Source organism: Rhinolophus sinicus, linkage group LG05 (assembly GCF_036562045.2).
Source record: "Rhinolophus sinicus isolate RSC01 linkage group LG05, ASM3656204v1, whole genome shotgun sequence".
Lineage (NCBI taxonomy): Eukaryota > Metazoa > Chordata > Mammalia > Chiroptera > Rhinolophidae > Rhinolophus > Rhinolophus sinicus.
The window spans coordinates 103823991-104078851 of record NC_133755.1 but is presented as its reverse complement, the minus strand read 5'-3'; the positions used below and the strand labels follow the sequence as shown (position 1 = coordinate 104078851).

General features: G+C 36.8%; 3 protein-coding genes and 1 long non-coding RNA gene across 8 annotated transcripts; 1 reads left to right on the top strand and 3 right to left on the bottom strand.

Moving 5' to 3' along the window:
* Nucleotides 1–42261: 42261 nt before the first annotated feature.
* PTP4A1 (protein tyrosine phosphatase 4A1) lies at nucleotides 42262–47190 on the bottom strand. 2 transcript variants are annotated; one of them, XM_019738639.2, is made up of 5 exons: nucleotides 47051–47190; nucleotides 45839–45931; nucleotides 45397–45527; nucleotides 44329–44403; nucleotides 42262–43647 (listed from the first exon to the last, which is right to left on the bottom strand). In XM_019738639.2, the coding sequence occupies exons 1-5, from the start codon at nucleotides 47153–47155 to the stop codon at nucleotides 43530–43532; spliced, it is 522 nt and encodes a 173-aa protein (XP_019594198.1). In that variant the 5' UTR covers nucleotides 47156–47190; the 3' UTR covers nucleotides 42262–43529. The 2 variants fall into 2 exon arrangements, with proteins under 2 accessions (XP_019594198.1, XP_074189245.1); XM_074333144.1 differs by having other exon boundaries at nucleotides 42262–43643.
* A 267-nt stretch (nucleotides 47191–47457) lies between these two features.
* LOC141571669 (uncharacterized) lies at nucleotides 47458–51381 on the bottom strand. The gene is made up of 2 exons (XM_074333145.1): nucleotides 51249–51381; nucleotides 47458–47597 (listed from the first exon to the last, which is right to left on the bottom strand). Exons 1-2 carry the CDS (start codon nucleotides 51285–51287, stop codon nucleotides 47502–47504), a joined length of 135 nt encoding a protein of 44 aa, XP_074189246.1. The 5' UTR covers nucleotides 51288–51381; the 3' UTR covers nucleotides 47458–47501.
* A 51736-nt stretch (nucleotides 51382–103117) lies between these two features.
* Nucleotides 103118–230892, top strand: LGSN (lengsin, lens protein with glutamine synthetase domain). 4 transcript variants are annotated; one of them, XM_074333996.1, is made up of 8 exons: nucleotides 103118–103229; nucleotides 109362–109524; nucleotides 136142–136215; nucleotides 169757–169877; nucleotides 217371–217500; nucleotides 218238–218435; nucleotides 224941–225107; nucleotides 229481–230856. In XM_074333996.1, the coding sequence occupies exons 4-8, from the start codon at nucleotides 169797–169799 to the stop codon at nucleotides 230678–230680; spliced, it is 1776 nt and encodes a 591-aa protein (XP_074190097.1). In that variant the 5' UTR covers nucleotides 103118–103229; nucleotides 109362–109524; nucleotides 136142–136215; nucleotides 169757–169796; the 3' UTR covers nucleotides 230681–230856. The 4 variants fall into 4 exon arrangements, with proteins under 4 accessions (XP_074190097.1, XP_074190098.1, XP_074190099.1 ...); XM_074333997.1 differs by lacking the exon at nucleotides 103118–103229 and having other exon boundaries at nucleotides 109226–109524; XM_074333998.1 differs by lacking the exons at nucleotides 103118–103229; nucleotides 109362–109524; nucleotides 136142–136215; nucleotides 169757–169877 and adding an exon at nucleotides 199054–199123 and having other exon boundaries at nucleotides 229481–230892.
* On the bottom strand, nucleotides 110556–115935 carry LOC109450876 (uncharacterized). The gene is made up of 3 exons (XR_002137895.2): nucleotides 115475–115935; nucleotides 113392–113505; nucleotides 110556–111403 (listed from the first exon to the last, which is right to left on the bottom strand). It is a non-coding gene; the product is annotated as an uncharacterized LOC109450876 (long non-coding RNA).
* Nucleotides 230893–254861: the final 23969 nt, after the last annotated feature.

Below are 254861 nucleotides of genomic sequence, written 5' to 3'. Positions count from 1 at the left end.
TAAAAATATTAATTTTTAGTGGGTTTGCCTCTGGAAAACACTTCTTATACACACAGATACACTTTCGTGTTTGTTTAGAATAGATGTAAATGTCTTTTATTCTTAAACATAGGATCAAAACAATGGGGTCAAAATATCCTGAAATCATTTTAATAAGATCATCATAGAACTTAGAGGCTTAACCCAGAACACTTTGTTGCTTATATCAGGTTTGCTCCCTTCCCACACATTTCTTTACCTGCTTTCCCCAGAAAGATGGCTCCCAGTCACTGAGATTTTCAGTGGTAAACAATGGGTGAAAAGAAATGCATGCCCCATCCCAGGGTAAATAATTTGCACTGCATACAAGAGTTCAGGGGAGGCTAGAGAGGCTGAGCCAAACAATCAAATAAAGCTTGTCCGTGCACGAGGACTGTGCAAGGCATGAAAGCACCTTTACAGACCTCAGTAACTCCAAGATACAGGGAAGAAGAAAAGAGAGACCCGAGACACCAGTTTTTTAACCAATTCTGTCATTAGCTGTCAATATGACCTATCTCTCTCCAACCCTTAACATTACTCTCCCTGCCAACCCACAACTATTTATTTATTCCTATATTTATCTTCCACTAAAGACCTCAATGGGTTTCAGAGATAAAGGTGTCTTTCCTGGCCTCAAGGAACTTAGAGGAGAGAGCAAGATGGGCCAGTGGACAATTACAAGGCAACCTGGTAAATGCTTGGTCAGCAGTTGGTACAGAGGACACGTATTCATGTTTTATCTGACCTGGAGCAGGAAGAGGGCATTTTTGACAGAGGGAATGCTTTCAAGGGCAAGAAAATACCGGAGAATCTGGTGTGTTTCAGAAACTGCAAATAATTCATAATCTCATTCAACATATTACATCCATGAAAATAATAAACATCATTTTAACAAAGATAGTATTTGTCATAATGTTCCCCACTGACAATGTTTCCTCCGTATTGGAAATATTTCCACGGTTCTTCAAAATAAAAAGAATAAAATCCAAATTTCTTTTTTTTTTTTCCAAGTCAAGTTGTCTTTTCAATCTTAGTTGTGGAGGGTGCCATTCAACTTCAAGTTGTCCTTTCAGACTTAGTTGTCAGCCCACCATCCCTTGCAGGAGTCGAACCGGCAACCTTGTGGTTGAGAGGACGCATTCCAACCAACTGAGTCATCAGGGAGCTCAAGGTGCCGTGTTCAATCTAGTTGCAGAGGGTGGAGTCCACCATCCCTTGCAGGACTCGAGGAGTTGAACTGACAACCTTGTGGTTGAGAGCCCACTGGCCCATGTGGGAATCGAACTGGCAGCCTTCGGAGTTAGGAGCATGGAACTCTAACCGCCTGAGCCACCGGGCCAGCCCAAAAATCCAAATTTCTTAATATGGCATCAAGACTCTTTAGGATTGGTTCCTGTCCAACTTCAGCCTCTTATCTCACTATTCCCTGCATTCATAATTCATGATACAGCAACAGTTAACTTCTTACTGTTTTCTACACACATCCATATTGTTTCTCAACCTAAAATCTTTGTTCATCTGTTACTCCTGACCAATGCTTTCCTCCCAACTGTCCCCACATTACCAAAATCCCTCCCATCACTTAATCTGAATTGCTCCTGCATCCTTTAAAGATGCAGCTCAATGATAACTGTCCAAATTCATCATACTTAATGGTGAAACATTAAAAACATTCCCCACTCAAGCCAGGGATGAGCAAGGCTGCCACTATGACTACCATTATTCAATATTAGCCAATATGTAAAGGCAAGAAAAGGTAGATAGATATAGAAGCAGAGACACAATAATCATTATTTGCATATGATACATGTCTACCAAAGAGAACCAACTAAACAATTACAAGCTTTAAGGAGTTGCCTGAGTACTAGTCTGGTTATTTTTTTTTAATGTGTAAAAAATAATAGCTTTCCCATAAACAGCAAGCACAAGTTACAAAACAGTTGGTTAAATAAATTCCAACAAATGTGTATAAGACTTAACCTAATGTGGGTGGAAGAAATTTTACTTTACACTTCTAGGCTCGTATGACGTCTAATTATCAAATCATGAGATAGATTAACAAGAAAAAAATAACCAAATTTAATTAACATATATGCGTATGGGAACCCCACACACATGAGAACGTAAAAGACCCCCACATACGTGAGAGGTTCAGAGATTAAAAAGTTATAATGAGGTATATATGGCATTCTGAGCTAATGAGGTAAGGCACCTTGGGGCTTCAGAGGAGAGGAAGGTCATTTACAGGACAATAAGAGGAGTAGGTAATCAGTAATTAGAAGTTTGTCCTGCCCTATACATAGGTCATAAAAAGTTATTTCTGCTGATAACTTTTATTATGGGCAAGGCCCCAATTTAAATTTTTGAAGGGAGAAGTGAAAGTTTCTCATGAGCCCATAGGGTCTCATTGCCTTCAGCTAAAAATAATTCACATACCAAAGTGGCACATGTTGGGGAGGCCTGTTCTGAACCCCTTCACAACAAGAAAAAAATATGCATTTTTCATGTGGACTGGAAAAGAAAAACTGTGATTAAATGAAACCTTGACACAGAATAGCCAAAGCAATCTTGGACGAGAAAAAGAAAGTTAGAGGATACACACTGCTGTATTTTAAAACTTACTAAGAAAACAACAGTCATCAATATAGTGTGATACTGACATAAAGATAAACATATTAATCAATGGAATAGAATTAAGAGTCCAGAAATAAACCCATGTGTCATGGTCAACTAATTTTGAACAAAGATCTCAGTATTATTCAGTGGGAAAAAAATAGTCTTTTCAACAAATGGTACTGGAACAACTGGATAGACATACATGTAAAAGAATGGAATTGGACTCTTACTTAAAGACATATATAAAAATTAACTCAAAATGGATCAAACACCTAAATGTAAAAGCTAAAATTATAAAACTCTCAGAACAAACCCAAGGATAAATCTTCATGACCTTGGATTTAGCAAAGGATCCCTGGATCAGACACCAAAGCACAGGCAATCAAAGAAAAAATAGATAAATTAGATCTCATCAAAGTTAAAGGTGTTTGTGCTTGAAAGGGCGCTAGCAAACCTGAAACTAATTTTAAAAATGAAATTAAAAAGTGGGGGGGGGCACTATCAAGAAAGTGAAAAGATAACTCAGAGAATGGGAGAAAATATTTACAAATCATATATCTGATGAGAGATTTGTATCCAGAATACATAAAGAATGCTTACAACTCAATAATAAAAGACAACCCAATTTAAAAAGAACAAAGGATCTATATATGCATTTCTCCAAAGGAGATATACAAATAGTCAATAAACACATGAAAAGATGCTCAACATTACTCATTAGGGAAATTCAAATCAAAACCACAATGAGATCATAGATACTGAGAACAAACTGATGGTCAACAGATGGGAGGCGGTTTGGGGGGCTGGGTGAGAAAGGTGAAGGGATTAACAACTATAAATTGGTAGTCACAAAATAGTCACAGGGATGTAAGGCACAGTATATAGTCAATAATAGTCAATAGTCAATAATATTGTCAATAATATTGTAAAAGCTATGTATAGTGTCAGATGGGTACTAGACTTACTGAGGGAATCACTTTGTACACCTGAAACTAATATAAAATGATATTGAATGTCAACTATAATTTAAAAAATAGTCACAGGGCATAAAGTACAGCATAGGGAATATAGTCAATAATATTGTAATAATTACATACAGTGTCAGATGGGTAATAGACTTATTGGTGTTATCATTCTGTGAGGTATATAAATGTCTAACTACAATGTTGTTTTGTATACATGAAACTAATAAAAATTAAAAAACCACAGTGAGATACTGCTTCACACTCACTGGAATGTCTATAATAAAAAAGATAGATAATAATTATTGGTGAGGATTGGAAAATCAGAACACTCATAGACTGCTGGTGGAGTTACTGTAGGAAGAAAGAATAGGGCTGTGGGGAGAGTGAGGGAGGGAGGAAGGAAGGGAGGAGGTGAAGGGAGATGATCAAGTGGGATTCATTTCTGGTATGCAAGGTTGGTTCAACATCTGCAAATCAATTAATGTGATATACCACATAAACAAAATGAAAAATAAAACTCACATGGTCATATCAATAGATGCAGAAAAAGCGTTTGACAAAATTCAGCATCCATTTACGATAAAAACTCTCAGCAAAGTGGAAATAGAAGGAACATATCTCAACATAATAAAAGCCATGTATGACAAACCCACAGCTAATGTTATACTCAATGGGAAAAAGCTAAAAGCCTTCTCCTTAAGGTCAGGAAGAAGACAAGGATGCCCACTTTCACTACTTTTATTCAACATAGTTCTAGAAGTCCTAGTCACAGCAATCAGACAAGAAAAATAAATAAAAGGCATCTAAATTGGAAAGGAAGAAGTAAAACTATTATTATTTGAAAATGATGTGGTACTATATAAAGAGAACCGCAAAGATTCCACCAAAAAGCTATTACAACTGATAAATGAATTTAGTAAAGTAGCAAGATACAAAATTAATGTTCAGAAATCAGATGCATATTTATACACCAATAACAAACTGTCAGGAAGACAAATTAAGAAAACAATTCCATTTACAATTGCATCAATACATACATACATACATACATACATAAAATACAATGCCTAGGAATAAATTTAACCAAGGAAGTAAAAGATCTGAACTCAGAAAATTATAAGATACTGAAGAGAGAAATTAAAAAAGATACAAATAAATGGAAGCATATACCACTCTCATGGATAGGGAGAATGAATGCAGTTAAAATGTCCATACTACCCAAAGCAATCTATAGATTCAATGCAATCCTTATCAAAATACCCATGACATTTTTCACAGAATTATAATAAATAACACTAAAATTTACATGAAATTATAAAAGACCCTGAATAACCACAGGAATCCTGAGAAAGAAGAACAAAGCTGGAGGTATCACACTACCTGATATCAAATTATATTACAAGGCCATAGTAATCAAAACAGAATAGATTGGCATAAAACCAGACACATAGATCGATGGAACAGAATAGAGAACCCAGAAATAAATCCATGCGTATGTGGTAATTTAATCTACGACAAAGGAAGAAAGAATATACATTGGGGTAAAGACAGTTTACTCAATAAATGGTGCTAAGGGAAACTGGACAGATACATGCAAAAAAAGGAAACTGGACCACCTTCTTACACCATATACAAGAATAAACTCAAAATATACGACCTGAAACCATAAAACTCCTAGAAGAAAATATAGGAAATTAACTCTCAAACATTACCCCTAGTAATATCTTAACTGGTATATCCCCTGGGCAAGGGAAACAAAAGAAAAAACAAACAAATGGAACTACTCAAACTAAAAAGGTTTTGCACAGCAAAGGAAACCATCAACAAAACACAAAGACATCCTACTAAATGGGAGAAGATATTTGCAAATGATACATTTATTAAGGAGTTAATATCCAAAATTTTTTAAAAAGCCCATACAACTCAACACCAAAAAAAACCCACTAAATAAAACAAACAATCCAATGAAGAAATGGGCAGAGGACTTGAATAGACATTTTCCCAAAGAGGACGTACAGATAGCCAACAGACAGAGGAAACGATGCTCAACATCACTAATCATCAGAGAAATGCAAACAAAAACCTCAATGAGATATCACTTCACTCCTGTCAGAATGGCTATCATCAGTAAATCAACAAACAACAAGTATTGACGTGATTGTGGAGTAAAGAGAACTCTGTGTACTGTTGGTTGGATTGCAAATTGGTGCAGTCACTATGGAAAACAGTATGGAGGTTCCTCAAAAAATTAAAACTAGAACTAGCTGATAAAACTAGAACTATTTTATGACCCACTCCTGGGTATTTATCCAAAGAAATTTGGAAAGATATATCCACCCCTATGTTTACTCTAGCACTATTCACAATAACCAGGATATGGAAACAACTGAAATGCCCATCAATAGACGATTGGATAAAGAAATTGTGATACATTTATACAATGGAGTATTACTCTGCATTAAAAAAATAATGATATTATTTTCAACAACATGGATGGACCTAGAGGATATTATGCTAAATGAAATAAGTCAGATTGAGAAAGCCAAATACCATATGATCTCACTTATATATGGAATCTAAAGAACAGAATAAACAAACAGAACAGAAATAAACTCAAATACGGCGAACAAACTGATGGTTGCTAGATGGGAGGGTGGCTGGAGGGATGGGTAAGAAAGATGAAGGGATTAGGAAATACAAATTGGTAGTCATAAAATAGTCACAGGGATGTGAAATACAGTTTGGGGAATATAGTCAATAATGTAAAACCTATGTATAGTGACAGATGTGTACTAGACTTATTGGAGGGATCACTTTCTAAATTGCATAAATGCCTAACCACTATGCTATACACCTAAAACTAATATAAAATAATATTGAATGTTGACCATTATATATATATATATATATATATATATATATACACACATACGTATATATGTATATATATACGTAATATATATATATATATATATACACACATACGTATATATGTATATAATACCATGTTTCCCTGAAAATAAAACCTAGCTGGATAATCAGCTCTAATGCGTCTTTTGGAGCAAAAGTTGATATAAGACCCGGTCAGGGCGGCGGGATGCCTCAGTTGGTTAGAGCGTGAGCTCTGAACAATAGGGTTGCCAGTTCAATTCCCATATGGGCCAGTGAGCTGCGCCCTCCACAACTAGATTGAAGACAATGAGCTGAGCTTCTGGAGTGGCAGCCAGAGAGCTCAGTTGTTATGAGCGTGAGCCCTCAACAACAAGGTTGCTGGTGCAATTCCGCATGGGATGGTGGACTGCACCCCCTGCAACTAAGATTGAAAACGTCGACTGGACTTGGAGCTGAGCTGCGCCCTCCACAACTAGATTAAAGGACAACAATTTGGAGCTGATGGGCCCTGGAGAAACACACTGTTCCCCAATATTCTCCAATAAAATAAAAATAAAAATACTCGGTCTTATTTTACTATACTATAAACCCGGATATAATATAATATAATATAATATAATATAATATAATATAATATAATACAATATAATACCGAGTCTTATATTGATTTTTGCTCCAAAAGACGCATTAGAGCTGATTGTCCAGCTAGGTCTTATTTTCAGGGAAACACGGTAGTATATAGTATATATATAGTATATAGTATATAGTATATTAAATTTATTATTATAGTATATATATATTTATTATATATATAGTATATAGTCATGGGATTTAAAGTACAGCATAGAGAATGCAGTGAATGGTGTTGTAATAGCTTTGTATGGTGTCAGACATTGTGGGGTGTCCTCTTCCCAGCACAGGACCCCTGGGCTGGGGAGCCTGGTGTGAGGCTAGGACACCTTCCTCTTCAGTGGGGTCTTCCTCCACTGAGATGTCCCTCCTAATGTTCAATCACTACGTATGGTTTTGGAGTCAACCCATTTCCCATCTCTGCCCCTCCTACAAGTCTTGATGTGGCCTCTTCTTTATATCCTTAGTTATAGGGGTTCTGTCCAGCTAGTCTTCTGATGATTCTTCAGGTTAATCTACAATTTAGTTGTAATTTTGATGTGATCCTAACAGGCAGTAGGCATAGTGTTTACCTAATCCACCATCTTGGTTAAATTTCTCTTCTATAGTTTTTTTAAACTTTTAATCCTTTGACTCTGAAATTCAACTTCTGGAAATTTATCTTAAGAAAATAAAAGGTTGGGTATGCAAAGATTTGTGTACGAAATGGGATTTACCATATATATCTTTTTGAGTTTGCTTTTTTTTTTTTTGAGTTTGCTTTTTAAAAATTAACACTATGCAGCAAAATTTCCTCCAGGTTAATCATGTAACTTGACCACAACAATTTAAAGGTTGCATACCATTTTATCATACGGATGTGTAAAACTTTATTTAATCAATCTCCAATTTCTTGATATTTAGAACATTTCCTCTGAAGTAACAACTGAGTTACTGGAATGACTAAATGAACGGATTGGTGCCAAATCCTATCCAGTCTTCCTCCTGGAAAGCTCTAGAATCTGCCCCTCTTCTGGACTTTATTAATTGAAGTAATCTCCCATCTAGTCTCTTTCCCTTTCATCTATTGACCACATGCCAGGACATAAGCTTTCTCAAAGGCCAAGGCTAATTTAATGATGTTACTTCTCTGTCTATGACTTTTCAAAGTTCCACACTGACTAACGTATAATCTTACATCTAATTTCTTAGCATGATTTATAAGACTGTCAATGATCTGATCCCAACTCACCAGCGTCTTTTTTCTTGCTTCCTATGGTCCAGCCAGCAAATTTCTCATGATTTCGTGGTGCAATCTCATGCTTTCATTCCTTTGCACATGCTGTTTCCTCTACTGGAAAATCCTATCTGGCAAACTGTTATTCAGATGTCTCCTTTGGAAAATCTTTCCTAATTGTCTCCTTCCTAAAGCACAGTGCTTCACTCCCCACTTTGTATCCTGTACACACTTCTATTACAGAACGTATTAGTCTGCTGTTTTTCCCATTAGAATTTCAGGTCTTGGAAAACCAGGATGTCATTTCATTTCCGTGTCCCTAGCAGTAAGCACATTGCCTGGCTTATTTAGTTAATGTTACTCCACACAGCACTTTTTACAATGTTCTTTGGTTCTGAAATATTTTTATTTAAAATTATGTATATTTAAAGGAACCCGTTATAGTAGACTTTGATATATTTTTGTATTTATATATGTTCTGAGTGCTATTGAACACTCTAAGACACTGAAAGTTAACTCTTGCTAGATTGAACTGTAAACCTTCAGTCAATGTGCATTAGCACAAATCACACTGAAGAGCCTCTCATGCATTGTAGGTTCTGCTGCTCTTCTCATAATTATGCTCTGCAAAGGATGTGCTTTGCTTTGCTGGAATTTTCTTTCTGTAATTTATTTTAAGTTATTTAGAACAGTTTATGACTCATAGTGTCTGACAAAAGATATGCAATTCATAATGATGGTTTTGCCCACAAGAAACTAAGGAATACTATCAAGCTTGTTATTAAAAGGCAAGCTGATTTGCAGCTAAAGCACCCTCCATGGAAACAGAAAAAGAAGCAGTGGATAATGATCACTAAATAGATAAGGAAGCAGAGACAACATGTATAGCAGCTGTTGTGAAAATTGCTGTTGTCAAGGGAAGCATACAAATGGAGCAATGGCAAGAGATAACAGAGGTCTGCTTACAGGAGAGTTGTGTGTGTGTATGAGTGTGTAGTTAGTGTTAGTCTGAGTGCAAACAATAAACCTTTGGAGGTTTCTTATACCTTACGTAAGTACAAGGGTATTTTCACCATTTTAACAGAAGGGAAGAGTGGGTAAATCTGCAGTTAAAACTGTTGATTTCTTGTTAGATGATGAGGGAATTCTTTCCTAATGACAGAGAGCAAATAAACGAGGTGTATTGGAATATTTGAGGAGAAACGAGAAGCAGTGAAGTTGATGTCTGTAATAGTGGAAAAGCAAGCTTACCAAGGGAAATAGAGGAGACATTTTGGGTAGTGTCGGGTGTCTATTTAAGGTTCTTGTTGATAAAACTAAGCCAGTTAGTCTGGTTGCGTGATTTCCCCTAGCAAATCTGCTGCTCAGGCAGAGGCATTGAGCATGTGGATAAATGGATTCAATTAGAGTTGAGATTTTGCCAGACAAATGTAGTGGAAGAAGAGAGAAGCAATAAGTTGAAGATCATTTTTAGGGGGTAATAACAGTGATAGATCTTGGACTTGGTAACAGAGGAAATAAAGACAGGAATGAGATGATGGATGATGAGAAAGTGATGGGGTTCAATAGATTGGCATCTGAATGGGGTACTGTGTTTCCCCGAAAATAAGACCTAGCTGGACAATAAACTCTAATGAGTCTTAAAATTTATATAAGACCCGGTCTTATTTTACTGTACTATAAGACCGGGTCTTTAATATAATATAATATAATATAATATAATATAATATAATATAATATAATATAATATAATATAGGGTCTTATATTAATTTTTGCTCCAAAAGACGTATTAAAGCTGATTGTCCAGCTAGGTCTTATTTTCAGGGAAACAGAGTAGGAAAATTACAGTACTGTGGATAGTAAAGCAAGCGTGGAACAAGGCCAGGCTGGTGACTAGATTGCAGGATTTCTGAAATCAAGGCGATTAGAGATAACACAATTTCAGGTGATGGCAAGCTCTCAGATATGACGATGAGAGTGATGAAGTTGAAGTGGAGGTGAGTGTCAAGTATCTGAGACATCACTGTATTAAATGGGTCATTTACATGAAAATTGGCATGACTGGGCATGATAGTAGCACAGGAATGCAGAAGAAGGCTGAGCTAGAAGCTAAAGTCATTATGGAGGGAGTGGAGCGACTAGGAAGAGAGAGATGATGGCAATGAAAGTGGTCCATCTGAAGAACAAGTGTTACCGTAGGCAGAAAGAATAGGGCCATAGAGAGAGGGGGCAAGGAAGGGAAGGAGGAGGTGAGAGGAGACAAAGGAGGAAAGAGATGAGATCATCCCTTAAGAAAAGGTGCAGCTACCAGACTGGCTAGAACTAGATTTTGGTGGCCGTGAGCAGACCCAGGACGCCATCTTATCCCTCAAGGTGACCTTTAGTTAATTGTAATGGATTCTAATATTATTAGCATTGTGGTTAGGAAAATCTCCACCCTCTGTGTTACCATGATAGTTCCAACAGAACCAAATCAGGACAAATACCTCTCTTCTCCACTAGGAAGGAGTGGTCAGTGAGGACTCGCCTAGGAACGCCTATAAGGCCACCTCTAAGTCTTGAATACTTCGCGCCTTCATTTTTAGTGAAATACATTCCCAAGTCTCATTGTTCTTCAGGGCAGCTGCTCTTCTCTGGGCCTGCCTGCTCTCACCTTCTTGAGAGTGTACTACCCTCCTTTTAATCAATCTCTTGATTGCTTGGCTTATTTAATGCGTCCTTGAATTCTTTCCTGTGGCATACACCAAAAATCTGTTTTTCAGCAACACAAAGGAGCAGTTTAAAAATTGTTTTCCAAAAGGGAGAGAGATAGTGGTCTAGAAGTAGCTGCAATGGAGAAATGTAAAGCCTAGCTCAAGGTAAGAGGGGCATAAAAAATAGATAGCCTCCACTTGAGAGGGTTGCAAAGAAAAAAAAATCCTTAGGGATTTCACTTAAGCCAAGGAGATGAAGCTCATCTGCTCAGAGGCAGTTAAATATAACTTTTGACTGGTTAAAGACTCATCTCCCAGGTTCGAGAGCAGTTATTTGTGCTCTGAGCACATAGAGAACCAGATTCATCCGACATGATTAAGATAAAAGCAGGTTTTATGCTGTCTGCACCGTCGTCCCAGGCACAGTGGGAAGGCAAGGGGGCATGTCCTTAGCCCAAAGGCACAAGAAGGGTTATAGCTCTCTCCAGGCAGAAGACAAAGGAAAGGATGGCTGTCATCCCTGCAACTTGCAGTTTCCCAAGATGCATTGAGTATGTCACTCAGTCCAGAAGGGAAACAACATCAACAGGAAACTCAGCAAGTTACAGCAACAGCAGAACCAGGTCCATTAGGTAAGACTGCCTTGGAATAAGGGTTAAGGGACTTCTTTATTATGGCTTTTCTCAAAAGGGACCAGTTCTAGCATTCCTGGGCTAGATTGCCTATTCATAATTCTTTCAAATTATATCAGTCAAAGTTAATAACCTGTTATAATTTGTGTTTCAGTTCAAACTATTGCTAAAGAAAACAGCTACAAAATCTTGTATCTAACTTAATATCTATAGTGAGAGCCTCAAGAAATGAGGCATTTGCTAGGAGGGTCCAGGCCCTAGAAGAATACATCTCTCAGGTAGTCCCATCAATAAAAATATGTAGAAAACTTTGCTGATCATAAACTGGAAATCAGAGCACATATTGGAAAGTTTGAAACGGAGGACCAGGGAAGAGGATTTCATCAGACTAGAGGAGGGACTGTGAAGTAATGGGATGATAGTGTGTGTTTATTCACTAATAACAAAGGAGGTCATAGAGAAAGAGTACTCTAGGGGAAGAAAAAGCTAATTCCAAGACTCTCTGGTGATAATGAATTTGGGATGCTCTAGAGAAAAAGAAAAGCTCGTGTGACTGAATCATAGGGTGTGAGACAGAAAGCTGAGAAATTGGTAAGAACCTGGTATGCTAAAGCAAGGGATTTAGAATCTGTTGCAAACAAAATTGGAAGTCATTGGGGGATTTTTTTAAGCAAGGAGTGACATTATCTGATTTTCTTTTCTTTTTTGGAGGGGTAACAGCTTTGTTGAGACATAATTCAGATATCATAAAATTCACCCATTTGAATTGTAAAATTTAATGATTTTTAGTACATTCAAAGTTGCACACCATCACCCCAATTTTAGATTTTTATCATTCCAAAGAGAAATTTCTAACCTTTTACCCATCACCACTCTATCCCCATCCTCCACCAGCCCTAAACAACATTAATTACTTTTCACTAATCTAATTTTTGTCTCTAGATTTGCCTGTTCTGGATATTTCATATAAATGAAATCATAAAACCATCTAATTTTTTGGTTTCAGTTCAAACATTACTTCTTTTGGAACACATTCCCTAATTCCCTATGTCACAGTTCCCCAATTATATCCTCTTGGGCACCCGTCGACTTCTTCCTAGCTCTGCTCACTTGTAATAATTTAAATTAAGCATGTGCAAATTAATTGTTTAATGCTCCTCCTCTCTCCAAAATTGTACACTTCTAAAGAGCAGAGACTATACTGCTCAAACCTTTTCTCACACCCAGCACAATCTTTGGCTCATAGCAACAATTCAATAAACATTGCTGGGCTTGATGACTTAAATCTGCCAAGAATGGATTTACATGTGGACTTTAACCACTAAGAAAGGATTTTTGTTGCATCTCTTCATCATCCCTTATTCTGTCCTTACCCATCGAGGCCCCAATCACTCCACTCCAGCAACACCCAGGTCATGGGGTCAAAGAGAGCAGAGCTTGAACAGCACTGGATATTGGTTCCTGAGCCAGGTCCAGTATATGTAATTTTTGTCCCAGTGTTTCTCCAGGCAGGAGCCAAAGGAATTGTTTTCAACTGAAGGAGTGCATGAAATGTGAAGACAGAAAGCCCTGCTCCTTTGGTATTCAGAAGACCAAATGTGGTGTAGGATAAGAAGAAGGCATTTCTTTCACTTCTTGAAAAGAACATAGACAGCTTTGGCACCTACCTGCCAGACTTCAAGGAAGGTGGTGCTTTGGTGGCACTTTAAGGGTTCACAGTTTTGATATCTTTGAGAGACCTGACCTTCAGCCTGGCCATCACCATTCTCACAGTGTTGTCTCTGTCCCCAAACATAGTAGTAGTGATTTAGTAATGAACATGAGGAAAGCTTGGGCAGGATAGCAGGAGAAGACTGTGAGCTAATGAGAAACCCACTAATCTTCAGATCAAGGCAAATATATATAAAGCAAAAATTTAGTCATTTATATTCCTTATGGGATCACTAGACTCTTGTGCCCCCATGTTCACCCTCAACAAAAGTGACAGGAGGGATGTTTGGTTCAAATATGTTATCACTAACTAGAGGATGAAGAGATCAAATTCCTATAGACTAAAGATGGATTGGAGCACCCCAGTACAGCACCCCGGGGTACGAGGAGGTGGGCATCCCTTTCACCATACAATAAAATGAAATAAATATTCCTGCAGAGATTAACATTTTAGGTAAATGACAAATGACTGAATGGTAAAGTTAATATTCAGCAAAAACTGATGCCAAACCAAATGGTACCTTAAAAGAATGAACTTTTAGAAAATAATAATTAATCCAAAACTTTAAGAAAGTTATTGTTATTATAAATTGATTATAAGAAGTGCTAGCAGTTCAATTTTAGCAGTTCTTGCTCTTACAATGCAGGAAAAAAATCACAACCATGTGGTCACAATTTTGCATTTGTAAGATTAAGATTCACATTGGAGTTTTTGTGATGATTTCCTTTCATTTGAGGTCTTTACAGGAGCTACCTATTTTTATGGTTAGGTTTGTCAGTATTGTCAGTACTGCTAATGGTGATGTTGTTACTAAAAGGATTAAGCTTTCCCTCTTTTGCAGTAGTAATTGACTAAAGATTTATTTTCAGTTCTGGACTTGAAGACTTGGTTCCTGCTTTGATAGATATAATTTAAAGACAATCCTATGGTGTAAAGCTTTGTGTACTATCTCAAAAAGATGGTCCTAAGAGTTCATATCGCAAGGAGGAATTTATCTTTTCTCTTTTCTTTTTATTGCATCTGTATGAGATGAAGGATATTAACTAAACCTATCATGGTAATTATTTCACAATATATGTAAATCAAACCATCATGTTGCGCACCTTAAATTCATACAGTGATAGATAACAATTTTTTCTTAATAAAACTGGAAAAAATATGTTTCTGATTATTTTCAGAAGCAGTCTTAAAGTAGTTGTGCTCCTCCCTATGAAGATACAATCAGGCAAATCCAGACTGTAGAAAATTTAATAAGTCAAATTACCCACTTTCTTTAACAAGTTAACAACATTAAGAAAAGGAACTAAAAATGAGGGAGAAATATTATTGATAAAACAAATTTAAAAGACACATGAAAAAAATACAGTTTGTGGATCTTTTTTGGATTCTGATTTGAACAAACTAATAAACAATTGAGCAAACTAATAATTGAACAAACTAATAACTAAACCATAAAATGACTTTCAAGGCAATTGGGGGATCGAACATAGACTGGGTATTTAAGGCATTAAAAAAACTGTGTTAAGTGGGATAATGGTATTTTTAAAGAATCCTTATCTTTTAGAGATACATGCAAAGATTCATGTGGGTAAAATCATATGATATTTAAAATTTTCTTTAAGAGACTTCAGAAAATATAAATAAAATTTTAAGTGAATGAATGGAGACTAGATAAAACAAGAATGACAAAACGCTAATAATTGTAGATGCTAGGTGACAGGTATAAAATGGTTTATCATACTGTTCTCTCTTATAAATATTTGAAAAGTTTCACAATAAAAACTGAATTTAAAAGTTTTGCTTTAACAGTTACTCATTTATTTTAATATATTTTCAGGAACTATTTCCTTTATACAAACATTTTTGCCCTTAAGCTTTAGATCTAAAACTATGGCAACGGAACATGGATTTGGATTTAAGGAAATAAAATCACCACTGGATTTCCAACTCCTTCTCAGTATTCTTTACGTGCATACAAATTCCAGAATCTCCCTTGGAGTTTAATGACGGGAGGATCTTTACTCCAGGTATTATGTGAGAAATGTTGCCTTCTCCAGGCACATCACTTTACTTCAGCAGCAAATGCACTTCTTTTACAGGCAACCATTTGTTGTCAGTAAATCCTGTTATGCTAGTATTATAATCTGCGAAGTATGATAAAAAGGCTTTCTTTTGTTCCAGCAGCCTTCTGTATATGTAATAGCAGATATTCCATCTTGTTTGAACAGTTTGTGAAAAAGCAACTCTAATATCTGAATTAACAAAATTAATATTCTCTTTTTAATTCCTCCTCACAGAAGTAAAATTTTCCCAAAGAGATGTTTGTTTAGTAGACTTTATAATACAAATGAAATTAAATAGCTAAAGATAAAATATAATTCTTGAAGATTATTTCGTTTGATGATATGAATTCTAGTACATCAAATGGTTCTACAAAAGTTCCACAAAATTTATAACTATGATGATGATAAAATCTAATCTCTATTATTCATTTTTTATTATTTAAAATTTTAAAACATCTGTTGAAGCAAATGGACACGACGTTCTTCTTAAAGTTACCTACCAAATATTTTCTCTTAACATTAATATTGATTATAAATCTATTGCCTTCAGTATTTAACAATTTGAAAGTTCTTAAAAACTGTTTTAATGCGTAAAATTAACAGCTTTTACAATCATGATTAATCACTGCATCATTTACTCTTGTAATAATATAAATGAATGTTTGTACTTGAAGTAGTTGATTAAACTTCAAAATATAAAGCCCATAAGGACATCTTTATTTTTAGGATGCTTACCTATATTTTAAGGTGCATATTTAGATAGTAATAATACATCCAAATGACTTAACTGATGCAATGAGAAATTAATATTTAATAATATAATATTAATTTATAAATGTAACCATTGAAAAACAACAACAATATAGGTCATTACTTATATAACATTTACTATATTGTAGGCACAGTTCTTTATGTATATTAAGTTATCTAATATTCACAACAATTCTATGAAATGCTTAGATTTTTCTCCATTTAAAAGATAGCAAAACTGAGTCACATAGGTTTATGTAACTTGCCCAAGTTTACCGACCTAGTAATGGTGGATCAAGAATGGAAATAAAACCACTATTCAATTTGGTAGAAGGTGTGGAAGGGAAAATTCCGCAGTATGAAAACTAATTTGTATCAGAGGTCATTATGTAGTATATACCAAATAAAGTTGATAAATGTAGAAATAATAAACTATTTAGAGCTATAGAACTATGAAGGTAGTTAATAGAAGAACTAAAAGCAGGGCAGTGTTTTACTTTCCATTTTAAACCATTCTATAAAGTAATTTACGTAATATATGCATAATATATTTTTTAAAACTTTAAACTCATCACTTCCTCCCAAACTTCCCACTCAATCACATTTAATACAAGGCCTTTTAACTGAAAAGATAGCTTTCTCCCAATTTTAGGTATTAATATGTTCATATTTGGGAAGATTGAAGATAACATCTCTCAAAATAAAGAAAATGGTCTCAGCTTATTCTGGTTGAAAGTGTTTCATCTACTTTGTGTCTACATGGAATTTATTTCATGTTCATAGAAGATGTCATTGAAAAAATGCATTACAAAGCTATTAAAATGTGTCATCATATCACAACACTTATAAAAGTCGTGTAGAGAAGAAAGGCTTCATGACTTAAGAAAGTAAAGATGATGGAAGCATTATAGTGAGAGCTCTCATATAGTAAAAATACTTGAGTTAAAGATGCCAAATGAAAGAGGAACCAAAAGCAGAGCCATCACAGAATTGTAGAAAGGAAGAGAATATTTATTTATTCATTCTGTCATTCACCAATATTTATTGAGCATCTAAATGTTCTTCATATGTATCAGGTGTTAAGTGCTGAACTTATCAAAAATTGGAAATGCAACTTGTTCTTCAGTAGCTTATAGTCTAGCAAAGAATATAAGGGATGCATGTGTAAATCTCTTTTACATATGATAGAAATTGATAGATATCATCATGAGATAAAAGTGTGATAAAAGTAAGGGAGAAATGCTCCAAGGAGATAATAAAGATAGAGCAATTTAGCAATTGTGTTAGTGTTGTGTGTCCCATGACAATCAGGAAGATAACATGTAGGTGCATCGCTGGGGTTGACAAATATGAGTCAGGAGATAAGGAAATACTATGTGATGTCACTAGTGAAGCAGTCATATGTAAAAGTAACCACGTATTCTTGGTAAGAGACCCCACTTTCCCCCATTATTTTTCTGGGACCAGACCATTACCCTCAACTCTGCTGCTGCTCACCCCAAGCCAGGATAATACAAGAAGAACAAAGTGGAGAAAAAATTACAGTACTCTTTAACAAAATTACACACTAGATTAATACTAAAAAGCAAGATGTGTTGGTAATTTGGATCTTGAGATTGAACAAGGTGGTCAATTTTCCTTTTTTTTCCACTGTATGTACGATCTGATAGACTATAGTGCTCCCCCGAAGCTCCCACCCAATTGCTTCTTTCATTCTCCAGCTCAGGTAGGTAGGTAGGTAAGTAGATTCAGAAGCACTCTGAGCCAGAGAGTGAGGGAACGGAAGTGGGATGGTGGGGGATGGGGAAGGAAGAGGTGAGAAAAGATGACAAAGTTTATCGGGATCTTAAGGGAGAAACGGAAGAGAAGAGACTAAGATAAGGCAGTGTTGATGCCCATCTGCAATAGACTCAGGATGATCTGATTGGTAAGAACTCGACTCCGTGTGGGTGTTTGGTCATTTATCTCTAAGATTTTCTTTCTGGTAATGGCTCAGCTTTCCCTACCTTCCAAATATGATTAAAGTTTTCATATTTTGTGGTGTAATTAGTTACAATTCTATATTTCAGAGGATTTTGGAAATTATAGCAGTGGACTTCAGGTGAGGGGGGCAGCATCTTTTCTTACTGCATGGACTGTTTAAACACGTAATACCCCGCTGTTCTTAGAGTGCTGGACAAGCACTCTTGAGCATGTCCTTCATATTTTGCACATGATAGGAAGGAAGAATTGAAATTGATCAGAACACATGAAGGAAGATATTGTTGCCCAAAGAATATATATTCCAGTAAAATAAAACAACTGCCTTACAATATAAAAAGTTGCCTTTGGGAGGATAAAGAGAGATGCTGTGGAGTGAACGCCAAAAAGCGTACCTAGACAAGGCAGCTCCACAGAATTAAATTGATTAGTAGAGTAGCTGTATGGGTTTTGAGGTTAAACATAGTACATTCAGTCAATTACTCATTTCTATAAATTACAACTTGAATAGTTGAAAACAGTTAAAAATAATATGCAAATTCAATAATTATAGACATCCTTATTTTTGTATTGTCAATTCTGGTTACTTACCTATTTAAACACCCAAGTCCTCTTTTATTTCTATTATTATCTCTTTTGCTACATTTGCTACTTTTCCTAGTAGGGACTCAGGCTATCTCACGGTTTTATAAGATTGAGTAATAGTCACAATACATGGTTTTACTTTAATTAACAGATTATTGTCCTTTTAGTATTTATTTTGATTTAAAAAATTACAATAAAAACAATTTAATAAATATACTAATTATATCGTTTGTGGCCATATTTCTCATTTATTCATTATCAAGCATCATATAAAATTCTAGGAATTGTCACGTTTATTATTTTTTTCCCAAAAAACTCAAAGCACTTCTCAATCTATTGTCAATACCGATGTCACTTATCAGGTAGGTAGGAGTTGAGAGAGGCAATTCACCAATGGTTCTGAGCATCCCTGTATATTCTTGCTGAATATGTCAAAAATGCAAGGCTCTTACTGCTCTTCCTACTCTTTACCTGTATACAGACACACACACACACACACACACACACACACACACAAACACATGTATAGGAAACACTTAAACCTCAGAAAATTCTTTGCTTTGGTCTCTATTAAAAGCATGCAATAACTAAAGAGAAATTTTATCCTGTTTTGAAATAATATGACAGGCTTTCAACAGTTCCTTATTATAGGAAACATGGGCAAGTACCAGCTTTATTTAGGATCAGATTTATTTCTTGGGTATATGCACAGTCATGTACCATATAACGACATTTTGGTCAACAATTAACTGCAAATACAACGGTGGTCCCATAAGATTATAATGGAACTGAAAAAGTTCTACCGCCGTGATGTCATAACCTGTGTGATGTCACAGCACAGCGCATTACTCACGTGTTTGTGGTGATGCTGGTGTAAACAAACCTACTGCACTGCCCGTTGTATAAAAGTATAGCACATACAATTATGTATAGTACATAATACTTGTAATGATAGTAAACAACTGTTACTGGTTTATGTATTTACTGTACTATACATTTAAATCATTATTTTAGAGTGTATGCTTTCTACTTATAAAAAAAATGTTCTCTGTAAAACAGCTTGCCATGTTAACACCAGCAGCAGCCTAAATACATCTGTTGTTTACAGGGGCTCTTGACTGCATCATTTTCTCTTGTGCTCGATTTAATCTTGTGTTATTTTATGAATGTAATGTAGCCTAATGTATAATCCTGTTAAAGTCTACAGTGGTGTTCAGTTATGTTTTCGGTCTTCACATTCACTCACCACTCACTCACTGACTCACCCAGAGCAACTTCCAGTCCTGCAGGCTCCATTTGTGGTAAGTACCCTACACAGGAGTACCATTTTTTAAAATTGCACATACCATGTTTTGACTGTACCTTTTCTATGTGTAGATATGTTTAGCTACACAAATACTCACCATTGTGTTACAGTTGCCTATACTACTCAGCACAGTAACACGCTGTACAGGTTTGTAGCCTAGCAGCAATAAGCTATGCCACGTAGCCTCGGTGTGGAGTAGGCTGTACTAGGCTTGTGTAGGTACACTCTATGATGTCCATACAACAATGAAATCTCCTAAAGACACATTTCTCAGAATGTCTCCCCCTCATTAAGTGGTGCATGATTCTAGTTGTTATTGATCTCTTCCTATGTTATCTTCTTAAGAAACCAAGAAGTATTTTAAGGAGCACTGTGGGTGATACTAAAATCCAGTGAACAAGAAGAGGGAGGAAACATGACTGAATACTATGTATAGGAAAAAAGACATTCAGAACCCATAACGTGCTTTAGAGTAATTAACTACTGCTTAGAAGCCATAACACTACAATAAACCAAATGGCAGGTTTTAAAATGATTAGATGTGTAAATGAACTGTTGTGCTACCTGTTGTCATGAGCTCAACAATCTAAGTAGCTTTGGCACTATCTTGGTACAAAAGAATCATTTCTAGGATTGGAGGGGGTCACATTTTCTCCTCGTAATGCCTATATTTCATCTGATTAAGATAAATCAAATCAAAAGTGATAACAAAGTTTTGGTGTATTCCTATTACAACTTCCTTGGTTTTCTCACATAAACTTCTGTTGCAGTATAGATATTTTTGCTTTAATGTGAATAGCTATAGTGTAGTAAGTTCTCCTGACCTTATATCGTGGGTCAAGTATAAAGGACTTAATACATTATGGCTATTAATATTAAAACAAATGTATGTAAAGTATTTAATTTATTCTTATTATTCAGATTCGTTTCGGTATTGTTGGGGTAACTCTGGGGACATTGGCCTCAAGATTACATCCAGTCTTCTTTACTCCAATGATCCTTTACCTTAGCTACTTTTTAAATTATTTTCATCTCCAATTTTCTTCACATAACAACAGCAAACTGAAGTGAGAATTTTTCCAATGAGCATTTTCTACCAAGACCATAACAAACAAGTAAGTACATTTTAAACAGTTGCCATCACATTTAGGCACCACAGATAATAGCTCAGATAAAGGAGGGATATTTGGGAAATTTACTTTATACTTGATCCATGGTTGAAAAAATGTTGAGCTCATTTTCAGTATTACCAGAAAAAGGTTGAAATCACAAGTTTCTAATAATTTTTCTAACTTCTACAGAGGAAGACAACTGTTTTTATTACATTGACATTATTCAAGGGTATTCAATGGACAAAAAGGGACCAAGCAGAGACCTCCTCATACCCCTGAGGACAGACGTTTTCCAGGGCTAGATCTAAGATTTGGGCAGAAGAAAGAAGAGATGCCAAATACTTGCACCTGTCCCTGCACCCAAAGAGAATGCTTCGTTGTCCCTTCTTGTGCTACTAGCTCCCAAGTCAGAGTTGGAAAAGAAGTGTCTCAAGGTGGAGCCCAGGCACCACTGAAATGGAGGCTGGGAAGGAAAGTGTCCGGCCTCTTCAAACTTTCTAGAGGGATATGGGCTCTGGTCTCCACTGAGACCCTTAAAGTGGGGAATTTCTCAAATTTAGGAAGTAGTTAAGATTCTGATATGCTCATAGAAAATAACATATGTCCCCAATAGATGTCACGTAGACATCCTCTAATGACACATGTGCCACACAGATAGGACACATAGTCTGTTTTTGAGGCAGTAAGATAAAGATTTTCCTAAATTCACTACCTTCAGAGAAAACATATCTACCTGGTTCCAGAGAACATCATCTTTGAAATAAGACTACCTCTCAGTGAGACTCCCTGTAATTCTGAGGCACCACTAGAAAAAAAATCCTCAAATTAATTAAACACAGATTTATATGGGTCTACTACGTGTGAAGCTCTGAATATCACTAAATATAAAAATATGAATAAAACAAAGATGCTATTTTCAAGAAACTTATCATCTACAGAGTTGTCCACATTTCTAGCATAAAAATAATCTAGGAATTATTGAGCTATAATATTATTTATTATAAAGAAAAGAGGTCTCTGGTACAATCTGCTCAATTTGTTTTAAATTTGGAAACAAGCCTGGATTAGAAAAAGACAGAGAGTGTGATTATGGATTAACAGCCAGTAAGGCACTAACCAATTTAATTTCTTCTCAGGTGTGGTCAGAATGGAAAATATCTTTCCTTCATAAGCAAGTAGTCATGGTATGGTGTGATACTGAAAAGGAACGAAAGCCACACAGCGCAACTTTCCAGAGGACCGCTAGAACCAGAGATCTTTTAGCAGATGCTAAAAATTCTTGGCATCAGGTCATACTTTGGCCTGGTTCAGGAGTTGCTGTCTTTGGAAGCAGTTTTCAGAGCCTTTAGCTCATGGAGCATTCAGGACACAGCAAGGACTGACAAGAGGAGTTGTGGGGATTCTGCAGGAGCTGGCGCAAAGGAGTCAGGTGATTCTGAAAAATGGAGGACTTGCTGTTTTGGGTAATACTGCTTCGTGTTTGGTGGTAATATATTTGTGTGAAATGAGTGGCCTGGTTAGGGAGAAAGAAATAGTATGTCTGGCAAGGCTTGGCTTCTAAGAGTCATGGAGGAAGATGTTAATTTCTAAAGAGTGGTACAATACATGCTGCTACTAAAGGTGTATTTTTCTTGATAAGAAACCAGCCAGTCAACCAGAAACACCAACTGCTAATGGTAATGAGTTACTGGGGCCTGAAACTTCTTAGAACTCATTGTTCTATCAGAATCTAGGTTCAGTCAGTGGTTTGGTGGACCAAAACAAGGAAGATTGGCCTCAAGCCCAGACAGATTCAGAGGTTAGGAAAATCCTGTAAACCAAACATGGAAGGAATGTCAGACATTGTTTTTCATGGCACTATGGCACTATATCATAATTATCTGCTTACTTCTCTCTGTCCTCCACTAGACTATAAGTTATTTGAGGGCAGACAACTCACATCTTTATATTTATAGTGCCTAGTACAATATCTGGGACAGAATAAATATTTTTCCAATGAATGAAAAATTCAGCAGCTAAGAACTAAATCAGAGCTAAATCTAAAGCTGGTATGTTAGCCTGTTGGAAGAGAAGAGTGATTGGGCCTAAGTTATCATTATAGCTACCACTATTGAGTTCTTCCGATTTGCCAACCACTATGTAAAGCACTTTACATATACCATATAATCTTTAAAATAACCATCTCTGGGAATTACTATTATAAGTACTATCATAATTATTATGATACAGACAAGGAAATTAAATAAGAGTAAAACTAACAAAACAAAACAAAACAAAACAAAACATTGTTCAAAGTCTCACAACTACTAAGAAGTGGACATCATAGCTTAAGGGATTTTCCCCCTTAAATAATGTATTTTAGTTTTTCGAGCAGTTTTAGGGTTACAGAAAATTGAGCAGAGAGCATGGAGAGTTCCCATATACCCCCTCACTCCTTGGATCACTGTTTTCCTTATTATTAATTTCTTGTATTAGTGTGGGATGTTTGCTATAGTTTGCTAATATTGATACATTATTAACTGAAGTTTATAGTTTACATTAAGATTCATGTTTTGTGTTGTACAGTTCTATGGGCATCAACAAATGCATAGCTTATGTTTTTAATGCCATGTCACAATTAAGAGATCCTCTAGAATCATTAGAAAGGTGTTCAAACCAATACCAAGATCTTCTTATCATAGAAATGACAATTCTTCCAAATCAATCTAAGAAGCTATTGCAATTTCAATTTTAATCCTAATAGAGTTTTCATGGAACTTGAAAAACCAATTCTAAAACTCAATTGGAAAGGGCCAAGAAGAGTCAGGACAATTTTGAAGAAGGAGGATTATCCTTATCTGTTATCAAGTCTTATTATAAATCTATAATAATTAAAATATGCCTTAATTATAATCAAATAGGTAATCAAATAGACCAATTAAAAGAATCTAGAAACAGACTCATGCATATATGGGTTTTGATTTACAAATCATTAGGGAAATGGTAGACTATTCAGGAAATGATGCTGAACAATTGACTCTACATAGGGGGTAAAAAGGAAAACTTTCGAACCACCCCCAATTCAGATGGATTACATAATGAATATGGAAAATGAAATTATAAAACTTTCAGAAATAAGCATAGTAAAATGTCTTTATTTCATCTGGGCAAGAAAGGACACCTTAATAAGGCACAAAAAGTACAATCCATAAAGGAAAATTGATAAAGTGGATTACAATAAAATTTGAGACTTTGTATGACAAAAGGTACAATGAACAAAGTGAAAAGACACACATAAATGAGAAGAATTTTAAAATTCATAAAGCTGAAATAGGTATAATAGAATTTATAAAGAATTCCTCCTAGATCAGTAAGGAAAAGCTGGCGGGGGTGGGATGTGGGGGGAGGGGGGAATGAAGCAACTGATTTAAATAAACAAGGAAAAAATGGATGGCAAAAGAAACATGTAAAGATGTTAACCTTACTATTAATCAGAGAAAGGCAAACTAAATGCCTAATACTAGACTATTACATACCCATTATCTTGAGAAAATGAAAAAGTTTGACAATATCATGTATTAGTAAAGGTGTGAAGGAATATAAATTTTTGTATACTCCTGGAGGAAATATGAATTACTTCCACAACTTTGCAAACTGAAGAAGGCAGAGATTGCTAATTCTTTATCAACTCCATTCTCTTCTTCCTCCTGAACACACAGCCAGACTACCTTTTCCAGCTTCCCTTGCAGTTAGATGTGGTTACCAATGGAATGGGACTAAAAGTGATGTGCTTTTCCATGTACTTGTCCCTTTCTGGGATGGCAATGCATAGGGCAACTTGGAAACCATGTTATTAAAATGGCAAAACCCTGACAGCATGGTTACCTGAATAGCTGTATGGAGCAGAGTCCAACTGGCACAACCCACTCTGCAAGTTGTAGGCTTTTAGGTGAATGAGAAGTAAACTGCTACTGAATTTAAAGCATGATATTTTGGGGTCTATTTGTTACTGTAGCCAAGTCTACCCCAGAAATGCATTTGACAATATACAATATCTACATACCCTAGTTGCCAGCAATTCTGTTTCTAGGAATATTTATTCCCAAAAGAAAATCAGTATGTCCACAGGGATACCTGTTCAAGTTTTTCATTTCAGCACTGATGGTAATAGAGGGGAAATAATGTGGGGGAGGGGAATTAACTACATTCATAGAGAAATGAATAAAGTATGGTATGTTCATAAAGTTGAATACTATAGAGCAGTAATAATTATTTAGACACATGTATTAACATGGGTAAAGTAAGTAAAAAAACAAATTACAAAATAATTTTGATAGCATCTATGTAACAATTTAAAGACCAACATAAGAAGAACATTTATATATAATCCTCATTCGTAGTGAAAGCATAACAATGAGAATTATAAGGAAAACCACTAATTTTAGTACAATAATTCTGGGGCTGCCATGCTTAATTGTGTCCTGTTTTACACAGCCCTCACCCCGGGGCACCATTCATGTAAACTATGATGTTAACACAATCTGCAGTTCTACGTGGCAGAACTAGAAAGGGAAGGTAGGAATAGAGGGGTGATTTTTCAACTGTATCTATTTTGAGAGGGACAGAGAGGAGAAGGGGAGCTGATATGGTCAGATGTCACCTTTTGTTCAATCTTGTGGTTCATCAATAGATGCCTCTTTATTTTCACACTTTTTGATATGTATGCAGTGTTTTATAATTTAAAATAAAAACTAAAAAGGCAGCTAAAGAAGGCCCCAAGAGCTATTGTCTTTATTATTTTCCTATCAAGCATGTCTGGAAATGTAAGAATAATCAGCAACCAATGAAAAATGGAAATTTCTAATAAAAATCTAGTATATTCAGTAAACACTTTGTGTTTGTTTATTAACTGTAAAATCCTATGCATATAGTGTGGTTTATATATAGTGTATGCACCATAAAAAGGGAATATCCCATACATAGGCTACAAAATGACTGCTACGGTTTGTAAGGTCTCTTCTCTATCAAAATACAACACATTACTTCCAATTGTTTTCAAATAGGAATAGAGAGGGGACTGGTGGGAGTTTACAGACCTTTACTATGAGCATGGTTTTCGTCGGTAGGATGTGGTACCTGAGACCAAATATATTGTGTCTCTCGTTTCCGTTATTACTTGCCCATCAATATTTATAAGAGTGAAGATGAAATCTGGTTTAAACAGTATTAAGGTCAATCCAGAAGCACAGAAAAACAAAGTACACGAAGGGTTAGGTACAGTGTGGCAGATTATGTTTTCCAAAGATGGCCATAACAGTATCTGTCATCTCACCTGCTCTTCTTACAATATCACTTTCTCTGCTCCCATTGAGAGATGGGGTCTAGGCTATGACTTCTCTTCCAACCTGGGGAGGCCCCTGCACCTGCTTTGACCAAAGTGTATGGCGGAGGGATATTATGTGACTTCGAAGGATAGGCCATGAATATGCCGCACATGTTCATCTTGGTGCCTTGGGGTGGCTCACGCTGGGGGACGCCACCACATATTATATAAGCAATCCAAATGCTCTGGGGCTGCCATGCTGTGAGGAAGCCCAAACTAACCCACAGTGAGAGACCTCCCTGAGACTACTTGGAGAGAGAAACACCTGACCAACCCCCAGGTGATCCAGCCCTGCACTGTTCTAGTGACTCTCTAACTGCAATTGCATTAGAGACCTGAAAAGAATCACCTAGCCAAGCCGTTCCTGAATTCCTGATCCGTAGAAACCATGAGAGATAAGAACATGATTGTTGCTTAAAACCATTAAGTTCTGGGGTGATTTTTTTTACCCCACAATAAATAAGTGGAACATGTGAAAGAGAGGATAGGACTAGTTATCAGCCCCGGCATTCTCAGAATTTATTCATACCAACTGAAAGCTTCCACCTCTTTCCGCTTGCAAGGTCCCTTGGCCTGGTCCGTGGCAGTGTTCTGTTCATCAAGAGGGAACAATCAAGTTTGTTGAATAAGTGAATCGTCTGAAGCAGCTGAGCACTCTTATCCCACTATCAAAAGACTGCATTTATGGGAAATGAAGCTATTGGGCTCTATATTGCATACCCTTGCATTCTAATCATTGTTCTTCCCACAAACAGGAAATACACCTATTTCGTAAAGTGGTTCGGAAAACTCATCCTCTTAGAGTTTTGCTTTGTTGGGGCTAAAAAAAAAAACACAACTTTTCCTTCCACCTTTTAAGTTCTTCTAGCTGGGCTAATAATCATATTAACAGAGATTAACAGGAAAAAATTCACATTTTAATACATGCACATAGGGAATTCACATAAGTGTGAAAATCCCAAAGACAGTGAGACAACATTGGGTATATATAACATTTTGGGCAAAGGAGAAAAGGAGGGGAAAGAGGTCTTACATTTCGAAAGTGAGATTGGACAATTTACAGGTAGTTGAGGAAGAGCTGGAGCACACATGACAGGAACATTCTTGCTGGGCAACTCAGAAAGAATGGGACACGGGGTATCTAGTTAACAGGCCCCTGCCTGAAGCCATTCTATTTACCATATTTAATTCGAATTAGGCAAAGTGGACTATCCTAAGATTTCCTTCTTGAAGCAGGTTTTTCTGTCTGAATCTCTTGAGCAGGAAAGGGGGGAGACTCAAACTTTGTTTTTGAGTCTTTTGCTTCAATAACTAGCATAAAATCGATATCCCAAAAGGCAGCTTCAGGGTGGCAAAGCTTTGGTTCTTTTCAGCTTCAAAGTTTAACTAACTTCATTTTTGGAGTCATAGTGTTTTCTTTTTGAAATAAACATTAATGACTGCCTTCAAAATGCTAAGCTACTTATCTGAATTTTTTAGCCACTGTATACTTGAAGAACAAATGTGTTTAGTTTCGAGGTATTGCATAGCTTACAGTCCTAGGAAAACTTTCTATGTATTCTTACTTCCCATCTTCCAAACTGTGGAATAATGACCGTCAAATAAAGCATAGGAAGCAGGATTCCCAAAGGAGCATTAAAAGTTAACTTAAAAATGACCAAATCAAATGTTTTAAAAAACTAGAACATTAGCTTAACTAAGATTAGCTTTGATTAACTAAGATTAAATAAGATTAGTTAACTACTGTGTTTCTCCGAAAATAAGACCTAACCGGAAAATAATCCCTAGCATGATTTTTCAGGAAGACATCCCCTGAACATAAGCCCTAATGCCTCTTTTGGAGCAAAAATTAATATAAGACCTGGTCTTATTTTCGGGGAAACACAGTAAGACGTAGAGTTGACCCTCGCACAACACAGATTTGGACTGTGTGGGTCCTCTTATACATAATTTTTTTCAATAAATAATGTAAATCTATTTTCTCTTCCTTATGGTTTTCTTAATAACATTTCCTTTTCTCCAGCTTCCTTTATTATTAGGATACAGTGTATAATGCACATAACATACAAAATATGTGTTAATCAACAGTTTATGTTACTGGAAAGGCTTCTGGTCAGGCTATTAGTAGTTAACTTTTTGGGGAGTTAAAAGTTCCAAGTATATTATGACTGAGTGAGGGGTTGACATCCCCAACCCCAATGTCTTTCAAGGGTCAACTATAATTAGTAACTGGGTAGATTCCAAAGAGTATTTATCTAATAGGACTCATTATGCTTGTTTGTAAATCAAAAATTACAGTTTATGGAACTAACTTAGGTAAAATAGGGAATTTGTTGGCTCTTGTAAACAAACCCTATTAAGATCAGCAGTATAAGTAGCATTAGAGGTATCTGGACTCAGGAACTCAAATGCCATTAGGGTCTCTCTGCCTCTCATTTTCTCTCCCTTTTCCTTTTTTCTCTCCCTGTTTCTTGGTTTGTTTCTACTTGCTTGTTGGTCCCACTACTCAGAGACTGACTTTTTTGTTAAGGTTGTAAAATAGCTATTAGAAGCTACTGGGCTCATATCCTTACCAGAGAGGAAAGAAGGGATTCTTTTTAATACATCCAACTACAAAAAAAAAAATAAAAAAAAAATGGTCGCTCTCTCTCACGAACTCATACCCAATTCTTTCTTTCCGAAGAAACATTTTTCCTTCTCTTTACTTCCATAGTATTTCATCTGTTCTTCTCCTAAGGCACTTTTTCATTCTGTCCTCTATTGTCTCATTAGGGAGCTTATCTCTCTAACTAGATTATAAATTCCATGAAGGTGGTGATTATGATTCGTTCTTATTTGTTGTTATTTTTTTTCTGGTTATTGTAAACTATAGTATTAATAGTAGTAAGAGGCTTAAGAATATCTTTAATGAATGTTTATTTCTAAAACAATATTCACTGTTCAATCCATTCATCCAGGAGAAAAAACAACTGTGCACATAAGTTTGTGAAGCAATAGCCTCATTCAACAGCATGGGGAAATGTACAACCCAGTGTGTAGCTCACTGCAGAAAAGAGGAAAGTGGAATAACTATTGATCACTATGTGGGGGATCAGTGTTGGGGACGATCAATAGAGCAAACACAGCAAGGGGTCTATGATGAGTGACACAAAGAGATTGGGGCAGGCAGGCTTCCGGCATCGTGGCAAAAGCTCAGCAGTCATTGAGACTCAGGGGCTTGAATCCAGATCTTTGAAGGGAAATGACCTAAGAAAGAACGAGGGTGCCAGAGAGATGGCCAAGAATGACACAAACTGAACTCCTAGAGTAAAGTGGTAAGACATTCACAATAGCAGAGAAGTGTCAAAGAAGATTCGATCTTAATTCAACGAAATTAGAGCTGGTAATGCTTAAATACAGTGAATGACTAGTGGTCCTGGGAAGTGGAGAAAAGTTTGAGTTTGAAGCTGGGGATCCAGGGACTTCAGCTGTGTGGAGAAAATGGAAACCAACTTGTCTCTACAAAGAAAGTGTAGAGGCAATATCCAGGAGCAGGTTTGAGAAACAAATGGGAAAAACAGATGACACCTCCCATTCCCCTGTGTTACCCCTTCAGAATTTCACCCTTTACAATGAGTATGGAGAGGTCATGTGTGGTGAAATGAAAGGGGAACGAATAATAATTCCATTTTGCTGTGCTTTTATTCTTCAGGATAATTTATTCCCTAATCACAAGCTCCATCTTGCAAAAATTATGTCTTTGACTAGAAAATATCAAACTTAATGCTGTCACTCTTTTTTTTTTTTTTAAACTCATGTTCTAACACAGTGCCTTGCAGAGCCTGGTAAAATGTGGAGCATACTATCCACTTCAGTGATCAAGGCTGAACTGGAACTAAGTTCTACCAATCATTGGCTTTGTGACCCAGAAAAAAAGTATTGCATATCTCTGGGTTGTGATTCTTTATCTGCAAAATAAGACTGATCATAAATATCAGGTGGTTTCTTACGAAAATTAAATGAGATGGTATAGAGATAGCATGGGATGTAAGTCCTGTCTTACAGTAGACAAAGTGAATGCTCATCACAAATAAATGTCTATAGAACTGAATATGTTTCATTTCTTCTCGTTCCCATTTAATTTGGGGGACAATGCATCTAAACACCTGTTGATTAACATGTTGCATTTACTAAGTTCACAGTAACTTGGAAACTGCAACAATATTTACTTTTCAAGCACATGCAATACGAAAAAGTGGTCATTTACTTCATAGAAGTTTGGCTTCAGTTACTGGTAGACTAGATCATTTGGGTCTATCCTTCTCACTAGAAACAATTTTAAAAGCTGAGGTTATGGTAGACATAAAAATTTATAGTTTGAAAGTATCAGAGAGAAACTAAAGAAGTGAGAATTTGTGAATCAAGACCCAGGAGAGGAGGAAAGCCAACAGAGATGAGCCTGTCATTTAAGAGTGCTTTTTCTTCCTTAAAGTGGTTGTCAATTTCAGAGGCAGAAACTGAGAACCTGAAAAGTTTTGTTTTTAAATTATTTTTGAATAGGTGATGTATGCATTAGGTAGAACATTTTCAATAGATACAGTGAGAAGAACAGTGAGTTTCCTTTTCATCCCCATTCTCCATATACTATTTCCCTTTCCAGGAAGCAACTGTATTAACTGCTTTCTTGTATGTCCTTATGTATATAAAAATGAGACTATTTTCATAGTGCAAAGTGAGATATGCTTGATATATTTCCAAGGAGTGGCATGGCAGACCTCTCAGGGTCTGTTTGAAGCCAGTTTAGCACTCAGATAAAGCTGTTGCTTACTGTTGCTCCTTTCAACAAATATTCTTAAATATTTGTTAAAAATATATTGAGGGGAAACTAATTTTTAAATAAATATCATATGTAAATACCAATCCGCTTATTTACTTCCATTTACTAGTCAATGTTCCAAAAAATTTGTAAGATATTTTCTGTAAGTTTTGTACTTTCAACCAGTTTTCTTTTATGAGATTTTCAAACCAGACAAATTTGGAAGAAGCAGGATAGACACTGCGTATGGGTATTGCAAAAATACTCAGTGGAGATCAATGGCAAAGTGAGGACTTCTTAAAACCTCCAATAGAATTATTGTCTACATTGGTTAGAGTGGGGTAAATTTAACTTTGTCGTAGTGTTAGTTGCCTCTGGAAACCTGAATTAATTATAATTTATTCCAATGGTGACTCAATCCTGCTCGTTACCCTCAGACTGTTTTAATTAATATCTTCGTCCAAATGTATGCTGGTTTTTGTTCCTCTTTTATATGCTTTTATTTTAGCATTTAACTGTAAAAATACAAGCCTCCTGTTTTTATTTTGCACCTCATTCTACTTTATCCTGTCTATTGAGTGTTTTTCATTCTTATCAACTTTTATTTTTAGTATCAATCTGCTTCTTGAAATTTTAATTTCATTTAAAAAATTCCTCTTAGCCTTTGAATTTTTTGCCCTTACTCCATTATTGTTTAGTCTATGCATATTGACTTATCTGTGTAAGAAAGATGTACCAATACCTAGTCAAAAAGAGGCATGGACCTACAAGTTTAAAGAGATTGATTTTCATTTATCATAATAGGGGAAAGGCAAAGTTTGGAATGATAGTCAACTGGTACCACCCCCAAGTTTGTCTTTGATACTGATTTTAACCACCAAATTTAGACTTTTCCAAAAGATTACAACTTGTTTATTCCATTTCTTGACTGAGGCTGGTACCTTTCCCAGAACCCCCTTTGCCATATGGTTCCAGGTTAGAACTGGACAAAAAAAAAAAAGAATTTGTATGAGATTTGGAAAGCGCATGAAATTGAAGCCATTTTACTCAGGCCATTGGTGTCAGATTAGGTGACAGTAGAGGGAGCGATGCCTGAAGAGTCCCACCTTGTCCTTCCTCATTTCCATTTGGTATCTTGCCTCGCCTGCCACCTGCTGGTTCTGGCAAACAATAGCAGCCCCTGACCCACCACTGAGCACTTAGTTGCAGACCCAGAAATGATAGCTACAAAAAGGCAACTTCCCCAGAGGTGACAATTTGAAGAGTCCTCTCCCTGAGTATTCCTTTTACAGTCCCACTCTGGCAAGCAGTTGAGCTTGGTTTCTTGAATTTCTCTGCCAGCTCTAATTTGTCCACTTATACTAGGGCCTCAGGTAGAATGAATGTTCAGCGCCTATTTTTCTAATTCTCTGACTCCTTTATCAGACCTTTACTTTCGCAACTCCTCTTATATTTGTGTAAGGTCTAATATTCTTATAATAAATCCCTTAGTCTCATTATGTTTACAGTGGCTCTGTTTTCCTACTGATACACTTGGAATCTTCTGATCTTTCTGTTAAGCCCTTTTTATTGCTTTAGTAATATCTTTCCTCATGCAAAATGGCCACCACAACCATATGCTCTCCTATGACATTGCCCCAAGCAAGAAGCAGGAGTTTTGGCACCAGAAAAATGTTCTCCTATTTCAAGGAGGAAAATTTTCTCCTATTTCAAGGAGGAAAATTTTCTCCTATTTCAAGGAGGAAAAGTTTTACCAAAAGCCCCCAGCAGAATTCTCCTTACGTCTCGTCAGTCAGAAAAGGGTCATGTACCTTTCCCTGGACACTGACAAAGGGGTCGATTGCCATGAGTAGTTTAGACCTGAGGTCCTGCTTCCTGGCTGCATAGCAGGATAGCCTGGGAAGCTTTTAAAACATATTTTCATCTGCACCCAACTTGCAGAGATTCTGATTTAACTGCTCTGGCGTGGTGCCTTGGCATCAATATTTATAAAATTCTGCAAGGATTGACAAGCAAAGTTTACCTTTTAAAAAGGAAATCATGTGGACTTGGGGTCAAGATGGTGGAGTAGGTAAACGCTGTGCTTACCTTCTCTCATGACCACATAAATTATAACTAAACTACAAAACAACCATCACTGATAATCGCCTGAAGTCTAGCTGAACCAAAGACCTACAACTATAGACATACAAAAGAAGCCACTTTGAGACTGGTAGGAGGGACAGAAACGTGGAATGGGCTGGTCCCACCTGTGTGTGACCATTAAAAATCAAAAGGGATATCTCGGCTGTGGATGTCCCTCCCTGAGGAGCAAGGAGTCCTCACCTCTCCCCATTCCAGGGTTCCAGTGCCAGGGAGAAAAGTTCCCATAATTTCTGGCTGTGAAAACCAGGGGGGATTGTGGCTGAGTGAGATGGAGGGCAGCTGGGCTCCCAGGTGCTCCACTTAAAGGGCCCACACATGGACTGACTCACTCATGGAATCACTCCCTCTGAGCTCCGGTGCTGGAGCAGCAGTTCAAAAGGTGAAAGGGACACGCAGGGAGGAAATGAATTGTCTGGCTTTAGGACGGGGGATGGAGGGGCAGCTTTCCCTTGGATGGAGGAGCTAGCAGAAGCCATTGTTTTTATGTTGAGCCCTCCCCCTTCCCAGCATGCAGATGCAGGCAGATGCCATTACCAAGTCTTCATCAGCCAGGCTAATGCCATTCATTCGCCCAGGTCTGGTGATTCGGAGACCACACCCCATCTAACTTTCAGGCACACTTAAGCTGCTTCTAGTGGCTTCTTTCATACAAACTGCCTGCCACGGCTCATGATGCAGACTTTCCTAAAGTCTCTCAAAGGTTCACCAAACCCAAGCAAGGAGCATCTGGCTTGAGCATGTCCCATACCTATGGCTGAGCAGTCCTAAGCCCAGCACTAGCAACAGCCGGCCTTGGTTCATGGCTTGGCCTCTCAAGGCACCTCCAAGCATGGGTGGTGGCCATCTGTGGATTACTTTGTGGTTCATGCCAGGTGGCCCCCAGCAAGGCACAGTCTGAGACTGAACTTGGCCTGCAGTGGGTCCCCTCCCAGGTGGCCCTGGGGCTGGCATGCCCAGTGGCCAGCTTTGAACCAAGCTGGAGGATCACCCAGCCACCTCCAAAGACAACATAGAAAAAATATTGGTTTTAGATTTGTGTATGTCTATATTTTTAAATAGTCTATATATTCATTGATCCAACATTTAAAAGGAATACCTATGATATCATCTTATCAAACAAAACAAAACAAAAAACCCTTAATCTGAATAAGTCTCTATCACTAACTACCAATTTACAGAAAATACAAAAAACAGAAAAGCGTGTTAAATGATACCATGTGAATGCAGCTGACAGACCCAAAGACACCAGATACTGGACAGGCACCAGAGCCCTGCTAAAGCAAATCCTGCTCCATATGGTCAGTCCCTGCACAACAACTCTTCCACTGTAGTCATGGCCAGTCATTACCACCAATCAGCCTGAGTGTTAATCCCTCCCAGTGACATGCAAACAGCAACCAAGGATCAACTATAAGAGGAGGGAACACACAACGCACACAAAGGACACACTGGAGTATGCAGCTCAGGTGACCAGGAAGACTGCACCATTGAGCTCCACAGCACACCTACTACATAAGGCCACTCCACTAAGACCAGGAGACATAACAACCCTATTTTATATGTAGAAACAAATGCGGAGGCAGCCAAAATAGTGGGACAAAGAAACATGTCCCAAATAAAAGAACAGAAGAAAGCTCCAGAAAAAGAAATAAACAAAATGGAACTAAGCAATCTAGCAGACACAGAGTTCTAAACACGGGTTATAAGGATGCTCAATGATCTCAGGGAGAACTTCAAAAAAGAAATAGGAAACATAAAAAAGAACCAGTCAGAAATAAAGAATACAAAAACTGGAATGAATTATACATTACAGGGAATCAACATTAGATGAAGCAGAGAATCGAATAAGCAATTTAGAAGATAAAGTAGAAGAAAACACCCAATCAGAACAGCAAAAAGAAAAAATGATCCAAAAAAACGAGGCTAGTTTAAGGAGCCTCTGAAACAACATCAAGCGTACCAATATTTACATCATAGGGGCACCAGAAGGTATTCTTTCTGTAAGATCAAAGCAAATTGTTGCTCAAGTAAAGTATAGCCTGCAGCTTCTCCAATTTTCAGACACTGATTAAACATGACTATTTATTTAAGATTTTAATTAAAATATAGCTAACATACATTGTACTAGTTTCATGCCATAGTTATTCACCATTTATATATCTAAAGAAGTGATCACCATGATAAGTCCAGCAACCATCTGACACCACACCACACTATCACAATATTATTGACTATATTCCCTATGTTGTACATTACATCAGGTGTACAGTATAGTGGTTATACACTTATATAATTTAAGGCGTGATCCCCTTAACTAGTCTAGTACGCACCTGGCACTATACATAGTCATTACAATATCACCTTTTCGTGTGAGGTTGAGAGCCTGCAAACTGCTCTCTGGGACTCTGTCCCCACACAGGGAAAGGAATCACACTTATTTTGGGAGTAACCAAAAAAAGTAAGGAAATTGTGGAAAGAAGTAAAAGAAATAATATATTGAAAGGGCTAGAAAAATAAATTATGTTACTTTCTATTAGGTTTGGGAATTTATTCTTCTGTATTTCAAATAAAATAATAAGACCTATTTGAGTGGGCAGAATAATTTTGTAAAGGTGTGATTTTAAAGGAGTGGGGCGTTATTTAGTTAGGTAAACTAGATCTCTGTAAACTGTTCCTATGCCTTCCATATCATGGGGAAAATCATTAGTTCTTTTAGGCGAGTGAAAATCAGGAAGTGAAGCAAGCTGCTTTTAACATTCCAAAAGCTGAAAAGTACTGAGAAGCAAGCTGTAGCAAAGTGAGAGTAGTGAAAAGGACTTCAATAAAGTAAGTCACCAAATAAAGATTTTTTTTTCCTCTTGGGATGAATTTGTAAGAAATGTTTGTAACAAATTGTCATGCAGGGCATCAGGCGGGGTCGCTGGTCCTGCTCCCCACATAAGAACACAGGATACGGTGAGGCCAAAAGGAACACCCACGGAGGCATAGATAGGGGAGTCATACTATAGTCTTGCTGGTGGCTGGGTTGGAGACACAGGAGGCAGGAGCCACACTATCTGCAACCACTTCTCTCTGCCAACCAACCTCACTTGCCAGCTGCAATCCACCGTGATAACTGCAATCTGCTCTTGCTAGCTCAGCCACCATCTTCTTGCTAGCCCCCATCTGCTGCTAGCGTAGCCACAGCAGTTACATTAGTGACCAATGGCTCTAATGTCTTTACTTCATCCTCCATCATGGCAACGCTCCATGTCACACATTGCTTCTGGTACAGCAATTTCTGTCAAAATAAAAACATAACAGTGTGTTCTCATCCACATCCACCTTATTTACTGGATCTGGCACCGTGCGACTTCTGGTTCTTCCCCAAAAATGAAAGGTAAATGTTTTGAATTCATTCAGGACATGGAGGCAGCCATGACAGCACAACTAAAGACACTCACAAAAGAGGACTTCCAGAACTGCTTCAGAAAGTGGCAAGAACGGTGGGATAAGTGTGAAGCAAGGGGGAGTGTGTCTAATGGCAATGTGTCTTTTACTGTAATAAATTTTTATTTAAACATTCACCATATTGTTTGATCACATCTTGTGTTTGTATATGTATATATACATATATTATATACATATATATGTAATATTAACTAGTGAAAACAGAACAAAGTATTTTACAGGGCTATTTCTTTATGATTGAATTCAGATTAGGAAAGTACACTAGTAGAGATTTCCCTAAAACACTGTTCCTTGCAAAGGAAATAGATATTTACATACGTTGACACTGGGAGCAAGCCTAGTTAGAGCTATTATGTTATAGAGTTTGCATTATGAGAACTAGAGAAACCAACCGATGAGTTGTTTCCCTCAGGTTGGATTCTTCAGTTGACAAAAAAATAGAAGTTATTGGTGAAGTTCTATGGCATCATCTTACTAACAGTATTATCGGCAGGCTTCTAGTGTGAGCACGTTTTAAATGAACACAGACAACTGAATGAAATAGTGAGTCACACCTATTTAGGTCCAATTAGATCAAATGGGAGCTGAACTCTGTCGCTTATTTCTTCAGACTATGGGCTCTTTTTAGCTGTAGAGTCATTATTTGAGTCCTTATGTAAATTAAGTTCTAGGGAAGCAAAAGTACAGCATTTTAATTAATGAACATCCACTCATGAGTTTAGCATGTATTACATTCAAACCCATTTGTCAGTCATTTTCTTGCCCGTTTTGCCCATCTTTGTAGCCAATCAATGTAAATAATATGCAACTGAAATTTAAGTGTCAGTTATATGAAGTCACTAATAGTGAATTTGGACAATTGTTCAAACCACAACAAAAGTATTATTAGACAAGTATCTGACAGTTAAATCAATTGAAAATAGAAAAAAATGAAAATTTATATGGGTGCCATAATTATCTGAATAACTGGTTAATAAAGGTATTTGGAAAAATTAAATCCCTATAATATTTTTGCAAAAATTACCAACTCTGTTATCAAAAGTGTAATGGATATTATGTTGTTTATCTTACCATTTCATTGGAGAAACTATACTCCATTGCCCCACAAATCAACCTTGATTCATTAAATTGAAATTTAATGAGTTGTTTCCTATTACTGTAAATTCTTCAATTGTCACTTTTAAAAAGTGTTTGTATCAGTTTGGATAGCTTTATAAATGGATGTTGTCAAGTTTTCCCCAAGTGTGTTGTGCAGATTAGTCCCAATCATCTGCGAAAAAAAAGGGATCCACAGTTGTACAGGTTCCTTTGCCCTCTACAGTCCTCTTGGGTGTGGCTCAAGGGGAGGGCTGACGGGAAAGAGACCAGCAGGACATTCAAGGGAATGGGAAATGAGACTAGGTATTTATTCCTGGGTCTCTTTTGCCTCCCTCCTGCTAGATTGCCACTAGTTCACTGGATGTCTTCCTCATATGGTCACAGTAAGCTTCTGTGAGGCCGTCCTCACCATTTAGTGGTTCTCTCCAGTTCTGTTAGCTGTTCCCCTTCCTTTGCACCTTTAGGTCTGGAGATGGTAACAGTATACTGCATCCTCCCTTGTTGGTTTCCCTCTATTAAATATTTCTCAATTACCCACTGTGAGTGTAACGTTTCCTTCTGGGACGCTGATTTATACAATGGTTCAATATTGTATTGCCTTCTTGGAAAGATTAAAAATTCACATTAGCATATTAAAAGCTCTAAATAATGTAGCAGTAAATGATGTCTAACTTTAGTCTAGTGTTTGCCACTTACTTATTCATGGCATCATTTTTCTAAAAATATATCTAAGAACATCCCTTGAACACATTGGGTTATAATATTCCTTACCTTAAAATAAACAAAGCCAAATTTAATGGTTTATAATCTTGATGGCTATGGGTAATCATTATAAATATCTGTAATTGTTCCGTGCTGTCAAACATTGATGACTTAAGTCCGACTGAGGTATATAAGCCTAAGGCTGTTTAGTCATAGCATTGACATGACCCAAATGGCTGTGCTTTTTGAATTCAGTTTAGTTTCATAATCCAAGTCTCTCAATGTCAGTTTGACAAGTATACTCCTATCTTACCCCATGTGCTTCTCTCCGGTGCTCTGCACCTTATTTACCACCTGTAGTCTGGCAGGAAATCAAATTACCAAAACTAAAATCTAGCTCGTTATATCTAAATTAAGACTAACATGTGCTTAAATAAACGCCTGATTCCCTAATAAGCACACTTTAGTGCCTAAACTTCACAGCTATTTTGGTTGTTTGGAAACTCGATCCCCTTATGCTTGGTATTTCAATCATGTGGCTGTGGATATACTCTTTAAAAATAAATCCACTTTATAAACTCTGATGTGGTAGTTACTAATGCTGTATATTCCTGGCTTATTAGCAAATGATAGGATTGCATTTCCTATGCTAGGTGGTTATGTGACTAGTTCTGTCCAAGTTGAACAGAAGTGTTACGATTTCTTAATCAAGATCTTAATTGTGAGACACTCCAAAGCTTTTTACCTTTTGTCACAACTAGCACTGTTCCAGGGAGTACATTGGTGTGGGTCCTTTGATGGACATGCAGCTTGAGAAATAAATCTAAGTTACTTTCAAGTTGGTTATTTCTGTAGGCTCTTAGCCTATCCTGACTTAACTTCAAAAAGGTTCTTCTGCAAACATAGAAAAGGGTTCAATCTAAATATTAAATTTATAAAATCATGTTATTTATGAACAGGTTTTCAAGAAAATGAGTGTGCGTTACGTACGTGGAGCTGAACTCACATAAAATCTTAAACTGGTTACATGAAAAATGGTCACATAGTCATAGCTGTGTGTAGTCTATAGTCACACAGGTTTAAATCCCTGGGTTCTACCACTTATAGGCTGGTTATCAAACTAGAGGCTCAAACCCCTTAAGTGATTATATAAAATTGGTGTAACTAATAATTGTCAGGTCATCAAATTATGAAAACTACCTGACAACACTACTCTTAAAGGTAGCTATCATGATAACTGTATTACTCAATTGGTTAGTCTGGCAATATACATCAAATTATATGTGTAATTGTATATACAATTCATAACAATGCATAGAATTGGTTTAATTAATTGAAGGCAAATATGTATTTTCCTTCCAAGATTCTGCGGCGTTACCCCAAACATAATGCAGAAACATTGTGTCGAACACTTTAAAATCAGTCTTTAATTTCAGTTGAGGTGTAAGGAGGCATATATATATATATATATATATATATATATATATATATGGCATATATACATATTCAGGAATCAAGGAATATGTATATAAACATGTACAGCAAACATGTATTTTTTTTTGTGTGTGTGTATCTATGCACATATACATTACTCTTTTTAAATTTATATGTATGAATTACTTAATTCTCGCCTACTGTTCTGGATTTATTATATGCCTATCACAGTAATGAGCATAGGGTGATATTGTACTTTAGCAAATCTGATACATAAACATGTATTTTATAAGACAGTAGACCAGGAAAAATAAATCATTTTGTCAAATAATCATTTTATGGAAGATGTTTTTTCACATTATTGCTGCTTTCAATTTTTTAAATGGGTTAATTTATACACAATTGTCATAGATAATTTTGATGGATAACATGTATTTTTTCAAAACTGTACTGTGTACATGTAAAAGAAATGTTTCCACTTCCCTTTGAAATTATACTGCCTAAAACTTCAATAGAAAGCATTCTCAATTTATGGCAAGGGCTGGGTTACTTAGTACTCATTGGTGACCAAAATCTGGTGACACCGTCTTTTATATTCTCTGCCATATTCTTAAATGCCTAGCGAATGGTTGTATTTCTGATTAACAGAATGGCATTTTAAAACAGACCCGAGAGACTGAAATTCTTAAGTCAAGTTAGGGGACAATATCCTTTTGAAGTGCTCTGTGACCAGATGGCACTGAATGCCTAGGCTAGGATGCTTCTAGGCATGCATTTGTGTGAAGGTGTGGGTACAAAACAGCAGTCCTAGGAAAAGAGAGAATTAGGGGAATAATAAATGAAGGTTGCAGCGTGCTGCAAAATGGCCAATAGCACTAGTCTGTAGGTTTTTCAACTAAAAAATTTCATTTTCTCGTTATGCTTCAGTAATCACATAACTTACATGTCAGCAACATGGTTCCTATAGATAAGCCTTATCAGCTAGTCATTATTTACATCATCATATTGAAGGAAATTATCCAAAGCCAAGTAACCAAATTTTAGAACCCATTTGGTAACTTCCTGTATAAAAGACCTCAACTCATATTTTTACTTTAATTCTAATTAGATATAAAGAATCTCCCAGGATATAGTATGTATTTATGAGTCAATATTTACAAGACAGAAAATATTTGGACAGAAAGCAAATCTTATATTGTATACTGTACAAAACAAGGTTTATAAATTGATTTTTAGCACCATATATACAATTCAACTCTGCAAACTGTTTCAAACGGAGTATGTTTCATTAATCATGATGGTATCTCCTCTCTATAAACACAAATGCTGTTTTATGGCCTATGTGACAATAGAAATTATCATTTAGTAATCAATTACACAAATATCTTCTCAAGAGTAGGCTGTACTAAAAACAACAAAAATATAGCAAGGTTAAATAACTTAGCCCCAATCATAAAATATCTAAGATTTAAGAACCAAGGGCATCCAGAGGCCTTTCTTGATCCTTTTGCCCCAGCTCTAAGTTTCAAGAATGGACTAAGTGCTAAACTGCCATGAAGAGATGGAAACAAATTCTTTACAGAACAAGGTAAAGTATAGTTTACTCAAATTTTGATCTTTTAATTCAGTTTTAACTGCTATTAAAAAAAAAATCAGACAAGGTCATCTGATTTAAGTCCTGTTTATATTAACATGAGTTATGCAAAGGAAATACTTCAGATTATGTTCAAATTAATTAAAAAACCTATAAAGGCATGTAATTATTAATTTGCAAATGAGAAAACTGAGGCTCAGAAGTTGCCCCAAATCAGTTATTAACTGGTGGAACTGAGCTTCAAATCAAGGACTTCCCTTATTACACAATAGTATACATTGATTCAAAATTATCTAAACCTTTAAAAAGCAAAGGTTATAATGATAAGTACTTTAAAATATTAAACAGTTCTCATGACCCAAACAAATTGTCTCTAAGGAGCTTACTAAAACGCCAACTTCATTTTAATTCGTTTTTTAAAAAAAGACACACTTCAAATGGCACTAAGCGAAACACAATTCAAGCTTAATGTTTTCTACAAAATAAGTTAACTTTAAGCAAAACAATGTCAGTGATGATAAATGCATTTCATTATTTATTTAGATGTTTAAGCTCTCGCACTAGATTTTTACAAGCTGGTGAACACTGACAAATTATTTCTCCCACAGAACTATAACCACACATTCCCAGACGGTATAAATATATGGTTGAACTAACATTAATACACATCACCATTTTATCAATTACATAATAAAACAAATTATCAAGTATCCAAATATTAAGTTACACAGCTCAAAAGGCATATAAAATATTAGATGTCTGCTCAATTCATTAGCAGAAACCCACTTTTTTTTTTGCAAGAGGTTGGAAACAGGAAAAAAAAAATCACACTTCAAACAAAAATAAGTTGGTAAACTTCAGATTAAGTATGAAAAAAATTACACGAAGAATTTTTATGATTAAGAATTGTTTTAGCTACAACAAAAGCATCTCTACCTTTTAAAAAAATATTTACTAAATGAAAGAGCATATTCTACGTGTTCTGCACAAGACAAAGGCAACATTTTACTAAAAATACTTAATAGCCCCCTCCCATTCTTTTTTCAGGCCCTCCCTGTAAGTTGCACCCCACGTGCAAACATTAAAATTAACTGTAAGGCTTTTTTGTCTGGAGACATTAAAGACGTGTGCTTCTGTACAATGTAGATTTTCAAAATGGAGGCTTTCCTTAACAGCACAAAATGAGATTTACAGAAAGACATTAAATAATCACTGTAAGACTTGGTATAAAAATCCAAAATAAAAATGAAAAAATACTTGTATGAACATGGGAGATGTAAACATAAAGTGAGCAGGCAAATAACTATAGGTCCTACTTTCTATGTTTGAAATGACTGAAGGGATAAATCACATAAGGTCCAGAGTATTCATAGTTCCTGGGATTTTAATTCTGTATGATACCAAAAATATACAAGTATTGTGCGGGATATTTTGGCACCTAATCTTTCTAAATTTCTTATATAGATTCTGGCATGGGAATAGATTTAAAGACGTAACTCAATACTGCATAATTTTGGGAAAAGTCAATTGTTACAAATGATAAGCACATTTTAAATGCTGAACAGCAAGAATCTTTTACTAAGTGTCAAAACAGGTCGATCGTAACCCAGAGGCTGCAATTCTGTCAAGCTTGTGGCCTGGTAAAACTGCTTTTCGATACTCCTATATATATGGTAGCTTCCTTAGACTTATTCACCAAGCCAAATTTTGGCTAAGATGCATGACAAATTAGGTCCTGTCTCAAGTTCCACTTCCAAGGCACCAGGCACCCCAGTTTTATTGAATGCAACAGTTGTTTCTATGACCATTGGAGTCTTTGAAGCGCAGCCGCATTTTAGGACGATACTTCTCCAAATACAAAAGTTGCTTGCTGTTAAAAGCTCCACGCCGCTTTCTGGAAGGAAAAAACAAAAGATGAAAGAATTAAAGCAACATTCCTCTATAATAAAGTTTACTGTGTTATAGGAAATTATCTCCTCTCTTGTACCAATTTATCTTATTACTGCGATTTAATACAGAAATATGGACATGCATACATGTGTAAATGGAGAAAGGGTAGTAAATTTTTCAAATCTTTTGAGTAGTTACAATAGTCAAAATTTATGAATCCATTTATATTTAGTGCAAGAAAGGACAAAACTAATTTATAATAATAGAGGTCAGAAAGATTGCCTTTGGTGGGAGGGAAGATGACTACAAAGGCCATGAGGGTACTTCAGGGAGTGATCACAATATTCTACATTGTACTTTGTTGGTTGATTTGGCTGTTCTTGTCAACTCATCTACATTTGAGACCTGTGCATTTTACCGTACATTAACTATAACCCCAATAAAAATGCAAGAAAGCAACATATTCAATCAAGAATTTAAAGTAAAACAATTAAAAAATTATTGGAGTAGAATCTAATATGAACAGCTACATGGAATGCAAAAAAAAGGAGGTAAAATCTTTATTTCCTGGTTTTAATACTAAAAATGATCGGATTGGTTGTTGGAAAACAATTGCTTTCATAGCAATGTAATTAAACTCACTGACATTCAATGAGGAAAAGAAAAAAATTCATTATATACTTACTGCCTTATGAACTGCACTGCATCTTCGTATTTCATTCCACCTTCAATTAATGCTAGAGCAACAAGCACTGGAGCTCTGTTAAGAATTTTGATAAATCATTTTTTTCAAAATCAAATCCTGGAAAATTCAACAGTTTTAACACTCCCCAATACAGAAGTACTATTATTTACTATACTTCCTATGTAATATGTGTAGTAAAAATGTTGACTTGACATTAAAAAAAAAAAAATAAAGTACCGGTATGTTCATATCAAACTCACATTTTATCTAGAACCAAAAATGAACTTTGCTCTTAACTATTACAAGTCAGTCTAGAAGTTAAAATTTGTATTATTGGAAGGTAATTTTCAAAATATTTAGGAGACAGGGTACACCTTGATAAATGCAGACAATTTTTCCTGAATTCTAAGCAGTAAAAAATACTTTCCACCGAATACAAACAAACAAAAAAACAAACAAAAATGTTTTAAATGTCATGAACTTCTTTTCTAAAGACCTTCTGGAAATTTTTCTTTATTTTAGCTTGTTTTTCTTTATTTTGACACAGTTGTATGCTAACTCCCCCACTAATTTTCATTTTAGTCTTCACCAGAATAGGACTTTCTTTTTGACAGTGGAGGCGGGGGGCGGTGGTAGTGATTTACAAATCTGGACATGCATATTTTGGCACTTACTGGGTAATTAGTTCCTACTGAAATCAGAACCTCCAGAATCAAGGACCCTTTCAAAACTAATACATACTACCTTAAAGAGACAATTCACAATCTTTTTCTCCAATAACCTTAGACAATGATTCCAATACCATGGACATAACCCAGCACACACAATTAGTTCTACAAGTAATTTTGTCCACAGAGATAAATGTAAATCATAGCGATTGCATGTTAGTTCCAGCTCTACTGGAAATACGTTGTTATAATCACCTACTTTTTAATTTAGTTCATTAAGTAACCTAACAAAGCAAATTGATTCATGAAGAGATAACTGAGTCTTCCTTCACTAGAGTCAATATCAAGTTTTTACTAGAATTAAGATCATTACCATCAACTATTTAAGAAATTCTCTTACCTTCCAAGGCCTGCAACACAATGAACAGCAATGCAACATCCAGGTTCTTCACGAAACTTAATTTTTACAAGACTTAACCAGTCATCAACAATCTGACTGGATGGTGGTGCACCATCATCAAAAGGCCAATCCTAAGTCAAAAGAATATTTAAGCATTTTATATTTTATAAATACCACACTAATAATCCTAAATTTCTAACACCCAAATGTTATTAAATGCATTTTAACATGTTTAAAGATGTTTTGTGAAACTCTTTTAATGAGATGCACAAATATGCTGTATCTTTACAAAGATCTTTTCAGTTCAAACTTTTGCTTATTTTGAAATTAAGATACTGCATAATTTTGTAAAAAATTAAAAAATTAAGCTTTTTGAAGTTGGTTTATTAGAATAAACTTTGTAGCACAGTATCATAAACACATAGAACTATTAAATACTTACAAGAACATGGATGCCTTCTTTCTCCACAAGAGTAGTGTCGTAAGTTGCTTCACATACTCTTACTATTGTGGTAACGCCATACTTCTTAAGTTCCTGGGAAAAACATACATTAAAAAATATTCAATAGTCTTTATACCATGTCACTATTGCCACTGTGTAACTTTGATCATTTCTCCAGCAGGTATTGCTGGTTAACAAAACATCATGGAATGAATTGTATAACCTACGTATATTTAACAAGGAAGTGAAATCATGTTTTAAATAACAATACTAAAATAGCATAAAGGGAAAGTTAAACATTACATTTTAATAAATTAGAAGTTTAAAAAAATTCCACAACTCTTCATATACTGAAGTTGTTTAGTCATGGTAAAACTAGCTTAGTTGGACATGAAGCACTAACCCAAGAGAATCAGAAGCAATTCAAAGACAAAGGTAAACAGAACCAAAGTAATCATTCATAAGTAATCTGACTTTACTCCTTATATGAACTCCTTTTCACTCATTTGCAGTACACAGGAAAACCCACAGGAAAGATTCGTAATATGTTATTACTAAACGTATTACATAATAAAAAGTTAGTACTTTTTATCTTCTGGAATATAAAAGTATATAGATTGTCAAAGTATTTCTATGTTCTGCAAGGCCTATTTGTTGTTTCTGAGCATCTGCACATATAAAATAAAATGTTTATGTGTCCAAATAAATTATTCAGCATTGTATTCCTTCCTTATAATGACAAGAGGTAGGTAGTAAGATAGTTTTGGCTATCTAGCAACCACACCAGGAAAGAGAATTAGTAACTGAAAATTGGATTCTACCCATCAAATGGGGTCCAAGACATAAACTAACTTTGGTTTATGGTATTAGGCTAAGTTTATATATGAACAATCTGTAAGTGGCAGCCTTTGTCCTATAAATTTTGTATAAGCAAGAGCGATACTGCTATATTGTCCACATATAATAAATTAAGCAAACTTTGAGGTACAAAGAACTAGACATTAACTTATAAATCCAAACTAACTCAAGTACATGTGCTTCTTGAAATGTATAAAACAAAATTACCTTTAACCTAAAGACACTGATATTTCGTTTCTGAGAATTGGAACTGTAGGCACACCATCTCAGGATTTTCCAAAATATTTTGTTAGACAAAAAGGCCCACTATTAAACTGCAATCAGTTTAAAACAATGAAAAGTTTCAAAGCTTACCTCTATAAATTTGTTTAAGGTCGCATTGGTTGGATTGTGTGTAATAAGAAATCTCATGTTCTTGTATGTGACTTCCACAGGAGCTGGGCGGTTCATTCGAGCCATGTTAATTTAGTTTAAAAACACTCAATAGGGTTATGAAAGAATTTAAAAATTGAATACAGAAATGATGCAAAGAAACTTAGTCTACTTCAATATACTCCACTTGAAATTCTCAGTGCTTTGAGTATGAAGTTGGGAGTAATGGGAAATGAAATGAACCTCCTAACAAGAAGCAGCAATTCTTCAATCCAGTAATACTGAGGCAATAGAAAGGAAGTGCACTGAGGTTTACCCCATCCAGGTCAGAACTCTTGCAAAATGCTCTGCAGTTTTCAATTCAACACTTCGGTGTCCGGGTTAACCACTCTTATGGGGGCTTCTTGGTGGAGTAGTAATGAATTTCTACAGTTCACTTGTCTGCATAGAGGTCGTGCTGTGCCTGGCAGTAATCTCCACTGCCCTTCAGAAACTCCATAAATGTGTGACCAAGAACACCACAGAACTGCTGTTAAAAAAAAAAAAAAAAAGAAAGAGAGAAAAAAGTTGTTTTCCAATTCAAAAGGAATACGTTATGCTATTACAGTATTACAGTACTTAAGTATACAACTACACAACTATCTTTTCAAATTTGGGCCCAAGCCACCTTTCAACTTTTATTTGAACACCAAAAATACAGGATGATTAAAGATTAAATCAATAAGCATAAAACAAGCACTCACAAATAGATTACTTTAAATTACTCATCTAATACAAAGATCCCTCAAAGAATACCAGTTACATTTGATCAATATCCCTTATAGTCTTCTATTAACCAGTCCTTTTAATAGTTGGTTCTTTGCTTTACATTATTGTTATAAACTTTATGTACAACTTTTTATATTGAGTTTCCAACTAATAAAGTATTTTTACATTTATTACAACCTTTATGAAAACTTTGAAGCTTAGTCTTAGCATAATTTACTTCTCTAATGTATTCTTGAAAAAAACAAAACAAAACTGGTTTTCAAAATGCTTCCAAAATATACATGATCTTATCTGATCCTTAACCACCGATTAATTTATCATTCCCTTTTAACAGTTTTTCCTTATTTAAGTCTCTGGAAATTAATCAACTTGTTATATGAAATATTATAAGGATGTATGTTTATAAATACAAAAAAATCCCATTTATAACTATAAAAGGTATTCATAATTTCAATATTCTTGTTATTTTAAAACCAAAATTTCACTCATCCAGCCTAAAACAATCTAATTCAGGGGTAGAGGGAGGTACTGTGTGGTAGAAATTACCCTGCATTTCTTTCATAGGTCTCAAAAGCAAGGTAACTACCTATCAATCAATAAATATTTACATTTTACCCAAGTTTCCTTAAAGAACTAAATCAGTTTTATGTCTACATCAAAGATTAAATGATTAATTACTGGTTATTTTCAGAATATGTACACAAAAAGCATCGATGTTAATCTTCTATCAAGTAGTTCATAAGACAGTTGTGTACTTAGGAATAAAGAGAGGACTAAGAAATATTAATAGGTTAACAAGAGCACCAAGTGCCAGCCACTTTATATGTATTCTCATGGATAAATTACCAAATAAAATTTTATAAAACTTTCCATTAGGATTCTATTCTTAAATTTAAATATTTAAAAAGCATAAAATTAAATTAAAACTATCTGCTATTGTCATATTACACCTTTAAATAGAGTCCCGTGCTAATTAGTTTCTAGAACTTCCCTAAATTTTGAGTAATAATCCACATGGAAATCTAGCAGATCACAGAAAATATCAAGTCAAAAACCCAGTTCACTTTTCTGTCCAAACAATGGAACTAGTCTCAGGAATCAAAAGGTCCTCCTGTAACACAACTTTCATTATTCCAAATTTGTTCAAATGAGCCCTGGGAAGTTATTACTTCACCTACTTGCTAGCTGGGTTAAAAAATTAGTGATTAGATTATCATTAAGGACTTCACTCTATTACAGTGTATAGAGACTGCAGAAACCAGGAAATAATTTCAATTATATCTCACCCCAAATCCTAAATATTACTTCCTTAGAATAAAAAGTGCATTCTTGCACCTTTTCCACGACACACCTTGAATTAAAGAAATCATTTGTAAAGCTGTTAAGAGCAATGACTTATCTCAGTACTCTGATTGCCAGGTACTATCATTTTGCAATTGTAAGGCGATTTCTGAAGAGTATTTCACACCACTATTTCCAGATTTAACCCCTAAAATTCCTGTTACAGCTGACTGTGGCCATATCCTTTCATGTTAGTAATTTTATCAGGAAGCACAGAAAGCAATATAGAAATAATTCACTTAGTGAAGTGGCTATTTTTACTGAGTGGAGCCACCCAGCGGCTGGGGGGTGGGGGTGAGGGACTGCTACCAAAACTGCAGTGACCAGTAACAGATCATCTTTCTGTTCTGCCCAAGACAAATCTTTCTCCCCTTCCCAATTTCCTTGCTACAGGAAAAACTAAGATGGGAAGTTTGGGAATACCAAGGAATTTTCCTCTCCCATTTGTAAATTGCACATAATCACAATACTATACACGTGGGCGGGGGGGGGAGAGCAATTTCTGTGCAGAAGCTTAAGACAATTTGTCAGACTGCATTGAAGGCAATTAATTTATACAACAGTTTTGTAAAACGGTTGGAGAGTTTGTCCTACATCTACTTATATTTTAGGTACTGCATCTAGAATAAAGCATGTGTAAAATGCTGCTTACTCTTGGGAATGATCTAGCTTTCTGGTTTTCAATTGATTTATTACTGCCATCAAACAAAATTCATACAAAAAGGGCAACAGGAAGCATTGCCTCAGAATCTGGATCCCAATCACGTCGACGGTTCCAACTACAGCGCAAATAACAACTTAATACTTTTGGAATGGTAGAGATTTCCACAGGGACAGAATATAAACCTTAGAATTCTGGCTCTGGTTGGCTACTGTTGCCACAAGCCAACAGAAGGCAACAACACGTTACACCACGGATTTCAGGAACAGTTTTAAATAGTACCAATTAAAAGGCGCCATCCAGGGCCATTCCAAGATTGGCAGGGAAACTGCGCGCTGGTGCCGGCCGAGGACTCATTCGTTTCAGCGCAACAGTAGCCCTGGAAGTTTCCAAGGCCCTTTGTCGACCGTCTCGCCCCAGGGAAAGGACAAGACTCGACTTGTTCCCATTATCCAGAGCCCAAAGTGGGGCGTTAAATCCGGAACAGCTCGAATTACCAGGTGGAGACCAAGGGAGCAGGGCGGGGCAGGCAGTCAGCGACCTCACCCAGCAGTTCCGCTCCAGGCCCCGTAAAGCTGCAGTTCGTGAATGGCCCCCCGAAGGCCCCGCCGCTCGGCGCACGCGGCGCACACGGGGTCCGCCCGCGGCACCCCCTCTCCGCGCCGCAATCACGGGTTCGCACCGCGCCTTCAGTCAGGCGCGGACGCCGAGGCCATTTTGTCTGAGGCGCCGGTCCCGGCCGCGGAGCACAAAGTTGGCTGCACCAGGCTCCTGTCCCGCGCCGGTCCCCGAGCTCCGAGAGCTCTCGGCCGAGACCGTTACCAGCCCCGCCTACCCGACGCCAGCCTGGGTCTCGTGGCGACCCCAGTGCCGCCGCGCCCTCCCCGTATCCGGCTCCGCAGTGACACGCGGAGCTCTTGCCCCACCCCGGGCCACGTCCCCGCTCCCCCGGCGAGCCACTCTTTCGACCAAACAAAGGGGCCTCGAGCTGTCGCAGGGCCCGCCGGGTCCGGACCAGGCGCGCCTGACTGCAGGGCCAAGGGCGGAGGCGGCGGTCACAAAGCGGCTTTTGTGCCGCCCCTCCCGGCCCGCTGCGCGGGCGAAACCTCCCCCGCTCGCCGCGCAGGCCCGGCCGCACCGCCCCCGCTGCCCCAGGCTCGGCAGGGACGAGGAAGCCGGTGCCTTCCGCGGCCAACCGCTCCCCCGCAGTCCCCGGCCTCAGCCTCCCCGCAGTCAGCCGCCACCGGCCGGTTACAGAGCCGTAGCCCGGTCCCCTCCTGCCTAGGACCCACCAGAACTAGGCCGGGGCGGCGGGGAGCGGACGCCGGGCTCTGAACAAAGGCGACAGCGGGGACGGGAGGCCGGTCGTGGAGCCCCAGCTCGAGAGGCGGCGGTAAGACGGATACTCACAGGAATATGTTTACTCATTGAAGATTGTGGCCTAATCATACAGCCGGTCCCGAGGCGGCGGCGACACAGGCGGTGGCGGCGGCTGCAGGGCAGGGGGTGGAGGTGGTCGTGGCGGGGCGGCGGCGGCTTTGCAGACGGCGGCGGGGGCACCAGACTCTACCATGCAGTGAGCAGCTCGGAGGAGAGCGCGTAGCCGAGTCGACCCGCAGTCAACAGAACCAATACGCGCGCCGAGGCGGCCTTGCGTCACAAACCCTCCCTTTTATAGCCGGCGCGACGTGCGAATCCCTGGCTACCAATCGCGGCCGGGGGCCCCCGGGCTGAGCGCCGAGGAGCGGGGGCGGAAGTCCGCCCCCCGCGGACGTCACCGCGCGGCGGCCGCTGCCGGTGTGAACCGGTTGATGAATGGCGAAGTGCTCCTGGGCGGGGGAGGGTGGCTTAGAAGGGACTCTGGAGGACAAAGTCTGGGGTGGGGAAGGGATGGGAACCAGAGAAGATTCCGATCCATGGAGTGGGAGGAATAGCGCCGCAAACCCTGGTTCTTATCATTAAAACACGTTACAAGGGAGGCTTGAAGTTTGCCTCAAACTTAAAATGCAACCCTTCTAGGACTGGAACCGTGTCTCAGTCCCGGCTCTGCTTGCTTCTACCTTAAGTCATAACCACAGTCATCTTTGCCAGCGGTTTACCTTGGCACCTGAGCCCCTACGATCAACGTCATCAAAGAATAATGTCGCATGACCGCTCTACCCGGTGACTCAACACCTTTAATGCCACGGCCCTAGGCTCCGACTAGGTGAATACTTGTCGCCGGGGGGGCACTTCCAAGCAGAGAGAAAATTATCTTCACAAACTTATATTAGTCAGGGAGAGTATCTCGTGATGCAGATAAAGCCCTTTTCTGGCCACAGTCTTTTTTTCTTTTTTGGTGACGTCTCCAATGCCACATACGCTGGCAGATGCAGTTGGCTCAATTGTGGTGTTTCGAAATCACATGCATCCTTTGTAGTGCTGTTCACTTGATGTCGCAGATAATGAAAGGCTCATAAAGGAAGCATTTTAAAAATTAAGACTCCGGTTTTGTCAAGGTCTGATGTAATTCTCCTGCGTCAAAGCTAAAGCTTTTCTTTTTATTCATTTTCAGTCCTGTTGTCCCACTGTCTTTACAATTTAGGCCTTTAAGAAGTAGAGCCTTATCCCAATTGTTCTGTGCTACACAAGGGCAATTCTCGTTTATAATCTGAAAACCCTTTCTCTTCTGCTTTCTGGAAGGAGTAAACAGGACTTTTACCTGCTTTGAAGAACTTGGTTTTCTAACACTGAAGCCTTTTGTTTGTTGTTTTCACTGAGCAGTAGATTGGAGAGGGCTTTAGGGATCAAATTGTGTTCTCAGTGTACTGCAGCTCTTAGGATTTATTAGAATTTCTATTTAGAGACTGTGCTTGCATAGTTATTCAACTTTCTTATAAACATATACACTGTAAACAAAGTAAGTGCTTTCAAAAAATAAAAAAAGTGGGTCAGGCTTTTTCAGGAACAAAAGTCTACTCATCTTCATTTTAAAGAAATTGCTCGCCAAGGAAACTTTTTAATCCACCTAAATCGAGGAAAACCAAAGATCTTGAGAAATATATCATGTTCCTTCGCAATGAAACTATAAAAGGAGTAAAGATTTTATAATCTTAAAACCGAAAAAAAAAAAAAAATCTTCGGGTGGGAGGGGCTTTCCTAAGTAGGTCAGGAAACTCAAGTCACAAAGAAACAGATAGATTTCATTATATAAAATTTAAAACTCCTATATGGCAAAAGACTTTTGACAAGAGTTAAAAATGTCACACTGGGAGAAAATATTGGTGATGTAGCATGGGCAGAATGAACATAATAAAGAAAAATCTTGACTAACATTTACAATGGTGCAATTAAGAAAAACGTAGTCAGCTATTCTTACTACAAGAGTTGGTCAGCACAGTGATGCTAATTGGAATATGAAAGTTTTTCAGGTGATGACTTTCAAAAAATGAATTTGGTGGGACAAGATTTAAATTCAGCAAATGGTTAGCAGAGCAAAATCAGTATTAAACAGTTTTCTTGTAGAACTTGTGATAGAATTTGTGAGCCTTGTGATCCGCAGATCCTATAATTACCACAGTGGTGCCGACATGAAATATCCAGCCAGTTATGCTCAACAAGTTCTGAAAGCTGGGCTCAAACTCAAGTGGACTAATATCTTCTGGGGGTCTTAGTCTCTCAGATGAAGTGCTACCTTGTTCTACTTTGAAAAGGACATAGTTCAAGGATGGAAAAAAAAACTAGAGAAAGCTTTTGCTATTAAGAGAAAGAATACACTTTTAAACAGGAAATAAATGTGGTCTTCCTGACCAGCTCACTAAATTCTCTCAGGGTAGCCATGGGCCTGCCACTGTGGCAGCTGCCATGTTTCTATGTGCCCTGCACTACTGTGGTTCACTGCTGTACTGAGGGTGTCTGCTCTACTCAGCCCAATAGTTCTAAACTGCTGATTCTTAGAGAACAGTCAGTAGTTCATCCCAACATTGGTCAGGAGACTCCTGTGGTCTGAAGACTCAAAGCTCTATAGATTTGCACTTGGAACATCAGCACTCATACTTATTAACAGAGGGTCTCCTGACTGAGCCAACAGACTTGCAAAAAGTCGTCCAGACATCCAAGAATGAGAAAACATGTCTCAAAGCCTGTGCTCCAGAAGGAGACCTAAGATGGAAGACTTCGCCTGCTAAACAAGCTGTAAGTTACTTTCCTCAGCAAAACATTGTCCTTGAGCTCCATGGCAGGCAGGACTTTTCAAAATGCAAAAGCAAACAGTTGAGATAAAAAAGGTTGTAAAAGCATTATGAGGAAGATCTGTATAGAAGATGAAACACTGTGGAAGACAAATCAGCAGATCCTGAGGAAGAGAAATCCTTTCAAGGACAGATCTAGTAAACATTGATTGATTCCATCTATACCACACATACGAGTATCAAAAAAATGGAGGGTTTCATTCCTCTCAATCTTCTCAGATTGGTTAGGGCTATGAATAGTCATTGGGGCTATGAGGAAGTCTGATTTAAAAAATACATTTAATGTAGCAAGAGTATTACCATCACAATAATAGAAAGATTAAATGCAACAATGTCAACCCAGAAAAAACACACATTAGATTGTAAGGTATAATGATGTGTAAAGCATAGAGGCAAATACTGTCTACTAAGTGGGTTCCTGGATTCTAGTGCAGAGGGTGATTGTAAGTATATTCCCATATTTAAGAAATGTCCTAAAAATTCAGGAATATAACCATGGGTTCTATAAACATTATAAATTTATTATCCTTGTTATTATAGAACAGCTTATATCCAAAATTAATCTTGTGTGATTGTGAAAATGTTTTAAAAAATATTTAAATTTCTGTGAACATGCAATTTTCAATGTATAAATTTGTTTAAAACTAAAGCATGCTCTATATTAAGAAGTGACTTTGTTTTCTTCCCTTAAGACATTAAAGTTTTATCAAATCTGTTTTTCATGTCTGTATATTTTTGTCTATTTATTATTTATATTGAGGTATAATGGATATATAACATATTAGTTTCAGGTGTCCAATATGATGATTCAATATTTGTATATATTGAAAAATAAATCACCACACCATAAGTCTAACTAATATCCGTTCCCATACTGTCACAATATTTTTCTTGTGATGAGGATATGAAGTCTTAATAAGTTTGTTAAATAATAAAAACCAAACAGCAATGCTACATCATCATTTCTGTGGACATTTAGACATAGAAGTCTCCAATGAGCAATTAAGCTTGTCACAACAAGCCTTTCAAGGACAAAGTCCATAGGCCAATAGCTGCACTTGGGCTATTGTATTACGTCAGACATAGAAATTGTCAGTCACCCACCCAGGTGGGTGCAGAAGATGTAAATATCTTTAGATGAATGAATCCTACTGGATCAGAAATAAACATTTTAGTGAGTCATCAAACTGACTCAGTAGAGGTAATATTTTCTCTGTAAAATTAAGACAGTTTTCAAAAACTTTTTATAAAATTGTCTAAGAGGCCATTCTCTTTACCTGATCTCTATAATGTCCATTTTCTGTCCCTTGACATTTTAAGTCTAATTTTAATCAACTTAAATGTAAACCTGAAAATTGCTTAGGTAAGTCTTCAAATCAGAGGCAAATATGTTTTCACATTAGAAAACCTGTCACTTAATATAGTGCTTACATTTGTGCAGGTTCAGTGTGCATATTATGATGTGATGGACAGATTAGTCAAAACAATATTTCCATTTGCATGTTAGAAGGAACTGTTTCCTTGGAACACTAAATAAAGGACTTATGAACCTATAATAATTCATAGCATTTTCATAACATACCATTATTATGACTGATTATACTAGTACCTGGAGGAATCTAGTTTGAGAAAACTCTTCTTATTTTCAGTCAACTTGGAGAAATTTCTTTTGCTGTTCTGAAGTCTGAATAAAAATCATTTGGGGATTGGAAATCTGGAGGGCCACAGTCTCTATGTAGTAGTTTAAAACATGTTGAATTATGCTAGTCTGAAGTGAGGCAAAAATAGCTTAGGAAAGGAGAATTTAATCTGGCCACAGAAAGCAAATGGAGTATAAATAAATTTTAAAGGTTGGTTATGCATGCTATGGCAAAGCTGTCACTTGACAGGTTTAAATTACAGAGTTGGCATTTAGGCTGTAGATTATCCAGACAGACACTGACCTAAGTAGCATTACTGGGGTAAGCCTTACATAAAGAGAAATGTTCTTGAATGGTTGCTGGAAAACACAACATTTATTTAACAAAAAAGCTACAGTGGTCATGCTTTTTCCCTACTCTAACATAATTGTTTTTAACTGGGCATGTTCAACAAACATTGCTATTTTTACTGTAGTATTTCTATAACTCATTTCATCTTTGGAAGATACTGAATAAGAGACAATTAGTACAGAAGCATTTGAAAATTTCTTCTATTCAAAAAGACTTGTCATATCATGTGTTCCTTGAATCCTCAGACATATTAATACACATAGTAGATACTCAACCTATGTTCGTTTGGATATGATCAGGTTACTTTCTCACCTAAAATACTTTTGGGGCATCCCGTTACTCATTCTCCTCAGTTTTCTTCTCAGGCTCCTTTTATTAATAGTATCTCAATCCCTTTAATGAGGGTGTTTACTTGAGTTTTGTCCTAGGGCTTCCTGGCCCCACTCTGCCTGCTCCATGGGGTTTTCACCTACACCATAGTTTTGGCTGTGGACCGTTCTGCTCTCCTCAACACTGATTTGTTAAATGCCTAGTATAATCCAGGCACTCTGCTATTTCATGATGAACAACAAATATTGCTTCTGCCTCCAGCACAATTTACGTACAGGAGAGGAGAAACAAGTAACTAAGCAAAGAATATAAGTTGTGATATGTGCTGTAAAGGAGGTAAATAGAATATGTAGCTGGTGTAACTTACTTTAGACAGGTAAATCAGGGGTGGTGTGTCCCAGGAGACCCAGACCTAAATGGTGAGGACGAATCATAGAAAGAAGGGGAGGAGGAGAGAGAGATTCTTGGTGGAGGAAGTGCCAGTACAAATACCCAAGGTGGGAAGAGTTTGGTGGTGTTCACGGAGATGAAAGACCCGAGCATAATAAAAATAGGAAAGAACGGCAGGAGTCATCCTGGAGATCTGGCAAGGCCTAGATCAGGTAGGCCATGGTAAGAATTTGGAGTTCAAGGACAATGAGCAACAGCTACATAACAGAAAATGATTTTTTCCCATCTGTGGAGAATGGTTTGGAGGGAGCTCGAGAATGAAATTGGTGTGAGAAAGTGAACGACTTGAGGTTTCCTACCTTGTTAGATAGAGGACAATGCTGGTATTGACCTGAGGAGGACAATGAGAATGGAGAAAAGTGCACAGATCAGAGACTTGGAAATAGAACTGAGAAGACTTGAATCACAACATGCCCTGCAGTTTCCCAAAGTTGTCAATATCCAAACAAAGATATAAGGCCACTATATAAGCCTATTTTGTGCTATGGTGATATAACTTTCCATATTTTTACATGACCATTTTCATTAGCAATATGTTTGTAAGAAATAACCGGAAGCATAAAAGAAATAAAGATACTCCGTATACACTTGGAGAAAGGCACTATTTCTGAGGATTTTAGGAATATAGAGTGGGAACTTCTAAAAATTGTATATTTAAGTTTTCATAGAACAATCAAACTCCTGATAGGTAACTATAATAGTAAGAAACACTAAAATGGACTGTGCTCTAATTGTTTTTCAAACTGTGCTAAATATATATTTGCATTTTTTTCTTGAACTTGTTAGAAAAATCAAACGCTGAAATATAAGTTGGTTTAAAAAATCAACACATAGTGGGTGATATCACTTGAGATATCTACATAATGAAACATCTACAAAATGGCATTTTTTTTAGATGTTAAAGTATCCTTTAGTGACTTTAACATGGAGAAAATGCTTACTACTCAGTAATGTTAAATGAAAAAAAAACAGCATACAAATTATGTGATTTATATAATCACAACTATGTAAAAATAAAAGTTAAAAATAGAAAGAAATAAACCAAAATGTTAAAAGTGTTACAACTGACATTTAAGTGTCATGATAATGCCCAATTGTGGGTGTCATTGGGTGCTGAATAATTTTTTTCTTCATAAATATCTGTATTTTCTAATTTCTTTTAAAAAATGCTGCTTACAGTTTGGGGATATCAAATGAATGCTTAAATGAATTTAATCATATTTAATATTCTCAATACTTATTTTCAGAATTTCAGAGGATATTTTCAGAAAATGAGTGTCTGGAATGTTATTTACATGGAAGTAATCTGAAACATTTAAATGTATGATGACTATTCAGAAGTAGCAGAAGGGGTACTTGTGTGGCATTTAGAAATTGGGGGTTAGAATTTGTCCAAGAAGAGGTTGTTCTGATAGGTCTGTAGCCTTTCTGTAATCTCTGCAGCAGAGATGGAGGCACCAGTTATCCAAACCTGACTCCAGCTGTATAGACATCACAACCATTCTTGTTCGGAGTCCATCCATGTTCCCAGAGAATCAATCCCATTATCATTTGCTTTCAATGCAGATTTATTTGCCATCAGATGTGGAAATGTAATGCCCAACCAATGTGAAGCTTCCTGAGAACTTGAAATAAAAGAAAATATGGTTGCCTTCAGAGAATTAAACCAGAAATTCTGCCACAATTGAAGTGTTTATTTACCATATCTGTGGCTATAAACCAAAAGATTGACTAATTGACTAACCTTTGGAAACATCTAAAACTTGAGTCAAGGTGACTTGTGTGTAATCTAAGGGAAGTTATACCGGGATGTGATTGTAAACTGAAACGGAATCAATTTTATTGTATCTATCTGGAGGAAGATGGTGAGAACAGAAGGAAGTTGATGACTGGGTACATAGAAGAGTAAAGTTGAAAGATTTGAAGGTTGTCAGTGTTTATCCAGCACTGTCTAGGGAAGAGACTTTGGATCTGTATACCATGGTCATGTGGGTTGTTGTAGAGATATCTTACTATAGGATGGTATTAATGACATCAGCTGACATTTACTGAATGCTTACTATGCGCTGGGTACTGTATTAAGCATTGTATTAATCCTTTTGTAAATCTCTCCAGATTGATGTTATCCCCATTATAAAAATCAGTACACAGAGCCTCAGAAAGTTTAAGGTCACACAAATAATAAAATATGATGCAGTTGGGATTCAAATCCCAGCGGGCTTGGCTGTAAGATTCCCTGCCTCCACCACTCACCTAAGCTCCTCTTGTCTTGAAATATTCCTTAAGGTTACAGTATTTACTGTCTTACCCTCTGGGTTCTTTGCTCAAAAAACTTTTCACTGTTAATTTGGATTCTCACATATTCTAATCCTGGGAAGGAATCATTCCATTACAAATGAACTTGCGTTCTGGTTTATATGTCATCCTTCCATGAGTTTAGTAAAAGTGAATCATAAAATACGACAATGTAGTAAATTACTGAAAATTCACCCTCATGAATATTTCAAGAGAAATTGTCCTTTATTCCAGTGCTACTCAAAGTACAGTTTATGAACTGGTGCTAGGATTACCTTCCTTGGTGCTAGGATTACCTTCTTTAGTTTTTCATAAATGAGGCCACTCCATGGTCTCCTATGTGCTTCTTGGGTTGCTGTCGTCAGAAGAAACCATTCATAATATTGCTCAGCTTTTTTTTTTTTTTTTTTTTTTTTGTAAGTTTTAATTAAGAACTACGATTGTGGTTTTACAAATATATGAACATGTTTTTGTTGCTATATTGGTATGCTCCTGTCAGGACTATTTAGAGCTGCTGCAGCATACTTCCAGAGTTGAAAAGGGAGCTGAAAGTGTTATTTACATCATATGACAGCAAGGAAAAGTATGTCTGCAACAAACTTATAGGCCAACACGTTTTATAGTCTTTGGGAAGTTAATTTTTTTAACCTAAGTTACTTTTTACTGCTGTTTAAGCCCTTTTCCTTTTACTTAATGTTCATTGTGTAAAGTAAGTGTACTGTTTTACAAGTAATGATGGAAATGGAACTCTGTTGAATAGTTTTATATACTAACACTTCCCCAAATAACTCCATTTAAGTTCTCACTGTTTACAAGTGTCATCATTAACCTTTTAATTAATTTAGAATGGCTTTCAAAATTTGTTACTTATAGGAGTATTTATAGCTGTGAGATATTTTTTTCCATTGGTATGTTATTTGTAAATATGAATTAATTTTAATGAAATTATACTAGTTAATTCCCCACTAATTGACATCGTGAACATCAATGAGTCATCTGTCCAATGTTCTTTCCACTGGGAAAGGGAACAAAGTGAGCAAAATTATCTATCCTCCAGATTGCCATAGAGTTTTACTTCCTTGGATACGTCTTGTCCAAAGCTTATCATCCTACTACATTTATTTATTACTCACTATGTGCAGACTTTGTGGTAATCATTCGATGAGCATTATCTGACAACTTACTTGACAAATCAGACTTACCTTGATTTTCTTCTTGAAACTCTCTTGAACGACTCTAATATATGCTTCTAGTAGAGATTTCTCTCCTCAGTTCCAAATATATATTTTCAGGGGATAAATTCCAAGTGTCTCATACTCAACATAGCCAAAGCTGACCAATAATCTCCTTCCTTCTTCCATGAGACCTGTTTATCTTAACTGTTGTGCTGATACCAGTGACTTGTACCTCTGCCCCTCAGATGTCCCCTTCCTTCCACATTTTACTGTCTTCTTTACTTCATTTGTTCCCTCCCTATTCCTTCCCTTCCTTAATTCCTTTAACAATATTTAATAAGTTGTACTGCAATAGATTGATTGAATGACTTGTAGTCTTCTATTCATCTGATCCAGCCTCTATTTTTAAAAATCCAAGCATTTTTTTTAAAAAAATGCAAATCTGATCTTGTAATTCTCCAACTCAAAATCCTCTAATGGTCCTCCATTAACTTTTAGACAGAGTCCAAACTCATTTAAGACACCCCAAATTATGCCTTTGCCTTACCAGCCATACCTGCTACTCCACTTTAACTCTTCTACCTTTGGAAATCAATTGTAATTTCCAAAATATATGTCATGCTTTCTCAGAACTCTATGATCTGTGCCATTCCTTTAACCTGGAAAATTCTCTTTGTACTTCCTCTAAAACCCTAAAATCAATTCTCTTATGAAGTTTTCCTGATCTCCCCATGAATATAGGTACCCCATTCCTTGTGCTTTCATAGCACCTTTACATTGCAGAATTCATTAAATTATTATCATGTTTGTAAACTCTGTTTCCCTTATACTCCATGAAGCTTTCCAAGGCAGAGGCCGTGTCCTTTTAACTACCCTGTGCCTAATATAGTACTTGGCACATAAGTATTTAATGAGCAACTAGCAATTTTTGTGCTATTATTGTTTCATGCTTGATTTCAGGATGTTTGCAGGACAGTGCTGGTGTTTGTTAGGCACAGAAGCCCTGAGAAATAGGAGCTGGAAGCAGACAATGAGATTAGAAGGTGAAATCAAGAAAAGTGATGATGATAACAGGCTGGCTTATCTTGGGTAGTATCACCTGAGAGGACAGATTGTTTACTTTGTTTTTTCCTGTATTTGAGAATTTCTCCTGAAAGACTATTAGTAATGCACTTTTACATTACTGTTTAGAATAATCTTACTTTTTTCCTTGAAATGAATAACAAGACAAAAGAATGGACAAATAGTATCAGTGACTCAGGAATAAATTATTGATCTAGTACAGATTCACCCAAAGTGATAGTGACATGCTGATCTCTTTGGCAGAGACTTTGCAGAGAATTCTAGACTTAACTTCCCCTCTGCCATCATCCTCCCATTTGTGTACTATAAGGCAGACAGAAACCATGGCCCAAGAAAATACTTACCATGGCAAACCTAAAGCAAGTTTACTGTAATATTTTTAAATTATTATATTGTATTAGTGTAATTAGACTTTTAAATTTGCAAAAATATGAGCTTGAAGACTGGACTAACTTTTTGAAAGTTTAAGGAAAATATTTCCGTCATCTTTATTTTATTGTTTGTACCAAAGAAATGCTAGTTAATATTAAGGTTTAATTGAAAAGAATATGGAACATGTTCTTTTGAATTGTGGGTAATCACTACCTACACTGAAATTGCTGACCAATCAGTGGTAGTGATAGTAATTTAAGAACAGATTTTACAATATTTATGATAGTTTCCCTTTAATTACATCTATTTTGAGAGGGGAAAATCCTGGCTTGTGGCCATTATACTTAATTCACGATTGCAAATATATCTGTGATAGAAACATCCTATTTAGAGTTTCACCCTGAAACCTTTCACAGAATTTATAACATGGAAATCATTAAAAATGACTTTTAAAAGTGTTAAAAAGAAACAGGTTCAAAATGGAGTCACTCATGCTAAGCTTCACCAAGACTTAATACCTAGCCTGACTGCTGTTTTAGCCTCTCCCAGGAATGGAATTTTAAATCAATCAGTCTGGAATTCCTTGGCCAGCTCTAGTGAGGTACACTTGATAAGACCCGTTCTCTTCCAAGTGAAGGTAATCTCACCTGAAAATATCCACTTTTAACTTCTTTGTCTCACCCTCTTCCATTTTGTACAACTCCTTGCAGCACTTTCCATTTAGTGGATGAAATGCTGCCTGAACCATGAATCATTCAATAAAGCCAATTAGATCTTCAAATTTGTTGAAGTTTTGTTCTTTAGCAAAGGTTCTTAGTTATTTTTTATTCTTGGACCCCTGGCTTCTACATAGCAATCTTTCATTTTTAAGGGGCTTTTATCTTTCCAGAGTTCTTTAAGTACATGGTCTAGCCTTTCTTCCTGCCACAAGCATTGTAAAAGGAAGTTGTGAAATTTTTATGTCTGTGTGCCTTTTTGGTGGACCTGCGATTCAGAAGCTGCTAGAGTGATGGAAAACAGGAAATGCAGTAAGAAGTTGGAGAATGGGTTTTTCCAAATATAAGAAGATGAAAGAATTTTAGAGCAATGTGAAGATAAAACTGGAGGGACCTGGAAGATCACCCAATTATACATCAGGGAACAGAGCTCTGGAGAGGATAAGTGGCTCATCCAACTTCTCACAGAAAGTGGCAAGGTCATCTCAGAGTCAAGGGAAGTACTCCTAACAAGAATGTACCTTGCATTTCCATGCAATTTAACTCCCCAAATGATTTCCTTTATATTATCTGATTGCATCTCTGACTGACTCTAACAAGACATTGGGAGAACGGGCTATCCCATCTTAATAAGCAGAGGTTAACAGTGAAAACTGCTCCCAGACTCATTATTCTTTTCATAAAATCAAGATCCACTGATCTGTTAAATACATGCTCAAATCTTCCCTTTACAGGCACCTAGGATGATTCTGAATCACAAGGAAGGCCGGGGGTGGGGGGTGTTGGTGGATCTAAAAAGCTTTCAGGTGCTACTACTGTAAAGAAGCTCATCATCATTGTTAGTCAGAGTGAAAGCATGCCTTTGGAAATACAAGGTAGGTGTCACTCAGGGAGACAAACTCATCCATTTATGGTGTAGAGGGGCAACAAACTTCTTTGTGGTTCCAAGGATTATGACTGCAGCAGAAGCTACAGCAGCAGTAGTAATATTTCTGGTAACCCAGGCCTCATGCCATGTATACAAAGCCCTATCTGAAGAGCCAGGAGAGACAGCGACACGCTTTAGCTGGCAGTAATTTCAAGGATGTTATGTCTTAGGTCTAGATCTACTCTGATGAGTATGACAAGAAAACGGAATTAGTTTTAATTTGATTTTTTATTACTTTCAGGTGTACCAAATGACGTAATGATTAGACAAGAAAACTGAATTCTTAAACACTGATTGCCAGGGAACTCTTCTAAGATCCTTGTCTTTATTCTGAAAATCTGACTCAATCCTCTACTGAGAGAGAAGGTTGCCATGGTGACCCATACCTGTACCTCTACCTATCTAAGGGCAGCCTCTAAGGTTTCTATAAAGCCCATTTTCTTTGCTGAGTCAACTATGTTCCCCTTTGAAGAAGGGGGGGTCAGTTAGCACTATCCTTCTATTACTAGAAATGAAAAGCTATTGTTCAGGGTGTGGAAAGATGAAAAGAAATGGGGTATGAGTTATACAGGAAAACATGGAATTGCTGCTTTGCTTGGCTCTATTATTACATTAACCCATATTAACATCTTTAACAGGAACCATACAATCAGTGTGTTTCTGAGCAGTCCACACTATCTATAAAAACAATCTTTTCCTGGTATGATTCTGACAAAACTAGCTGTGAGCATTTACTTTGCATTGACACTGGTCTAAGAGACAAATATACAACCATGAAAAAGATGCTGTCCTCAAAAGTCACCCACATGTAAACAGTGACAATACTGTGCAATAAAATGTATAATAGATGTTTTCTGTTGTGTGCTATGGGAGTCCTGAAGGAATGAGGCCTAATTCTGCCTGGGAGGTTGGAATGTGGGAGTGGAAACGAAGTCAACACAAAGGAGGAAATAGTCTAAAAAAGGTTGTACGAATTTCTGGTCCCAAGTTTTGTGACAGATACTCCCAGTCCTAATGGTAATTGGATGAAAAGAACATGAATGCTTTTCATATGCATTGACATTTTCCAGAGGGATCAGAAGCTTGATAAGAATAGAGAAAAATTCTACTGTAAAGAAATGTACTTTCGAAAAAAAAGAGACTGCAAAACTGAATTGTAACTGAATACACTTCTGGTGTGAAGAATTGTAAAGTCTTTTTTTTATTGACTCTGCTGAGGAGTCTACCATCTGTTAATCTGAATATTTGTGCTTGCAGTATTCTGCTTTAAATAAAAAATTATATCACTGAATTACCAAAAAAAAAAAGAGAAGTATAGTCTATGTCTATGGAAATTTCTAGATTGATAACTCGAAATTTCCAGCTAAGTTTCTTAAAATAAGGTCAACTGATATGACATCACTAACTATGATGCCCTACCATTTTTTAAAAATTTTCTGCTTTAAATAACGATAACTGTTTGCTTTTAAATAACCTGAGTCAAAATGTTAATTGTACTCCCTTACAATTATACTTCCAAACTGGGTAGTAGTACTGTTTAGCTATTTATAATAAATTCCTTTTTTTCCCTTCTCCTACAACCCATGTGAATTTTACATCATGCTTTACCTTTCTTGCTCCTGTACACTATGGCATGGAATACCAATTTTTGACCTAATCAGAGACAGTGCAATCAAATCTTCATTAGTAAACTATGCATTCCTTCGCTATGATTCCTTAGTTGGGCCATCAAGATCTGAAATGTGTGCTAGTGGTCAGAGCAGACTAACATATCTAGCTATGCTGGAATTAAAATAGCTAAACTACCAGACAGGATTCTAAGACAGCTCCCATTAACCTGTAACCTGTCTCAGTCAACAAGAATTCTATTTTTAAGGTCACCCATGTAATTGATTATTTATAAGGAGGAAGCATGTTGACCTTCGGCTTTCATTATTGAACATGGAGACCAAAACTGTGTGAAAACCATTCAGTTACCAAAGCAGATTCTACTCAAACTTGAGTAACCAACAGTGCCTTTTAAAGTAGAGCTTTAATATCAAGAGATTGTATTTACTGTCATATCACACTACTGCGGTCTTATTTGATTAGGCAAAATATGTAGTTTGAAGTTGAATAGTATCCTTGGAGAAAGAGTGGTTTGAATTTAATTAATATACTTAGATATACCTTTTCTTCACTACTTTGAACTTTGGAAACCAGTTAAATACAACCTGGTAAATTTGTATGAGGAATTCTATACAACTATTTCCCAAGAATGTTCATTAAAAAGGTCATGGTCATTAAAGCAATGTTAATGATAATGGACTTTATATAACATAATCCTAGTTTTGAAATAAAACATGTGCATGTACATAGAAAAAAAGCCTGGAAAGAATTACATCAAAATGCATATAGTGGCTATTTCTGAAGTAGTATAGATTATGAACATTATAATTTCTACTTTATATTTTCCAATTTATCTTCCAAATTATCCACAGTGGCTTGTATTGTTCTCATATATGCAACAAAACAAAACCCGATCAACATTTTAAAAAAGGCCCAGGTAATTATGACCAAGTATGTACAACTAAATTCCCAAAGCAAAAATAAAATTTCAGGATATTAAAAAAATAAAATACAGTTTACCTTTTGATTTCCAGATTGATTTTTTTAAATTATAAAAATAGTGATTTTTAAACTTTCCAGTGACCAGATATTACGTTATTACATAGCTTACATAGCTCTTACTGAGCCTGGTTTCAAATTTTCATAATTCATTGATAATCCAAATATGAATTTTGTGACCATGCTTTCTCCAGTTGTCTGGGATGGTGTGACGTCAAACATTTGTCCTATTGACTGACCTGATATTTAGGTTGTAAAATATGATCACATGTATAATCTGGAAATGAAAGGTCCAGATTACTTCTTAACAAATTGAAACATTATTTTTAATAGAAAAAGAAATCATGCACACAGTTCTAATAATCAAACACAGTACATATGTTTAAAAATGACTCCACCACCTCCACCTGCACCCCAGCTCCCACTTCTAAGACAGAACCACTATCAACAGGTTCTAAAGCCTGAGGAGCTCCACCACAAGGCCCTTTAATGTGTGTGGTGTACTTACCTCTCCCTAGCTGTGTGTGGCATAGGCAGGATTCTCTTGGAAGAAAGTTCTAACTAGATCATCTAAGCCTCTCTCAACTCCTTTTATACCTCTGAAGAGTGGGGCAAACCCTTCCTTCCCTAGTTGATTAGATTATGGGAAGACAGTTCTAACTAGATCACCTAAGCCTCCCTCAAGTCCTGTTACACTCCTGAAGGGTGAGGCAATCCTTCCCAGTTGATTAGATCATCTCTAAGGGAACTTTTTTGTTCACACCTTTGTTAATAGCAATTCAGGAAGGGGCCCGCAAGGCCCTTGGTTTGGGATCTATTCTACAGATTCAAAAGCAATCACTGTGGGTTATCTATGTGTGGTTTCTATTTCCCAATTAAAAAAAAATTTTTTTTAAGCTTTCAAATCTTGCCAATATTTTGTCCCTGTTAAAAATAATTAAATCAATATCAATTCAATAAACCTTTCCTGGACTTCTATCATGTACCATAAACTGTGCTAGGTGTCAGGAATACAAAGCAGAACAAGACATGGTCTAAGGCTCTGTGAGCTCACAGGCTATGCTGGAGACAAACAAGGATGCTGAGAATCCATCTATGGAAAAGCAGCACGAGGGTATATTGATACTGCTATGAACAGCAAACACTTCCAAAGTGTTTAATGTGTGCCCTGCATCATTCTAAGCCCTTCAAGTCATTTAATCCTTTAGTTAACTTAATCCTCACAACAACCCTATGAGGTAGGTTTTAGGATTTTCTTCACTTTACAACTAAGGGAACTGAGGCACAAAAAGGTGATGTCACACAGCAAGTGAGTTGGAGAGCTAGATTCAAAGCCTGGTTGTCTACTCCAGGTTCCACCTTTCAAGCACCACAAAATACTGTTATTCAATAAATAGTTGTTGGACACGTGAATAACAATGCAACAAAAAGTGCCACACTCAGGGAAATAGTCAGTGCTAAGGGAAGTCAGGGAGGAGAATCCGAGACTGAAGATTCTAAGAGGGCTGTCATGGAGAAGTTGTGACCTTAAGCGGGAGCTGTGGAAAAGAAGTGGGTCTGGGAAAATGAGGGAGGTTTACAGGACAGAAATAGGGAAAGCGGAGCAAGATAAACAAGTCCCTGGTTGTGAAGGAATTTGTATCCCATGTTAGGGAATATGAAAAGCATCCTGAAAGAATGGGGAGATTTAAATGGTTTTAACTAAAAAAAAAACGTAAGTCAAAATTGTGGGTTTTAGAGAGAGCAAGAAGGGAGGCAGGGAGATACTTTTGGGGCTGCAGTGTAAAGAAATCTGGCTCTTCACATCATATCATCAGATCATCACCCCCACTAGACTAGACTCCTGAAGGGCCATCTCCAACTGTGATAAACCTTAGCATCTGAGTAGGGCAGAGCCAGTGTGGTGCTCAAATCAAGTATTTGACAGAAAACAAGTGATAATCAACTACTATTATTTTAATTCAAAAGTTTTAAAAACACATTTCTGGCAATGTCCTCCTGAATTATGTTTGTTTCTTTAATCACTCGTTATTTCAGTTCATAATGCTATGAGGCTTAAAAAATCTATTTGTATCACTTACTCATTGAATAAATCATCAACAAGAGTCAATTAGAATAATGGGTCTTGTGATAGCAGAGAAAACAGGGTTATGTGGGCTCACCTCCTGTTTCAGGAAGCTTATTATCTTTATGTGTCATTTCTTACTCAAGAACGCTTCCCAAAGGCAAAAAATTCTAAATAAATATTGAACTGTAGTTAGAAGGCTTGATTATCTCAGAAGTATGGGTTAGAACTCTGAAACTACTTTCTGAATATTCTTGAATTAAGCAAATAAGTAAATATATTTTGTTTAATGGAACCAGGGTTCTCACTGTCAGAAAAGAGGAATTATAAATATAAAACATGGGGAAACTGGCATATTACGCTGCATTTAGAACACACTTAATGTCCAGATTTTGGTTTCTAAAAAGCATTCTCCTAAAAGAAAACAGGCCTTGGAAAAATGACTGGTTCCAGGGCTGGGCCTGGGAAAATACAAAATGAGTCTGAAACATCTCGAGCTTGAAATTTAAAAGATCTTCTTTATGGTAGAATGCCAATTAGTACATATAGAAGGAATGAAATTAGAAAATCACCATTTGGCAACTCAAGAAAGAATCGATCATCAATGGATGCTAAAACCAGTTAAGGGAATGTTTGATGTGTAATAGGATATGTATGTAATCCCAAAGTATCCCCCCAGAGACACTAATTTCAAAGAAAAAAAAAACTTCAGAGAAGGGAAACCTGGTAATTACTACCTTAACAAAATGAGCAAAGTTAACATCATCAGTAATGGGAGAAACTGACATCAAGGGCTTCCTGATGGGAAGCACAGAGAAGAGAAAACATTAGTTCAGGGATATTCCTGACAAATACGCATAACCCAAATCTGATCATGAGAAAACATCAGACAACCCAAACTGGGGTACATCCTAAAAACAGTTGCTTGTACTCATTAGAAATGTCAAGGTCATGAAAGATTAGGAATGACTGAACTAATCTCAAGATTAAAGCAAACTTGAAAACTGAATATATAGTCTATGACCCAGATTTTCTTTTGCTATAAATAACAATATTGAGACTTAGGGAAATATGAATGTGAATTAGCTAATATTATTGTATTAGTGCTAATTTCCTGATTTTGATCATTGTAGCAGTTAGTAAGAGAATGTTCACATTCTTGTTTTTAGGACTCTGGGGTTTTAGGACACTAAGGAGTTATGTCTGCAATTTACTCTTAAACAGTTCAGAGGAAAAAAAATATATGTACATATAGTATTGTAATAGAAATCTCATTTTCTGTCTAATTTTCTTTTTTAACCAGGACTAGATTTTTAGGTCTCTCTGTTTCTGTGGTACATTTAGTGTTGTGTTTCTTCTAACTGGTGGATGGTAAGTAGTTCAAGGAGTAATTGCTTCCCCCGCACTTTATTTATTCCCCAGTCACAGACATCAGATTGCTTCTGACTTCTATCACAATCTTCAACAGATTTTATTTTGGATATGCAAAATTCCTTAGGAATGGACAGTCAGGAACTAAATTGCAGGGAGCACAGTGTATAACTGTATTGATTTGACCAAGCAACTCTCGATTGTTTTCTAGAAGGCTGCAAGAATGTGCTCTTCTGCCAATAGACATGAATGTTCTGTTTCTCCCTGCACCTTAAACCCTCTCGCAAGATGGCATTCCCCAGCTTCGTAATTTTGCCCATCAAATTATATAAAGTGTTATTTCATATTTTTTTTAAAGTGTATTCCTCTGATTATGAATGAGTTTGAAAATGTCTTCATGTATTTGCTGACCTTTTGAGTTTCTTCTGAAATTGCCAATTCATATCCTTTGCCTTTTTTTTTCTTTTTTTTTTTTTTTAGATTTCTTGTTCCTTGTTAGTTTGCAGTAGTTCTTGACAAACCATAAAGAATAGCAATGAAACATGAAGAATGATGAATACCCCTAAGGTTGAAGTTGAAAGAGAAGTGAAATCCAGAAAAGATATATATGGGATCTCAACTGCATTGTAATGTTTAATTCTTAGGTTAGGTGGTGGGTCAAGTATATTTATTGGTGGTGGGTCAAGTATATGTATTGACTTATTCTTCATCTCTTTATAAGTCTTTTGTGTTGTGTAATTTTAAATGCATTGTACATGCTAGAATTTACTCAGTGTTCTAAATCAGTGCTTATCAAAGTGTGGTCCTCAGAGCAGTAGCATCAGCATCGCCAGAGAACTTGCTTAGAAATGCAAAATCAGCCTGCACTCCAGACTTTGGGACTCAGAAACTTTAAGGGTAGAGGCCAGACAATCCATGTTGCAACAAGTCTACTATTGTTGTAGGGAAAAACTAAAGCACAGTTTTGATACTATCTTAAAAAATAAAAAATTATACTCTTGAGACCCCCGACTATGTATTTTTATTTTCTTTTAATTTTGATCTTTTGCATGCTATTTCTTGGTATCTGCATTATTTTATATGTCTGGACCAAATTTCAAAATATTTTAAATTATTTACTGTTTATGCAAGGCTACAGCTTAGATATTGGGACATGTATCTTCATCACTAAGTGTCTTCAATTGAAAATTAATTTAATCAAATTTCCATCAACTTAGAATATTCAAACTTCTCCTTTGATAATTTAATCAATAAATACTTCAGTCTCAATTTTTGCATGTCTAATCTTTTATTTTTATGAAGAATAGAAATCCCTCTAACAATATTTGCTAAATTTTCAGTAAACCTTAGTGCTAAAGAAAGTAGTAGAACAGTCCTGGGTTTCTGTCTCTTTCTCTTGATGCCAGGTCCCAATGGAAACCTGGGAAACACCGTCTCTTGAACAACCAGTCATTTCTTTATTGGTAAACACTCCAGTTCATATTCCAAAGAACCTTTAATGGAGGCAATGATTGGGCATAACCCGGCTGAGATAAGCACCTGAAAATTTTCATGTACATTTGATGTCAGCAAATTTTGAAAAGTTTCACCACTATTTTGCAAAATAATTTCAGAGGTAATTTATCTTCATATCTGACTAATCTCCATTAGGCTGTACAACACTAACCTCAGGTAAACTCTGATTAATGCAGGTGAGATTTGTCTGTGACACCATATCCGCTTTTTGTTCTTTTAAACCCCTATCTGGTCCTATGGTAGGACCCTCTCTTCATGAGGACTGTGGCGTTTTCTCCAGATTCCTGGCTGTTAAGGTGTCCTTACTGTGCCCCAGCGTCACGATGATCATCTTCCCCTCTTCCCTTCCCTTCCACACATACCAAAATGAAGCTGTAGGGTTCCCATACCTCAGGGCTTGATCTACTCACAGAGGTGTTAACAAACAAATCAGTCTTGACTGTACTCAGCCTGTGCTTGTTGCACTTCTTTTAAGAAAACCTTTCATTGAAAAAGTAAAATAAACGAGTTCAAGATTCAAATCATCCTATTGAAGGAGGGTTAGTTTGGAGCGCAGCCAGTTGGTTTCTTTTTCTGGGATAAAGAGGGGCTCTCTAAGGCCGTGATTCTCCACCTGAGGAGTGTTGAAAACCTCGGAGATTCTGATTTAATTGGTTTGGGACAGGGGACTGGGCATTGGTAGTTTTAAAAGCTCCCAGGTGTTACCAATGTGGTATCCACCTTTATCACGCTTTAGAATCACCTATATGGCTTTGTTAAAACAGGATTACTGGGCCCCACCCCTGAGTTTCTGGTTGAGTAGGTCTGGGATGGGGCCTGATTTGCATTTCTAACAATTCCCAGGGATGCTGCTGCTGCGGCTGCTGCTGCTGGCCGGTGACTACATTTTGAGAGCTATTGCTCCAGTGAAAACTTAAAAACCACTGTCTTAGGTAATTTAGGAAACTTTTGTCCCGCCCAGGAAATATTCACCCTTTAAAAAAATACTTTTAAAACTTTAGAATGATTAAGAACATTGTTGTTCTTAATTCATTCCACTTTATCATCATCAGTCCATGAAAGTTCCTCTAATTTTAGTCTTATTTTTTTTTGAACTTTACACGTTTATTCCCTATCCCTACTCTCATTCCCTCTCCCCTCACCAAAGGCACTCCCTCTAACTCATTTGATATGTGGCCTTTTATAATTATGTGGAAACACAATAAAAAAAATCCACTTGAAGTAGTAACAACAATCTTGAGAGTTGTAGTCACAGAGTTTGCTCAGAGAATTTTTAATCTGGAGTGCTTTGGGGGCAACTTCAAGTTACAAAAGGCCTTATATTGCTATGAATGTCTGATACTTTATATCCGCAAACCTTAAATTTATTATTATTATTTTAAAACAAATGATATATAAGTAATATAATGGATAATAATTAAGGTTGCTTTTTCTTGTAGTGATACTTATTTTTCTATAGAGAAGCAAATTTCTTTAGAGCATTTATTATCCTTGAGGATAAAACACAACTAACACATGTTATAGTGGGGAAATCTTATAAAAATCATTCATAGATTATCTTTAAAACTCAATAAAATCATGTGGACAAAATATAAATGATTTATATGGTGCTCTGGGGTTCAGATGTTTTCTAATTCCATTGTTTTAATCCAATCTTTTTATATATTTTAGTCTCTCAGCAAAGTTAATGAGATATCCTTAAACCTTTGAGTGGCTTTCAAATACCAGCAAAGCAGACTAATAAACTGACCTATGCCAAAAATAAACATATGTATTGATTTTTAACTAGCCATGTTGTTTTGGAAGTCAGTTTTGATCCTTTGATGTGTGTGGGGCACAATCCTTGTGACTAACTCATCTAAGCTACTCCAAGTGTGTTTGTGATGTTGCTCTGGATGTCACACTGATTTTTATAACTATTTCTATATTTAGTTTTATTAACATTCAATTTATCTTATATTAACCTTGGAGCAATCGTAAAGACACATAATTGACAAATGCCACTAATTTTAGAATGAAATCAGTGAAATCTATTTACCATTCAATTAAGGAAGAAAGTACATTTTATTGTTGTGTTTTTAACCCTTGTAAGTCCTTTTTTAACCACAGACAACATACCTTATACATCTTATTGCCTATAGTACTTGGTGCAATGTTATGTATAAATGTTTTATAAATACTGATTGAACTGACGTAGACCCCAATTTTAGGCCCTCTGTGTCACTGCTCTGACATTCCTTCCACTCAGTAGAGAAATCCATTAGATGCAGAAGCTCTGTAGTCAACTGCCCTCAGAAAAACATTTTTTCTTGAATCAGAGTAAACCTTGATCCAGGGGACATTGCTCGGTACCAGATATTTTGGGAAAATATGTTATTTTCTGTTTCCTTCCACTTAAACTGTTGTTAAACGACCTCTAGATTGAAGCATTTAAAAAATGTAATTGCTATACTTACTCAAGTGTATTCAATTTGTGATGGATGGTGATTTCTGCATTTAAAAAATATTTAAGAATTTGCTACATTTTGTTTGCGTAGTTCAAAAAAAAAATTCCTATGTGTACTTCCCCACCCATTTCTCAGTACAATTGCTCATCAGTCTATTTATATGACTCTTTTTCAAGCTTCAAGCAAGGTCATTTGGATTTCTAATCCCATCCTCCAAAGTAATAACCACTTATTCCAATTTGCTACTATCTGTATATTTAATCATGTACTCTAGTCCACCAATCACACAAGTGATAAAAGTGTTAAATATCCTTGCACCCAAGATGAAACAATGAATGCTATAGTTTTCATTCCTACTATAGGAATAGTAGGCACTATTCCTTGCACAATGTCATTGTGAATCTCCAATCAAATTATTTTTCAAATAGCTGTATATGAACCTTTATTTTTTCATGTAATAATGTATATTTATGAAATTAAGATGTTATTAATGCCAGAATATATTTATTTTACGTTTTTTTAAATCTATCAAGTATTTTAAAGCAGAAAATGAACACCTATAGATTTTGATGCCCTTGTAGTTCTTGAAAGGCAGGGTCTGGTGATGTTTCTGTCTACCCCTCCTCCTTCATGCCATTGGCTGTAGGCTCATATCAGGAATGTAATACATTAACTAATTATTAACTAATTAGCCAATAAGCAGATATAATTTGATCATTATGATAAAAAAACAACAATGTGCATTATCTTGTTTTTTACCAGACAATATTTTTTGACAGTTTGTTGCCAAATAGCACATCGTCTTATGGGAACCGGATACTGATTTAACATGGTAATGGGTTTTTGTAAAAGTTGTAACACTGGGATATTTTAACTATCATCAGTTAGGACTGGATTTTTGTTTCACTCTCCAGCTTTCCCTCCATCACACTTGTCCTTCAGTTGGGTGATACGCAGTAGCTGAAAGCACTTTTGAAATCCAGTTGAGGTGATGATGAATAGAGAATATTTTTGTTTGGGTTTAATGGCATATATTTACCTGTTTTGCTGTTACTCCTACATACAATTAGCTGCATTGATGTAGAAATGGCTTCCAGAAATAGTCCTATCATCCATCGTGCTATGCCGACCTGGGTATGGAATGTATGGAGCCATGAGCAGGTCATGTAGGGCCTGCGGCTGGTAGTATGTGGATAGTGGAAGAGATTTAACATTTGAGAGGTCTGAATGCAGACGCTACACTGTAGAAAATTCTTCCAAATTTTGTAGCCATATATGATAAAAAAGGATTTGATAGAATTCTACCTAAATTTGATAATATTCCTACAAGTGTGTATGACATCACTGCTAAATTATTATGCTAAAAGAAAGTTTTCAAAATTACCAATAATGAAAACAATTTCAATTATATATGCAAGAAGAAAGAGAATTACATTTCAATTTTTCTTCATTAACCATTACACAATTGTCATATGAATAGGTAATCAAAAAAGTTGGGGCCAAAAAAATGTAGAAAAAGTTTATTATAATAGGGATGTGTCAGAAAGTTAATTAATAAAAATGTTATGTTCTCTTTTCTGGGTTTTGTGATGTCTATGGCATTTTGCATCTTTTTAAATTATAATTTGTGCTTTTATTTTAAGTAAATATTCATTTTCACATTGAATTTTTACTTTTTAAATTGTTTTATTTAAAGAGAACTCTCAGATTGTATATGTTTCATGCCTCACAAAACCTGCATTTGTCCCTGATTCCACCCATTCCCCACTGTGTAGCAGTAATATGGTGATCCCTGGTCCACAGTAAATCCTGATTAACTTAAGCCAATTCTCTCCTCTTGCCTGTGATTGGTTTAGGGGTGGACAGTCCCTTTCTATTGGCTGTAAACCAGAAATCACGTTGCCCCAGCTGCTGCTGGTCTGAGGTCTAGATCATAGCCAATCCAAGAGGTTGGCAGCACTAAGAGAGCCTCAGAGCTGAGGGAAGTCTTCTTGAAACCTGGTTTACTTTTGGATATGCAGTATATACATTCTCTAGTATTTGTAATAAAATCAGGGCTTTCAAAAGCAAAGTAAATCCTTATATTTTATTGACTAGTTTAAAATGCAAAACTAGTTTAAAATGTAAACATGTGTAGAAAATAGTGCCCAATTTTTCTAAAGGATTTTCCATCTGTATAGAACTCATTCTAATCCTTACATCTTCAACACTTTATGACATTGAAGCTATACATAGTATCAATTTGGATATATTAAGCCACTAATTTATTAAATGCTGTTAATTTATTAAAAAGCTACTTATTTATTCAATGTGAAAATACAGAAAATTAGGAATAAGAAAAAGTGAATTCAGGCATACTTCCAGAAATGTTACTATTTTGGTGTAGTTCCTTCTGGTCATTTTTCTATATCCATGTTTTATTTAATAAAAAATCATTATCATACTTTATATATTTATATATACATGTATCCATATATGATACATATGCATATGTCACACATATATTTTATTAATATATCTTACTTTTTTCTCTTATTCTATAGGAACCCACCAGTTTATCACAGAAAGGCTTCCACCTCTCACAAATACAGTATCTCCTTCTACATCGTACTCTATGTGAATGGAGCCCCCTGGAGTTGTGCAGGGAACAGTCTGTGTGGTGGTATGAGGCAGCCATTTGTGTCTGGGTGCCTGAGTCTTCAAGGTAACTTGCAGTATCTTCTCGGACCATCCATTTAAACTATAGACTTGGGAATAAAAGGCAGGGCAAACCTTTCCTGGCTGCCTTCCAGTCACACCATATAAACACAGTATTTAGCCTTTGTGCTTTTTTCTCAGGCTGGCTTTGTCTGTAGCTGTGTCCCACAACTCTCCTCTTACAAGGTTACACCTATATCTTTTCTTCACCTTGGGATAATCTGCTGACTCCAGTGGATGAAAAAGAGTGTTAAGTAAATTAACCTCGTGGCTGTTTTAATGATTACATTTCGTCGTTACATCATTTTACATGGTTCCAAATTGACTTTCTTCTGCCAGTTTCTTTGGATTGATTTTCTATCTGCTTATTATCAGGAATCTACACTGTTATTATCCTTGCCCTATCTCCAGCAACAGTTAATCTTCATGATTCTAATCTTCTTTTTGTCAGAAAATGAAATATTACTCATAATCCTATAAAGTCACCTAAATAATGGTGAAAGCCAAGCATTTATAATGGCAAAATACCATATTTCTGTAATAGTGCTAACTTCCAGTAAGTGCAGAAATATTTTTACATTTAATTTATAATTTGTAGTCCTCTGATAGTTTCTGCCAACTCCTCTTAAGCATATATTTTACCACTATAACATGTGAGTGGATGAGGGATTACTCAGAAAAACGGCCCCTATTTCTCTGCTGATAGCATGAATTTGGAGATGATGGACTGTGCAATAAACTTCATAACTCTCTCCTCCATCCCTTTGTTCATGAAACTTTTGTTTTCTAACTTTTATTTTATGCAAACAGAATTGACTCTTCAGACCAGGCTTTAGAGATAGTGCAGCAAATAAAGCAATTTCTCAAAAGATTAAGCCCCTCCTCCACAAAAGGAGAGGAAAGAGGGAGAATTAGAAGGGAGAGAGGTAGTATAAGAAGACAGGTGGTTGCGAAAAGGGGCAGGAGCAGCAAGAAATGTCAAAGAAGGAGGAGAAGGGGTGACAAAGGAGAAGCAACCTGGGCAATTCTTTTGCTTAAAAGTTTGAGAGACATTATCTACTTGAACTGATGTAGAAAATTAAGCTTTACCAGGTTTGATCTTTGTTCTAATCTGATATCTGTCTTGCAATCAGGCCATCTTATGTATCAAATATTATATAGAGGAAAAGTAGATGTTAATTATAATAATTTTTTGATATTCCAGAGAACCTGAATCCCCGTCAAAATTATCCGAAAGCTCTGTAATGTTAGTAATAAATATTTTAATAAAACACATTCTTCACTACAAGTCCTCTATGGAGAGTGCCACCAAGTGTGTATATTAATCCTATTTTTTCAGAAAGCTCAACAGAAACAGAAAATACATTCATATGCTCAAGCTATCTGTACTGTATCCCTCTGTGTTGCTGGTATGTTTGAAATTTTGTGGACCAATCAGACTTTCAGTGGCTCCCAAAACATTATGAACCAAGATATAGGACTAGATTACCGAGACAGTACTCTAGCTTTATGGGAGTACTGGGATGGGAATGAGGGGGATGAGGGGAAGTCACACTTACCTCTCTGCTGCCTGCCTTCCTCCTCCCCCTATAGCCATGCTCCTGGCTGGGGTGAACGGGTGGATGAGGATCCAAGAGCTGCAGTACTATTAACAACCCATTGGGTTCCTTTCATGAACACATAGATGCTGTTCTAAATCCAGCAGAAATCTGACTCCTGGCTTGATCATTACACTCGTGGTCAGAATCCCAGCACATGAACTGGCACTGCTGCCGGGAATCGTGAGCCACTCCTTTCAGGTTGTTCTCAGTGTTGAGGTGAGGCTCTGCAGAGGAAGAAGAGCAATCTGTCAAGCGAGTTCATCACTGTCATCATCATTGTCTAAGCACTATCTTCTTGAGAGACCATGTGTGAAAAGAGCCCTTGTCAAATTCCAGGAGTATCACTGTCTCATTATGTGACCTTGGACGAGGTCACTTAGGTACTTGGAGCCTTAGTTTCCTTGGTTAAAACGGAGAATAGTTCCATCGAGTTGGCACCAAAATTTAAGTAAAAATATTATGCAGATCTAGACAAATCTGTGTGGAAAATATTATGCAGATCTAGACAAATAAAAATATATTTTATAACATTGTGGACTTAATATAAAACATATTGGATATTATTTATATCTTCCACATTTGCAGAAAAATTAAGACATCTAAATATAGTAGAGGAGAAAGGAATGACTCATTTAAAAAGTAGATGACCTTTCACAGATCATTTATTCACTCAACAAACATTTATCGGTCACTATTCTACACAAAGTCTGTGAGGCATGAGGGGATACAAGGATATATACTATATGGCTTATCCTTAAAGAATTTATAATCTAGGAGGGAAGATTGGACATATATACAAGCAACTCACAAGATAATGTGCTGTGTGTAAAATGTATACATGAAGTAACTGCTATGGCAGTTCAAAACAGCATAATCCCGAGGAAGATTTAATGTAAAAGGAAGGCAATGGAAGCCAGTTCCAGCATGTGCTGAGTTCCCATTCTGTGCACTGCTCTAGTAACTGTATATTCAATGAGGACTGCCAGGCAGAGAAAACTGCCTGAGCCAAGGTAGGGAGGCAGGAATCCACATAGGGAGGCAGGTGTGGCAGGGAACAACAACTAGTTCAGGCAGAGGCAGAATCCTAATAAAGATGAGTGACATGAGTTTGAAGAAGCATGTAAGTATAATATCATGGATGGCTTTAAATCTAAGGCCAAGGTTTGGTCTTTGTCTTGCAGATAATGCAAGTAATGCTTTCTATGGAAGCCCTTGAGAAGAAAGTAAATAGTTTTCAAGAGAAAATTTTGTTCTGCTCACAGGCTCATAAATGGGTCGCTCCTATATAGAACTGGATTAGCTCTGAATCTGGGAAAGATTATGTAAAAAAATCTTCCATTTTGATAAAAGAATTTCAACTTTGTTATGTGGTCATCTGGAGCCCAAAACTTCTGGAAATTTCTCAAGGCAATAAAATGTAGTCGTTGAAGTTCTTGGTACCAGTCTTTTATTTACTGGTGCCAAAAGAGGACTTTGAACAATTGATAATTGAGCGATCCTTTGGCTAAGGGATATGTTGTCTCCTTAATCCTCCTAGTCACTAGAACTCAAGCTTTAACCTTTAAATCAGTCAGGGTCCTAGTTAGGAAAAAGAAACCACACTAATTATTTTAAGAAATAATTTGCATAAGGAATTGGTCGAATAGGTGTTGGAGGGCTGACAGGGCAAACAACACACAGAGAGTACTTGCGGGAAACAGTTACCACCACTAGGCCTGGTGGAGCTAGGGGAAAGGAAGGGTAGGCTTGTTAGATCCTAGAAACTGGGAGGAGGAATCCAGACTTTGGAGGTGAGGAAGCTGCCTGGATGGTGCTTGTGCCTCAGGAACTCAGAGGAGAGTCCAGTAGATCTGGATCCCAGATTTCAAAAGATACTGGTGCTCTGAGGGAGTACCTTGGGGCTGGTTTGGGAGATGGAAACAAAGTGCAAACTGGAACCAAGTGCTACCTGAAACTGCTGAGGTAAAGAGCTGCAGCTGGGTGATGGTGACAGGAAGAGCAAGCAAATTGGAAGTACCGTGGTCTAATTCCTCTTAGTTTTTGTAGTTCTCCTTCTAGTACCACCTATTTGGCAGAACCTCACAGGGAGCAGGGTGGCAAGGAAGAAATGTGGTTACAAAGACACAGCCTCAGCCTCAGGAGGCCAAATATAAAAGGATAGAAGAGTGGGTTTGATCCTGGGCGATTATTAATAATCAGCACCATATGCATACGATGCACCAGGATAATTTTTTTATAATTGAGATTCCAGAGACCACTCCTGAAATTCTGATTCAGTAGTTTTAGAGTGTGGTCTAGAAGTCCTCATTTTTGCAAAGAAACCTTGATTAATTTGATTCAAGGGCTCTTTAAATCACACTTTTAGAAATGCTGGTCTAAATTTTCCAAGCAAAATCAAGTTAGAACAAGAGATTGTGGAATGCTCAACCGTACCAATTTAGTTCTCTGAGACAATTACGCTCACGAATTAATTTTGCCTCCCTAAATTTTTCCATTTTAAGAAATGCTAATATGAAGAATACTTCTGTGGTATCTGCAAAAACTGTAATTGACTGTTTTGTCCATTATGATATTAAATGTCTGGATTTTTTTTTGCATTCATATCTAATTCCTCCTATAACTTAATACCAGAACAATAAAAAAATCTATTTTTTCACATGGATTTCTGTACTTTCTTTTATCAGACAAAAGGAAAGACATTTCCTTGAATGTCTCTTTTGCTTTGACTGCCAGGAAGCTCAGAGTCATTTTGTATAATTTCTTCCAAGCCTTCTGTTTTAATCATTTTGTTTTTATATATCTTTTAAAGTTATGAGTTGGTTCGTATCTTTTTTTCTTGAGACATAAATAAATACATACAATAATTAAAATTATACTGGTTATATTTTTCAAAATACATTTAGATATAGCACTTTAAAGTTCCTCACTGATTAACTCAAGGTGTAATAAAGGCCAAAGCTGATGTCCTTTTAGTGGAAATCCATCTGCTGTGGCAGTTTTGAGAAGGTACTGGGCTTGAATATGGAATAATTTTTCACATAAACGTACATTGTTAACATGTCCCCCAGGCCTCTGTGTACTTTATAAATCAAGTGAAAAGCCTATTGGCAAAGTTCCACCTTTTCTGTATCTCATTTATCTTTACTGTTTTTATAATCATATCTTGGAAACTTGGAAATGACATAATATTGTTTTCCAGCAGTAGATGATCAGCTAAAAATCAGACACAGAATGCTCTAGGCAGATAAGATGTCTCAGTCTTGTTTTGAAGGGGCTTATTGCAGATTGATATGGGATTTCATTTATAAATATATTGTTTACAACACTAAGAAAGCACATAATAAATAGTGAAATATAGCAAACAACCTGTGCCCTTAAGTTATGGTTGTTTTCTGGTGATTCTGAATTTTATAAAGGAGATCATGTTGATAGGGTAAGTGGAATGGTAGAAATGAACAGAAGAAGGGAACTGACACCCGCTAGGAGCCCCTTGCAGTGGTTCTCTCGCTTGGGGCACAAACACCTTGCTTTCTCAGCAGGATATTGAGCACAAGATATGTTGTTAGAACAGGAAAAATGCCAGAGAGGGGTGGGGGGAGACCATCCTGCTTATCAGAATGTACATCCTCCTTCTCAGGGCCATTGTAATGAGCTCAGACAACCTTGGGAGCAAAAAGGGAGTATGAGGCACTCCAGCTGGGAGAATGAGAGATACTGGAGAGGGAGAGGGGGAAACAATTCTACCCATAGAAATAAAAACTCTAATGCAATGTAAAGAGATACGCATCCCTGTCTTGGAGTGCACTCGCTTTTACTAATAAACTTCTTGCTGTCCTACGCCGCACAAACTCTGTCTCTTGACTGAATTCTTTCCTTCAAGAAGACAAAGAGCCAGGGTACAATGTCATCCATGGTAACAATGTAACTACCTCTAAGTCTGAATACCCCTTACGTGGTTATCAAAGCGAACCCATTGCACTGAACCTTTCACTGTAGCGAACAGCATTATGGTATCCCCTCCACTGTCTAAGGAATAGCAACTCTGAATAAATAAATATATGAACAAATCTTTGTTTCCTGTCCATTGCATTATTTCACTCTATGTTACTATGGTGTTCCTTTAATACCAATAATATAATTTGGTGGGGGGGATACACAATTTATAGAATCCTTTTGTACCTCAAAGAGGAAATGCTTCTCATTGCTCTCTTTGCTTATCTAAAGCTTGTCATGGAAACAGTTTGGGTGAGAGTGACAAAGAACTGGCATTTGACAACACCTCAACCTTTTTCATCTGGATTGTAACTAGAGTCTCCTAATGGGAATTATCTACTTTGTGGGCTATTTATTTGTTGTTTATCATCTTTTTCTCTCCCTAGAATTTTTTTAGCAGTAGGTAGTGATCCTACTTACATCACGGATATGGTTTCTGCACCTCTTTTCCTTATGACTATGAAAATTACTCAGCCAAATTCAAGTAAGTAGCAGAAACCATAGTTTAAATTTGCAATATAGCTCTTGAAATGCTTTGGAGAAAATGTGATGTAAAATTTCATAAAATCAGAAAGGCATAAATACAGGGTTGGGACAAGGAACTTCAATAGCCCCAAGTGGAAGACAAAGGACTTAGCCACCTACTTAACAAAGGTTCCACCCATATGATGTGATCAAATGCACGACATAAGATGTGAGGGGGTCAAACGACTTGAGTTCTAGTCTGAGCTCTGTCACTAAATGAGATATGTATGCCCTTGAACAAATCAGTCCTCTTTGGCCATCAATTATTCCACCTAAGTAATCAGAGAATTGAATTAATAAATTTTATTATAAGATTCCCATTGGTCTAACAGTCTGTCCCTAAGTGCTCCATAAATTACCCACGTAAGTACATTTTAGAGTTACTTATTTGCTGAAAACTAGATTATTTGTAATTCATTCTGCATATAGATACTGGAAAAGGCAACAAAGGGCCTGGTGGAACCAGAAAGTGGGTGAGCATAGTTTAAACTGTTAATGAGTTACTGCAGGGGAGGCAAAGAAGGGCTAGGCACATTGGTTTATTTTGCAAAGTATTCAGGTGTAGGAGCAGATTCTAAAATACATGCTATTTGTTTCCAAACTATGTTCCTTTAGGAAAGAAATAATTTTGGTGATTAATGGTAATACTTCTAAAACTTAGTTATGGCATTTAGCCATCTGTCATTTACCCTTTCTACAGGTATTGTTTATGTCTTTTCCGTTTTTTCTGTAATTAGCTACTTTTCTTCATTGCTACACAGAAGGGTGGCTGCCTCTTCCTGATGCTACATGAACTTCAGAAAGAATTAGATTGAGGGGAAAAAACACTGAATTGAGAGCTAAAAAATATAATGTTGATTTATTTTATGTTAGCATATGATAAGCCAGACATTATTTTATGTGCTATAATTGAAAAATCGTTTGCTGGTTTTATTTTTCTTTTCTTGTGCAGTTCTAAAACTGATTGTCATGTATGACATTCCCAATGGCACATGGTCTAATTAAGTGATCTTTTACCACCTATTTATAAGGCAAAAACTCAAAAAGAGTAGTAACCATTATTGTATTGACAATGATACCATAAACACAGGTCACAAGTTTATTAAGGGAAACAATTGTGCCAAAATCTTTTTCAGAAGTCTACTTTCATTTTTAGTGTTTTAGTATCTTTCCTGGTTCTTAGCAACGTTAATGGATAATTCTCCTGAAGACAAATGCCAATATATTTCAATATTTAAAAATAAGAATCACGTAAACATCTAATAGAAAAATATTTCCAGTTGTAGAATCAAGGACGACTGAAGATAAAAAGAAATGGACACAGAAGAGGAGAGAAAAATATCAGTGCGATACTAGAGTAAAATGATATAAGAGATCCATTGGTAAATTTTTGTTTGATAACTATATGCTTACTTGCAAATTTGTCTGTAGTTTAAATATATGTTGGATTCAGATATAAAGGCTCCCCGTCAGATGACAGATGATGACACATTAAATCACTCCATAGGTTTTACAGTTACAGGGTAGAAAAGATTGTCTGCTGAATTTTAATCGGTTGAATATTTATTTCAAGTCCTTTTGCCAAAGTAAAGTTTGGTAACAAATGTCTTTAATCTGAACAGGATAGACCTTAATGATACATTGATGATTGAATTTCAGGGCCTGATAATCTATTTACAGTACCTCCTAATTTTCTCAATTGTCTATTTGCAAGTTAAATGTAAAAGTTGGAAGTTAACTATAGTTTTGGCATTGAATTAGAGCAGTCACACATGAATTACTTAATAGCTTACCTGGATTTTAGTAGACTGACCTGTATTTCCTTTTCATGGCCTACTTTTTAATTCAACTGAGTCACATAATGGACTCTAACTGAATCACAAAATAGGAAACAAGCTTGTGCCAGGTATATGGGACAAACTTGGCATATATGGTGCCTTCACTCTGTTAGTGGAGAATCAGTTCTGGTAAATCAGTCAGTCAGTTTATCATTAGTATTTCCCTCACCTGGTGAGACAGGACACAGTAGAGATCCATGTTTCTTAGTTGCAATTATGAAATCCAAAAAGCTATGAAAAGAGGAAGTGTTTTAGAAACTCAAAACCTGACTGGACCTGAATTCATTTAGCAATGAAAACTACTGCACTGACACGTGACTTTGATGATCTTTGTTTATCACTCTCAGTGTGAATATTCATTGGCTTCACTCCAGAAATATTAATGTATTGATAATGAAATACCCAGATCCTGCTGGAAGTGTGTCATGATATATAATATATGTATCCTATTTTCTTTCTAAGATCTTAAAGGTACTGAATTCCAAAACGTATTGGTTCTTCAGTGCCCCTTTTCTTTGATCTGAAATCTCTTAATGAATATTTCTCAATTTTGAGCCCCCTTTTTATCCTTTCTGCAGCTTCCCAGGTACATTCATGATGATTGCATTACTATTGCAAGTGTTAAAGGGAAAATCCTGCTTTTAGCCTCTGTGTTGTTAGTACACGGTGGAGGCTGACTGGAAAGAGCCCTGGCTGTAGAGTTTTAGAGAGATCTAAAGTCAAATTCTGGTTGGGCTGTTCACAAGCTGTGTGACCTTGGTCAAGTTACTTAACACCTTTGAGCATTACCTTTTTTTTACTTATAAAATTCTGATGATGATACATCCCATATTTTGTCTCAGTCTCAAAGAAGCATGAATCCTGGTGCGCTAGAGCATGGTGCATTACCACTGTTAGATTCTATTGCTAGTTTTTTTCTTTGCAATGGGGATACCTAAAATGTTAATTTTATACTTAGGAGTTGTAAAATTTATTCCTTCCTTTTTTGCCAGGGCCTCAAGATACCTAGGCTGTGAGTTTAGGTGCACGTAACTATAAAAGTAAATAAAACAAACAGAATTGCAATTATTAGAGAAAGTAAAATAGAAATCTAACATGTGTTTTGGAAATAGTAGAGTTATGAAAAAGAGGTGAAAATCATAGCAATGGATACTTTGTAAAACTATTAGATTGCATAAATAGAAACATTTTCATGACATTATTTTGGACATAGTCTATGATTGGGGATGAAGGGAGGCTGCCCCTGTATTTTCAAATACTCCCTCAATATCTGTGACACATATTATGTAATTTCAAATGATTCTTGACAATTTCTGATGCAGAAATCATGTATATATTTACTATGTATTACTATATATAACAAATATGTATATATGTATATTTATTACATATATTACTTTATATATCGATATATTAGGTAATGATTCTTGTTTTGAGCTTTTAGAGTTTATTTCCGTTTCCAAAATTGTTTCCTTTGTGCATAGTGCTATTGTTGTTAATTGAAGTTATCATCAGGTCCATCACCATTCAGAGGGTTTTGCTTTATAGGATACCACAGGTACATACCTTTTCTCCATTTGAAATTTCTCACTGAAATTCAGACTCTTTCAAATTGAGAACATTAGGCAACACTTGGTGTAAGAAAATATGTAGTTATGATGGGGATTAGGAGCTATTCCAGATCTGTTTGACCTCTTCTTTATTGCAGGTATTTATTCTAACAACATAAATGTTGCTTCCCAGGAGACAGTTTATCCTTTTATAGGTGTTTTTATAATTCCTAATGCCACTAATCGGGAAGGTAAGTTTTTCCTGATATGTTTCATTCTTCTGAATATTTAGCCCAAAATATTATCTTTTAATAATAATAATAGACATCATTTGTTGTGCACTTAATATATAGTTGGCACATGATCTCACTGAATTCTCATTACTTTGTGGTAGTATTCTCAATTAGGATGAGGGTTCAGAGAGAGAGAATTAAATGCCCCCGAGCAATGGCATAAGTCAAATGGTTCGTTTTTATTTCCTGTTCAAGTATACCAGAAGTAGTCAGTCCAGGACTGATAAGACATGATGGTAGGAACTCAATCTCTTTCTGTCTCATAACGCTGGCATATGTAGCTTCCATACCCAAGGTTATCTCATGGACAAAGGAAGCTGTTAGAATTCCTGCCATCATGTCCATATTCCAGCTGTAGGAAGACGGAAAGGTGAGGAAGTCACATGCCTTTTCTTTAGAGTTTCTTTACAGACTCTTTCTAGTATATACCATTTCCACATATATCCCAGAACTTAGACAGACAACCACACCTAGTTGTAAGAAAGATTCTTTTTCAGTCATTTGTATGCTTAGCTAAAAATCAAAATTTTTGTGCTTAGCTGAAAATTACTGCTAAGGAAGAAGGGAAGAATGGATATTGAGAGACAGCTAGCAGTTTCTGCCGATTTCGAGCTATTATTATTTCCATTTTACATATGGGGAAATTGAATCATAGAGAAGTTAAATTAATTTATTAAGATCTCACAATTTGTAGAATAAGATTCAAACCCAGATCAAACTTCAGAACCCTTAAGCACTACTTTGAAGTGTTTTTACCTTAAAACAGTTATTTGACTTTATGCTGTCTCTTCAGGCATAAAGAAAACCTTTCTGACTAAGTCGCTAGGTCAATCTATTGAAACAATGAATCCTTTATTTTACCAAGCATTCTTGGCAAAGGACAGAGTACTGGTATCAACTTGTGCAATGAAGCCTTTATTTCTGCTGACCTTTTGGATAGATGGATTCACAGAACTTAGTGACAGGTTTTGAAAATTACCTGGCTGACATTAAAGTCTTATTCTCAGTTTTCTGTTGGTTAGGTTTGCAACAGATTTAAACTTTGTTAAAATATGCTTTGCTATTCTATTGATGGTTTAGATTTTAAACAAGGTAATAAAAAACAAGGTTCTCAATAGGGCTAATAAATATAAATAGAAAAAATGATTTACTGGGGGAAAAAAATCATAATAATACTGTGTTTTTCCCCAAATGATTTACTGTAGGAAAAAGAACACAATATTATTATGATTTGTCCTCCAAAGATATATTTTAAGTTAATGACAGTGCATCTTAGAATAAATCAGACCATACTACTTCTAAATTATTTGAAAATATTACATTTAGATGGTTAACCTGTGATTCTCTAATATCTTACTTGAATAATAATCTAAATTACATAACACATTATGAACTACTCCTTCCTTCCTTCCTTCCTTCCTTCCTTCCTTCCTTCCTTCCTTCCTTCCTTCCTTCCTTCCTTCCCCTAAAGCTTAATTTGTTAATCTCTCTCTCTCTCTCTCTGTCTCTCTCTCTCTCTCTCTCTCTCTCCAGCTTCAGTTTTATTCAGGTTCTTATCTCTGCCTAGTTTGTGAGGATTTTAAATCTTTCTTATCCCTGCCTAGTTCTTTGCTTTTCTAGCACGGAGGGAGAACATGTAAATGTGAATGAATAAATCAACAAACAAGTAAATGCCATGTTTTAGAAATGTCACAACTTAATGTTGCTATGCTGCTTAAACTTTTCAACATTTTTAAAAACCTCTGTACATTTATTAACACTTTTCAGGAATGCTATTAACATAAATAATACATGTCAGTTATTCAACAGAAGTCCTTCTCTCAGGTAGCCACAACAACATTGGGAATTCTAAATGACTAATGACAAGATATAATGATTCGAAGGTTTGCCTAGAAGTGAAGAGACATTTTGACTAGTGTGACAACTTGCAGAAACGGCACTTCAAAATGAAGAAACTGATGATAGGAAGTCAGAGGGAACAGTGTTGACAGAAGAGATCAAGAATCAGAGCTCAGAAGAGATTTCTACTTATTTGCTGTGCTTCTTTGGTCAGGTGCTTTGGACACTTTTAGCAAGAACAGGACCAGTTGTCAGTCAATGTGGACAGAAGAACACAAGCTATTATTTAACAGATTTTTCCACTGATCCTTTTATGTATTACTTACTTATATTTAAACAAGTGATACATTAATGCAAATTCCTCGTTTAAAAATTTTAAAGTCCCATTTGAATAAAGGCAAAATCCCTATTTCCGGCAATTCTTTACCAGCAGTATCTTTATCATATAGCATGATTTTTGGAAATAATTTGTCTTCTGGATTGGCTGAACCACGTCATTAAGGACCTAAGTTGTTTTCATCTCTCTGTGCTCCCATTCTTAGTGTGGTGGCTAAGTCCTCAAATTTCATCCTTCATTTTGGCAAGATGGCTGCTGCAGATCCTGACATTACATGAAGACCAGAGAAGAGGATCATTTCTTTCCTTGAACTACCTTCTGTTAGTCGAAAATATCATTTTCCAAAGTCTCCCGCAGAATTAGCCCCATCAACTACAATTCCCTCTCCCGCCCAGGTATGTCATTCATTGTGCAAAGGGTATGAGGATACCGTGACTAGCGTGGACCAATCAGCATTGATTTTTCTGGTTCTCAAGAGAGATCTGTCTTCCCATGGATAATGTATTCAACAATAAACAAATCTGGGATTTTGTTAGCAAGGAAAAAGCTGTATAAAGAAAACAAATTTTTTTTTTGGTATTGCACATTTTGTTTTCAGAGAAATGATACTCAAAATAAAAATTCAATAATAAAACATCTTTACCACCCACAAGTTTAGATATGATGTTTTAAATCTTATCTAAAACCCATTCATTCTTTATTCTTCCAAAAAAATATTCTTTGACCACGTACTACTTCCACTACTGTTCTCAGTACCATGGCTAGAGAATGAACAAGACAGACATTTATCTGCATTAGGAATGCTTTCAGCAGCAAGTAACATAATAGGCATTAAAAGTGACTTAAATCATAGGGACAGGTAATGTTTACCTAACAAAAATTTAGGACAGGCAGTTCATTCTCTAGCCCCTCTAAAATGTTAACGAGGATACAATTGCTTTCTTCTCTGTGTCCTTATCATGTGGACTTTTGTCTTTATTCTTGTCTCCTCTTTGTTTCGTGTTTGCCATAGCTCCAAACATCTCTCTGCTTTCAAATCAGAAAGAAGTGGCAAAGGAAGCTCTCTTCTTATTCTGTCCTTTTTGTAAACATCCATAAATTCTCTGAAGGCCGCCCCCCCCAGCAGATTTCCATGAGATCTCATTGACAGAACTGTGCCTTGCTGGTATCCTCAACAAGAAAGGAGTCTGGGAAAATAATTACCTCACAAAGTGCTGTGGGCTATACACATAGCTGCCCCAAATAAAATTGAGATTCTGTTGATCAGCAGAGATATGGATGATAGTTAGTCAATTATAATGTCTTCCATAGACCCTTTCTTCATGGAATTATTTCTCTGGCCACTTCGTGGAAAGGTAGAGAAAAATTGGGAGTGTTTTCTTTTTTTATTCTAGTCTTTCAAATTACGTCCGAAGAATTTGTGCAGTAAGTGGTCCTTAGTGTCTATTTTTGCACATTCAGATAGGAAAGCTATTTGCTTTGAAGTTTGACATGAATTGGGGATCTGTAGGGCTTCTCTGGGGTTAATCTTGTGAATGTAAGATGTAAAGAGGGATGGAAATGTAGAGCCAGACATTTGTGTTAAGTATTAGCTAATAGTTACTCCTGGGATAAAAAGTGTCATAAGCAGAGCATCCCATGATTTCCTTATAGCACTAATCACATCTTATTGCCATCATCAGCTTATTTGTCTAACTGCCCCACTGAATAGTTAGCTGCTTGAGGGATGAGACTATGTTTTACTTATTTCCATATTCCTAACCCTAAGGATGGTGTCCAGCACATAGCAGGTATTCAATGCTCAATGAAGATTGGAGGTTGGAAATTATCTTTCAGGGATTAAAATGTGGGGAGGAAAGTTCAAACATTACATATTAAGGAGTTAAAACTTGAAGTGTTCAAAAACTAATTAAAATATAAAAAGCAGTCAAACAGCAGAAACAGGTTAGGTGGCAACTAGAACTTAGGAGGAATAATTTTTGGGTATTTTCCTTTATTTATTTAGTTATTTATTTTTTTACTTTTTCATTTTTTTCCTCTCTCTGGGAGGTACAGTTAAGATCATGTGGTGTTTGTCCAAATTGCTTGGGTCTACATGGCACAGAAGTGGGGCTAAAGTGCAAATGAGGTGGAACTCAGAAACAGCCTGTCAAAACAAGCATGATTTAAAGCAGTTGCCTCATATATTGTATCATTTTTATAGCTCTGACTGACTTTATTGTGGTCACAAGCTCCCTTTGCTATGTTAGATAAGTGAATTCAAGCAGGTCTTGTAGAAGTTCAAAGGTGTGTTGCTGTTGTTGTTTGTTTAAAAATAATTCAAAATAAAATTTCTCCACTATTAATTTTTAACATTTGTTTTATTAGATTGTTATTGCATTACTAATTGACATTGCATTGGAGAGATCACATAGTTACAATTCTCACACACTCACGTTTTGAAAAGTCAGTAAAACTTTTCTTAAAGAGCAAGGTTTTGTGTTCTCCCTCCATACAAGGCAGGCGTCAGGGACAGGGAGGGCAGAGCCCTGGGCTGAACTGGGCCCTGTCCCAAGTCTGCAGCTCTAATCCTGGGCCTTGGCTAAGTCAGTTAACCTATCTGCTGCTGGGTTTCTACAGCTCCAAAATGCAGATGTGTGAGAAGGTGATCTTTCACAATTTCTTCTAGCTCTAAGATTTTACGCTTATAACATATTAAATGCCTACATTTATAGGAACTGAAGAGGGTGAAGGGTTAATATTTACCCTACAAATTATGTTTATCACCCCATCCTTTGTAATAAAACTTTCATCTCACAAACTATTATACTGTACATTTAAGAAAATATGACAGCTGTATAAAATAATAAAAAATGAAAAGGTATAATTAACATTTGAAATTTTGTTTGAATGTGTATTTCTACAAATATCCAACATGCATATACGTAATTGGAATCATGCTGCATGCAGAATTGTGTGTCTTCCTTTTTTCTACTGAATTTTATATGATGAGCATTTTCCCATCTCAGTAGAAAAATCCTTAAAAAATAGTTTTCTTTCTTAAATTTTTTATATTGTTAAATGTAACACACATACAGAAAACTATGTAAGTGTATTATTATAAGGTAAACACTCCAGCAGTCACCACCTCTCTCAGCCCTAGAAACACTCTTCTAACACAACTTTCTTCTTCCCCGTTGAAATATATTGCCCTAATAAATTTCATGGTAATCATTTCCTTATTTTTCTTTATATTTTACCACCCAGTGTGCATCCCTAAACATTATCATTTAGTGTTATCTAAAAATGTAATTTTTAATGGGTTTATTATTTCATTATATAAAGATATATCAGTACATGCAAGTACAGCTTATTGGATTATTTACTTTCATTCTTGACAGCTTATTGCTTTATTTTGTTTTTTTAAAATAGATATTGGTTCACATAATGCAAAATTTTAAAGGTTCAAAAAGAAGGCACTGAAAGGTCTCCCTCTCACATCTGTCCTCTAACCACCTGGCTGTCTCTATGAGCAGTTTCTAGGAAGCTGTTATGGAGGAAAAAGGGGCCTAAGAACGGTATTGATATTTTTTCAGTTTTAATGTCCTAAACTAATCTAAGTAGGTACAAAAATTGTAATTTTTATTAAAACAAGAAAAATCCCTGTAGTTTTTTCTTCTTTTATATGAAGCTGGCATAATTTCTGGAGTGAGATATGTAGTTTCAGTTTTAGGTGAGTTAAATGCAAAACATTGTACAGTTGTGTGACTTGGATGTGAAATAACCACAGAAGGAAGTCTAGGGTCAAATTAGATGTAAATAGTGTTGTGGCATTTTACTTCACTGTACAGCTGAGAGACCCAAGTTACTTTCTTTGTCTCTTGGGCATAATGGAAAACTCGGATTCTCATGTTTTGCTCTAGCACATCAATAAATAATGTTAAAATGATAACATAGGTTATGCAAAAAAAGTAAGTTAGTTTGCATAAATGGAGGAACTAACTACTATCTAACATGCCTGACCAATACACCATTTTTTATGCATCATGGTTCTTTGGTTGCAAGAAACAAAAGCAGACTCTGCTTAAATAAAGGGAATTTGTTAAAAGGATTCATGTACTCATTGTTTGGCAGAAAGGCTGGACAACCAGGCTTTGAAATGGACAGAGCCAGTATCACTTAAGAGGTCCAGGGATTGTATATGACAAGAATGGTCTCGTATCAAAATTGGCTTTGGATGTTTTATTAGGCTCTGGTAGAAAATATGTGCCTGATCGTGGAACATCAGGTGACTATACAACTAGAGCTGCCTGTCATGGTATTATCAGGTACAATGAGTCATAAGTTTGGGTGGATGTATTAGCAGACTTATGACGGAAATGAAACATTGGGATCCAGACTGAATATGTCCAAAAGTCATGAATAAATTAATAAATTACAAGTACATGTATCGCAAACTCTCACGTCTCTGCTGCACCAGTGACCTCCCTCAGCTCACACCTGAAGCCTCACGGGGGTTGTGGTGGAGAGAGTGGGAAGTCCCCATGACCAAGGGGTGGAAGAAGAGACACCTTAGGCTCAGTTTACCATGAAATCTCACAATATATTAGTGCTAGTGAAAAATGGTTTGCCACCACATTACAGCCCCACTCAGGGATGGAAGGACAGTCCAGAGAGGAAATTCTTCCTGTAAGCAGTGTGAGGAGTAGTACAAATGGTCATTGACTTAGTGTGAGAGAAAAGAAGTACTGGGATTTGGATATACAGGGCCTCTGGGGCAGGTGGGAATGGCTTTGCTGCTTTGTCAGGCGCCTGGCAGAAGCAAAATTGTCTTGGTACAGCATCCTTGTATTGGCTCTCCCAACTTCCTTTCCTCACTGTTCTGTTCCCTCACTTCTGCTTCCCTAGGATTTCAGGGATACTAATATGGTATTATGGCCTGACCTTTTGTCTCAGATTTGAGGGAAACCAATCTCTCTGAAGAGGTCAGTGAAATATTCAGACTCCCAGACCAAATTATGTGTGCTCTGCCCAAGCAATGAGACATATCCAGTGATGGTCCAGACTATTCTTATGACTGTTCCCATTATTTGAGAAAGAAAATGAAGAGAAGCTTGTCTAAATTATTTCTGATAACTTTCAAGTATACTCCTTTTCTGAAAATATCTCTAATCATTTATAAAGTAACTGGGCTAGCATTCAGAGATGGAAATCTAATTACAGACTGGATAAGAATATTGTCTCATCAACAAAACAATAGGGTATTTCATTCTCCTTACCCTGAGAAAAATCAATATGCAATCAAAATTTTTACTTTTTCCTTAAAACTACCCGTTGAATTTGATTATTTCTCCATTCTGTCAACTATCAAAAACCTAAGCAAAGAGCGTTAAGCACCTTTAAAAGTATTTCTTCCCCATGCTCCTTGATAAGTCTGAAGCTGTTAAACAACTATTAACTGTTCTTGTTAGTTTAGCATTTGGCACATCTCCTTTCTAAGGACATCTGAGACACCCTGTGTCCATAAAAATAAAGAATGGCAGGATTTCCTTACTAAAGATACAGGGAAAAGCATAACAACATCATTCCTTTGCCTCACTTTATAATACTTGGTGAGGTGTGTGTGGGGGTGGGGGTGGGAAGATATTGATAAGGTAGAAAAAGCATTACCAGCAGGAACGAGTGGGCAACAGGGAGAGTCAAAACGTGGGATGAGGTGGGCATTCTGTAGCATATAGGGCAACAAAAAGGAAGAAGAGGACCATGCCATGTCTGGGTGATGACTGGCCAGTAGGTGTGGAAAAGAAATGAAGCACAGCTGATATTATCATTTTAGGTGACATCGTTTATACCTTTCATTATGACTCAGCAGAATGTGACAAGCCACTTCCTCACCAAGTCAGCTGATGTCACCACTCAGCAATGGAGAGAAACTCTGTTAATATACTATATCATGAGCCCTTGAGAGCTTTCTATCATTTTAAAGGTCAGCATGAATAAAATCCACTTAGCCCTTCCTGTATTTCAGTGACTGATGTTATCAAACATATGATAAGGAGCTTCCTGGGTTTTTAGAATGGCTGTAAATAATTATTTTCATTCAACCATGAATTGAAAATAGGTAAGGTCATTTACAAAAATAGTTAAGAATAGTGTATTAGGCATCTGTAATATGTGACTGCCCAGCAGTCATTTCCCCTTCTTAACAACAGCATGCTTCTTTTAGAGGAATAGTAATTGTATTATTATTATTAATATTATTATTATTATCATCATCATTATTATTATTATTTTGGTTTCACCTTCGTGGCCTTGTACTCCAGAGCCCCTACACTTTCTTAACCAAAGTTTGAGTATACCATTGAAACTAGGTCACTCAAACACCTTATTCCTTTGAACTTAAATCTTGGGTAGAAGATTAAAGACAGAGAAAATGGTAGGAATTTATCTAATCTGGGGGTGGGGTCCTGATTCTTGCCACCATGTCACTATTCCCATCACCCCAAGATTCAGGACCACTGGGGATACCTCGGCCCTGCACATTCCCAAATCTGGTTCTCTAGCCAGATAATGAGGTCTGGTATCTTTCAGTAACTTTCCTTCGTATAAATGAACTAGAGCCTATTTCTGTTGTTTGCATCTATAGAACTCTGACTCAGAAGGTGTATGTTACTAATCAGGCAGGTTAAAGGAAAGCTGACTTTATTGCTCTAAGATAAGTGGCATGAAACCATAGCCAGAAGTAATGCCATACTTAATTATTTAAACATTTGTTAAAAGCCTGCAGAAAAATATTTATTAATAATAAATGTATCAGTTTTATAGAGAAAAAAGCAGACTGGGAATAATAACTAATATTGAACAAAAAAACCAAGAAATGTATTTTTGATAATTATCTCATGGCAAAAAATATGAAATAGATGATAATGTTATTTAAAAAATACCTGGCGTTGATTGATTGATTAATTAATTGATTTCCACTGCTGAGAGCATAGATCTTATTCTATGCTAGAATTATTTCCTCATTACTACTGGTTTCTTATTTAAAACCCACAGAACCTTTCTGGCTAGATCTGTATTACTAAGTACAAAAGTGTAACATTTCAGGGCTGTGGAACTTGATTTGACTCAGATCCTCCCAGGAGTGAGAATTGTGTAGTGAGTTTATTCAGATGAGGTTTAGTATGATCCAAAGTTCAGGATTTAGTTTTGTCCCTCTGAAGTTTCACTGACATTGATGTCTTTTGTGTTGGAAGAACATCTTGATAAAGCATTAAAAAAAAAAAAAAAAAGTGAAGACCTGATTGCTTGTTACATTCCATGTGAATCATTGTCCTGAAGGATCATCAAGTATAATCCTCTTTATCAACAGACTTAATATATCATATTAGCTTTCTTTTTTTCTTGTATCTTTTCTTGGCAATGGAAATGAAGGCTTATTTGTATCTTATGTCTGAATTTCATTCTCACAGAAGTTATGTAAAGTAGAATAGAATGAGTCATAGAATATAAAAAATCATAACATTTATTACAGAAGGACTTTGAGAATTATTGCCGCAACAGGTAACCGAACAGTTGGCATAAAGGAAAGACTGAATGGAGTTTGATGTGAAAATTCCACCTCAACTTAACTTTCTGCATTTTCTTAAAAGATCCAAAACTTCTTCTGGGCTGCCAATGACTCATTAAGTTCATCAAGGATACATTTTGTTTGTATTTTTCTATTCAGCAATACGATGTCGGACAATTAAGTTCATGAACTCATCTTAGAAAAAGTGCTACATACCTCATTGCTGAATATCACTATGGTCTCCTTTGAAGTACTCCCCTTGGGAAGCTATGCACTGACACCAGCGCCTTGTCCACCCTTCAAAGGAATTTTGGAACTCTTTTTCTGGAGTGGCCATCAGAGCTGTCATCGTATTACCCTTGATGTCCAGAATGTCATCAAAACGTCTTCCTCTCAATATTTCCTTTATCTTCAGGTAAAGAAAGAAGTCATTGGGGGCCAGATCAGGTGATTAGGGAGGGTATTCCAATACAGTTATTTGGACAGTGCTGTGTGAGCTGGTGCATTGTTGTTATGCAAGAGCCATGAAATGTTTGCAAAAAGTTCAAGTTGTCTAACTTTTTCATGCAGCTTTTTCAGCACTTCCAAATAGTAAACTTGGTTAACTGTTTGCCCAGTTGGTACAAATTCATAATGAATAATCCCTCTGATAGCTAAAAAGTTAGGAACGTCATTGCAACAAGTTTGCAAACTTAATTGTCAGACCTCTGTATATAACCTATTTGCTCATTGCTTCATAGTCTCAAAATAGTTGCCATAGCTCCATGCATCACTTATACATTGAAGGCAAGAAGAGAGAAGGGGTGGTGACAAGGAGATCTGTAGTTTTCTTTTTTAAAAAAGAAGCAAAGATTTTACAGAAGCCTTTTATCATATTTCTGCATATGTTCTCATTTGCCAGACTATAGTCTAACACCCACTTAAAACGAATCAGTGGTGAAGGGGAATAGCATTAAACCATGTTGGTTAAAGCCAACTGTTACTTATATCACGGGTTAGCTGGTGGGGAGTTGGCAGGGAAGGTGGGGGGTAGGGTGGGTCCCCTATCATAAAGGTATCTGTACTGATTACCAAAACACAAAATTGGAGAGAAGTAAGGGAGAATGTTATTCTGCATGGAGTGGTATTTTTCGACCCTTTGCCCAGCTGGTTTCTTCTCATGTTTAGATCTCCCCTTAAATGCCATCTCTTCAAAGAGGCTGTTCCTAACCACATAATCTGAGGTAGGTCCCCCTGATTATTTTTGATCACAGAAAACTGCCCATAGCATTTAAAAAAAATTAGTAACTTTGCATCTTTTTGCTGATTTCTTTTGTTGTCGGTCTCTTCTTTGCCCCCACCACTCCAAGAATGATACCCCTTTGGGAAAGAAGCACTTTAATGGAACTGTGGTTTGCAGAGTACACTGAAAATCACATTCCATTATTGGGACATACAACTAATAAAGAATTGATATACATAATAATAAAATTATCTTTCTTTTGGCCAGAGTGCAGATTAGTTTATTGAAGGGCAAAGATGATTTTTTACCATTTCTGAACCTCAAACAAAATTGGAGATTTGGACTTGGAGGAAGAGAAATGGTAATGCTATCACAAGAGGTGGGTTAATCCCTAGAGTATGATAAGATAGTACAGCTAAATTTTGAGCTATTACTATTTGCCAGACGTGGTTTATTTAATTCTCACAAGTCAATGAATTAGAGATTATTGTTCTCCCCATTTTACAGACTCCAGCATAGTGTTTCTTGTCTGAGGTAACACAGCTGCTGAGTGAGAGAACTGAGAAAGCTGGTACAGAATGCGCTAAACATGCTCTACCTTTTCTTGCACTGTTTGGCTTTTATATAAGTTCCCAAGTTCTCTTTCCAATAGAAGGCCACACGTGCCCATACATCTATGTGAAAATTATTATAATTAAAACATTTAAAGGAAAATTCTCTGCACGGTGGATCATATACAAGCCATGGACAGATCACTAACTAAGCAAGCTAACCTAAACTGATTGACCTCTGTGTGTCGCAAGAGACATCCCAGAAATAATGTGTGCACAAAGATTTACTTGGCTTTTACACATTTAAAAAAATCATAAAAGAGTATATGATGTAGGAAAGAAACTTTAAAGATGTTATATTTAATGTGATTTTTTTGTTAAAACGTGTTTTAAGCAGGGGCTGATAATAAATTCATCAATATAAACTCCGTGTAAACTCAGATAAGTACAAAATTATCTTTTGGCACACTGTTGCTATCTGGCTTGGTTTCTACATCATGACTACCCTACAATCTTCCCAGCCTCACTCAATCCAAAAGCACTTTTAACTGGTGGAAAGAGTTTCCTATAAAGTTCCTTGACTCATTCCTATTTTCTTTCCTCCCCTGCCCACATTTCCTCTTGTAAATTAGTGGTTATCTCTCAGCCAGAACAATGGGAGGGGATGGACCCACAAGAATATGTTGCTCTACTGCCCCTCACTTTTTCAACTAAATTGTCCGCTGTCATTGATGAGACTAAAGGCTTTGGGGATTTGGGTTTCAATCATTTCTATGATAAACCTTGATTGAGTGCCTTCTACTTGCCAGACTTTGTGTGGGTAAATCAAGAACAAGACTGACCCCAACCCGCTTTCATAGACCTTCTGCTCCTGTGGGAGCAAATAGAAAATAAGCAGAATGTAGAGATAAGTCCCTGGGGCCTGGGGGTGGGTGGATGTCAGTGATCAGTTGCCAAAGACTATAGAGGATGAGATAAGGGTTGATCCAATGGAGTGATCTGAGTTTTGTTGTTCTGACTGGGTTTTCTTTAAACTGAAATCTACCTGACAAGAAGGAACCAGATCAGGCTTTGACATCTACTTAGGGGAGAGACCATTGGCAAGTCCCTAAAACTCTGAGTCTCAATTTTTCCTCTCCAAACCAAGAAACATAAAAACTTTGTAGTGCTGTGAAGAACAATGAAATAATTTGTCAAATAACTGTATGTGGGCAGAGTTACCATACTCAGTCTTTGAATTTAGAATGTAAGTTACTTATTTCACTAAACACAATTCCCACATATATTTTGTCATTTATATTTATGTTTATATTTATATTATTATACAAAGGTCTGTTTTTGATGTTCTTCTTCTTTTTATTATGATCAAACTCCCCCTCACTCCCCAGATGTTTTCTGTAGTCTTCCTTTGCTAAGATACTTTCCAGGGAATGTTCTGAAGGTGACTTAAGCTGAATGTGGAAAAAAATAGCACAACTGCTCACTTTCCCTTTGTACTTTTCCCATTGCAACTGCCTCTCAGTGATAGGCAATGCTAAAACTTTCTAACATTCCAATCAAGATTCTTGTCATCTTTGGATCTTTGTTGTTCTTTACTCTTAACATCCATGTGGATGCTCAAAATCCCTTTGGATCCTGTATGCAGACAATGGCAGAACAAACCAGCATGAGTTCGTGACACAACCACTTCCTGCCTGGGTGACGTTAAATTATTTACCTCTCTGTGTTTCATCTATAAAGTGGGGATCATAATAGCACCTATCTCATAGAGTTGTTGTGGTAAAGAGTACATGGTGTAGTACATCTGAAGTACTTTAAATATAAGTGCTCCATAAATTTTGCTTATTTTATAACCCATTTCCTAACTCTATACCGTTCTCATCTATCTTATTCAGGCCTTTGCTATCTCACTTAAACTAATGCCACTTACTGGAGTATAGCCACTCCACACAACCATGTGTAAAATGGTCTTAATTGCCTGTAATTCCTTCATTCATTCACTCCACAAATATTTATAAAGCACTTGCTATGTATGTGTCATTGTACTAGCTGCTATGGCAAATTCCTAAAATAGAAAACGCAGTCTGCCATGGGTAAAGTTAGAATCCAGCTGAGGAAACGATTCATATACATGCAAAATGTTGAACAACAATATGGGTTAAGTAACTATATAAATTCAAACCAGAGGAGTCACAAGACATTGCCTGTGAGTTTCCCACTTAGCAAACATGCCTACAATCCCTTACCTCATGGCTTTAATAATTTACATGCATGTTTTCAGGCTAATGCAGTATTTATTCATTTTTTTCTTTGATCCTTATACTAATCCTCTCATTAGATTGAAATACATTTGAAAAGAGGGAGCAGATCCACAGCGAAGTTGTTAGTGTATAAGCTCTGGGGGCAGAAGGATTTCTGCTTCAGTACTTGCTAACCGTGAGATGTTGGGAAAGTAGCTCAGCTCCTCTGAGCCTCACTTCCTCTTTACAAACTGAGAATAAAATAGTACTTTTGGGGGTTAATATGAAGATCAAATGATATAATCCATGTAAATCCTTAATGCAAAGCATTGCATTTGTAAGTGCTCAATACACATAAGGTGTTATCATAATTGCTTTTCATAGAGCTTGTAGTTACTGAAAAATCAGTACAATGCTTTGTAAATAGTGGGCAATGAATTAATTTTGTTACATGTTATAGACAATGAAAACCCTCTGCCTTCATCCTGAAAAGCTTAAAATGCATAATATTTACTAAAATCAGACATGAAAATTATAAATATAGGAATTATTGATATTGAAACCAGTAGCCAATATTGTCCCGGCAAGTATCTTGTATCAGAAAATTCTATTAATTTGTTATTAGATATTATCTAATTTAATAGAATATCAAGTGTTTGTTACCAGACTCTAAATGAAGTAAACAAACTTATCAGACTCTATAGAATGTAAAAGGATAAAGCAAGGTTTTTGCCTATAACACACTTTTTCTTTAAAGTAGAGCAGAATGATTTAAAAATTCTCAAATGCTATTTCCTTTTAGAAGTTGGATGAAGGGCCTTTCAGTAATTGGTGGGATGCCAATTCTGAAATAACTTTAAATGTGGATCTATAATTAAAATCAGAAATTTGAACCACCTAAGCACATGTTCTCCATAGGTTTCACTATTTCTCTTTAGTTTAAAAACTCTTTTACTCCTCTATTACCTATATATTCTACTTATTCTACATAGTTCACATTGAGACTTAGTGAATATATATGACTTGTAATAATAAATTGCTATAGATTGCGGCTTTTGGGTAAATATAGGGATTCAAGGAAACATAAAGATGATTCTTTCTCTCTTCCTGCTCCAAGGAAGGCTGAGATATAATGACTCACCTTTTTCTATTGTTGAAAATTAAAACTGAGTCTGAAAAGCAATTTTGGTTTTATAAAACTATAGTTTATAGACCCTCAGGAATCATTCCCAGGAGCCACTTGAAAACAAACCATCACAGAACTGATACCTGAATCAGAAAGGGTGGTCATTCATGGAGCTCAGGCATGTCAGGCCGGCAAGCTCATGATTTTACTTTACAAGAAACAAAGGGCAGGAAGAGATGGGTGAAGGGCCCATGTCATTGTACAGGCAAGGTCAAGGGAGGAGCCATCCTCAAGAGAGACCACAGACCAGAGTTCCTACTACGTATACATTGTGTCTGACACAGGGGATGCCCTGAACGGTTCCACACCTAGGTTAAACACCAGAAACCAACTTATTAGACTGAAAACCTGGAGAGTTGTATAGAGGTGCCAACCCTAAACTACCAGGGTTGAAATCTAAGGAACTTCTCTCCCATCCAACCCGAAGTGTTGGGTTGACGAGAGGGGAAAAAAGGGGCTTTGCAGTCTATAAGCCAAGTCAGACTGCTGATTGCCTGTTTTGAAACTTGGCTAAGAAATCTATGCTCTGTAAAATGATTGCTTTCTGCACATTTGCCTTTTCTTCATTCCCCTTAGTTTTATAAGGAAAACACTTTTTATTTTAAGACCACAGAGAGTCTTTGTGACCTCACTCTCCTGAGTCATTTCAGTTGAAGCAACTAACTAAAGCAGATATTCAGGGAAAAATAATGTGATGACAAAACATACCAACTTTCTCATCAGACCTGGAGGGGCCGAGCAAGTGGTTTGGGGAGAAGAAAGAGGAAACCATAAGACATGGGAGAAATGTTAATTAAGAGCACCAAAGGTGTTTACCTCTATAAACATAACCCGAAGTGGAATATTCTGTAAAGTGTGGTTTTCACAGCCAAATCAGCACTTTGGGCAAAAATACCCCTTCTTTCTTAGCTTTATGAGCTAAAAGAATCCTGAAGGCCAAAGTGCAACGATTTCTCAGAAGTATTCAGCCTGAAGTGTGATTTTAAAGTTGCATTTAGATATAAAACTCAAGCCATTACACCTGTGTGTTTACTGAACTTTTTATAGATGTGTATTTACTGAGCAACCATTGATATTGTCTTCTGTGAGTACATGCTGTTCTATGCCTGGAAAAGGTTTGCAGCTCTAGGTGGTTGCTTTAAATGTCAAGGCTGCTGCCGCTGCAACAACTCCTCCTACCTCAGTGAGGCCGTGTGCAAACCCACCAGCATTAATAAAGAGGCAAAGTTCTTGGGGAACAGAGCTAGGATCGTAAAATGTCCTTTTACGCACAAACCCTGCCAGAACTCTGCCTTGATGCTGAGCTCACTTACAGCTTTAAACATGTACCTCCAGTTAATCACACAATTGTTGGGAGATGCAAACTCACTGTATAATTAGTGGTGTTTTCAAAGAAATTAGCATGTAGTTACTATGAGCAACATGTTCTATTTTGTGGAAACTATGCAATTAACTTGTCCTGGGCTAATAAATTAAATGTAGCATAAGCTCATATAACAGCTGTGTGGAAGGAGGGGCTGGCTGGCAGTGCATTTATTGGGATCACTTTGAACTTGTTACCCTCTATATATACTCAAGGCAGAGATAGGTGTGTCCTGGTTTAGGGAAGTTATTCTCCTGTTCACATTTACTAAATAGATTTTAGGAAGTTTGAACATACTTGGTTAGGGGAGAGAAGGTGAGGTGGAAGGAGGAAAAAGTAATGAAAATGATGTTAAGTTATTAGACACTAATTTGGAGTGGACTGGGAATCCACCTTGCATATAATATTGCAGAAATTCAGTTCCTAGGCAATTTATCAGGAATACTTGTACATCTATTGCAATTGGGAAATCATGTCCAGGAAGATTTTATTTATGATGGGTTAAAGGACTCTAATTCCTCTGTATTCTGCCCATTCAGATTTAATGATAATAACTGGCCTCGTTTGGGTTGAAAAAGCGAAAACAGGCCTCAAATTCATTGTTTCAGATGAAGGTTTGAGAGGGTTCTGAAGGAGTTTACTGATCACTTTGGGCCTTTTGTAGAATTCAGCTTTAGTGTGTTTGAGGAAAAGACCTAGCGTCTCCAAGGTTAGGTAAGAATTGCTAGAACTAGAGGCTGATTCTTAGTGACAGTCCAGTCCCTATGTGGATCTAGCAGGCCCAGGGGCTTGGTAAACTCTCAGCTTCCAGCATAGGGCACCTCATTAGCATGTTGGTGTCAGAGAGGAGGAAGGTGCCCGCTGTCCTGTGACAAAGGACTCTGGTTGGCTACGGTTAAAGGTTAGGCTCAATGACTGGAAGGAAGAATTTCCTTTCCCTGTGTCTTTTGCTTGATCGGAAATCATAAGGTTGTATACCTTATCTCAACATCTGCCAGCAACCTCTCTAAGAAATGATCCAATCACTTTGGAGGTAGGTGTCACACAGTCTTATCTAGAAACTGCTCTTCCTTCTTAACTTTTCTGCAGGTGCCTGCCCACTCCCAGTCTTACACAGAGTACCAGTAAAAACAGATGGAAAAGAGGTATGAGTGTTGTCTCACTGAAGTGAGACAGAGGTATGTATTCTTCTGGCATCGGTGGATCAGTGTCCCCAGGCAGCGGTGGATAGGGTTTAAACCAAGTATTTTACTTTTCATTGAACCTTCTGCACATGTGTTAGAGTGTTTTTTTTTCTTCTTTCTGTGTAACAGAGTATATTCAATAAAGTGTCATTTCATGGTTTTTAATTGAAGTAAGACCCAGTGGCTTAACAACAAAAGGGACTGTAGGAATGATGGCATTTTTTTGATTATTTTTATATTTTAAAAGTAAAGCATAGATTTAGTTTTTGAACTAAAGAGAAATCTTACCTCTGGCTTTTTAGACATACTTATAGCAGAACCTTAAATTATATAAATATGGCAAATGGTCTTATATCTTTAGCAAAATATAATTATTGAATACATTTCATGAAAAATTAATTTTGTAGAGCAAGAGTATTCATATAGGTTAGTTAAACTATTCTTTGAACTGATTTTATAATCCTTTTTTTATTCCTGAATTTGTTATATTTAAAAAAATGATCCAAAGATACACATTTTTGTTCAGTAGTATATCAACATTATTTTAATGATTCTTAGCAAAAAAATTAAATATAATTTTACTTCTGATATCTGCTTCATTTATTTGCTATCTTCTTTCAGTTCAAAATTGAAAGAGATGATTCATTTTTAAGTGACTTAGAAAGTTTCTGTCATCAACATAAAGAGAAACATTATTTCATCTGTTCAAAGTTTTGTTAAGCTTTAGTGCTCTTTAAATTTCTTCTATCAATTTATTTCCTTTCTTTATTGCAGAAGAGTCTTTTTGGACAATAAAAAGAGAAATACTTGCCCAAGTCACATAAATACTCGTATTTCTTTAGACATTATTTAGAAAAGAAAGATGTAGGGAGCTTATTGGTCAGAGTGAAAAGAGATGAATTTCCCTTCATGGTAAAAGCTAAAACCATGATTAGGTAGGAGGTGCTGGCAGTGGCTTTCTGCTCGTCAAGCATGGGACAGAGCTTTGAGGAGCCAGGAATGGGAGTGGACAAACCTGGACTCTGCCTCCTACTTCCTGTAGCATATTGGGCAATTATGGAGCTGCCCTGTCCCTCCCTTTTCTCACTTGCAAAAGTAAGATAGTACTTAACTAATAAAGTAGTTATGAGACTTCAACTAAATGATATGTCTAGCACACTTAGTAAATATTATCATCGTTTTTTATAAAAGGCATACATTATCCATATCAGGCTTCTAGATCCTTCCCTAAGAAAAAAATCCTCTGCTGAGGTAATTTGTGTTTATGAGTTTATCCTGTTAGAAAAGCAGCTGGATGCTATTAATATGGAAAAGCCTTTCTAATGTACAGTTTGGTTAGCTAATCAGAAAATTTAAAGATTATAAGGGTATTTAGAGTTTATAAAATTCTAAGCCTTAAAAGCCAGTAGATTAAAAAAAAGTGTCCCTCAAGCCTTTCAATCTTCTCCAACATAGAGAATTCCTGTACATACTCTTGGTGACAACCTCAGTCAGAAAAGGTCAAGTAGCTGAAAATGTCATAGAAATACCCTCTTATGGCACATATACGTAATTTTTGTAATTATAAAAGTTATATAATTTTTACTTATGTAATACTTCCTTCTGTTTATCCCTCCTTTGATTGGGATCATGTCTAAATCACTTTTGTACACTATCAATATGTCTGGTGTTTAGCAAGTTGTCAATATCAATATTCTTGCTAAATAAAATAAATGAATGAGTAAGTAAGTGCATGGGCATAGAAATGAGTACTATCTTGTAAGGCCACCCTTGGACATGTTTCCTGTTAACAAAAACCAAACTACTTGTCTCCATGACTTACTGACTACTGAAAACTACCAGCTTCCCCCTGTCTCCACTGATGCCAGGAAGAACTGCTTTTTATTTATTCAAACCTGTGTAACCCCTTTTCTCATTGCCTGATAACATATTAACCTGCTGAGGAAAGCTAGTAATTATAAAACATCAATCACTCTTTCAGTACAGTGGTGGTTTTCAACTGTGTTTTCAGAAATGAGGTATTGACGATGCTCAGAGGCCAAGTTGGGACAGAATCCATCTTGAGTTTCCTCATGAAGTGAAGAGAAGGGGGCTAAGGAGAAGTCCCAGCTCATGACAGCATCACCTCCTCTCTTCTGAGGGAGTAGTTGTGCTTTGATCTGTTTTATACGTATTTTGAGGCTCCATGTAAGATTCTGCTTGACATATAGGATATACGACTAAAAATGTTTGAAGCCTGAGTTCATGAAGATACAAAATATTAAACAGAAAGATTTATCCTCTGAAGTCAACGAAAGAAGACAAGCTTGAGTTCTCCTAACACCCAGGCTAATTTGTGAGTCAGCAAAGCAAAACATATTAAAAGGTAGTGTTGAGAGATAATTCTGGCATTTCTGGATGCCTTCCGAGCAAAGAGCATGGGCAGCTTTGTTTAAGAATATTTGCAAAGCTGCTCCAGGCAGGGAGCAGATATGCTTATTCTCCAGGGTAATAAAGCTAGTTTTCCTCTTTTCTTGGAGATAGTCCAGGGTGACAAAGATAATATTCCCTTCTGAGTCAGAAGGCAGATTTGTTTTCTGATTAGGATAATAAAGATGTCTCTCTCTGTAGGGATGGGTGGACAGGTTTATTATAGTAGCTCCTTTAACAGATTGGCATTTTTCTTAGCTTGAGTTTCCTCATTATGACACAAGCTTATGTGTGCAGTGCCTGCTTGGGCTTACCTCTCTCCATCACTGCCAAAGAACGTGAGGGGCCAGAGGAACCAATGTGAACATGCACTTCATGCTGTCTACCATGCCATGTGTAATAACTGTACGAATCCATTTGGACTAATTGTCCCCTTACTGGCTCAATCTGTGGAAGTTTGGCAAACTGACCCAGCAGCTGCAGTGGGGGCTGCTGCTCAGGACCTGCTTGGGTGCCTGATATGTGGGACATTCACTTTCTTTTTTAGCATCGTGACCAGGAATACTTTAACTGAAAGATAAATTCCCACTCTTATCTATGCTTTTCAATTTATAGGAGAGGCCCTAGTCATGTGATAGACTATAGTAAGAGTATTCATAATAATATTTGGATATACATTATGACATTTGGGTTAATGTGTGCCCTATGTACAACTACAAGTATGTTCAAAGCAAAACTATTGTTGTTGTTAATATTTATCTTCCTTCTATTTTTAGAAGCATGTGAAAAAAATCTATTCACCAAAGTAAATATGTTGGATATAAAATCCTGGTTACCTTCTAAAAACAGTATTCCTCAAATTTTACTGCACTTAAGAAATCACCTGGAGAGCTTGTTACAAAAGCAGATTGCTGGGTCCCATGCCAAGGGAATCACATTCAGTGGGTTTGAAGATAAGCTGTCTGCTAATAATGAAATCCCAGGCACTTCTGATTTTGCTGGAAAAGGTTACACTTTTTTAAGAAACAAGATTTTAAAACATCAATGGTGTCCTTTTAAGTAAAAAGAAAAAGTGGATGAAAATCAATTTCCTTCAAATCCTGAAGGTTTGATTGGTGAGGCAGATAGGGAGAAACAGGGTGTCCACATTCTGATACATTAACTCAGCACTTCCCCCCTACTTCAGGCCTAAAATACTGAAACCACTTCAGGGTTTCTATTGTAAAGACCTCACTATTTGTTTTTCCAATAAAAATAGCAGGGGTGGGAATGTAAATTGGTACAGACACTATGGAAAACAGTATGGAGGGTCCTCAAAAAATTAAGAATAGAATTACCATATTACCTCTCCTGGGTATATACCCCAAAAATCTGAAAACATTTGTCTGTAAAGATATATGTGCCTCTATGTTCATTGTATCATTCATTATTCATGGTGTCCAAGACAAGGAAACAACCAAAGTGTCCTTTGACAGATGACTACATAAAGAAGATGTGGTACATACATACACACAATGGAATATTACCTGACCATAAGAAAAGATGAAATGGTCCCATTTTTGAAAACATGGATGGATCTTGAGATTATCATGCTAGGTGAAATAAGTCAGACAGGAAAAAGTCTTGAACCATATGACTTCACTCATATGTGGGATATTAAAACTGAAAGCAAGAAATGAACAAGACAAACAAACAAACAAAAAATCATAGACACAGACAAGAGTTTAGTGTTACCAGAGGGTAAGGAGTAGGTGGTAGAAGAGGGTAAAAGGGGATGAAATATATGGTGATGGAAGGAGAACTGACTCTGGGGGGTGAACACACAATGCAATATATAGGTGATGTATTACAGAATTGTACACTTGAAACCTATATAATTTTACTAACCAATGTCATCCCAACAAATTTAATAAAAGTTAAAAAAAAAATAACAGCTGTTATTACTGACACAACTGATCCAGAAGTTATTTACCCTGGGGCCAAGTCATTCTTCAATATAATGTCTTGGACAGTAAATCTTCTTTTAATATGTGCCTTAGTGTAGAATGCAGGTTTCCAGTGCCAATTTGAAGCTAGATTATGCCTGCCCACCTGTCAAAAGACAGAAAGCACTCCTGTAAGGCTTTCTGGTTCCTTTAGTATATGCTCTCAATTAGTTTTCACATCAGCGTAGTCTACTGGAATTTTCTAAGTGGGTTGATGCTCATTTATTTTAGAGTAGACTTGTGGCACATGAATTAATTTTTGTATCTATTTTGTTGTTAACCCTGAAATGTAGTTGGTTGTGTGTTATGAGCTAAATTCCTACGTTGAAGTCCTAAACCCTAGTACCTCAGAATGTGACTGTATTTGGAATTGAAAGTCTTTAAAGAGGTAATTAATTTAAAATGAGGTTACATTAGAGTGGGCCCTCATCCAATATGACTGGTGTTGTAACAAGAGGAAATTTGGACTGAGACATAAATCAGAAGACTACGTGAAGACAGGGAGAAGATGGACATCTACGAGCCAACAAGAGAGACCTTCAAAGAAACCAACCCTGCCTATATCCTGGTCTCCATCTTTAGAACTGCAGCCTTCAGAACTGTGAGAAAACAAATTTCCATTGTTTAAGCCACTAGTTTGTGGTACATTGTTACAGCAGCCCTAGCAAATGAATGCATTCTGTTTTGTTTAAGTGGCTCTCAGAGCAGGTCCCTTCTACATTAGAATAAGTTTGCCTGCATTCCTCCTGCCAGCTGTAGAGGGCATCTTTAGTGGGTCAGACTTTAGACAGCATCAATTTAGATTAAGATTCTTGGTTTGCTCTACTCACTAAGTCTTTTTGGATAGTACCTAAAAGTCCTAGCTGTAATCAACAAAATTACTGATTGTCACAGTGGTTATTTCCCTCAAATGAAGGGATCTAGATGCTAGACAGACTTGATTTACTTATTCAATAAATATTTTTTGGCTGCCTACCATGTACCAGGAATTGTTGCATGTTCTAAGTGCTGGAACAGAGAAATTTGAACTAAACAAAGTTCAGGCTCTCATGAAACATTTAGCATGTTTGTGTGTGTGCGTGTGTGTGTGTGTATGTATGTGTGTGTGTAAAATATACACTTAAATAAATATATAACATATCAAGTGGAAATAAAGCAAAGTAAAGGGGAAAAAAGCTGGGGTTGTGTTTGGAGAGAAGGAATGGGGATGTTATTTTTATGAAGGGGAGTCAGACAGGCTCCTCTGAGGTGGTAACCTTTATGTAGAGTCTGCATGGAGTGAAGGATGCATAGATCCAGAGATGTGCCACCAGATCCCCCTTCAAGGAAGGACTATCTACCCTGGTTGCTGGAGAATTGTCACCAGGCTGCTTTCATGCCAGAACTTTCAGGGATTGACTCAGCAGCAAAGATCTGCTCTCTCAAGGGTATGTCTTTCCTGTGGAAAGCCCATGTCTAGTGAAGATTAAGGTGGGGGTATGAAGCCCCAAAGGACCTATCTGACAGGCGATTTCGGTTTCAGAGTCTTCCCTTGGGGCCAGCTGAGTCTGTTGGGCCTTTGTCACTTCCTTTCTCTACTTTTCACAGATGATTCCAAGAACATTACCATCCTCCTTACCTCCCACCATAAACATCCCATGTGCAGAAGTCTGTTTCAGAGTGAGCTTCCTGGAGAACCCCATCTCACAGGGGTGAAAGGGAGGGAGCCATCCGGTCATCTAAGGAAGAGCATGTCCTCTCAGAAGAAACAGTAAGTCCAGAGGCCCTCAAACTACTACCCATATGGTAATGACATGGCTAGACAAGGAAGGGACAGAATAAACTACTTGGTTTTGTGTGGGCATCCCAGAGGACCAGCTAGGGGGGGTACAGAGCTGGCCAAAGAAGGCAGTCAAAATTGTATTAGGTAGAAGGAAGTCAAAAAAGGCAGGCTTGTTTTGAGACTTCTAGGATTCTCAGGCCTGTGGTTTCTCCCACCGATGAATTGTCAGGGTGCTCTCTAATCTTAGGCACATACTGGACCAGATTTCAAACCCAAATCCCATGTCTCAGCTCTAGCTCTCTAGAAGCTTCCTCCTCCTTCTCCTCTTCCTCTTCTCTTTTTGACTCCAATATTTTTTTGCATTTAATATTTTTTATATTGAATAATGTTAAATCATTAAACTATGCCATTGAGAATTATATGAGACATTGAAAGCTATATCAACACGTTATTTATGCATTAGAATAAATGCCTTTTTTTCTATTGAAGAACTAGCAAGATTTTATAAGTCTATCTTCTTTGTTCACCTTGAACTGATATTTTCTTATTTTTTACCATTTATTTATTTATTTATTTATTTATTTATTTATTTATTTATTTTGACATTCAATACTATTTTGTATTAATTTCAGGTATACAACATAGTGGTTAGACATTTATATAATTTAAGAAGTGATTCCCCCTGACTACTCTAGTACCCACCTTGCACTATGCATAGTTGTTACCATATTATTGACTATATTCTCTACTCTTTACATCCCCATGACTATTTTGTAACTACCAATTTGTAGTTCTTAATCCCTTCTCCTTTTCCACCCTGTCCCATCTATCACCCCAATAAATCTAGTACCCATCTGACACCATACATAGTTATTACAATATTATTGACTATCTTCCTTATGCTATACCCTATATCCCTATGACTACTGTGTAACAACCAATTTGTACTTCTTAACCCCTTCCCCTTTTTTACCCACCCCCAAACCCCTCCCATCTGGCAACCATCAAAATGTTCTTGGTATCTATGAGTGTTTCTGTTTTGTTTATTTTGTTCTTTAGATTCCACATACAAGCGAAATCCCACTGCATTTGTCTTTTTCTGTCTTACACTCCACTCAGCACAATACCCACCAGGTCCATCCATGCCACCACAGATAGCAAGGACCCATTCCCATCTATGGCCAAGCAATATTCCATTATATACATGTACCACCTCCTCTTTATCCATTCATCCATCGACAGACCCCCCAGGCTGCTTCCACATCTTATCCATTGTAAACAATGCTAAAATGAACATATGGGTGTGCTTATCCCCTCAAAGTAGCATTTTGAGTTTCTTCAGTCCTAGAAGATTAGGTCCTTCTTTGTCTCTTATTATAGCCTTTGTTTTAAAGTCTATTTTGTCTGCTATAAGTATTGCTACCCCAGATTTTGCTTGTTTCCATTTTTATGAAATATATTTTTCCATCCCTTTACTTATATTCTGTGTGTGTCTTTCAATCTGAAGTGAGTCTCTTGTAGGCAGCATATGTAGGGTTTCTTTTTTTCTTATCCATTCAGCCCCCCCCCCCCATCTTTTGATTGGAGCATCAACCAAAGTAATTTTTGACAGATATGTAGTTATTGCAATTTTCATTATTCACACTTTTGATTTATTTTTTCTTTTGTTAAAGAAGTCCCTCTAAGATTCCTTGCAGTACTGGTTTAGTGGTAATGAACTCCATTAGCATTTTCTTGTCTTTGAAGATCTTTATCTGTCCTTCCATTCTAAATGATAGCTTCACTGTGTAGAGTAATCTGGGTTGTAGATCCTTGCTTTCAGTCACTTTGTATATTTCCTGCCAATCCCTTCTGGCTTAGAAACTTTCTGTTGAGAAATCAGATGAAAGTGTTATGGAAGCTCTCTTGTAGGTAACTAACTGCTTTTTTCTTGTTGCTTTTAAAATTCTCTCTTTGTCTTTAACCTTTGCCATTTTAATTATGATGTGTCTTGGTGTGGGCCTCTTTGGGCTCTTCCTGTTTGGAACTCTCTGCACTTCCCGGACTTGTATGTCTTTCTGGACTTCTGCAGGTTAGGGAAGTTTTCACTCATTATTTATTCAAATAAGTTTTCAATTCCTTCATCTCTCTTTTCCTCCTGGTACCCCTATTATATGAATGTTCATATGCTAGATATTGTCCTAGAGACCCCTTAAACTAGCCTTATTTTTTGGAATTATTTTTTATTGTTGCTGTTCTGATTGGGTGTTTTCTGCTCCCTTATCTTCTAAATTGCTCATTTGATCCTCTGCTTATCTAATCTACTGTTGATTCCCTCTAATGTATTCTTCATTTCAGTTATTGTGTATTTATTTCTAACTGGTTCTTTTTCATGTTTTCTATGTCCATTATTATGTTCCCTCTTTATTGAAATTCTCCCGGAGATCACTGAGCATCCTTATAATCAGTGTTTGGAACTCTGTGTGTGGTAGATTGCTTTTCTCCATTTTGTTTAGTTCTTTTTCTGAAGTTCTTTTATTTGGGACATGTTTCTTTGTCTCCCCATTTTGGCTGCCTCCCTGTGTTTGTTTTCATGTATAAGGTAGGGCTTCTCTGCCCCCTGGTCTTAGTACAGTGACCTTATATAGTATGTATGCTGCAGGACCCAGGGTGCAGTTTCCCTGGTCACCATAGCTGGGTGCTCTAGGTGTGCCCCTTGTGTGGGTTGTATGTGCCCTACTATTGCAGTTGAGCCTTGGTTGCTGTTTGCACCTCAATGGGAGGGATTTACCCTCGGGCTGATTGGTTGTGAGGACTGGCTGTGACTACAGTGGAGAAACTGTTGTATAGGGGATGACCCTATGGAGCAGGGTTCAATTTAGCAGGGGCCTGGTGCCTGTCCTGTCTTCCCTTTGGGTGTGTCATCTTTGGAGGTGGCCATGTGATACTCTGGCTTGGTTTGAAGGTGGCCACCAGGCATGTCAGCCCTGTGGCCCCCTGGGAGGGAACATTGCTATAGTATAAATTTAGTGACCACCTGTGCCATGCCCAGGGCCACCTGATATGAGACACAAATCAACCCACAAATGGCTGCCACCTGCACTGGACTTGGATGGGCCTCAAGAGGTCAAGTCTCAAATCAAGGCCAGCTGTCACTAATGCTAGGCTTAGGGCTGCTCAGCCAGAGGTATGGGACATGCCAAAGCCAGATGCTACTTGTTTGGGTTTTGTGAACCTTTGAGAGATTTTAGAGAAGTCTGCAGTATGAGCTAAGACAGGTTTGTACAGAAAAGCCACGGGAAGCAGCTTGGGTGTGCCCAGAAGTTGGGTGTGGTGTGGTCTCTGGGAATCACCAGGGCGGGGCAGATGAAAGGTGATAGCCAGTTTGATGGAGACTCAGATATGACGTTTGTCTGTGTCTGCATGCAGGGAAGGAGAGGGCTCAACAAAGAAACAATGGCTTCTGCCAGCTCCTGCATCCGGGAGAAAGCTGCCTTTCCAGCTCTTGTTCTGAAGCCAGACAACTCAGTTCCTCCCCATGTCCCTGGCCTGGCACCTTTCCAGCTACTGACCCAGTGCTAGAGCTCAGCGAGTGAGTCTGTCAGTGGATAAGTCTGTGGTCGGGCCCTTTAAGAGGAATGTCTGTGACTGCAGCTGCCCTTACCTCACTTAGCCACAATCTATGCTATTTGTCACAGCCAGAATTTATGGGGTCTTCTCTCTCTGGCACTGGGACCCTGGGCTGCATAGTCTGGTATGGGGCTGGGACCCCTCACTCCTCTGGTGGTTACCTCCACAACCAAGATATCCCTCTCGATTTTTAATGGTCACACGCAGGTGTGGGACCAGCCTGTTTTGTGTCTCTGCCCCTCTTACCAGTCTTGAGGTGGCTTCCTCTGTATGTGTTTAGTTGTATGACTTTTCTTCAGCCAGAATTCAGACGATTCTTAATGATGGTTGTTCTGTAGTTTAGTTGTAATTGAGGTGGTCCTGAGAGGAGTTAAGCACAGCATTTACTTACTTTGCCTCTTGGCCAGAAATCGTACAATCTTCTCATACATTTTCATTTTCACAGTCAAGGCTCTCAGAGGGGAAGGAAATAGCTTTGTACAGGTTAGGACACTAATCAATCTATTAGGTCTTCACAAATGATGTTAGTTATAAAGAGATTATGGAAGTTAATTATAGAAAACAAGCAACCCCCTCAATCTCATGCCCCAAATTAACAAAATAAAGCACAATACCTTGAAATGAGCTCAAGGAGCATATGGTTAAGGAACCCAATTTTCTTTACCAAAGGAAATAATATCAAAATTTCATTTTATTTAGACAAGTTTGAATTTTATATGACTAAGCAAAATCCCATAGTATGTGTTCTGATTTTCAAATCATTATATACTATTCTTTCTACTCATGTCAGTATCAGGGTGTCTAGTTCACAAACCAATAAACACCTTAATTGTTTACTCAAGATTGTGTTAGATTTTTGCCTTTGAGGTTTTTAATTCAAGTTTAAACTCCTGATTATTTAGAGTAGAATGAACTATGATCATCTGCGTGACTAGAATGAGCCATACATGGGGGTGGTGAGGCAGCACTTGCAGCTCGAGATTATTTTTGGCTCTTTGTTCCTCAGAACAATTTTTTTCCTGCTTGCCTCTCACAACCCCACAAAGATGGTGTACCACAACCTATTTAGAATTGATGATGGAAATTTAGGAGTTCTTCAGAATAAGAACAGGTCCTAGGGCCCACAAGGGTATTAGAGAAAACAATAAAGTGTTGAATGTTATTACCAGAACATTTTCATAGCCTCCAAAAGAAATCCATACCCATTAATAGTCATTCCCCAATGCCCCTCCTCCAGTCCCTGACAACCACTTATCTACTTTTTGTCACTATAGATTTGCCTATTACCTACTATATATCTGAAATCTCTTTTAGCTTAATACTTTCCTAACCTTTTAAAATTCACCCTCTTTGCTCTAAATAGCCTTTTTAATTTAATTTAAATGGCTGTCTACTAAGCTGAAGTTCTTCTAATTTAGGGAGGTTCAGTAAAGAGCCATGCATAAATCCTTAGAGTGAAATGTACACAGAGATTTATGTTTAGTTTCTCCTCTCTTGATTTCCTTTTAATACAAATCCAATTCAGGGATAGAGAATAGTAAAGAAAGGGAATAGAAACATGAGAAGCATGCAGAGGAGGAGGAGAATATGACAGTATCATGAAGGAAAGAAAATTTTATTGAAGAAAGTAATGAAGAAACAGCCACTGATCAATTAAAAAACAAAAACAATAACCAAAAACAAAAGAACTAAACTACCACAACCACTCCACACAAACAAAAGGGATGAAAAAAAGGAAGCAGACATTGCATGATGAAAAACATTTTTGAAAAAATTTCAGTCTAGGATGAGGCATATTTCAAAGAAACTCCCCATTTTCATGTTAAACCCTAATTCCTTTCAGTAAGCCATCTGATTTGGGGGTGTGGATTTGAAATGCTTATTAGCCCACGAGGAAAGAAAGTACAATTTCATCCTTTTGGGGAAAATAAGAACATTCTTTTACTCTAAAAAGTTTAAGAGATTAGAAACATCTTTTTACATGAGAACAAAAAGAATTTGATTAAAAATGATGAGTTTTTATTGTATATAAAGGTAATTTGAGATTAACTAGGAACAGACTACTCGTACATAACACCAAGTGTACTAGAACAGCACGTAACAAAGTCTACTGCCTTTCTTTCCTGATTTCCAAGCTTAAGAAACTTTGTTTTATGTTGTTTCTTCAAGGAAAATTAACTGAAATTCTATGTATTAAATGTTAACTCAAAAATGACACGCCTTTCACAAATTATGGATGAGAAATGTTGCTTCTAACAGTTTCGGTGTTGCAAAATAGTATACTGAAATGTTAGGAACAAACGAAACATAGAAAACTTATTTTCCATACCTCTGGCTTGACTGTTAGAAAGGGTTTCAATTAAAATCCACAGCTTCAGAGTAAAGGATGCCTATTTCCAAATTTGGATGAAATGAGTAGCATAAGAAACGAAGAAGAAGCAATTAAAGAAGATTTACAGAAGAATGAAGAAAGGGCATTTGTGGTGGATAAAAGATGGTGGCAAATTCTTTGACATTCCTCTTGTAGAAAGATGGGATCCATTGAACTTAGGCTAGTCTTAGTGATTTCCTTGGCCAATAAATTTCAGTGCCTGTGTATCTGAGTGATTTCCAAGGCCAGGTCAGAAGTCGTGTAGCTTCTTCCTTGGTCTCTTGGAATGTTTGCTCTCCATGCTCTTCAGACTCACTGTCTTATGATACTGCTTCTTGGATTTCAGTGGCATTTAGTGAGAAGGCTCAGCCCCACCACGAGACAGGATGTAGATACTTGGGTTAACAGTCCCAGCTGAGCTCTTAGCTGACAGCCAGTACCAACTACTGGTTATCTTGAAAATCCAGTTCAGCTGAGCCTTCAAATAATTACAGTTTAGCCAATAGCTGACTGCAACTGTCTGAGGAACTCCAAGGAGAACAGCCAACTGAGCCCAACAATTCTTGAATTACGGGCACCTCACATTGTAAGCAAATAAAATGGTTGTTTTTCTGCTAAATTTTGAGGTCATTTGTTATGCCACAAAAGTTAACTGGAACAGTCCTGGTTTTGTCAGACTACTCTAGCAACTTCTGTCACATCACACTTTCTACCACAAGGTTGTTGAACTTGTAAGGATAGGAGAACCCAGTGTGAAAACTTGCAACAAACAAGTCACATAATAATAAGGTAGAACTATAACACCAAGGTGAACTTTTAATGATTTTGTTGTTTAGTGAAGAACTCCTTATGCCTCTCTTTCTTATGTCTTCCTTACATCTAACCGTGAAAACAAACAAACAAATAACAAACAAACCAACCATCCTACATAATAATGTTCTTTATCTCCACTCCACTATTGATCTGAAAGATGTTAGACGGAAGGAGTCAGTACTCTTCTTGCTTGAACTTTGCTCCAGACCTTTTTGCCCTTTCCCTCTTCCTGAGAAGGCTGCTCTTTATTACAACACTCCCTGGGTCTGCCAGGATTTCAGCAGCTCCTGCTCATAGTTGTTTTCAGGGCAGACTGTCCCGAGCATGACCTGCTGGCATCATAACCTGTGTAAGACTAAATTCTGATCTGCTCAAAATATTTTATGACGTTAGTCCAGGTCACCTACCCTCCTACCTCTCTCTTTCTCCTTCTCTTCCTTCTTCTCCTCCTCCTTCTTGCCAAATCAGGACTTGGGGGATTTCTTTAACCACCATTAGCCCAGATGTTAGAAATGTGTTCCTTCCACATCAGTCTGCTCCTGTCCAGTCTGGAATACTCTATATCAAGTTTTAAGCATATTTCAGTCCTTATTTCTGCATAGCTCGGTACTGGTCTAGGACAAGAGACAAAATCCACAACCAACCTGTTTGCAATACTCAATTGTAGAAATGCCTCATTTTTTTGTTTCACCATTAAGTTATTGAGTTTTACCAGGCATCTCAAAGTGTACACATATCACTTCTCCATGATTTGTAGTCACTATTGGATGACAGATATGTTAGGTTCCTGGGAATAGTGACGAGGGGCAATTGGGTGTCATTCCTTTTCCTTTTTTAAAAACTAAAGTGTAGTTGATATACAATATTATAATTAGCTTCAGGTTTACAACATAGTAATTCGACATTTATAGGGAAGTCATTTCTTTTTTTAGATTTATTCTTTTAGAGCAGAATGGGATAGGTGATAGAGGTGGGGGTTAAGGTAGGAAGGTGCTGTATGATGAGGTGTATGAACGAAGACAGCCAGCTTTGTGAATGCATTTCATAGTAGCATTTCTACATCCCCAAACAAACCCCTTTTGACACCTCAGTTTTTCTTATTATCAATTTTAAGTTTATCTCACTTACGGAGGTCATAGTTCTTATAGTGGTTTGTTTTATAATGTTGTCTTAAGGTGAATGCCTTTAACTTAAAAAACACACTTTGCATATGAAGCCTGCAGAAATAATTTTTTACTTCCACTTAAAAAATACACTCTTGTCTCATTTCTTATAAAATCTGTGAGGAAGTCTTTTAGTTTCCTGCTTTTGATACACCATGTATCCCAGAAAATAAGACCTAGTCGGACCATCAGCTCTAATGCGTCTTTTGGAGCAAAAATTAATATAAGACTCGGTATTATATTATATTATATTATACCCAGTCTTATAGTAAAATAAGACCAGGTCTTATATTAATTTTTGCTCCAAAAGATGCATTAGAGCTGATGGGCCGGCTTGGCTTATTTTCTGGGAAACATGGTAGACATAAAAACAAAGAAATATTTCTGTACTCTAAGAAAATCAATGCAAATACAGTGATAAATGGCATCACATTTGGTTTGTGTGATAAAGAGAAAAGAGTGGTGGTTATTGGGTTGAGTTGAAAATAGGAAGAGACCTAAAGGAGGACCTTGCCATTCAGCTCCAGCTGTGCGTCATGTGGGACTATCAGAATACGGGCTAAGCTTTGCTATATCTTCCGATTTTTTCATGAAAAAGTGGACATTTGGATAAAAATCTCCTGATTTCTAAATATTGACAACCAAGTCAAGTTATAAACAAACATGTGGGCCAAAGTACACTATAGGCAATACATGGCTTGACGGCTGTCCATTGGGGATCTTGGTTTTAGATGATGTGTCTGTACTAGAACTTGGAGGGTTATGAGATACAGTTGTAGTTCCTGACTTTTCTACATAATTATGAAACATATTGTTATTTGCTGCTAACACTGAGCAAGTATAACCAAGGACAATTTTTTAGACAGAATGAGCCTCAAATTGGGAAGTGACATTATAAGAAGGACTTTGTGAATATCTTTCTGTGGCATATACAGGTGGAAGTAAATGGAATGAGGACTAGTGGACCTCAATCTGGAGACAGCAGACTCTTCACTTAACCACATTGGCCGAGGATTATTTTACCTGTTTAATAGTGATGAGGAAGTAAACATTGATATCGAACCTGTTGTGATTTATGAAGTCTGACAGTTAAGTTGGTGAACTTGTTGCAACAATGTTGCTAACCTTTTTTGATATCAGAGGGATTGTTCATTATGAATTTGTACCAACTGGACAAACAGTTAACCAAGTTTACTGTTTGGTAGTGCTGAAAGGCTGCATGATAAAGTTAGATGACCTGAACTTTTTGCCAACAATTCATGGCTCTTGCTTCACGACAATGCACCAGCTCACATGGCACTGTCTGTGAGGGAGTTTTTAGCTAGTAAACAAGTAACTGTATTGGAACAACCTCCCTACTCACCTGATCTGGCCCCAATGACTTCTTTCTTTACCTGAAGATAAAGGAAATATTGAAAGGAAGACATTTGGATGACATTCAGGACATCAAGGGTAATAGGATAACAGCTCTGATGGCCATTCCAGAAAGAGTTCCAAAATTGCTTTGAAGCGTGGACTAGGTGCTGACATCAGTGCATAGCTTCCCAAGGGGAGTACTTCGAAGGTGACTGTAGTGATATTCAGCAATGAGGTATGTAGCACTTTTTCTAGGATGAGTTCGCGAACTTAATTGTCTGACCTCGTATTTTCAGAGAACTATGCACATATGGGGTATGTGGTAGGGGCAGGGGAGCAGTCCGGGTGCAGCTGAGGTGTTGGTCCAGGAATGAAATTAAGCGTGGGCTGGAGTTGGGAGTGGATCAGTAAGAGACCTCCTAGTGGAAACAGTCTTTTGTGGCTTTCCCTGAATTGAGTCCAGGACAATGTGTCAAACTTCTTTTCCACAGAAGCACAGCTATTTAGTGGACTTCTCCCTGCCTGTACTGGGAGATCCCAACCCACCTTTCACCATAACCTGATTGGTAGAAATGCCAAAACTTTTAAAGGATAACCTGGGTTGAGTGTAATTTTCAAGGAGGGAGCTGACTTTTTTCTTTTACTGGCTGGTAGAATCAGAGGCTTCTCCCTAAAGGATGAATTTTAGATATACACATATATGTAGTCTTGCATTAGTATCAGAAAGCCTAGGAATTCCACTGATTGATCCTTGAATCTCTCTGGGGAACTCAATGAAGTAAGAGATACATGAGGGTGGCACTTGTCAAATGAATTAAACAACGAAGCCATTAGACCTAGGTGGCTCTAATGCCATGGCAGCCTACATGAGCAACCCAAAATCTAAGTCTGTAAATGCCTGAAGGTTATAAAACTGAAATCTAAGGGCAACCAATCACAAACAGCCAACTAGGCTTTAGGCGATAGCCAATCAAATAATTTCCTTTCTTTGCTTCTACACTTTCTCTTACAAGTCCCCTGGTTCCTGTCAGAGGAGTGCTTCTAACCACTTATAATTTGGCACTGCCTGATTTGAACTGATTTTTGCTCAGATAAACTCTTAAAATGTTTAATATGCCTCAGTTTATCTTTTAATACACTTTTGAGAGCCAGTAATAGGCCTCAATGTTGAAGCACTTCAAGCATCACTAAAATCCCGTCTATTTTGTCCTGAGGAAACTTGGAATCTTGGTAACATTCCGGACCCACTTTCCATCTCCCATTTCTAGTTTTGAATAAACTTTCAACCAAGGTGTGGCCAAGCCTGACTGAGTCAAGTGTGGACTGAAGGGCTAGAGTTTGCAATGGAATTTTTTTGGACAGGGAACTAGAGTAAGGCTTTGGATGCAAGAATTCAAAGATTATGCACCATCAAAAACCATAAAGGAATACAAAGATAGAAAATGCCAGGAAGTGAATCTGAAAGATTGCTAATTTGCGGCTACAGAGGCAAGAAATGAAATTAGAATTTGAGGATTAGAGAAATGGAGAAACAGATATAATCTCAGACCAAACTGGGGTGGGATTCAGTGGAAGAATCAAATCCTAATCAATTTCTTGGAACAGTGTGACAGAATTTCTCCTCAGCTCAGCAAGAAAGTATGCAGAAAAAACCTTCCTGGAGCAGTTCCTGGAATGTCAGCTGTACTTAATGATGGTTTACATTACATTACTTACTACATTTTAGAGTCAAATGCAAATTTTGCATGAATTTTTTAAGATAAAACCTAAGACTTCAGAGACATTTTACCCTTGCCGTGGGGCTGCTTTGGGCTACGCTACAGCCCTCCAGTGTTGCTTATCTGCTCTCTCTCCTTTGCTATTTATAAAGGATACTTTGGTGGAAAAGTTGAGAAGCAATAGGACGAACATTGAAGAGTGGTCTGAACTTACTTTAATGGGGAAGTAGGTGCGTGGTCACAGGTGTGGGTCAGCTTACTTAAAGGGCCAGGGACAGAACTCGCTGTGTACTCTTTACAATCACTGCATCATTGCATCAACTTGTGACTACATCAACAACTGAACAGCATCATCAAAAGTGATGTTTCTAAAGCTGAAGTATAACTGTTTAATGGGGCATGAAATCAATTTAATGGGGCTGCTACTCATGCTAAAAAAAATCATATTTTTAGTGTTATTTTGTGAAGATTTTGATATATTTAGGTAAGGGGGTTACAATGCAAAGTGTATTTACTGTGGGTTGTGCTAAAAAATTTTCACTACTCTAATTTTTGTTTTTAGTTCATCAAGATATTAGTAGGTATCTCATGACAAAATAAAGTGTTTTTTAGTCAAGTTAATTTTACATTTTAAGCAACATTTAAAGGTAAAAGATTCCCTGGACCCAATTTCAACATGTGTGTAGAGACTTCCTGTGGGGACAGAGCCAGGAGAGCAGTTTCCAGGCTCTCGGCCTCACGTGGAAAGGTGCTGGCTCAGGTAGTAAATGACCATCAACTGTGATTGGATGGCCATCAGCTGTGGCTAGTTGGCCATCAGCCATAACCAGTGAGCCATTGGCCACTAATATAACTGCCGTGGCTACGCTAGCAGAAAATGGGGGCTAGCAAGTGATGGTGGCTGGCAAGCACAGATTGCAGTTAGCATGGCAGAGTGTGGATTGCAGATTACAGAGAAGTGGACGGCAGGTTGTGGATAGTGTGGCTCCTGATTCCTGTGTCTCCGACCAGTGACCAGCGAGAATATAGTGGTATGACTCCCCTATCTATGGCTCCATGGGTGTTCCTTTTTGGCCTCACCATATCCTGCATTCTTATGTGGGGAGCAGGACTAGAGACCCGCATGGCACACTGCATGATACCTCCCCACACCAACAAGCAATCCTTGTACTCTAGGTGTCTAAGAATTCAACACAATTTTGACACTACCTACCAGGAGACAGAATCAGAGAATCCACAGGAAAGGAGCTCAGTCCCACCAGACAGCTCCCAACTTCAGATTCCAGTTGCAAGCTCAGGTTGTTTGTTACCCAGGCTTCTGACCAACAGGCTACCAACTGGAGGTTCTAATGACCCCTCCAACTCAGGATGCCAATGTTAATACTTGTTCTTCTGACTGACTGGCTGTAAGTCAGAGATTCCCACAACACTCTCCTTGGGTTTGATTAATTGGCTAGAATGGCTCATAGAACTCAGGAAAACCCACTTACTCATTAGATTACCGATTTATTACAAAAGTGATTAAAGGATGCAAATCAACACCCAGATGAAGGGATACATAGGGTGAAGTCCAGAGCAAAGGAGCTTCTGTCCTTGTGGGACTTGGGGCCCAGCAAGGTGACATGAAGAAACATTCTGTTTTTCCAATGTAGAAGCTCTCCAAAAAAGGGCCGGTGAGCTGTCCTTTTGGGTTTTTGTGGAGGCTTCATTACACAGTCATGAATGACTAAGTAGGTTATTGGCCAGTGGCAATTGATTCAAACTCAACTAGCCCCTCTTCTCTCTGGGAGGTCAGGGTGGGGTGGGGGTGGGGAGTGGGACTGTGGATGAAGACCAAATGTATTTGAGAAATGTACTTTAGTCATCGGAGTGACCAAATATACATCTTTATTATAAATCCCAAATCACAAAAGTCCTTTTAAAATTTTAACTAAAGTATGTTAGATATGAAGTCTGCAATATTTTTGTAACTTATTTGACACAGAGCATTTCATGTAACGAATGTTATGTGGAACATAGCGTAGTTAGTAAAATGAGTGCAAATCCTCATTGCATTATGTTGGTTTAGTGAACGTGAGTTAATACTATTTGCAATAGTTGCGGGCAACAGTTACATGCAGCTCATCTAATTCTCCCAACTTTCCTGAGGGAGGTATTATTGTTGTTACCATTTTACAGATGGGGAAACTGGGAACAGACTTGCCCAGTAACAGACAGCAGGTAACAAGCAACCAGGATTCATACTCTGAACATTTTGATTCCCAAAAAACACTTAAAACAAACAAACAAAAAACTTAAACAAGTTTTTTTTTTTAATTATGGAAAATTTGAAAAAATGTGCAGAAGTAGATGGAATATCTACTTTTTATTAAAAGTAGGTGAAACCTCAAATATCCATCATCCAACTTCAACATGTATGAACTCCTGGCCAATTTCTTATCATCTACACTCCCTTCCCCAAGATGATTTTTGAGAAAATCCAAACTATCATCTTACTAATATTTCAGTTTATCTCTAAAAGATAGATATTAAGCCACATTCTGATTGAAAATTTGGTACTATCCATTTTTGGCCTAGGGTTTGTTGGTCAGTTACTTAGTTTTTCCTGAAACGAAGTTTTCTCATCTGCAAAATGATTATAGTAATTTTTCTCAAATTTGTTTGAATATTAAATGAGACAACATATTCAGAACACTTTGTTAAACTACAAAGCACGATATAAATCATTACCCACATTAAGCTAGTGACACAGCTAAAGGCTCCACATCAAAGTCTAGCTTGGTTGAGTCCAGACAAAGCATGACCTGCTTACCTCCAGCAATGTGGTTTCCCAAATAACACCCTGCTTCATAAATATGGCAGAGTTCTTACAGAGAATCAACAGTCACAGGGAATGTGTAAGCCCTTGAGAGACTGTAAAACCTTAAGAGAAAACAAAGTATTAGTTTTATATTATAGTAAAGAGAAGCTGTTGAACATTATAAATATTTACAAGAATCTATTTGCTTCTCAAACAGGAGTATGAGCATTTCTAGATGGATGTAACAATGTACAAGGGCAAGAGAGATGGAACAAGGTGAAGTGACAAGATCCCTTGGCACATCTTGTGGAATCTCATTCTACCATAAATAATACGGAACATTCTTTTAAGTAACAATAACAATAATATCAATACACACTTACATAATTCTTAATATGTGTCAGGCACTGTTCTAAATGCTTAACATATATTTAACTCATTTAATCCTCAGAACAACTCTGTGAGCTAGGTACAATTATTATCTCCATCTGGATGATGGGGAAACAGATGCACAAAGAGGTTAAGAACTTTGCCAACATTACACAACTAATAGTGTGGAAGCCAAGATTTAAACTTAGGTGTCTGGCTTTGGAGTCTATGCTTGTACCACCATTTTATCTATCTCTCCTCTCAAAAGATAAAGGAATCAATACAGCAATATTTTCCAAACATCTAGCTATTCAAGTACTCTTTTTATAATTTTTAAAATATATAATTGACATATAACATTGTATTAGTTTTAGGTGTATACCATAATGAGTTGATATATGTATGTATTGCAAAATAATCACTACAATAAGTGTAGTTAACATCCATCACCAAACAATTATAATTTTTTTCTGTAATGAGACCTTTTAAGATCTACTCTTTTAACAACTTTCAAATATACAACACACATTGTTTACTGTAGTCACCATGCTGTATGTTACATCCCCAGGAATTATTTGTCTAATAACTGGAAGTTTGTACCTTTTGACCACCTTTACCCATTTTGCCCAGGTCCCCTTAGCCCCCGTATAACTCTTATTTATGAAAACACATCCATGAAATCAGTGCATTTTGGTCAGCTTGTTATATTTTCTCCAAAGACACATTTGAAAATAAATTCATATTTACTAAAATAAAAAGAAATATTTATTTGCACTTCATTTCAGATGATCTCATCTATCATGATCTTAGACACATTGTTTTATGGAGTAGACAGCAGTAAAATTAAAACAAATTCATAATCAAGATGTCAAAATTTGAACTTACGGCAAGTAAGTTGTGCAGAGTTAGGCCTCTGGACCCACTGGACGCACTCTTCTGCTCAGAGACATGCAGGTGAGAAGATTGCGATAAACTGCTTAAGGAACAAGACTTAGAAAGTGAAAAACAAAATATGGGGTTCATATCTGTAAACCATGAGCATTAGTCATGGGGCTTTCCAGGAGACATTATTTCCTGACACTAGGGGTACATCCTGAGTAAGATACAATCCTTGTTCTCACGTACTTCACAGCCTCCTGGGAAAGACAGATTGGACGATATTCTAAGGCAATGTGATATGGACAGTGAGAGAGAAGTTTAAAGAAGATGATAGGTTGACAGAGTAAGAGAGTTAATGCTCTGCCTGGGAGAATAAGAGAAGGCTTATTTATGACTTTTAGAAAAGATCTGGAAGACAGAGAGAGAGGAATTTGAAGCTTGCAGAAGACAAGGAAGAGAGAAGCCTAATAGCGCCAGGCCCTTTCTAAGCCTGGAAAATATTTATTTGCCAAATGTGTAGAGGAGAAAAATGGAGGCTCAGAGATCTACACCAATACGTGCAGAACATGTATCCATGCTTTGATAGTTCTATCTCCACAGGACAAGCTCCTTTGACTATATCCTAACACTTTTACATATAAGAATTAGAGTTGAGGCCAGCATTATGCTTCTTTTAGGATTGTATCATGTCTGGACATGTCTTGTGAAGAAATGGCATGGGGCCACCAAAATTCCCTGACACTGAAGCAGTATCATATGCTGTTTAGGAAGCAGCATGCTTGGAATACAAATCATTAAAAAAATGGAGAAGTCTGCATATTATACTTCAGGGTTTTGGGGTTTGGAGACCAGATTTAATGCGGGGTTCTGTCACTTCTCATCTTGTCAAGAAATTAATTTAATTTTCTGATGCCTTTGTCATTTCATCTGTAAAATAGGTGGCATCAACTATTTTGCTGGTGGTCATAAGGATTAAATTAGATCATGTGTATGTAGAAAACATTCTGGCAACAAAGAACTTCATGGAAATAACTTGACATGTGGCAAGAGAAAGTTCACAACGTTGATGCCAATAGGTTTAGCTTGAGAATGGTCAACTAGTGTTTGGGGGAAGAAATTAGCCCTTCTTTTAAGTTTCTTAGATTTAGGACTAAATCCCAAGATGAGGGAGTACAAATGGGGAACAAATAAAAATCAAAAAAGCAGAGATATCTAGGGTACAAGATGGCAATGACTGGTGCCCAGTGGCTACAGAAGATAGAAGCTTTCCTGGGACACACATGGTTCACCCCAGTGCCAGGCATTCAGTGTAGACTTCAGTGGACTGTAGCAGCATGCATGCTTTGGTGTGGGGCAGTAGAGATCTCAGTAGATGCTGTCATCCTAGCTACTGCTTTAGAGGTCAAGGACAATAGGAGGCATCACTTCAATGAGCAAGAATAGAAGAGAGCAGTCAAAAGAATATTCAGAAGAACACATTCTTAAATTTTTGGGAGACTCTACTTTCCACAGAACATGCTGGGACAGAACCAGAAAAATCCTCATGCCTGATTACCATTGTGATTATTTTTTTCCCTTGGGCTGGTGTGTTCTGGAAAATCCAGTTTCCACTCAAGTAATAGTGGAAGGGAAGGAACTGAGAAAACACCTAATAATAGAAATGAACAAGTAAGTGGGAAATAATATTCAGCTTAGGCAAGTATATTGGTCATCATCCAGTAATGAAGGATAGAAAGTATGATTTCAAGGTAAAGAATTCTGAGGTATCAATTTGCATTCAAGAATGTAGATTTTCATTTAATTACTCAATGTGTTGTTTTAATACAAAACAGGTACATATTGTATATTGTTAGGAAAATTACTATAATGATGAAAGAAAGCATAATTTTCTTTCACTCGAAAAACAATAGTGTATTTTTGGCAATACACTCAAGGAAGACAATAGCTCTAAAAGTAAATAAATAAGGTCCAGTAGTTGAAGGGTAATAAAAATTACAGAATGGAAAACTTCCATGTAGATGCAGATTTGAAAGACTAGGATCGGATGTGGAAAAGGCCCAGAAGGAGATAGGATCAGAGTCTGTTCCACAATATGTATGTGGACTCGGTCATCAAATCCCTGAATTCCAACCTTATTAAGTAATCACTGAGGCTTTAAAAAGGTCACTTCAGGACACATAAAGGGGAAACATTTAAAAAATGGGCAAATATATATATGTGGAATTCATACTGACAGAATGAACAGTTTGAAATTTTAAAATTTAGAAGAACATGATAATCAATTTGTAATAAACTTTAGCAAGCGTTTAGGCAGCTGGGGTGTTTTTCAAAGCTCTCCATATTAACACATGAAGAACAATTAACATGGTCTCTACCTGTCTGTAGAATTGGAGTACTTCGTTTTCATTGTTTCCTTTTTTTTTTTTTTTAAGTTAATTGAAATGGCTTGACATTTTACTGCCTGGTAAGTTTGTGGCTGAGTTAAAAATGTGAACCCTGATTTCTGACTTCCATTTTAGGACAACTTCAAGGAACAGTGCCTATAATTAATGAGAATATTGTTGACATTTTGAATTATAATTGTTAACAATATTAACAACAATAGACTTGGTCTTTTAGGTTAAATCACCATGTTATGTAAAGTAAAGCACTCTAAAGCAAATTATAAGCCTCTTAGAGAACAACTTGCTAAATAACTCTTAATGTGATATTTTAGTCTGAATAAACAGAGGGTTTCACATATCTTTATTGCTCTGGTATGAACTTTACATAATAGTAACAAAAAACTGAGCCTAATTAGTCTCTTCCAGTAAAAGTATTTGAGAAATTTTCCATTGCCCAATACCTTCCCATAATGGAAAATACACCGCATGGGAGGTATGTGTAAATATTTGAATTGTGTATTACTGATTTCAGTGTCACAATCTATCAATTATTAACACTTCAAAAAACATATACCTGGTTAGTTGTTTCCAAAGTACATTCTTCCTCTGAAGGATTTTTAAACTCTTAGAATTAGAGCAATCCCTGGTGAACACCTTGTCTAATTTTTTAATGTCATAGGTGGTGAAACTGAGACAAAGAATGTTTGAGTGGCTTTCACAAAGCCGTACCTCCAGCCTTAGCTGGCTCCTAGGACCTAGACTTTAGGCTCCCAACTCAATGTTTTTCTCTAAGGAGAATTATTGTTCACCTGTTTTTCCAGAGGGAAGTATACAGAAATAAAACAACATTTTCATAGTTGGAGAAATTGAAATGAAGAAATCTAGAAAATTGTAGGCACAGGCATTTGTTTCCAATGCTATTAGTATATGGGATTACTTCATAAAATTAAATGATAACCTCTATAGAAAAAATTGTGAGAGTATTAGCTTGATGTTTTGTTCCTATGATACAAAATAAGTGAAAGTTCCCAATCTAGTGCCAGGCATAGGAGCAGCATGTGAAAGTGTTAGTTCAATCTGATTGTGATTTAAAAAAATAAAAACTCTAGATAGAAAAATACCTGGACTATTTAATTGCCAGCATATATATATTTTTTAGAAAGTATGAATACATCTACAAGATGATGAGTAAATTAATTTAGTCTGGGGAGAAAAATCAGTCAAATGAGGAATTGGTGTAGTGTGGACGAAGGGACCACCTTCTAGGCATTCGCAGTGTCAGTGGTCTCTGGCTGATGGAGGTGACAGTGAGGGCAGTGCCAAGCTCTGAGCAGCATTCCTGGGAGAGTTAGGCATAATGCCTATTGAATGAACACTGAAGGCTGAATATTCACTATCAAGATGTTGAATATCCTGAAGGCTGCTTTCTCCACATTTAGGTGGAGAAGCAGTATGATTCCCTGAGTGGAGGTTAAAGGACTGTAAATAATTCTGTTGGATATTTATACTCAGGGTAAAGCTTACAGAACTTGTGGACTAACTCAATCCGAGAAACCAGCAACAATGTGCTGGGGCTGGACCTGTTGGCAAAGTAACTGTTTCTTTCCTTCTCTGCTTTGAGAAAAGAGCTTCTATAGAACAGCTTGCAAAGCCCTGTTCTTTGGCCAGTGCCAGACATGATGGCTTGTCATCCTATTTTCAGTCTCTTAGGAGCAGAGGCAATGTCTGGTGACAGACTGGAACTCAAGCTCCAAGGAGCTGCTATACGATGAGGAGATTTCACTGAGTTTGTGGGGCTGTGTGGCATATCCCAGGAAGCACTACTCATAGTGTCACTCTCTTCTGAGACATAGACTAATAACAGCGATCCAATAGGTGGGGATGTTGTTGCTTAGTCCCTTAAATAAAATGTAAAACTCCTAATATAGATATTAGTCTTAAGCTTGTTATCTGTCAATAAATAATTAGTTAACTTAAACAGAAGTTAGTTGACAGGCAAAAGAAATAAAAGTGGGGTTCCAGATGGGTATCTATAGACAAGCAGCAAGGAAATGTACCACTTTTTTTTTTGTTCCAAGTCAGGGAAATCAATGTTTCAATCTACATTTTTATTTTTCTCATGTACAATGCTAGTAGTCTAACTGCATCCCATGGTAGTGATTGGAAAAAGTACACATTATTTAGATATTTTATTTGTATTGGAATGTAAATTTTTAAAAAATTGGGACTGAAAATATTATGATCTGGACGTATTTGAGAAGCAGCATCAGGAGAGGAAGACTAAGCTTTGGAAAAGCCTGGGTAGAGAGGCAGTTTAGGGAAGTGTTGAATGCTCTATCTCTGTTTTCTCACATGGAAATTGGAGATGAGAATAGTGCCTCATTCATAGAATTCTTTTGAAGATTAAATATAATGACATATGTTGGTTAAAAGGACAGAAAACCATATGCCATGAAAATACTAACAAAGCTATCAAAACAAAGCAAAAAAAGCTGGGATTGTTATGCTGATAACAGGTAAAATAGACATCATGATAAAGAATATTACCAGGGATAAATGAGAGCATTATATAATGATAAAGGAGTAAATTCATTAAGAAGACCTAACTATCTCAAGTGTATATATACCTACAAACACAGTTTCTAAATACCTGAAGCAAAACACTATAGAACTGAAAAGAGAAATATATAAATCCACAATCTAAGTTGGAGATTTCAACCCTCCTCTCTTAGTAATTAATAGAACAAATAGAAAACCAGTAAAGACATAGAAGACTTGAACAACTTAATCAACAAACTTGACCTATTTAATATTTATGGCAAATATCATGCAACAGCAGCAGAACACATATTCTTTTCAAATGCACATGTAATATTTACCAAGACAGACCGTACTCTAGACCACAACACAAATCTCAATAAGTTTAACTGGATTCAAATAAAATAATACAAAGTATGTTCTCTGGCTACAATAGAATTAAAATAGAAATTAATAATGGAAAGATATGGAAAACCCCCAAATATTTGAAAATTAAACAATACACTCTAAATAACACAAGATACCACAATTGAGATTATAAAATATTTTGAACTGAATTAAATAAAAGTATAATACATTAAGATTTGTGGGTGTAGCCAAAACAGTACATAGTGGGAAAATTTTAGTCTTAAATGCTTACATTAGAAAAGAAGAAAGATCTCACATCGCTGATTTAAGCTTCAACCTTAAGAAACTAGAAAAAGGAGCAAATTAAGCCCAAAGTAAGCATAAGAAAGGAAATTATAAAAATAAGAGAAGGAATTAGTGAAAGAGAAAGCAGAAAACTATAAAGAAAAATCAATAGAATGCAACGCTTATTCTTTACAAAGGTCAGTAAAACTGATAAATCTGTAGCCAGACTGACAAAAAAAAAGAGTGAGAGAGAATAGGTTGCTCCAATATTAGGAATGAGATAAGAGACATCATTACAATTACTACAGATGCTTTAAAAAGCATAGAAAAGGAGTATTATTAATAATTTGTGGCAATAAATTTGGAAAGTTAGATGAACTAGGCAAATTCTCTTGAAGTCACAAACTACAAAAGTTCATGCAAGAAGCAATAGAAAACTTGAATAATTCTGTATCTATTAAAAACCATAGAACTTACAGGGAAAAACTTTTCTATGAAGAAAATCCCAGGCCCAGATGGCTTCATTGGTGAATTCTACCAACTACTTGATTTAAGGATGAAATAATACTAATTCTACACAAGCTCTTCCAGAAAACAGAGAACATGTCCCAACCCATTTTATGAGGCCAGCATTACTCTAAGAGACATTAAAAGAAAAGAAAACTCCACTATCCTTCATTAATGAAGATACAATTTAAATATTGTTAACAAATTATTAGAAAATTGAATTCAGTGATATATAAACACAATACAGCATAACCAAATGAGTTTATCCCAAGAATTCATGTTTAGTTTAAAATATGAAAATCAACCAACGTACCATATCAATAGATTAAAAATCAAATGATCATTTCAATAGATGCGTAAAATATATACAGGTATATTTCTCTGAATGTTGCTCATTTTACATAGCTTTGTTTTTTTTTAAATTTTAAATTTATTTCTATTAATGAATACTTTTGAAATGGTATTACTAGACTTATATTAAAAGGCAGTCCCCTGTCCCTTTTGATTTTTTTTCACTTCTGATTTTCACTTCCCCGAAATAATCACTTTCAAATATTTCAGCTGTTTCTTTTTGGTATTTCCTTTTATGTTTATAGACAACATGCTTCTTAAGGAATTAATTTTTTAGTTTTAGACATTATCTATTGCTTTTCTACTAAGAAAAGTGATGATCTCTCTCTCTCTCTTTCTTTCACATACACACATTCAGATACTTCTCCAGATCTCAGATTTCTTAAAATGTGTAGTATTACTTTTTAAAAAAGATTTTTATTAAAATATACCCAACATGCAATATTATATTAGTTTCAGGTATACATCATAGTTATTCAACAGTACCTACAGGGTTATTGCCATATTATTGATTATATTCCCTATGCTAAAGAAGTGATCACCATGATAAGTCCAGCAAGCATCTGACACTGTACCACACTATCGCAATATTATTGACTATATTTCCTATGATGTATTTTATATCCCCAAGGCTTATTTGTTTTATACCTGCAACTTTGAACTTCTTATTCCCCTTTATCTTCCCCCCCTTTAAAATTTTTTCAATTACAGTTGACATTCAATATTATTTTATATTAATTTCAGGTGTATAACATAGTGGTTAGACATTTATGTAATTTGAGAAGTGATTCCACTGACTAGTACCCACCTGGCACTATACATAGTTATTACTATATTATTGACTGTACTCCTTATGCTATAGTCTATATCCCCATGACTACTGTGTAACAACAAATTTGTACTTCTTAATCCGTTTTCCTTTTTTAATGACCCCCAACACCGCTCCCATCTGGCAACCATCAAAATGTTTTCTGTATCTATGAGTTTGTTGATGTTTTGTTTGATTTTTTATTTTGTTCTTTAGATTGCACTTGTAAGTGAAATCATATGACATTTGTCTTTTGCTGTCTGACTTACCACACTCAGTACAATACCCTCCAGGTCCAACCATGTTGTCGCAGATGGCAAAATTTCATTCTTCTTAAATGGCTGAGTAATATTCCATTGTATATATGTACCACCTCTTTATCCATTCATTCATTCAGGGAAACTCAGATTGGCTTCATATCTTGGCTATTGTGAATAATGCTGCAATGAATATATGGATGAGTATGTTCCGTTGAAATAGCATTTTGGGTTTCTTTGGATAAATACCCAGAAGTGAGATTACTGGGTCCTTCTTTGTCTCTTGTTATAGTCTTTGTTTTAAAGCCTATTTTGTCTGGTATAAGTATTGCTTCCCCAGCTTTGTTTGTTTGTTTTCATTTTCATGAAATATCTTTTTCCATCCCTTTACTTTCAGTCTCTGTGTGTCTTTCGATCTGAAATGAGTCTCTTGTAGGCAGCATATGTAAGGATCTTGTTTCTTTATCCATTCAGCTTCCCTGTGTTTTGATTGGAGCATTTAATCCATTTACATTGAAAGTAATTGTTGATAGGTATGTAGTTATTGCTATTTTAGAATATTATTCATATTTATTATTTATTTTTTTCATCTTAAAGAAGTCCTTCTAATATTCCTTGTAATGCTGGTTTGGTGGTGATAAACTCCTTTAGCTTTTTCTTGTCTGGGAAGCTCTTTATCTGTCCTTTGATTCTAAATGATAGCTTTGCTGGGTAGAGTAATCTTGATTATAGGTCCTTGCTTTTCATCACTTTGAATATTTTCTGCCAGTCCATTCTGGCCTCCAAAGTTTCTGTTGAGAAATCAGCTGACAGTCTTATGGAAGCTCTCTTGTAGGTAACTAACTGCTTTTCTTTTGCTGCTTTTAAGAGTCTCTCTTTGTCTTTAACTTTTGGCATTTTAACTATGATGTGTCTTGATGTGGGCCTCTTTGGGTTCATATTGTTTGGGACTCTCTGAGCTTCTTGGGCTGGTATATCTATTTCCTTCACCAGGTTAGGGAAGTTTTCCATCATTATTTTTTCAAATAGGTTTTCAATTCCTTGCTCTTGTTTTTCTACTTCTGGTACCCCTAAATGCGAATGTTGGTACAATTGATGTTATCCCAGAGACCCCTTAAATAAACTCTCCTCATTTTCTTGTACTCTTTTTTCTTTTTGCTGTTCTAATCAGGTGTTTTCTGCTATCTTATCTCCTAAATCGCTGGTTGGATCCTCTGCTTTATCTAATCTACTGTTGATTCCCTCTAATGTAGTCTTCATTTCAGTTATTGTAGTCTTTATTTCAAACTGGTTCTTTTTTATGTTTTCTATCTCCATTTTTATGCTTCCTATCTCTTTGTTGAAGTTCTCCTGGAGTTCATTGAGCATCCTTATACCCAGTGTTTTGAACTCTGCATGTGGTAGATTGTTTGTTTCTATTTTGTTTAGTTATTTTTTCTGAAGTTTTATTCTGTTCTTTTATTTTGGAAATGATTCTTTGTCTCCCTATTTTGGCTGCCTCCCTGTGTTTGTTTCTATGTAGGGCTGCTATGCCTCCCAGTCTTGGTAGAGTGGGTTATGTAGTAGGTGTCCTGTGGGACCCAGCAGTGCAGTCTCCTTGGTTACCAGAGCTGGGTGCTCTAGGTGTGTCCCTTGTGTGGGTTGTGTGTGCCCTCCTGTCATAGTTGAGCCTTGTTTGCTGTTTGAATGTCAGTGGAAGGAATTGACACTCAGGCTGATTGTTTGTGAGGACTGCTTGTGACTACAGTGGAGGAGCTGTTGTGCAGGGGCTGACCCTACAGAGCAAGGTTTGCTTTAGCAGGGCTATGGTGCCTTCCCAGCCTGCCCTTTGGGTATGTCATCCTTGGTAGTGACTGGGTGATGTTCTGGCCCAGTCTGAAGCTGGCTGCTGGCCCTCCAGTCCTGGGGCCTCCTGGGAGGGGACCGCCTGCAGGCCAAGTTCAGCCACAGTCTGTACCCTGCCTGGGATACCTGGCATGAGCCACAAAGCAATCCAGAGATAGCTGCTGTCTGTATTGTGCTTGGAGGTGCCTTGAGAGCCCAAGCCACAAACCAAGGCTGGCTGCCACTAGTACTGGGGTTAGGGCTGCTCACCTAGAGGTACGGGACATGCTGAAGCCAGATGCTGCTTGTTTGGGTTTTGCAAATCTTCTAAAGACCCTAGGAAAGTCTTTAGCATGAGCCAAGGGAGGCAGTTTGTACGAGAAAGCCCCTGGAAGCGGCTTGGCTGTGCCTGAAAGTTGGGTGGTGCATGGTCTCAGAATCACCAGGATGTTGTGAATGAATGACATCAATCAGCTTGATGGAGACTCATATGGTGGCTGCATGCTTTCTCACACAGGGATAGGGAGGGCTCAACAAAGAAACAGTGGCTTCTGTCAGTTCCTCTGTCTGCAAGAAAGCTGTCCCTTCAGGCCCTATCCTGATGCCAGACAACTAAGTTCCACCCTGTATGTCCCTGTCACCTCTGCAGCTGCTGCCCTAGCTCTGGAGCTCAGAATCAGTGATTCCTTCATTAAGTCCATGCATGGTTCCTTTAGGAGGACTCCAGCCGCCCTTCATCTCACTCAACCACAACCTCTGCTGGTTTACACACCAAAATTTATGGGGACTTCTCTCCCTGGCACTGGAACACTGGGCTGGGAACCTGGTATGGGGCTGGGACCCCTTGATCATTCAGGGGGGACCTCTGCAGTTGAGATATCCTTCTCAATTTTTAATGGTCACACATGGGAATAGGACCAGCCTGTTCTACATCTCTGTCCCTCCTACCAGTCTCGAGGTGGCTTTTTCTGTATGTCCTTAGTTGGAGGGCTTCAGTTCAGTGTGATTTCAAGTGATTCTCAGTGGTGGTCAGTTTGTAGTTTAGTTATAATTTTGATGTGGTCGTGAGAGGAGGTGAGAGCAGCTCACCTTACTTCGCCATCTTTGGAATTCTGAAACATGTAGTATTACTTTTTTTAAGTTCAGTCAATAATCTGTGTTTATGTTATTATATGGCTATTATTTACAGCTAAGCTACATAGTATGCTATGTTTATACCTCTTGTTCAACTTGTATTTCCTGGAACTGACATTGTTCAGAGTTAGAGTTTTGTTTCTCTCTCTCTCTCTCTCTCTCTCTGTTTTTTTTTTTTTTTTTTTGTCTGTGATTTGGTGACTAATTTATTCCCAAATTCTACCTATAGAGTAAAAAAAAGAAAAAGAGAAAAAATCTCTTCTGAGGAGCTCACACATCAGATATTCTTTTTTTGTGTGTGTGGGTGATATCCTTTGTCTTTTTGACCACTTTGGATGGTTGCTTTTTAGGTATTTGAACACTTGTCATCTTGGGATTTCTATTCACCATTATCCTAGATATATTTTTTCCCCATCTCTCCCTCTTTTTTTTCTTTTATGTCCCCTCCACCCCTTATGTTGAATTGCTTGTTCTCTGCTGTCTCTGTTTAAAAATTTGTAACTGTCATTTTATAGGTATTTAGGAAAAAAGAGAACATAAAAATGTTGGTATAATGTATCATGTAACTAGAGCAAATTTGTTAACTTTTCATAGATTCACAGAGTTGTTCTTTTGACTCATGCTTAGGGATACTTAATCCTCCATGGAACATTCAGTAAATAAGGCTGAAGTCATGGGATATTTAGGTATAAGCTGATTTTTAATTTTTTACAAAAATCTGAATTGCTGTTTCTCTGATATAGGAATTTAAGATGTCCAGATTCCTCTTTGTACTTGATGAGTATTTTTTAAGTTTTATTTTGTTTTCCTAACCCAACAAAAAAATATTTAGGACATTGTGAAATGGCATAGTGAGATAGTAATGTTCTTTATTTGTACAATGCCTTTTATCCTGAAGGTTTGCCAAGTACTTTACAACTTGAAGAAGAGATTGTTTTGTTCTCAATTTAAAAGCACCTCATTCTGAGATGAAATATTATTATCTTATGAGGTACAGCTATACAAGATAATATTTTAATGAAAGAAGCATATCTTTGGGAAACTATGAGAATCAGATGACAATTGTTGACAAATTTTTTTAATGGTCACAGCTCTTTAGTTTCTTGTAGAATGGCATCTAAAATCCACTGGGCAACTTCGTTGGATTTCTCACCTTGAGTTATGGGTAAGTGGCATCATTTAAGTATCAATAATATGCCTTATAGCATTCTTATACCCAAAATCAGCATTTGCAAACTAGGGAGTTCCATGAAGACTGCTGAGAGGTTGGCGGCATAAATAAGTAAAATATTTTGACATGAAAAGTACTAAAGTATTTATGATATATATAGTTTCCAAAGTAATAGGAATGCTAAGATTGTACCAGGAATATTTATATACATGAATACTCAATTTTTTAAAATCCCAAAAGAATCCTAGTAACATAAAGCCAAGTAAGGTAGCTAAACCAGATATTCTATTTTGTAGACTACCATTTAAATTCTAAATATAAGTGACAGTGCTTATTTAGTAGTCAGACTTCTGGCAGCCCCAACCCAAATCTGCAGCTGAGAACCTGAACATAAAATAAGCCTCTGAGTGGTCACAATAGATGTCAAAAAAAATTAGTACTTTATTTGTGGTAGAGACATGCCAGCCCTCACATTTAGCAGATATTGCATTCCAGAACTGTTTATAAAAAAGGAAAGGCTGCTATTGGTAGGCACAGTGACAGAAAAGTCTACACTATTTTAGAAAGATTTTCAAAAATGAATAAACAAATCTGTTTTGCTAACAACTGTTAAATGGAAAAGTGATTCTTATTGAACTTCACTTTCTCCAACTATTCTGAATTTTTCTTGGGTCAAATAAAATCCCCAACCAACACCAAGTTAATATCCAGAATTAACTGAAAAGCTCAAAGTCATTTTAATCATGTATCAATACTCTTAGGTATAGGAAGTAGGATGGATTAATAGCATAATTAATGGCTATTTTATTTATTCATTCAACAAACATTTTACTGGGTGCATACTCTAAGTTTTAGGTATTGTTCTAGTGAAGAAGACATACTAGTGAACAAAAGAGACAAAATCCCTGACCTTGTGGAACTTATATTCTACCAGAAATAGACAGATAAACACAATAAATTAATGAATGGTAAAGTGTGTTAGATACTATTAAGCATTATGGGAAAACAATAGAGCAGAGTAAAGGTAGATAGGTTGGAGGCATGAGAGATAATTGTAGTTTTGAATCGGGTGGCCAGGGTAGGCCTTACTGAGATGGTGTGATTTGCACAAAGACTGGAAGAGGTAAGAGCTATGTGGGAACAGTATCTCAGGTCAAGGAAATGGCCAATGCAGAGACTTGGGTGGGAGTATCCTTGGTGTGTGTGAGAAACAGTGAAAAGGTTTTTGCTGGGCAGAGTGAGAGGGAAAAGATGTAATCAGTGAGATGAGAAGTAGAGTGCCATGTGCATTTTTAGGCCATTGTCTGGACTCTTGCTTTAACTTGGAGAGCATTGAAGAGGACCTGATGATTTTGAGATAACCTTACATACTTTAGAAGGATCGCTAGGGCTTCAGTGTGGAGAATAGATGATGAAGGTTTAGGGTGGAAAGAAGATCGTGGTTAACAGGTAATTCAGGTGAGAATTTACAAAACTTCCACAAATATTAAGAAATTTATTAAGAATATAATTCTTTACATCTATTCTTACATGAAAGGTAATTACCAAATATCCTTAATTCTTATATGAAGCATGACAATGAGAGGGTCAGCTAAACACGTAGCACTTTTCCAGGGAAGCTACCCATGCCCAGGCTTTGTTTTAGCTCAAATGTTTTGGGCAAAGTAACTCTGTTGTCTCCCTTCCCTCAGCCTACCCTTAGTTGACTGGAGAGAGAATTGGACTCAAGGGCAGCTTTCCTCAGCATGCTAATTGTCCAGGAGTGGGCCTGGAACAAAAGGCTCTCTCTAAATAGTTTTAAACTAATTCAATCAGATACTTCTTTGGAATTTAACTGAGAAGAAAGAAAACTAATTGATAACAAAAGAGAAGGGGACACACAGGAGCAGATAGGCTAACAGTGGAACGTTAGAATAAAGAACATTCTGGAAGTCCTGCTCCTTAGATCTGTAAGAAAGTTTAGGAATCAGAAAGACCTTCTGGCTTCTGGCCCTGTAGGGCTGATTCTAAATGGCTTTCGATTTTCTGGGTTTTAATATATGTGTGAACTTATCATCCTTCTTCCTCTCACACTGTTTCAGGTAAATTAAAAACAACAACAACTCTATTTCTTACAAATGAAAGAACCTAATAAAAATGATCCCACTAGTGTAACAGTCTTCTTGCATTTGTAATCAATCATCTGTAATCATCTTAGGCTACCAAACTTAAGACAAAGATTTGCACTTTCTGTGTTCTTAATATGTAATGAGTAAGAACATTGATGTAGGAGCCAGACTGCCTGAATCAAATGCCTTACCAGCTATGTGATTTGGGGTATGTGATTTAACCTGCTTTTCTCAATTTCCATATCTATGAAAAGGAAATAATACTATCTCTTAGAGTTGTTGAGACGATTAAATGGGTGAATGCAGGAAGCCCTCAGATGATACCTGGTACATACTAGTAGACTGTCAGCATTAATGTCTGATGATGAAACAAACCGTTATTCCTAAGTGATAACAAATACTCTAGCTGACTGCTATCATGTGTGGGTCAACTGCTGTTGGTTAGGGCAATGGGATTCACTGTTTAATTATTTAGATTCCTTCAAAATATTTAGACAATCTCCATACTCTCTTGGCATATTTCAGTTAACAAAACTTTTTTTGTGTGTGTGAAGTGCAGAGAAACAGTTATCTATGACAAAGGGGGAATAGGCTGGCAGAGCCTTTGAGTACCTGCTCAATGTAGGAAAGACCTTGAGTTTGGTGGTGAGGACAGGGATACTCATTTTTGAGTCATGGAACTCAAAACTTCTTCATGACTAGAACGTAAGCTCCATGAGGACTTCACAGACTTTTTTTTTTCAGTCTGTTTCCTTTTATTTTTAAACTGATACATACATACCAGCACCTGAAATATAATAGATACTCAATAAATATTTTTTGAATGAATGAATCAATGTTGAATAAATAAAAAGTAATCACAATGAACAAAAAGGCAATCAGAGGATTTAAAAGCTAGAAGAGAAGCATAAATAAGGTTATGGAAACACAGAGGAAAGGGTAATAAATTCTGACCAGGGTGATGGACCACGTGGATGAGGAAGGAAGATTCAACTTCTGAATTGGACCTTGACATTTTGACAAATAGTCTACTGGGGTGGGGCTCAAAGGTACAGCCTTTCTAGCAGAGGGAATTTGGAAGGATTGGAGATGTGAAAATGCATATTAGATCTGGAGAATAGAAAGTAGTCGGGGTGATTTGAAGAGAGAGTACAAGAGTGGTCCAAAGGGAATGACAAGATGAGACGGAAAAGGTGGTTTGAAACCAGAATGTAAAATGATTTCCTGTTTCATACTTTGGATTTTATCCCATGGGCTTGAAACTAAAACAAAAATAGTTCCTATTGAATTATATACATATGTGCTTATAATATTTAAAAATATCAAATATTCATTAGTGCAATGTCGACCTAATGATTTCTAAGATATTACAAGGTGTCATGGTAATGTAGGCAGAGATTAGAGAGAGGGAGACCTAATTTGGGGGGAATCAGTTGGTTTTTGTACTAATTCTTATGAGAGAAAAATGCTTTTAGAATTTCCAGAATTCCAACAAATAATAAACCCATCAATTATTTTCAAACTCAGACACAGCTTCTACAATGAGCAGTGCTGAGTGCCTTTCCTTCATTAGCGAGTCTATTCAAGAAACATTTATTGAGGTCCTATTATGCATTATGTACTTTGGGGGAGGCAAAGCAAGACAGAATAAGAAACTCATTATCTAGTAGTAGGCAGATATCAGATTCAGCCTTGAATTATAAGTTAGCATATGTTTAGATCTTTGACAATCTGATTGGTTTAAGAAATGGTATTGCAGTGTAGTTTTAATTTCTTTTCTCTTTTTAAGAGGGTGAATGTCATTTCATATTTCTCAAAGCTATCTGGATTTCTTTTTCTGGGAATGCTGTTCTAGGCTTTGTCCATTTTTCTATGGAATTGTTGTACTTTTCTTATTGGTTATATATTAAGGAAAGTACTTGTTCGTGTTATAAATTGCAGTATTTCTCCCAGTTTGTCATTTGCCTTTGTTTGAAGTTTTCTTATTCAGTATTTTTAAATATAATCAAATGTACCCATTTTTTCTTGTATGGTTTCTGAGTTTGGTGTCATATTTGGAATGGTATTTTATAACTGCAAACTTATTAAAAATGCTTCTATGTTTTGTTATTTTTATGGGTTCATTAACCCATTTGGAGTTTTTTTTGGTTTAATTTTTATTGTTTCCCAATGGTGACTCACTTATCTCAACGCCATTAAGCAAATAATTTATCTTCCCCATACTGGAAATTTATCTTTGTTTAATATTTTATTCTGCATTACCATATAATTCTAATAGTTTTTATTTATTTTAATGTTATGCTATTTATAATATGTTTTAATGAAAGTTATACTTTGTTGAACTAATTAATATGTCAATATGTTATATTGTTTTATGTCCTATTTAATGACTTACATTCATTAATATTTCATCATATATTTTTTATTAATATTTCTTTATAACTTTAAATCATGACTGTTATTAACAACAGTTGATTTTGGACCCACTGGTCATTTATTGTGATCACTGATGTTGGGACTTATTTGTGTCACTTCTTTTGAGCTCTGTCTTTTCTATTTCTGTATAAATGAAAGTTATTTTGGCTTTGTTTTGTCTAATCATTTGGAAATGACACATTCTTTTTTATTTTATTCACTTATATGTAAAATTTTAGAAATCAGCTATTATTCTTTATTTCTCAAAATAAAGACTAACATCATATATTCTGACTTCCCTGATGTAATGAATAATTTCCCTTTTACTTCCTGTTTGATTCTCCCTTCTTTACCAGTTTGTTATTAGTATTAATTGGGATTTTTTTCCCTTGGATGATTATTAATTTTTTTACATTATAGATTCTCTCTTTTAAGAATTATTTTAGCATTTGCATTGCTTCACAACATTAACAACATGTATTTGGACCTACCATGTTTCCCCGAAAATAAGACCTATCCAGACAATCAGCTTTAATGCATTTTTTGAAGCAAAAATTAATATAAGACCTGGTATACTATATTAATTATATTATACCCAGTATTACATTATATTATATATTATGTTAATTTAGTTTAGTTTATATAAGACCCGGTCTTATAGTATAGTAAAATATAGTAAATAATATAGTAAAATAAGACCAGGTGTTATATTAATTTTCGCTCCAAAAGATGCATTAGAGCTGATTGTCCAGCTAGGTTTTATTTTTGGGGAAACAGGGTAGTATGTATTTGGTCTGGAGTCTGCTATCTCTCTGATCTTACCTCCTTCAACTCTCTTCCTTGCTCACCAGGGTCTAGCCATACTAATCTTTTTTCTTCTTCCTCAAACACGCCAAAGTTTATTCATACCTCAGAGTCATTGAATTTGCTGTTCCTGTTGCCAGATTTCTTCCAGATCGTTGCATGGCTGGCTCCTTTCCATCAGTCAGCTGAGATGACACTACTCAGAGAGGCTTTCCATGACTTCCTTGGCTAACGTACTTCCTACCCCACTCCCTCCCTTTCTCAGATGCTCATTCACTCTCTATCTCTTTACATTTTGTTTCCTGCATGGACTTATCACTCTCTAACACAATTCTATTATATTATTGGTTTACTGGCTTATTGTTTATTTTTCTTATCTTCCCACCAAGAACGTATGCTTCATGGAGGCAGATACCTTGCCTACCCTCATCATTTTCTCTCCAATGCTTAGAGCTGTGACTGGCACAGGTTAGGCCACTAATATTTGGCAAATAAACATTTGTTGAATGAATGAATAAATAAGTTCTTATGTTTTCTAAGAATGTCTTCTCATTCTTTGAAACTCTGTGGAGTAGATGGGCCTCAAATCCCAATTAGCGTGCTTGGGGCCAGTCTGCCCCTGCCTTTCTGTGTTAACCCTCAGCCTTGCCATCTGCGGAATGGTGGTCATTTCTCCCCTCCTTTTAAGGGTCCCAAGAAGGCCAATCTGGGGTGAACAGGCAGCAAAACCTGGGAGTAAAGTGTCCGTGGTCACAGGGCCAGCATACTTGCAAATGGAGTGGACCAATTCATTTATTTTGAAAACAATTCGTTTTGATGTATTTCTTATTAATAACTAATGCCGATTGCTTTAAGAAATAAATATTTCTTTCCTCTCTCTTAAGAGTTGGAATAAATTGCATGGACTATGAAATTAACTGTTTTCTGGTTGATGAGTTACTGAAATTTGCCACATGTTTATTCAGTGTAACTAATTGGATTTCTGAGGTAAAAATGTTCTGAATAAGGTTGGATTTGTGGACAAGGTAGGCTGAAGTAAGAGTCTGAGAATTTAAGAGATGAAGCTTGGTGCCAAGGATCTGAGCTAGGTGGGGCTCTTGCTGATCACAGTGAAGCCTTTAGCTGGCGACAGGCGTTAGAGTGGTGTGCTAAGTTCTTTAGACAATCCTGCTTCGGGGCGTCCCTTTAAGTCTTCAGTCTAGGCAGGTTAAGGCAGATACACAGATACTCCACACTCTTCTCCCCACCACCAGCTGGCTGGAGGCTTACTTGTCCAACAATCTCTCTTGTTGTTAGCAGTAGGCAGAGTCCTGAAGGTGGCAGTGAGAGCAATGTGTATTTTGTGTGTGTGTGAGTGTGTGTTTGTGTTTGGGGTGGGGTAGGGAGCTGTACAGCAGGGGGTGGTGAGACAATGTGGATCCTCTAAAAGGAAACTGGGTCCTCTGTCAGGTCCAGGGTCCTCTTTGCATATTATTTCCACAAGCTCACCCCATTACTTCATCCCTCCCTCCCTCCACCCATTCATCCATCCAATAGATTCAACAGTTTTTTTTGAGCTCCTATTGTTCTAGGCAGGGACACACAGTAGTGCACACAATAAAGTCCCTGTTCTCATAGAGTTTAAATTCTAGTAAAGAGACAGAAACAAGCAAACAAACAAATACCTGACGTTTCATTTAATAATAAAGACTTGAAGAAAAATAAAGTAGGGTAAGGAAAATGAGAGTGAAGATGTTGGTGGGACTATTTAGATCAGGTGGTCAGGAAAGTTCTTTCTGGGAATCTGAGGATGTGCTGTTTGAACCTGAAGAAAGGAAGAGGTGTACTTTCCTGTGGGTTTTTGGAGAGACCCTTTTTATTACCTATGAATGAGGCATGATGTATGGTTTGAAAAATTCTGATAGGGCTTTGTTGATTTGGTAAGGTTTGGATTTTATTGTAAATGAAATGGGGAATCATTAGAGAATTTTAAGCAGAAAAGGAACATTGTTTGACTTATATTTCAAAATAATCACTTTGGCTATTGTATAGATAATAGACTTTGTGGGTTGGGGGGGTGGTTGGATGGGAAGAATGTGGAAGCTAAGGGACCCATCCACCTGGTTCTTGTTATAACTTTATTTATCACTATTAGTATTCATTTAACTTCTTTTATCAGATATGCCAAAAATAGTAAATAACAGTTAGCTCTTAAACAGAAGTTTCATAGTTTGTTCTTTGAATGAAATAATACATGTAAAACCTGACAGATACAGTGCTCAGTAAACTTCAATTTTCTCTATTCTTCAGTCTTAATCAAATCTTCTCCTTGGCTGAACATGGGTTATCTGGAACAGAGTCCAGTTTCTCTACAAATCTCATTTGGTTGTTCCTTCTTGGTTGGCCTCAGGCTGTGTTCCTTTGATGCTAGTCTTATCTTCTGGGATCTCCAACTGCAGGTCAGTGTCCTCTGACTAAGCCAATATTTCCATGGTGGATCAGGGCTCTCTTTCCTAGAAAAAAGGCTTGAGGCACATGATAACTTTGTTGTTAATTACAGAGAAGTTTCTTAACTGTGTACGTCTTGCTTTGAAACACATGTAGCTAATGAATGAGAAACTGCTTTTTGAAGGAGAAAAGTTCCTTTGAAAGAAAAGATAACAGGGAAAAGTTCATGTCTAGAGTGTGCTTGGTATTTTCTGTTTCTTTCCCATGATTAGCCTCTGCACCTTCTTCACTCTGGTTTGTGTCCTGAGAGGCTGACTTTTATGCACTATACCAAATGCTCTCTCCCCCTCTGGTTTCAGGTTGGGTTTGTCCAACAGGAGGTACCAGTGGAGATCTGATAAGGGGCAGGGAATGGGTTTTGAGTATTTATTCCTCCAGATTGCTTTTTGCTGAGTTTCCACTAATTGGTTTTGAGCTGTCTGTTAAAGGTCACAACTCCTGAGTGTAGCTCTGTGTTACAGCTACTCTTCTCTCTCTGGGTTCTAATAACCCTCTCACCCTTCAGACCAAGAGGTGGTAATGGCTCCTAATTTTTCCTGATATTGAGGAGCTGCACCAGCCTTTGTTGATTTCTCTTAACACTGCCTACTCCTTTGTTTAAATAAACGCTTTTCAAAACCGTTTCCTGCTAGTCCCATGACTCCATATACAGAGGTTGCTTGAACTGAGTGGGAAAGTATAATAATTTTATGCCAAGAATTCTTAAAGCAACTCAAATATCAGAGACAATTTTATCTTAATTAAAGTGGCAGAAAAAGGGACTCATAAATTAACCTATCAGTTTAACCCATAACCATCAACACAGGAATACTTACTCCCTATATGTAGCCCATTGAAAGCAGAATTATTTTAAGGAGAGAGTGTTTTATATTAAGCATTAAACAGCTACATGTATACTTTCTGGACCTACCAAAAGTAGGCAGAAGGATAATTTCCTTATACATTTCTTTTTTTAACTGGGAAAGGAAATCATTCGGCATGATTGAGTAAGAGACTTATAGTTATGAGACACAGTGACTAGTACTGGTTCAATGTGAACCACAAGTACTCAGTGAGAAAGATTACTGGTTAGAGGTATCATGGCATGCCATTCAGAGAGCATCGCTTCTGGAGCTAGACTCTCTCGGTTCAAATCCTGTCTTTGCTATTTACTATTTGGGAGGCTCTGAGCAAATTAAATTGTTATCTCTGTGCCTCAGTGTCCCGTCTTAACATAGAAAAATAACTCAGAGTTATTTTTCTGAAGGGTGAGAGGGTTATTAGAACCCAGAGAGAGAAGAGTAGCTGTAACACAGAGCTACACTCAGGAGTTGTGACCTTTAACAGACAGCTCAAAACCAATTAGTGGACACTGAGGCACAGTATTGTTATGAGGAATAAATGGGTTAATTCACTTAATTAGTGCCTGGTGATAAGTGTTTAATGATTTTATTTATTATCCTGAAAGCAGGCATGAAGTTGCTGGGACAGGGACAGATTACTTACACAAATAACTGTATTTGTTGCATTTCCCCCTAATTCTTCCCCTTGCTGAGATGATGCAATGAGATCTGACGGACAGGCCTACACATGAGGGTATGTGTTGTACTGTAGGAGAGGAACCAAAAAACACGAATCTGGAGCTTCTATAGAAGACGCTCCTCATCTTTCAAGAAAGGCAGAGAAATACCATTGCTCCCAACTGTAGACAAATTCTCCCTGAGATGAGAAGAGGAAGGATCCTGGGTTTTTAGCATTTATATCCCTTTTGAATTTAATAGCTATCTCCTGGGGAAGATAAGTGCTTCTAGGCAGAGAACTCTTAGAAAGTCTCTGTGGCTTTAGGTCTCATCTGCCCCTAGAAATTCAAACATGTACCTCTTGGGAGGTAAATCTTTTGCTATCTATTCAATAATTTTTTGGATTTCAAAGCTTGTCCTTTAACCCAAGTCCCAGTAAAATTTTTCCAGAAAGCTCTAACTGTTTAGAAACGTGAAAATTTACTTCCTGACACCTGCCACATAACAAATCTATATTAATGTCAGCTATCTTGTGAATGATCGAAGCCATGGGAATTGTGTGGTAACTTTTGAAGTTTAATCCTATTTGAGCATTGTTGGATAAACTTATTTGCTTTCTCTGTACTACTACATTAATGCTGTTTCTGAATAAAATGCAAAACTTCTTAACTTTTGTTATAGAATCCAAGATAATTTAGAATTTTAGTAGTTAAGCATGTAAAATGTCACATTTATTAAGTTAAAGTTAATAACTTTGCATAAATGATTTAACTTAGATCTCATGGCAATATTGTTAGATGAGTACTTAATATCTACATTTTATAGAACAGGAAAGTAAAACTCATGGAAGGTAACTTGCCCAAAAGGCGTACAACTAAGTAAGTGGTAGAGCCATGAATCCAATAAATGTTTATAGGATTTCAAAACTCATGCTCTTTATTGATTCAGTTGGAAGTAGACTATGTTTTTAAAGGAAACTCGCGAGTTCTCTATTTTCTGTGCTGGTAGATGCTGGCAACTGGGAATCAGAAAAGCTGTGGAAGACATTTTTTTTTTTTCTTTTGCATGGCCCTACCCAACACACTGGTAGGCCAAGATTTGGCTCTGGAGGCCTGATTTTTGAGGCAGAAAACCTGACATTGTTTTCTAGTTCTGCCACTTACTAATTATGTGACCCAAGGCAATGTGTTTATTCTCCCTGAACTTCTGTTTATTCATCTGTAAAATGGGGATAAAAATGCCTGTCTTACCTTACAGGAGTACTTGCAAGGATCATATGAGAAAACATATATGAAGGCACATTATAGATTGCAAAGCTTTCTATAAGATTAAGGTATTGTTATACACTTACTAGCAGAAATATATTTTTCCAGACATTATTAGTTGAGGGCAATTAAAAAATGGGAAAGACACAATCACTCAGGTTGCTTTTTCAACTATCACTAATTGTAAACAATGTTACGTACCCATCAAATCCCCATGTCCCTGTTGTTTTTTTGTTATTTGTCCATAGTGACATGTGCCCAATTTCAGGCAATGGATCATAGTTTATCTGTATCACTGTGACTCTCCTGTCCCTAGTTTTCTAGCCTCCTTTGCAGTTAAAGATTTATGTGTATCTGTTGGAGTCCTGGCATGGAAGAGAATTTTACTCAGATGGTCAACTAAAAATATTTCACTGAAGAGTCCATTTACAGAGCTGTAGGCAGGGTTAAATGTATCAATAAGGCACCAAGAGACCAGCCACAGTGAGGGGCTGTTACCACCCCGAAGCCTGAAAAGGCAAGAGATGGAGTGTTGTTATCAGAGCCCCGAGAGAGCCAGAGCCATGGAGGAGGGTGCCCAGCTGGAGCTGTAGTTATGGGAGGATGTGGCCCTGGCAGAACCTGAATGCGGAATGGGGACAAAGGGAGAAACGGGGAAGGAATGCTCTGACCGCTCTCAGCTATGGCCCGCTAGTCTTTGTTCTTGTTCCTCGTTTGCTCAACCTCATCAGTAGCCAGCAGGGAAAGGAGTTCATCATGTGACTTCATTCTGATCCAGAAGATGTAAGAGGGAGGGTGTTGTGGGCATTCCTGGAAAAACTTGACTTCTCTGATAAAAGGGGTCAGGCATGGATGGCAGTATACCTTATTCTTCCTTCCCTTCCTTACTTGAACGAAGACATGATCGTCAGAGGACAGCAATCCTCTTCCAACCATGAGGCAACAGCATGAAGGTGATAGACAAGGGTCAGAACAGAATGGTGGGCGCCTGGGTCTTTGGTGGCTTTGTTAAGCAAGAAAGGAATCAACTCCTGCAATCACTGCCTTCAGGCTTCTTGTTTTATAAGTGACTTTTGAGTCTCTTTACTTTCATCTGGGGCAAGAGGTACATAATATAGCATATTCCTTTCATAGATCTTGTTTACAGTTGGTCTGAGGACATACAATAAAAATCTGTCGTATTAAAAAAGAGCCCAAAGTAGTGAGGGAAATAATTCTCATGGTTACAGAAATAAAAATATGGCATAAGAGTTTATACAGTCCCAAAATTCAAAAAGTGAAACTTGTTTCCAGTGCCATATCTTTGCTCATTTTGTCTTACCTTTCCCACTTGTAATACCAGCTTGATAATCGTCTTTGATGAGACAGTCTGTGCTGTTGGGTCCATGCCTGGTTTGCTGACTGCTCTGCCTCATCTCGTGCCTAACAAAGAGTGTGCTCACAGTAGCCAGTTGCTGATGTAAATCAAAAGTGCCCAGAACCATTAAAGTCAAACATTGACTTTGTTCTGCTTTTCTTGACCTTTGCTGAGGTCAAGAACTTGCTATAATTTTGTTAGTTGAAAAAAATGTCTCAGTCACAGCTTCTGATACAAAATTTCACCTTGTTAGAGCTGCATCCTCAGAGACTCTGATTTCTCTACCAGTCATGAATACCTGGGGATATTCTCTTGAATGTGAGTGAGTGAATACGAGCAACATTTTGCAGGTACTCCTGGGTCACAAGCTGGAGTATCTAGAAGTTGTTGTGCTGGAATGTGTTATTTAAAAGAATTATATGCCTATTCATTTGTTTGTCCAGCCCTGTAGACAAATACCTCATACCCAAGCCACAAAACTAAAAGCAGATTTACTTAGGGAGGAAGATGCAAACTGGAACACAAGCAGCATTTTGTTGGGGAAGAAGGTGGGTGGGGGGCCTGCTTTATTGTGAAAACATTTTATTTTTATACTGAGGTGTTATTAATAGTAGTATTTGGTTACAGAAAATTAAACACCTAGAGCAACTGGAATGTTGGTCTAAGTATGAGGGAAAAAAATCACAAAAATAGCTGTTTATTTTTTCAATGAATTACTTTTGTTTAGAGAACAACATAATCTAAATATTGTAATGTATGTTCTGTCATATGACTTCAATTACATATCAAATTAAAAATGATTATGTTAGTATTTATTGTCTTGTTGAATACTGGGATATAGAAATAATTAGGTATATGTTAACAGCTTTTTAAATCAATAACTTGAAGAAAACAGGTCTCTAGTGTATGCTACAATTTATTTTAACTGATTGGGGTAAATTTTATCTGCTCATATCTCCGATTGATTTTAGATATGAGCAGAGTTTTGAGGGAGTGAGAGTATTTTTAACATTTAGGGGATTTGATTATGATAACAGTTTTCTATAATTTAGTCACAAGAAGACAGTATCCCTTTTCATAATCTTATTTTAACCAAGCTCTCCACAAAGAGCAAAACACATTTGTAATAATTTAGTAACTAAAAAAAATAGCAAAACCTCTGAATTGCTAGGAAAAGGATTCGAGTGTAAAATTGAAGAGAACTGACTTGGCTGGAAATTGGTATGAACTGTTTTCATGCTCTGCATGTTTGTTTTCCAAACATTTAAAATTAGCACATTAAAAAAATTGAAAATCTGTGTTGAGACACTTTAAATGGTGAAAGACAGATCAGGAATAACCTATTTCCCCGCCTTTAATCTGCCTCTGCTTGTATTTTTAGTTTTCTATACCTGGGTTGAGGAAAAGTACACATTTGCAGCAGAATAATGGCTATTTAATGTCTCAGGGGGCGGGGGGGAAGAGGAGAATAAGTAACTGTGAAAAAGAGAAAACGTTGTTACATCCCAAAGATCAGGCTTTAGGTAACTGTCTCTTAGGCTCCTCATCTTAATACAAAAGGATAGAGTCCAGACCTATGAAAGATGAAAAAGCATGTTGGTTTCATGAGCTATTTTATATTGTAGTTATTCAGAAAGTTAAGGTAATGGTTTGTTCTTGACTGATACTTAAGGAAGGAGAATTTAAAATCAATACCTTTATGCAGCCTACAGTTACCTGGGATACACTCTCAGCACATGCATGAAAGACAAGCACTTTGTGTGTGTGCGAGGAGGTGGAGGAGTGGGAGGCGGCTGTGGGTTGAATAGTTCCAGTATCAATTTTACAGCATCTCTTTATGACTATAATTGCTTTTATGGGGTTTAGCAACTCCCAGTTGGATCAGCTTAAATTTAATTTGTTATCAGAATTGCAGAATTAGAAGGGGAAACCAAATCCCTGAGGATTATAAAAATTGGATGCTAGGGAGTTCATATGCTTTCTGAAATACAATGTAAAATAACCGTTTTTTGTATTTTGAGAAAAATTGTGGTATCCTAGTCAGTGACCTGAAGGCACTGCCACCTTCTTTCTTACTATTTCCTTGTCATGTCAGCTGGCGGAGGACTGGGGTCTTTTCCCTTGCATTAAAAACAAGAAAAATTAAAATGTTAAATTAGAATTTTAATTTTGAGTAACGGTAGATCACATGCAGTTGTACAGAATAATACAGAGAGATCTTGTGTACCTTTTACCCAGTTCTGCCCAATGGTAACATCTTGTAAAACTCTAGTACCCATCACTACCAAGATACTGACATAGATACAGTTAAGATACAGAACTTCCTATCACCACCAGGATCCCTCACCTTATCTTTTATATCCACATCCACTTCCCTCTTACCATGACCTCCAGTTTAACCTCTGATAATTACTAATCTGCTCTCCATCTCTATAATTGTATCATTTCAAGAATGTTATATAGATGGAATCAATATGTAACTTTTTAGGAGTGGTTCCCCCCCACACACACTAAATATTATTATCTGGAGACTTATTCAAGTTGTGGCAAGTATCAAAGGTTTGTACATTTTTATTACAGAATATTACATGGTATAGATATACCAAAGTTTGTATAATCATTTACCCAGTGACAGATACCTGGGTTGCTTCCAGTATTTTGCTATTATGCCTAAGGCTGCTATAAACATTCCTGTATAGGTTTTTGTGAAAACATAAGTCTTCATTTCCCTGGGATAAAAGCCTAGGAGTGAAATTTCTGGGTTGTGTAGTAATTGCATGGTTAGCTTTTTAAGAAACTGTCAATATGCTTTCCAGAGTGGCTGTGCCATTTTACATTCCCACCAGCAATTGGTGAGTGACCCAGTTTCTCCACATCCTTGCTAACATGTGTCAGTATTTTTTTATTGTACCGATAGGTGCATTGGGATACTTCACTGTGCTTTTAATTTTGCATTTCCCTGATTGTTAGTCACGTTGAACATTTTTTCATGTGCTGATAGCCATCAGTAAAATGTCTCTTTATATCTTTTGCCTATTTTCCAGTTGGATTGTTTATTATTTTACTGGTGAATTTTGAGAGTTGTTTTATATTTTAGATACTAGTCCTTTGTTGGATATGGGGTCTGCAAATATTGGTTTATAGCTTTTGTGTGTGTGTGTGCGTGCGTGCGTGCGTGCGTGTGTATGATTTTTGTATCAGGGTAATACCAGCTTTATAAAGTGAAGTAGGATGTGTTCCTTGCTCTTCTACTTTCTGGAAGAGATTGTGTGGAATTAGTGTTAATTCTTCTTTAAATGTTTGGTAGAATTCTCCCATGAAGCCATCTGGCCTGGAAATTTATGAGAGTTTTAAAATTATGAATTAAATTTCCTTAATAGTTATAAGGATATTTATATCCTTTTGTTCCATTTCATATTGGGTGAGTTATGGTAGTTTGTGGGTTCTTTTCTTTTTCTTTTTTTTGAGAAATTGGTCCAGTTTATCTACGTTTTCACATTTATGTGTCTGTAGAATTGTTGGTAGTAATTCTTGGTATTCTTTTGATGCCTGCAGGGTCTGTAGAGATATTTCCAATTTCATTCCTGATATTGGTAATTTGTGTCTTCTCTCTTCTTTTTGTCAGTCTTTCTAGAAGTTTGTCAATTTTATTCAGCTTTTCAAAGAACAAGCTCTTTGTTTCATTGATTTTTTTCTTCATAATTTCATTAATATCTGCATTTATTTCTGTTATTTACGTCCTTCGACTTTCTTTGGATTTATTTTCCTCTTTTTTTTTCTAGGTTTTTGTGGTGGAAACTTAGATGATTGATTTGAGACTTTTCCTTTTTTCTAACACATGCATTTTGTGCTGTACATTTTCAGCTCAGCACTGCTTTAAATGTGTACCACAAATTTTTGATATGTCGTCTATTCATTTTCATTCTGTTCAAAGCATTTTTAAAATGTTCCTTGAGACTTATTCTTTCATCCATGTATTGCTTAGAAGTATATACTGCTTAATTTCCAAATGCATGGAGACTTTCCTATTATCATTTTGTTATTGATTGTTAGTTTGACTCCATTGTTGGAGAACCACACTAAGTATAATTTCAATTCATTTAAATCTGTAGAAGTTTGTTTTATGGCTCATGATAATTGTTTTGCTCTGAAGTCTATTCTAACTGATATTAATTTTGTTACTCTTGCTTCCTCTTGATTAATGCTTGCAGGTATTTCTTTTCCATTCTTTTACTTTCAAACTGTCTATTTGAAGTAAATTTCTTATAGATAATATATAGTGGGTCAAAAGTTTTGTCCACTCTGCCAATCTCTGTCTTCTAATTGGTATATTTAGACCAGTTTTATTAACATAATTATTGATATATTAGGGTTTAAGTTTGCCATTTAATTTTTTGTTTTCTTTTTGTATTCTCTCTCTCTTTTTTTAACTTGCTTTCTTGGAGTTTACTTGAACAATTTTTAGAATTCTATTTTGATTTATCTATAGTATTTTTTGAGTGTATCTTTTTGCATAGACCTTTGAGTGGTTGCTCTAGGTATTATATGTACAAAACTTATCATGGTCTACTGAAGTTCTCCTTTTGCCAGTTTCATAAAACACAGAAACCTTTTTATTCTTTACATCTCTTTACTCTCTCCATTTAGAAACATATCAGTTATAATTTTTGCTTCAACATTCAAACATAATTTAGAGAACTCAAGAGGAGAAAAAAAGTCTATTATAATGTCCTATATGTTTTCTTTCTTCTTTCCTGATATTATAAGAATGCTTCTTAATTTTTTTCTTTATCTCTTGTATTACTTTGCTGAGATTTCCTTTTTTAAAAATTTGTTTCAAGTGTGTTCATAATTGCTTGTTGAAATGTTTTTATGTTGATTACTTTAAAATCTTTGTCAGGTAATCCTATCATCTCTGATAACCTTTTTCATTTTAGTTTGAGATCTTCCTGATTCTTATTTGATGAATGAGTTTTGATGGAAACTTGGACCTTTTGAGTGTAATGTTATAAGACTCTGGACCTTATTTAAACCTTGTGTTTTAGCTGGCGTTCTTGGATACCACTACAGGAGGGGAAGGGGAATACTACCTTACTGTTCCCATGTGGGTGTGGGAGTTCTGGCTCCTGACTAGCTTTCAATGCTACCTCCTCTCTGGGAGGGGTACTAGCTGAGCTGGAGGGAGTTGAGTTGTCAGGTGTGGCCAGGTGTAGCCCATCAAAGCAACAAGCCAAAATGAAAGTAACAGTCAAGCCTTTAATCACTTACTGTTACGGTATAAATGGGAGGTTAAACAGGAGAAAGTGCTGGCTCCTCCTTTTTCTGTTTTACTCCATGGAATGGGGCACCAGTTGTCGGGTAGGTGGATCAACACAGATGTGAAGGTCTGGGTATCATCTCACTGCTGAGGGAGCCCTGAATAAAAGGCTACTGCTATTTTATGAACCCAAAGGTCAGGGGTAAAGGGGAAGGGAGAAGTACGACTGTGTTTCTCCAAAAATAAGACCTAACCGGAAAATAAGCCCTAGCGTGATTTTTCAGGATGACATCCCCTGAACATAAGCCCTAATGCATCTTATGGAGCAAAAATTAATATAAGACCTGGTCTTATTTTTGGGGAAACATGGTAGGAGTAGGAGAGTACTGAGCACTGAATCAGAGTGGAGAAAACTACCTTCACGTTTCCCTAATAAGGAAACTTCCAGGTGGAGGAGCTGGGGCTAGGGGTTGGATATACATAAGAGTAAGACCAGCCAGGTGAGCCTGAGTCCTTGACTGTAACTCCCTTCAGGGTCTGCAGTGCACTGGCTGTGCACCAAGTCTGGTGATGGGCGGGCAGCTTTCCTCACTGACGACAGCCAGGTAAAGCATTTATAATCACCTATGATTGGGTCTGAAAAATCACAGGATTTTGGCCTGGACCCAGAATCCTCAGTGCCTTCTTACTGCTCTTCAGGTGGCTTCACCTGACCCATCGGGAGGGGAGGGGGTTGGCCTTATTACCGCTGGGTGGTGGTGAAAGTCCTGGCTCTTTACTAGGTCTCCTCTGGCACCACCCCGGTGGGGAAGGGGAGGGCACGTCCTTTCTGATGGGTGGGGGTGGACATTCAGACTCCCCATGTTCTCCATTGACACTGTCAGTGTGGAAGTTTAGTTTCTTTCGCTGGCACAGGTTGGGGTAGGACACCACATCTTCTGTGGTGTTTGGCTGGCGTAGAACAGCTGTTGTCTACAAGCTTTTTGTCTCACTGCTTGTCCTTTTCCTGGTTCTTTGGTGAAAAGGAGCAGACTCTTAAGGAGCTTTTTAGTTTGTGTTCCTTGGTCATCCCAATTGCTGACTCCTTCACGTCCACCTCAGGAATATATGAGGCAGAAAGAAAACCCAGGGATCTCATCTGTGTTCCTTGGGTCTCGAGGTTCCTAGCCAGCCTACCTTCTCTCCACCTTCCAGAGCTTTCTTATGTTTGTTATATATAAAATGTTCAGTGTTTTTAGCTGTAATTAGTGGGAGGAATAGGAAAAAGTAGTTTACACCATCATCCTAGAAGTGAAAGTCCCTTTCCTTACATGTTTTAGAATTTAAATATAAATGAGCAAATTAATAAAATATTAAAAATTAAATGGAAAGACTTATGGGAAAGACAACTAGCTCACTCTTGCACATCTCCAGCATTGTCCCTCAGAGATAAGTATTTTAATCATTTGTTTCATATTCTTTCGCTCACCTCCATTTAGTTAAATGGGGGTGCTTATTCTATTGTTTTTAAATTTATAATCTCTCAACATCATCGTGCTATGTTATAAAATAATTTAATTTGCTCACACTGTCCTCTCCTCTCCTCTTGATTTTGTTGTCATATGTCATTAATCCTAGTTCTTCTACAGATCACCTATGCAACTTCAAATTATACTCACACATCTATTACTGTATTTACCACGGACAGTATTTTGTGTCTTCTTACTTTGTAGGAAGAAATATTCGCCCTTCTTTTCTTTCCTCCACCTTTTGTCTCCTCCCTCCATCTAGCAACCACTGATAGCTACATATTTACTTTACCCTCTTCCCTGCCCCTCTTTTACAGAGTTTCATTTTAAAGCCATCTCAGTTTAGCCAGTTAATGTAATACCACTTTATGTGTGTTAAGTTGTATATTAGTCAGTGTCCAGCTAGGAGACAGAAATCACACCTGCTATTTAAACAAAGATCCTGAAGAATCGTTAACTAAATATAAGCTTGTTAACCAGGTAGCTGAAAGGGTAAACAGTGAATTCTCAGGAGACACGAACTATAGAAGCAGCGACCACTCTTAGGATTGAGAGAACAAAGGCAAGGTATTGGAGTTATTAGAACTTAGAAACTTAGAGGAGAGGTTCTGCAAAACTGAAATTCAGGCTTCAGAGGAGGGGTTGCTGCTCAGTGAGGGTTATAGGTGTGGTGAGGCTTGTTCTGTGAATGTTGGAAAAACTGCAAAACAGATTTGGCTGCAGTGTGGGAAGGAAATTTGACTGCCGCCAAGGTGAAGAAGTGTTAATGGGGTATTGCTCATAGGAATGGGAAACAAATAGGGAGAAGCAAGTCTCTTCTTCCTCTAGCCTTGTGGTCTCTCTCTAGAGCCTCCAAGAGTCAGCTGAAAAAGCAGAATGTGCTCTGCGGAGTCCCAGGTTTAAAATCATGATGAAGAGTATTGAGGGTGGTTTGGAGCCAAGAGAAAGTAACTTAATAACTGGCACTAGCTGTTACTTGGTAATTATTTTTATGTTGCCCAATATATGTTTTGATAAGGACACTGCATCTTATCTTTTCTATGAGTTCAATTCTTCTTTAAAGTATATATTCATTTCATAGACTGTGGGTACAAAATACTGAAACAATTCTATTTATGAGTAGACTCAGTTCACTTTAAACCATATTTGGCTAATCGAAGAATTTTAAATTTCATTTATTAGTGGCAGCCCAAACAGAGTAAGGAAAGTTGTAAAGCAGGATGAAATGATTTGAGTGAGAATAGGATATAGTATATCAAAGATATATATTTATTCTCAGTTTGGCTCTCAAGGCCATTTTATAGGTTTCCTTGGGCTATCGACTGCTCACCTGTACTGCAGGAAATGTTAAATGATTTTAATACACACATGTATTCCAGTGTTGGCAGAAAATTCTCTATCTTAGGAGCACCCGAAACAGTGGCTATGAATCATGCTGCCTCTCAGTAATTCTTTTTTTGGAGATGAGGCATGGAAACCAACTCTAGCTAAACTCTACCCTGCTTATTTTCTTTCTAATCGAATCATCTTTGGAAATGGAAGGGGAAGATGAAATGTGAGATAGAGATAAAAGGATCTAGGTTTATAAGCTTCCTTCTTTCCTCAGTGGTCAGGACAATAAAAAATGAGGACAATTTGTTTCATTTTGGATGTTCTATTTTATCTGTTAGATGAATAGATGGCCTCACCCAATGCGTGTAGTCTCCATGTATTTGATGAAATTAGACAAAAGAGTCATAAATGCCTAGGCGAACATAGAGAGTGAATTCATACAACACTGCTTATCCAACATCTATGATATTATGGGATGAAAATGTAGGCAGTAAAATCCACTGACAATATAGAACTTCATGAAGTAACAAGGCATACTATGTTGGTAAAGCCCTTTACCTTCTAGGTACTGGAAGTCACTCTAGCTATCTCAAGAAATGGAAAGATATCTTAAAGATATATGTAGCAACAAAAGGATCAAGGAACTCGTAGGATTTCTGGAAAGCATACAATTTTGAGTACCTCATGGGCATCAGGCCCTGTGCCAGTTTATACCCATTAACTCATTTACCTCTCCTAAAACAAAACAAAACAAAACAAAACAAAAAACTGAGATGTATTATTATCCTCATTTCCTGAGGCTAGAGATGTTGTAACCTGACTGTGGTTGTGAAGCAGACATGGCAGAGGCAGGGCAGTGTTTGTGAGTCCAACGCCCTCTCTTCTCCATTGTCTCCCTTCTGTTATTTACAGCCACCGAGATTGGTTAATCAATCGTCTTGCCTCTACTAGTCAAGATTATCATGATCCTTTAGCTAAATATAAATGAATTATATATACCCTTCTATATAGTTTTATAAGAATTGCTAACTGTAAAGGATAATCAAAACTCTATTCTTCTGCCTGAGCTTTGTTATCTTACCCTAGTAAAGCAAAATCATTACAGGTTATTAAACAGCATATTAACGTAGAAATAATTTTATGACATTTTACTTTTATTTGAAGTAACTCATATTAGTTAGGTAAAGAAAGACAACCATTTAACAACTCTTATGCAATCTATCCTGTAGATAGAAAATGACATTTTAGTTTTGATCAGGAGGATTTGAGATTCCCACTGAGCAGGTTGTCTAAGGTCACAGAACTACTCAGAACTTGAAATACAGCAGAGAAAAGCTCTATTTCTAGTCCAATGATCCACTTAGTTAGAACAGGGCTGGCTCATGCTATTCATAAAGCAATAATGTCATTTGTCACAAATAAATCTAGTTAGGTAAGAAAGGAGTAAAAATTAGATGTTAGGAGAAACAATCATTTAGGTAACAAATGCCAACTAATCTTTCTTTCTTAGCTAATTTTATAATACCATCTATCTGTTTCTTAGAAGAAAGGTTTATTTAGGAAAAATATACAACTATTCTTGATTATCCATTGCTCTTGTTGAGATACAGAAATTGCATTTAGAGATCATTTTGTAAAAGCCCAAGGATGTCTTGTAGGGTTAGATACCACAGAATTAAAGATTATTATTAATTACACAGATATCCATGTTAATCGTAACATCTATGATATAAGGTGTTGCTTTATATTTTATTAGTTTGGGTGTTCAACACTGGTATTTTAAATCAAAAACTCTTTTTCAGAATTTTAATAATGGTTTATAGGGATTATAATGTCTAAATTTTCCTATTCTTACTCCGTTGACCCAAGCCAGAAAATGACTGTCTAATCAATACTTCTTCCTCCTAAATTGTTCTTATTTCAAGTTTCTAAAAATAATCCTGAAAAAAATCAAGACTTTTAGTTTTTCTCTTTTATTAGGTTATAATAAAAACTCACTTTATTCTTATTTTGTTTGCTGACCTTACTTGTGTTACTACATAAAATATTTTTGTTTTAGAGTTTTTAATTGCCAAATATTCATTGAGTCCTTGCACATTTAATAATGCTTGATAACCATTTTAGCACTATATTGAGCATAAAGCCTCAATAAAAAATTATTTTATTGTTATTAGAACCATTAGTAGCACGAGCAATGAAACAGAACTATAGATCAAAGATTCTGTCCTCAAGAACAGGTCTTGAAATTAAGTAACAGAGGAGATATGGCATTTAGGAAGGAGATAACGCACAAGCCAAGGCTATGTCCCGGTGTATCTTATCTCTGTTGCCCTTGCCTATTTTCCCCTCACCTGATATTCTCTTACATGGCATCTAACTTGAGGCTGAAAACTGAAAACAATTGGGAGTGCCTGTGTAAATGTTAGCTCACACCATAATTCCTGGTGCATGGGAAAAATTCCAAATCATAAACATAAACTTTGGTCAAGGAAACTTTGGAGATCTTTGGGACAAGTCAGTATTATTCCATGGAGAGCTGGTCAAATTTCTAGCAAATTTCAGGAAGAAGTCCCTGGAGTCATTAGGCCATTTAGAGATGAACTATAGTTGTGTGTCCTGAGAAACACTCAGGATAACTGCAGGCACAATTTAAAAGTCAGTGAGTGGCCCAGTCTGTGCTTCACATATCCCCAGGACATGGATAGCCTGGACAGATTTGTGACCTAGATTTATTCCAAAACTTATTGCCTGGGACTTTGAAAGGAATTGATTTTACCTTGAGGAAGTGGTGTGTTTGAAGCATGAAGCAACAGCTATTTACTACTGGGTGGGGGTTACTCTAAGATTTCCTTAGATTCTTCTGTGCCACCAAATCCCAACAATGTTTACTCAACATTCACTATGTACTCAATAGTAGACTACATATTTGGTTAAAATATACATCATAAGGTTCTTGCCCTTGCGTGACTTACAGTTCCGAACGAATGGGTTTCAAACTGTGTTCACTGTACTTTATGGTTCTAAAGGGGAATCTCAGTGCCATCATAGGGGCTGTTACAAGTTTAGAATTGTACCTGGCACATCACAAGTGCTTACCAAATGTAGCCTTGTGGGCTTGTGATTCAACTAAGGAACTTCTCTTTATATGCTTTACGTACTTGATATATACTGACCTTCCAAGTAAGATTTGTTTGAAAAAAAATTGATGATAAATAGGTTTAAAAAACTAATGGTCTCAAGTATCTCTTATTTCTGAGTCATACTAACTATTCATATATTCATTCCATCAGGGCTTTACTCAATTTTGTAATATTATAAAGTCCTACTTTTGATTAAATGACTATTAAAAATCAAAACATTTTAGCAAATATGTATTCTTTACTGAGTATTGGGATTGAAAAATTTCCAATTATGGATGATAAGGAAAAAGAGTGATAGGCACAGCCACTGGGAGGCTGTGTATGTGTTGAGCCCGGACCAACTTTTACAGATGTTAAAAAGGCTAATGTTTACTGCGTTCCTGGTACTAATATAAATCATTGTGGATATTTTATGTCATGTAATCTGCATAACCACATGGTGAGGTAGGTATTATTCTTATCCTATTTTATAGGTGAGTAATACCAAAGCCTGGAAATGTTATTTGACATGCCTGAAATCATATAGTAAGAAAGTAGTAGAGATGATACAAAAACACAGGCATCTGACACCAGAGCTATTAAGTACTATTATCCCAATTTTATAAATCAGGAGATTAAATATTTACAAAATATTAGAATTTTTGTTTTAGTTGTATAATCTATTACACAAGTATTAACTGTCAGGCTGGTATTTAAAATAAAGTCACCTGACCTCAAAGCCTAGTGGTTAAGAACTACCATATTGGGGGGAAATAGTTCATACTTATCAAAAGATAAATTGGTTGTTTCTGACAGTTATGCAAACTGACTACTTGAACAAAAAGTTTAGACATATGTAAATAATCTTAAAGAGCCTGAGAAGACTGATCAGATAATCTGATGGTCATTAATGTATAACAAGGAAGATTATATTAACCTAGAAAGACATTTAAACTTTTTTTTACATATATCTACCCTAAGCATTTTATATTTTTCATGATAGTGTAAAATATATTTTTAAAAATTCCAGTTCCTGATTATTGATTGCTAGTATATATAAATAAAATAGATTCTTTGTATATTATTGATCACATATCCTTGAAATCTTGCTAAGTTCAAATATTCGTTCTAGAATCTTGGTAGATTCCATATATCTGTTTTTTCTTGGGTGAGATTTGGTAAGTTATGTTTTTCATGGAAATTTTCCATTTGATTTAAGTTATCAAATTTATGAACATAAATTTATTTATTTGTGTTAATGATATGTTGCTATATGCTGAACAAATTCAAAGAGAGTCTGGAGGTCATGGCTAGAAATAAATGATAATGATTTATTCAAGGGTCTTAGATATTGCAAACTGGAAACACAACTAAGCAAAAACCCAGAAGTGTTCTGAAGAAGAAAGAAAATTTAAGAGTACTTATAGTAAAAAGTACTTTCTTAGCCCTAGGATTGGTCCAGGATAGTTAGAAGTCAGATGCCAGGTAGTCTGATTGATGGATACCAGGTGGTTCAGAGAACGGGTGCCAGGATGTCTGGTCATGTCAGGTGGTCTAGATATGTGAGTCCTTCAAGGGGTAATTAGAGGGTTATCTGGAGATATAGTGCATGTCCAGGTATTGACACACAGTGAACTGATTGATGTATATCCAGGCACTGATGCAGGACTGGAAAGTTCAAAAGTTTAAGTTCCCAGGTGATTTAAAACAAAAACAGAATCATTTCCTCATGCCTGCCTCAACCTACTTGATTTTAGTAATTTAGCAGTTTGACTGTAGTGACTCTACTTTGTTTCTTCACTCTATTACTTATATGTAACAAATTATGGCAAACTCAGTGACTTAAAACACACATTTATTATTTCACAGTTTCTGAGGTTCAAGTCTGGGTCCTTTGCTGGGTTCTCTGCTTAGGGTTTTACAAGGCTGCAATCAAGTTGTAGACCAGGATGTGGTTCTCATCAGAGGCATGTCCAGGGAAAAATTTGCTTTATCAGGTTGTTGGCAGAATTCATTTCCTTGTAGTTGTAGGATTCATGGCAGCTTTTTCCCTTGAAAGCCGGCAAGAGAGATAGAGAGATTTTAGCAAGATAGTCACCATACTCTTATGTAATCACATCCACTTAATTATGTACATTTCACTGCCTTCACCACATTTCGCTGGTCAGAGCAACTCACAGGTCCTGCTCACACTCAAGGGGGGGATTATACAAAATAATGAACATCAAGTGTCATGCAGGGTGTCACGCGGGGTCTCAGCTCCCGCTCCCCACATAAGAACACAGGATATGGTGAGGCCAAAATGGAACATCCACAGAGCCACAGATAGGGAAGTCACACCACTATATTCTCGCTGGTGGCTGGGTTGGAGACACAGGAAGCAGGAGCCACACTATCTGCAACCTGCGTCCACTTCTCTCTGCCAACCAACCAACTCCACTTGCTAGCTGCACTCCACCATGCTAATTACAATCCGCTCTTGTTAGCTCAGCCACCATCTTCTTGCTAGCCCCCATTTGCTGCTAGCGTAGCCACGGCAGTTGCATTAGTGGCCAATGGCTCACTGGTTACAGCTGACGGCAAACTAACCACAGCTGATGGCCATCCAATCACAGTTGACGGCCATTTACTACCTGAGCCCCCACCTTTCCACGTGAGGCCAAGAGCCTGGAAACCACTCCTGGCTCTGACTCCACACCAAGATATGGGCGTCATGGCTGATATCAAAGTCATCCACCACAATATTTCCCTAAAAACTTTTTACTATCTGTAGAATCTATAGTAATATCACCTCTTGTTACAAATATTGCTAATTTGTGTGTTCTCTATGCCTAATCAGTCTAGCTAGAGTTTTATCAATTTTATTGATCTTCCCAATGAACCAGCTTATTAATTAATTAATTTATTTGTGTACTTATTTGTTTGTTTCAGGTGCATACAAAATAATGTAATGGTTAGACATTTATCATTTACACCCCTCACAAAGTGATAATCCCCCTCCCCTAATTCACTACGCCTCTGATATCGCGTACAACAATTACATTTCCACTGTCTCTGTTCCTTATGCTGTACTCCTTTTCTCGTGACTATAAATAAATAAATAAATAAATATATATATATATATATATATATATATATATATTATATGTATTAAATTATAGTTGACGTTCATTATTATTCAGCTTCAGCTTCAGGTGTACAGCACAGTGATCAGGCATCTACACCATCTCTGAAGTGGTCTCCCTACTAAGACAAGTGTCCATTGGATACCCTACAAAATCTTTACATTATTGATTATATTCCCCAAATTGACTTTTGTATCCCCGTGGCAATTGTGTGGTTACTGATTGTGCTTTCTAATCCCCTCACCTTCTCCCTCATCCCAACCCCCCTCCCACTTAGCAACCCTCACTTTTTCCTCTATATCTCTGTAACTTTCTGATTAGTTCATTATTTATTCTATTTTTCTAGAGTCCACATATAAGTGAGATCATATGGTATTTGTCTTTCTCTGTCTGACTTATTTCCCTTTGCATAATGTTCTCTAGGTCCATCCATATTGTTGCAAATGGTAAGATTTCATTCTTCTTTATGGCTGCATAATACTCCATTGTATAAATGCACCACAGTTTCTTAACCCAGTCATTTACCAATGGGCATTTCGGTTGTTTCCATGTCTTGGCTATTGTGAATCATGCTGCAATAAACATAGGGGTGCATAAATTTTTTCGAATTAGTGTTTTATATCTCTCTGGATAGATACCTAGGAGTGGAATTGCTGGGTCATATGGTAGTTCCATTTCCAGTTTTTTGAGATACTGCCATACTGATTTTCATAGTGGTTGCACCAAACTGGAATCCCACCAGCAGTGCACGAGGGTTCCCTTTTCTCCACATCCTCGCCAGCACTTGTTGTTTGTTGATTTATTGAGGATAGCCATTTTGATGGGGGTGGGGTGGTATCTCATTGCGGTTTTTATTTGCATTTCCCTAATGATTAATGAGGCTGAGCATTTTTTCATATGTCTGTTTGCTATCTGTATGTCCTCTTTAGAAAAATGTCTCTTCATATCCTCTGCCCATTTTTTAAACTGGGTTGTTTGTTTATTTGGAGTTGTGCTGAATAAGTTTTTTATAAATTTTGGATATTAATCTCTTATTGGATATATCACTGACAAATATCTTCTCCCATTCAGTAGGATCCCTTTTTGCTTTATGGATGGTTTCTTTTGCTGTGAAAAACTTTTTAGTTTGACATAATCCCATATGTTTATTTTTTCTCTTACTTCCCTTTCCTGAGGGGATATATCAGTAAAAATATTACTCCGGGTAATGTCTGTAAACTTTCTTCCTATATTTTCTTCTAGGAGTTTTATTGAACCAGCTTTTTAGTGTCATCAATTTTCCCTATCGTTTTTTCTGTTTTCCATTTAATCAAATTATATTTTGATCTTTATTATTATTAGTTATTTTATGCTTACTTTGGATTTCATTTGATCTTTTGTTTTTGTAGCTTCTTAAAGAAATAGATGAGGTCATTGTTTTGAGACCTTTATACTTTTTTAAATTTAGGCATTTGGTATTATAAATTTTCCCTTAAAACCTTTTCCTATGTCACATCACATATTAAGCTTGGAGGATGTTTACTATTGTCTAGCAAGATAGCCTGCTCATTAAAGTTCCTGGATGTCCACTTTATTCATCCTTTAGTAGGATGTCTGCTATTCTCCTGGTTTTGCCCCTCACTCATTCCTGGGATCCTGAACAAGTTTACGGCTTATAAGGAAGTGGTCTTGTCTCTTGGTTGGCAGGGCACCTTCCCAATAGACTTGATGCCTAGGACTCCTGCTCCTCCAAACAGGTTTTCTCACTTTTCAGCCTTGAAGCTGATACCCTTCTTTATAAAGGCACCTCAAATGTTTTGTCATTGATTTGTTTTATGGATTAGATTTGATTAGCAACTAGTTAGCACCTTCTATATACCAGGCACTCTGAAAGATGCTGGGTATTAAAAAACAAAAAAGGGAAGGGTTATTTTTATAGATAAAACAAGGGAATAAAAAGATCTACATAAAAATTATGTAGAAATACATTAATAGAGAATTACATCTATGCTGAGAGCAAGAAAATCCTAAAAACAATTATGTAATCACAAGTTTTGTGTTGGAAGGTAAAACCAGTATTGTTGTTTTTTGAATTTTTAAACTTTAATATCATTGACTTCTTTTTCTTTTTTTAATTAAAGTTTGTTGGGGTGACAGTGGTTAGTAAACTTACATAGGTTTCAGGTGTAAAATTCTGTAATACATCATCTATGTATCACATTGTGTGTTCACGACCCAGAGTCAGTTCTCCTTCTATCACCATATATTTGATCCCATTTATCCTCATCTACCCAATATCATTAATTTCTTAAAAGAATGCATACAGTGGAGAAGGGGCCATGTTTGTGTGTCTCTCATGCCCAGGTTCCTCTTCTGAGGAAAGTTTCCATGTCCATAGCCTCATTTTGTGAAAAACAACTGGCATTGTTTCTATGGTGATTGGACCATCATGCTTTTGTTTCATTTGACTCCTGCTCTTATTGGCCAGTTGGCTTAGTTGAAGGAATTAATCCTTGAATCAAGATGGAGAGCTAAAGTCCTGGCCATTAGCTCATGGAGTGGCTTGTTACTAAACTCTGCCCAATAAAGGTGGTCAATAAACACTGATGACTAGCTCACAAACGAGATCTCTCTTTGGAAGTTTTGGAGGAAAACTTACAAAAGAGAGCAGATACCAAGAGACTCATTGAGACCACAGAAGTCGTAAGGCAGTAAAAGCCTTATGACAAATACCCTGAGGTAAACAGAGGACAGGTGCGGAGAACAAATGTTGGGAGACATAAAAGTGGTAGAAGCAGAGATGAAGGTCAACCCAGTAACAAGTTGGGATGGAGTCTTTATCATTGGAAGCAACAGAAGTTTACCTCTGCAGGTACTGTTGGGCATATGAGCTGCTGTCAGTCCTCCAAGGATATTCTGTGTCTTGAATGAACTATAGTTCATTCTGGCTGAATAGTTGCTAAGATACAGCTTCTTGGTCCTTACTTTCCTTATGCATCTTTAAACCTACAACAACTAAGATAATTTGAAAATGTCATGTTGTTTTGAAACCTAAATAAGATTGATTACTAAGGGCATCTATATATTGTAAATAAATGATAACAACAGCAAATATGTCTCTATTACCATGTTTTTAAAAAATTATACTCAGTATGACCCTAAGTTTTACCTGTGTAAATATCCTTTCTATTAGCAATATTTGATATCAGACAATATTTAATAATGAGAGTTGTCTATTGAACTGAGGCTATCAATTTATTTCAGATTCCTCTAATTCAAAGAGTAAGTAAAAGTAGAGCATATTCTCCAACTCACATTGTTACAATTCAAATAACAGAAAGTGCATAGAGTAAATTAAGAAAGTAATGTTATCTGTACTCATCCAATTCTAATTTTCAAACAAATTTGTCATAATATGCTCTCTATTAATAAAACAAAGTATAACTGACGCTGACATGGTAAATTTGGCAATAAATCATGTTCCTTAAGGAGATACAGTTAATCCAAATTTATGGAATCATTTTCTTCTCTTTTCAACTACTCTAAATCTAGTTGTCTTGGTTTATTTTAGATTTTTCTGCTTCTTTTTAAAAAGAATCCACCTGCAGCAAACACACTCTGGGGCTCAATAAATAATATGTGAGCAAGTCTAAAGAGGCTTATGCACAAAGAAGGGGCCCACATCCCTCAGCTATGGAATTACTCTTTCTCTTTATGCAGTTTCTGAGACCCTTAGGATTTTTCCCATCCTGTTTCCACAGTCTCCCCTATTCAGTATTCACAGGAGGTATCTTTCCTTCAGGCTAGATTAATTTCAACCTAGAGAAATTTCTCTCTTTTTTTGGGGGGAGGGAGGAGATAGAAAAAGGAGTTAAACTTTGAAGTGTGTGCTTGTCATTAATGTACTTTATTTCCAGAGAGCACTGACAAAATTATTTTTTTTACTGCCAAAAATAATTTTGCAATAATTGCATTTTATGATCTTTGACAATTAATTTCTGTATGCACCACCTTCTGTATTTCACCTTTCTGTATTGGAATAATGATAAAGACATGATCTTTTCCACTGGTAATGGTAGATTCATAGAATATTGTTGTTTATTTACTGGTTTACATACTTACTATTGAAATGCAACCATGTAGCAGTTTCGCAACATATAGTAGCAACCAAGAGTTCTGTATACAAAAAAGATTTGGGGGAACCACAAAGAACCATTGTGCAAAACATAAGCCATGCTTTCATTAAGATTAAACCACACAGTTCGTTCAAGTTTTCCTATTCTTTTCTATTCCCCCTGTTATATCAGATTGTGTTGATTTTGCAGTGGAATCAAGGGTAGAAGCAGAAGACAAACAATGTGTTGTTTTGCCAGAATAAGTCTGGTATGTTCTAAATTGAGTGTATATTACATTTGCTTGTTTAAAAATGAACACATAGAAACACAAGAAGAAATGAATCACAGCCAATATCCTTCTCCCTCTATCCGAAACTAAGGTTCTTTTCTGTTTGCTAGTTAACAAAATGTGAGAGTGGTACTAGAAAATTAAATTTAAGTTAAAAAAATTTTTTTTGTGACTCTTATGGATCTATATTTATTCTAGTTCTTCCACTTACTGTATGAATTCTAGGCAATTAATCTCTCAGTGATTCAGTTTCCTCCTTAGCAAAGTGGGGATAATGATGTTAAATTTAGTTCCTCATGGGGTGGTTCTAAGCATTAAACGAGTTAACACAAGGATGAGCTCTTTTGCAACCCTTCCTCCTTCTCTTTTTTTTTCCTTCTTCATCCTACTTGTATTTCATCCTTACAGGCATAGCAGGAGTTACGACTTTCTGTGCATTGTGTTTAGATATGTGCTTCCCAAGATGACTTCTGAGTGAAAGCACATGGTTGTGCTAAGGATAAGAACATCTCTTCTGCTTTCCACTCATTGCCTTATGCTGCTCAGGGATCTGATGGACTTTTCGTGTGTTAGAATCACAGTAGACCGACCACAAGGTCTCTCTCTTATTTTCCAAAGGCATGCTGAGCCCGTTATTTCCTGACCATCATTTATATTATCTAGCTCTAGGACCTGCATTGCTTTGTTAGGGCTGCTATAACAAAGTACCCCAGACTGGGCAGCTCACACCCGAAATTCATTTTCTCACCGTTCAGGAGGCTAGATGACTGAGCTCAAGTTGTCATCAGGGTTGGCTTCTTCTGAGGCCTCTCTCCCTGGCTTGCAGGTGGCCTGACCACCTTCTTGCTGTGTCCTCACATAGGCTTTTTTCTGTGTGCATGCATCATTGGTGTCTCTCTGTGTGCCCAAATTTCCTCTTATTATAAAGACATTAGTCAGATTGGATTAGGGCCCACACATAGGATCTCATTTAACCTTTATTACGGCTGTAAAGCCCTATCTCTAAATACCGTCACATTCTGAGGTACTAGGTGTTACAGCCTCAACACGTAAATTTTGGGTGGACACAATTTAGCCTATAACAAGGGTGGAAAACCTTCCTATAAGTTTCTCCCATATACTCCCCCTCATGTCTCATTGGGCAGAATTATGTAATGTGACTATGCTTAAATCAATCCTTGGCAAAAGAAATAGGGTCCTAATTATTGGCATAGGCTTATCAGGATTTACCCTTGAAACTGAGAATTTGGGGTAACCCCTTCTTGGTTCCTGTGGTGGGAAGAAGTAGACACCAAAATGAATTAAAGGCCCTTCAAGCAAGCAGGTAGCTGAGGAAGACTGTTAGGAAGGACGGTTGGCTAATTTGTATCCTCAGTAATCATAGGCTGGTGGTTTGTGGGTTATTTAGGCTGGTTTTTAGGGTAAGACGCAGAAAAGGCTGTGACTACGCTAAGCACTAGTGAAGTCTAGGAAGTAAAGCCAGACGTTTGGGTTCCTTTTAGAATGTCAAGTTAGAGGGAGTAATTAACAGAGAAATCAGTGTACGGGAGAGAATGGTAATAGATGAGTAGAGATAGAATGAAGTAAAGAGAGTTCGAAAGGAAAGCTCAAGAAACAGTTCCACACATTCTGAGTTTACCGTACAGGTAGTACGCTGTATCCTAAGTAAGTTATTTACACTTTCAGAGTTTTATTTCTTTTTGGGTAAAATGAGGATGGTAAAACCAATTATTTCTCAGATTTAGAGGATTAAATATGATCCCTTAGGTGAAAGGGATTATTAAACTATCAAGTACTATATGGATATTAGAAGTTATTATAATGTGTAATTACAGTATTTATTCTAGTACTTTTGACTTGTCTGTGTCCAACACAATTTGAGAGAGGAACTTAGTTCAGTAAATATTTAGCAGAATTAATATAATCTGTCATATGTCTCATTTTTATTCATAAGGGCATAATTTGCACTGCAGTCAACAGATAATGTGGGATATCTGGATTAAAAAAGCCCTGTTCAAAATGTTCATCTCTAAGTTTTAGTTTAGTCTGTTCTGGTGTATACCAATCCTCCCTGGTGAATATTGGTTGTCACCCTAGGTACGTGGGTACATGTGCATGTGTGCGTGCACGTGTGTGTGTGTGATGGTTAAACAGGTATATGTGTTTCTTTCTCTAGGCATGAACCTATGAGTAGGCTGATTCTCTTTCTGCCTTTGGGGAAAGGGAATTTTTAAAAAATTCATCCCTTTAAAGGTGCTTAATATTTAATTAAGGCAAACAAAAGCAGGCAACCTTAAGCTATCTTTCAGATTTGAAATATATATGACTGTAGATATATGACTGTAGATATTTCATTAATTAGAATGTGGATATTATACTAGCTCATGAAGACCATTGACTCAAATAATCTCTGCTGTTTTTTTCAAGGCTCATAATGATGGTCACATGTTGGTTTTTGCCCACCCTTAAAACCTAACACCTTGTTGAACCCTAACACTATGTGACTATATATTATAATTCTATATATTATAATTCTTATATATCACTCTATGCTGTGCAGTTATATCTTAGCTTGAGTCCCCCAGGAAGCAGAGCTTGAGACAAAGGTTTGTTTTCAATCACCTTGTCGAGGAATCTGAGTTTAGAGAGCAAAGGGGAGTGATAAATGGAGCAAAACAGGAAAAGACAGATGCAAAATGAGAATGTATTGTCAAGTGAATATCTCCACAGCCAACTGGTTGTTCCATCACTTCAGCTGTATAAAATGTGTCCTTCTGAGATAGGATCTATTTGATCTGCTGGTCAAATAGTTGCCCTTGCACTACTGGGTAGCACATGCATGGGTGCAAAGCATGCATCTGTTTCATCCCATGTAGTGGGTTCAATGGAGAACACCTGGGACTGGTCTGAGGCAAGATGCTGTCAAGGAACCCCTGCACTGAAGTGTTTGAAGGTACATGGACTGATTGCTTCATGCTTGGATGGAATAAAAGACAGGTAAGGTGAAGAGATTCTGAAAGGGTACATAAGATATATCCACTACACTGAGTGTGTGTGTGTGTGTGTGTGTGTGTGTGTGTGTGTATGTGCATGCTTACTTACTCAATACATTTTGTAAAGGAAATATAGTATTCATGGGTCCCATTTTATGCTTTGCTTTCCAGCTTGAAAATTAAGAAAAATAGTGATGATTTAAAAAGGAATGACATTTGAGGTATTGCCTTTATTTTTAAGTTTATTAGACCATTTAATATATATACTGGTAGGTCCAGAATGAGTTTGAAAACATGATATAATATGTAACAAAGAGCTGTCACATAGTGAGGAAGGAAAATCTTCGGGATTAAAGAAGCCATATTATCCCTCAGTGACTTTTTGTTGATATTCAACGAATGGCAGAGAGAGACATTTCTGCTTCCTCAGGTAACACTATGTTTTCAGGTATAATGCCATGCTCTGGGGGCAACACCTGAGCTCTATTGTTGCGTATTTAGGTTTGGACTAGATGGACTGGTAATATCCACTGGTCACATTTTAATATGATTTCTTACTGCAACTGTAGTTATCCTGTGACATATGTTGATACAACTTAAAAATTTTCTAGATGAATGGGTTACTTTGCAAACCTATGGTGATGAGGTAGATTGTGGTAACCTTTGTTACTAAACAGCACCAAAAAATTGTATTGAAAAAATTCCTATTGGGAGATTTTTATTGACGAAACGATAGTCTGTTTTCTGAAAAAGTTATTTCTTAGAAGAGTGGGGTCTAGAGAAGGCAAAGCTTGTCGTGGTACAAACGTCTTCTTTCAGTACCAAAATCAATTTAATGATAGAAATTAAGGGTGGTGGTTACATTTTGAACAGAGAATACTGTTTCCTCAACCAGCAGATTATATTGTATTGTGACCACCTACTTATTACCGTAAGCTCTGATTCAAACTGTTTCCCTATGACACTGGCTTAAGGATTATAGGTGAGTTTAAACTAATTTACATTCACTTGTTTATTTTCCATCATAAACTTTTAAGTTGAAAATAATATTCTAATATTCTATGCCATTCCATTAAAACTACCTATATGCACATATATACAAATATAACTCTAAAGAAAGACAATGAAAAATTAATAGTGATTGCCTCTGGTTTATGAGATTATTGTTAATACACTTTGGGTCCAGTTGCTGGTAACAAAAGATATTCTAGAAAGGAAATTAATAAGAGAAGTATGTGCTTACAAAATCATTGTAAAGGCTAAAGGATCAGGCTCCTGACTGAGCTTCCAGAAATGACTTTCAGACTTGCCAAGTTGGCTGCTTCCTCTGTCATGACCTGCAAGTTGCTGCCATGATCGCTTGCTCCAGAACCACGACTCAGTTGAGATCTGTACCAGCAAAATTGTCCAGATGCTAAGCCAGGGAATAAACACTGTGATCTCTGTTACTACTGAGGTAGAAAAACTAACACCAGCAGGACTGTGTCTAACAGCAGAAAGCAGAAGTGCAGGCACAACATCTTTCCATCTTCCAAATATGTGATGGTCCATCTGCTTGGTGGAGGCTAGGACATAAAAGTTTGGACAATTAAGTTTGCGAACTTGTTGCAAGTTTGTTGCTAAGCTTTCTTTGATATCAGAGGGAATATTCTTTATGAATTTGTACCAACTAGACAAACAGGTAAGCAAGTTTACTATTTGGAAGTGCTGAAAAAGCAGCGTGAAAAAGTTAGACGACCTGAACTTTTCACCAGCAATTCATAGCTCTTGCATCACGACAATGAACTAGCTCAGGGCATTGTGTGTGAGGGAGTTTTTAGTCAGTAAACAAATAACTGTATAGGAATACCCTCCCTACTCACCTGATCTGGTCCCCAATGATATCTTTCTTTACCTGAAGATTAAGGAAATATTGAAAGGAAGACATTTTGATGACATTTAGGACATCAAGGGTAATAGGCAACAGCTCTGATGGTCTTTCCAGAAAGAGTTCCAAGATTGCTTTGAAGGGTGGACTAGGCCCTGGCATCAGAGCATAGCTTCACAAAGGGAGTACTTCGAAGGTGACTGTAGTGATATTCAGTAATAAGGTATGTAGCCGTTTTTCTACGCTGAGTTCACAAACTTAATGGTCCGACCTCGTTCATGGACACTGAGTTCAATGAATATCTTAGTCTTCATCTCTCCATCCTCCAAACTGCTGGAGGGCAGCTCCTGCGGATTGGGATGAAGTTGTGGACCAATAGGCCACAGGGGACCCAAATGCTGATTTCAGATTCATCCTTTATAATTTGATGTTTTCTAAGTCTTTCTGCATTGAGCATATATTATCTTTGTGATTTGAAAAAAGAATAAAATTTTATATTAGGAAGTTTCGAGGTTATTACCTAGGTTTAATAACCATCCCTTTTAATAGCTACTTGCTTTGTTCCCAACTGAAAAAAGAATTTTCCGTACTTTCCTTCTGCAAAGTAAGATCCATTTCAAATTGGGTCTGTGTTGACATGAAGTTACTGAAAATATTTAAACCTGTATAAAATGCAAAGCAAAAAAAAATACATGAAAAAGGCAAATACATCTAAAATGCTCCCTCTGCATCTTCCCTATGAGCGCTGAGAAAATGAATCTTCTCAAGTCAATCACATAAAACTTTACCTGTCAAACATGGCAGATTCAGCTTGGTGATGCTTATGACATTGTCTACCAAAAGAGAGCAGCTGAAACATAAAAATAGTTTTGTGCCCTAGGGAGGAATGCTGTTTCTCTCCTTGAGATTTGCATCTGCAGACTCATCTCTGTCCAGAATACTAATTCGGTTTGATTGTACTGCGTTCTATTTTGTATTTTTGAGATGTTTGCTGAGTGCCTATCTATGTGCAATGCGGCACAGAAATTCAACAGTATAAAGGTAAAGTCTCTGGTTCTTTGAAAACTTTTTTGAGAGCACTGAGTTGAGACACCTACTCATATATTTAAATAATGAGAAAAAACAGCAAATGGCTAAAAGTTACAGTAGATCTTTAGATAGAAAATAATTTCATGGCAGATCGCTTCTACATTATCTAGAGCAACATATTCCAAGCCTGGAAAATTAAAAAAAACAAAAACAAAAAACCCCAGCTTCATGGGTCCTACTCAGAATTTGATTCAGGAAATTGAGTGCATGCCTGAGAACTCTGTATTTTTAAAAAAGCTTTTGAGGAGTTTCTGGTAACCGTGTAGACATTGACCACTGGACAAGAGGAGGCAAAGAGGACCTGCTGTAGTCTGCTTGGACAGACTGACATCTTACAAACGTGTTAATATCAGTCACTGAGCAAAATTGCAAAGGCACGATTTAATTGGCAATACAGAAAAAGAAAGGAATGACATCAACCACCTATCCATTCTCCCCCTACTTTTCCTCCTATGTGCAAGCATTCACCCTTGAGGGGCTGTGACTGACTCTGCATGCTGCTAAGGCCCTTCTTTAGCTGTTATCTGATGGCACTGGATGTCTACTGGATATCTAGAGGAAAGGAATAGACATGCCAATGACAGTAGTTTCTCCTCATATTTGGAGCTCAAGACCCATGGTACCTTTTTCCCTTAGTTTTATTTACCAAAGCATGTGTGCACTTGACCGAGCCGTCCTCCCCAACGCTGCTGCATCCTAAGAAGGAGCTCAGTTTTTATTGGGACATTTACTCTATGAGGCACTCAAAATACATATGTTTTTAGTTGAGGGATGGGGGTCAATCAATTGTTCCCCTGTTGATCATAACCATTTCTCATTCTCTAACAGCATTATTTTTATGGCTTCTACTCTGAGCAACCCCTATCCAATTAGAGGTAAGGTGAGAGGAGAAAGAGCCAATGGAGCAGGAAACCCTGCAGTGCTACAAAAAAAGAGATAAAAATTTGGTCCTCTGATTATCTTGCTCAGAATTCTTCATCGGCTCCTCATCGCCCTCAGAATAAATCACAAACTATGGAAACATGGCTTTCAAAGGCCATCAATATCATGACTACACCAGAGATGCAGCACACATTAAACATTCCATCTTTTCCCCTAGATTTTAGGTCTTTGTGGTTTTTTTGGGGTGAGGGGAGCATATAACTAGTACTAGCCAGTAAACTGGGAATATGTAGGTGACATGTATCATGTCTGGGCTGAAATATATAAAAGACATCCAGATGTTTCTTTCTCTGCTGAGGTGACCAGGAAAGCCAGATGTTCCAGGTGTTGTAACTGTGAGATGATGAGTCTCCATCATCCTCGATCCTGAAGTGGATCTGTGTACCCAACCACTAATAGCTTGCTTCCAACTTATATTGGATATATATCTTGAGTGAGAGGTGACTATTATTGTGTCAAATCACTGACATTTTGGCATTTACTTATTAACTGAGTATAACCTAGATAATCCTAACTAATATGTAGAACTTGCCTACACTTTCCACTTCATCTTTTTCTACTGTTTTCCTTATGCTTGAGGCTGCAGCCTAACTGAATTTCAAGTTCCTTGACTGTGCTGATACAGTGCTGTTCCCTTTCTAGATTGCCTTTCTACTTCTTCTTCATTTGTCTAGCTTTTCATTCTCCTTTACTAAGTCAAGGCATCATTTCCTCCAGGTAACTTTTTTGATCATCTTAAAAAGGTTCGTCCCACACAGTGAGTTCAAGGAAGAATTAGATGCCCTTTCTAGATAGATGCTCTTTGAATAACTATTTGTATTCACCCTGCACTTATCATACCATGAAATAATTCCCTGCTTAGTGATTCCTATATGCCTTTGGGCTGTATATGATTGTGGACAGACACTATATCTGCATTGACCACCATTATATTCCTAACTTGGAGAGTACTGCCAGCCACATGGTGAGTTCTCAGTAAATATTTGTTGAGTAAATAATTGAATGAGGCCGAGTTTGGAAGCGAAGTCAAAAGACAGACTGAGGGAGACAGCATGGCAGCAGTCCGAAGGCTGCGGAAAATTTGCCTTCAGGACACACAGATGATGGTTCTCCATTTCTGCTCCACTGCCTGCTTGATTGCTGGGTCCCTTGCACCCTCCTGACATTGCTCTCTCCCTGTTGGCTTGCCATAATTTATCAAAGATATGTTAACGCTGTTAGCGTCTGTTGTCAAAGATTAAAATATCCGACTGCCTTCTGAATCCTAAGTGGCAAATGTTTACTATAAGCAAGATGAAAACAGGCTGTTCCCTTAGCAGTATTTTTCTTCTAAGTAAGAGGAAAATTAATCTAAAATTTGATTGCTATAATGTAAAGGAAGAACCAGTGCCTATCTGTCTATTTCATTTTGAAGTATCTTTGCACTACCAGTAATTTTCTTAAAATGGGAGCAGTCTGTTCCAGATTAGAAAAGCTGAAAGAGGGCACCACACACAGTATTTGTTTTTTATTGTTGTGTTCTTACAGGTTTGGCAATCCAGGAAAAGCATTTTCCCCTGCCAAGTGACGTTAGGATACAAGTAGTAACCATTTGTGAATGTACATCATTGTAAAAGACACCATGGATATTTTAATGAAAGTTATTCTCCCAGAAATCTTGTTCCACCTAACAAACTGATTCAAATGGCGAAAGTAGATGAGTTGATAAAAAAAATTCAAATCAAATACCAATTTCCCACTTCATTTTAAGTCTATTCTCTAATGGTTTCTCTCTCATATTTAAAATTCTACAGGGCTCAAGTAAGAGGCAGTCAGATAATTAGAAAAGAAATGAAAGAGAAATGCAATGGATGAATGTTTTTAGAAGCTCAGAAAAGGCTGAGTGTATCTATTGCCAGTTGCTTGAGTCTATTAGAGAGTTATAGTGCAGAATATTGAATCCAAGCATCATGATTTTTCTACATGTCAGCATCAGTAGCCAGAGGACTTGCTCTTCATCAAGACAACCTCTACCCTTCATAAGCTTGGCCCTGAATAAATAGAAAGCATTGATTAAGAGAAGTGAGGATGGGGAATATTTTTGATGTTTCTTAGGTTTCAAATAGTACTCTTGGGCATTTGTTATTGCACTGCTCTCAGCTGACAGCCCCAAGGGTGCCTCTTCAGAAATACTCTGTGGTCTGCCTTTTGTAATAAGCCCTTTGGGCAAGTGAAAAAAAAAGAGAAAGCTTCTTTTCTGCCTTTGAGGAGTGTATGAATGATTAGAGAGACAACACTCAGAAAATTCAAGCACAATTAGAAAGCAGCAGCGGAACATGAGCAAGATAATCAGGTATAAAGTAGTGTCTATGGAATAAAGAATCATATTTTGGAGAGAGCATACCTCAGTGTTTTAGAATTCATTCAGAATTAACTAATTCATTTAGAATTAATTCATTTCCAAACTCAGCATTTTTCTGGACCCTTTACAATCAATCGATTAATAATAATAATACGCTTTATTATTAAAATAATGTACCAGCCAAGTGCAGAGTGCCTTAAATGCATTACCTACTTGATCTTCCTAACAGCTTACAAAGTCGGCAGTATATACAAACTAATATACACAGATCCACAAAAATGAGTGTTTGTATATTTTGTTTCATGTATCAACCTAAAGAAACTGAATACAAATTTTTCTATCTACTGTAAGTCATCAGTTAACATCATCAATAGGTTCTGTGACTTAAGCAAAACTATGTATAATGAAACCAGTTTTACCATAGGCTCATTGATATAAAGAAGAGTTAACTTCCTGTGGCATCTCATCAACATTATAATGAAATGATGTTGAACAAAATGATGTCTTTCAAGGACACTGTATAATGTGTGTAATTCAGGTTTTCTTGTACATAAGTTCATTGGAAACTGGTAGTAATATTGGCAAAGAAAAATCATGAGTGATATATAATAACATAAAAACATTATACATTTTTATGTATAATAATAGCTAACATTTACATAGTTGTTGATAGGGATTCTCCTAACGTGTGTGTATGTGTATGTGTGTATTCATTTAATATAATTACAGAAAATCTATAATGATCATGGAAACTACCAACAACCCACAGTGCTTTTTATTGACTTTGGGCATATTTAACCCACTTAAACAATTTTCTTTGAACTCCTTAATTATTAGTATTTGTATCCTTGGGTCCCCTTAATGGTGAAAAAGAGAGAAACTAAATAATTATTTCTCAGTAACATGTCTCCTTATTGCGCTAGAAAATCAACAATAGCAATACAGTCTTATAACCTAAGTGAAGCACCCATGAAATATATGTTCCAAAGTGTCATATTGTCTTCCTTGATTGATAAAGTTTTCCTAACATTTTATCAGCAATTTTTTGTTTTCATTTTCAGTCACAAGTTTCTCTTATTACAAGGTCTTATGTTTGTGCAACAATATTTCTTTAAACAAGAGATTGAGAAATCAAGGAGGAACACGTACAATACCTAAGCCATGTGTAGGTTTTGAAGTCAGGGATACTGTGGTAGCTAGAATAATGGAAAGGGGCCATGAGCCAAGGAATGGAGGTGGCTTCCAGAAGCAGGAAAATGCGAGTGAAAGGATTCTTACCTAGGGCTTCCAAGAAGAATGCAGCCCTGAGAATTCATTTTGGACTCTGACTCCCAGATCTGTAAGACAGCAAATGTGTGTTGTTTTAAGCCACCAAGTTTGTGGTGATTTGTTATAATAGCACCAGGAATCTCAGATGCTACATGGAATAACTATCATTTGCTTCAATCTGGTCTCTCCATTGGACTATTTTGACTAAAATGTGTCCATGATACTAAGATGCATTTTTTTTTCTCCATTTTAGCATCTTAGAAGTTTTGATGCACCTTAAAATCAATGACATCTTACAATTTCTGTCAGTCTGGCAGCAAAAGTAGCATGGCATTGCCCACTCCTTTGGGAACCTAAAAGCACTGTCAATAAACTTGCACAATGAGTGCAAATTATTTGAAAGAAAATGCCAAAGAAAATAGTGAAGTGCTATTAAAATATGTCTGTTTTGAAATAATTTTCAAATTATTTTTCATATTTTTCAGGCTTTCAGAAAAATAGAACAAAAAATTCCCATACCCTGATTACTTTATCCTGATTCCACAAAGGTTAACAGTTTACCACATTTGCTTTACCCTTCCATCTCTATGTAACATATGTTGTTGTTTTTTTTCTGAATGATTTGAGAGTAAACTGCAGACATGAAGACATGATTTCCTTTACCTCTAAATACTACTTCAATGTGTATATCATAAAAACAAGGTCATTCTCTTATATAACCACAGTACAGCTACTAAAAAGAGTCAATTAGCATTGATAAAATACTCTGTTTTCCTCCCACCACCACCATCAGCCTGCATGTGAGAAATTACATTGCCCAATTACAGGAACTTAAAAAGACCAAAGTCATTGTCATTGGATCATAGCAATACAAATCATTCCATATTTGGTTAATATAGCTTTATGTTAATGAAACATGAATTGAACGCTGTTTTGTTCTGAATGCTGGTTCTCATTTACAGGTGAATGTAGAAAGAAAAATTTAGTGATTACTTTGGCAGTTGCAGTGAACAGAGAATTATTACTTCCTTCCGTTTTTGGCTCTTTTGACTTCTCAGGAGGTACAGCAGAAAAATCAACACCAGATGGCTCGAAAGGAGATTACATTAATTTTTTTTTTTAAATTTACACCTTATTTCTAAAAAGAATTTAAGGTTGCTCAAAATCATTTCCAGAGTAGAAACTTCTAATTGTTCTGGATATAAGACTCCCTAGGGGGAAAAACATTTCCGTTTATTTACAAAGCCAATCTCTTGGTTTAGTGGTTTACAGATGTTGTTTGGTTCTTGTAATGAGGAGGCCCTATAACTTTTAAATGCTGTGGCAGGCACCTACCTTAGTCCTGCTCCAAAGCACATGAAAATAGAAGTTACTGGAAGAAAAGCATCCAAGATGTGTTCTAGGTTATCCCCTAGTTTCTTAGAGAAGTCTGGATTAGAGACATGCCCATTTGTAGTCTAACAACTTGTATTGTCAAAAGGGAACAACACATTGACAGAGATGAAGATAATGAACCAATATTTTTGAGAAATTTGCTATGTTTTCCACTCTGACAGACGCAATCTAATTGTCTCATGTTTTCTCTCTGATGTATGCACAAAAATTGTGTATGACAAAAATCTATGTTTCACAAGCAAGGACAGCTATATTGCAGAGCCTAATGCAAAATGAAAATGTAGGCTCCTTGTTCAAAAAGCAGGAAAGATGATTTTTCTTTTTTTCCAAGGTTTCTTTCTCTACCTATCAGTCTTTTGACTAATGCCATCTACAGATCGTGCTAAATATTTGATGGAATAACTAGGAAATCCCTGGCCAAGCTCTCCGAGTTTTATCTGTATGAGTTAGCTCGCTATGAAACAGCATACTTGAACTGAGACTTCTCTTTTTATTACGACTTCAAGACACACCCTCACCCTGTATAAAGACAAATACGAGCAACGTCAATTTGAGGAAATGTCTCTGAATTTCCTACATCTGTAATTGAAGATAATAATCATTGTGTTAGCATTCAGCATCTCTGATACTATGTTGTGGCAGTTCTAGGAAACAAATACTACACCACTTGACATATGCTATACCCTTTATTTGTTTAATTTCTGCCTGCCCCTTCCAGGTTCTAAATTCCATGAGGAAAGAAAAGTGATATATTCTATTTACTTTTGTACCCAAAGTACTTAGAACAGTGCCTGGTACTCAATAAATATTTGCTGAAAGAAAGTAGAGATAAAAATATTTTAATTTTCCCCCATTCTTTGCTACTATGTGTTCTTTCTAAAGATTAAATCTGCGTCCAGGATTAATGATGTAGGAAAAAATTTCATTAATTGTAAAAGAGTATAGTGGAAAATGTCACTTTATTTTCTATTATGTTCCCTAAAAAAATGCTCTGTGGTAGGAGCAAATTCTCTGGTAGGGGGAGTCTTAAACTTCTCTAAGCACGTCCAGGAAGGTGGTGTGACCAGGGATAGAGGAGCCATTGCCTGCCCAAGAGACCCAATTGGGTATTTAAGATTAGGTTATCCTGTGTGTGTGTCAGCCTCTTTTGCCTGTTTATTGTGTAACTCAAAGAAAGCAACAGCACATTCTTGCTGGATTGCTCCGTTTCCTTCCCCTTTGTTGTCACTGACCTCTGCCATCATAAAGCAGCACCTCTGCTTGCCTCTAGACCTATTTTCTGATTTCCAACCAGGAAAACACTCAATAACAAATCTCATCATTCTGGAAAATAAGAATACCCAGGGGCCTCAAAGGCCATAGTGATTTCCGCTATTTATCGTCTAAGAAGGCTTCTTAGGTTGGTAAGTTCATCTGTGAGAGTCACACACAGGGTCACATGTCGTTGCCTTCAGTGTTAACCGAGAGAGGAAAATGAGGGCTGTATGTGCTCAAAAGAGAAAAAGAAACTTGATGCAGCTTCCGCCTTCTCTTGACCACCGGATGTCCTCCTGCAGCAACTTGCTGCAAATTCTAGTTATTGAGGTCACTCTGTGGCTTTTTTTTTCAACATTAACAATAAAAAAAATTGTATCCATGGTTCCATTAATCTTCACCCTTATCTAATTCAACCATCTCTCTGGCCAGCTCCTGTGAGGAAAAAAATTCTGTCCCTTCGTTTAGATGAACAATCTAATATGACTCATGAATAAAACATTTCAAAGATTAATGGTCTTAGTGAAGTCCTTCTGATAAGGTAGAAGCATGATAGTCTAAAATAGAATAAAAACAAAGAACGTGTTCATGCATAAATGCCCCTTCTAATTCGTGAGTTTTGGAAAGTCCCATATTTCATGAATCATGAGCCTGTTTTACCTTGATGTTATACAATCATTTCAAAAAAAGGCTGTGTAGATGGTGCCACCTACTGTTTGCCTGGACATATACTATTATAATTCACTTTATGTAACAGCATTCTTCCTTCTAACTGCATTTCCTTTTCTGTGGAGACCATTTATATCTCAATTTCTTCTTTTAAAATAATTTATTTACTTATTCTTAAGTACCCTGAAGTCATTCCACTGATCTATTGGAAAATCCTGAGGAAGTGACCTAATTTTCCTTAAATATTCCCTAATATGTTGAAATCATTTTCGGGTTTGAAAAGGCACACACTATGTGTAATTTTTAATTTAAAAAATCCCACTTTAAAAATACATTAGTCTCTAATCTAGCTCAAAAAAGTTTAGTAGATTGCTTTTAGTCTTAAGACTCAAATTCAAGTTACTTGTAAGGCAAATATCTGCTTTTATTTTTTCCGGTAAATATATTTAGATTTCAGTGATTGAGTATCAAGTTTCTTTTATTAGGATAAAATACCAATTACTTTACTCACCAATTGGTCTTGAGAATTTACTTTGTAGTTCTGTGATGTGCTGGTAGCACTACTTTAAGTATGCTGTTGATTCAAACAGGAAATAAAGTAAAATTTGTAAAATCTTCAAAACCATATTTCAGGCTAATTTAATTGCACTAAGCTAATCTGTGGTCTGCAGACAAATAACGATGACTGGACCTAGTAATAATCATAATTAAAATCTGTGAACTCTTTTACAGTTTATAAATTCTTTTGTACATTTTAGTAAATTTGGTCCTAGTAACAATACTATGATGTAATTAGTACAGTAATTGTTTCCATATTATAGATAAAGAAAGTAAGACTAAAAGAAATCAAGGTACTTGCGGAATTTTACATGGCCAGAATAACTATACATATAGTACTCTTAACTCTAAAGCTTATTCACGTTTTTTATTCCTTATGAGTTAATTAGCTTATATGATACTTGACTCTTTTTCAACTTTTGATTATTCCCTTCCCCTTCCCCCTCTCTGCCTCCCTCCCGGACACCTTTCAAGCTGTTGTTCCTCTGTTTAGTTGTGTAGGACACAGCTTCCTGGCCCATGCTGGTATTATGAGCTTTGCGCTACCCCTGGCTGTGACAGTCGGTCGTGGGAGCACACCATAGCCAGTGGCAGCCCATTACAGCTCATGCCAACCTCAGGCTGCTCACAGCAGCCCAGCTCCAGGGAGAGCCATTGTTCACAATCTTAGCTGTAGAGGGCGCAGCTCATTGGCCCATGTGGGAATCAAACCTCAGCGTTAGAAGCATGGTGCTCCAACCGCCCGAACCACCGGGCTGGCCCTCAACTTTTGATTATTGAGTGAATAATTTTGAAGTGTTTTAAAATAATCAAGCCACTCACTTCTAAATCTTGGGCATGTCTTTAATATTTGAAATTCACTAAAACATTATTCTTCTCTGATGCAGCTGACCTGGACAAGCAGGTTCCAAAATGTTGCCTTCTCTCTGTGTATACCGAACACTTGGTTTCGTAAAGAGCAAGGGCTTTGAAATGGCATAAAGTATTACATTTCATTACTGCTATTATTTCTCTTGCTGCTAACAAATTGCCACAAACTTGGAGGCTTCAAATAACATAATATGATACCACAGTTTTGTAGGTCAGACATCCTGATATGATGGGAGTGGGTTCTGTGCTCAAGGTATCACAAGGTATTTGGCCAGGCTGAGTTCTTGTATGAAGACTCTGGGGGAATGAACAATCTAGTTCCAAACTTATTCAGGTTGTGGGCAGAATTCAGTTCCTTTTCACTGTAAGACTGATGTTCCCATTTTCTTGCTGGCAGTTGACTGGGGGCCATTCTCAGCTTCCAGAGGCCACTCACGTTCCTTGCCAGGTACAAAGCCTCCATTGTCAACGCCACTAATGGAAAACATTTTTCCCTTCTTGAACCCTCTCATGCTTTGAACCTCTCTAACTTCCCTATCTCTGACCTCTAGACACAGACTTAAAGGACTCATGTCATTAGGTTGGGCACTCCTGGATGATTTCTCTACCCTAAGATTAACTGGTTTGGATCCCTGATTACATCACAAAATCCCTTCACAGCAACACCCAGTTATTGTGTTTGACTGAATAACTGGGAGAAAGTCTGTGTACACCAAGGGCTGGGAATTTGGAGGCCTTTGTAGAATTCTGCTGACCATGCTTGTTATCTGTGCAGCTACAAGCATTTTCTAATTTGGCCGGTAGTCTCCAGTCTCTGCCTTATTATTCTTATAAATTCATATTACAGAGTGGGTCCATCAATGAATCTAAAGCAGAGTTCTGATTAATGTCTTGCTTAAATCGGTAACAAAACAACCAACACTTGGAAGGTGTCTCCTGGCATGTAGGTAAGGTCTTTGAAAATGAAGGGTCTTGTACCACCAGTTTCTCTACCTTACCTCATGCATCATAAGTTGAGAATTCACTCTGTTTGTCCTGTGCTCAGTGAACTCAGTACTTTGACTTCTCCCCCCTTTCTTTACCCTCATCTTTACAAGTGTAAATCCCCAGTGTTGTTTCAAGGCTGCATTCCAATGTTAACTCCTCCTAAGAGTTTTATATTAACCTCTTCTCCTTTGAAGGCTTTTGTTCTATTTTGTTTTAAAAACTTATGATCTCCAGTGTAGTTAGCACTTTACTTTGGGTTAAGGTAATTCATAAATGCCTCCTTGCTCCTACCGAATGACAGATTCTTCTAGGCCACATCTGGATTTGGTTCATCTTTGTCTCTCTACAACACTCAGTAGTATCTTGTAGAGATTTTATGTCTCAAAATATTTGCTGTGCCCATTAACTACAAATCAAAATAGAAACCAAAATATGTCAAGAGTTCATAAATCTTCATTGTGAATGCTTAATTACGTTTCCACATCTTTTGCAGTTCAGGCTGGTAATTTTTCTTTTGTGGCTACTATTTTTCAAGGTCATTGACTCCAGAGCTGTGGCTTTAAGTTCAACCAAATTCTTCAGTGCTTAGGTAATATTGAATGATCAACTCATTTATGCTTTCTCCTGTTATAAATAAATGTTTTTGTTTGTACTTTATCTGTTGGAGAAAAAAAAAAATGTTTTCTGTTCAAATTTAAGAAAACTTTCAAGAGCTAGAAACAGACTTTGTCTTCTATCTTATTTTCTCATTCCCCAGAATTAACGTTTCTCTAATATTAGGCACCTTTCTTTAAAAGTCATTCCTTGACTAGTGGACTCTGTTGTATAAGTCATGTGTGACTCAACAATTATTTTGGATTTGTAATGAGTTACCATTTATTTACACAGGCTTCAGAAACATGATTAGTCATTGTGAGATTCAGCCTGCACATTTCCAGTTAGTGATTAATTAAAAATAAGAACAGAACAGATATTTACTTGGTAACTTTCCAAATTTTCAAAGCACTTTGGCATTAAGTATCTAATTATATTTCATGAAGCATGTGTCTCATTGGTTGTGAAAAACAGTACCTTATCTTAGAGATGTCTCTAGCCTTTAGGACATACTGGAATATGTCATTTTGGAAAAACAAAATTAATGAGTGAATGAAAAAGTGAATGAACTTATGGAATAATGATAGATTTTAAAATAAACTAAAGCAGAAAAATATAGACTTTAAAATTGCATGTCTGAACAACAATCAAAACTTTGCAATTTAAACAGAGGACACAGAGGAGCCCTGAATAAATAGAGAATCATATCATTATGATGAAAATACTCCAAAAGTAAAGATGTCAATTTTTCCCCAAATAGTCTACAAATTGATGTGAATCTGAAGTATCAATAGTTTTCTGTTTTGTTGTTTTTCTTTGTTTGTTTTCTTTTTTTTTTTTTAAAGACTGGCTTTGAAATTCATTTGTAAGGGGAAATAAACAAAACAATTCAAGAAACTTTTGAAAAGGAACAACGTAGGAAGATTTGCCCCACCAGATATCTAAAGTATACTTTAAATTTGTGATGAATAAAACAGTGCAGAATTAGTGTAAGAATCAACAAATAAGTCAACAGACGAATATGGAATTCAGAAACAGACCATTTATTTTTGGAAATGTAGTTTTATGAAAAGGATGGTCTTTCATAAGTGGGGGAAATTATTAAGTAAAAGATACTGGGCCAGAGATTCTAGTTGGCCCATTCTTTTTTGCTTCTGTTGTAGTAAAAGTCATGATTTCCAACTGAAAATATGGCCGTCTGCAGTAGAGACAACGCTTCCCAGCTTCCATTGTAGCAAGGTAGCCATGTGATTAATTCCAGATCAATGGGATGTAAGCATAAGTGTTGTGCTTTTAAAGTGAAGAGCATGGTCACATTTGTCCTTCATCCTTTCTGCTGGCTAAAACAATATCTACTATCCTAAAGCAATCTTGGCCCATGTGGAAAACGCTATGATTGTGGTAATAAGATAGAAGGAACAGGGATCCCTCACACTACAAGCTCTGGCTTGCCTATCTTTAAATTTTATTTTTGGAGGAAAATGAAATTTTATTTTGTTTAAGTTTCTAGTATTTTGGATTCTAGTTGAATCCCATCCTAGATGACGCAGATGTAGGACTATTGCTTATGAATTAAATTTTTTTTTTTAAAGTTTACAAAAAACTAAAAAAAGAGAAGAAATAAAAAAACTGCCTTATTGAAACAGGTTTTAATCTTATTTGTGGGAAAGAATTCCCAAACCTCAAGCATACATTTCTGGGCCTACTTTTTGTTTCTCTATGGCTAATGTAATAATTCTTTAAAGGGATGTCTATTTATTTTTGTGGGATAATGGCGTTGGTTCCAAAATTTCATTTGTAAGTATCTTGAATTAGGACCTGGAATATGTTTTTCCATAGAAATTAAGTTATAGATGACGATTGAGTTCTCTATGAGCCAATGCTAAGGAGGACAATGGTAGGCTCTGATGGACACGTGAGACTTTGAATCAGACTATTGATAGTAGTATGCATTTCTAGTCCCCTCTTGCTAATGTAATCACATTGTTATGTTTACAGTCTCTTATGTGTTTATATTATCATAAATATAACTGTTATTTATTGCTCAGCCAAATATTATATTACAATTATTTTTCCTTTGCTACCTTTTTGTTTTCCTTGAGCTTAATTACAGTTTCTATTCTTCATTTGCTTGTCTTTCTACACACTAATCATTCATTTGACTGTAAACACTCAATCAATTTTCTAAATTTCTTCTTAACATATTCAGACCCACCAGGTATTCTTAAAAGATTTGTTATTTTGAAGAATGTATCCTAGATCTTCAGAACTTCTTTCATCTGGAATGGTTTCCCTTTGGTACAGCTGTCATCCTGGGAACTCTCTTCACTTCGCTCATGAATAGGATCTCCTGTTTTTTGAATTACGTGATTTCTGATTTTTTGGTTTACCTTCATTGTGGTGGAACACACCCTCTACTAGCCTCCTGAGAAATGAGGATGAGAATGAAAGATGCCATGTTTTTTGAATATCTTAGTATATCACCACACTTTCTTGATAGTTTGACTGGGTAGATGACTTTAGACTGCCTTTCTTCAGAATTTCAAAAGCACTGTTGATTTTTTTTTTCTACTTTACAGCTTTGCTATTAAAAAGTCCAAGCCACTCTGACTCTTAATCCTTTGTAACTGTATTCATTTTCTACTATTGTGTACCAAATTACCACAAATGTAGAGATAGAAGACAATACTTATTAATTATCTCATAGTTCTGTAAGTCACAAGTCATAGTAGAGTGGATTCTGCTGGACTCTCTTGCTTTTAGGGTCTCACAAGACCAAAACCAATGGGTTGGCCAGGCTTGGCCCTCACGGGAAGTTTTTGGAGAAGAATTTACTTCCAAGCTCTTTCAGGTTTTGAGCCAAATTTGACTTTTATTTGTAGGATTCATGTCCTCCGTTTCTTGTTAGTGGTCAGCTGGAGACTATTCCCCTTGCTTGTCACATGGTCTCCACTATCTTCAAGCCAGCAATGATACTCTGAATCCTTCTAGTGCTTTCCATCTCTGACTTACCCTCCTGCGGCCAGCCAGATAAAACACTGCTTTTGAAAGGCTGATGGGGTTAGATTAAACCCACCTGGATAATTTTACTATTTTAAAATCTGTAATTTGGGATTGTAATTGCATTAACAAAATCTCTTCATAGCAGTACCTAGATTAGTGTTTGTTTGACTAACCAGAGGATGGAATTATTATTTTTTTTTGAGGGGGGGGCATCTTTAGAATTCTGCCTGCCACAGTAACCATTTGTACTTTGCAAAAGAGCCTTCCCTCTCCTGGAAATTCTGGTACTCCTCTTTGCTGCCTGATTAGCAAATACTCTCCTCACCCTATTCACATTCATCTTCCAGTTCAAAATCACTACTACCAGAGCTGAGGTTACTATTACAGATTCCATGGGTAGCAACTGAAAGTGTGGAAGGACTTGTCATTTGTAAATTGAGGAACTGTGAGCTGGGTGATCCATTTTTTGACATTTTATTTGAGTTATATAATTTTGACAGTTCTGTTTTACAAACATAAAATTGAAAATGGCATGAACTCTTAAATACCAGATCATATCTCAGAGTGATTGAAATATGTAGGAAATAATACATATGTTACTGAATCTTGTATGGATATTTAGGTTAAAATATGAATGGAACTCAATTAAAAATTATGCCAGTGTACATAATGAATTAGCTTACAGACTGTTTCAACTATTCTATTGGCACAAAATCATAATAAACATGGTTCCATTTGTTATATTTCTAACTATGATATGAGTAGGCAAAGCATTATTACAATTAAAGTATAAGAAATTTGAAGTCTTTTATATTAAACAAATCTTATTATATCAGCAAAATCAAGATGTGAATCTGAAAAAGTCTCTTACATGTTTGAAAGGGTACAATGTTTTGATTAACTAGGAAAAGTTTCAACTCAAAAGAAGGCTGAATAAGCCTGAGAGCTTGTACGAGGCAGAGATTAACTCCAGTACGTTAATGGTCGAGGGTTGAAGTGATATCACTATAAAAATCGTGCTTGATGAAGAATGAATTAATGCTATTTGGCACAATCAAGTTGCTATAGGCCAGGACCAGAATTTGGGAATCAAGTATTGTATCTGATTCTCAATAAGTGGTCTGATCTACATAAAAAAGGACAGTATTGGTTTCTGTTATTTCTCAAGTGATATTTAAAAAACTTGATTATCAAACTTCCTTACATGGAATAATACTTCAATGCTTTTAAAGAAATCTCATGGACCATAATATAATGAAATTATTGAGCAAAAATTTTCTAAGTGGCAGTTCTTGGCTACTGACATTCAAGTTCAATGTGTTGAGTGAATAAAAAAATACATATATATATATCTATAAGTGTCTAATAACTTTTTCTTAGACATAAAGTATAGCTATCCTCTGTACATTTCTTGTCATGTACATTATGTTTGTTGAATAATGAAATATGTGTCATGACTATTTCAAACCCTTTTAACTATTTAAAATCATCTTTTAAATATTTTAAATCATCTAATATTATATGCTAGTAAAGAAATACTAAAGTTTTGAATTAAAAAATACTATTGTTAATATTCTTTGGACTGAAATAAATCTATAGTTCCATAAATGAGTATGTATCAGTTGGGGCTCTTAGTGACAAAAATCAGCTATGTTTGATATAAGCAGAAAACAAACTCATAAGGAGGAACAGTGTGAACTATGGCTAAATGCACGACACATACCTGGCCTTACAAAGACACTGCATCACTGAGCACTGGGTGTTGTATCTTGTTCCCCAGCATCACCCCTGGGATACCAGACCCTGCCACTTCTGCTCCTGGAAACTAGATCCGTGAGCCACTGCCACCATCTTAAAAAAGAAATCTTTCTCATGTCTGCTCCTTTGCATCCATAGCCTTTGACTGGTCACTCTGTCTGACTGGTTGAGCACAGGACAAAGGTCCATTCCTACCTAAAGTGCACACAGGTTGGCTGCAGGTATTAGAAATTTAAGAACCTGATATTTTCAGCTTCTGTAGTGAGAGTCAGTCTATAGCTTCCTCCAACACTCTCAGTAGAGGCTGTCCACCCCCACCCCCAAACAGAGAAAGGGTTTTTAGATTCTAGGCAGTAAACAAAACAAAATAGAATGGTACCAATGTCCATAATAAGGGGCTAGGAATAAACAGTGGTCATTATGAATCTAATTGAATTGATGAAGCAAGTGGAAAATTGAATATTCGTAATTTTAACACTCACTGATAATGAAATTTAAAATGACCTAGTTTTAATCAATTTTCTAAAAATTAAATTCCTGTATGGGATCTTGTATCATGTTGTGAGATATCAAGGGTATTTCCTTTTTCTTTTGGGTTCTTGAGAAATGATTAGGAGACAATCATGTAGGAGGGCCTAAAGAGCAGAGAGTTGCTATTTGAAGGCATCTCTGCCCTCACCCCCACCATCTCAATCCTGGTGATGTGACAGTGCCCAGAATGCCACCTTATTTATTTATTTATTTATTTGAAATAATTTTGAACTTACAGAAGAGTTTCAATAATCGTAGAGCTCCAGTATGCTCTTTTCCAAGCTCCCTCTTATGTTAACATCTTACGTAATCATAGGACATTTATCAAAACTAAGAAATTAATCTTGGCACAATACCGTTAACTAGATAATTTATTTGTATTGTACCAGTTTTTCCACTAATGTCCATTTTCTATTTCAGATCCCACATTACATTTAGAAATGCCATTCTTTTTCTTTTTTTTTAATTCCATATGCTCTACACACAGAAATTTTGCAATTCTTACCTGGGCTAATCACTAAACTAGGTGCTTAGTTGGAATTAATTTATAAGGTCAATTTCCTATTGTGACAATTACAGCACGGGAGTTGAGGGTTCACATAAAACTTGAAATACCACAGGGAGCATAAATAAGTGAGGGAACTGTGGGTAGGTCTTCCTTTCTTTAATGTTTTATGGAATCACAGAATATTGAAGTTAGGAGGAACCTGAGAGATCATCTTTTCCCAAACCTCATTCTGCACATGAAGGCACTGAGATCGAGAAAATTAGATGATTTGCCTTTAAGGAACAAGTTTTCATTTAGAATGTAGGTTTTTAATCTGCTGGCCTTTCACTACAGCAGCAGATCTCAGTGTGGTCCCCCAGAGACCCATAGACCCTTTGCGGAGACTGTGTGGTTAAAATTATTTTCATAATGATACTAAGACATTATTTGCCTTTTTCACTTATATTGTCTCACGAGTGTACACTGAGTGGAGCTTTCCAGAGGCTGCATGTCATGTGATATTACAAAAGCAGATATGAAATTCTAGTGGTTTTCTATTTCTGGATATTAAAAAGATTTGTAAAAAATTTAAATGGTATCAAGCTTCTATTACGTTTTTTATGTTTTGAAAAATGTAGGTATTTTTATTTAAAATGTTATTTATATTAATATGTGTTATATTTATTATTATCCTGTCTTAAAATATGGTAAATATTGATTTACTCCATGGAAACCACAAAATTATATAGGCAAGAAAAAATACAACAAAACTACATGGCTCAACTGTAAATAGCCTACATAAGCGAAAGGTTTTGGGGTTTTGAATAATTTTTAAGCCCTGTTTCAGCAGTTAGAATGATGTCATTAGTAAGAGAAAGAAATATGGACAACACTATCAGATCTGTTAAGTTAATGATGTTATAAAAATGTATTCTGTGGCACTCCCCTTCTTTTCCTAACTATAGCCCTGGCTATTTTGGAATAATATTTAACTCATTACATGTGATTGCAAGCTCCTTACGTGCCTTGGAACTCAGAATTTCATGCTTTCATGTTTATGATAGACTTCATTTAACTTTATGAAATCTGTGCTAAATATATGAATGCTTATAGATATATGTCATTAATTGAAAATGTTAAATGAAAATGATTTGAACTAGTTTTGTACTTTATCAACTTTACATAATTGTCATGTACTTTTTTCAAGGAGTTACATTGTTTTCTATATGTTGCTTAATTAAGTTTACTGAAGGGGCAGATAACAGAAGAAATTCCCTTTCCAGAGGCCAAAAAAAACACAAAAAACAAAAAAACCACACACACAAAAATTCTCATGTTCTCTGCCAATGCGTGTTTCTGTTCTGCCAACAATTCACAGATCCTCTCTCTACTCAGCCCCACCCAAGCTATTTTTTTTAAATGATGTGTTTTAAATCTCAGTCCTGTAAACAGATCTACTGTTTCCTTAGGAAATGAGCTCTTTCTATGCAGAATTGGGGAGAGATGGGTGCTGGGTAGGTGGAGGGGACATCCGGGAGCTTTTGTTATCTGGAAGTACAGGAGAACCTAAATATTACTCTTCATAATTTCTTTTGCCACATTCTCTTCAATAAAGGGTATCAGGGGCAGTTTTCTGGTTGTCACAACTGGATACAGATGAAAGAAGCAAACCCCGTAGCTTCTGGAACAAACACTTACCTGGAGAAAGATAAAATGGAAATGTTCTGTCATTGTTGTCATGGCCTTATGTGGACCTTATACTATGATTTTGTGATTGATGGAGGTGGTAAGAAAGACCATTCTTTTCTCTGGGCTCATTCTCACAAATCTGTTATTCCCTTAGTCCCATTGGGCATGTTTTATCCTATTTCTTTAGCAGTTAGTGCTGGGAAGGCAACAACTGTGTGTCTCGTATATTGTTTCATACATATAATACACATAAACATAAACTAAAACTAGAATCATTGTAATTTTATGTCCTCCCACTGTTTCTCCTACAATGAAAGAATAATTTTAATCTTTTACTTAATTTGCATCTTTTGCTCTTCCAATCCTGTTAAATAATTCATCAGAAGGCATTAACTTAGTGGTAAACAACATACTGTTTCCCCTTGTTGGTACTTAGTAAACTTTAGCTTATACAATCTGTTCTCATAAAATTAATCCCATCATTCCTTTCATCATTTTAGTCACTCTTTTCTGGACCTATTCAATTAGATTACATTTTTTCGGCAAGAGTAGTACTTGAGTTGAACAGTCTTCCCATATGTTATCTTAGAAGAATAGTAGGGGAAAGACTTGAATCTTATATTAATGTCTCAGTGGCTACAATCATTTTGACAAATACAGCCTTCTGAGTATAGTATGCATACACCAAATGCTTGCGAATGAAATATGTTGAATATGGACTTACTGGCAATTAATTTTTTCCTATTTATCTTTTAAGCCTTTTACTAACGTTTGGTTTCTTGAAAAAAACAGTACGACTTTTAATGTATCTAATGCTAATATCATGAGTTTAGTTACATACCATATATCTAAACACAACAAATGATTATAGTAGCTGCCTGCATAGTTAGCCTATGATGTAGCTATTAGCCATGTATGTACCGGGCTGACAACATGAGTGAAAGAATGAGTGAATAAACTAGGAAAGCACTAAGGAATTTCCAAAAGGACATAAAATATATACACATAAATATGTATAAGTAAAATAATGGACTTTATTATTCATACAATTTGTTCCTACTTTAATACATTTAAGAGTGAAATTTAACATTTTATAAATTCTTAATATAATAAAATTCCCTGGTTAAAATTACAATTGCTCTAGAAAATTTATTTGATTTCTTGGACCTTAAATAATACATTTTTCAATCAATATTTTAAAGAACAAATCATAAATCACCCTGAAGAAAAAAATTTATAGACCTCATAAAAGACACAAAGCATATCAAAGAAAGGAAATTGCATTAAATGAATAGTATTTATTCTTGCTTTTGCTGACTCTGAACAGAATATGAGGCAATGTGTTCAATAAGAATTCTACCAGGAATATGGACCTTGATGAAAGGAGATTTTTAAAAAGCAAATTTACTTTTGTTCATATATCTTCTCTAAATATTTTACATTTATTTTCAAAATAGTATATCATGTAGAGGATATATTATTACATACTTTCTTTTTATATTAAAAGTGAAAACAGAAAAGCTCTTAAGGGCGATCAGAAAGTATAAATGTATGTATCTGTTGATCAAATCCTCTCTATCAGGGGATTGGTAAACTGGCCACTGGCTAGCCTGCTGCCTGTTTTTGTAAATAAAGTTTCAGTGAAACACAACCACAGTAATTTGTTTACATATTGTCTATGGTTGCTGTCATTCTACAGTGGCAGTTAAACTTGAAATAGAGACCATGTGACTCACAAAGCTTAAAATATTTACTATCTGGCCTATCCAAAAATGTTTGATATTGTTCTTGGTCAAAACCCCAGGTTTAGTCTTTAAATTCACATGCACATTTTAATTATCTTTCAATAGTTTTTTAAAAAGCATTCCTTTACCTTTAAGGAGTTTTCTTTTTGAACATTTGAGAAAAAAAAATCAAGTTAGTAATTTCTGAAAAAGGTGACACAGAAATATATGAAATACAGACCTTCAGCTATCACTCACTTTCTACATATGAAGAACCATTTATTTCTTCCATCTGAAATCTTCAGTATTTAAGAATGCTAAATAAATATATATCGTTCCTAAAAACTAAAAACCACCGCTACCATTCTCAAATAGATCGACAATTTAATTTTTGCTGTAAGTGCTCAAATAAATTTCCCACTCAGATCAGACAATTTAAGGCCAAAAAAAAAATTAAAAAAAAGAGAGAGATCAATATTCTTCTTTAACTTGTGTGGCATCAGATAGGCTCCCACAAATGCAAAGGGACAAGCGTTATTGAAGTTCCCAGACTTTATATTTATGCACATATTTATATTTTCTTAGGTGTTACATTTTCTGCTTGTTTGGTCTGAATTCTTTTCCATCTTGCCCTACTGATTTAGAGTGTGGATTCTGGGGCCAGTTCAGATCCTCATTTTGCCACTTACAAGCTATGAGTCTTCAGAAAGACACTTAAGGTTTCTGTGCCTCAGTTACCCCAGTGGTTCACCTGTACACACTAACTTACCTAGAAGTTCATCTGTACACACTGTTACCTAGAAGTTCACCTGTACACATGAAGAACTCTGTAAGTGTAGATTGTTTTATCTACTACAATAATGTAGCAGTGTTAAATATCTGTCAATTTCCTAAAGCTGTTGTAATTACAAACTTTTACAACTGGAACAGAGGAAGCAAAGTGGAAATTTTAGCTTTATCTAGGTCACAGTTACAAAATGAAGAGATTGATACACATTGTATAGGCACAGGACTTTCATTGAAGAAGCTCAATTAAGGAGCCAAGGAAAGAGGTATTTTTGAAAGTTTTTTTTTTCATTTGTTTCTTTTTCTAAAGTATGTTTGCTTAATAAAGACATATTACTTTAAAATTTATGACGCCATCAGAAATTTATTTATTTGTGATATAACATAAAACATACCAATGGGCACGAGATATATGCCATTTTGATTATCACCATTCTTATGATAGCCAGTACACAATAGAAACCAAATTTTTCAAATGAGCTTGGTCTTTATTGTTGTAGAGTCTACTATCCTTATGGATTTTTTTGTTTTATTTTTTATGTAGATTACAATTCTCTCTGTTTTGCAGAAAAAAAATATTCATAAGTCATGTAGAGTCAGATAGAAGATACAACAAATCTTTAATTCTGTCAACTATCTAGGAGGCAATGTGGTGGGAATATTGTCTTCAGTTTGTGAATCATTCCGAATCATTCTAGAATGATTCGCAACAAACCTGAAACAGGTGTAAATAATATAAATTACTCTTTGAAATCAGCAAAATAGTCAGAGAACCCTGAAGGGTTTGGTATATAAATTGGGTGAAGGGCTCTGAATTTACCTAAAAAATAATCATGAATATAAATTGTTATTTATGGGTGAAGATATCTGACAATAGATGTTTTCAGTCCTTTATCTAATAGAAAGCAAGCACTCATGATAACTTTGGTGGCTACAGTGATTGACAGGAGAATAGAGGATATCCCTTGAAACTAAACCATCATAAAATTTTGATTTAGAATGACATAAGAGACTATATTTTCTCTGGCAATACATACTTAATTCTTATAATAGAAGTGTGGCATTTTTTCCCTAGATAATAAATTTAATCTGTTTCACACCTCATTCATTCATTCAACGAAAATATATTGATCTCTTATTATAAAACAGGCAGTGTTCCAGGTGCTTGAGTTACAAAGTAGAATATAAACCCTCTAGGAATTCACAACTTAGGTGGGAGATATAAAATCAGGTAAAATATAGTATGACGTGGTAAGCACTATGTAAAGTTATGTGAAAGCCAGATGATAGAGTGAGTAACTATACACAAAAATATTAATATTAAATATGACCTTATTAAAGGAAAAAGAGAAAGATCAAGTAAATACAACAATTGAAATAACGGCTCTTTAAAGAAAGAATATTAACAATTCATTTCCTCACTTCCATTTTTATGTTTATTAAAGTTATATATACCTATAGTTTAGAGTCAAAGTTCCTCACCTCACTTCTGTTTCCCCTCCCAAGGCAACTGCTCTCAATTTCTTTAGCTTGATTTATTTTTGTTTTACCTCAATATCTCTAAAAATTGTACTTACATTACTATTTATTCAACTTTAAGTTTTTGGCATTAGTTACTGACTTCTCACATTGAGTAAATGAGGATTTATAAAGCTCTCTTTCTTCCCTTTTTCATGAATGCACAGGCACACTTTCAATTCCTCCAATCCTCCCAATAAAATAATATTGTGATTTTAGTTCAATATTTAGTATTTACATTACTATGGTTATGTAAAGCTATTCACAGTTGAGCCATATAGTTTTATTGTATAATTATTTTTCCTTGTCCATATAATTCTTTGGTTTCAATGGAGTTCATTGCCCTTTTTCCAGTTACTTAGTATCATATATATTAGAAATTCAATCTCAATTATTTCCCAAACATTCAAACACAAGAGGTATATTACTAATTTATTTTTCTGGAAAAATATTTCCCAGGCCTTTTGCCGTGAAAATATCTCATAGTACTTTATTCTTGGTATTCAGCTGCCATTCTGAGATTTTGTGTTATCAATTTCTGAGGGATTCTATTTACCTTCATCATGATGACTCTCCTGTTACTCAGATCTTTGGTTTTCCTCTGTAGTGGTTTTCTATTTGGAGAACCATATCCTTTATTAGTTTTCTGAGAAAGGGTATAGGAGTGGTACATGAAACATATCTTTTTAGTGCTCTTCACTTGATTGTTTTTACTCAGTATAGAATTATGTGTTAAATATTTTCCCACAGGATTTTGAAAACTTTTCTCTATTGTTTTCCAGCTTCCAGTTTTGCCATTTAGAAGTCTGAGTTCCACTTTCTTTTCCTTGTTTTGCTTATGCCTTTTAATTAGATTTCTTGGAACAGTCAAAAGTTAGTATATGTATTAATATCTGTCATCTCTCCCCAAATGGCCTCACCCACTTTTTAAAGAAAAGTTTATAAAGATAAAAGAGCTCTTTTGTCTTAAACAATCAGGTGAAAAATTGGCTAATCAAGAAAGGCAGCTGGGGCTGGATGGTTAGCTCAGTTGATTAGAGTGCTCTTAACAACAAGGATGCGGGTTCGATCCCCACATGGGCCACTGTGAGTTGTGCCCTCCACAACTTGATTGAAACAACTACTTGACTTGGAGCTGATGGGTCCTGGAAAAAACACACTTAAGAAAAAATACATACATATATATATATATATATATATATACACACACACACATATGACACATATATATGTATATATGTATATATATGTATTCATATATATATATTTATATGAAAGTCAACTGAAATAGGGAATCATAAAAAAAGCACATACTTTAAACATATTATTTTAAATTAAGTCATATAATTATACACTTATTAGCTAATCTATTGATTTTGAACAATGCCTTTTTTGAGCATATCTCCATTGATTTGAATCCCATGTTGTCTTTTTTTGTATAAACCATTATCATAATGAAACATATAAGAATAATAAGATTTTTATTGTTTTTTTGGTACAAAATCATAAAAACCATTGTAAGATGATCTGAAAGAATAAGTCTTAATAAACTTTCTTCTTCTTCTTCTTTTTTTTACCATTGTATCACCTGAACTGAATATAACAACAATTATTAGACATGCACTACTTTAGACTGAATCCCTCATGAACGAGATTAAGGTCCTCATAAAAGAGACTCCAGAGAGCTCTGTCGCCTTTTCTGCCACATGAGAAAACTGTGAGACACTGAACCTGCCAGCACCTTGATCTGGGACTTTCTCATCTCCAGAACTGTGAGAAATATGTTTCTGTTATTTATAAGCTACCCAGTCTATGGTGTTTTTTGTTACAGCAGCCCGAATAAAGACATGCATCATTTTTAAGTCTTTAAAACATTGAACTTAGTTCTAAAGAAACATTAAATATCTTTCTTCATATTAGTTTATATAATATTTAATTAAACTGTGTATTTGCAATAATGATGCAACTAGGATAAACAATTTTGAAAATAACTACAACTGATTTTTAGTAAGTGTACTGGTGGGAGAAGAAGTTGGGAAACTTGTTAAAATAGCTAATCGTGAGGTTTAGAGTCAAGAAAGAGTCCAGTGATAATAAAGGGGGACTGAAGACTATTTGATTAGGATATTAGAGACGGCGGGGTACTGGTCCAGTGAGTACAACAGAATTGGAAAGATGCTCAGTGAGGAGGTTATCACTGGAAATGAGTATCTCTGACTTATGATGTGCAGTTTGTGCCACTACTGTACAGATAAGACTGCTCTGTCTGTTACATAAAAACTCTTCTAAATGAAGAATAGATAAGTTCTAACAACTTAGTAACATCTAATTGTTTAACTGACTTAATTGGTCAGAAATGTACCAACTCCATGTTTTATGATACAATAATTTTTCCATTTCATCTGGAATATTAGAATTGGCAATAATGATTAATTTGGAGGATTAAGGAAAGAGGGTGTACTGTGGATGCAAACAGCATTTATATTGCTGTGTTTTATATAGATATTGATTATCTGGAAACTTCAGCTATAATTTTTTACTTTGTCTTAATGCTATAAAATAAATAGATGCATTATTAAGGCTTATAATGAGAATCAGCATTTGGATTTGGATGACATTATGAAAAATTAACTGAGTGAATAGGTAAATAAGCCCAATTTAGTTTAAGTTTAAGAGAAAGATGAAAAATTTTCAGGTACTCAGTTTTGTGATTAAGAACAGAGGAGAAAATCTGTCAGCAATATCACAACTGTTATAAACAGTATGTTTGAATTCTATATTATGGTTTGATTAGAGAAACAGGGTAAACTGAGAAGATATTTAAATTCATAAAGTAGAAAAGAGAGACAAAGGGAGAGACAGGTGGAAGGAAGAACAAAGAAAGAAAAGAAAAAGCAGAGTTGATTACAGCAAACATAGAAGAATGACTATGCAGTTACAGAAATAGAACAAGAGAGTCAGACCTGGCTGTCTGGACTGTTGGCCTGGGCTTACAGACAAAGGCCTACACCTCCCAGACAAAAGTTATCAGCTATGGAGACTGTTCACTCATACATGGAAAATGCTTAGAGAGGGTTGGGTTTGATTCAGAAAACAAACCCCTCCACTCCCCTACCAACTGTTCTTGAAGCTACGATTGAAGGCAGCAGAAGCATAATTTCAAACTCCCTTTGAGAATGCATTCCCCACTTCCTCTGACTAAATTATAAAATTGTTTATGGGACCATGTAGGGCGGTCTGTAGATAATTTTATGCTCATTGTGGCCAGCTGGAAAGGGCTAGGGTTTGTCAGAGACTGATATTCGGAGAATTGGAAAGGCTAAAGAAAGATAGCTATAGTTATAGAATGAAGAACAAGAATTAATTTAGAGGCCAGAAGAGACCCTAGAAAGGATAATAAAAATGGGAATTATAAATGAGCAGATCTTTGCTGTTGGTAAAAATCTGGGTCACTTACAGCTGCATTTTTCCATTTGTGTTTTTGTCTGTGGACTTTGATAGCACAGTTGTCTAATAAGTGTTCATCATCTGAGTCTAACAATAGATTTCATTCCAGAATACCATTGTTACATAACAAAAATTCAGTATGTTGGAGAAAAAGTCAATCACCACAGTTTTCAGCTTTGTATGCCTTTGTTTGTAGGGAGTCAGGCATAAATGAGCATTTGTCATTCGACTGTTCTAGTGCATTCCCAGCACACGATGCCTTGGGCATGACACATCAGAGTCTGGTGTTTATCTTTTATTACCTGCCAGCCCCCTCTGGAAAGAACCTCCATGGAATTCATCATCTGCAGTGTTTGTTTCAGGCATACATATAAATACATGTTGAATGCACTTGTTGGGGATATTGTGGTTTCCACGGGCGTCTTAAATAAAAAAGTGTGAGATGAATAATGAAGGGGACCTTCTGCAGGAGGTATGAAGTTAATAATTAAAATGTTATTTACCAAAATACTGACAGCGAAGATTTTTATTGTTGTATGTCAACTATTTGAGAGCTGGTATGAATAAGGACAGAATGATTATACTTTTGTTATGCCTGCTTTGGAGAAGTTTGTGAAGACACTCTGTTCTTGAGTACACATTGAGTTTATACATATAACAAAATCTAAATTCAGAATTTGCATTAGGAAGGCTCATTTAGTTTTAATAATCATTTAAAATAACCTCATTAGGCACTGAGTTTCAGAAGCATAAGGAAGCTATAAAATTTTTTTTGCCTATTTTGGTTATTATTGAGAACACAATCTTTGTTTTTGTCAAAGTGTTTATCTCTTTCTAATAAAAATGCTTTGAAGTCAAATGATTCAAGTTAAGAACTGTGGGAGGCTAAAAAATATTAATGCTTTTTCTCCCACATTCTAAGTTTGTCTTAGATTATTAACTGGGCTAATAATCAAATTAATAGACAGATTAACAGGAGAAAATAAAATTTTAATACATGTACATGGGGAATGCGCATTAGCATGAAAATTCCAAAGACAGTGAGACAACATTGGGCATATATAACATTTTGGACAAAGGAGAAAAGGGTGAGGGGTTTTAGATTTCAAAAGCGAAGCAGGTTTTTCTGTCTGAATCTCTTGGGCAGGAAAGAGGGGTCAAAGGCTCTTTCTCAGTCATGTTTCTTAATAAACAGCTTAAAATCAATATTCTAAGAAGGTAGCTTCATGGTGGCAAAACTTTGGTTCCCTTCAGAACCCATTTTCAAATTATATTTGCAATGCAAAGCATTTTAAATAATGACAACTGCTCATCTAGTCTAGAATATATTAAAATACTCAGTTGTCAGCATGTAGCCTTTCTCATTGGTTCTTAATGTGTATGTACCCAATGTCTACTCTTGTTTTTCTGACAGACCATTTTGAACAGCTGAAATGTAGACTGGGAGGCATGCTGTGGTCAAGTCTTGGAGGATGTGTTTTTTTTTTTTAAGATGAACTTAAGAAAGTATAATGCAAGAAGCACACCTACTATGTGCAAAGCACAGTGGTAGAACAAAGCACTGTGTTTGAAATAGTGGCATATAGAGTAGAGACCTGATCCTTACTCCTTCTCCATGTAGTGGAGAAGACAGCTAAAACCTAAGGAAGAATGTGGTCACTGCTATGAATATAAGCAGTGTACTTTGGGATGGAGACAAGAACACGTGTACTTTCCACAATGAAACTGAGTAACACTATATGAAGAGGGGATTCACTGAAGAGTAGCTGTGGCTTATCAAGTAGTGACCTATGATTGTCAGAGGAGTCAAATGATGGACTTGTTTGTGTAAGAGAACAAATTCATCTGAAAGTAAATTGGTAGTTTCTAATGATGGCTTAGAGAAAGAAAGTAATTAGTATGTATACCATCAGCTTTTTGAAATTTTGATTTCTAATTCTTTAACTTCTTGGAGTAGAGTTTGCTACTCCTGAGCTTATGATAACTGCATGGTGTTTTCTCCCCAACCTCTCACAATTTTAGCCTTGGGTTCCAGATGACCATGACCCAGGTTTTGTGAAAACTCTTAAGAGTCACGCTGTCTCCAGATCAGTCTAGACCAAATGTCGATTTTCCATTCTTAGGAGAATAGAAAAACCAAGCATATAATTTTAAAGTACACAATTTTCACACCAAGAGACATCCTCTCTCTTTTGGGAAACAAATTCCTTGATGACTGAGATGGAACATTATATTTAATAGATGTAATAAAGGAGAGTCTTGGCGTCCACTTGACCCAACTCTTCCACTGAATGACCTCCTCTGTCCTCTTCTGAGTAGGGTCACATTCTCAGGAAGAGAAAGTATATGGGAGGAAGGAGGGAGATGGTGTATGACATTCCATTTGTAGTTAAATAATGTCTGGAAAAGGACAATCATTGTGTTCCATACCAGATGCTCTGGTAACGTGAGCAGCAACAGCATTAGTTTAACTGCAAAAACACGGCAGCTGAACAAATGCTTGATGGATTCAGAAGGGCAGATTGTGTGTGTGAAGAAAATCCCTCAGGATGATCACTGCCCCAAACGGAACAAATTCTTTCACAGAATATTCAGTAAAAATGAACAGTTATTCATCTTAGATTTGGTATTTCCCTAAAGGATATTTCACTGAGATTCCCTATTCAAAGTAATGTCATAAAGTCATGCATTCAGCCAAATTCTAAGCAGTGGTGAACAGAAAACAGATCAAAAACACATTCTTATATCCAAAAATAGACCTCAGAGATGTATGAAGTTGTGAAATTGAGGGAAATGACAACACATCATAATAATTAAAATCTATTTATCACAGACCTTGTATATGGTACTGAGATGGGCAATATGCCAAGTGAGTTGGGTAAGATCTGTTCTCTGCCCTATAGATGTTTATGATTCATACAGAAAACACTTGCACAGGCAGAAACAGAGGGCTGATGCTTCCACACTGCAGGAGGAATGGATGCCGTCTGGGGAGAGACCAGAGGTTCATCCTGCTCTGCAGCCTGTATCTGTCTGTGTGTCAGGGCACTAAGTGCAGCTCTGTGGGATGCTACGGCTGACCTTCTAGAGGCAAGACTCAAGGCTAGAAATTTACCTACCACAACTTACCCTACTTTCCCTGCTTTATGCCATTGTCTGTGCAACTCTATAAAAACTTCCTGATTCTATTTTTATATTTTAAATGTGTTTTGTATTTTGGATTCAAAGGTTTGAGTTCAAATTTCAAAGTGTTTAGTTCATTTTATATTAATTTATATTTACCTCAAATCTGGCTTCTTCCAGTTCAAGTACCTCTCTCCCTGTTAAAGATTAGGTTTATGTTTCACATGCAGTGTTTGAGAGCACACTCTCTGAAGCCAGAGTGCCCATGTTTTAATCTTGGCTCTACCATGTTTCCCAGAAAATAAGACTGAGTCTTATATTAATTTTTGCTTCAAGAGACACATTAGTGCTTATGTTCAGGGGATGTCATCCTGAAAAATTATGCCAGGGCTTAGTTTCCGGTTAGGTCTTATTTTTGGGGAAACACAGTACTACTTACTAGCTGGATGATATGGGGCAAATTATTGGACTTCTCTGGGCTTCATTTGGATATCAATAGTGCCGATTGGAATAAATTTTGTGGAGAGATTAAATGAGCACATGTTAAGTGCTTAGAATAATGCTGAGATCATAGTGGACACTCATTAAACAGGAGTTATTCATCATATACACTTTACTATATTGTAGGCTGACCAAGAATAGCTCCCCCAAGTTTTCATTTTTACAGCTTTGAAGGGTTACACTTTTTCCTTTACACAGAAGACCTTTTTTTAAAAAAATTAGTTTCAGGTGTACAAAAGCAACATAATGATTAGACATTTATATACCTCACAAAGTGATCATCCCAATAAGTAAGGCTATTGCCCATCTGACACTGTGCATAATTATTACAACATTATTGGCTGTATTCCCTATGTTGTACTTTATATCCTGTGACTATTTTTTTAAATTATAGTTGACATTCAATACTATTTTATATTAGTTTCAGTTATACAGTGTAGTGGTTAGTCATTTATATAACTCATGAAGTGATCCTCCTGGTAAGTCTAGTACCCATCTGACACAATACAGAGTTTTTACAATATTATTGACTATATTCCCCATACTGTACTTTACATCCCCATGACTATTTTATAACTACCAATTCGTACTTCTTAATCTTTTCACCTTTCTCTTCCAGCCCCTGAACCCCCATCCTGTCTAGTAACCATCAGTTTGTTCTTTGTATCTTTGAGTTTCTTTCTGTTTTGTTTGTTCATTTATTCTGTTCTTACAGTTCCATATATAAGTGAAATCATATGATATTTGTCTTTCTCTGACTTAATTTCACTTAGCATAATACCCTCTAGGTCCATCTATGTTATATTGTTGCAAATGGTAAATTTCATTCTTTTTAATGGCAGAATAGTATTCCATTGTATATATGTACCACCCCTTCTTAAGCTAGTCATCTATTGATGGGCACTTGTGTTGCTTCCACATCTTAGCTATTGTAAATAGTGCTGCAATGAACATAAAGGTGCATATATCTTTTAAAATTAGTGTTTTGGATTTCTCAGGATAAATACCCAGGCGTGGAATTGCTGGGTCATAAGGTAGTTCTATTTTTAATTTTTTGAGGAACCTCCACACTATTTTCCATAGTGGCTGCACCAATTTAAATCCTCACCAACAGTGACAAGGGTTTCCTTTTCTCCATATCCTCACCAACACCTGTAGTTTGTTGATTTATGTTGATGGCTATTCTGACAGGTGTGAGGTGATATCTCATTGAGGTTTTAATTTGCATTTCTCTGATGATTAGTGACATTGAGTATCTTTTGAACTTTGTCTTTTGATATGATAATGATAACCATTATATGCTGCATACATTTATATGAATAAACACATACCTAACCATTTATAGCCCATTAAGGTTTTCCTAAGGTACAGTGACTAGAACTATATTATTCTAGTTCTAGGCATATTATATATTTTTAAAAGATAGAATGCCTTCTCCAGTCATTCTTTTTAATCAGGCCCAGTATTTTTATCTACAGCAGCCCATTAGTTGATCTTGTCACTGCCAGTTCTATAATATTCTTGGATCTTATTTCATACTCTATTACAGACCCAATTCTCATAAATATATACCACATATTATATGTATATTTACATTTTTCCACATCTTTTCTAATCCTTGAAGCAAATCTGTTGCTTTTTTGCCTATCCACAAAGCTTTCAAAAATTGCGTTCATACTCTCTACACAGATAAATATATTTTTAGGCACAAAAATCTTAATTTCTCTGGAAAACATGGAGATTTTTTTTTTTTTTAGTTCACTTATGAAAATGTTAAATAAGATCAGTACTAGTGCCAAGCTCAAGTAATTGACCAAACTTTTTGCTTCCTTTATTATTTCAGCTTCCTTTGTGATTTAGGTTCATCTAATAAAAATAACATGGCACTATGCCTTTAGAAAATAAATCATTTTTTCCCTTCTCTGAAATGGTTGGTTAGGTACATTTTTTCATACAGAATGTTTGTGGCAGATTTTGCGTTGCTGTGCCCCCAGAAGTGAGATTTGCTCTGGGCTTGGTGCTGCTGCCTTGTATTTCGCCCTCTTGTTGGGAATGGACGTGAGATCCAGAACTCTTCACCTAGGGAACAGCCACATCATTCACACTGTGACACTTCTTTCACACAGAGGCTCTTTATAATGATAATTTGTCTATAATTCCTGGGTGGCTGTGGAAATGTAGATGGAACAGGGTACAACCTCATCTGCCAATTTGGGTCTCGGTTATTTTATTGCAAGCGAGCTCAGCATCTCTGGTGGTAGAACTGGAAACGATTTGGTCAGCCCTGACACTTGACTATCTAACCTCTCCACAAATGTGCTTGAGGATAAGCAGTCTGATACTTTTCCAAAAGGGCCACCCCATTTTGAGCCTATTATATTAGGTAAAATTCTGATTCTCTGTAACTTCCAAGAAATGTATCTGTATTTTCCTTCTGTACTTAGTTTCACCTCAAAGAGATGCTACTGAACTCTAAATTGAAATGTGAAGTTTTTAAAGAGAAGACTTGAATTTCCTGCTGCCTTTTATATAAAACTGTTCAGCATTTAGTATTAAAGGCAACATCCTTAGTTTTCAATATTTTGTTGCCTGTAAAGTTTGTAAGTAGCATGAAGAAATGAGAGTTTCAAATCACATGTTTGGATTCTGCTACTTTCTAAGTGTGAAGTTAGGCGAGTTACTGCAACTTTCAGAGAGTTATCTTCCTCATCAGAAAAGTGGTTCTATCAGCGTCTTCCTCATTCGTACAACACATAATTCATACACCTTTCTATCATGTATTATATCATGTGCCATGGAACAAAAAGTAATTCATCTTTATTTCTCCTAGAGCATCTAGACCTATGGCTGAACTATTCCAGGTATTCACTAAGTACTTGTTGAATAAATGAATTAATTTCATACAAAGTAGAATGGTCCCAGTAACTCACTTTTCAACAAAAGTTTTGAATGTAGTATATCTATTCTCTTCAGTTTCTCTTTTTGGTATATTTTAAAATGTGTCTGGTTCCAATCAGTATCAACACATAAAATGTTTACTAGAAACAAGTATTAAAGAACTTATATTAGAAAATTAGCCATTACAAGAATTATTTGTCGTACCAAGAAACAACTCTTTCTGAAAATATTTACTTGTCAAAAATTTAAAGGTTATGGGAAGAGAAAGGACTTTTATTGTTTTGTTCTTTTTTTCACTTTTCCATTTTACTTTATGAGTTTCTGTACCTTTGAATTTTTGCAATAAAGATTATTACATTTATAATAAAGAACAAAAAAATCTCCAGAGATTCCCTGTATTCAGATGGAAACTCCTAAAATGCAACACAGTCTAAAGATGAAAATTCTTTAAAAATGCACAGATCAAGGTCTGGTTTTCAGGATAAGTAGGTCAGTAGGTAATGTCTCCCTAAGAATTTCTCATTTTCTGTAAGTTGGGAAATGGTAGTCCTTTGGGTACTTGTTCGTAATGAGCTTGGGGACTCTCTAATTTTGTGTAAGACTTAAGTGACTTTGCAAAAACAACTTGGTTGAAGGAGTGAATCACTTACTAGACCATAAATCAGTGTTCTGAGTTTTCAAATAAGCTCCAAATGATGCTTATTTATCTGGTTGGTGAACCAGATAACTACCGTGTTTTCCCGAAAATAAGGCCTAACCGGAAAATAATCCCTAGGATGATTTTTCAGGATGACATCCCCTGAATATAAGCCCTAATGCATATTTTGGAGCAAAACTTAATATAAGACCCAGTCTTATTTTCAGGTAAACACAGTAACAAGGAGAATACTTTGGGCAGGGTCTTGAGTAAGATATGAAATAGATCAGAGTCTACAAACATAGTTAACTACCAGGACTACAGAAAGTAAGTATTTTGTAATTTGTTCTTTTTAATGTCTCTGAATTTTCTTTAATATTGAAGTTTAGTGTTTAGAAAATTCTTTTGAAATAGCAGCATATTTTAGCTATGCTATGAGAAAGCATAGAACATCAGGTTTCGTCCATGTCTTAAAGAGAGTAACCATATTTCTGGAGATAAAGCACGGTGTAGAGAATAAATATAGTGAAAAACCCTGAAGGAAAGGTGAAATTAATATGGTAAAGGGACAGAGTTGTTGTGGAGCAGCTTTTCTTTTTCTAAGTCCTTCCTGAGGAAACGTTGAGAGTCTATGCTCTATTTTCTCTAGAAAAACTGTTTTGATTACATCAACCTATTGGGTTACCATCAGTTCCTAATTGACATCCAAATGGCTCTCATTTGGAATCATTTATGAAGCAGAGATTTGAGTCAAATGTTCCTTCTGACCTTATATTTCAACATGGTAGACCTTGGTTGCCATTCATTCATTAATTTATTAGAAAATATTTATTTAGTTCCTATTTTATTCTAGTCAATATATTAAACACAAGGATACATTTAAAATGTCACCTTCTAGGAATCTTCAATCCTTCAACAGGGCTCTCTTTGTCACTTCCTATTCCATTCATCTTGGATTCCATATTTTATTATTTTAGTCTCTTATTTGCCAATATCCTCAGCTTATTTTTTATCATTGTCTTCCTGACTTTTTATCCCCACATGTCCAGCAGAACTTTGCTAGAGACAAAATATTTACCTGTTCAGATTGGCACCACTACAACTTCAAAGTCTCCAGTTCTTGAAGGGCACTCAATATTTTTATTTCTGGAGTTGGCTCTTTCTCATTCTTTGCTATGACTGTATCAAACCATTTCCATCCATTCTCCTTAAACCTTTACTCTTCTATATCCCTATTGTCTGAGCCTCTCCCACCTGGAGGACAAAATTAGATGCTCCACTATTGTCCATCTTTCCTATCCAGAATAAATAAGAAACAAATCATCTTTATTTTTCAGAATGGTTAGAAAAGATCAAGTGTTTAAAATGAGTTTTAAATTCAGATTCTGCTCCTTGTTGGGTGACCTTAAGCTTCCTAAGGCTTAGTTATGCCATTTGAAAAGCACTCATTAAATATTGACAATTACCTTTTTCCTCTCCTCCTCCTAATTCTCCTCTTTCTTCTTATTTTTCTTCTTCACTCCTCCTTCTAACATTCTATCATCTTTTCTTTCTCTTACAGCGACAGATACTGTAAAGTTAATTTCATTTCAACTCTAGTTTCCATCCTTTCTGTCCTCTCAAGGACCTCACTTTATTCTTTTTGTTTTCCTTTTCTCTTCAACATCTTTATTGATTCCTTTTATTAAGCATTTAAATATTTGTCAGTGTTTTATTCCCAAAAGCAACATAAACTTTTCTTAGATCCCTATATATTTCTCTAGTGGCCATCCTCTCTGTCTTCTACTCTTCCTATTTTTGAGTTATATTTCTGGACTGTTTGTACTTGACAATAGAGGATATTTCTGGTGTGCTTATTGTGTTAGATCTTGGGCCAAGTACTTCTCATTCCTCCTCAACTCATTGCAGTCTGGCTGCTGCTCACATTCTTCCACTGAAACTGCTCTTACCAAGACATCTAGTGACCTGGGGAGCAAAATACAATGGGCGAGTCTTAATTCCAACCTCATTAATCATTTCCGTAGTATGGCCTATTTGTGCTCCCTTCTTTTAATACACCTTTTATTTCTTGATGTCAATGAAACCACTCTGTCCCAGCTTTTTCTTTCACCTTCTGATCATTTCTGCTCTGACTACTCTCTGAGATTCCATTCCTATCTTTACTCATTGTTGTTTCTCAGTTTTATCTTAGTCCTCATATTTTCTCAATCATTCTTTTCCGTAATGATTCCAACCACTATCAGGGCAATGCTTTTTTCTCTTCCATTTCATTTTTTGGATTCTGACCCACATGGTCCATGCTTGCTGAATTCCTCCAGATGACACGGTTATCTTAGATTCCATGTGCCCAAAACAGAACCCAGTAATTCCCCTCTCAAGTCTCTTCTTCATTCTAGGTTTCCTAATCAGAAACCTGACTGTTACCTTTTAGACTTCTGTCTCTTTTACCTTCTATATCCAGTTAATTGTCAAATCTACCTCCCAATATATCTGTAGTATGTTCATTTTTTCCATCATCACAGTTATTATCCTTATTCAGATCAAGGTACTCTCTACCCTGGGTTGCCCAAGTGGATATTGAAATCTAAGTAGTTCTTTGGTTTACAGCTGCAGTGTTTCTTAGAGGGGTACCTAAATATATACTTGGAATGTAAAGAATCACACTATTTGGGCTAAACTGATCATTACCTTTTGGTTTGGAGAAAACAGGTATGTAGGTTAAAGGAAGTTACTTTAATGATACTGAGAATTATTTTACAAAGCACTACATAAGATCTCTAAGGAAGACTAAACATTTTACCAATTGTGATGAAGAAGATCATAATTATGATTTATTTGAACAGGCTGCAAAGTTTAATAAAGGATCAACGTTTACTGGAGATTAAGAAAATTAATCATCTTTGAATGGGTTAGCTATAGTAAATTGTCCAGGGGGTTGGGTTAATTTTGATTTGTGGCCAGAAGAGTAGATAACTATCTCGCTGGGATAGGCTAGATGATCCATAAGAGCCTAAGTAAGAAGGAAGCAATGGCAGTCACAGGAATGATAAAACTAGTTTTGTTTGGAGATAGGGTTTGCGTGTAAAAATGGCCAGCTGTGGAGCTTGGATGGATTGGAGAGGCTGGATTATGCAGTGCTTCAGAGAATACTAATTAAGATTTTTCCTGAAATTGATGGGAAATTGTGGAAGTATCCTAAGCAGAGAAATAATAAGACTGAAATTGTGATTTAGGGAAGTAACATGGAGAGTAGTCTGGAGGATGTATAGAAGAATGGTAACAACGAATGCAGGGAGAACAGTTTGGTAATCGCTATGGTAATCCAGGTGATAAGGTGGGAAGTGGAAGCACACATTTCTAAATGGTGAATTCACTAAACAGAATTATCACAATGTATTTTAATTCATCCTACTTTAATTTATGCTGCTTTCAAGTTTTCACTGTTATAACCAAGGTGGCGTTGGACATGCTTATTTTGAATTATTTTCTTAGACCAGGTTGCCAGATGTAGGAATAATAGTTAATTGGTATGGATATTTTTAGATTAGTTGGTGCAAATTTGTGATGTCTTTTTTGAAATATCTCTTCTGTAAATAATTTGAATACACTGTCCACCTTTTTTCTTTGAAGAATATACTTTTTTTTAAATAATGGCTAACATTTATTGTGTACTTATTAATTATGTTCTAGTCTGTTTGAAGAGCTTTGCAAATTCAATTCACTTCATCTTTACAGCCAGAAGAATATACTTTAAGGAAACTGAAGACACATTCTTTTCAGTTTGACATTCTTTTCAGTTTGATTCTTTTAAATTGGTAATCATTGATCCTTTATCCTCCCATTATTTCTAACAGTGATTAAACCTTGATGAATTTTCTTGGTTTGCTTTTTTTTCTTGTGTACCTTTATCATTAACGAAATTAGAGTGTATGTTTATACCTCAGACTATAGCCAGTATACAGGGGTCAAAACAAAGGTTTGGACATTAAAAAGGTAACCATTAGAGAAAATTAAAAGTACATGAATATAATCAATGATATTTAGAATCTAAATAACACTGGTTACTTTATTGGAAGGAAACTTATTAGGTCAAATTAGGGTCTATATTTAATGCTTGGCAGAATCCCTTTAGGTTAAGCCTCTTTTGGTTAATTTGATTAAGCCACTGAGTTGAAATGCAAAATGACTAACTTATAGTAAGCCACATAAACAACTCTCAAAAGAAACCCTGTGATGAGAAAATATGAATTATGAAAATACCTTGTAATATGAAACATTCTGTAAGACCATTCCTGTGTATGAGACAAAGGAGTCATCTGATTGAATGGTAACAGAAACATTTCTGAAGGGGGAACCTTTTTTTTCTGGTGGAAATGTCAAAAGAAATCAGAATCAGCCTGTTGTAGTAGAATTTTGAGATTGTCTACGTTAAATGTGAATTAGATTTGCATATTTATGTTTATGTGATCAAAATGAAACTGCGTATCTGTGTTTATGCTCGTGGTTTTTCCAACCCGGTTTATTTCATCCTTCTCTAGCTTCATCTTGGGTGTCCCCTCTTCTGTGCAAGCTTGGCCTAGTTTCTCTGGCTATCGAAGACTCTATTTATGAAATATTCGGCCTGTTTAACAATAGCAGTTTCAGAGTCCAAGTACAAGAATGTGGGGCACGTTGCCTCCTCTGAGAATCCTCACACTACCTGACATACCCTCACCTCTCTGTGACTCTGAGAGGTTCTTTGAGTTTATTGTGTTTAGACTCTAGATCTTCTTAGGTAAGAGATTAGAGCCTGACTCAATGGGCATCATCTCCTGTAAGTTAGGGGCCCATGAGGTAACTTAAAATGAGGTATCTTCCTAAAAGAGATCCCCAGTAATGCATGGTGACTGGGTATTAATAATCATGACTAACATCTATTTAGTTACTTACTGTGCATCAGGCACGGTTTGTTCAACATTATGGTGAAACCAGAAGATTTTTCAGCTGCTTGATAAACATTTCCAAACTTATTTGTAAACAGCTGCAGACAAGAGACCCTTGAGGGTCCCCCTAAACCCTCCAAACTTCTCTAACTGTCCTACTGTTCCCCTGAGGCCCTTGGATCTCTCCACAATCCATCAACTAAATCCTGTAGGGGATCTCTAGAGTTCTGCCCTAGCTTCCCAGCACCCCAACCATGATTGAGGGGCATTCTGAGTGACAGTATTCATTAAAGATGGTTTGAGTATTTGTGCTTTGGAGCCAATTGCCTGAGTTCAAATTCTAGCTCTACTACTTATAAGATGTGTGATTTGGGGCTAATTAGTCTTTCATTGATTCAGTTTTCCTCACCTCTAAGATAGAGATGATAAGGTATTATCTAAAGTGATTGTTTTGAGACTAAATGAATTAAACATGCAGAGCATTTAGAAGAGACTTGGCGCATAGGGGACATAATAAAAGTGTTTGTTATTTTTATTAGCTGTACTTATGGTTTAATATTTTGACCATCATCCCTGAGTACCACACTAGATACCACTCCTGGGGAAAAATAGGTGGTTACTTGCTGCTGCTATCATTGTGCCTAGGGGCCCTTTAAAATTGCTGAATATTCTGAACAGCATTCCAGGTTTTTGAGATCTCCTTTACTCCTTACATTATACCAACATTTAAAAATCATAAAATTTCACATAAAAATCCGGATTTCTGGCATTCCTTGGATATTTGGAAAACTGGCAACACTGGGGAAACATTTTGTCATGGCAATGATCGGCTAGAGTCATGTGTTGGCTCCTTCCTGGGAAGAGGTATCAGCTCTGGTGTTCACCATCCAGCCTGCTGCGCATTTTTGTTATCTGCCTGGAATTTGAGTTTGTTATTCCTGAACTCCCTGAATCGCATCTTTCTTTATAACATGGAAAACTTCAACTTCTATATAACATTTTACTACCTGTTCTAGAGTGTAAGATTCTTTATGAAAGGGACCAGGTTTTATCTATTTTTATGTCTTTGACTTTGCATTACCCATAGTAAGTTACCCCTTGTCTTCACTGTTTGTACTGATGAAGTTTAAGCTGGTGGTGAGTTAAGATGATTTTAACCCTTATACAGGAAAGAGTGGTAGCAAATACAATTATAAAATAATATAAAATTGAGGAAATTGAACAAGTTTTTATGAGTCACACAGATAACATTATGTAATAGAGGTGGAATTCCATTTAGTTCAACTGTCAGGCTATGGCAGTGTGAGAAACTCCTCAAATAATTCCCAGTCTTCCTTGACAGTCATATCACCTTGGACAAATCACTTAAACCCCTGTGGACCTATTTCTGCCTTGGCAAAATTGTAGGTAATAATAAATGTTCCCTGGATGTTTTGTGAGGATTAAATGAAACATAAAATATTGTCTGTTTATGAAATACTTGTAAACTGTTAATATACTTGCTGAGTATATTGTATTTATGGTATTGTTTATAGATGAAGATACCAAGGCTTTAGAAGGACTTGCTGCTTAGTAGAAAAGTCAGAATTAGAACCCAAACCACATGAATCTTGGCTAGTAGATTTTTCACTAAATCATTCACACTGTAATTAAATATAATTGAGAAATTAAGGAGAATAAAAATACTCTAGTGGAGGTGGTATAAACCAGGGATCCACTAAATTTGTTTCCGCTATTAAAGCTATGTATATACTCTGAACATCCTAGTATAAGAAAATCAAAAAAACTGAACTAAATGTATTCGTCACCTGAAAAAATTCTTTTTGAGCATCTCTTATGGAGTCAGAGGCATGTACTATGACTTAGTTTTTGGGTTTTTATTGGTGAAATTTTCAGATTAGTAACTACTGCATTTCCCCTGAAAATAAGACTGGGTCTTATATTAAGTTTTGCTTCAAAAGACGCATTAGGGCTTATGTTCAGGTGATGTCATCCTGCAAAATCATGCTAGGGCTTATTTTCCAGTTAGGTCTTATTTTGGGGGAAACACGGTGGGTGAATTGCCTTTGTTGTTTTCTTCAGATCCTTTTCATTTTGGTGTGGTTTATAGGAAGGCAGGTGAATGTCACTAAAATTAACTTTCTCTGGGCTCGAGTCTCTGGCATTTAGGAAGCAGAATGGCATTTTGAAATAATAAGACCTGTTTATAAACTGCATCTTTCATTCACTCTTGTGCCCCTGGGCAAGCTATTTTGGGTCTCACTTTTCTCATTTGTAAAATGGAGATTCTACAACCCTGAGGATTATGCTGAAGGAATGTGCCTGGCAAAGTGCTCAATTTTAGCACATTGTTAATTCAGTTGTATATTAGAGTTTCAAGCTGGAAGAAATCTTAAAATTTTTCTCATTTGATTCTTCTGTCTGAATATGAGGGGATCCCTAATGGGTCAAACTAATACAAATGTTAATCTCCTCAGTTTCCTTTGGTATTTATATACCTGGCCAAGTATTTCATTTTCTAAACAAGACTTCTTAAAAAAAACAGACACATGTATATAGAAAAATATTTATCAAAAATACAATTATATAACATATATTTCTGGCAATCAAATTTTAGAAATAGTGAATATGTACAATAAGCTAGTATATCACTGTCAGAATTCGATCAGAAGTACATCAGAAAAATTTACACAAATATTTGAATAAAATCATAAACTGCTAGGAAAAAAAAACCCCTACTATCTCACACAAATATAAGATTATCTGGAGTGAAAGAGACTACAATTTTCTAAGAAGTGAAAACTGTAAAGTAACAAAAAGTCTTTATCTTGTGAAATACATCTTTGTTAACATAGAATCAAAAATAATATATCATAATTACATATAAACACAAAAAAGTGAAATTCTTTTTTTCCTCTTTTAATATGCAGAGGCTGAATTGGTTTTATTGACTAATGGGTACAGCTGTGCCTCAGCAACAATTCTGGTCATGTATTTATACAACTTTCTCCCAGATGTGGAACTTATCAGAGCCTGCTCTTCAAAAAGATAAAATAGCTCAAAACATTTTAGAATGTAATTTTTGACCCTGACCCTGCCACTTTCCTCTCCCCTCAAACCACAATGAGGAGATTGTAACAAACAAACACGACTAAAAATAGCAATGTCAGCTTTAAAAATAAATTAATTTTTTTCAGTGTTAGCTTTTGTGTCCTGGGACTGTAGGCGTGATTCTGTCCACTATTGGTGTAGTGACAGCCTAGCTCTCCACCCAAACTGTCCAACTCTCTGCTAAAAATAGCCCTTGACAGGTCTGTCAAGGGATCCTGTCAAAGATTATGATTGGAGTTAGAAGTTTGATCATTTTGTTTAAAGATGTTTTTCTTTACATTTTCTTAAGCTGTAAAACAGTTTGAGTATGATATTTGTTTTACACATATAAAACACAGTCATGTTTTGCTTATTTGTAGACAAAATTAGGTTTACATTTAAGAGCAATTTTAGAACACTAGCCATGCCACCATGCAGATTAAAATGTTGAGGACAAATAAACTTTCTGTAGTTCATAATCTGATGAAGTACACCTCAAAAACTTAAGCAAATATATCTACAAGGGAAAGCAACTTGATCTGGAATTTCACATGGTTCATTTCCACATCAAGATCAAACATATTTATTAGTTGCTTTTTTTTTTTAATTTTATTTTATTAAATTTATTGGGGTGACAATTGTTAGTAAAATTACATAGATTTCAGGTGTACAATTCTGTATTACATCATCTATAAATCCCATTGTGTGTTCATCACCCAGAGTCAGTTCTCCTTCCATCACCATATATTCGATCCCCCTTACCCTCATCTCCCACCCCCAACCCCCGCCCCCCTTACCCTCTGGCAACCACTAAACTATTGTCTGTGTCTATGAGTTTCTGTTTCTCATTTGTTTGTCTTGTTCTTTTGTTGTTTTTGGTTTATATACCACATATCAGTGAAATCACATGGTTCTCTGCTTTTTCTGTCTGACTTGTTTCGCTCAGCATTACTCTCTCAAGATCCATCCATGTTGTCACAAATGTTCCTATATCATCTTTTCTTACTGCCGAATAGTATTCCATTGTCAATGCAATCCCCATCAAAATCCCAATGGCATATTTTAAAGAAATAGAACAAAAAATCATCAGATTTGTTTGGAACCACAAAAGACCCTGAATAGCCAAAGCAATCTTAAGAAAAACGAACAACAATGGAGGTATCACACTTCCTGACTTTGGCTTGTACTACAGGGCTACAGTAATCAAAACAGCATGGTATTGGCAGAAAAACAGACACATAGACCAATGGAATAGAATTGAGAACCCAGAAATAAAACCACATAAATATGGACAGATAATTTTTGACAAAGAAGCTAAAAACGTACAATGGAGCAAAGACAGCCTCTTCAATAAATGGTGCTGGGAGAATTGGATAGCCACGTGCAAAAGAATGAAACTGGACTGCTATTTGTCACCATGTACCAAAGTTAATTCAAAATGGATCAAAGACTTAAGCATAAGACCTGACACAATAAACTGCATAGAAGAAAACATAGGTACTAAACTTATGGACCTTGGGTTCAAAGAGCATTTTATGAATTTGACTACAAAGGCAATGGAAGTAAAAGCTAAAATAAACGAATGGGACTATATGAAACTTAAAAGCTTCTGCACAGCAAAAGAAACCATTGACAAAATAAAGAGGCCACCAACTGAATGGGAGAAGATTTTTGCAAACAGTGCCTCCGATAAGGGGCTAATATCCAGAATATACAAGGAACTCATGCAACTCAACAACAAAAAAACAAACAACCCAATTGAAAAATGGGCAGAGGACTTGAAGAGACATTTCTCCAAAGAGGACATACAAATGGCAAATAGACATATGAAAAAATGCTCAACATCACTAATCATCAGAGAAATGCAAATCAAAACCACAATGAGATATCCCCTCACCCCAGTCAGAATGGCTATCATCAACAAGACAAATAGTAAGAAGTGTTGGAGAGGCTGTGGAGAAAAAGGAACCCTCATACACTGTTGGTGGGAATGCAGACTGGTGCAGCAGCTATGGAAGGCAGTGTGGAGGTTCCTCAAAAAATTATGAATAGAATTACCCTATGACCCAGCAATCCCTCTCCTGGGTATCTACCCAAAAAATCTGAAAACATTTAGAGATAAAGACACGTGTGCTCCAATGTTCATTGCAGCTTTGTTTACGGTGGCCAAGACATGGAAACAACCAAAATGTCCTTCGATAGATGAATGGATAAAGAAGTTGTGGTATATTAGTTGCTTTTTAACCAAATAAATTCTAGTTGCTTTGGAGAAGGAGCTCCGAAAAGTCATCCAAAAATCGGCAACGACCACTTTTCACTGTAGATCCCTTCCACAGTAAGGCTTTCCGGGTTCAATCAGCAAACAATACAAAGAAGTGTTCAAGATCTGGACGGGCAGTGTGACACCCTCGGACCTCCCCATTGGGTTGCACGGTATAGTGGAAATTGCTGTGCTCCTTTACTGGCAGCCCCTGTGAAGGCCTGCCAACTGTAAGCCTCCCAGCCTCCTGGGAATTATTCTGCACTTGACCCTGAACACTCCTCTTACCTTCCTCCAACACCAGGATGAACTGCCACTTGGGAGTTGCCACTCAGAGTGGGTGGCTAATGGTGGCAACTACAGAATTTAACTAGACTTGGTCAAATTATATTTGGGGACGAGAAGCAGAAAAGATAAGACACCAAACAAATAATGGCCCAAGTGCTTTTATTCAAAGCATTTGTATTTTCAAATATTTTTGAAAATTAAAGGATAGAACTAAATGTATTCATCATCTGAAAAAAATTCCATATGAAATCTTAGAAGAAACAAGGTTTGAAAGGCACAAATGTAGTAGGGTGTGAAGGTAGAGGGACAGCATCACCCAGGCAACCTTCACTTTTGATACCAATTGCAAGTTGTAGAGTTCCCCATGACTAATCTTAGATGGATATGGCTATTTATGAAAAGTTTTTTTTTTTTAAAGTTTATTCAATTGGTGACAGAGGAAATATGAAATTAATAAAGACTTTAATAAAAAAAATAAAATGATCACCAAATAGCCTTTTATGACGTGCTTTTTTTGAAGTACAGTAAATATTGATGCAATAAGGATAAGCGTCAGGAAGTAAAGAGAAAATAATAAAATTCTGAGGTACTTATACCTCTTGTTAAAAACATTAGAGATCCTAAAAAAGATACAAATCACAAAAAGATGTGTGAGCTGAAATTTGTTTGGTAAAATTTTTTAGGAATAAATAATGTAAAACACCCCAGAGTAAAACATACAGATAGAAATCTTGACTAGTTGGACAAGATCTTAATTTATTTAATATTTTCTGTATCACATATGAAAGGAGCTACAGAAAATCCAGCCTGTCAGCAGAATGTTGGACCTTGTAATTTTGAATTAGTCAAGTAGATGTGGAAATGACAAAATTTGCCTTGTTATAAAAGTATCCTATAATCACTTTAAAATTTAGCTATCCAACCATCATCCCTTCTTGCCATCCAAATTTAGTTGTGTACATGATCTGTTATTTGGTTTTTTGTTTATTAACTATTACAGGATGCAAGAGATGATGGTAATGAAACTGAAGCCAGCAGGATAAATAAATTAAGAAGAATGAGAAAGAAAGTCACTAAACCACATATTTCTTCAACTGAAATGGGAGAAATGGATATATCCAACTCAAAAGGTATCTTGCTGCTATGATCCCTCAAGAACATGTGGTCAATGACAAACTCAATTTGGTCCCCCTTTTCATAAGACATTTTCTTTTTTTTCTAATGGAGAAGCAAACACAAAGAAATAAAATGTATTTCTACATAGGCAACATGAAGAATGGTAAATATAGGATTAGAATGTAAATATATAAAAACAATCAACCTTAATATTCAGAACTTAAAGGGAGCAGAAATAGGAGGTAGTAGAGGGGAAAGAAAAGAGAGACTACAGCAGACGGAACATATAAGTAAGAAGAGAAGCCCATATTTGCTCTGAGAATAAATACAAAGATCATGACTGAGGATTTGGGAGTCCACAATAAAGACGTGGAATACGTTTCCATACCACATGTTGGATTCCAACAAGACTCTGGTGGATCTGAAACATTGATGGAAACAGAAGTTAATTTGGACAACGGACTCAACCCCAGGACCAGTGGTGTTCCAAGGCAGCGGCAGTGGGAACAGCCAATACTTTGCAACAATAAAAAGCAGTCAGACTTTTTGTAGATTTTATTGTTCTTAAATTTTTTACACACAATTTCATCCCCTATGGTCTGCAACCAGGGTGGGCTACTCCCACTGCCCCTTAGTTGGTATGTCGCTGCTTAGGAATAAATTACTCTCCCAAGCATTCCTCTCCATATAATATTGGAAGACAGTTAAAAACAATGGCAACATATTTTAACATTTTTCTTTGTTACTACAGAAAGGAGCAAAAAACAAATGGTGTGCCACAAATTGGGGGATATGAGCAAACCAGTTCTGGGACCTGGTTCTGCTGAATCTCATCTGCCACAAGATGACAAGGCCTCCCAGAATCAGACAATAGTGATAAAACCTTCGCTCTTGAAAACATCAGCCAGTGCTCCTGGTGCTGAATTTAACCCAGACTCCAGTTCTACTGGTAAGGACTCTGGGATAAACTGACATATGATTCCAGCCACGAATCCTAAATTTGTATTTGAATTAGAGATAATGTGATGTTGGTTGTAGAATGCTAGCCTGGGAGTCGGAACACTTAAGAGAATTCATATAGCTATCATTTGTAAAGTGTTTTACAGTTTTCATTACCCACTAGTCTGCTTATCTAGAAAAGGGATGGGTTGTAATGGATGGTCACTCAAGTCATTTCTAAAAGTGAAATTTCGTTATTCTAAATTTCTGGCTTACTAATAGTGATATGGCTATTTTGGACTATGAATGTATTGGTTAAAAATCTCTGGGCCAAATTGTAGAAACTAGTTAAAAAGAAGTTATTCCCTTATTCCACAAGGGAATCCATGATAAAAGGGTTGAACAAACAAGATTTGGAAAGGCACAAATATAGTAGGGTGTGAAGGTAGAGGGACAGTATCCCCCAGGTAACCCTCACTTTTGATACCAATCGCAAGTTTTGGAGTTCCCCAAGACTAATCTTAGTTTTGATAATTCTCTATATGGATTCACAAAACTCACTGACAACAATTATACTCAAGGTTAAGGTTTATTATAGTGAAAGAATACAGATTAAAATCTGCCAAGGGAAGTGACTCATGGGGGAGAGTCCACGAAAGCCCTAAGCATGAAGCTTCCACTTGCTTTCTCCCAGTTGAGTCATGGACAACACTATTCTCTTGGTAACAGTGTATGACCATATGCACAGAGTAATGTCAACCAGAGAAGCTCACCTGAGCTTAGTGTCCAGAGAGTCTTTATTGGGGCTACACAGCCAACTGTCCATATAACTGACCTCAGTCTCCAGTCCTGCTGGGGGTCAAGCTGATACCATGTGACTCAACAATAAATGACATTGCTACATTTTCTAGTGTGGCCAGAAGCCCCAGGTAAACAAAGACACTTTTGTTAGGCAGGAAACTCCAAGAGCTTAGAGATTACCTTCCAGGGGCCAAAGGTAAAGGCTAGAACTCTGCTTGGGTAAGGTGAAATTTTTACTACACCTAGAGCCTAAGAAAGAAGTACAGTCTGGGAGTGAACACTCCATATATACTCCTATATTAGTTTTTTATTGCCACCATAACAAATTATCACAAACTTAGTATCTTAAAAGAATACAATTCATTATCCAGATCTGTATCTTAGAAGTCTGGACTGGTTTTTCTTTTTCAGGTTTTGCAAGGCCATAATCAGTGTTAGCCATCTGGGTTCTTAGCTGGAGACTCTAGGGAACTATCCACTTCCACTTCATTCAGATTGTTGGGAGAATCTAACTCCTTGCAGTTGTAGGACTGAGGTTTGTTTTTCCTTGCTGCATGTCAACTGGGGTGGTCATTACCTCCAAGAAACCTTTCTCTGGTTCTATATCTCAAAGGCAGCAATGCATCAAATCCTTCTCAGGTTTGGAATCTGTCTGAATTCCCCTTCTTCCATATCTCTTTTCTGCCTACAGCTGGAGAAAGTTCTCTGCTTTTACGGGACCACCTGGATAATCCAAGACAATATCCATATTTCAAAATTCATACATAACCTTAACTACATCTGCAAAATCCCTTTTGCCATGCAGTTTAACACAGTCTACAGGTTCCAGGGGCTAGAGTGTGAAAATTGTTGGGATTTTCTATTCTGCCTATCACACCACCTTTCGTCTCTGCATTTCTTTGTGCTTTGGCTTCATGAATTTCTCCACGAAGAGCAGAGCACTGACAGCCCCTAAGCATCAGGGATTAGCAACACAAGTGCCACAGGGGCCAGGTAGATAAAAAATGAATGAGGTGGGCTGGTATAAGAAAATGAGTGGTGCTGGCTGTGAGAAACTAGAACAGAGGTTAGCAAATGATGGCCCAGGGACCAAATTCAGCTTGTTGACTGGTTTTTATAATTAATATTTATGTATTGTCTATGACTGCTTTTGTGCTACAATAGCATAGTTGAGTAGTTGCAGCAGATACCAAATGGCTTTCAAAGCTGCAAATATTTACTGTCTTGGCCCTTTACAGAAAATGTTTGCCAAGCCATGAATTAGAGGATGCATGCCTGTTCCAAACCACCTCAGAGCTCCAGCCAACGGTTGCTATGGAGAAATATCCACCTGATGTTGTCAAATCTAGTTTTTTTCAAGATAAGCTTGAACTCAAGATTTTTACATGAAATTTTCTGATGCTTAAGTGTCAACTAATTTTTAAAAGTTTTTAAATGATGGAAAGACTAATAAGAAAGCATCTGTTGGTGATATTGGCTCTTCTACATTTTGTGACCTTTGTTTTATATAGTTTCAGCCAAAAAGGAGAGATGCAATTTACCATTTGTTAGTCTCAAGTCAAAAAATCTGAGGAAAGAACTTGTGTCATGAGCTTTCTTTGCACAGATCAACTGGGAGTGTGGGTGCCGTTACTGACTCACCTTAGTTAATTCAGAAGCTCTCTCTCTGGCCCAGGGCTAGATTAAGTTTTTATAGGCCCTTAGCACCAAGAAGTTTACAACCCCAAACAAACCATCTTCATATGTATGTCAAATACATAATTTAAAAATAAGTATAAGAATGAACCCCAAAATAAGTGTAACATATTACAACATGGTATTTTCTTCTCTGGAATAACTACTCTGAGTTTTAAAAAAATAACTTTTTTTTTTTCAAAAAGAAGTCACATTCCTCCCACCCCCATGCCCATATTTCCACATTTTATTGTTTTTGTCCCTGTTTTGTACCAGGTTTTTCTGCCCCCTGGGCTTTCTAACACTGCTGGGCTACTGTGATATGGTTGGAGGGTGGGATGCTTTTGCATTAGTAGGGTGGCTTGTGGAGTGGCCATGTGGATGAAGGAGGGCTGGCCCTGGGAAAGGAGCATGGCGGATGATCCCGGGCATTCATGAGTTAAATGGATTACAGCGTGTACTCTTCCCTTTTTGAATTGATATTTCTGAAAGCTAAAATGCCTATTCAATCTGTCTTTTATAAGTGACCATGACTTTCTCTCCACAACTGAAATATGTCCTCATTGTCACTGAACACAGGCAACATTTCTCCCAGGCCTCCTAGTTGCTACAGAGCATGGAGGTTGTGTGTGTGTGTGTGTGTGTGTGTTCTTATTTTTCCCTCTAAACACTTACAGCAATAAAACTTCCTCTATAAAAGCACACTGATTTAATTTATTAGTCCTCTTAGGGGATGGGAAAGGAGAACACCTCCCAGGAACTACACTGTAAGCAAAACAAATGAGCACCTGAATTGGGAATCATCTGCCCGCTATTCATCATGTGCAACTGGGAGGGGCTGACCAAAAAGTTTAATTGTAACTAACAAGTATGATTTATTTGAAGAAAAGAGATTCAGACAATGATGCAACAAGATTAGTTACTGCCTTGAAAATGAAATTAGATTGGAGAGGGTTGGCATATTTGGTGAACGAATTATACTTTTTGGTACTTAGGATACATGCCAAATATGTGATGTCAATTTTTGCTTGTTAATTAGACAAGGTCTACACACACAGTATTAATTAATTAAATAAATAATTAATCAAATCACACACCCACTTAATAAAGTCATTGAGTCCCTGTAATATGTCTGTACTGCTACAGGTACTGGGGATACAGCAACAAGTAAAGCTAAGCCCCTGCTTTCTTGAAGCTGACATGCAAGTGGGGAAAGACAGACAATAAATACGTGCTTATACAATATGGCAGGTGGTGATAAGAATTCTGAAGGAAATGAGACCAAGATGGTATATTGTTATGGACCAAATTGTGTCTTCCCAAAGTTCATATGTTGAAGTCCTAACCTATAGTACTTCATACTGTGACTGTATTTGGAGACAGTGTTTTAAAAGAGGTTATTACTGTTGAATGAGCTGTGTAGAGTGGCCCCTCATCCAAATGACTGGCATCCTTATCAGAAGGAGAGATTAGGGGACACACACACACACACACACACACACACACACACAGAGAAAGAGAGAGAGAGAGAGAGAGAGAGAGACAGAGAGAGAGAGAGACAGAGAGAGACAGAGAGAGACAGAGAGACAGAGAAAGAAAGAGAGAAAGAGAGAGAGAGAGAGAAGATAGACATCTATAAGCCAATGAGAAAGGTCCTCAGAAGAAACCAACCCTCCACACATTTTGATCTTGGATGTATACCCCTCAAACTGTCAGAAAATAATTTTCTTACCACCTAGTCTGTGGTATTTGTTATGGCAACTCAGCAAACTAATACATACACTTGCTATGCAGCCATAGTGCAATTTCATGATCTTAAAGTGAATCAGTGATTGGACCTGTCCACATTGTGATCAAATCTCATATAATTAATACTCCAGGTGGTTGATAATATTTTGTTCATTTTTTTCAACATTTTTCACCATAGTAAATTATTTCACCTCTATGGCATATTTATTATCTATAGTTACTCAATAATATAAAGCTGTATGAGGGCAGGGCTTTTTCTGACTGCTTCTTAGATCTATGTCCAGTATAAATAATAGTGGTAATTAAAAAAAAATGTATCTTGAGTGAATCACTGTTTTCTTATTTTAAAATAATACATATTTATTATAGAAACTTTAGAAGATACAGATAAGGCAAAGAACCAGTAAGATTACCTGTGATCATATTACTGGTGAACAAACAAAATGACCTCACTCCTTTAATAGGAGATGTATTCTGACTGTTTATGTCATTAAAATATTTATAGCTTATATATAATTGCTTGCAATGTTTAGAATACTGATTATCTGAAATTTTCTATATTTTAAAGTACCTGTACATTTTATTTTCTTTAAGGAACATTATTCAACTTGGGCAGAAAACCCAATACTTCAGAATAAGTTGGGAATACAACAACTGCTAATTTAGCATGAAATATTTTAATTGCTACAGCTTAATTGTTTGTGTTAAGTGGAAGGTAGTTATAAACCCTCAGGAGTCTCAGAGTAGCCAAATGTATCAGTGACAGGACATTATCTCTAATGAATTTGCATAGGTGGAACCAGTAATTTGTTTTCCTCCATGCTTCATGTACTTAAAATGTACTTAATCTATGTTTTTAAGCTGTCAATCTTTATGCTTATTTTTAAAGCTTAATTATACATTGAAAAAGATTACCCAGGTATCACTTTAAAATCATAGCTGTTCGATGCCAGTGATGTGACACATTGATGGGTATTCAGATTCAGACATGTTCGTGATACCATTACTAGATTTAGAGTAATTGTGTTCACTTTATGCATTTAAGAAACACTTATATGGTGCTTACTGTCTTCCAGGAATTGTTAAATAAATAACTTGCTTAATTGTCATACCAAGCCTGTAGGTATATTGTGTCAATGTGAAAGCTGAGACAGAGAGGATAAGAAAGTTGCCAGGGCAAAGGCAGGATTTGGAGGGAGACGGATGGGCTTCAGTGTTTGTGCAGAATTACTACAGTCTGCTGACTCTCCTAAAAGTTGGGACATTAGCTAACATTTATGATGAATACTATCTTCCTGACCTTTCTATATGATTTAGACATATTCAGTCATTTTATGGTGATGAACCACCCACTAGAAATCAAAAGATTCAGATTCTAGTTTTAATTTTGGCAATGAACTGAGAGTATTATTTGGAGAACCTCATTGTACCCTCTGGGACTTAAGCTAACATGTTGAAGTTGGATGAGATCGTTTATCTCCAAAGTCTCTTCTGACTCTAAAGTTTTAGAATTTGAAGACTATCTTAAAATTTTTGAAAATAATATATTTTTTTAGCTTTCTAATTTTAAAATTGAGTACTCAGTCTAGATTTTTCATCTCCTATACTCTTAATCTTGACAAACACTTTTTTGCTTGCTTATTCATATAAATCTTAAATTTGACAGAAAGATGCAGATGTCTTCAATTCAGATGCCAATATAAAGATATAAAGCCTTTTTGGCAAACAAAACAAGACAAAAAACATATAGGAACTTTTAATTTAGGTATTACCAGTTTGTTCAAGAAGCTCAAAATATTTTTAATGGTAGTCATCTATGTACAGATTTATGTGGTGACAAAGCTGTCCAGTTATATAAATATATTCTAATTTTCATAAGCAAAGGCATCTTTGGTAAGTACTTAGATATGATATTGCTATATGCTTATATTAATAATCTTAACGTTCACCCAGTCCCAAATGATAAATAATCTCTTAGAGACAATATTCTTGGGAATATGGTAAAGGCAGAGTAAAAAAGGTAATATCTCTAATCTAAGCCAATGACATGAATATACTGGGGTGCCAAAAAATGTATGCACATAACTTGTATTCATCTTTTCTTATCAGTATATATTATTACAACTTTAATACAGTTTTTTCCTTTCTTAAAATGTATATACATTTTTTTTGGCACCATCTGTGTGATGCTTTTGTTAATAATCATAATGAACAATTCACTACTCTCTAGCTTCCTTTCAGTTCTCAGTTCATAATGATCTAATGCTCTAGAACCATCCTTTATCTTACAGATAACACCAGCAACAGCACTCAAATTCCGACTGCACCTCAACTCTCCTCTAGAATGAAGCAGATTAAACAAGAGATGACCAAAAATCACCTTCAGTTTGTGAGATTTGAAGCAACAGATCTGCATGGGGTGTCCAGGTCTAAGAGTATCCCTGCACACTTTTTCCAAGTGAGTTTTCCAAGTAGAGTTATGCTTGAATGTAATTTCATGACCATTAGCAAGCAAATGGTCCTTATTACTCTCTGTTATTTTATTGTAATCTATACAGCAACTTTAGTTGAAAAACAATAATTTATTTTGCTCCTTCCCTTGTCCCTCCCCAAACACATTATTGCTCCCTGAGGAGCTGAACATATACTTTCAGCTTCCAAACAGCAATTTCTTTACCCAATAGAAATATAAAACTAATTAAGACTGGTAATTTTAGTCCTTCTGCCTTGAGTAATTCCCCTCCACAGAATTATATTTTTTATTTTACTGCAATTATGAAGATTATATTTTGTTTGACATAAGAAAATTGCAACAGAAGACCCAGGAGTAAATATAAAGGGAAAAAAATTAATTAAATAGAAAGAATTGGCTAGATAAAAAGCACATCCCTTCTAATTCTGATAAGAAAATACCCTATTGTTGTTGGATGACTTAATTAATATTAAGTTCTCAAAAATAGTGATATCAAGAAATATTGCATTGTTGAATATGTTTGGAGACTTTCTGAGATTGTTTTTCAGTTTATGTCATGTATTTATTTTAATAACAGATTTATTGTGCTACTGAAATATTGCTTCTTAGGAAGAGACACCAGTCAGTATTATATACAAAAGTATAAAAGTTAAGCATACTTTAAGCTTATTTTTTAAAATACATCTTACTTTTATCACTTTCATATCAAATTATAATTTTCTAATTTGCTTTATGTTTGAAAAAAATGGGCGTCTTCAAAACACTTTTTCAAAGAATTCCAACAGATTCAAACTTGTTTCTTAAAACATTCTTTAGATCTACAGATATTATTTCCTTTTTATCCAGGCAAGAGCACATGTTGGTTAATTTTGATAACAAAATGTGAAATTTATTGTGGACAGGCCCAGAATCTAATTCACTTGAATTTCTTTCAATCAATAAGAAAACATAACTAGCACTTCAGCCACTTGCCAGAGACCTCAATATGAAACTGTTTGCTATTCAGCTTTTATCAAATTCTAATCATTTATTCAACTAATGGCATCTAAAACTACATATTTTAAACCTTACTCTAGTCTTTATGAAAATATAATTTAATATGTTCCCTACATTTGTTGAGGATTGATATAATTGACATAAAGAGAAAATGTCTGCCTTCTTATTTTAAACTGCTATTGAAAATATTTTCCATTATCTTGTTCAACGTCCCACATATAAGAAGCACTTTTTCTTTTTTTAAGGTTTTGATGGGGGAAAAGTTCATCTATCATGAATATTTTAATATAACTCATTATACTTCATCTCAATTGCTGTATTTATTCTTAGCCCCCACTTTTTAATACATTTCATTACCCCTTTCATTATCTAGTTATTATTATTTTATTCTTATTTAGTGACCAAACAGTATCTATATATTTTTTTAACAAAATGATTTAGATTTATTTTGGAGATTGTAAAGGTATAAACAAGAGTTTACATCATGAATATTTATAATTTAAGATTAAATAATTGATTTTGGAAAATTTATTGTGACTAGACATTAAAAATAATTTCATCTGTGCAAACCAATCTAAACAACATATATATATATATATATATATATATATATATATATATATATATATATATGCAACTCTGTATGGGAAATTCAATAAACAAAGAGTGCAGTCAATAATTTGAATTTGTCAATGGCTTAGTAAAAAGTAATTTCAAACTTTATAAAATAATTTTAAAACTGTTTTTCTATTTGTGGAAAACAAAATGCTAATGTGAAAATTATTGTTAGACCATAAAGGGATATAAAAGATAATATAATCCATCTTCTTCATTTACAGATGAAGGGAATAGGCCCAGAGAAGTTAAGGAAAGCATTTTAAAAATACTACAGGCAGTTAGTGGTAGAGCTGGGATGTCAGTCAGAGAATCCTCACTTCCATTTCCAGTGCTTTTTTTTTTTTTTTTACTGAAATTTCTGCCTCTGGCCTTTATATTTCCTTTTATTATTAATTATAGCTAAGTGTTCTTTCTTATAAAATTGAAAAAAATGTTGATTTTTAAAACAAGTCTTCTACTAAGAAAACAGGCAAAGATTGTTACGAAATGGGAAAAGGCCAAACAGGGAACTTCTGATAATGATGGTTTATGCTTCTTTTAGAGAATTTACCATGTGCCTGGCACTGTGCTAAATGCCTTTCAAACATTAGTTTATTTAAACTTACAAACAACTTATACTATCTCTGTTTTACCAAAGAATTGGTGTTTATTTAAATTATATGCAGATAATGTAGGTTCTTTCTATCTTTGATTTAATCAAAACATGATACATTGCTATAGAATTCATAACCAATTCTTTGGTTATTTCAAAAGGTGACCTTTACTGTGGTCCAAATTTCAGTTATCAGAGATTTGAGCTATTCTGTAAGAATTTTTATTGAGTCCCTGGTGTTCTATATTGGAGTATGAAGTTGTCCTAGTGCTTTATATTTATAAACACAATTTAAGTTAACAATCGTTGTCATGAACAAGATCTGTTTTTATGTATTTATATATTTGCCACCACTAATAAAGAATTGTTTGAATCCAGAATGTCCAAAAAAGAATAAAGAAAATGACAATTAAAAAAGAGTGCTCAGAAAAATACTGATTAAATAACCTGAAGTTGTGACTTTTTACTATTCTGTCAATTCGTGAAGGACTATTGGAGTGAAATGGTAACAAGCTAGTTTCTATTGTTTACAGCCAAGTGAATACAAACACAGATTTAAACTGCAGCAACTCTAGGTAGTCTCATGAATAAAATACATTACCCCCCATTTTCGATATATGCAGAACTAACATACAAATTTTCAAACTAAGGAATTGACAAGTAGGGAAATAACATTATTTCTTACAGTGAAAATCTGAACGAAAGGATTTCATGTTTAGTATTCTAAAATCCCACAATGTATGTGTGTGTGTGTGTGTGTGTGTGTGTGTGTGTGTGTGTGTGTACAGTTTATACAGACAGGTCCTTGAATGAGTTGAAAAATTAAACAGGCAAATGAGAAGTGCTTGACTTACTCAAGTTTATTACAGGTAAAAGGAGATTTGGATCAGCCAAATCAAATGGCACTTGGCAATACGTATAGAGATGGTGGAATGTGAAGAAGGGTGGCACACAAAGGCAGAAGAATAAACTAGTAGCTTGCCTCTGCTAGCACCAACCTCTCCTGGGTAGCCATGCTCTTTGCGATTTGGAGGTAGTACAAGAAGCAATTTGGCTTGTAGGATGTCAGTATGTTTTATTAACATCATGATACTCACTGACATCACTGGAACCAAACTTTATAGTCAGCTTTTTCTCCATCCATTAATGTAACCTTCAACACATGAAGCCTTTTTGATATTCCCATGACACAATTTCTAGAAATTGTTTTATGTGTCTATTTGACTTTAAAACCTTACCACGTCCCTGTTGTCTGGCACATAGCAAAAGCTAAATAAACGACCAAATCCATTGACCCCAAGAAGTATATTGCTCGAGAGTGTTTTAGTAGTCACCTAGTTTATTATGTGTGTTTCACAGACATGGAAGCTGATGCACATAGTCCAGCGACTTGCCTAACTTCACACAAGTAATTAATGGAAGAGCTAGGAATAGAAGTCATATGTAGTGACCCCAGGTCATGTTGACTGGAAGGCTACCACATTTTGGAAATGATAACTTTGGAGATATGGGTCCACATCCACAGGCAAGGTTTCTGGGACTCTTTGAGTCTGTGAGGTAGTTCATTGTTAAGTAGGCTGTAAAAGTGAATGAAGAGAAGAGTGCGGCTGTCAGCAGGCTTGGCCCCTCTGGTGTTAGGACAACTATCCTGTGTGTTGTAGGACTGACTAAAGTCGGGTGAGACGGACTAGGAATTCTTTACTGTAGACTTTTGAGAGTCAGCTAACTATGGAGATTCCAATAGAACAAGCCCAAAGAAAGCCTTATCTGAAGTATTAGGAACTATGCCATAAAACTAAAAGTGCTTTAAGAAGTACTTTTGGTTATGATCACTTCAAATAATTCCATATAGTTTTACTTTACCTTTGTCATTTGCTGTAAAGCCACTTTCTTTCTCATTCTACCTTTTATTTATGACTGCTATTTTCAGATTCAAGAGCGTATGAAGACTTCAAGGCTAAACATATTAAGAGTTATTTTTTAAAAATATCTTTAGGATTTTATTTTAAAATATTTAAAATTTATCTGAAATTAAGGTAGTGTTGACCAACAGATGTGAAACACATTTTTTTTTCCTCATCAGCAAGTTCCCCCCTCCACTTCTTGCTTTCAAGTTTCGAAACTAAATTGCTCTATCCTTTAACTTCTTTAGGAAAAAGTGACCCATGGTGTTTTTATGCCCCGAGGTTATCTTGAATTGATACCAAATCCTAAGGACAATGAAGTGGATCACATAAGAGCAACGTGTTTTAATAGTGACATAGTCCTGATGCCAGAGTTATCAACCTTTCGAGTTTTGCCATGGGCTGAGAGAACAGCAAGAGTGATATGTGACACGTTCACTGTGACTGGTGAGCCTCTGCTGACGTCCCCCAGGTACATTGCAAAGCGGCAACTGGACCAGCTGCAGGACTGTGGCTTTTCCCTGCTCTCTGCCTTCATCTATGATTTTTGCATTTTTGGTGTCCCTGAAATTATCAATTCAAAGACCATATCTTTTCCTGTTTCAACATTGCTAAATAATCATGACCAGCCCTTCATCCAGGAACTTGTGAATGGTTTGTATCACACTGGAGCCAATGTTGAGAGTTTTTCCTCTTCTACCAGGCCTGGTCAGATGGAAATATGTTTTCTGCCCGAATTTGGCATCAGTTCAGCTGATAATGCATTTACCCTCAGAACAGGTGTCAAAGAAGTGGCGAAGAAACATAATTACATCACTAGCTTTTTCATTGAGACTGGATTCTGTAATTCAGGAATTTTGTCTCATAGTCTCTGGGATGTTGATGGGAAGAAAAACATGTTCTGCAGCAGTTCCGGAACTGAGCAGCTCACGATCACTGGGAAAAAATGGTTGGCAGGACTCTTGAAGCACTCTGCTGCTCTCAGCTGCCTGATGGCTCCTGCTGTTAGCTGCCGAAAGCGTTATTCCAAAGAGAGTAAAGACCAGAAGGAGAGTGTGCCTACAACATGGGGATATAATGATAACAGCTGTGCTTTTAATATCAAGTGTCATGGGGAGAGAGGAACCCGGATAGAAAATAAACTGGGCTCAGCAACAGCAAACCCTTACCTGGTGCTGGCCGCGACTGTTGCTGCAGGCTTGGATGGACTTCAAAGCAGTGACGGTACATTGGCTGCTCCAGATGACAGCACAGAGCTTTATCAGTCAAAGCCTTCTGAGATCCCTTTGAAACTGGAAGATGCCCTTGTGGCACTGGAGGAAGATCAGTGTCTGAGGCACGCTCTAGGAGAAACTTTTATTCTCTATTTTGTTGCCATGAAGAAATATGAATTGGAAAATGAAGAAACGGATGCTGAGAGAAATAAATTCTTAGAATATTTTATTTAGAATGGAACCCTTAACTATTCCTTTAGAGATGTGATTTTTACTTAAGTAGCTGATCTACCAGAAAGAAAAAAGTTGGATTTTATAATTAACAGCAAGCACATTACACATGCTTTTGCTCTTTTTTTGTCCCCATGGAATATTTGACAGATGAAGTGGGACTGCTGAGAGGATTCTGATAACAATAAAGTTGTGGTGAAGCTGTAATATGCAAACTTACCAGGTCTTGTCAGTCATTCATCATTTTTTCTGCGTATGTTGACCTAGATAGAAATATTGAGTGTTGTTTTCAGACAACAGATATATTCACACAATAAAAAAGTCTGAAGAATTAGAAAGCAAATTAAATGATTAAAAAAAAGAAGAAATCATTTCAATTATACAGACAGGTTGTGACTGCCAGGGAGACAAAAATACTTACTAATATAATCTCACTACTCAAGACATATTGAGGATCTATTTTACAAGCATCACTATGATGTTTCTAAATAAATTAAATAAGTTTTGCAAAAATATGTCATGATAACAAGTCAGCAGAAGTGTTCACATATGTCTCTTCTCTTTTTATCCTTTGTTATTAGTTCCTGAAAGGCCTAGAAATTTCAAAACTATAATGTTCACAAGAAACAAATCCGTAAGAAATAGAATTCAGGCTGGGAACGATGAGGTCAAATATTTAAAAGTAGTTAAAACCGTTTTTTTAGACAATGCCTCATATAGTAGCCCAATACATGAAATATAGGTGGAATGGGTATGTGTGGGTGGGGGGTGGGGGGCAGCTCTCTGTGCTTTGCTCCTTTCTTTGAAACTAGAGATTTCAAAGATACCTCTAGTGCTTTGTGAAGTGTGGGACCAACTGCCTAGATAACTAGGGCTATGTTTGCAGCTTAAAGTTGTATTTAAATTACTGATTCTGCTGCCCACAGAGGTTGGTATCTCCCCAGAGAATATTCATTCCAGACCTTTGTTTGAATAAGATAATATTGGAACTACCAGTAAAGTTTAGCTTCTTTTGGGAAGAAATCCAAAATCCACTTACTAGCGAATGAAAACCTTATTCTGCTTAGGATCAAACAGAGATTTTGTGTTCAATTAAAGCTGACTGTAGTCTCAGTTTAGATAGCACACAAGCAGAGGATTAGCATTTGGCTCAGATCCTCCTATTCAAATCTGTAGTACAGCAGTCCTTCCTCTTCTGTGGGGATTATGTTCCAAGACCCCCATAGAATGTCTGAAACCGAGGATAGTGTGGAACTATATATATTATGTTTTTCCCCCTATGTATTTATATGCACACCTTTTCACTTAAAGAAAGCACCTCACGGCTTCTCCTCGGCATATCTGAATTGCCAGCATCACTTCTCTTGTGCTTTGGGCCATTATTAAGTACAATAAGGATTGCTTGCACACAAGCACTGCACATGTGATATGCACATGACTGTCGATCTCGTAACCCAGTTGACTACTAAATGACTAATGGGCCAGTAGCATATTCAGCTTGGATATGATGCACAAAGGGTTGATTCACATCCTGAGCAGGATGGACTGGGACAGTGTGAGATTTTATCACGCTACTCAGAAAGGTGTGCAATTGAAAACTTATGAATTATTTATCTCTGGAATTTTCTATTTAATATTTATGGACTGCAGTTGACCTCAGATAACTGAAGCCATGGAAAGAGAAAATGCAGATTGGGGGACTACTGTTCTCAGTAGCTTAAATAGTGCAACTTGGTCTGTTCTTCACTAATTGCTCCCCTTTTTTCTCCTTTGAGCAGAAGTGTGCTTGGATACATAAGAATAAGGTTCTTGGTGGAGTAAAAGGTGTAGGGAAAGGTAGTGAAGGGTGAGTAGAGAAGGAAAGGAGTCTTCCCTGAACCCTCTGAGAATGAAACCCCACACATTATATCATGGAGGGGAGCGTAGAGAGGAACCCCATGGCAGCTTGCCGGTTGTCTGTCTTCCTCTTGCTTCTCAATGATAACACCTAAATGGGTCAGTTGGGAACACACTATAAAAAAAAAAAAAAGACATTTCTGAGCTTCCATTGTGGCTGAGTATGGTCATGTCATTAGGTTCAGGCCAAAGAGGTATCAGTAGAAGTGCTTTATGGATGCTCTAGGAAATGCCTTAGAGGACAGATGCTCTGTTCCCTGCCCTTTTCTCATCTTTCTGCCTTTACCGTTCCTGCTGGCTGGCCTGCAGGTAAGGTGGCTGGAGTAATGCCCTTGGGAATGGAAGCCACACAAGATGGAGTAACAAGATGGAAGCTCTGCTTTGTGGAGCAGAGCTCGATTTGCTCAAGTCCAGATTTTTATTTGAGAGAGAAACAAACTTCTGTCTCCTTTAGGCACAATGATTTTGGGTCTCCCTTACTTGTGGCAAAACTTTCTTATTGGTGTGTGAATGTGACAGTGATTGTAGGTATGTGTGTGTGTGTGTGAGAATGCATGTGTCTGAGTGTGCATGTACGTGTGTGTGTTGGGGAAATGAGGGATGATGGATTTGGGAATGAAAGAACATAGATATAAGAACAAATAAAAGACAACTTCTTCAATCTTTAACACCTCTAGAGAAGATAATCTGAGTTTAGGGATCCACACATGCAAAAACTTGTATTGTCTCTCATCCTACCAGAGCTGTAGAGACCCCTTCACAGCGCATGGGCCTTTATGAAACATGTTTAGTGCTTTGGCTTGGCTTGACCATATAGAGTAAAAGGTATTATAAAAAAACTCTTCTAATAACGGTATTTGTAGCCTTTATTTTTTTTCATTATTCCTGTTATTAACATTTAAAAAACACTATATTTAGAATGCCCGTGTGTGGAAATTATGTAACTGGGAATATTATCTTCAGTGTTGAGTGGACAGTAGTGAGTTGACAGAAAACAGCAGCTATGTGTTAACAATCTGTTTATAACATAAGTTGCTGTGGCAATCTTCCTGGAAATTTCCCTTAGGTGTGTGCTGATGTATATTCTTATTCTTTAAGGCAAACCAAAAATAAACATTTGCCAATAAACTTTAGGGCTAAAGAAAAATAGGGGTAGATGTACAAATTCAGTTATCTGTTTCTTTTCTATTTATCTGTTCAGAGGGTTTCTATTTTTGAGGGGACTTTCTGCAGATGCTTATATGTACCTTCTCAGTCATAGTAAGAAGACCAGACAGATATTCAGTAGCATTTATTAGGCATCTTTTGTATGCAAAGCCTTCTGATGAGACTCATAGTACTAGGGGAGATCAGACAAAGAAGATAAGTAGACAATGAAAAAGTTTTGGATCTGTGTATCTTAAGCAGAACAGAAATAATATTTTTGTATCCCTAATGCTAAAAAGAAACTACTTAGAAGGCTGTGTTACGGCTTGACAAGGATGCTTTATGAATCTCTTTACAGAAATTACTTTCTTATTTTCATTTACTATAATTGTTCTAATCAAAGCTTAGGGGGAATGTGATTACTGAATTTAAAGTTGGTTATTAAATGAGTATACATAAGAAATGTAAATTAAAAACTATAATGTTTTAAGACTGGAAAGCAAAACATTAGTATCATAGTAAGAAGTTTCTATTTTCAAGGGCATTTTATGATCTAAAATTTCATTTTACAGTGAGGGTCTGAATAACAATGAAGCTTGAAATTATTTGAAGTCAATGAAAGATCTAAAACCTTAAATATGAATACAAATTGAAAGCACACTGTAAAGTCTGAACTTATCAGCATCACACAACAGTCTATTGACATATCTCTAGTCACCCGTTTAACAAAACAGACTTACCAAAAATAAGCCTATTTTTGTCATATTGCTGTTATCAAACAATACCTTTAATCTTGGGTTTCCTATTACAGCTGCTAGAACTTGTATCGCTAAACATTACATATGGGCACAGAACCTTGCATCTTCCCTGTTAAAGCTCTTCTCATGTTGCCCCTAATTAGTGGTTTACATTACAGATTTCCTAATTCAGATGTGAGTTCCAAAAATGAAAGGCACAGATCTTATTCACGTTTATATTTTTTGTACCTTAAAAATGTTCTGGAATTCAATAACTGTTTAATCAATCCATTGATTGACCAATCAACCAATATTCTGTAAGCATAATACAGTTCTATCCTTGTATGGTATGATACTCTCATCCATATTCTTATACCCAGAGACAGTGAGAAATAGAAATGGGGACAGCTGAGACAATCAATAATTTGTGGTTTGTTACTGGCCCTAAAATTGATGCCATTAGATGAACTTCTTCAGCTTCTCTGTTCCTGAGTAAACACGATTTGATCAGCCTGATGGGGATCATAAAAAACAAAGATCTGGGTAAAATGGTCTTGTTTTGTGGCCACATGGGACCCTTCCATTGCTTTCTTGTATTTGTGAAATTCCTCTCCTATTATCTTCTGTGTCCCAAGGTAGAAGTCAGAACCTCACCTTTCCAGTTTCTCTCATAGTCATTGGTGCAAAGAATCTGCCAGTCAGATGCAATCATTCAACTCTCTGTGAACTCCATTCTGGGTAAGCCTGAGGGAGGCAGCAGTGATAAGAGTTCCAGTGGTAGTAGCATCCTGAGGTGGGGCTGTAGGTGCTTTCGCCTAGTGGCAGTGGCTTATGGCCTCTCTGGAGCAGTCAAATGCAGCTTCCAAACCTGATTTTCTGATTCTCCCCAATTCTGTGAATTACCTACTATCTTTTAATAAATTTATTTTCTGCTTAAACTAGCTAGATTTGCAAAAAGCAGCCTGACTGAAAAACAATAGATAAAAGATGCACGAAGAGCAAGAAACTTTGATAAGGGGAAGGGGGGAAAAGACAGAGAGTGCTCCTTAAACAGAAGGCAGGAACAATGTAATATTTATATTAAACTTGGATTAAACAAAGATTTATTAAGCTCCTTGTATAGAGCATACATCATGCTGGTCCTTTCTCATTCACTTTCTTATTTGATGCTCTCCACAATTTTATGAGAATGGTATGGTATACTGATTATTTTAAAAATAAAAGATGTTAAGACTCAGAGAAGTTAAGTGTTGAGAATACTGGGGATCAAATGCAGGTTTTTTTCTACCTTTTGTCTCATGGTCTCTGCTATACCAAAATGCCATTCACTATACAGTTCCAGTTGAGTACAACATTGAAAATTACACATATACAACATGTTATATTTCAATTTTAAAGCTTCTGAGCACCAAAATGTAGGTGGATGGTTAAATAATCAGACCTTTCCCTTTTGTTAATATGCAGTTCAATTTAATGTAGTTTCGTTGAGTTTTAGTCAGTATGTTTGACTACAAACAAATCTCAGCAAACCAGGTGTGGAATTGTTCAGGTAATAGCTACCTGCCAGCTACTCTATCCAGGCCAGAAAATCTCATCACCAGAGTATCATACCCTAACAGCATTTATTCCAGAACTTTTCTCATAGAAGAAAAGTAATTCAAGCCTTAATTAGTTTTATAATTTTTTGAACATAAAAAATACCTGGTTGAAATTTCTGACAGTCCTTGAAATTTGAACTGAAATTATTTTGTTCCATCTTCAAAAACATCCTTTTGATAACCAGTTCTCAGCCTTCACCAAGCACATAAAAGATTTGACACTACTCCCTGGATGCTTAAGGAATAACAGAAGAAAGCACATTGATTTTTTAAAACAGGCAGCTTACCTGAAGGGAAAAAGGTATAAATTAAGGTGAAAAGAGAATCGACTGAGAATCTGGCACACAATGAGATAACAGGTATTTTTTTCTTTTCTTTTTATGATTTTTCCTTTTAAGATTAGTATGATCAGTCGACCACCTGATCATACTACTCTTATCCAGAAAGGAAAGAGATGTATAATTTTAATTAATAACCATACGAATTTAATTGTTATAGAGCTTCCAATACATGATTCATTGAAAAATAATGGTTTTCTATTTATTGGGCGTACACAAGAGATTTATTGAAAAAATTGTTGCGTTGTAGGGAACTTTTCAAACACCAGCTAGAGGGCAGCAGCGTACCATTAAAGAGTGAGTACTAGTGGCTCTGAATTCATCACAAAACCTAATATTAAACATGAAAGTAACCTGATCTTGAATGAAAATTGGAAAAATGTATTAGAAACACTAACAGCAGAAGTGCATTTCCAATCACGTGACTTACATTTGAATATATTTGGTGAACAGATATTAAGTACAGGCTCAATAGCAGTGGGGAGAGGGGAGAGGAGCATTGGAACATTACTGATACTGAAGGGTATATTTAAGAGCCATTAGAAATATGAAACCATGGAAACATTAGCTGCATTATGTGATGCCTGAAATTAATCCAGGTTTTAAAAATTCTGGATGACTCTGCAGTGGATTTGGAAGAAATATTTCTGTAAAGGAGTAAAGAATAAGTGTTTAACATTTAATAAACTGTGAAAAGAATGATACAAAAAATCTAGTTATGATTTGTTACTAATTTGGAGTTTCATTTAAATGAATCAGATTATAAAATCCTCTAGAACCTCTACAAAATAAACAAATTCTACAAAGTGCGAGTTTTCTTTCTGAGATCACCTGAAAACACATATGCCAATTCAATTTTTACAAGGTAATCAGAATTACACTTTTGTGTCAGAAGTAAAATGATGGTTAGCTATTAAGTTGTTGTTGATGTTAGATACTAAGTAGTATTTCTATTCAACTTATTAAATAATTGTTTGTGAGAGCCCTTTGTATGTAAGTTACCAAAGAGGAAGTTGCACAACTGAACAATATATGTTTTTCTCCATCAAAGAGCTTTCAATTTAATTGAGGAAATAAAGAATACTTATAAATCTAGCGGGGATGCCAAAAAATGTATGCAAGTGGACACTTTGATCAACATTGTTCAAGCAGTGGTTCGCCATAATCAGAAGTGTCTGGACCCTGATGGTAACCACTTTGAGAACCTCTTGTAATTGCAGAAGTCAAATGTGATTTGTATTCATCTTTTGTTATCAGTATATACTGAGTATTACAATTTTAATACAGTTTTCCTTTTTTCAAATGTGTATACATTTGTTTTTTGGTCCCCTCTGTATATGGATTGAGGATAGAATATGTGTGTTGCAGAAGAGAACTTAACAGCATAGAGGAGGATGACATTGATCAAATATGTTCAGGTCTTGTCTATATCACACATTTCCTTGGTTCCAACCTTGTTTCCCCTGGCATGGCAGGAGTTTCAGGCCTCATGTCTTTAGGAGGTGAAGAAGGAAAAGAAGTGTGGCTAGGGAGGAGAGAAGAAAACCAACACAAGTAGTGGCTGTGTTGAGCTGCCCCACTTCCTTAATTCTCTGGCAGTGAACTGGCATCTTACTTCAGCTTCACCATGGTTCCCCCTTCCCTCTGCTTGCAATGTGAGAGGTGTCCCTCAGGTGTTCTCTGGATTCCACCCTTCTGGCCTTCTCAGGCCCTAATGCTACACATTACCCCCCTCAATACTGTATCTCCAGTATGTCAATCTCCTGAAGTTTCTTTCCCATCAGAATTTGAATATGTTGACATGTTTCCAATGTGTATAACACACACCCACACATTCCAAGAGGAAAAAACACCAAACTATATTAATCCCAAGTACCCTTCATATTCTCTCTCCTCTTTAAAATTAAATTTATTAATTGGGTTACATATCCTTGCTCTTTCTACTTCTTCTTACTATTTACTCCTCAGAGCTCCACACCAATCCACTCCAACTGCTCTCACCAAGGCTAAAAGTTACCTTCCTTTTGTTAAATCCACTGGCCATGTCTCATTCTTTATGTTTCATGACTACCAGACAGGGAGAATTTGACATGACTGACCTCTGCCTCTTGTTGAAATGGGTTTCTCTTGTAAGGCACTATAGGCTCTAGGTTTTCTTCTCTCTCTGGCCACTGGTCAATCTCCTGTGAATTCCTCTCTCTCACTGATATTTAATGTTGATTATTATTCAGGACCCTTCTCTCTGAAAAGTCCTTTCCTCATTCTAAAATGTGTCCCTATAACATCTATCATTAATATTACTTTTCATGATTAAAACTCTTGAATTAAAATAATAGAAATAGAATTAAAGTTGATTAGATAAAAAGGAAGATTTTATTTTGGTAGAGATAGAATGGTGTTCATGGACCCTAAGACCTTCAATGCAGCTAGCTATGTTTCAAGGATGGATCTAACCAGGGACTAAAGCACTGCAGATAAACCAGAACATCTTTTCTCTTTGTTCTCATCTCTATGTTTCCCTTCATGCTAGCAGTATGCATTCTCTCTTGTTGTAGACTGACTTTCTTTGTTTCTTTCTTTACACAATGGAAAATGGCTGCTGAAACAACAGACCAAATTTATATGTTTTATAATAAGCAACCTGACTGAAGTTGGACTTTCCTAGTTCCAATTCCAAATTGTCTGGTTCTCTTTGGGGAATGTACTCACTCCTCATCCAGTTAAGTGTGGCCTGGAAGGGAGAAGTCACATTGTACAATCATGGCTGCTCTCTCTATTACAATGTGTCTGGGACAGAAAAGGGGATTCTTTGTGGGATGATACGAAAACCCAGTGAGTATCCATGGTAAGTCCCATACCTTCAGTCTCCATATACAAGCAGATGATTGCCACATTGGTTTCTCACAATGCACCTCCACGTGAGTGTCCCCCCAGATATGTCAAACTCAATATATACAGTGTTTAACTCATCCTTTTGGCCTCAAAGTCTAAAAATTGGCACACTGATATTTTTTGTCTTCCCTGGTCTCTTCCTAGGAGAAATTCCTTGTCACTCTTGCCTGGTTACAGGATATCTGCTGCCATCCATTGTTCAAGCTCAGGGGTGGTGGTGAGATGTGTGGTCTCTACTTGTCACATAGTCAGGGCATTCCCCAGATCCCTTTTATCTGCTAATGCAGTCCTTCTATCTGCAAATAGGGCTTCTGAGTCTTAGCCATGTCTGGTTTCCACCAAAAGACCTACGTGGTCCACTAAGCAGCTTCAACTATGGCTTCACCTCACCCCACACACCTGCCTGCAGCAGGCCTGCTGTCTCTATGCTCTTGGTACATGGTCTTGGGCAAGTAATCTAATTTCTTTGAGCTACCATTCCTCTATCGATCAAATAAGGATACCCTTCTCATCTGTAGCAGGAAACCTGTTACAATAATTCCTTCCCTGCTTTTTTAACTTAAAAATACGACACATAAAGTCAGATCACATTGCTAAGAAGCTTCACAAATGAATTGTTCTGAGTTTCTTTGGACATGCCTTTAACAATGTGACACTAAATGAACAATTGTATGATTTGATTATCTAAGAGTTATTGAAAACTTTGTTACCAGTTGGGTTAACAGAAACCTAAAGCTGAGTGGAGAATAAATGTCTTGACTGAAATCTGCAGAGAGCATCTGAATCAGACCCCACATATTCTCTACTTCAAATATTCTTGGCTTCTCTTAACAGTATAAAACAAGGATTCAATTGGCAAGGTCACCTACCATAGTTGAAGCTCATGGAAAGGGTAGGATAGAATGGTTCCCCCAATTCAGGTTCCCCCACTCATTTTCCATACTGAGGTACCCAGTTGAGGAAGCCTTATGCTGCACTGTGAGCTCATAGTTTCTGTTGTTTTTGGCTTTGGTCAGGGGACGGTAATTGTTTTTGTATTTCCTATCATTGCCAAAGCTGTTTCTCTGTCTCACTGGTATGAGAGAAAAGAAAAAAAATAGTGAGAAAGTGAGGCAGCTTCAGGAATCACAGTGGTTACAAGGATGCCCTAAAACAGCACAAAGCTGCTCAAAGGGGTCCTTGCATCTGCAGACGCATCACCTTGAGCTTCTGAGAAATGTACACTCTCAGGCCCAGGAATGTGTGTTTTCACAAGTGCTCTAGGCAATTCTTCTGCTTCCTTAAATTTGAGAAGTACTGCCCTGCAAGATCAAGACCTGTCCAATAGTTCACAGAGATTTCCATAAGGCCTGAATCTAAGGGGAAAAAATACACAAAGGCTTCTGCTGTTTTCAAGATGCTACTTCCATGTTTCTAGTTTCTTGTGCCCCTGGGGCTAACGTTTGCTATTCTAAACTGCTACAGAAGCCAAACAGCTGTTCTCACACCTAGGATATCGTCTTAATATCCAAGGAAGGCTTTTACACTCTTCAGAAAAGTATGTTATCTGCTGTGCTATTAGGTCCAACATGATGTCTATTAATCAAGTTTACAGCTAAGATAGTTAAAAGCTTCTTGACATGTGTATGTTCTCACTTTATACTTCATTCACTTACTTCTTTAAGGAAGGAGAGTGACTCTATAAAGAATAGTTTTTGATGGAATGGTTTACAACTTATTGGTTTGGGGATATTTTTAAAGATAAAATTTTGGCAGCACATTTAACCTCAGTGAGATGTCTGATATCTCAGGAGGCAAAACTCTTGCATGATTGAGAAATCGTTTGCCTTTTGTTCAGTATGGGTTAGGGTTATGAAATGCCTTTTAATTCTCTCAAATAACAAGTTCATTTTTTCATAGGACAGAAACAGCTATGTCAGAATATGTACTCACAATTGGAAAACATTGAACACACTATGTTTGTCCACATTCCTCTAAATGATTCTTAAATTTTGGAAATACATTATTAACATCAGCCTCTCTCTCTCTCTCTCTCTCTCTCTCACACACACACACACACACACACACACACACACAGGGTAGTGGAAGAGAGAGAAACAATGTACTTATAGACACTAGATCTAAATCTTTACATAAAACCACATAAACGGTACTAAATATTTGGAAAAGTGTAATTAATCATTATCCCCATTAGGGCTGTCTAATATAGAGTCTTATACTGCACAGTCTCTGCAATTAGACTGCCTGGGTTGGAGTCCTGTTCTACCACTTACTATCTCTGTGTCCTTGGGAAGATTTTGTAAACTTTCTGTGCTCAGTTTCTGCATCTGTAAAATGAAGTTCATAATAAAACCTCAGAGGTCAATGTGAGAATTACATTAGCTGATGCATGGAAAGCCCCTAAAATAGTGCGTGACATTTGTTAAGTATGCAGTAAATATTTGCAAGTGAACTACAGTATTATTTTTTGTGACAAGAGAAAACATGGATTTCACCCTATCCATATGGTTTGAAACCTCCACAGTTGGGGGCTATAGCTTAAAAAAGGAGTTTCCTTGGAGACATTTATGATGGGGGGGGGGCGGTACATAGAGGAAGCAAATGGAGGGACCAATTTTAGACATTTAACCTTGATGTTTTCTGGCCTCTACGTTTGGTTTCCTTTTTCCTATCACAAATAATTCTCATTGCTCTGGACAGGATAAGAGAGCACCTTTTTTGAGTATGTATTATTTTTTAAAATTTACTTTATATAACTTGTAATATACTTCAGAGATAATTAATCTTAAACTAACAGAACTAAAATATTCTATCAGATTCAAGCAGTCTCTCAAACATCATTTGTCACAGTTGTATTCTATACACATGTAAGAAGAAGAGAATATTCACAAATGGAACTTTCTGGAAGAAATCCCATGTAACATGGGTTTTCATCTGCCTGTGAAGTTGAAAGGAATCTTTGTAGCATAGTAAATCACAATATGTTTCTTGAACAATACAAAAGACTGAAATGAAAGACTATTCACTCATTTTCTTACTACTGAGTACATTTTTCATGTGAAGTCAAAGAAGAAATGTGCAGGGTTACAAGAAAGACAGATTTGAATAATTTATGTAGAGAACATAAACCAAACATATACGAAAAATACAAAAAATAATGTTTGACACTGGGTTTTCTTCTGAAAAGAGCTCATTTTATTAGATTTCAAGGAAAACCAGCTTATTCTAAAGAGTAACATATTTATGATAACCTTTTAAATAAAATCCTTTCCCAATGAGGAATAACTATAATTAAATTTAGAAATAAAATATTACAAATATTTGATAACAACATTTAGACCAAGAAACACTATACGATTTTACACATTTTATGACTTACTTTATATCATTTTCAAATTTGAAAATCTTGGAAAACTTTTTTCCTTGAAGACTTTTAAAAAAATCATCTCCAGAATAATATTCTACTTTATATTGTGTTAACTCATTTAGTTGTACATAGTTAAAATAATGATTAACAGACTTTTCTAAATAAAAAATAAAATATGGTCAAATTAAGATGTTTACAAGCAATCTCAAAGTTTTTATAAAATATGGTTAGTATTAAAGTGAATGAACACTAAAGATTATCACACTGTTATTTCACCTGTCATATTTGGCATTTTTATACCATGAAATTTGGTTTAATGATTTTTTTTTTTTTTTTGGTGACAATAAAATCTTTCATCCTTCTTACTAAGGGAAATTTTAGTAACACATGTCTTATGTCAGAAGCTGTTCTGAGGTTGTTTTATCATGAGTTAGTTCTACAGAGGAAGACTGTGCTTGCTGTTGTTATGGTTGGTTGGCCCTGCATCTCAGGCTACAGAAGGGCTTCTTTTGAGAAATTCACAATGGATTAATGAAACTTCAAGTTTTCTTATGATAGAATGACACAATAAAATCCTCTGGAATCCATATTAAACCAGAGAGTTTCATCACCAAGATACTCAGTTGGTTTCATGCTACTGCACAGTAAATAAACGTCTCCCAATAAAATGACACCATGAACTTCTATATATCCTACAGTAAATCAATAGCATTTTACAACAGAATTACATGGTAAGCTTCCCTGTGCTTTACTCTAAATCAATGGAGATTCACAATAGGAATCACCTTTTAGCTTCTATGAATTGCATGGTAAATCAATTGTCCTTATTTATTTTAAAACTGGATAGTTATCATCACATTAGGCAATAAAGCTTATAGGCACACTTTTTCTGGTAAGAATGAAATTTTATTTCTAAGACTTGACTCAAGATAGCTATGAATTTTTTAAGAATAGAGGTTTTAGCTTCTATGATGTCAAATATTAGAGTTTCCTGGAGGAAAGGAGCAAAACTTACTGGAAGGAACAAGACAATTTTCTAAACCATAAACTCATGAAGAAACTGAGCGCTAAGAAAAATCTTCCTGTTGTGGGAAGGTGAAATGATGGTGGGAAAAAGGATTTTGAGAGAATGAGGAAGATGTAGGAGGGAAGAGGATAGTATGCTGGTTAAGTATTGATTGAAAAATCCCATCCATCAATTAGTAATACTTATTGTTTTTTATCAGAGACAAATAATTACTTGATTCCATGGTCTCTTTTAATTATGTTTTTGGGGGGAATTAAGGAAAACCAATTTCTAGAGAAAATATTTTACCAATTTCAAAATAGTTTCTTGATTCTGGAAACTTCTTGTCTTTTCAGTACAACACTATTAATTTTCTTTAAACTAAGTTTAAAAAAATATTTTTATTAAAATTAGCTAACATACAATATTATATTAGTTTCAGGTGTACATAATAGTTATTCAACATTTGTATACCTAAAGAAGTGAACACCATGATAAGTCCAGCAACCATCTGGCATCATACTACATTATCACAGTATTATTGGCTATATTTCCCATGCTGTACATTACATGTTCATGACTTATTTATTTTATACCTGGAAATTTGAACTTCTTATTCATCTTTTCCCCCCTTTTTAATTTTTCAATTACAGCTGACATTCAATATTATTTTATATTAATTTCAGGTGTAGAGCATAGTGGTTAGACATTTATATAATTTGAGAAGTGATCCCCCTGACTAGTCTAGTACCCACCTAGCACTATACATAGTTATTACCATATTATTAATTATATTCCCTATGCTTTACTTTACAGCCCTGTGACTATTTTGTAACTAAGAAGTAATTTGTATTTCTTAATGCCTTCACCTTTTTCACCCTCTCCCCCAACCCCTCTCGTCTAATAACCCCAACAAATCTAGTACCCATCTGTGGGGACAGAGCCAGGAGTGCAGTTTCCAGGCTCTCGGCCTCACGTGGAAAGGTGCTGGCTCAGGTAGTAAATGGCCATCAGCTGTGATTGGATGGCCTTCAGCTGTGGCTAGTTGGCCATCAGCTGTAACCAGTGAGCCATTGGCCACAAATATAACTGCTGTGGCTACGCTAGCAGAAAATGGGGGTTAGCAAGAAGATGGTGGCTGAGCTAGTAAGTGCGGATTGCGAGAGGCGGATGCCGCCAGCGAGAATATAGTGGTATGACTCCCCCATCTATGGCTCCATGGGTGTTCCTTTTTGGCCTCACCATATCCTGTGTTATTATGTGGGGAGCGGGACCAGAGACCCCGCCTGACACGCTGCATGACACCGTCTGACACCATATGTAGTTATTACAATATTATTGCATGACTATGTTCCTTATGCTATACCCAACACCCCCATAACTACTTTGCAACAACCAATTTGTACTTCTTAATCACTTCCCCTTTTTCATCTATTCCCAACACCCCTCCTGTCTGGCATTCATGAAAATATTCTCTGTATCTATGAGTTTATTTCTGCTTTGTTTGTTTATTTTGTTCTTTAGATTCCACATATAAGCAAAATCACATTGCATCTGTCTTTTGCTGTCTGACACTCAGCACAGTACCCTTCAGATCCATCCATGCCACCACAGGTGGCAACAAACAATTCCTTTCCAAAGCTGAGCAATATTCTTTTGTACATATGTACCGCCTCCTCTTTATCCATTCATCCATTGATAGACACCCAGGGTGCCTCCACATCTTGGCCTTTGTAAACAATGCTGTAATGAACATATGGATGCACATATCCCCTCAACGAAGTAGCATTTTGGGTTTCTTTGGATAATTATCCAGAAGTGGGATTACTGTGTCCTATATCACTTGCTATAACCTTTGTTTTGAAGTCTATTTTATCTGGTATAAGCATTGCTACCACAGCTTTTTGTTGTTGTTTCCATTTTTATGAAATAGCTTTTTCCCATTTCTTTACTTTCAGTCTCTGTGTGTTTTTTGATCTGAGTGAGTCTCTTGTTGACATATGTAATGGTCTTATTTTCTTACCTGTTCAGCTCCCCATTTGGGCTGCCTCCCTATGTTTGTTTCTGTGTATTAGGTAGGGCTGCTATGCCTCTCAGTCTTAATAGAGTGGCCTTATGGAGTAGGTATCCCACGGGACCCAGTGATGCAGTTTACTTAGTCACCAGAGCCGGTGCTTCGGTTGTGTCCCTTGTGTGCATTGTGTTTTCCTTCCTGTTGTAGTTGAGACATGATTACTGTTTGTATGTCAGTAAGAGGGTTGACCCTCAGGCTGATTGGTTGCGAGGACTGGCTGTGACTACAGTGGAGAAACTGTTATGGGAGCTGGCCCTATAGAGCATGGTTTGCCTTAGCAGGGTTCTGATACCTGTCCAGTCTGCCCTTTGAAGTTGGCCAGGAGATACTCTGGTCCAGTACAAAGCTGGCCACTGGGTGTGCCAGCCCTGGGGCCTACGGGGAGGGGACCCACTGCAGGTCAAGTTCAGCTGCAGTCTATGCCCTACCCAGGGCCACCTGGCGTGAGCCACAAAATCTAGAGATGGGTACCACCTGTGATGTGCTTAGTGGTGCCTTCAGAGGCCAACTGGCAAACCAAGGCAAGCTGTTGCTAGTGCCAGGCTTAGGACTGCTCAGCCAAAGATACGGAACACACCAAAGCCAGATGCTGCTTGTTTGGGGATTGTGAACCTTTATGAGATTTTAGGAAAGTCTGCAGCATGAGCCAAGCAGACCGCTTATATGGAAAAGCTACTGGAATTTGCAAGGGTGTGCCCTAAAGTTGGGGGGATGTGTGGCCTCAGGGAATCACTGGGCTGGGGCAGTAGAAAGGTGATAGCCCATTTGGTGGAGGCTCAGATATAACGTATTCTTGCGTCTGCACGCAGGGAGGGGGAGGGCTCAATGAAGAAACAATGGCTTCTGCCTGCTTTTCCCTCCAGGAGAATGCTGCCTCTCCAGCCCTCACCCTACCCGAGGCCACACAATTCAGTTCCTCCCCATTTGAGCCTGGCACCTTCTCAGCCACTGCCCCAGTGCTGGAGCCCAGAGCAAGTGAGTCTGTTAGCAAATACATCTGTGCATGGGCCCTTTAAGAGAAGCACCAAGGAGTGCAGCCGCCCTCCATCTCAGCTACAATGTCTACTGGTTTTCACACCAGAAATTATGGGGACTTCTTTCCTTGGCATTGAAACCCTAGACTGAGGAGGGGCTGAGACCCCTTGCTTCTCAGGGGGAGACCTCCTCAGTGGAGATATCCCTCCTTATTTTTCATGGCCACATGTGGGTGGGGGACTAGTCCATTTGCATCTCTGCCACTCCTACCAGCCTTAAGGTGGCTTCTACTGTATGTCTGTAGTTGTAGGGCTTTGGTTCAGCTAGACTTCAGGCAATTTTCAATAATGGTTTGTGGGGATAGAGTCAGGAATGCAGTTTCCAGGCACTCCTTCTCACGTGGAAAGGTGATCACTTGGGTAGTAAATGGCCATCAACTGTGAATGGATGGCCATCAGCTGTGGTTAAATGGCGTCAGCTGTAACCAGTGAGCCATTGGCCACTAATATAACTGCTGTGGCTATACTAGCAGCACATGGGGGCTAGCAGGAAGATGGTGGCTGAGCTAGCATGAGCAGATTGTAATTAAGCACGGCGGATTGCAGCTAGCAAGTGGGGTTGGTTGGTTGGCAGAGAGAAGTGGACGCAGCTTGTGGATAATGTGGCTCCCGTTTCCTGTGTCTCCAACCCAGCCGCCAGCAAGAATATAGTGGTATGACTCCCCTATCTGTGGTTCTGTGGGTGTTCTTTTTTGGCCTCACCATATCCTGCATTCTTGTACAGGGAGCGGGACCAGAGACCCTGCATGAGTCCCTGCATGACATGGTTGTTCTTTGGTTTAGTTGTAATTGATGCGATCCTGGGAGGAAGGGAGCACAGTGTTTACATACTCTGCCATCTTGACTGGAAAAGTTTCTGTAAGCTAAATTTTAGTGGGGTGATTTCAGAGTGTTTTAATCTGTTGTAGGGGGAAGGAATTATAAGTATCAAATTTGATTTTAAAGCAATTTTCTGTATAAGATAATCAAATGATGTAGACACCTTTCAGACAATCTAGTGTGAGGTTTTTAAGTACGTTTTTAAGTAGATTTAGAACCACACTTTTTAGAGTGTGAGAGATATAAATTATCCCTTACCTTTCTTTTAAGGATGAGGGAACTTGTCGTGCAGGGAGACCCGCGGGGTCTCTGCTCCCGCTCCCCACATAACGCAGGATATGGTGAGGCCAAAAAGGAACACCCACGGAGCCATAGGTAGGGGAGTCATACCACTTTATTCTCTCTGGCGGCACTATACTCTCACTGGAGGCTGGATACACACTGTCCGCAAACCGCCATCCGCGCTTGCCAGCCCAGTCGCCATCTTCTTGCTAGCCCCCATTCTTTCTCTTTCTTCTCTCCTCCTCCTTCTCTCTCTCTAGCGTAGCCACAGCAGTTATATTGTGGCCAATGGCTCACTGGTTACAGCTGACGGCCAACTAGCCACAGCTGATGGCCATGCAATCACAGTTGATGGCCATTTACTACCTGAGCCAGCACCTGTCTATGTGAGGCCGAGAGCCTGGAAACTACTCTCTGGGGCTCCGCCCCCACACTCCACCCCTACAGGCTCTCGCCTCACAATCTTCGCGACAGGCGTCTTCCGGGAGGGGACCTGTGCGAGGAGCCTGGGGTGAATGCAATATCCTGGACACAGCCAGGCTCTCTGGGCACAGCCAGGGTTTCTCAGGGCACCACCAGTGCTTCTGGGCACGGCCAGACTTCCTGGACTTCTTAGGGTACCACCTGTCTTCCCGGACACAGCCAGGGTTTCTCAGGGCACCACCAGTACTCCTGGGCACTGCCAGACTTCCTGGACTTCTTAGGGTACCACCTGTCTTCCCGGACACAGCCAGGGTTTCTCAGGGCACCACCAGTACTCCTGGGCACAGCCAGACTTCCTGGACTTCTTAGGGTACCACCTGTCTTCCCGGACACAGCCAGGGTTTCTCAGGGCACCACCAGTACTCCTGGGCACTGCCAGACTTCCTGGACTTCTTAGGGTACCACCTGTCTTCCCGGACACAGCCAGGGTTTCTCAGGGCACCACCAGTACTCCTGGGCACAGCCAGACTTCCTGGACTTCTTAGGGTACCACCTGTCTTCCCGGACACAGCCAGGGTTTCTCAGGGCACCACCACTTTCTCTGGGAACAGCCCGACTTCCTGGGCACAGCCAGGGTATCTTCAGGGCTCAGCCAGACCTCTCAGCGCACTGCCACTCTCTCTGTGCCTCTCAGGGTACCCTGCTGGAACAACAGCGACTCACAATCAAGGTGCTTACATATTCTCAATGGCGGCCAGTCAAGAGACAAAAGCAAATATCCCCCAGTTCCACTAACAACAGTTCCCAAACAAACAGTCAAGCAGTCCATTAAATTAGGGATGGAAGGCAATTCCCCATAGTCCATAGTCATTCACCAGGGCTGTCCTGGGGGTGAGGGACGACCTTGACCTCACCCTCATCTCCCACGGAGGACTGCTCAGCCAAAGATACGGAACACACCAAAGCCAGATGCTGCTTGTTTGGGGATTGTGAACCTTTATGAGATTTTAGGAAAGTCTGCAGCATGAGCCAAGCAGACCGCTTATATGGAAAAGCTACTGGAATTTGCAAGGGTGTGCCCTAAAGTTGGGGGGATGTGTGGCCTCAGGGAATCACTGGGCTGGGGCAGTAGAAAGGTGATAGCCCATTTGGTGGAGGCTCAGATATAACGTATTCTTGCGCCTGCACGCAGGGAGGGGGAGGGCTCAATGAAGAAACAATGGCTTCTGCCTGCTTTTCCCTCCAGGAGAATGCTGCCTCTCCAGCCCTCACCCTACCCGAGGCCACACAATTCAGTTCCTCCCCATTTGAGCCTGGCACCTTCTCAGCCACTGCCCCAGTGCTGGAGCCCAGAGCAAGTGAGTCTGTTAGCAAATACATCTGTGCATGGGCCCTTTAAGAGAAGCACCAAGGAGTGCAGCCGCCCTCCATCTCAGCTACAATGTCTACTGGTTTTCACACCAGAAATTATGGGGACTTCTTTCCTTGGCATTGAAACCCTAGACTGAGGAGGGGCTGAGACCCCTTGCTTCTCAGGGGGAGACCTCCTCAGTGGAGATATCCCTCCTTATTTTTCATGGCCACATGTGGGTGGGGGACTAGTCCATTTGCATCTCTGCCACTCCTACCAGCCTTAAGGTGGCTTCTACTGTATGTCTGTAGTTGTAGGGCTTTGGTTCAGCTAGACTTCAGGCAATTTTCAATAATGGTTTGTGGGGATAGAGTCAGGAATGCAGTTTCCAGGCACTCCTTCTCACGTGGAAAGGTGATCACTTGGGTAGTAAATGGCCATCAACTGTGAATGGATGGCCATCAGCTGTGGTTAAATGGCCGTCAGCTGTAACCAGTGAGCCATTGGCCACTAATATAACTGCTGTGGCTATACTAGCAGCACATGGGGGCTAGCAGGAAGATGGTGGCTGAGCTAGCATGAGCAGATTGTAATTAAGCACGGCGGATTGCAGCTAGCAAGTGGGGTTGGTTGGTTGGCAGAGAGAAGTGGACGCAGCTTGTGGATAATGTGGCTCCCGTTTCCTGTGTCTCCAACCCAGCCGCCAGCAAGAATATAGTGGTATGACTCCCCTATCTGTGGTTCTGTGGGTGTTCCTTTTTGGCCTCACCATATCCTGCATTCTTGTGCAGGGAGCGGGACCAGAGACCCTGCATGAGTCCCTGCATGACATGGTTGTTCTTTGGTTTAGTTGTAATTGATGCGATCCTGGGAGGAAGGGAGCACAGTGTTTACATACTCTGCCATCTTGACTGGAAAAGTTTCTGTAAGCTAAATTTTAGTGGGGTGATTTCAGAGTGTTTTAATCTGTTGTAGGGGGAAGGAATTATAAGTATCAAATTTGATTTTAAAGCAATTTTCTGTATAAGATAATCAAATGATGTAGACACCTTTCAGACAATCTAGTGTGAGGTTTTTAAGTACGTTTTTAAGTAGATTTAGAACCACACTTTTTAGAGTGTGAGAGATATAAATTATCCCTTACCTTACTTTTAAGGATGAGGGAACTTAAGGCTCAAAAATTTTATATAACTTGCCTAGGGCTGTTAGTTACTGGCAGAGACACAACTATATCAGGATCTGCTAATTTTTTCAGTCTAGTGCTTTTTTTTTTTAATGTTGTACAATGTCAGCTTCCTATTATCTCATATTTAAATAGAATTTTTGTGCTGTCACTGGAAATTGTAAAATATTTTTACCCTTGAATCTGCCCTTTTATTTGCATTTTACCATGTTTTAAAGTCCCATTGGTTTTCTGCCTAGAGGAATTTTGAATTAAATTGCCTTTTGGGTTCTAAATTTGTTTTAAAACTCATTTTGAATTGGCCCGTAAAACTGTGAGCTTGTCCTGCTTGAGTTTCGGGCCATCCCCTGATTTAAATTGACTTAGACATAAACTGGAGATAATTTCCAATTTTTCTCTACTTCCCAATCACCCGTCAGACTCATACTATCCTGTTTTATGTTCTTATGACAGAAACTGAGGAAAGCATAGCAACCCTTGAGGTGATTTTAGAGCACCTTGGACCAAATTCAAACACATAAAGGAAAAAAAAAAAAAGAGTGGTGGTAGATTTTAGATAAAAAGTGGATTCAAAACTGTCCCAGAAAAAAATGCCAGCAGGTCTCGATGACTCATAGTCCTCCAGTCCTTTATCACCTCATTAGCTTTCGATTGCCTGACCCTGGATGCTCACAGCTATATCAGTGTCAGCTGCTGGCTTCCTATTTTCTCAGGAATTGGAATTATTCCCCCACTTCACTTAAAGCTTTTACCAACAATGCCCTTTGGGAGTTGGAGTAGCAGAGAAATGCTATGTAAACATATTGGTTCTGTTTTGGGCACCTTTACCTCTAACCTTCAATAATCTTTGAGGTTTTTTCTTTTCTGTGTTCAGTCTTACGTAGGATCCTGGAGCTCCTAACACTTCTTCCTTCCTTTCTTCCTGACACTGTCTTAAAATACATAAAGGGACAAAGTTTTAAGCAGGATTTTGTCCTGGACATTATATAAGCGTGTGTGTGTGTGTGTGTGTGTGTGTGTGTGTGTGTAAGCGTGTAAGCAAGTTAGAAATAGAAAATCATCCATGTTTCTTTAAATGAATGAAAAGTAATGTTTCATGGGGACAGACAGAGTTCCAAAGAGCAGCTTCCAGGTTCTTGGCCTCACGTGGAAAGGTGCTGGTTCAGGTAGTAGATGGCCATCATCTGTGACTAGTTGGCCATCAGCTGTAACCAGTTAGCTATTACCACTGATATAACTGCTGTGGCTGCTTTGGTTGGTTGGTTGGTTGATTGGCAAGCAGGCAGAGAAGTAGACTGTGGATTGCAGTTAGCAAGTGGCATTGGTTGGCAGAGAAGTGGATGGCAGGTTGCGGATCGTGTGACTCCTGCTTCTGGTGTCTCCAACCCGGCCACCAGAGAAAATATAGTGGCATGATTCCCCTATCTATGGCTCCGTGGGTGTTCCTTTTTGACCTCACCATATCCTGTGTTATTATGGGGGGAGCAGGACCAGCGACCACGCATAACAGTTTACATTCAGCTTAAATATCTGTGGCGCAAATGAATGAAATTAGGATATATTTTTCTTTCACATTTCAGTTTTGGACTCTTAAATATTTTGACCCAGTGGAAGACAGTCTAACTTGAAGTGCAGACCCAGTTCCTTGCTCTCTGTTGGAGCTACACACAAGCTCCAGACAGATGTTCATATGTCCTCATTCAGAGTGACAGCTCTACAATTGCAGCCCAGAGAGTGGAAGAAGGAACAGAGAGAGGTGATCTGGGTGAAAGCAAAACAAAACAAACTCTAACTGATTATTTCTACCCATTAAAGCAGTGGTTCTCAACCTTGGCTGCACTTTGTAATTACCTGGGAACCCTTAGAAAACCCTGATGCTTAGGTCCCACCCTCAGACATCCTGATGTGTTTGGTCTGAGGTGGGACCTGAGCATCAGGATTTTAAAACTCTGCTGAGGTGATTCTAATGTGCAGCTGAGTTGTACTTAATCTTGACCTTAAGGAATTATTGACTAGCAATTCTGCTTTTGATTTCGCCAGTAGTTCTCAAACCTGCCTCTGAATGAGAATTACCTTGGAAGGCTGTTAAAAGTACAGATTCCTAGGCCTCATCCCAGCTCAGCTAAAAATAATTATTCGAGGGTGGGTCTGTCAAAATCTACTTTTAAGAAGATACTTCTCAGTGATATTTTATGCAAGCCAGCTTCTTGAGAAACAGAGGATTATTTATCTTCTCTGACATTTACTAAATAATTTTTATTGAGCTTGGCCTTAGAGTTCCACAGGGACTTCTGCTAACAGTACTATTCATAGCTGGTGGTGGGGGTGGGGGGCATGCAGAGTTGACAGAGAAGTGGAAGACAAGCTGGAAAACACCTTCTCAGTGAAGAAGAGTAGGAGAAAATATAGAAAAGGAGGATAAATTTTTGTGCAAATTTAGTATTATTTATGGATGAATTTATCTTAAGTATAGTTCAATCAAGTTACTCTAATGATATAAAAGATCTGGATTTGTATCCTGGAGCTACCACTCACCACGTGTAAACTTGACAGATCTGTGTTTTCCGCTATGAAATAGGTATAAGACCACTTTTATTGTGTGTGGAGTTCTTGTGAAATAACATATATAAGGTGCCTAGTACAGTCTTTGTGTGAAAGATAGTAAGAGGCAGGTGTTATTTTTATAGTATATACACAAATTATTTTTCTGAGCAATAATACATGTAGAGTGGATGACAAGGAGAGAGGGATAATTAAGCAGAAGCATATTGAGCCTGGAACAATCATAAAATTTAATTGCCATCTATTAAGGAAAACAAAAATTTCAAGGTTGTTTTTTTTATTTTACTCTTATATTGCTTTTAAAAATGTAGGTGGTCTCTAATATGAATTGCATTTTGAAACGTTTCCTTTTAATATCATTAGTGTCTTCAATCTAATCATCTAAGAACACTTGTAATTATCACCAGTATTATAATCATCATCCAAAGAATTATTTTTTCATCTTATTAGGTTGGTGCAAAAGTAATTGCGGTTTTTGCGATTATTTTTAACCTTTTAAACTGCAATTATTTTTGCAGCAACCTATTAGATATCCAAAAATAGCCTAAAAGATCAATTTTGGATTCATTATGTTGAGGGTTTTTTCTGTTCTCCAAACCCTATAAGTTTCTTAAATTATGGAAAAATAACTAAGTTTGATATTTATTAAATAGGGTATCTATTTGATATGATATATCAATTTTAATATATTCAAGTCTCTGAATAGTTTATATTTACAGAAAATATAGACTATGTAAATATGAACAGTAGCCTGGCTACATTTCTTTTGCTTTATTGGGAAAGACTGTGATTATAAATGGCAAAGAGGCTTAAGATATCTCCTGGTCTGACAATAGATAATCATCCCATCTACTACCCTCATAGCCTCATTTCAGAGAAAGCGGGAGAGAGAGGGGGAGAGAAAGAGAAGGTCTATTACTATTGCAGAAGTTCCTTCCTTCCTTTCTATGACTCCCACATACAATACCTCTCAGTGAGTCACAAAGTAGGTATGGTTGGTAATTACCACAGGCCCAGAAAACACAAAAGAATTAGTAGAGAAAAAAGACTTCCAAGGCCCAATGGTAACAGGGATGTGAGAACCACAGACTTACGTTCTTGAGATGAGCAACTCCAGTGGGAGAAAAGACAGAAGACATGGAATTCGCACAGTAGCTTAAGGTTATGGGGGTAAAAGCTTCAAATTTCAAGAGACACTGCAAAGCAAACATAATATTAATAATTTCAAAGATGAAGTAAGAAAGGAAGATTTCAAATAGACTTCTATAATGAAGGAAATTTATAATATTATATAACATAATGTTGATGGGGAATGGCTTTTTAAAGGTATTAATAGTTAGTGTTCTATCAGACCTGTAGAATAATTAGCTTAAATGTGTGGTTTATTCTCCAATGGCTTACACCATTTCTGAGAAAACATCAGAGTGGGGTGGACCAGAGCACTTATGCATTAGGATATGCTAAGTGGGCCAGGCA

Excerpts from the sequence above, each read along its gene's own strand:
- PTP4A1 (XM_074333144.1), bottom strand. The coding sequence starts at position 47,155 with ATGGCTCGAATGAACCGCCCAGCTCCTGTGGAAGTCACATACAAGAAC. Across the intron at positions 45,932-47,050 it reads CCTTAAACAAATTTATAGAG|GAACTTAAGAAGTATGGCGT; the intron begins GTAAGCTTTGAA and ends TGTTTTTCCCAG. Across the intron at positions 45,528-45,838 it reads AAGAAGGCATCCATGTTCTT|GATTGGCCTTTTGATGATGG; the intron begins GTAAGTATTTAA and ends CTTTTGACTTAG.
- LOC141571669 (XM_074333145.1), bottom strand. The coding sequence starts at position 51,287 with ATGATTAGGCCACAATCTTCAATGAGTAAACATATTCCT. Across the intron at positions 47,598-51,248 it reads CAATGAGTAAACATATTCCT|CAGTTCTGTGGTGTTCTTGG; the intron begins GTGAGTATCCGT and ends TTTTTTTAACAG.
- LGSN (XM_074333996.1), top strand. The coding sequence starts at position 169,797 with ATGCTGTCAAGGAACCCCTGCACTGAAGTGTTTGAAGGTACATGGACT. Across the intron at positions 169,878-217,370 it reads TTGGATGGAATAAAAGACAG|GATGCAAGAGATGATGGTAA; the intron begins GTAAGGTGAAGA and ends TAACTATTACAG. Across the intron at positions 217,501-218,237 it reads GGATATATCCAACTCAAAAG|AAAGGAGCAAAAAACAAATG; the intron begins GTATCTTGCTGC and ends TTGTTACTACAG.